General features: G+C 41.5%; 1 protein-coding gene and 1 pseudogene across 1 annotated transcript; one reads left to right on the forward strand and one right to left on the reverse strand.

The window, feature by feature from the left end:
- Window positions 1-58,659: 58,659 nt before the first annotated feature.
- LOC149277906 (adhesion G protein-coupled receptor B1-like) lies at window positions 58,660-232,237 on the reverse strand. The gene is made up of 33 exons (XM_089502610.1): window positions 232,218-232,237; window positions 230,685-231,325; window positions 228,377-228,402; window positions 199,836-199,845; window positions 181,573-181,731; window positions 172,329-172,436; window positions 166,637-166,801; window positions 152,057-152,227; window positions 151,388-151,555; window positions 150,739-150,903; window positions 147,175-147,276; window positions 146,188-146,294; window positions 144,699-144,893; window positions 143,952-144,020; window positions 139,786-139,894; window positions 138,193-138,336; window positions 135,851-135,926; window positions 130,257-130,359; window positions 126,510-126,553; window positions 105,038-105,164; window positions 94,015-94,118; window positions 92,044-92,146; window positions 91,064-91,214; window positions 89,360-89,429; window positions 85,233-85,299; window positions 83,014-83,099; window positions 68,352-68,523; window positions 67,095-67,190; window positions 63,389-63,428; window positions 61,235-61,881; window positions 60,205-60,240; window positions 59,572-59,673; window positions 58,660-58,857 (listed from the first exon to the last, which is right to left on the reverse strand). The coding sequence occupies exons 1-33, from the start codon at window positions 232,235-232,237 to the stop codon at window positions 58,660-58,662; spliced, it is 4,581 nt and encodes a 1,526-aa protein (XP_089358736.1).
- On the forward strand, window positions 207,507-207,685 carry LOC149277907 (U2 spliceosomal RNA; annotated as a pseudogene).
- Window positions 232,238-288,358: the final 56,121 nt, after the last annotated feature.

The following is a 288,358-nucleotide window of genomic DNA, read 5'->3' on the forward strand; positions in this document are numbered from 1 at the left end:
TTATATTATTGTATACAGTGCTAGGGGGTTATTACTGTATATTTCACTGGGACGTCTTTAAGTCAAAGTAAAGGAAAAGCGTGCAAAGAAGGGTTTGTTATGTTTCAGGTCAAGTTGTACGGAGATTGTAGTGCCTGAGGGGGGTAGAAGGATCCGCGCTCTTAATCACGAAAACAAAGACGCAGAGACGTAGTGTAATATGTCCTGCAGCTATGCCGGATTCACAGCTTCTAAATCCTTTGAACAAACTGATTCAATTGTTGTAAGAATCAAAAATAAGAAACAGCGGGGACGTTAAATCGTATCAGTTTCTTGGAAATCTTGCATCCTGTTTTTCTTTCTGTCTGTTTTCTATCATATTTTATTAAGGGTTTGGCTTTTCTGTAAATAAAATCAGTTTAACCGACTGTTGTCCTGATTTTAGAATTATCGCTGCCTCTTCCTTGTCATCTGCATACCCTCCACCATTACAGGTGTCCAAGTCGAGACATCTGCGTTGAGGGTGTTTGGCTAGTGATCCGGAGGGCATAGTTGGGGTGGATAGGAAGGATCGGTAGTAGGGTTGAACTTGATGGCCTTTGATCTTTTTTTTTCCTTTACTTGCTATGCTGCCCAGGAAATTGCCTAAAAATCGAGACAGTCCTGTGGAAACTGGGACACTTGGAAGGTGTTTGGAAATCTCACGACAATAACCACTTCCATGGTAACTCCTGCAGACCAAGATCTGCACGTTACATTATTCTGACTGTAGATAATGGTAATTTGTGTAAAATGCAGTTGTTCACGCTTTATAACAACTGTGTGGGCACCCTGGGAATTTTGCAATACTAATTTTCTCATACCCGTCATGTGTCCATGTTCTGGAGGGCCAGTACCTGTCCCACCTGGTTTAAGCTCGGTGGTGGGTTGTGAGCATTGTTTTATTTCCACCAGCCACCAGCTTGCTCTGCTGGAAGCTATTTCCACGACCTCTGGTCTGTGGCCTGTTGACTGGTGTTCCCATCTGCTGTCCATTTCTCCTTGGGATTAATTATCAGGTCTATAAATACGTGGCTCTCTCAGACCTTCTGTTCCAGTTTATTACTACTGATCCTGTGTATGACCAGCTTGGCCATACTGCTTGTTGCCTCCTTCACCTTAAGGGGTTTCACCAGTCGACTGGGCGTACCCTCCTTTATGTTGGGTCTTGAGGAGAGGTGCTCCTGGTGGATCATCCAAGTCCAGGAGCTGTAGCCTCTGGTGAAGAACTCCATTGGGGCTGTAGTGCTATCCAATCTTTGGTGACTCCATTTCTAACAGTCCCTCTTCAGAAGCCAAATCCCTTTCGCCACCGTTCTTTCCCTGACGCTCCTCTTTTGTAGCAGCTCAGAATGTTTCCTTGGTCTTTTGCCAGGAGCCCTTTTTTTACTTCACTCCTTAAAAAATAAATTTATTTTAAAATATCTTGAGGCTTTTAGTAATATTCCCCCCTTTCCTTTATTCCTGTAATCAATTAACTAATAGCTACTTCGAAGACATGTCCCATGGCCCTCTTGGATTCTCCATCTCCTCCGAGATGACACGGGCAGGGCTGGGTTAAGTGAGCTGCTGTCAGATGGTTTATAAAGTTTAACAACGAATGCCTCTAAATTTTGGGTACTTGGCCTCATACGGTTTCATTTTTCATGTCACCGAGCCCTGGAGACAGTCAGTCAGTTATCACAACTGGGCTCCCCGGTTAGAAAGTATTTTATTTCAACAAATGACTTCCACCACCCCACTTTAATTTAACCAAGAGTGCACTGTACCTTATAATATATAATAGGGGTGGTATAAGGCCCTCAACTAGTAATGAAAAAAGGTAATGATTCATGAAGTTGCCTTGTTATCAAACCTACCTGAACTACATACCCCCCAACAGGGCACCTTCCTCAAGGGTGAAGTTAGAGGTAGGCAGTGACATGGTTACAGGAAGGCAGGGGCATGCACTAGTGAAACATTGAAATAGAACACAGAATATGATGTCATATCTTGGAGCTCAGCTTCAATGCGTCGCAAGAAGGCCATGTGGGAGCTGTGATGGAGGTCTGCGCTGCAAAAGCTCCCTGGGGCAGTCAGGAGAGATCTTCTGATCTCCGTAAGCGGTCCATGATCTCCACTGCCTGGAAAAGCAAGACAGTGGGGCATCTCAAAGGGACAGCAGGACAGTGCCCACAATCTACCCCTCTCTTTGCATTATACTGACAGTGTGCTTTTTTACAAAGCTAGGTGCATACTGAGAAGGTTAGGTTGTTTCCCACTGACGCCTCATTCCGCTTGACTAACATAGAAAAATTGAGAAAAGATTTATGTTAAAAAAAAGTTACATGGGAAAAAAAGTTATTTTAATATGATTTCCCTTACTTTATCTTATATTTTAATGCAGAGGAATTATATTTATACAGTTATGTACTTTTCTTTGTAAAATAATCTATAACAGCTGTTTTCTTTAGAAAGACCTGTGTTACAGTGAGAAAAAACTCCACAAACACGTGCTTTCCTCTACAAAAAACCTTTCTTGTACAAATGTTGTAATTTATCATTCACACAAACATGAAGGCGATATTAATTGCAGCAGAAATCGCACCTGCACGAATGCCCAGGTAAACTGTATCTGAAAGCGAGGGGTAGGAGACTATTATAGAAATGTACATAGCGGGGAGATTTCAGGATTTACCTCTGAGTATCAGTCTCAGGGTCTTGGGTAAATGGGAAGATTTTCAGGATCACAAAGTCATCTCAATTGGCACTGTTCTCACTCCTATATCAAAGCTGGAATCCCTGGTTACAATAGCATCGAATACTGTACAATAGAATGTTTGAGTTCAGTGGTCAGAGGCATGCCCTCACTTGCTAACATGTGCAAAAACAATTCACTGATTGGGAATGAATTTACCTGAGATTCAAATGTTTTGTGAGTTTCAGGTGAGAGCATGCAAGTTTAATGTGAACTTGCATGTCCTCGCCTAAAACTATCAAAATCCAAAAACTCCATTCCCCCGCTACATTGAAATTTAATAAATAAATTATAACAAAAAAAATTATTAACTGAGAGGAGGACCCGTATTCCCCCACCTCATGCACGGGGGTTAGTTTTTATTTTTGTATTTAACCCTCTGTTGCCAACAGAACAGGGATAGAGGAAGGGCAAGGCTTGTGGTCTGTGCCTTTTGAAAAGGATTTTATTTTCTTAACCCCAGCACCCAAATGGGCAAGAGGCGAATTAGAGGCTAATGATGCCCCCTCAAGGGTAATTGTTTTTAACCTCCATGGCACAAGGAATGGGATTGAGGATAACAGTAGGCATGATTTCCCTTACTTTATCTTATATTTTAATGCAGAGGAATTATATTTATACAGTTATGTACTTTTCTTTGTAAAATAATCTATAACAGCTGTTTTCTTTAGAAAGACCTGTGTTACAGTGAGAAAAAACTCCACAAACACGTGCTTTCCTCTACAAAAAACCTTTCTTGTACAAATGTTGTAATTTATCATTCACACAAACATGAAGGCGATATTAATTGCAGCAGAAATCGCACCTGCACGAATGCCCAGGTAAACTGTATCTGAAAGCGAGGGGTAGGAGACTATTATAGAAATGTACATAGCGGGGAGCTTTCAGGATTTACCTCTGAGTATCCGTCTCAGGGTCTTGGGTAAATGGGCAGATTTTCAGGATCACAAAGTCATCTCAATTGGCACTGTTCTCACTCCTATATCAAAGCTGGAATCCCTGGTTACAATAGCATCGAATACTGTACAATAGAATGTTTGAGTTCAGTGGTCAGAGGCATGCCCTCACTTGCTAACATGTGCAAAAACAATTCACTGATTGGGAATGCATTTACCTGAGATTCAAATGTTTTGTGAGTTTCAGGTGAGAGCATGCAAGTTTAATGTGAACTTGCATGTCCTCGCCTAAAACTATCAAAATCCAAAAACTCCATTCCCCCGCTACATTGAAATTTAATAAATAAATTATAACAAAAAAAATTATTAACTGAGAGGAGGACCCGTATTCCCCCACCTCATGCACGGGGGTTAGTTTTTATTTTTGTATTTAACCCTCTGTTGCCAACAGAACAGGGATAGAGGAAGGGCAAGGCTTGTGGTCTGTGCCTTTTGAAAAGGATTTTATTTTCTTAACCCCAGCACCCAAATGGGCAAGAGGCGAATTAGAGGCTAATGATGCCCCCTCAAGGGTAATTGTTTTTAACCTCCATGGCACAAGGAATGGGATTGAGGATAACAGTAGGCATGGCTGGTATGTGCCACCCATAGACCTTTTTATATATTATTTATAATATACAGTAGCGGGGGATTAGAGAGTACAAAGGGCCATATACCTCCAGATGCTTTACCTCCACCCCAGGCAATCATGTGCATCCCCTTGGTTAATAGGACATCCTGGGGACCCTTGTCTATTACATTCTTCAGTATAATGGGGGTCGGGATGATTCAGGATTCAGGATACAGCCAACAGTTCCTTGTAAGTTCTCCCACAAAGCATCACTCAAAGAATACGGATTATCACCAAAACAGATATGAAAACTGAAAAGGGAATCCTTGGAAATAAGACGCGAGTCAGGAACAGTTCAGGGAGAAGCACTAAAATAAAAAGCTAGCCAAGCAGTTACGACCATGAATATTTATCCTGGAGATTTATTGCTTTCTATTGCCCTATCTGACAATTTAATAACTCAACCTAATGCTACCTATACTGATTCTTACTCATGTCTCTGCTTTTCTAGGGCTCGACAGACATCTCACTTATTCCACTTGTTTTTATCTTTTTAGATAAACTTTCTGCTTCCGTTAAAGAAAAAAAATATCCAGCCAGTGTTAGTATTGTGTAGTAGTAGATTCTTTTTAAAATAATGTCTGTGGGGGATGTGAGCAAGAGGCAGCCATAAGGGGCATATAACCAGTACCAATGTATGGGACCTGGGGCAAGAAAGGGAGCCCATTCTTCCTGATCTATCACAGGCCCTGCTGCTTGGCCCTCATGGACCATGCAGCTCGCTACCCATGTCTAGGTTCTTGCAGGATTTGGGGGCCAGATTTTCCTCTTCTGAGGATCGGAGCTGAGTGGCCCCTTCCACTGGTGGTCCTATTGTGAGCTTGAGGCACGGGGATTAGCATGGACAGGGCGGTGGAAGGAACATGAGGTGGTGCGGTAGGGTGAGCATGGGGTAGAACGAGGTAGGTGAACCCTGTCTTTAGAACAGCCCCGTAGGGAAAGAATTGGACGAAGGGGCCCGATGAATGAAGTGCCGGACGAGGTACCCAGTTGAAAGCCTAGTGTTAAGGCATGACTAGGCAAAATGTTAGCACCTAAGGTGTTAAGCCTTTGAGGCACGTGCAAGACCAGAAGGGAGGGGGTAATTGCCCTCCGTGAGGGGATATATAAAGGGGGGGTTTATGCTATAGGGTCAGCATTTTAAAAAAATATTTTCCCGCCCATCCCTCCCTGATTTTTTGCATTAGCCGGGGGCTCAGGTTTTTTAAGCTGGTACGGTGCAGGAGTTAACCCTCTAGGTGCGGTTACTTGTGGTGCACAGAGGTGTACGTGCAGGACACAACGGGGGCCGGCGCCCCTGTGAATCGTAGGGTCATGTGACTGCCGCGCTGGGGGACGCCGGCTGTTCCAGCAGGGATACAGGTGGACACGCCCATACCAGCAGGTTGCTTCATGGTTATGATTGGTTATCATTGTTGTTGTGATTTTGACGGTAAATGTTTATATACTGAGCCAAAATATGTTTGGCTAATAAACGGTTCTAAAGTTATCAATGATGTAAACATTTAATAAAGGTTGAGTGTCGCGGTGCCGTGTTATATGCGGTCCGCACCGCGGAAAAATAAAATCCATAGTTGACAATTAATAAAGTTTTTGAAATATAGAATTGTCTCTTGTTTTATTTAGAAGAGGGCGGGGGCCGAAACTGGACGCTACTTCATTCAAGGTTCTGTCTGGACCCCAAGATCTCTGATGGCGGCTATGGCAAAAGGAACTAACTTCCCAATCGAAATATAAGTGAGTATCCTTCTTAACACTTTTATTTATTTATAAATATGGACTGGGAAGAGGCACAGGTGGGCTCTGCTCCCCCAAATAATGTTAAATTTTAATTATTTGAACCCATATATCTCTATAGGGGACTGGTTTAAGGGAGGGGGGGGCATCAGTAGACACCATTTAACCCCAAAAGGGCAAATTAAAAGATCCCTACTTATTGCAAAGAGAGTGGTGGAATAAGGGAGGGATAACCAATCCACCTCATGGTAAAAAAGGATCGTCTAATCAAATTAATTTGTGTTTTTTTTCAACTTTTTTAAAAAAATACTCTATTATCTATTTTTGAAACTCTTCAAACGCTTCTTATCTTGAAAAGAAGAAAGAGGTTAATGAACCCCAAGGCTGCTGCTGTTCATAAACTCGACATCGGGTTGAAGTGGCAAACTGTCCCCAAATGTCAATTGAATTCACTTGAATCATTCATTATTGTCCCATACATGTTTAAATCCCCTCACTGTATTACCCTCTACCACTTCTGCTGGGAGGCTCTTCCACTTATCAACCGACCCTGCCTGTCATACAAAAGATGCGTGAAACTAGATTTTTTTTTTAATGCTATCCTAATTTGGATTATGTTTCTAATGCTATAAACCTCTCTCAAATAACATTCTAGACAGTTTGAAAATTGTTTAATGCCTCATAAAATATTAGTTTTACGTTGTAAATTCTCTCCTAAAATAAAAAAAATACAGCTATTTCTATCCAGAGAAAAATGCAAGTTGATGTCAAGCGTAGCTAGAGCCGTATGTTCTCTGAACGGAATCGAGTCCTCCAGACAGTGGCGGGGTATTGATTCGAGTTATAATGTTACGTTTTAATGCTGGGGATGTTATTGGTCTATTCTGGCTCCACTTACATTAAGACATTTCTTTTTCATTAGAGATTTTCTCCCATTGTGAAAAAAATGAAAGTTTAAAAAAAAAAAAAAAAAACCCTGAATGCACTCAATTTGTTGTGTATAATCTGTCCAGAAACCCACTTGTCAAGTCCTTAAAGGTAAGGGATTACTTTTGAATTTGAATTTTTCCCTGAAATCCAATAAAAATGCAGTCATGAAAAGAATATTTTTATACTTTAGCCACCTGGAAAGGCTTTGGGATTCAACAGAACTAGAGATGATTTAAAGTTAAACTCCCACCATTTTTTTTTGTTATTCCTCGTATCAGATTAAAAATAGGTTTTTACAAACATTCTGTTTCTGTATTCTGCTATCTTTTTACCCCAGTTGTAGTTTTTTTTACCCCATAATATAATGTTTTCAGGCAGCTGCATATCAGCCGTTTGTATGATTCTCGCTCTGTTATCTGACCCCCGATCTACTAAACACCCCGACTCCTTATCATACTGCCTGTGGGGAACAATAGAATGGCTCCGTCTTAATCACCCAGTCGGACACTCTGACTAATGAAAGTCTATGGAGGAACGGACTGTGACAGGGCCAGGCTAGCTGGCTCATGTGTCATATGAAGTTTAGCCGGGTCACGGAGCACTTTTGTGTCCGGTTCTGTATACCGTGACCCGGTAATATATTATATTGTGTTTATTGTGTAACCGGCCCAGAGACTGATGTGGATTCAGCCCCAGCCTTCAAAGAGACGATCCTATAATCTGGCTGGGGCTCTTAATCAGCCAACACAGCCCTGTCTGCCCAGACGGCACCCGCACTACAGGGGGGATAACACAGGTGGGGGAACCCATTGTATTCTGTAATCCCCTCACCTGATACATCCCCTGTATACTGATGGGATTTGTGAGGGGATGTGGCTGATGGGATTTGTGATGGGATGTGGCTGATGGGATTGGGGGTTGGGTTCGGTACACATTGCATTGAGATTGTATAAAGTTCTGTGTGTTTGTAATAAAGAGTTCTTCTTGGTTTACTACGAATGGTGGTCTGGATGATCCGTGGATAGCTGAGTGCTATCCGTATGAGGGACTGACTGGTGATTCCTCAGCCCTCAAACAGGGGTACCCAGCCTTGGGTACGGTGACCCTGTAACAGATAGCACTCAGCTATCCCCGGATCAGTCAGACCACCATTCGTAGTAAACCAAGAAGAACTCTCTTTATTACAAACACACAGAACTTATATACAATCTCAATGCAATGTGTACCGAACCCAACCCCCAATCCCTTCAGCCACATCCCATCACATGTATGTAGGTAGTGTGTATCGTGCATTGTAAACCCAAAACCAGTTTAACCCACCAAATAACGACACGGAGACCGAAATTGGATAAAGCAGGCCACAGCACAATTTTATTATAAAACCATAAAACACTGTGTTGGCCCAAAACACCATAAACCAATAAGAATAATATACAATAACCGATAAATAATAAATACAAATATACAAATATACATAACACATTACCGTAACATATTCAAAACATAACCAACACAGGAACCGAATTAACCCCGTCCTTGCCGGCCTCTCACACTGCACAATCCAGACCACAGGTACTCACCTCCCCCCTCGTCCAAACAAAATTGACAGCTACCTTTCGCTGCCCCACCACCAATGCTAACCACCAGCCGTCCAACAAGCTCGGTGGGCACGTCCAATAAAACACCAGAGGTTAGGGGAGGATTGAGCCTTCCATTACACCAGCATCCAAACTCCATCACTTACCAAAACCAGACCGGCAAGGACACACAAACCGCCAGCTGTGACAAAAGAAAGAAAGGTAGTACACAAGAAATAGGGAGGGAGGGTGGGAAGCAGGTAAGACTGTTGGCCGTGCCTGTAAAAAAGGACAGTGACCGGGGTCACCCAGAGGGCACCTTATATCACCTAGGGTCTCCCACCCCTCAATTAACATACCCCAATCAAAACACGGACATGCCCTGAGCATGCACTAACCCACACACATACATGCTCCCTGTCCATTTAGCTACGCTGATTCCCAGGGGCCTTGTATGTAGGTAGTGTGTATCGTGCATTGTAAACCCAAAACCAGTTTAACCCACCAAATAACGACACGGAGACCGAAATTGGATAAAGCAGGCCACAGCACAATTTTATTATAAAACCATAAAACACTGTGTTGGCCCAAAACACCATAAACCAATAAGAATAATATACAATAACCGATAAATAATAAATACAAATATACAAATATACATAACACATTACCGTAACATATTCAAAACATAACCAACACAGGAACCGAATTAACCCCGTCCTTGCCGGCCTCTCACACTGCACAATCCAGACCACAGGTACTCACCTCCCCCCTCGTCCAAACAAAATTGACAGCTACCTTTCGCTGCCCCACCACCAATGCTAACCACCAGCCGTCCAACAAGCTCGGTGGGCACGTCCAATAAAACACCAGAGGTTAGGGGAGGATTGAGCCTTCCATTACACCAGCATCCAAACTCCATCACTTACCAAAACCAGACCGGCAAGGACACACAAACCGCCACTAACCCCGCTGTTTAACCCCTTAAATCAGCGGGGGCCCCCACCAACACACGCCATGGCCTGACTGATAGCCTCCTGCAGAGCCAAATTGAAAAGATCCAAACCGATGTCATTCAAATGAACGCCATCACTCCGAAACAAATTAGCCGCGTCCCTCTCAAACACCCTATGCCGAACCGTCACGCCATTAACGCTAGCCACAAACTTGGAAATCCAACGATTAAACTTAACCCGCGACCGCTCCAGGGCCCGCTGGTTAGTCGCCACCCGCCAAAAATTCCGAGACACCACCTCGGACCATACCAAGCGGACATCAGGAAACAAAACAAGAACCCTAGCAAGGTCCCGAAGAACCGTGTCACCCAGAGACCTGACCGGGACTACCCCAAGATCATTCCCCCCGAGGTGAATCACCAGGACAGAGGGAGGACCCAATAACCGAGACAACCGGACCAGCTCAGGGAGGAGATGAACCCACCGCATCCCCCGCTTCCCGAACCACCGCACCTCAACCGCAAGAGGAGAGAACCCCAACTGCTCCCCGTTCGGGCGGACTGCCGCCCGCCTCCTGGCCCAGAAGATGAAGGAATGTCCAACGAGCCAGACTTGAGGGAGAACCACACCTACAAAAAACAGAGAACATTAAACAGGCATATCCAAACGAACATACGACCTAAAACGACCCGATCGCCAGCGCCCAATACGTTGCACAGAGGAATCAGGCAAACCAACCCGGGTAGCCTCCGTGGCTGCACCAATCCGAAAGGAATGACCCCCAAAAGACCCGGCAGGAACACCCAAGACCGACAACGACTTCCGAAAAACGCTGACAAACAGGAAATGGGATAAAAACGACCCGTCCTGATGCACCAACAGCGGACCCCCCACCGCCGGGCGAACCAAGAGAAACTCGTGAACTGACGACACCGGGCAAATAGGTGAGCCCGCAATGGCACCCAAACGAACACAAGACCCCCGACCCAGGACATCCGTTTTGGAGCGCCGAATGCGAAAGCACAGACCACCATCCCCCAAATCCACATCCTCCGCCAAAACACCGCCAGGCACACGCTTACTAGGGCTAACCAACTCCCCTATCCGCATAGCCCCGAAAAAGGCTAAGCTAAAAGCCGCCCTAAACAACCGAACCTCGAAGTCTGAAACACAAACAGAACCCAACACCCCACACAACCGAACCAGCAACGCAGCCGAAACCGGCCGCCGAGTATCCCTCGCAACAACCCCCTTGCGCCATCCCCTCAAGGCCTGGCGAACAAGGAAATCCTTGGTAAAATCGACGATGCCCATCAACTTACACAAAAAACTAAGACCCGACAGGCGAGCAGAAGCCGCGGACGGGGACACCCCGGTCGAGTCCCACTGACACAGGAGGGAAAGCAAGCCACGAACCCGAGCAGCGTGAGTCGGGAAACCCCCACAGCCATCCTCAAAGGCCGCCCACTCGTCCCACACTTTACCATACCTCCCCCAGGTGGACCTGGAAACCGAATTGCGAATCCACTCCGTCACTCGTCCAACCCAAGGGACCACAGGTCCACTGGACACGGGACCCCGTCTTCGTCCGCGAACGGTGCCGTAGCTCGAAACTCCGCCCACTGAAAGCGAGAAAGAGCATCAGCCGTCACGTTGTTGACACCGGGTATATGCACTGCCCTACAGGTCACATTCAGACCCAAACACCGCAACACCAGCCGACGCAAAAGGCGAACCACCGGAGGAGAGGAAGCCGTCAAAGTATTGATAGCCTGAACAACCCCCAAGTTGTCGCAATGAAACAGAACCCGCCGATCACGGAGAACATCACCCCATACCTTTACCGCCACCAAAATGGGAAAAAGCTCCAGGAACGCCAAGTTCCGGGTGAGCCCCGACTCCCTCCAGGAGACCGGCCATCTCTCAGCACACCAGTGCCCCCCCAGGATAGCCCCGAAACCCACCGACCCAGCCGCATCCGTGTAAAGATGCAACTGGGAATTAGAAACCTGGGGTGTCTGCCAATACGACCGACCATTGTAGGTATCCAAAAAGGAACCCCAGACAGCCAAGTCGTCCCGCAGCGGACGAGTGAGCCGAATAAAATGGCGGGGCCGGACAACACCCGCCGTCGCCGCAGCCAGCCGCCGGCTAAAAACCCGACCCATCGGCAAAATGCGACAAGCGAAGTTCAACTTCCCCAACAGCGATTGCAACTGACAAAGCTGAATCTTCCTCATCCCCCGCACCCTGGCAACAAACCCCTTCAGGTCAACCAGCTTATCAACAGGCAAGCGGCACTCCATCGCCACAGAATCGATCTCGATTCCAAGGAAACTCAGACAGGTCGAGGGACCCTCCGTCTTGTCGGCCGCAAGAGGAACTCCAAAACGACACATCACGGCCTGCACGGTGTGAAGGAGACGAAGACAATCCCCCGAATCCCCCGCCCCGATACACAAAAAATCGTCCAGATAATGCAGGATAGAAGCCAAACCCGCCTCCTCCCGAACAACCCACTCCAAAAACGTGCTAAAACATTCAAAATAGGAGCAAGATATAGAACAACCCATCGGGAGGCACATATCAACGTAAAAACAACCCTCAAACTGACAACCCAACAAATGATGGCAGGCCGGGTGAACCGGGAGAAGGCGAAACGCCGCCTCAATATCTGTCTTTGCCAACAGGGCCCCACGACCCGCCGACCGCACCATGTCAACCGCCTTATCAAATGACGCGTAAACAACCCGAACCATGTCAGCCGAAATGCCGTCATTAACCGAACTACCACGGGGGTACGATAAGTGATGAATCAAACGAAACTTACCAGGATCCTTCTTAGGAACCACCCCGAGCGGGGACACCCGCAAATTTGCCAAAGGCTGCACGGCGAAAGGGCCCGCCATGCGCCCTAACTCAACCTCCTTACGCAACTTGTCCCTAACAACATCAGGAAATTCCGCAACAGAGCGCAAATTCCGAAAATTAACCGAACCAGGGGCATCCACAAAGGGAATCCAAAACCCCTCCGAAAACCCCCGCAACAAAATGTCAGCAGCCCGCCGGTCCCTATATTGGCTTAGCCACGGGCGCATCGCGGCGACGTCCACTGGTGTCGTCGCCCTTCGATCCCACATCTGTGCGCTCACCCCCCTTTGCCCGCTTGAAGCAGCGGGAATGGGGATGGGCTCCGCCACAGCCGGAGCACGCATGCTTGAACCGACAGGACGCACCAAACTTGCACTGCCCGTCGTTGAACTGGTAACAGCACCCCGGCCGCCGCTGACCGGCCGGAGAGGGCGTGGCACCAGATACCCCCCCGGCCCCCCCAAGAAACGACGAGAAACGACGAGAAACCACCCTGGTGCGTGGCCGGCCGAGTCATAATGGCCAGCCACAGACCAATGTCCATCTGATCCCAACCGATAGACGGCCGGACCGCCAAGCGTTGGCGGAACTGCTCATCGTACCGCCACCAGCCCAGACCCCCATAAGTCCGACACACACTCCAGATGAGATCTTGATACGCAAAAAGTGCCGAACATTTCTCAGGGCACTTTTCGCCTATCACACTAGCCAAAATAGAAAAGGCGCGAATCCAATTCCCAAAGGTCTTTGGAATCCGCCGATACCGATACTTCTCTTTTTCCTTCTCCTTTTCCTTATCCTTCACCTCCGCCGCAGGGGGAGGTGCCTCCTCCAGCGGCAGAAGGGAGAAAATCTCCAAAAACTCCCCTTTCCAGATCTTGTCTTTAACCTCCTGTTTCAAATGCAGGCCAAGCGGGCCAGACCAACACATGTAGGCCGCCCCGCGAGCCACGTCCGCCACCCCTAAAGCTGCATCCACAACTGGCACCGAGCCAATCACCGCAGCAGCCCCGCCAGCCGGCGGGGCCACCGCCACCGGAACCCCGGGTGCCACCGGGCCAGACGTCCCGGCATCAGCAGACCCCGCCACAGCAGGCACAGAAAAGGAAACCGAACCTAAAGACCCCGCGCCACCACCAGGTTGCTCCCACACGGACCTAACCTGACTATCCAGCCCCGACCCCGATGGACCAGCACCCCTGTCGCGCTCCCACGCATCCAAAAAACCCCGCAGACCTGACAGAAAAGCACCCATAGAAGAGCCCGAGCGACCCTCCACCCCGGCTCCCAAGAGGCCCACAGAATGAGAAGGCAACTCACCACCAAGCGACCGGCAGACCTCCTGCGGCGCCGTAGCCGAAGCCGTATTGCTAGAAGGTCCCTGAAGTCCCGGTCCCAGCAGCGGCGAAGCATCCTGCAGCAGCCCACCAGACACAGCCTGTGAAGAGGAAGGGGGTGAGAGCATAGGTCCTGGAACAGTACCTGCAGTACCAGAAACCGCCACCAGGGGGCCGAAACTTGGCAAGCCACCAGCAGGCGCCGTAATGAAAGGGGGGAGGGGGGGTAGCGAAAGCCTCCTCATCAGAGGAGCCGTACTGCAGCCTGGAAGACCCCACCATCCCCCCACCCTGAGGAGGTAAGCGGGCCGAGGGCCCTGGAGAGAGGGCCGGGTCGTCCCCGGAGGACCCCCCTGCCTCCTCCGAGACATCCCCCCCAGCAGGTCCCCCAGCCGCCCCCCGTGCAGCCCCGCCGGGCCTACTCACCCCCCCCGCGGCTTGCCTGACCCCTGATGGGGCTGCCGCAACCGCCCGCGACGTCCTCTTCGGGCGGGCAGCTGAAACGCCGCCCGCCGCTTCCCGCGCGGCCTCCAGCCGGCTCCACCGATCGGCCGCGGCCACCGGAGCGGCCGCGGCGAAGTGCCGCATCCCGCGGCACCTGTGCAGGCGCCGGGGCCTCCGTTGCCGGCCCCGGCAAGGGAGCAGCAGGCCTCGCGAGCCGTGAGGCAGCCTCGCGAGACCGCCGCGAGGACGCACGCCGCCGCCATCGCGGGGACGACGGCGGCGAAGACGGCCGCCCGCCCCGAGGAGACGCCTCCCGGGGCGCGCGCGGCCTGGGATCCGGACTCCTGCTCCGGTACCGAGCCCCCCCACCCGACACGGGGCTCAGCCGAGCAGGAGGGCGGGCGCGCCGGCGACCCGAAACGCGCCCGCGAGACGGTGCCTCCGCGGCCCCACCAGACCCGGCAGGCACCACAGGCACCGCAGCCTGGGGAAGCAGGTGAGCAAACTGCTCACGCAGCGCCCTACCACCGTCCTGGTCCGCACCAGCCCTGAGAGCAGCGAGGATCGCCTCCACGTCCATACTCCAGGCCGTCACACCAAAGCTCAAGCAGGTAAGACTGTTGGCCGTGCCTGTAAAAAAGGACAGTGACCGGGGTCACCCAGAGGGCACCTTATATCACCTAGGGTCTCCCACCCCTCAATTAACATACCCCAATCAAAACACGGACATGCCCTGAGCATGCACTAACCCACACACATACATGCTCCCTGTCCATTTAGCTACGCTGATTCCCAGGGGCCTAATCCCATCAGTATACAGGGGATGTATCACAAAAGCGCTCCGTGACCCGGCTAAACTTCATATGACATATGAGCCAGCTAGCCTGGCCCTGTCACAGGGTTATATTACTGTATAGAGCGCTGGGCTGGGTTATATTACTGTATACAGCGCTGGGGGGTTATATTACTGTATACAGTGCTGGGGGTTATATTACTGTATACAGTGCTGGGGGGTTATATTACTGTATACAGCGCTGGGCTGGGTTATATTACTGTATACAGCGCTGGGCTGGGTTATATTACTGTATACAGTGCTGGGGTGGGTTATATTACTGTATACAGTGCTGGGGTTATATTACTGTATACAGCGCTGGGGGTTATATTACTGTATACAGCGCTAGGGGTTATATTACTGTATACAGCGCTGGGGGTTATATTACTGTATACAGCGCTGGGGGTTATATTACTGTATACAGCGCTGGGGGTTATATTACTGTATACAGCGCTGGGGGTTATATTACTGTATACAGCGCTGGGGGTTATACGCAAGGAGATATTTGTTTCCCATGTGACTTCCCCTTTAAGTTATAAATTCTCCATATCACGTTCAGAATAACCCAGAATAAATATCAGTTAGAAATTCAATTGTTAACTGCTTGTTCTATATTATTATTAGTAGTTATTATTATTATTATTGTTATTAGTGTTATAAAATAAATTGTTAATATTCAGTTTACAGTAAACTCTTTAAAGTACACACTTCTAGCAGACGTTCACCTACAAGAAGCAAGGAATGATGTGTTATATTTAATTGGCTTTAAGCATGCGCAGTTCAGAGCCATAAGCCCTGCAGAGCATTATCCTTTTATTCTAATAAAAACAACCAGCTGGTTTCATCCGCCGCTCGGAAGACACATTTATAAATCAGGACCATAAAATTGTAGGTGGCCAATTATATCGGGACTCTATAAATGAATGTGGATCATCCGTTATGCCGCAGGTTATTACAAAAAAACCAAACTTTCATTCTCATTCATTAATAAAGCGATAGAACATCATTTATTTTTCTGTTATCGTCAGGATTTTTTTGTGCCAATGATATTATTAAGAACAGTTTTTTTTCTATATTTTGCGGATATGCTAATTTTATATATATATATATTTGCTTACATAAGAAAAAAAGTAAAATATGTTATTTTTACTTAAACACAAGTATTGTCCACAGAAAGTAATTTTTGGGGGGGTTTTTTAACCATTAACCATTTTTAAGCTAAAATGCTAGGGACTTGTTGGCAAATTAATTAGTTTTACTAAATTATGTATATATTTTTAAACAAATAGTTTGAAATTCCCTAAAAATGACCTAAAGATATGGGACGGTACAACAGACAAAGTGTTGCATGCAAAATGTGATTGGCAGCGTAGCATTATACCAAGGTCCGCCCAAATCATGGAATGACTCCACCCCTTTTCCCCCTGCACACAACCTAGGACTGTCCTATTAAATAGGAGTCTATTAGCAGCTATGGCTTCCATTTTTTTTCTACTTCTGCAAGATGTTTAAAAGTGAATATATATAAAATATATATATATATAAAAAAAACAGTTTCATTTCGTTTTTATTATAATATTTACAACTCCTAAATGGCAGATTTTATATCCTGAAACCAATTTCTTCAAGGTTATCTCTCACTGGCGTCTGAGAAACCATTAAACAAACCTTTGTCGCTTCTCCAAGTGACAGTGAAGGAAAAACATATCTTTCAAGGTGTTTGATAAAAAAAATAAAAAAGATGAGATGCTCTTTAATTTAATGGGCCAAAGAAACATTAAAGATTATTAACAAGGTTGAAAAAAAGGATTTTATGGTCGCGTTGTATAAATGCCCGATTTCCCTCACTAAGGCGTGTGCTGCTCGCAAAAAAAATGTGGAATTAGAACTTTGTTTATGGACAAATATATAATATTAGGTAATACCGGTATTATTGATTTATGACTTTTTATGACATTTTCCAATATGTCTTTGATATATATAAGTAATATTTATACATAAAAAAAAGAATTTTTTTAATTAAAAAAAATCAATAATAATAATAATAATAAAAAAAAAATAAAAAAAAATTAATAATAAAAAATAATAATAAAAAAAAATAAAATATATATATATATAGCAACTTCTGTATTGTGTTTCGAATTCAAGCCCAGAGTGGCCACGTGGATCTGTAGCTCCAGCAGCAGATTGCTCGCTGTAGTGTGTGGCCACCAGCTGGATATGCCCGGTCGCACGATATGTGAGCATAAAAACCTAACGTGCTGCCGGTCGTAAACAGATATTGCCTATGCTTCCATGATTTGGTGGCCGCCGGCCTTAAAGCACCAAGGTCGCCTCATTAGGCCTTGTAATTTTTCCTCGCCTTTTTCCTTGCTTCTTTTTTTTTAATTCCATGTCCTGACGCATGTCCGCGAGCAGCTGGCCTCCTATGATGGCACCGGGCTGCTGGAAGAAGGAGATGCCCATGTGCGAGTAGCATACTTAAGTATGCTGCCTGCTCCGGGAGGTTTTCCCCCTTTAATTAAATATCCCTTTTATACAAACGTAATCTTTTTTTTTTTTTCTAAGTAAATTTCCAAATAGGAGGCTTTTAGTAAATTGTTAGTGTCCTTAGAATCCCAATCTAAGCGTGTCTATAGGCAATAAACCTCTGGGAATAACTCGCGGGCCCGCTGCCCCCAGCCATCCGTCATGTCTCCGCTCTCGCTCGGCAATCTGATTACTTGTCCCTAGAATAAAAATGTGGAAACCGGCGTGTGAATCTCGCTCGCAGGGTGCATGGAGTTTTATTTGTTGGTATTGCCGTGATAAAGACGTCTTCATTCATCTGAAAACTGTTGATCTTTGCGAAGGAAGGACAAAGCGTCAGCGAAGGCACCTCGGATCAGAAGACTTATGGAACTTTTCTGCAATGTTGATGCGATAAAGGTCATTCTCAATAACAAGCAATAAATCTCTTTCCAATGGATAGATTAAAACTACGTTAGTATTTATTGACAAAGTTCCTCTGTCCACACACTCACTCGTGCTTTTCTTAAGCTTTATTTTTTATTTTATTTTTTTGGAAGGTCTCACTTATTTAAAAAAAACATTAAAAACCAAAAAATATTTCCTTAATGGTCTTCAAACTTACCTTTCACAAATGAGAGCTTTATTTTTTTTATATGAAGAACCATACATAAGTGTGTAGAATGCAATTAAACTATATGAGAGGGTAATTGGAATGGATGAATTTTTTTTTCATCGGAGCTCCTGGAGTCCTAACATATTACTGGGTCTTCAGGGGAGCATTTGATCTCTGGCCAGGGGGTGTCTATCTTCACCTCTGCCCACGTTTCTTCCCTTTTAAGGCTTTTGGGGGTAGCCTCGTCTTATATATAGTTAAGGCTCCCTAGGTCCGTCTGGCCCCAACTTTTACCTATAAGAAGCTAGAGAAGTTGGGCTGTGGGACCCCTGCTGGGGGATGTTTGGGAATTTAATGTTTCCCAAGATGAGTTATTTTCTTTGATAGGCAGTTAAGAAAAAACAAGGAATCTAGGTTATGCTGAGGAGCCAACGAGAAGATCCTTTCAAGTAAACAAACTTTTTGCCAAAATAGAAACCAAAATTTTTGATCAGCCCCATTTGACCCGTCTAGTCTGCCCATTTCTCAAACCTTAATCAGTTGTCGGTCTCGTCTTAGATTCAGGAGCCGTATGTCTATCCCATGCACGTTTAGGTTCCTTTACTACACCAGCCTCTACCAGTTGAGTAAAGTAAAACTTCATTACATTACATTTCACCATGTTAACCACCTGACAAACCATACTTACATATACTTACATATATAGAAAAATAAATTAAATAAAGATTGAATTGCTTTTTTTTTTATAATGTTTTTTCCCCCCCTAAGAGCATCCTTTTTAAATAAAAATATCTTTTTGATGTTCAGATAAAGAGTTTGTTGTATCTTTAATTATTGCGGCCGGCGTGTGTGATTATAATCCAATGGAGTTTGTCATTAATCTGCATATTTCCAATTCAGTGATGTCAATCACTGTCACCGTACCCACAGCTCTTAGAACATCTTACATATCTGAAGGGTATTTTCATAGAAATAAAAGCTTTGGAATTTAATCAGAGCCTATATCGCATTGTCGCAGGATGTAAAGTTGATGGAAACAGATGAAATAAAATGATTTATGTGCCGGAAAAGCGAAACAAGACAAAACAAACAGTGGAAAACATCTAAAAAAATAATCTGACACTTGCTTCTTCTTTCTCATATTTTTTGGAGGAATTTAATCTTATTGTATTTTACGATCTTTTAACTCTTGTGATACCAGAGGAAGGTGGCATCTTCCATTACAAAATTATATGACATACTTATCAAATATCAAATATTATACTTTAATGATCCAAACCCTAACCCTTTTTGTCGCGTAGCCTTTAAAATGACTCGAAGATCAGTCCTGTGCGCACATGTTCTCAATTATGTATTTTAAAAGGCTCGGCCATGAAAGATACCCAAATATTATGTATACGGTAAAGCCTGGGCTGGTTACCCAAAGACGACCAGCCCCTGCTCTAGAGCAGACTCCAGGGCCTACTTTGAAGGTTGCAGCCCAAGTTACCTGCAAGAGATTAGGTATGAGAGGGTGGGAATGCTTTTCCATGTGGCTTCCAAGGAAGCGGTAGACCAGGTGAGGGGCTTAATTAAAACCTCTGCTGGACTCCTATCTGATAACCTCATTTGCTAGCCTGCTCAAAGAAAGCCTTAACCCGACCTAAGGGAACTGTTTGATGCCCTATGCTGGACTATCCATCCGTTCACATGCTGGCTTTACTTTTCAAGGAACTTGGCTTTCCCATGTGCTCCTCGGTGAGCATCAGACCATCTGAAAAGCTTAACCTGCACAACCTAAGTGATGGAAGTTGGAAGAACAAGTACCTTTTGTCTTAGAAAACCAACACTTTACTAATGACGTCATGAGAATTTTGTCCCCTTCTACCCAGTTTCTCCTCTGTGTCCTTCATCTTCCTCTTCACCAAAATATCCCGGCATTGCTCCTCTGCTACTTTCTAGAACTTTCAGTCATTTTTCTGCCTGCCACACATCTGACGTGATATAGAAATCGCTCCATATGCAGGATTTTTGAATGAAAGTGTGTTGGACAGGAGCTGGGTAATGGACAGGTCCGGTGGGCCACCAGACACAAGTGCAACCGGTGGACCGGTTGCTAATGGAGCACCTGAAAAGCTTAACCTGCGCAACCTAAGTGATGGAAGTAAAGAATAAAACCCAGGAATTAAGCATTGATGAAAGGGCTACATGACTGAACATTGGAAAGCCATTAATCTATACATAGTACCGAAATTATATTTTAAGACTAGGTAAGAGTCCTCAGCCATATGAGTGGTAGTTACATTTTTCTCATTCTAGAAAAGCCCTGGTAGTAAGCAGTCATAAAATGGCTGCTTTATGGAGTATGGGACAGTAATAACATACAGAGCACAGGGTTTAGGTTATTTAAGACTGGATAAGAATCCTCATTATTAAGTGGGCGGGGGAGGGTAGTTGTATATTCACTAACAGCCCGACATTAAGCATTGATATTAATGCTATACTGAGTATATGCTTTAGCATACAGAATGCAGGTTGGGGTTCTTTAAATTTGGGCTAAAGTCTTGAGTGGCACCTGAAAGGGAGGAGCTTGCAAGTGATGTCATGCTAGGCTATAAAGGGAACCACTAGAAAGGCGGCAGCCCTTTTTGGATAATTTGCCACAAGGCATTGACCAGAGCAGGAGCACATGGCGGTTTGCACGATGGCAACACAGATTACCTCCATATGGGCTTTGCTAAGCATTGCTAGGCCTAACATGTGCCAAAGCAAGGAGGGGCTAGTCTATTTAACCCTATAACGTGGGGAATGGGTTAATTTGTTATTAAAGGCCAATATTATAATGGCTGGTGCTTTACCCCCGGTCCAAGCTTTGTGTTGCCAGGGAAACTTAGTCTAAATTGCAGTTGATAAGAGTTTCTATCGTGCTTTCATGTCTTAAGTTGAGGTAGGAAGCTTAGATTCGTTGCCATTTATGCAATAATTATCCTGAAAGCTGTTCATTGGCACACATTGACTGCACAGTTCATTCCCTCTTTAATTAGAGCATGGATCAAGTTCTGTAGCACACCGATGGGATTCATCTCTGCCTTTTATTCACCTTCTGGCATTACCTTTGCATTGTACAATAAGTTGCAAAGGCGCTTCTGCCGCCATTACAAGTTCACTGCGTGTAAAAATGGCCGTGATGTGCCAGAGCAGTAGTGAGTACATGGCGCAGCTTCATTCTTCAAGTAATTATGTTGTCCATATGAAGCTCCAGACTTGTTTATTACCATGTAAAACATAACTGCCCTGTTGGTTTTAGTTGCCGAAAAAAAGTTTAGATTTGCCTTTTTTAATGGTCAACCGCTGGTTGTTTATCCCCCTTTTAACTAGCTGTCTACTTAAATGAATTGTGGGAGAAAAAGTACTAACGGATGATCCGCTGACCAGTAACAGGGTGGTTTAGGGAGTATTGAGTGACAACTTGGTGCTCCATGAGGAAGTTATTTTTCTCTAAATAGTTTTGCAGCAGATGGCCCCATTAATCTGATATTCAGAGCCCTTGATATCTAACGTTCTAAGAATATGGGACATACTGGTAATGGTGGAAGGGAGTTTGTGGTCCCCCCGGGTCTGGCGCCATTGCAGGAGTTGCCCGTCTGTATGGCCAACTCATGTGGCATTAGCCGGATGGCTGCACACAGGACTCCCCATGGGGAGCTTATGCCCCAAGGGATGAACTGTATTACTGGGTCACTTGGCTGGACTTGAATTCAACTCCTTAGGGTGAAAATTGCCAATGCTCCTCTAGACAAGTGGCAAATATGGTCAAAAGATTATTGAATGAAATATCGGTACTTAAAATTCACTTTTCTTTCTAAAGGAATCCTCATGGTATCAAAATTATTTCAAAATAAAAAATGAATTGGTGAAATCTAGAGAACTCTTTATTTTGCCTTCTTTTGGATCAACAGCAACAATTAACAGATATAGGAAAGGCTGAACTTGATGGACGCAGGTCTTTTTTCAGCCTATGTAACTCTGTAACTATTTTCACGCTGTAGAATGCATATTATATATTTTTTTCCTGATATCTAACAATTCAGCACTGGAGGAAAAAAAATCAGATAATACTCAAACATGGTTGAGTTACTTTCTCTTACATATACAGTAAGTTACGGGGCAATTTATGTTTTTAATCGTCTTATATCATTTCCAATCAAATAAGTTTCCAAATCAACAGGAAAATTCCATTACTATTGGGATATTACACTAAAATGTACTTTTCAGGTAGACTTTACAACAGCTTCAACCTCCATTTGTCAAGCATGTGTCAATAGAGAACAGAAGAATTAATTAGTATCACTATTACACCTTTGTGTTTCATCTGATGGTTTGCTTCTTTGTGTCCTTTGCTCTGAGGATCGATATTATGTTACTGAGGATAGCTGTGTCAGTCCATAGTGCGATACTCCTTTTTTTTTTTTTCTTTTTTTTTTTCTTTTTGCATTTATATACAGAATGTAAATATTTATAGCATGGTTAGAAATAGACATCATAGTTTTGATAGAAACCTAGAATTTGCCAATAAATCAGCCCCATTCTGCCCTCGTCTAGTCTGCCCGTTTTTTTTTTCTGCTCTTAAGACTCAAATCTTAGTCGTCAGTCCTCACTGGATTAGTGATCGTCCGTTGGGGTACATGGCACCGGGGGCCATCAAATGAAGGCAGCCCCAACACAACAAACCTATAACAAAGAAAATTATAAAAAATAACAATCAGAACAATGCAGTTTTTGATCTTTTGATTTTTGATGGTTTTTAGAATATAATTTTGTAGTAGCTTGAAATTTCCTTCTATTCATAAATTATCACTATTGGTTGGAGGCTTGTGCTCTAATCCGGAAATAACATCATATTTTTTGGTCTGTTATATATCTATTTCATTAATTATCCTGATAGCCAAAACACGTCCATTGATTTAGAATTTCTGAATTCTAAGCCTTGATCTCGAAGAGAGAAAATGTTAAAAAACAATATAAGTCAAATTTTGGGCAAATTTCATTTCACAATGTAAGTAACATGGGACTTTCAAGTATTTTCTATAAAGAGTTTGGAGAACTTAATTGGGCATCTCAACTTTTTTTTGTTTTTGTAAAACTACACATAGGGCCTCCAGCACTCGGAAACATTTGATGCTCTGGGTATGAGATCTGAAACATAATCTCCAGGTCTTCTTTTTTTTTCCGGATTGTAGATTTTGGATTTACTGCTGTCCTTTCCTTGAATGTGTTCCTTTCATTTCAAACCTATTACTGCCTACCCGGCGTCACTTTAATATAAAAGGGAAGAGTATCACAAACAAGTTGAAAGTTTCATCATAAGTTGAACTCTTGCCAAAAAAAAATTCACATCATAAAAGCTGAGATTTGGTGGCAGAGCCATTATTATGTCATTGATCTTCTTGCAACTAAGTTCTTCCCATTCTCCCACTTTGGAACTTTAGGAAAGCTGGCTGAACCAATCAACAGCAACTTAACCATAGGGAAGAGACCTTAATAGAGACGGTGATAATCATGCGGATGGCCACTATTAGGTGGGCTTACAACCTCATCCAGAAGAAAGAAGAAATTGACCCAGAGACCCAAGGAAGCAGTGATTCACTTGGAGACTCCGTGACTAACCTGTAGAGTTCCAAAGTATGTACATATTAAACAAGAGTTTGTTGGCTTCATTCTAAAAATGCTATACCAGTGATGGTTAAACTCTTGTTTAAAGCAGAGACTATTTAGCATTCTACCAGCTGAACACCTGGGCTCTGACTTTGCAGACAGCGGAGAATTGGGATTTTAAGCTGCTAATGTTAATAATGTTTTGTCTCTTCCTATGTGTATTAAAGCTGACTATTGGCATTTTGGAAGAGCTTCAGGGATTTTTTTCATTTTTTTTTTTATTCAATATTTTCTCCTAATAAAATGATAAAATGTATCATATGGAAATTAATTTAAGTGGATTTTGTTCTGTGCGAGACTTGATTGCTAAAGCGATAAATTAAAATCTATTTGCACATAGAAAGAGATTTAAATAAAAAACACAATCGATAAAAATGCCAATCTCATTCTGACGTTCTATATCGGAGCTAATTGAAGTGGAACAAACTGATCCTATCTGCGTGGTGGGGTTGGTTTCCATCAGTCTCAATGGAAAAAAATCACACTGTCTGGTTGTAAAATTTTTTGTTGGAACACGAGGATGTTTGTAAGGTCTTGACAATATCGAGGCACTTGTGTTGGGGGTGCGGGAGTCGGCAGTGGCATATGTGCATACCTGGGAAAACTCCGGGTGAAGCACCAGTTCTCCTGGTGGACAACCAGATCCTCCAGGTTGCGGGTGCAGGGTCTTGACACTCCCCGCACCCCACCCATTTCCCCTTTAAATGGGGGCGTTCCCACTGGTATCAGGGGGAACGCCCCAGACATCAGCGAGAACGCCCACTGACATCATGGGACCGCCCACCCACATCACAAGACCACCTACTGACGTCAGTGGGCAGTCCTGGCCGCGTCCCGCAAGGGAAGGCTCTGGATAGCCAGAGCTCAGAAGTTCCCAGGTATGGATTTGTGGCCCCAGGAGGGGTTTGGTCAGCCATAGGGGCAGAATCAACTTGTGGTGCTCAGCTTTAGAGAGGATATCTGAGCGTCCCATTGGTGCTTTTTCCTGCTATATCACAGCTAAAAATCCCTGCTTGAATACAGATGGCTTCATTCTGAATATAATCATGTTTCAAGGAGAACACAGGGGATGTTAATAGAACCATTTGTTTGTCACCATTGGTGAGTCGCTGCAATCTAATCATCGTAAAGGCCTGAAAAAAAGGATATTCCAAGGGTTCCAAGGTCGGCTTACTTAGTCTCCACCGACCAAAAGAAGGACAACTGCGAAGACGTCACATTAACGATCGGCAGTTCCCATTGAGTTTGAAAGAAACTGAGTGTGCATGCGCATGTGAAAGTACAGCTCATGCTGGAAAAGTATATTTGAGAAGGTGGAAAATAAGTTATTTTCTTTAAAAAAAAAAATAATAATCCTTTAAAATGAATACATGAATCTGCCTGCTTTCAAATCAAACTGAAATATGCCTTAACTCCTTAATGGCAAAGCCCGTACATGTACGGGCTCAAAATGCATTGTTTTCAAAGGGTTTAGGGACCGCCCACTGTCCTTAAGGGGTTAAAATGACACAAAAAAATGTTTTTGTGCAATCATGCCATGAAGCCATATTGCGGCAAAGTAAACCAAAAGGGTATAAGATGTGCCCTTGGCGCTAAAGAAAGTTTTGACATTATGTCCCATTTTTATGCTTTATCCACAACATTAATTTAACTCAATTTGTTTACAGGAAAATGTAATGCCCCGAAATATCGAACATTTAAACGATCCTTTTTTTTTTTCTTTCTCTCACAGTAAATAGCAGTTATTGTCAGCCGGTTGCTATAGCAACCCATCCCACTGCGGAAACGCACACGTGACCGTAATGTTATGGCTCTGTATTCGCTCGAGATGCACGTGTAAAGCTTACACAGCGAGAACCTGATTTTCTAAAAGCCTTTTAATCTAAAGCATTCAAAAAAAATAAACCACAGCCGGACCACAAGGTCTCATTTACTTGTCAGATTACCGTGATGTGCTTTTTACTGATCAACAGAAAATAATAAATTAAAAGCAGCGGTGTAGATACAAAGGTTGGGGGCAGGTATGACTGGGCCTGGAGTCCCAGGTGGGCTCCCACAGTGTTTTTAAGCCAAAATGTTGGGACCCCCTTCATACTGTGATGAAGGACCCTCTCGATGTATCCAGTTTGGAGACCTCAATAGGGCCGTGACATTGCACTGCAGTGGGGTCTATGTTATGCTGTAGGGGGCGTGCGTTGTTATATAACACCCGGTAATCCTATCTCTGGCATCTAAAGTGGGGTGGAGGAGCGCCTTATCTTTTGGATATATCGCCAAACCTGGGAACTCCCTGGGTTTGACCCAGAGTCTCCAGCTTAAGACATGTTTCCCAGGGTCTCCAGGTTAGTTTAATCTTACTAAGGTCAGGTGACCATTGTTTGCCCATGCCCACTCCCCACCTATTTAAGGCTGTCTGGGACTAGTCCCTCCTGATGCATGGCTAGCCTCACCTCTCACAAATCTCTCGCCTAGAGCTCTGGGTAACCTGCTCTGGAAATTTCCCAGGTCTGCATCCCTCCCTTCCCTTCTTTCTGGCATCATATTCATGAAGTAATGCCCTCCAGAGCGTACTTTTAAAATAGGTTGTGGCCTATGGGCTGGAATTTTATGTTAAGGCCAGCATGATAACTGTATTGGACATGGTTCCTTCCAGTAAAATCACTGATATAAAAAAAAAAAAAAATCCGGTAATGTATACACATATAAAATGTAACTAGATATACTATATGATTAAAAATATGTGCCCCCCCCCAATAACTGAGTTTAGGTGTTTTTGCCGCACCTATTGCTGACAGGTGTATTAAATCAAGCGCATAGGCAGCCGTCTCCATAGACAGACATCGGAAGTAGAAGGGATCAGAGACATTAAACGTGGCACTGTCATAGGATCTGCCCCAGTCCGAAGTGGAAGTTTCCAAGAGTAACAGCTCAGCTATGAAGTGATAGCCCGCGCACCCCCCCAGAGCCTCTGGAAGCAACATCAGCACAAGCGCTGCGTGTCGGGAGCTTCATGAACTGGGTTTCCATGGCCGAGCAGCTGCACGCAACCTGAACATCACTATGCGCAATGCCGAGCATCAGCTGAAGCCACCTCCACTGGACTCTGGAGCAGTGAAAACTCTGGAGTGACGAATTGCGCTTAACTATCTGGACGTCTTATGGATGAATTTGGATTCCAGGAGAACAATACCTACTGAAATACATAGTGCCCCCTGTGAGGTTTGGTGGAGGAGGGATAATGGTCCAAGACTGTTTTTCAGGCTTTGGACCCCTTAGTTCCATTGAAGGGTTGATGTTAATGCTTCAACATACAAAGGTATTTTAGACCATTGAATGCTTCCAGCTTCGTGGCCCCAATTTGGGGAAAACCCTTTCCTGTTCAGCATGACTGTGGCCCCAACGCACAGGTCCATAAAGACATGACTGGAGGAGTTTGGGGTGGAAGAACTTGACCGGCCGCACAGAGACATGACCTCAACCCCATCGAACACCTTTGGGATCAATTGGATGCTGATTGTGGGCCACGCGTCTCGTCCAACATCAGTGCCGGACCTCACAAACGCTGTACTGGATGAACGGGCAGAAATTCCCACAGAGTTACAAAGAGGGGCCATCTCCATATCAATGCCCATGGTTTTGGAATGGGATGACCAACAAGCTCATATACTGTAAACGTGATGGTCAGGGGTCCGCATTCTTTTGGTCATATAATGTAATGTTAATTCAAAAAATAAAATAATTTTACTGCTATTTTTTCAAAGAAGCCTAGAATCAACATAATATAATTCCACGGTCCTTTTTTTGTTGTATTATGGTTATTGAAAAAATACCTCTCTCATTAGTATTTTTTAACGGTTACCACAATATTTAATACAGGCATTAAAATTAGTGCCTGTCGTAAAAAATTAGATTTTTGTTTCTTGAATTGTTATTGTCAGTGTTCAGTCAGAAAATAGTTCGCAGCAAACCTTACGAGCAAACGATGAGACTTTTGTATCTTCCATGATTCTTGCTTTGAAGGATGTTGTTTTCGACTGTCTCTTGTCTGCTTCCAAACTTTTTTGTGCGGCTGAAGAACCGGGCTTTAAAATGACAAATTGTTGCGAACACACACCGGCTCATTCACGGTCCCATTAGTCATCGCTTAAAATGCAGGCAGCGGGATCTGCTCCAGAGACTGTCAAATAAATTATGACTCACAATCATATAATCATAAAGCGAAAATTACACAGTTCCCAGGGGATGTCGCAACGGGGAAAAAAGAAAACATATTTGTATAGTTTCGGAATTTTTTTTTTTTTATTCTTTTTTGTTGATTTTCCAGTTTCACGTTATTTATAGGGTAGACGTTTGAATATACACTAGATGTATCATTTTAAACTTTTTGCACACCAGAATGCCGTTACTTCAGGACCAGATTCAGAAATGCTAAATAGAGCTGATTAAAAAAAAATGTAAATGAACTCAATTAAAAGAAAAAAAGAATTAAAAATGTAATGAATGAGGAGTCGGGAGTCAGTCCTGGCAAAACCGGCACGAGTTTAAAATCGATTTTTGTTTGCCTAAATCTAGATAATTGTACTTAGGGATATATTGTAAAGATTTAAAATACATATTGAAGTACTTTAAGTAATTAAAAATGCTCTTTTAAAAGGTGAAAGAAATTTACTTAATTTTTGGAGCAGCTGCAGATCCCAGCTTCCTCGATGCTCGGATGATTCTCATCACTGATTGGCTGCCTGAAAGAGCCAACCAGTGGCAGGAAAGCACCCCAGTTGAAATCAATGAGTGGATGTGGAGGGGATTTTATAAGACCCTCCTGCGACATTTGCCTCGCCCTTCAAATGCATTCAGTGGCTAGAATGTACCTTTAATGGACTGTAACTATGTGGAAATTGCCAGTGTAGCTTAAATGAGACCCTGCCTGCTGTACAAAAGACCAAATATTTCTACCTGCCGCCTGCCTCACAGCTATATTGGCTGGCATAGCATGGCTAATGCTTGCGGTTAGCGACCGGATTATCTTTTTAAGGACGGGAGGCACCTAGAACTTGGGGGACCCAAGACCTTCCACTCTAATTGGCCTAGACCAGAGGAGGCACCTGAGTAGTAACAAGGAGCATGAAGCCGAATAATGTCAGACAATCTAGGTCAGGAACATTGACTGAACATGGCTACTTAATAAGGAAAATGATATAGCCACGTTAACCCAAGAAAATATCTAGTCTTAAATGCAATTGTGATTAGCTAAAACATCTATAAATATTAACATAACACACCTTCTGTTACCTGTCTTTGTTCAGATTACTTTTGCTACAGCTAGTTAGAATGTATTTGTATTAAAGGGGCAGTCTAGTGTCCTATGCATGTTAAAGCACTTTAAATATTTTCAGAGCAAAAGCTCAAATAGAGGTCTGACTATAAGACTAAGATTCAGATTCCCCGCAGCGCTGCAGGAGACCTGGATCCTCCTCTCTGGCAGCCGGTGGATGTCTGTGCGATGCGTGCAGACAACCTTTGCTGCCGCCTGGCACTTCTGTCAGGGCTTCTATGACGGAGTGCCGGAGTGACATGGCCTTCTGGTGCTCCATCATAAAAGCCCCAGCGGAAGTGCCAGCAGAAGCGGAGGTTGTTGGCATTTACCGGCTGCTCCCACTTGACATCAGGGAGTCTGAAGCACGGGGATGAGTCTGGGGATGCATTGGTAAGTGTGGGGGGGGCAGAGGTGCATATAGGGGGTATAAGGCATATCTGGGGGGCAGAGTAGCATATCAGGGAGGCAGAGTGGCATATAGGGGGTATAATGCATATCTGGGGGGCAAAAGTGGCATATAGGGGAGTATAAGGCATATCTGGGGGGCAGAGTGGCAAGCCTGGGCGAAGATGTGCATAACTGGGGGGCAGGTTGGGAAATAAAAGGAAATAAAAACAGCAAATGCATTTTTCTCAGTCAGTTTTTATTAAATATGAAAAAAATAGTTTACGTGTGAATTAATATTTACTAATAAACCTTTTTTCCTATAGGGTAGTCTAATCAGGTTTCTGCTTTTTTGACTAAATTAATATTCAAATTTTGGGGGGTCGTCTTATAATCGAGCAAATACGGTACTTTAATACGCACTCTTCAGCTTATTAAAAAAAAAAAATCACTTACCATAAGGAGAAGCTGCAGCTCCAGGGCTGCACTGCACCCCCCACACCGAGGTTTGATTTTCATGACACCATGACTGCTTTAGAGAACCCCATGAGTGGCAGGAAAGCCACAGGGGAACAGACAACGAGCCGAACACATCTCCCACAAGCCACGGAGCAGTAAAAGAGCCCAATGCGAGTGCGGGATTCTGCCCCCACACACGTGCAATGGGGCGCTACACAAAGATTTAAAGGGCCACTAAGCTATTGTATGGATTACAGTGCATGCGACGGCTGGAGGGTCCCTTTAAGCGGTGCTGATGTGACTGTAATCTATTTAATTATTATTAAATGTCATTTTAATTGTTCTTTGCAGACAAGTAACTATAACTGACCAACAATTATCAACCTCGGTTTTATCAGTTCATTTAATATTGATTGTTATTGCTTTAACTACTTGGCAATTATCCACTTAAACCTAATTATGCTACGGGGGGAAATACTTAGCAAGCGGCGTAATTATATAAAGCTCGCTAATATTTATAAATATTTTATTTCCTCTTTGATTTACCGCTGGCATTCTAAGCACAGGACTTATTATTTATTAAATTGGACATTTACGCTGGTAACTCTATTTTATTACAGTTGATTATAAACTTTTTGACACAAATCTGTTAACTTATTTCAACGACCAGCTCAAAACATTTTTACATTTTTATTTTTATAAATATTTATCTCAAAAATAACCGATTAGTGTAAGGTATAGAACAAATTCATTAAAAAAATATATATAGATATATATATATTTACATGTGAAGTATAATATAGTACCGGTATGTTTTCCTTTTCACTTTACTGAGGGAGTGTTAGTTGGAATGGCCTCCCAGCAGAGGTGGTGAGGGGATTAAACATGCATGGGATAGACATACGGCTCCTGAATCTAAAACGAGACCAACGACTGATTAAGGTATTTACAGCATGAAAAATGGGCACACTGGAAGGGCCAGATAGGGCCGATCTGCAGACGGGTTCTAGATTTCTATGTGATCATCCCTAAAATCTTACATCTATGTATATTTATTGTGGGTGTTTTCTTTTCACTTAACCCCTTGTTGACTAATGACATAACAGGTATATCACAGACAAAAAATGGCATCCTGGTCTCCCCGCAACCAGCAAAAAGGCCATATTTTCCCCAAATTTGAATTATTTTTGCAAAATCGAAAATTTTACTTTCCTCCTAGTTTAAAAAAAGGACATTTTGGTGGCCTTTATTGGTTTTTAATAATATCTTCCCATTTGTGGAATATATTTCCAAGATGAGAAATATTTGTGGCACCCATTCACATAAGGCCCAAATACAGACATAACGCAAATTATATGATATATGGACTCGGCCTTACTTGTTCGAAGCAGGTATTTTCTCATTAGTCTTTACTACACGTTTATCTATAAATCTTCTATTTTTAGTTTACAGTTGCCATGACAACGCAGACGTAAACCATACATGTACATGGCTGCGTGCTATAGTAGTATATGAACAAGGGTTGAACAAGATTTAAGGGTCTTTTGTGGGGTCACACGACAATATACCACCCTGTTCCTTTCTGTGATGACATCGAAGACTGATAAGCCACTTAATTCTCCTTGTCGGGGCTATAACCCTGTTGCCTCCTAAGTCGATCCAACCATGGCCTCCTGAAAAGCCACTGGCCTCCCTCAGACTGGTTGGCCACTGTGGCCAGACCAGTAACTTATTAGCAGAATACTCAATGTAGCAGTAAATATCCCAAAATCCAAGTTAAAAGGGGGCAGAAAGCAGCAATGTTATCATGGATGGTCATGAGTGGAGTAGGAGGACAGAACTGTATAGGCCTCCTCGTGTTATTCTACTTGAAGCCCACAGTCTCACCATGTGTAGGCACTCCCTGGTTGGAATTGTCCTACTCGTTTAATGCTTCTCATTCTAGATTCTAAGCCAATCGACCAGTAATTATATTCATAAAGAAGTTGTGTATTAACTGCTGAAAATTCCATTTGGCTCAACTCAAATGTATGTATAGCACCGCTTTGAGTGGAGGTACAAGAGATATGTGGGTTTGACTGCAAACCTTCGCCCTTTGAAATAACCAAAGAGAGACACTTGTCTTAGAGGGTCCCATTACAGGGATTGGTATTTTATATAAACATTTTAAGGTGGTGGGGAGAATTCATAGTGATTAAGGGCATTTTGAAACAAGCAAACAATGACCCACATGTTCCACAAAGCAGTGGTGGACATAAACATCTTTTTGGTATTGTGTGAAGACCTACATCATCCTTGTGGTGCCTTATGCTCTGTAATATGTCACCAACAAGACTTTTGCCCGAGTTAGTTGAGGTGTCCCATACTGTGCTCAATATAAGGTCTTCAAGGTCAAATAGTACAGAAAGATCTATACTCATTCTTATTGAGCAATTATCTTTTGCCTTTTTTTCTGTCAGAAGGTCTCAAAACACACAAACCAGTTCTCCTCTGCACCCCGCGTTCCTCAAAACATGATTAGAATATGTTAGAGCTATCAGGAGCGAGCAGATGCATTTTGCTGCAATCTCTCTCCCAATAATAACCTTTCCCTGCAAGAAAAGGTTTCACAAAGGTCTAGAGTCATTCATGTGAAAACAGATTCCCAGGTGCGGTGCAACATACCTATCAATCATCAGAAATAATTAGTAAGCGGGGAGAGGTCAAAGCAAGCAAAGTGCATGCAGCTCGACAACTTGTTTCCCGAATAAGACAAGGTCAACCAACTCGACGGATCAGGTACACAAGCTCCGAGAGAGAATGCCGTAGGACCCCAGTGACAGGAACGCAAGGTACCGTAAAAAGTCCTCTCGTTAATTAAAAATAAGATATCACAAGAAAAGACGAATTTCTAAACACATTTTCCTATTTTATTATTTTTATTTTATTTTGGAAATCAACAACACATTAACAAAAATGCGGTGTTTTACTGTGATTGAAAATGCGATTCGATTTAATGAATTTTGACAGGAAGGTATGGATCGGGAACTCAGACAATTACCTTTTAAATGTCAAATCGATGCCCTCTCTATGTACCGAGGTCAACGTACTTTGATTTTCTTTTTTGCGTATATTCATTCTCATTCAACAAAAGCAATTTTAAATTAATGTATTTTAATTAAATTAAATGAATTTAAATAAAAGTCATTTTCTTGATAGAATTCCATTTACAGATTTCATCACATTTTTTATTGATTTATTTTTTGGTTAAAAATACTAAAGTTGTTAATATTTTCAGTTGAACATAAATATTTTCTACTTCCTTTAATATTTCACAACGTTTTTTCCCCATTATCTTATCCCACGTCAATGTGTTGACAGAATTGCACTAGAACTTTCATCTATTTTCGTTGTATTAAAATGTTGAGTATGTTTATGAGAGTAAATGGCCAAACCTCCAATGACTGAATTCATCAAAATAACAAAAAACATTTAAATTCTATTAAGACTTTGCATGTGACGATTCAATTATAAAACATATGTTTTGGGTTCTTAGCTAAATAACATTTAAATTTGCTGAGAAAGATGATTATAAAGATAATTACGCCACATTAATACACCACTGCACATTTTGCCTCTGTTAGGGCCGTAGCAGTGTCAGAATGATGTCACAATGCCCCTTTCTGTGCAAATATCCAATTTTGGGAGCTGACAGTGTGAATCGGGCAGCTGGAATATAATCCTGGATGTCGGGACTGTTGTGGCAGAATCAGGGATGTCAGGAACTATACACCATGGCACAATATTTTGCGATACAATTCTTTTTTTCTGGATATTTGTTAAATTCTGAGCCTATTTGGAGTAACTATCTATGTTTGTGTTCCCACTATCTTCAGCACGGGTTTCATTTATACAAAACAGCAAAATAAAAAATCCGAGACTCCCTGTTTGTGTTATTTTCTTAAATCTTAAGTGCCATCTGTATTCTTTGGCAGCTCTTAAGAAAACTGTGCTCAAGCCTAAAAAGTCCTTGAAAACTGCAATCCTAGGGTAAAACATAGTCCTTTATATTCATTTTATATTTATTTTTATATATTTTTTATATTCGTATTCAGTTTTGTAAAAAGTCTTAAAAAAAAAAATTCTACCCACCTCCTCTCACCCACTTTCTAAAAGGTCCCAGGTCGCCCCCTGACCACTTCATGTATATGAAAGTATGTTGTAAGAATTCTTTAAATCTGAAAAAAGGACTTAGGGAGAAGCTGCAGCTGGCCTGACTTTTTCTCATCACTGATTGGCTGCTTAGACCACCGCGGGAGCATCTGCCGAGCCAGTACTGGAGCTGACTGGTGGTCAGTATATCGCGTGTCAGGGGATGTGTCCGTTATTATATGATGGCTCAAGTCCCCCTTTAACTGGCCTTTTTTCGGCATCACGCCTTATACAATATTCAGCTTCACTTAAATTCCAAAAAAACATATATATACGAGATTTACATTTTTTCTAAGAAATAATTAGTCAATATAGGATGTGAAATTTATCAACATAAGAACAAATTTGCCCCTTCGATCATTCCATCTGATATTCCCAAATTGGATGTCAAAAATCCCATTATTTCTCTTTTACCGCTGATTAAAATCGATCTTTCATCAAGATTTACGTTTCTATAAGTTCCAAACCATATGCTTTAATGTGTAATGAGGCCATTGTTATAAACTATTCCGGGGGAAATAAGCGTAAGGTCAAACGCCACGAGAAAGGTGATTTCCACTAAATCTACTTTTTTTTTTTTTTTTTTCTGGTCTCATCCAGGATAAATGTCACTCAGTGATTCTCAGTGATAATCAATTGTAATATTAACATTTTAAAAATATATATCATGGTATCATACTTATCATTTATAAAACACAGCAAAATATTATGCATTTCAAAATTAAAAATAGAATTGAAAAAAATGAGAAATTAAGAATATTTGACGTTCATTTTCAGATTTGGTAAAGAGATTTCAAAAAAATGCTTGTTCATTTGATTTAATTAATGCACGTTTGTCTCCCTTTCTTTTTCTCTCTCTCTTTTTCTTGCTCTCTTTCACTGTCATACTCTCTCTCTCTTTCTTTCCTTCTCTCTGTTTCTTTCTCTCACTTTATTTTTCTTTCTTTTTTCTTGCTCTCTCGCTGTCTTTCTTTCTTGCTCTCTCGTTGTCTTTCTCTCTTTCTTGCTCTCTCACTGTCTTGCTCTCTCTTTCTTGCTCTCTCGCTGTCTTGCTCTTTGTTTCTTCCTTTATTACTCTCTTTCCTTCCTTCCTTCCTTCCTTCCTTCCTGTCCCTTTCTAGACAGCATTGTTAAATTAATTTATCTAGACTAACCATAGCCTGTGTTTTTTTTTTGTTTTTCATAGTCATACCTTGGAACTTCTTGGCTCTGGCTACCCGGAGCCTTCCCCTGCAGGACGCGGCCAGGACTGCACACCGATGTCAGTGGAGTTCCCGCTGGCGTGGGCGGCGGCCCTGCTGGCGTGGGCGGGTGGTCCCACTGATGTTGGGGGCGTTCCCGCTGATGTCAGGGGGAAACACCCCCATGTAAAGGAAAAAATGGGCGGGGCGTGTCAAGACCCCACACCCGCGACCTGGAGGATTTGGGTCTTGACCCGTAGAACCGGAGGAGCAGCGCTCACCCGGCAATCTCTGGGTCAAACCCGGAGAGTTCCCAGGTATGTTCATAGTGTGCTGTTGCTTTTAAATACATTTTATAAATGTAAGCAACTATTTTATGATGCTGAGAGCTGTTTAACATTCAGCATTAACAATTATTTTCCAGTCCTGAAATCCCTTTTCCCCCCAACCACCACACTCACAAATCAGCAACTTATCAACAGGGGAAAGGACTTAATAGGGAGAAATAATCATGCAGATCCTGAAAACAGCAAGTTACAATGCATAACGGACATAACAAACAAAAATTCTGTTTTTTATAACAATAGTTAGGAGTTTGTCCGCCTTTCTGCATTAAACTCAGTGAATTAACAGTCAATACTAACAAGAGACTTCAGTGATTGAATTAGCGGCTGTTTGAATAAACCAAAGCAATTTTGATATGTTTGTATATAAATGTATTATTTAATTAAAAAAATGAAGTTTTAAACTCTAAAAAAAGACTGAAAAAATAAGCATCGGGTAAAAAACAAATCATTATTTGATTAAAATCAAATTTCCACAGTCCGATTAATTGTGACATTTCCCTGCGGTGTCAGAAACCTTCAATGTCTTTTTTTGTTTGGAAGATGCAGTTAATTGCTCCGCCAAAAGAGTCAACTCCACGCCGTGTAAAACATATTCGAAAAAATTATAATAAATTACTAATACAGGTGTTTGTTATGCGAGACCCGTTGACCTGCGCCCACCCGATATTCATTATCGTTCAGGGAAAAAAAGAAGATAATAATTTAGTCGTTCTGAAAGTAGAATAATTTCTGGAGAGAAAAAAAAGCTTTCATTAGCCAAATGGACGGTAAATGGCAGGAGCGCAATCAGGATGAACATTTAGTGGTTAATAGATGTGTCAGTAATAACTGTTTTGTAACAATGCCAATTCTAACAACGCCGCTGTCCATTTACAGGTTGCCGAAATTGTATGTTGCGTAAGGTCATAGCAGCAGAAGAATTGAAAGATTGCCTGTTTAGTTACAATTATATGCGTCGTTATTTTGGCGATTTGGGTCTACGGCCGGTGAATGCTAATGTCCCCCCCCCCCCCATGTTATTTCTTGAATCTGATTATTTCAGCCATGCTTTGATTTTAGGTACGTGAAATGAGGAGTAACAATCAAAGATATACCGGGGATATAACTGCAGTGTGTGTGTGTGTGGGGGGGGAAACACGGATTTTTGCCCAAAACCAAGATATACATATCCAGACGTTTATAATTCTAGACTTGTTTTTATAAGCATATCCGTGGCAGACAGGTGCTAAAAATAATGGTGTTGTCGAGGACAGAGACAGGGCACTGGCCAGAAACGGTGATGGTGATTGTGTATCACCACCTAGCAACCATTTAAGCCCCAGACCCTAGTAACCAATTTGGCTCCACCCCCTTACAGGTTTGTGGGAAAAAGAACCTGTTAAGATGGCTGACGTTCAGCGATCCCCCTGAGGAAAGGTCTATAGACAATATCTCCGCGCTTGGCAACGGCTGTTAACAAGCCTAATAGCTACCGTGTTGCTCTAGAGAGCTAGCAAGTTTAGGTGGGATAGTTGCACATTGTTAAAGCAACTGGTGGCCATTTTATTGAACTGACTAAACCATCTCTCCTGAGACCATAACTAACAGGCCAGAGGCTCTTATTCATCTGCATGGCTAGTGAACACTACACCGACGTATACATTGTAGATATTAGCCAAGTAGACTTTACATATTATGCATTAAAACTATGAGTAAAGGGAGAGTAAATTGTATTTATCATTATTTATTGATTTATATAGCGCCATGATATTCTGCAGCGAAGTACAGTGGATCACATACCGATTTGTTGTAGAGTGTCTACACACATTTATGTGATAGTACACATTATAAGAAATAGGACTTGAGGTCCTTCAACCATTGATGGCAGAAGTCTATTCATTAAAAGTTGAATTAAAGAGTTAACTCGGCTGGCAGACTCCCGTTTCTACTTCAGCTCCTAACCTCAGTGAAATGATGAGGATGCCATGTTCCATAGTTGTGTGAACTCCTCTTGGGCATGAGAGTTGGGCTTTAACTCAACATTTCCCCCATTAATCCAAGTCCTTCCTAGGACACCAATAAACCATGGAGGGATCTGGTGAGAGTCCTCCATAGACCTTTCCTATTTGGTTGGTTGGGACTTATACCCCCCTCACCCCTCTTCCCGTTGCATAAGAGTAATGTTACTGTATGGAGAACCATGGACCTCACTCTTACCTGGGCTATAATATGGGGGGTAAGAATGTGTCTTAAGCCTTAGAACAGACATTGAACTCACCTGTGTTTGGAGGCGATGGTGATTATACAAAATGCCAATAGGTGGCAGCACTACTAGTTACCACAGTTATGGAGCCAGGAGCCAACTCCTTCATATTCTCCTCTGATTTAATGATATCTGAGCGTCCCAATTGGTGCTTCTCCCCCTGCTTTATCACAGCTGGAATCCCTGCTTGAACACAGGTGTTTCTATTCAGAATATCTTCACCTCCTGACAAGTTATGGTTTCCATAAGGACCGTTATTAGAACTACTTCTATCATTAGCAAGTCACATAACTAGACATTTCCCAGGTATGAATAATGGTAGCTATCTCTATTTCCATAAACAAATAATTGTATTTTTTTACTAATTCGCCAAAAAAAAGTGATATCTTATTTAGTGATTTTCTATTCTATGTTGAAATTTATTACCTTTTTATTATAACATTACATTTACATTCTGTTCTTGACATTATGTATTCTAGGCATGCATTCTACCGTGAAGTTATTACAAAAAATACTTACAATACAGTTTTTTTTTCAATAATATTTTATGTCTGCGGCCATGGAAATCCCTTGTAGAAATGATATAATTACTTCTCTCCCATAAAACAAATAAGACCACAGTGGAACGTGCTCTCCTGTGGTGTTAATTAAGCAGTTTTGTTTCTCTGGTTTGTGCTCATTAATAACTCAGTGATAGAGATTTCCTACGGAGCCTCGGGAATTGAAGAAAGGAGGAAAAGCCAGTTGCATTTCGCCTGCCAAATTCAAAGCTTTGTAACTTGGAAGATTGCATTGATTGGCTATTTAATATCACAGGGTGCTATGACATCACAACCTGTGCTTTTAAAGCCTTGAGTCTCAATCAATGACTCAAGACTTATTGGAGCTTAATGAAAGAAAGACAGATACCAAGTCACAGATACATCCAGAAAGAAAAAGGGATATGGTTATTGGAACGTAATGTCACCAACAGTACCCAAAACTACTTTATATATTATATGCTAAATTATCCCACCAATTAAATTAACCACAGAGGGGTATTTTTAGGGGTGATGGCTATTTCTGTAACTAAGGGAGACATTTAGAAGAAAAATAATGGATTTTATTTACCCCGTTTAATTTATAAAGCTGTTTCTATACACGTTATTGGGGCTTTTAGGGCTGTAGAACCCTGCGATACCCTCATACCCAGCAAACATTCTGACCTCCTAGAAAAGAGGGGCATCAGAGGGAGGAAAGAGGGGCATCAGGGGGAGGAAAGAGGGGCAGTCTATTTGGAGGTTGTAGAGGAATATCATAAAACTAGAGCTGCTTGGGTAAGGACTTGATTGAAGGAGAACGTGGCAAAGTCGGTGGCCTGAGATCTTGAAGGTGGAGCGAATGGATGGTTTCTTTCAGACTGTAGGCTGTGGGTGTTAGCAGGATAAATTGTAAGCTTCTCTGAACAGCTGGGGTTTTAGTGACCAAGTACAGTACCGGGTAAAATCCTGGAGACACGAGGGCGAAGAAGTGATAACGGTCAAAGAGAGACAAAAGTAATAGGGAGAGTGAATAGGGTGGTTAGGAGAGCATCTGGAGATAAGGTGGTGTTACAGGCTATTTAGGTCACAAGTTTAAATTTTGTTTTGGAGGGACTCACACAATGGAGCAGGAGATGGAGAGAGTTGCTGAGGGACAGAGCGGGGTGTCAAAGTTAAAAAAAAAGATGTTTACGTGATAGGAAGAAAACTAGCAGGATGGAGTCTGTTCATCGCCACTCCAATTTTCTCTCCTGCTTTATGTTTGACCACCAAAACCTAACCTGCAACCATGCTGTGCCTTTCATCCCCTCCTCCACCTAAAAGACCTCCTCATTCTTCTGGTCCTTTCATCGAGAGAACTTCAGCACCACAAGGTCTTCAAGTTATCTATCCACCAATCCATCCCTGGAGTGACCATAATGTACATTGAGCAAGTACTTTATCTACCTACCCACTTTCTCTATCTATCCATCCGTCTGTCTATCTATCTATCTATCTATCTATCTATCTATCTATCTATCTATCTATCTATCCGTCTATCTATCTATCTATCTATCTATCTATCTATCTATCTTTATCTAGCAATTCATACATGGAACTAATATATATATATATGAAAAGCACTTTGTTTTCCCGCATCCCTCACACCACGCCGCGGTACGACGTTTTCCATGTTGTTAAACATCTGTCAGCTTTCTGGATTGTTTATTTTATTGCATTTTTGCGAGTGCATTATCCGTGGAGATTTTCACTCACTGTTTCTGTTGACAGAACTCTTCTTCCTCTCTCCGGTATAACATCCCAATAAAACAAGAAAGATTGAGGCCGTAAATCTTCCCCTTCCCCGTAACTGCCACCGAGTCGGCAAAAACAAAAAAAAAATAGCATGTTTTTTTATGATGAGAGTACATCAGAAATTATAAAGAATGACAGACTGTTTAAAACACTGGTGGATTACAGATAGAAATGAAGTAATTGGTAGGGTAGCTCGGAGAAGATTGAATATTATTGCTTTGACAATATCTTTAAATCACACTTTCTGTAGAACATAATGCCAATATTGGCCAATATTCCAAGGTTATGGTTCTCTTACTGAGATGTACGGCTTGCGTGGCCATTATATATATTGAACGAAACGTCCAAAATTTGGATGATTGCGTGATACATCTCTCTCGGTTTACTTAGGGCAGACTGTGGAATTGTTTGGTTATCTAGGGGAATGTTGCCTAAACCCAGACATATGGTATTCAGATTAACTTTGTAGGAACTTGAAGCTACTAAATTTGTTAATAAATTTCAGTTGAGCTGGGGAGAAAAAAAAAACCTACTTGAATACAGGTGACAGAATAGTCATGGGTTTCATTTGAACCAGCTGGTTGCCACCATTAGTGATTGACTACTATAGACCATGGGATGGACTTTTAAAGAGTTAATATTGAGTCTTGGGGTCCACTTATTAGCCAGAGACCAGCCCATTTTAGGTGGAATCATTAGGACTGAAACGCATGCATTAGTCATTACAGTAGCGTTTTTTGGAAGCCAATGAGCTGTATCACATTGCGGCAACATCCTACATTTGCGACTTTGTAATATAGGACAATAATTAGCCCGCTTATTGCAAATCATCTCTGTTCAATAGAAAAATGTCACTCCTGAACCGGTTAAGGTTACTATTAAATGGAGTCTTCATTTGCAGAAATGACCTCCATCAGCAAACACCATTAGGTTGAAATTCGTATGTATTTTATTCTTTGACATTCAGCATTCTCAATTTTCTTTCTCCATTAAGACGAGCAACATATTTTCAGAGCACATTTCCCAGGAACGGACAAAGAGTATTTCACAAACAAAGTTCATTAGCATATAAATTGATTACATTTGTAAAGCAGGTAGATACCGGCGCTAAATGAATCGGGAAGAGTATTTCAAGAAATCAGGCAAATTAATTTTGTTCTTTTGTATTCGCAAGGTAAGCGTAAGTGTGAATGATAAAACGACAAGCTGCTATAGACACCAAGGCTGTTTTTGCTTAAAATTTCCACCAACCCGTCTTTACATTTATGATTTTTTTTTTAAATCTTCCTTAGAAAAGTAAACGTTTTGTTACAAAAACTTAGACATAGAAGCCAGCACTGACCTTGTGATTTGGTCGATTATCTCCCGGAACTCAACTTTGATCGACTCAATAAACCATGTTGATGGTTTTGGATGGTGACCATCAAGTTTTAGGTTAAGGATCTAGGATCTTGTCCTACCCCAAGCCTCAGGTGTGTTACCTTCTCATTGTGTGGCCAATTAAATTTATCACACATTATATCCTATCACCTTCTCGTGTGAAGTAATAGCTCGATTCAGACTCACAGATCCATCAATTGACAATTAGTGTATTTGGTTGGTTGTTTACTCTGAAATCGCTTGAAAGCTCATAAAAAAAAAATGTGGTTTTTAAGAGAGATCTGTGTGACACTTCTGTTTCTGTAAGGGGTCTCTGAAACCATTGGGGATTCTAGGAAAACCACTTAATCATCACAAATGGTGACCCCAATCCTGAAGTTGATTCCTTGTCAATGGAGGCGAGTCTAGGGCTAAATTCAGGCAAACGGTGACCACACAAGTGCCAAAGGAACCTACTGGGCTCACCTGGAATGTCTTTCTTTTGGAATTGGTTTAGTCCATTTATTTTAGTTTCTTTTTTCTATTGGGGAATTTAGCAAGCAAAAACTACACTTATACGAATATTATATAAAAAAAATGTAAACTTAATAATGCCACAAGGGGAACCCATCGGTATTCTTGTCTTCTTGTCTGGAGCAAACTGTCCAACATCTTACAGAAAACCTCTTTGTGCCGGTCCCGGGGGTTCTGTGATTAGGAATTTTATGTTTGAACGTTTTTTATTCCTTGTCACACAAAGCATTACAAATTGAGCCATAGAGACGACACTCCAAAGACATGAGCCAATATGCCGGAGATGAATGACCGGATGCTGCTATTCACACATGTATGACCCAAGTGGCCCATGACAGCCCTCTTTCGCTACTTAACAATACCCTGTAGTGCACAGTCAATAATGGTAACATAAAACAACGTAAGAACATATGAGGTGCGATCTGCAGCCTTCCTGTAGCACAACATTTATGAATGTAGAATGTATTGTATCTCGTGTTGTGTGTGCATAGGATACCCAGCGCGACAATGTTCATTTTCCTTTTTTCTTTTTACAAAACTTAAACTTTAAAATTAAGAACAAAACCAAACAGGACTTAACCTAAATTATCTGTAACGGATGCTCATCGCGAATAATTAACTGACCCGGGAAAGCATTTCCTCTACCCAACACTTTCCTCCAGTCCAACTCATCTACACTCTTATGAGATGTTTCCCCTTTAAAGCCTGTAGGCTACGCCACTCCGTATATTGAAACGTGGGAATAATCATGAGCTCGGACTTCAATGTTAAATGTATTTATGACATTTTTCCATGTGCTATTAAAATGTCTGACTCCTTTTGAGCCACTGAGTTTGTCCAATCCATGTGGATAGAAGTATTTTTTTTCTTGAAATTGTGATAACATGGGGGATTCTGGCCTCAACCAAGTGTGGAAAATTGTTTTCCTAGCTACTGCCATTATGATGTGTGTAATTCAACCACCCGTGGAAGTTATGTGGGTCAATACCTTAAAAAGGCCATCTCTGGAGACAAAAAATAATTAACCCCCAGGCAAGATCATAGCCCATGGATAATGCACCTGGACGGAGGGCATTTGTCATCTTCCTTCAAACCCATCTTATAAAGTTTGGCCAGTGGATACATAAGCATTATGGGCAATTTTATATACTATTTCCACATAGGAGTCCATCGGAAGAAGTTGATTCATTTTAAGGAATGCCTGAATGTCCTCACATAAGGAAATGTAGAGGCCCAACATTTGATCCCTGACACGTCTAAGTGTAGCTCGCATTTTGTGAAGAATTTAATGAAGCCCTCGTATTAGTTTGTATAAAATGGTTCAAGACGTTCCTCCAGTCTAGGTTCATAACGTTTCCAAGGACCAACCTGACAGAACTCATGGCAATGGCACCGTTGGGTTGTCCTCCATGCCACGGGATCTGGCCTTGACAGCTCTTTTCTTGTAGGCCGCCACCAGCTGTTTAATGTTTCTGAGGCCATTGGTCTCCCCACAGCCTAAAGATGGGAACAGGTGCCCAGTCTTGAAAATTTGGATTGGATGTAAATGCTAGATAGGGTGTATACTGCCATTGATAGGGTTTTCTTTAACCAACCATGGCAGTTTAGCAGAGGGGGTGTGGAGAAGATTAGCAAGGGAGTTTGTGGTAGAAAATAGTTGATCCGATCTATTGAATACCTCATCAGAGAGTTCCTATTATAGTTGTAATTAAGAAATTAAAACTGTAGATGTTTGACAGCAGAAAAAAGACCAATTGTTCGACCTATTCTGTAAACTTTTCTCAGACAGCCTTTATTGGACGAGAATGAGATCCTGTTAAATACTCACAGAGTGCTGCGGAAAAAAAGGATATTAATCTGTACATTTTATGCACAATAACGTTGCAAACAAACTAAAATGTTGTAAATTCCCCTACATTTATGTGAAAATATCAGATTAGAAGCACAACTGGGGAAACATTATTGTTGAAACGGAAATAATTAGAACAGATGCTATTTCTCCCAAAGAACTAAATAAGATGAAACTTCCATATGGACAGAAGTCTCGGTTTCATTTTTCTGTGTTCCTTTATTTATATGAGTTCTAATTTACTATACACATTTCCTTTTGTTTGTCTTCCCTTCTTGGGATGAGATTGTGTTGTTGTTGTTTTTTTGTTTTTGTTTTGCTAGTACGATTAATTGGATTGGCAGAGGATTGAATACATTTGCATAAATGTATATTGTGGTATTAGTTGACTTTAGAATTCCGACAATAAGTGGAATATCACGAGGAATAGATACATTTTTTATTTTTTTTTTGGCTTTTTGTTTGAATCTGTACCCACCATTTTTTTTTTTTTTGGTGAATGTTGATAATTTTATATTTTCAAAACGTTTCCATTTCAAGCTCTTACAGTAAAAAAATTTTTGGTGCATTTTCAGCCTCCCTGGAGGTCAAAAGACAATTAGGTTCTATTTTATAACGTAATTAACTTATCGTATTTATCCAGAATGGGAAAAGTAGCAGACTGAATTATCCAAGGGACATTGCGCTTGTGTGTCATCTTCTTGTTCAATATATATATATATTTTTTTACAAATATTTGTAGATCGCTTAGTTGCAGGAATTATAGGTAAATGTTAGGTTCAGAAAAACAATAAAAAATACCCAAAAATGCCTCTTGGCCAACTCTTTAATCTTTCCTGAATTTTTTTTTTCTTTCCAGAATCGATGTGTCACGGTCTGCCCAGGCTGCGGAGCTGCATATCTGTCCTGCTTTAGTTTCTCTGCTTTGTTTTGATCCATTCCTGGATTTCCTTTTGCTTTGTTCTATTTTCCATTCCTTGCTTCTGCTCCGACTCTTTGCTTCAGCTCTGCTTCCTTTATTAGGTTTGCCCCACCTGTGTTCTGTTTGTCTCAGTCTGCAGTCTGCAGTCTAAGGTATGTCTCTGTGCTGTGTTTGGTTTACATGTGTGGTTTGTTTTGTATCTTGTCAGCAGGGATTAGCGTTAGGACCCACCGTCATTGGAGTACTTTGGCGTAGTGGTGGGCTAAGCATACTATGGCCATATCATGTGACGAAATCTCCAATAGTTATCTTGTAGTCCTAGGCTAGTTTCTGTAGTCATGTTTGTGTGTCTTTATGTACCTTTGCCCTTCTTCCTTGAATCATCTGAGGATTCCGGTTCCTCTCTCCTCTCCCCATGTCCCTGTTAATATGTCCTATCCTTGCTTATAGGAGAAGCGTCCGAGGGTTCCGGCTCCTCACTCCTTCCCCTGTGTTCCTTGCCTTCTTCCCTGTCCTTTGTTGTGCCCTGTACTATGTATGTCTTGTCTAGTTATGTTTATTCCTCGTCTAGTGCCTGTTTATATTTTGCTCTATTCATATCTTGTTTCTAGCCACTTCTCATGTATATTCTATATCATGTTTCTTGCCTGGTCTCCCTTTCCTTTGCTGTGTTATGTGTCTGCTACATTAACCCTTTGCTTAGCCTTCATTCTCCCAGCCTGCAGCATCCTGCTCGTGATCAGTGTGATATGCTTCATGCCTGCTCCTGGGTGCCTGCAGGATTCGTTTTATTCTGGACTACATCTGCTGCCATATCAGGGCGCTGGTGTTTGGCTGCACTTCCTAGGTGCTCAACGCCTGGGTGAGTGTGGTCACCCTGCACCAGGCCCTGCCCCAGACTCCACTGCTGCATCGAGACTCTTGCAAACAACCATCGGGCGCGCTGGGTCCTTCTGCCATCAGCTTGGACCCAGTCCGTGACACGATGTAACATATAATTAAATATCCTAATGGTATTAAAAAATCCAAATTTTTAAGCTCTTCGTTAGGAGAATAATTCTCAGTGGTTAAGACTCCCCTCAATGTTTCTTTGTACTGCCCTCTAGGGGTAACTGGTCTCAGTGCTTAGGGCCACACACTGACTATTTATAGATAATATTCCTCGAATATAGATAATTCCTCGAATTTCAGAACAAGAAAGGAGTGAAATTAAACATTAAATTAAATTGGTTTATTTTTTTCATACCCCTATAAGATGCTGAGATTTAATCGTTCCTTTGAGTGCAAGATCCCCTCTTTTGTCTTTACTGCCCCCTACTGGGATTATGTTTGTGGTCCAGGTTTACATTGATTCTTTTCTGTACGTTATATGGCTTCTTAATGAATGGTTAGGAGACTCTGCAATTTCTTCTCTACCCGCTTCCAACTAAGATGGTTCTTAGCTAACCATAGTACGGAGTAGAAAGAAAGCAGAAAGATAGAGAGAAGGGGGTGATAATGAGACATAAGATAGATATCAGGAAAGAGGAGAGATAATAAGAAAGATTAGAGATTGGGAAAAGGGTGGAAATAACAAGAACGGGGAGAGATAATAAATAAGAGGAGATATAGATAAAGTATAGGAGAGAGAGAGGAGGAAAATGGGAGATAGAGAGAGAAAAAGAGAAAAGAGGGAGATGAGAATAGGAAAGAGGGAGGTAGAGCTAAAGAGAGAGGAGGGGAGATAGGGAAAAAGTGAGATAAAGGAGAGAAAAAGAGAAAAGCGAGAGATGAGATAAAGAGAAATGGGGAGAGATAGGGTGAGGTAAAGAGAAGGAGAGATAAAGAGAAAGATGAGTTAAACAGAAAGGGGAGAGATAAAGAGAGGGAGAAAAGGGTAGGATCAAAGAGAAAGGGTTAGATAAAAAGGGGAGAGAAAAAGGGGAGTAATAAGAAAGGAGAGAAAAGGGCAGAAAAAGAACACATAATGAGAAAGAGGAGAGATAATGATATAGGGGAGAAATTATGAAAGAGCAGAGAGAGAGAGAGTGTGTGTTTGTGTTCTGGATGTCTAATGGCAAGCAAGTGTGTGGATGCAAGGGCAAGTGTAAGCCAGGATGTTTGTGTGTATTTTCACAGTCTATCCACTACTGATACTGTTTTGGGGCTAAAGGGTATAGAGGGAATAAAGGATTCGCGTAAACCAGACTGAGAGGATCTCAGACTCTGAGAGGAAACCTGAGACTGAGAGGAGTCCACGGTGGGAGCATTCTGGGCGCTCGGGAAATCCTGTAGATGCAATGTGCAGAGGACCTGGGAGTTTCCAGCCAGGTTGACCGGAAAGACACTGTTGGCCTTCCACTGCAACCCTTTCCAGATTGTCCTTGAATTACTCTGCCCTACGATTCCCAAAGACTCTTAAAACCATAGATAAAGAAATTCCCTTCCTACGACTGCCTTTCCAACACTAGGTGGCATTTCAACAACACGCATTCTACCACACTGAGAAAATGGAGACCTTACTGCTGTTCCGATTCCAGTTTGGCCGGAGATCGTATTCATCGAGATGGGTTTCTCATCCCGGCAGCTTCAGTAGAAAATGTAACTTTTTTACATTTCTTATACTTCAGCGCAAAAACATAATTTACATTTCTGTGTTGAAGAATAATTAAAATAAGGGACGTTCTTCACTTCTAACCACGGGCCGGTTAGACTCTGTTTGTTAAATGAAGTCCCGCCGTTAAGACCGAGTCGCCAGTCTATTGCAGGTCGTTATAGACAAACGCTTGGGAGTTACCGAGTCTTTTATTGAATCTGTAGGGAGGTCGAGATTGCCGGCGAAGGCTGCGTCTCACAGCATAAATCAGTATGGAGAGACCAGGTAAAGAGACAAGTACGTACGGCAGAGCTCCGTGTGTCACATACATCAACAAGGAGCTCATTTTAAGTATCGTTTATATAGCCCCCTCATATTCTGTAGCTCTGAACAATGGATTAATGGATAAGAGACAAGGAGGACTCAAAATTGGTTTTATTACCCCCAACCTCAGGCTCTTGGGGTGAATTGGCAGATTCTCAGGGTTTTGGTTTTTTTACCCCGGTCTCTACTCTGATTTAATGATATCTGAGCACCCCAATCGCTTCTTTTGTCACTGAGATACCACAGCTAAAATCCCTGCTTGAATACAGGTGCCTTCATTCACTATATGTTTATCTCCTAACAAGTCATGGTTTTCATAAGGACCATTATTAGGTCCAGCATTCGCGAGTCAGTAGACGGGCTATAAAAGGCTTAATATTTGGAGATCTCAGCTTGACAATTACAGTTAGGTTACCAGTCTGTATATCATGTATCATATATCATATGATTCATTTACTGATATAGAAAAAAGGAATTGCAGATCGGCCCCCATCCGGCCCCCGTCTAGTCGCCTGTTTCTCCTGCTGTAAAGACTCAAACCTTAATCGGTCGCTGGTCTCGTCTTAGATTCAGGAGCCGCGTGTCTATCCCATGCATGTTTAATCCCCTCACTGTATTACCCTCTACCACTTCTGCTGGGAGGCTGTTCCATCTCTCATCCCTTATTTTATAAGCTCTTATTCTATCTTCACAAACTTTTTTTCCTCCTGTGCATAGGAAAAGAACAAAAAGCCATATTGGTTTTGTTCGAAGTATAATGAGGGCTGAAGAGGGTCTCTTCTAGCACAAGCACCTAAAACTCAGAGAGAACGTTATCTCTGGAATCCAAAATAATGTCCCCGTTAGAAATTGGCAGCCATATTAAATGATTTCCTCCATTAAATTACACGCAGCTGTAGTTAAATTGGGATTCTATCATTTTATGCATTTTTTCTTAAATACAGTAATTCACACAAAGTATGCAGTTGGTGATATTATGTCATCGCGGGATTTAAAATGAGGCGCAATTACTTTTACGAAATAGGATAGGGCATCGCCTGAAATGTGTATAGATCGACATTTTCCGCTGCGCAACTCATATAGAAGTGATTATATAGGCATTTGCCTAGGAGCGACGGCAGCGGAATATCTGTTATGATGTCTCAGTTTAGCGAGCCAATATAATAAGCACACAACGTTACAAATGAAGTTCACGCGTGGCCCCGGGAGACAAAAGGAACGCGATACGGGTGGAACGATTGTCTTAGCCGGATATATGTGTCCTGCTACGTTAATTTCTAAAAGTCTTAAGGTGTCGAATGACCTTTCCCTAACCTTGGTTTAGCAAGAAAGAATGAAATGTTCTATATAAAAGAATGCTTTATATTGTATTTGATTCCAGAAACTTCTCAAAATTCTAAAAAGTTCATTTTTGACTGATAGAGTACTATTATTGTTATTGTTAAATTGATAGAAAAAGTAACTAATAATGATAATTTGTTATTATTGTTACATTGATACAAAATGTATCCTAATAAAAAATAAAATGAAAAAAAATTATTTTCCTGTTTTTTTTATGACACATGTATATGTGTGTGTATATATATATATATATATATATATATACACACACAAATAAATATATATTATATATATATAGCAAATATAAGAAACAATAAAATAAATCATCAATGTCAGTAACATCCACGTCTTAAAATTCTTAAGAAAGAGAATGAATGTTCTATATAATTTGTATATAATGATTTTTTGAGAAGTATTTGATTTCTAAAGTTAGTTTTTATTTTACTTGACTGATAGTTTTATTATTGTTACTATTATTGTTAAATTGATCGAAAATGTAACTTAATATAAAAATGTAAAAACTATTGTTATTACATATATTGAGTATATTTCATAAAAAGTCAAGGTGTACAGAAAACATTTTTTCCTGTTTTTCACGACATATGTAAGTATGTGTATGTGTGTAAGTGTGTCTATATATATATATATATATATATATATATATATATATAATGTGTGTGTATATATACATACATACACATATAGCATGGAAGTAAATAGCAAATATAAGAAAGGACAAGAGAAATCATCAAGTTCAGTAACAGCCAAGTTGAGCTAAATGCAGAGAAAAACAGTGAGTGATTGAGAATATATGTAAGAAAGCAGAAACATACTGTATATACATGAAAAATGATATTCAATATGAATATTTGGCTGTGTACCAAAGATAAAAAAAAAAAATATCCAAATTAGATAATATGGGAAATAACAGTTAAAATATAGGGTCCACATCAGCATATTACAAGTAAGTAAAAAAAAGTCTGTTTCAGTGCAATAATCCATGTGTATCCAGAGTGATTTAATGAGATTTTCTAAAAGAAAGTAACACGGCTTTACATACAGCATGAGCCTTGGACAGGACTTCAAAATGGGCAAAAATTCTCCATAGGGGCAAAAAAACCCAAAAACTCAAAATAAAACTAAAAATGAGTTATGCTCTCCTTTTAAAGCAGCCAATCAATAGCCCCAAATGTCAAATCACGATGGAGGAAGACAGCTGCTGCAGCAGGGCTACATCTTCTAGGTCGGATAAGTGTTTTTTTTATTTTTGAAGAATGCATATTTAAGTACTCCCAGAAGGTTTGGGTCACTCGCAGAGTACTTTAACATGGGACATTAGACTGTCTGGTGATGAAGAAGACACTCTCCTCATCCCACAGAGGGAAATTATTCTCAATGACGTTTCTTTGACCACCTATTGACGTTACAGCGCTCTCCACCATCTACAGCCAAATAAAATCAATGCCAGTGAGCAACGTGGCATTCTAAAAAAGCACATGTGCGTGAAGACCTACTCAAGTGATGGGTGGCACACGTGATCGAGCTTAATAGAAGGAGCATCTCATCTTTTGTCTTCTCTACTATTAATATCTATCAAGGGCGAGACCATTGTGGAATGCAAGATCCTATTTACAGACTCAAGGCGAGACATGATGGATATCCCTCCTTGAGCACAAACCGGCCACTTATTGACTTGGTCATTTTGATTAGTCTTCACAAGATCCGGAGATCCATCAAACCTGATGACTAGAAATGACCATGAAAGGCCCATAGTTCCAATTATTTGACCCATACAATATGTCAGACTTTCTAAACCCAGCAAATAATAACATGAGCCGGGAAAAAAAAGAGATATTAATATGTAGCACGTAACGTTCCTTGTTGTTTTACGATGTTCCTTTTTTTTGTGATTTAGTGTAAAATAAATCAGGGCTTCATTATTAACACAACCCAAGCACAAAGCGGCCTTTTTACTTAACAAAATTGCTCCTTGTATTTCGGCTGGGAGATTACGGCTGAAAATAACAGTTAGCATTAGATCAATGATATGGAAATCTTTACAAGAGTCTCTTAATATTTGATTCCAGCCTATTACCATATCCTTCTATTTATCTGAAGTGAGTGAGAGCACTAACACCGGCTGTAATGTCTGTGAATCACTCCTCGGAGGGAGCCGGTGATTGTTAAGTAAGAGATAGCTGCTCTTCATAAGTCCGCTGGACACTGCAGTCTGTGAAAGCGGAGAGTTATATGCCTGCTGTGCTCAATTTATTGTGTATATTTCTATCATCAACTCGCAAGCCAAGTTTCCCTGCCATGAATAGACATAAAGAAACGCCTGCTATGCTGGATTTAAACACTGTGTTACCCAAACAGCGTTTAATGGAGCGGTGAAACCCAACCGGCCGAGCAACTTGGTGGAACTCATGCTGTTGGGAGCGTTCCAAGTTGGCCAAAGACATTGCTTAGGTCTCCAGGTAGGGTAAGTGGCGTTAGATTCCATCCACTCTCAGCTTGATTCTGCCACTTTCTGTCATCTTCTATGTGTTATTCCAAACTACCCCCGACAAACAAATGTATCGCTTTTTTGGTTACTTATTGGTCATTATGGTTAATGGACTGTATTGGTAGAAGGTTAAATGCTGGGGGCGTTTCAGGTTAGCAGAAGACATTGCTTAGGTCTCCAGGTAGGGTAAGTGGCGTTAGATTCCATCCACTCTCTGCTTGTATAACACTAATCGGTTGCAAATTTTTGGGACACAATGCAGGATTTTTCTTACATAATAAATATGAAGGCATTTCTGCTGTTCTTTTTAAGCTGCTAGCCCCCTATTCGCCCAGTAGTCACCTTAGGGGCGTAACAAGAAACTATGGGGCCCTGGTGCGGAAAATTGCCCCGGGCCCCACACCTTCAACAAATAGTCTGTGCTGTCATTGCCCCTAAACAACTGGTCTGTGCCTTCTTTGCCCCTTGCTCCCTTCCAACATAAAACATATTTAAACACATTTACTCATTATCACTAACACACACTCCATCTCACCCCACCACATAATTACACATACATGCTCACACACACACACATACACAATTACACATGCATGCTCACACACACACACACACACACACACACACACACAATTACACAAACATGCTCATACACACACATACACAATTACACATCCATGCTCATACACACACATACACAATTACACATGCTTACATGCATACATACTGTGTATATATATATATATACAAACACATACCCGAAGACCTGATTTTTTGCCTCTTAAAATGATTGATTTTTATGTGTTTTATTAAATGGAATATTTTCTGGTCCCAGAGAAATCTAGAAGACCTGTCAGTGCTAAATACCATGTTTCTTTTTCTTTTATAATGTGACACAGCTTTCCGATTTACTAGAACTGTCAAGAGGAAAATACTTGACAGCGATCCGGTTATACTCTGCGAGCTCTACGCCACGCTGATGTATCAGCCGATCAGTTCCACTTGCGAGCGGCAGCTTCAGCCGGGCCAAACGGGAGATTTTACTTCAAAATATTAAATATTTATTGTCACAGAAACAGTGAGATTATCTCAAGTTCTGTGAATCTAGTGTTCTTTTTGTGAGCTTCGGTGAACAGCAAACATAAAGTTTAATGGATTATTTTATCACTAAATATATGTAGGCAGAATTTGTATTTTTGCAGGGTAGTAACTTGGAACATATTTCGGTACGTGACTGGCACATTTCCAGGCATTTTCCCCCGTAAATACTGCCACTTTCAGAACTGTCAATCATTAACTGAGCAGAGCTCATAAGTGGAAGGCCCTGGACCAAGATGTTACGATGGTCTTCTTTGGGTCAGCTGTTTTGGTTTTCGGCAGAGGATAAGAGGCAGAGTGTGGACATTATACTGAAATCTGCCAAATACAACATCAATGAAACTCCAACTCACCAACATCTATAAAGAAATAAATGACTCCGTCCTTGAAATCATTGTGTGTATCCACAAAAGACTATGAGCGTCCCTCGGAATCTATATCATATCTGCCTTTACTAAGGATACAGTTACAAATCCATCAAGTTAAACCTTTTTGAGATATCCCTAATTGCATTGATCCTGATGAAGAAAATCTCCCAAAAGTACAAGACATAAAATGAATTCTCGCCCCCGCGTGTAGTCAGAAACATTCCTTGATTAACTTCTACTTATATTATGGTTGTTTGCCATGATTACCCTCCAAAATATCAATCCAGAGCATTCATACAAGTGACTGGAGTACCCATCTCTGTTTAAACTACAACCATAGCTCCTCTATTTACGATACGTGGCCTTATTATCTGCTTTGTGTTTGGGGTAATGATCTCCATGGGATCACCTTAAATTGCTCTTGTATTTTGATTAAGGATAGACTGTGAACTCATAACAGGAGTGACCTCTTCTCCTCCTCCATCCTCCATTAACTTGAATATAGTCCGTAGAGTTGAATATGAAGCAGGGGGTGGAGGAAGGGGGAGTAATCATCAACTCCCCTTGGTTAATAGGGGGGTCTGGAAACCCATTTTTTTTCTTTTTTTGTTTCTTTGTTGTAAATGTTATAAGGTGTTGATGTTTGCACTAATTGTTAATTTGCGGATAAAGACATTCGTTTTTGCGTTCAGCTTGCATTCTCTCGCCTGAAACCTGCAAATTTAAATGTTCCAGGTGTTTTCATGCCCTCATGAACAAATTGCATTTTAGTAAATAGGTGAATTATTTTGTGAGCATTAGTATGTGACCTCAGTCAAGTCTAGTTCGTAAAGTTGGCTTGACAGGCCACTCAACTTCTTAGTCTTTTTTTAATGCCAACAGGTATATTCTTTTTCTGATGCTGTTGCTAGCATCAATATCCGCACATTAAAAGGTTTCTCTCTCTCTCTCTCCTTATCTGCTCTCTCTTGTCTTTCCTGTTCCTTTCCTTTTTTCTCATGTCGCCTTTTTCTTTCCTTTCTCTCTTCTATCATTTCTCATCTGGTCTCTCTCTCTCTCTTTTTGCCTTATCTTACTTTTTCTTCTTTTTCTCCTCTCATTTCTCCCAATTCTTTACTCTAATTTCTGTCCTCCAGTTTTCATATTCTCTTTATTTTATTTCCTCTCCTTTCTCTTTTACCTCCCGTCTCATGTCTTATTTATCTCAATTAAACATTTTATCTATTACAGTTACATTGTGCCCCGACGGCTCCCCATACTCCGAGATGTAGCCTCTCACAGACTCATATCCGTTGGGATATTCCTCTCATGCTAATGAAGGCCGGACTTCCTATTGCAGTCCATAAGCCTGGTAAATAAAGCCTGAAGCATCAGGCGCAGCTGGGAACGAGGAGCCCTGCAGAGGTTCCCGGCCTGTGAGCGATTAATTATCCAGCTATAGCAAAATAAACAGCCTGTTTTTATAGGCTTCCTTGTTTGGTTTGGCCAGTCCTTTTTTGGGCCTTTAAATATGAGCCCCCCTCTTTCCTCCCCGATGCCCTTCTTTTGTAGCAGCTCAGAATTTGATGGGTATGAGGGTATCACAGCTGGGAATGGCTTTATAAATGAAACTGTAAAAAAACAAACATTATTCTTCTAAAAGTCTTAAGTTTTATTAATATGTATTAATAAGATGATTCTCCAGGGCCAGGAGAATTAAGGTTTCAAAGACGAAACTGCATTTTGCTTGCATAGCCTTAAATTGAAAAGTGAGCTGGTAAAATTCAAATGCCCGGGGCTATTTTTTTCCTCTTGGTTTGGCTCAGGCACATCGTCCGCTTTATATTACATTCCCCAAAGAATCCCCCACCATGATATTCTAATCAGCTTCTTCTTCAGTATAACGATGTTGTCTGAATCACTCCATGATGTTTACATGACGGTATTTGTTAACGCATTCTGAGACTAATTTATGCAAATTGACCACAGTTTAGTAATAATAATCTACAAGAACAATAGTAACCAATGCAGTTAATACGTTTTAATGTGTATAACTCAATCATATGGATGATTCACCTTAATGTGAATAGAGCTATATAATTATATAATATAAGAGAATATTTACTCTTTTGTGAATATATTCGATATTAGTCTCTCCTCATTTTGGGGGTTTGTCTATTTTTAGTGTGTAACAGTTATTTTCTCAACTACACTTATAAAAATTATTAGTCATTTCTTTAAAAATGATTCAATTTACCTTATTATTAAAAGCAATTTTTTTTTTAAATTGTCTTTTGAAAAAAGGTATCTCACAAAAGTGAGTAAACCCCTCACATGTTGGTAAATATGTTATTATATCTTTTCAAGTGATAACACGGCCTGTATAACAGAGTAAGTTTACTGTCCCCTCAAAATAACTCAACACACAGCCATTGATGTCTAACACCTTGGCAACAAATTGGGCCCAGTTAGCCATTTCCCCTCCCCGGTGTCATGTGACTTGTTAGTGTTACAAGGTCTCAGGTGTGAATGGGGAGCAGGAATGTTAAGTTTGGTGTCATCGTTCTCACACTCTCTCACACCGGTCACTGGAAGTTCTACATGGCGCCTCGTGGCAAAGAACTCTCTGAGGATCTGGAAAAAAAGAATTCTTACTCTACAGAAAGATGGCCGAGGCTGTAAGAAGATCGCCAAGACCCTGAAATTGAGCTGCAGCGCGGTGGGCAAAACCATAGAGCGGTTTCACAGGACAGGTCTCACTCAGAGCAGGCCTCGCCATGGCCAACCAAAGAAGTTGAGTGCACGTGCTTAGCGTTGTATCCAGAAGTTGTTTTTGGGAAATAGTGCTGCTGGCATTGCTGCAGAGGTTGAAGGGGTTGGGGGTCAGCCTGTCAGTGGTCAGACCATACGCCGCATACTGCATCAAATTGGTCTGCATGCCTGTCGTCCCAGAAGGAAGCCTACAAACATTTTGCTGAAGACAAGCAGACTAAGGACATGGATTACTGGAACCACGTCCTGTGGTCCGATGAGACCAAGATAAACGTATTTGGTTCAGATGGTGTCAAGCGTGTGTGGGGGCAACCAGATGAGGCGTACAAAGACAAGTGTGTCTTGCCTACAGTCAGGCATGGTGGTGGGAATGTCATGGTCTGGGCCTGCATGAGTGCTGCCGGCACTGGGGAGCTGCAGTTCATTGAGGGAACCATGAATGCCAACATGTACCGTGACATACTGAAGCAGGGCATGATCCCCTCCCTTCGGAGATTGAGCCACAGGGCAGTATTCCAACATAACGACCCCAAACACACCAAGAGACTACCTCTGCCTGGCTAGAGAAGCTGAGGGTAAAGGTGATGGACTGGCCAAGAATCTCTCCAGACCTAAACCCTATTGAGTATCTTTGGGGCATCCTCAAACGGAAGGTGGGGGAGTGCAAGGTCTCTGACATCCACCAGCTCCGCGATGTCGTCATGGAGGAGGTGAAGAGGACTCCAGAGGCAACCTGTGAAGATCTGGTGAACTCCATGCCCAAGAAGGTTAAGGCAGTGCTGGAAAATAATGGTGGCCACACAAAATATTGACACTTTGGGCCCAATTTGGATATTTCCACTTAGGGCTGTACTCACTTTTGTTGCCGAGGTTTAGACATTAATCTCCCATGTGAGCAGTCATCTTAACTTCCTGTTCTCAGAATCTGCATAATTCTTTCTCATCACGTTATCGCTCTCTATCGTTAAGTTGCTGATTGCTATTGATTGGTTAAAGAAGCCTTTGTAAATTCATTAGATAAAGCTGGATATAAAAAGGTTCCATCACCCTTGTCTTTGCTTTTGGGGGAGCTTTGGACAACTCTATGGAAATATTGTGTATTTATCCCCGTCAAATCCACCGTGAGCAGCAATGCTTCATCACAGAGCATGGAGAATACAGTTTTTTGCACATTTTTTTTATTAGAAATAAAACACATTCATTGTGCTCTGAAAACTGTACAGAAAAAAAAAGACAGATACGGAGAAGAAAAAAAAGTTTGAAAAAAATAAATGATTAAACCAGAGGAATTGTGGGGGGAAAAATAGTAGAATTTCAACAATTATTCAACAAACACGTAGTTTAGTTATTACATAACACTGCTAATGGTCATAAATTGGATGATCCGGGTATCTGAGTGTTAAAAAAAAAAATAAAAAAAAATTAAACACAGTATAAAGATATTTATTGGCTAAAATTCATTAGGTGTAATTATTATAATTACAATATTATACAACACGGCACCTGAGGCCTTGTGCTTTCTTTTTCATATATATATGATCTAAATTCTGACAATTACATCACAGTTTTAATAATCTTTTTCTCTTTATTTACTATTTTGGATTTTTAAATTGTTTAAACATTTATTGAATTATTTAATATACAGTTAATGACAAGATAAATGTCATCTTTTAAAAACATTGGCGCAAATAAATGCTTGCATATCAAGCGACCTCCATTAAGGTTAATTTATGCATCTTTCTCCGTCGACACATCGTCGTGGACGCTCAGATTCTCCGATTCCGTCCACGTTCCCCCCCCAACATCTTCCGCTGCCACGTCTCAAGGTGACCGGAGGAGACCACCCCTGCGCTTCAGCTCAGCCAACCAGCAGGACTACTGAGGTTGCTGAGACTCTTCGGGGGTTTCCTGATCCAACCGAAAGATTTCTCAAGAGGACAAGAGCCAAAGAAACGAGTGCTCCTGGTTTTCAGAACACTTTATTGTATCTTCATACCTTACGTTTCTATGCAGTCTGCCAATATCCACAAACCTTTGATACAAAACTATATAAACATTTCTCTCAATAACAATCTTCTCATGGCAACCTCTACTCGACTTAGCAGAGGATGGAGATTAAGTGGTAGGAATATTCCTTTCTTTTTTCTTTTATACTAAGTCAAAACATTTCCTTTCCATGTTTAATCTTCTTAAAGCCTTGCGTTACCTCGGGTTGGTTTGATTCTAAAGACTAAAACTTGTTAACGGTGGAGAAGGTTTACTTTGGGACCCTCACGTCTGCTCCTTCTTTGCTGCTTCCTTCGGCCAGCACTAGTGGTACCGGTTATCGAGCCTTACTGTATGGCATGGAGATAGTGAGCTAAATATTAAACCACTGAATGTGTCTCTTTTAAAAAAAATGTAACCGTGCCCAGCACCCTTATATTATACATCAAAGAGCCAAAAAAGTTGTTAATTTGTATCTGAATCTATTTGCCTTTGAGTGTCTTTGTCTAAATATAATTTAGAACAATCTGATCGAGTCTTCATTCTCGGTTTCCACCGCCTCTCATCTCTCTTACCAGTTGCCTAATATTTCATGTTTGCCATACCCGGGAGAGATCGTTTTGCACCTACCGCTATAGCCTAATGTAATATCCCATCTGAGACAATGCAGTACTTTAACAAGGTTTCAAAAGAAACCAAACTTCTCTCCTTTTTATATGGAATCATATTCTTTAAAAATAAAAAGAAGTCTTTATTTTTCGTTTTTTTTTTTTTGTTTTTTCTTCAAGCTTCAGACTTCAGTCTGAAGGTCAATAATGTCTTGTCCCACCAGAGGTATCGTCGCCCCGGTTTTTTCCCACTCCACAGTCTTTAATTCAAGGGGAGATGGAGAAACGGGCTCCATGTCTTTTTTTACCCATGATGGCGGAGACTGGATTTTCCTCATTCCTTCCCAGGGCCTTTTGTTTGGTGTCTGTTGCTTTTCCAACTGTTAGTAAAAAAAAGAATAATAATATAAAAATTAACATTTAAAAACAACATAAAGCAAGAGGGGAATATGTCATGTAGTACATTGCCTATGTTTGTGTTCTCTGCTCCTCTCTATGGTGAGCTGGAGGGAGATTGGAGAATAGAACAGTTTAACTGTTTATTAAATAAAAAAAATTAGCATTTATCCTACTGATTTTTTACCCTAAGGAATATTCTTTTTTTACATGAATTTAATATTATTTTATTAGGTTTAAATTATTTGGGGTTAGTAGGGAATTTATTAATATTACATTAGTAACTTAGGTTACGGTTACTTGGGGGATTTTGGTGTTACGGTTATTTAGTAGTGACTTTGTAATTACGTTGCATGGTTGATTTGGTAGCGATGTGGTTATTTCGGAGCTGGAGTGAGGTCTGTGCTCCAAAAAATACAGATCCTGATCATTTTTTTTACAGCTTAGTGGCTGGTCAAGGAAGACCCTCCAGCCTGCACACGATCACTGCTGCCCAGAAACGCAGTAGGGCACCTCGATGGGACAGCGGAAACGTCCCCAAAAATAGGGACTGTCTCAAACAGGATTCTAGGCAGGTATGTATCTGGAGGTTCTATGAAAATTATCTGATGAGGTGTTTCGTGTAAATGTAGATATTGCACACGGTATACCCACGGCTTGGCATCCCAAGTGTGGGTACGTACAGAATGGTGACCCACCTTGCTCTCGGCTGTTGGGGACTCTTTTTCTTTTTCTGCGTGAAGCTTTCGGTTCAAGTCCTGAAACATGTCCTGGTGGCGTTTCCTCGTGTGCATAATTTTCTAGAAGAAAATAAAAGTAAGCAAGCAATGTTCCATCTAATTTTTCTTAGTTGGCGTGCGCAGAAAATTTCTCTTGTGCAAAAATTTTCACAGAGCAAAAATTTTGTGCGCACAATATCCGCGCCGCAAAAAGTTTTAAAAAAATTATTAGTTTTTCCTTTTTTGGGAAAAAACTGTTGTGCGCACAATTTTTGGATGTGTGCGCTCTCTGAAAAAGCTATGTGCGCGCACAAGCGCACAGCTTAGAGGGAACACTGCTCGCAAGTGTCCATCACCTTGGCTTCAAATAAAGTAGGGGGTCCATAACTATAATCATACATCAATAGAAGCCACAGGTATGGTTATGGTTCCATACCGACCCCAACATGTTTTCCCACTCCTCGTCAACATGTTTTAAGGAAACACATTAACTCGAATGAATAACATGAATGAATAACATGCATGAATATACAATATACAGTCCACAGAGACTGAGATAAGAACTCATCACACGGAGGGCTGATAAAAACAGATAATAACGCAGTATCTCACCTCAAAATCTAATTCTGCATACCGTGATTTCCGCCTCTGTAATGAAGAACAGAACAAGACGACGGTTTAATACAAAGTTGCAGGGGGATAGTCTGTAGCATATACTGTATTTATCCCAATGAAAAGCCTATGATCCGCCTGCCCAGAATAGTTTTGTTTTTTCTAGGTATATAACACCTAAGAACAACAGGAAGTTACTTCATGAGGAAAATCTACTTCCTGTTAAAGTTACAGTAAAGCCACCCATCTTCTGAACTGTCCCCTTCAAGACAGGCCGACATCTCTTAACTCTTACTGTATAAGTATTTTCATGAATGTAATGTGTGAATTGGTAATACAGAATTAAGTAATACCGTTGGAATAAAGAGGATCTTCCACAGAAAAATTAATGTTTCTTTGAGCAGTACAACGCTGTACACAGTAATGTCAGTCGGTGACAGAAACCTGCTTTTATCTAATTTTGCCCCGATAAACTCCCTTTATCTGCAGACCTGGAGGCCACCATTGTTGTCAGTCATGTGATATTTTGGGTAACTTTCCCGGCTCAAACACCGCACTGAGCTGATGCTTTATGGCAATGCTAATGAAGTCCGTTCCTCCATAGACTTTCATTAGTCTGTGTGTCCATCTGAGTGGTTAAGAATGATCCATTCTATTGTTCCCTACAGGCAGTATGATAAAGAGTCGGGGTGTTTAGTAGATCGGGGCTCAGATAACAGAGCGAGAACTCAAACGGCTGATATGCATCTGAAAACATAATGTAAAAACTGGTATTGTTTTAAATCTTAAAACAGTGCAACATTTTTGTATTTGAATGTCAATTAACCTATTGTGGGGAAGAACATGGTCTCTATGTCTGAAGGTATGGTAAGAGATGGATAGTAACCCAACTCATGTCCTGAAGGACAAGGAATGAACTCATAGTGGCCTACCCCATGACCCAATGCCTCGTATTTCATAATGCCTTGATACAGCAGTCTGAGAGGACATGGGCAAGATCTTTAAAGCCCTGATTGCGCTGGGTTCTTACCTCTAATGAACTCATGGAAAGTGTAGCGATCGATTCTGTCTTTGACACGATTCCGATCCCTGAGTCCATTTTATCACAAAGGCCAATGGGAATCTGTGCCTCGCTCGGATGTATCTGTGGCTTTTGCATCGGTGATCCCTGTTCGACGCATTTTATACCAATCCGCTCCCTTGGAGGACTTTTAATCATGTAAGTGGGATCTGCCATGCTTAGGTGTATGAGTCTCGTCTGGGGCATCTGATCGATGTTCACACTATATTTACTCTCATCCTTTGGCTTCGCCCTCAGAGTCGACGTGTTACTGGGTAAAATAACGTAACTGGTGTCCATGGACTGCTCTTGGGCTCTGGTGAGCTCCGAGTCAAGCTTCTTGAAGATATCTCCTTCGCACATGTATATCGGCTTGGGTGGCTGAGTCTTGTCCTTCTTCAGGGTGAGCGTGTGGTTGCTGAACTCGCTCAGGTTGATGCCTCCTAGGTAGTGGGGAGATCCTTGAAGATGCATTTTGGACACGTTGGAAGGAAGACTATTAAAGTTTGATCCTTTCTGGTGGTTCATCTTCATTTTTTCTTCATCGTGGACAGATGGACGTTTCAGGGTTCCTGTGATCGTGGAGGTTCTACATGACGACATGTCCTGCTTTAACGCTAGAAAAGAAAAACAAAAAAACAATAAAAGTTGAGATTTTGACAATGCAATTCAGTCATTTATTCCAAAGTAGAACATTCATATAATTCTACAGAAAAGTGGCTGGTGGTTAGAGTTAGGCTTTTACAGAAAAGTAGTCAGGATTTCAGTTGGTTTTCTTGGCAAGTGGAGGAGATAAGGAGATATATAACTAGAGATTTATAAAAAAATTACATCTATACCGATCCAAAAAATTAAATTTTTTCTTAAAACATGCAGATTATAGCAAAACAGTATATATATATATATATATACCGTATTTGCTCGATTATAAGACGAGGTTTTTTTCAGAGCAAATGCTCTGAAAAATACCCCTCGTCTTATAATCGGGTCGTCTTATAATCAGACCTCAAATAGGTCTGACTATGAGACGCAGGGGACCTGGATCCTCCTGTCTCCCCCCCGCCCCACTTACCGGTACTTCTGAGTCCCCGGTGTGTAGCTGGGGCAGCGTGTAGATGTGTACGCGATTTGCGTAGACAACTTCTGCTGCAGCAGGAAGGAGGCGTGGCTAGCAGCGGGGGTTGTCTGCATTGCGCAGACCTTCCCCGGCTGTCAGAGATCAGAGTTCCCCGCACCGGTGCCGGTGCTCTGATCTCTGACAGTCGGGGAAGGTCTGCGCAATGGAGGCAGACAACCCCCGCTGCTAGCCACGCCTCCTTCCGGCTGCAGCATAAGTGCGTGGGATCTACACGCTGCCCCGGCTACATGACAGGGAAGTCAGAAGCACCGGTAAGTTGGGGGGGGCGGGGGAGTGTTAAATGGGGGGCATAAGGCATTTCTGGAGGCAGAGTGCTCTGTGAAATGCCTTTTAACCCCCTTAATGCCACTCTGCCTCCAGAAATGCCTTTTTTAACCCTCTATACGCCACTCTGCCTCCTGAATGCCTTAAACCTCCCTATATGCCACTCTTCCCCATAATATGCCTTTTAACCCTCTAAATGCCAGAGTGGCATTTAGGGGTATAAGGCATTTCTGGAGGCAGAGTGGCACATAGGGGGTCAAAAGGCATATCATGGGGCACAGTGGCATTTAGAGGGTTAAAAGGCATATCATGGGGCACAGTGGCATATAGGGGGTATAAGGCATTTCTGGGGCAGGTGTGCATAACTGGGGGGAAGGTTGGAAAATAGAAGGAAATAAAACCAAAATATTTTTCTCAATCATAGCTTTTATTAAAAACAAAATAGTTTAGATGAATTAACATTTACTGGTAAAACTTTTTTCCTATAGGGTCGTCTTATATTCAGGCTTATTCTTTTTTTCCTAAATTAATATTCAGATTTGGGGGGGTCGTCTTATAATCAGGGTCGTCTTATAATCGAGCAAATACGGTGTGTGTGTGTATATATATATATATATATATATATATATATAATTTAGAATATTAATATTAAATCTTCATAAGTCTATTCAGGAAACCTCATAGTGTTCATATATCCAAAAATCGCTGTCCAAAGTCCTTACCTGATCTACATGCCAAATCCACATCTTTTTCAAACTCCGACTATAAAATAAAATGGGAGAAAAAAAACATTTTTAAATCAGATTTGGCGCCTAATCTTTGCATGAGACACAAAGAATATAATAATTAATAATAATAATATATTAATAATAACAATAATAGTCAATGCTATGTTGGGCTTCATGCTGTGAAGAGATCCAAGTCAGATTAACTGGTGTAGTCTGATTCAGACAGTCTGAACCGACAGCGATTCACATTTACATCATGCCCCCATTTCAGACCCGATCTCAAGTTACATCATGTCATACATCATACTCCGTTTGCATTATTAGGGCTTTGGACACGAAAAAAATTTTTACACCATCTCCCCTTCCAATAAAACAGCCTCCCTGCTGAGTTAAGGTTGGACCCTGTGAAACTCTGCCATATTTAACCATTTAACTGCCTTCAGTAAAGCCGGACACTTTATGCATATCCTCTATACTGTTCGTATAGCTAAAGTTATACAAAATACAGCATCGGACCTTAAATCAGGAGCATACACACCGCTGGCATTTGATTCTATGTAAAGATTAAGACGAGGGAGGCTCTGGAATTAGACAGCTCGTCTTGAAACAAAAATCAATAAATCAGATTATCAGAGGATGAACATACCGAAACCTTCTTATCTTTGAGTCCCACCATCGCTGTGCAGATATACGGATTGTTAGCTTCTTCGAGCTAAAAAAAAAAATAGACAGAAACAGTTCTGGAATTAGTCAGTGCTGAAGATTTTAACCAGTTAAAATTTGTGCAAAAACCTACATATTTTGTGATTTATTTTTTTTATTTTTTTTGTGTGTCTGTCTTTCTGTGTGTTGGGGGGGGGCTGCAGATTATCTGATCAAACACTCATATCTGAACATTATTCTGTGATACAGACGTAGAACTAGACTGGATGTATCGCGATGAGAACCTTGGTCCCTGTGGGCCATAATAGCGGTGGGTTTGGTTCCGATCAAAGAAAGACAGCCATGGATCTCAGGACCAGTATGGGGACCCATCTGGGAAACCAGAAGGTATAGATCGATTGTCCTACCATTACTTCTACTATTACGTCATCCGCTTAATTGTAACTGTATGTCTGCCCAAAACCCGCTACTACTTAGAGCGTAAGCTCCACAGGCCAGAGACCTCCTTTCCCAATGTATTTAATACCTATTATACCCCAATCAAGATATCTGGAGACCACCATGCTTATTATATAACAGCACTTAGTGCTTTACAGGGGAGTTGCAGTAAGTAAATCGATTAGCTCTCGATAAATAAAAACACAATCACGAGCTTCTCTTTTACGAGTGTAAACATTTATATCTTGTGTTAAAGACGGACATCTAGGAATGGTTTGCTTTGTGATCTTGGATCAGCTTGAGACCCTATCCCATGCTCTAAAAACCCTTGTTAACATTACACCTTCATACATTCTTATCTCTATTACTCCTGAAACTTCAAAGAGTTTCTCTTTTTTTATGGGTCACGTCGAACCACCTCAATGGAACCTTCCATAACTGTCCACAAGAGGCATCTAAGGTGGCTTCCATCCAGAAGGTGTCACTAGAACCCTCCATCATCCCTGGGATCCCACCAGAGAAATGGATTCCTTGAGTCTTTAATTAGTTAATTTTGCAAGCTCAGGATAATTACAGAACCTTTAACGGTTTATATTTTTTACATCTATATAAGAATGAACGGAAATTGAAAAAAAAAAATAGAAAAAAATTTCAAAAACATGAAAAAAATTCCCTCAAAATGAGATTTAGATCAAAAATGTCATAACTGGTTTTAGAAGCATATTCCGAGAGTGTGGAAACTTGGAATAATAACATTTCTCAGGACAGAAGGTAGGGGTTCTCTGTCAAGTACTGTATTCATCTGCAAACACTGCTTTGAAACGCCAGGTCAAAGAGGACGGAAAAAAAAATGTTCAGCGTGCGCAAGACGGTGAGGCAATAAACACAACAGGTTTTTTAGTGGAAATAACAATGATTCCAATAGTGTGCGAAGTATAAGCTTTTTCCTGCCAAAGGCGATACGGAATTTTCTATCTTGCCGAGTGCCGCAGAGAGCTCTGTTTGTAATTTATGTCTAAGATGTTGGGTTTTTCAGTACAGTGAAATCGTGTAGGATACTTTCTTTCCTGAATATCAAGTAGGTAAAGCCCAAACTGCAGCCTAAAAGTCAATATACAGCCAGGTATTTAATTAGGACCTCCAAGCACCCCCTCTAAATACATCTCGGCAAAACGGTCGGCTCAACGAGCTCTGCCTCCTGGGATTGGTGTAAATTATTCATCATTTTGATGTATTTCACAGGAATATCTTGTTAATGGCTTTTAATTCTTTGTCGACTACTTTTTTTTACCGTTCCCAGACATTATTCTTTAATCTTGTAAGATTTTGCCTTTTTGATGAATTTTTCAGGGAAAGTTGAAAATGTCACGTGACACAAAAGCAGGCCCTGATAGGCTGTTGCCATAGCAACTGGGCGGAAAAAAAAAAGCTTCCTAAAGGTTATTTGAAGTGATTACGTTTCCGAACACATTATACAATGACAGATTTTCTAAGGTTTCAGGTTGACATGCTTGAGCTATTTTTTTTGTCTCTACATGGAACTGCACCTTTAAATTTAAACATAACATATTTGGCAACAAAGTTGAAATCTTTATTTTAACTATTAAATTATTTTCCATAATATTTTACATTTTGGACCATTTCTGACATAAAAAAAAAAAATTGGTATTGTACAAATATCTTAAATTAATAATTGCTAAAATGTCCAAAATTCAGTTTGTAATTTGACTGGTCTTCTAATACACAGCATGTATATTGTAAGCAGCTAGAATATTAATACGTTTACCAGGAATCAAAAAGGGAATGTTTTGCTGAAAGCCTGTGCTCCTCGTGTATGGAATATTTTACAATATATATCACAATTGATTTAATCATTTATAACTCTGTCAGGCCCGGGGACAGCCATTAAACTGAATGTTCACCGGCAGCAGAATGATTAGGCTGGAAATGGTTTCGGGTACAAAGCCATTTTTGCTCTCCCAAAGTTAGGTATTTATACATCAGTATAACAGCAGAGATGTCGCTTTGGGTATCTGGTTGTTCCCTGGATAATACCACTTGTCTCACGACTACACAAAAACTTTGAGCAGCATTTGTATCAAAAACACAAAAGCTGAACCATTTTTTTAATGGGGGGAGGGCTTTTTTAGTTGGTGGAATGATCTTAAAGCTATGAGTTGAGTAATCTTAGTATTCCATATCTCAGAACTCTCTGGGTTTGACCCAGAGACTCCTGGTGAACACCTGCTTCCCAGGGCCAGTTTCTTCTTTCTATGGTCAGGGAGAGAGGTGGTTGACCACTCCCACTCCCTGCCCATTTCTCCCTTCTCTCCGCCTAGTTCCCTCCCACAAAGTACTGGTCCCATCCATGCAGAGCTATCCAGCTGCCACACACAGTTAACCCTGTTTCCTATTAAAGCCACAGTCTACAATAATTGTTCAGGATGTTTTTTTATGGGTTTTCTATGAAAACACGCACAGAACTACCACTTACTTCTCCGTGTCTTCATTCCTGTTGGGTTAACCAAGACCTCACCATACTAATGCAAACATGAAGACAGCACTAGCAACGTGTGTTAATACTTCTGGTTTAATTTACCATTAATTGCGCGTGTCCATTCTGGAAGGAGCCCCCAGAATCACCGTTTCCTTCTTCTTGCCGATCAACTACCCGACACTTCACTGCATCCTGGACCTGAATATGAATAAAATAATACTCGTAACGTATAATACGCTAAGGGTCTGCCATTCTTATGGGAGTCTATAAAAACAGGAGCTTTGGAAGGAATTCCATCAAAAATGTTGATTTTATATAAAGAAACACATAGAAAAACTAAAAAGATGTATAAAGACTTTGCATTTCTGCCATTTGTTGCTGCAACGAATCAAAGATTTTAGTGAATGCAGGTAATGGAGGTGACAGAGAACCACAAGAAAAAGAAAGAAATACAACACAATTAATTAAAACTGAATTCTGATTGGCGTCTTGGTATTTTAAGTCAATGACAAAAAAACGAGATTAAAAAATATTCACAAAACAAAATATACAGAAGGAGGAATAAAGTAATGGCAGCTTTCTTTGAAGTGCAACAAAATCCAGCAATAATACTAAAAACAAACTTCTCTTGTACATAAGCTTAGCTGAAGTATTATTTTATCATTAAATCCTATCAATAACTTTGAAATCATTTTTTGTTAAATAAAAATAAAATATGTAAACGTATCACTCAACTGAGGTAACTTATTGACTGACAAAAAACAGCCTTCCATGTTGAAGGCAGGCGTCTATTCAAATTGCAATATTGTCCAATCCATATCATCTCTACAGGAAGGCGACCAATGGGTCCGCAGGCTTTTTTGGGGAAAAAACATATTTTGTAATTTTACTTCTAACTCTCCCACGTAACTCTAGTTAATTCTGGTCTTTTAAAGTGTCCTTTTGTGTCAAGATGGACAGAAGTAGAGGTTGGATCTGAGACAGCTCCATGTGTGGAGAGACTCGTCTCTATCCAGTGGATGGGTCCATCTCAGTTGCATGGGAAAAGATGGAAGAACTATCATGTTGATCGATTCCCTGTCCTGATGCTACCATGTCCAACCTCTTCCTCATCGCACCCGTACAAATGATTCCGACCAAAGAAATTTCCTCTTTGAAAGTAAGAGTCTTCAAGGAGAAGAGGTAGAAGTCAACACGATGAGTGAATTTAAGCAGGTGCAGGATAGGCGTATGGCTGCCATCAATGTAAGGCAAGGCCAGGGACTAAGAACTGTTTGTGGTCGTACAGCAGGTAGCAAAATGGACGGTCTGGAAGGAGCAGATGGCTCTTACATCATGTATTCTAATTGATATAGTTACCTCTCGTCGGAGGATGCAGTGCACCATGACTATGACGAAACCTTCCAAGGAGTCGAAGACGGCAAACAGAATTTGAAAGAGCGCTGACCGCCTGTCTGTAATGGCTAAAACGGCCGACATCCATGTCAGAGCCAAGAGAGGCAACACCACGCACGAACTCCACAACGAGGCCCTGTAAAGACACGTAAAACAAATCATACAGAATTAGCCTAGAGCTTCCATTCAATACTCTTATCAAAAGGTGATCAGGCATGAAAGGAAAGAGCTACAAACTACATAGGAATTGATTTATTTCCATTATGTTAAAACTAAGAATTAATTCTCCTTAAAACATATTTAGAATTATTTTAATAGTTAAATATTGAAATATAGGATTTCCAATGATGGTCATCATATGACAAATCATTCATCAAAAACAAACAGGAAATCAAATTTATATTTAAATAGACATACAGTATATAGACCACAAAAAAAGTCCATTATAATTAAATGGTTTTAGCCATTTAATTATGAAAATTCTATTAAAAGAAACATCACCAAAATGTAAAAAAAAATAAATTTCAGAATTCTTTTTTTTATTATAAAATAAAAAAAAAGTGAATTTATAGTTTTGATTGTAAAAATTTAAAACTCTAGAGTCTTAGATGGGTTGACTGAGTGGGTTTCGTAATAATTTCATGCCTAGCCTCATGAGTCATTAGAATCTTCACGTTCAATTTTAATCCCAGAAATAAAAAAAAAGTTCTATAGTTATATTAAAATGCTGGAGGGCTGAAGCCGAGCTAACATGTTCGTTCTCTATCATAAAAACACGTGACTATTATTTCTAAAATTTAATATGAATCAGTTATTTTTTCCATCATAGCTGATTTTTTTATTGAAATGTTTAATTTTGATAGATCTGCTTTTAAACAGTGAAAGCTAAAAACTATCTTATAACTGATAAATCACGATTTTGTGGTTGATACATAATTTAGCTCCAGATGTATAATCCTTAGAATTTACAGAAATTAATGAGGCTCGGAGAATTTGGAAGAATACCCAGAGCTCACATGGAGAAATACCATCTTCTTACAGATCTTTGATGAAAAACAATTTTTTATTATAATTTTTTTTTTTACACTTTACAATTAAAAAAATGTTTTTTACATTTTGGTGAAGGAAATCTTCCTTGATGGCTTATGTCTCATCTGGGTCTCTAATTAATAACACAAACCCATCACTTTTGAATGGACATTCGCACATTTTCGCTAAAAAAAGATAACATCCAGTAAAAAGAACATTTTGAATAATTGATCTCACGGAAAAAGGCAACAAAGCAATTTTGAGATCCAGAAAAACATAATTTTATGTTGTATTGAGTTCCCACCCAAAGCAAACTTTTTATTATTTTTTTCACAGATTGTTGAGGGGTTTTCATCATGAAATATATAGTTGGCTACATATATATAAATTATATCATATATTATAAATAGAGGTTGGTTAAATTCAAATTAAATTAAAAAAAAAAAACAATAAAAATTTCAGTACTGAATAAAATTCAAAAATTATTTAAAAAATGATGTAATTATGTAAAAAAAAATCTGTCAATAGATACTTGTTCATCCAATGAAAACATATTTTTTTCTCGTAAAAATTAGAAGGAATATTTAATTTGCTTCATTTGGAATTTAAAAAAAAATACTTGCCATGGGTCGAGCCCAATGGCAGACGTTTTATAAGTGAGAACTGCCATGGTCATCAATTCTGTCACAAAGGATGTGGGTTAATAGAATGATGCGCATGTACATGCAAGAAAAAAAACCATAAGTAAATCAGTAAAAACATAAGAGTTGTGATGAGCTGTTAATAGCGGAAAAGTGGCGGCTGATGTCTGATTAAAAAAACCCCTGTTTTTGGCCTATTCCTATCGTTTGTATGAAGTTGACCTAAAACATTATTTATTGGGTTGGCTTTTAAGGGGGATAATCCTCAAAACGGAAGACGCACAAAGACTCCTAACAGACATAAAGCGGCACAGACACACGCACAGCAGCGACAAAATGGGATAAATTACTGTTGAATTGTAAAAAAGTCACAAGCCACACAGTTTAACGTTACCTTTTAAAAATAACCTTTTATTTTAATTTTATTTTTTTGCCTTTTTTTTTCTTACTTAATATGTTTATATTTGAATATTCTTATTTATATCAATTACTGTTTTGGCTGCAAAGATAAGGTTTATTTTTTGTTTTTGTTTTGTGTATCACCTTCATAAAATTATTGGAGATTAACTTTAAAAAATCATATCTAACCTTTTTTTTTTTTTTTGTGAAACATTGAATAATTGAATAATTCATGAGACTTCCAATAATTGTTTAACCTATTCCTGTCATTTCCAATGACCTCTAAAGACAAATATGGCTAAAAATATTAAATATTTAATAAGATTAACATATTCTTCCAGATGTTACTGACGCCTTTATTGTAAAATCGAAAGCTATTTACGTAAAAGTATTATTAGGCAACTAGCGTGATTCTGAGGTTAACTGTGGAATATTGAAAAGAAAATATTCTTCTAAAGTCTATGGAAAGCTTTTTGATTGATAACCACGGAACTGCTAAAATTTTGCCTTGATAAACCTAAGTTTTGTTTTTTTTTTAAATTAACAAAAAATAGCAAAAATAACAAAACAGTTGCGAGGCCATAGAGAAAAAATAACAGAAGGCACTTTGGGAATACAGGTGGCCCTTTTTATATTCTGGCAGCCAGAACGGGAAGGAGTTTAATTACAATGACGACTGGGACTCGGTGGACGTGCACAATCTCGTTATTATTAGCAGGAAATCTTAACAAAAATAAGCACATTTTATGAAAATTGCCCCTTTTTGTTATAGGAGACTGAAATTTTATTAGCCGGGACATGTCATGCAAATTTTCCTCCATTTCCCATGACTCTTCACTGTAGAGTGCATTGGAGTCCACCTGCCGAAACAGGAAGTTGTCAACCACTTCCTGTTTCTGGCCCCGCATTGTTTTAGCGGACTGCACCTGAGCCTCTAGCGCTAGAGATTGTTTCCGGCCACGCAGGTCCTCTGTAGCGCTATTATCACAGATATCTTAGGGCGAGGCAGCAATTTAAGCAAAGATGGCGGCTCCCGCATATTACACATTAGGAAATAAGAGAATTTTAATATTAAAAATTAAATATTTTTTTCTTAAATAAATATTTCTTCATTAAAAAATAAAAACATTATTTTTCATGCAGGTGTAAAAATTTTAGGACATTGAATTTTAGGAATATTTAAGCAAATCCTAGATTTGAATGATTATCTTTTTCACTCAAATGATTTTTGCAGGAGCAGATGGTGGGTAACCTGGACTTTTGGACAATATGAATCCGGTTTTATTTACCGCCCTGTCTTGCATGCTTTACAGGAAATTTTAAGGTAAAATTCAATAATTTGGACATGGCTTTAAGAAATTTTATCACCCTATTAATGTGGAAAATAAAATATGTGTGTGTTCAGCATTTAAAGAATTGTGGACCATGAACTGACCATTTTGTTTCTTCATTCAGTTACGAAGTTATTAAACATGGGTTATTTGAGATAATTTAAACATTGTTTAAAAATAGAATGACCACATTCTATAATTATTTTTTTCTCTGTGGCGCTCTGTATATAAAATTTAAATTTAGGAATTAAATAATTAATGTAAATATAATAAACATTAATTAAGAAATACACACACATCCTGATTGGGTTTTTTCATAATTTTTAAATAGCCAAATAGCGCTTGTTTTAGGGGGTGTGTTGTAGGCGTGGCTGGGGGTGGGGCTTCAGCCAGACTTTTAATGCAACATTGTGCCCTACTGTGGGGTATTTGTGTAACTATGGGGGGCATTTAGAAGAAGAATAATGGATTTTTTTTTTTACAAAGTTTAATTGATAGACATTTCCTGCTGTTTCTATACACATTATCGGGGCTTTCAGGGCTGTAGGACCCTGCGATCCCCTCATACCCAGCAAACACTCTGAGCTCCTAGAAAAGAGGGGCATCAGGGAAGGAAAGAGGGGCATTAGGGCTGATGTGGTCACTCTATTTGGCTTTATCTGTGAACAGCCGCTTGTATGTTAATGTCCTAGATAGCAACTAAGGGGGAACTGCTTTTAAGAAGATGGGTTAGTGTAAGAACATTTTTACGAGGTCATCCTACAATGGCAAATAAAACGCTGCGAAGGAGAATTTTAAGTTAAGTAAAAGCTGTAACCGAATCCCGGTCTGTTATTGAAGCGAAGGAGACGGCGACAGATAATGCGTTATTATGACATGATGTCACAATGCCACCCAAACGAAAGCAATCGTGTGGGAAACATTTGAAGAGAGAGTGGCAATTTGGCATGAGATTGCCGCGGGTAAATGGCCGATCGCTGTACTATAAATGCTAGAACCGTAGCAGAAACCATTTCCCAGACAAAGCCTGCAATTTCAATGCCATTTTCCCTATTATGTCCATCGAGACTCGAGGAATATATATACTCCAGAACGATTCCAGCTGTTTACGGTCATCCACGAGAAGAGGGGATACACAATAGCGTAAGGAATCTTTTTTTGGATGAGGTCCCAATATTATCAATAGCGTTAAGCAAACAACAAATTCATTCATGTGAATATGGGGAATTTTTAGGTGCTAGAAAGAAAAAATAAAATCTATAAATTTTTTTCCAGCAATGAAATCTATTTTTTTATATTCCGTCAGAACAGGTAGCTCCTTTCGCTCTATGTTCGCACCGTGATAATTAGATCGGGGCTGTCATGATCGGGGCTGTTTCAAATCCTAACTTTTTTTTTTTTAGTTATTGCAATTTGTTTAACATTCATTTTATTTTTTTTCTAATTTACTGTACCCACGTATATCATTTTTTTAAAAATAAATTGATAATGACAATATGAAACCCATTATTTATATTCAATTATATTATTTATGATCTGAATAGAACAGAAATGTAAAAAAATATAAACCAATTATTCAGTTTTGCAAAAAAAAATAAAAAATTTGTGTGAATAGGATTTCAATCTACTATCAAAATTATCTTTTTGTTATGACTTATTATTATTCACTTAGGATTTCCACAGAGGCCACAGAAACGAAAGCCACCCTAAAAATGTATATTTCACCACCAAACTCTTACAAAGTTTGAGCCAAAAAAACTGTGCAGTTTTCATTTACCTCTTGCAGTGCTCCTTTGTGGATTTCTTGGGAATTTTTTTTATTTAGGGACAGGTATTTTGGGGAATTTATGAGGCCAACAGTTCTAAGAGCACTTTGGGGTACAAAGAAGCCATATATAAAATTAAATATAGTTTTAGATTTTTTTTATATTTAATTTTTTTTTACATTTTTAAAAAATATTTTTCCGCTTAACACTGAGCCCTCTAATGATTTATATATATATATATATATATATATATATATATATATATGTATTCATTATCCCTACTGAACGCTAAGCTCTCTAAACCACCTCACAATTTCACTCACTATCACTAACCCAGATATAAGATAAGAAGTTGAAATAAAAAACACACACAAAAATAGACAAGGCTTATGAACCACCATCTACTAGGGCCAAGGAACATTTTATTATTTTTAGAAACTTTTGATTTTCTAACGTCCTTACATATGTTCTGTCTTTCTCTGGGTCACCATCGATGTTAAGTAGGTAGAGAATCAGACTTACAAAAACAAAGCTTGTAAGCATTGGTTGTGCCATATGAATGAATTGATTGCTGCGATTGGCTTTAACAGAAACCACATGACTGTGCCACCCTCGAGTCCAGCCCCCGAGGACCACCTCCATCGCAAGACACCATTTATACCATTTATACTGGTTTGCTGGTGGCAATGAGTACTTGAGGAGGTGCACAAAGGTGATGTTCCATGTCGACACAATGGTCCTTAAGGACCAATGTCTACAATGATCTCTGACAATATTGGGCACGACCGCCCCGTTAAAATGCATGCAAATTGAAAACGACACTAAACACAGCGGACGTTATCAGCTGACCACAAGGGCCATTTTCTATAACAAAGAAAAACACCAGTAGAATCCAGAACAACATGGGACAAATATAAACTCTGGACAAAAACGATGTCATCCGAGTGCCCAAAACATTACAACATCAACAACAGCTATAGGCGACATTTATTCCTGGTTAACGTTAAGTGGCAGAGAGAAGTCACCCCTTTGCCTTCCCCTACAGTCCTGTGTAACGGGATGCACAATAACAACCAGATATTTCAGACACAGACCTAACACGCAAACGTTCAAACATGGAAACCCAATGGAACGCCATCTTAAAAACATAGGATAAATGCACAGTGATGCTAAAAAAAAAGCTGTTTAGTAGCCTTTAGCTTGAAATTTTAATATCCCTTAAAGTCAAAATTAGGTTATTTTTTTATTTTTAAAACTACATTTTATTTTCGCCAAATAATAATATGTACAGTATTTGTGACCGAAATAAAATTATAGACATAAATAGTAAAAATTATATATAAAAAAAAAAATACTTGGAAAATATTGACAAGAAGCCAAGTGCAACAAATAAGTTTTATTGTTGGGTCAGTTTATGTATTTTGGTGAAGTTATTAGAAAACTCTCCGTATGATTAGTGGGATTTACCATTGAGATCATTTCATAAAAAGATTTTTTTTTATTTTTTTTTTAGATACCAGAAAAATAATTCCTGGTTGCTTCTTTTTTCCAGCCTTAAATCAATCACCGTACAATATTTAATGTTTTATATTTAAATATACTGACATTATTCCGAGTAATGCTATTGCTTGAGACGCGTCAACTATAGTTAAAGAGAAAAAGTATAATTAAATAATTAGAAATATCGTTGGATATTCCGAACTCCCCACACACACAAAAAAAAGAAAGTCTTGGTGCCTCGAGTGAATTTCATGGCTGGACGCTGACACAAAAAAGGAAGTGGGGCCATATGGTAACTACCGCCATCACACCTATTCACTGCCTTCACCTCGATTTTAAGCGTCTTAAAGTGTGTTAATTTTTTATATTGTCAATTTAATTGTTAATATTCCTCCTATTGTAATATCTTATAGTGCTATTGTATAGTGCTACAGAATCTGCACTCATTTTGCCCAAAATGTATGTGGAAATGTATTTTTCAAATATTTCACAGAATATTTATCCAGCCTCAAATCAGGGGTATGGGGCAATACACAAATCACCATGTTTTATAGCAGAATAAAAATGTTGGTAAATAGTTTGCCCCATTAAGTGTAAAACTCCCTTTCTTGAGCACTCTAGGCACTCTGGCGAGCCTCTCCCTATGTCCCGGATGACACGATTACAACATGTTACAACTATTTTAAAATGCATGTCGAGAAAAGACAGGAAATATAAGGGAAATTCTTTTTTTTAAATGTTTTTTAGTGTTCAAATGATTAAGAATTTAAATTACATTTAAGAATTGACATTTTGCAAATGTGTATTTTCTATAAATACGATATTTGAAATACTTAAATATTCTAACACATTTAAAATATGTATCTTCTAATATTTGCATTTTTAAAATATTTATATTTGTTATACGAATAATATAATATATATTATAATATATACTATACATAATATATATATATATATATATATATATATATATATAGTATATAGTGTGTGTATGTATAATATATAATTGATTATATATTTCTATATATACCGTATATATATATATATATATCTAAATAAAGTCTGTCTAAACTTATTTATATTAAATATTTATTAATATAAATTATTATTATTAAATATATTGTTTTCAAGATACAGATAGTTTTGCACGGACACGTTTTAGAACATATCCGAGTGAAAGAGAAATAATGTTGTGTCTTATGGTTAGCCGACAACGTTCTAAATCGTTACGTATCACCAAGTCCTGTGATGAAGATGCTTGGTTTTTAAAAAAATCCTTCTAATCACACCTTGGCTAGCTGGCATTATAAGGAAGACGCATAGTTAATGTAAGTTAATTTCGGGAATGCCGTATCAGCCGTTATATGCTCTGGATACTAACATTGTATATATAGGTGCGAGACTTTGGATCATCCGAAAAGAGACAGGGCCCTTTAAATTCAGCCCTATCCAAATGATTACTGCGCTACGTCTAAACCAGCCTACCATTTGAAGCAAGATTGGAAAAACCCATAAACAAAACCAAGATTAAAAAAAAAATTTGGAAACTAATGTAAGCGCCACCTTTTTTTTAAGTAACTTAAAAAACGAATATGGAGACGTAGACTTTTTATGTAGGATTTAACAGACAAATGGATATAGCCAAACTAGCCCAAGAGAAAATGAAGTCTTTAGTTTAGTCTTAAGTCTTCTTCTGGCTTCGTCTTCAGATGATCCATCTGAAGAAGAGACCTCCGAGGTTCCAAAATCTTCTGTAACTTAAGTCAACTTCAACTAAAGACTCCTTTTTAGCAGACCGAACAAACACAACATTAGCTCCCTCGTAAAGCCTCACATGTAAGCAGCCACCCGCACTCACTTCACAAAGCATTCTGTTAAGAGAGCGCGTACCTTCTGCATCGATTAGTCAAATTATGCACTTCCTTAGTTAGAGGTTTCTCACTTTTCCTACTATCCAGCGGTAACGCGCTGTAAAACACAACACCACTCCATAAAAATAATCAGAACCATATCCAAAGCATCCTTCCGCCTGCTTCTAATGGCAAGAAAGTTCCTTGTTGAACCAAATGCTTCCATAAACAAATTATTAACGTTTAGTAGATTTACCCCTAATGTGTTTCGCTAGTACAAATTAACAGCTGATATACCAAACTTTTCTTTTTAAATGATTTTGGCAATTTTGGGTCAACAATCTAGTCTAATAAGAATGAAATGCCCCTGTGGCTAGAGGCAGGAGGATAAAGGGCCACGAGGTGCCTGCATTAGCATTTTTTTTTAAAAATGATTAATACATTTTCATACAATTTCCAAACATTTAGAAATAGAACATGAAATGTTTGTGCAGAACGTGCCATCGCTAATAGAAATAATCACACAAAACAGTCAATTACGTAACTGAAGAAAGTAAGACTAATTTAAATGAAACCTAGCCAAAAATTAGCAAATTTGCTGAATCACAAAAAAAAAAAAATAAACCAAAAAAAAAAAACAACTACATTTAATACAACTAAACACACTGCTGCTGTCGGCTCTACATGATGCGTTCAATGTGGACATGGAGAGATACGGTGCGAATCAAGCATTGGACTACGTCAGTGATGTGCAATCAATGAAAGTGACATCATCAACAACCTATGACATCATTCAACCAAGCAAGTTAAAAGAGCAGCCATCGATCTTCACAGAGGGTTCTTTCCCAATCCCAAATTTTGATGATTGTTTTTGATGTAAAATATACATTGCGCCTTTAGGCAGCATTTAAAAAAAAATGGGCATAATAATTTATGCCAAAACCCTGTTTTACCTCCCCTTTTTTTTTAAAAAACGAATTTTTTTTTCATGAGCTGCCCCTTTATTCAAATTTCTAGCGAAATATGAATGTTTTCTAAGCGGATGTTAATGCGTCTACGCTTTCAACTTTGCGTGGCTGTGGATAAAAGGGTAAAATAATAATAATAATAATAATAATTAAAAAAAAAAAATCGGCAAAATAAATAATAAAGAAAAGAACAAAAACAAAGAAATGAGACAGCAAATTCAAACTCATAATAAAACAAAACAGATGCGAAAAGGAAAGGAGGAAGAAAATAAGTCTGAAATTAGAAAAGGGACTAACATGGCGTTACTGGTGGCTGAGGCGGATACTTCTGCTGAAGATACTACTCCACACTTGGAACATTTGAGCGTCATGCCGTAAAGAGGCATTGCCATCTGACTGCAATTAAAATCAAAAATACTGAAACAAAAAAAACAAAAGATACTTTGCTTTTAAAACAGAAAAAAAAAATAAGGCACCACCATTCACAAACATTATTTAGAATCAAAGACTCCGTGGACGCATCTGGAAAATTCCGACCCACATTTTGTACGAAGCACGAAGGTAGTCTTGGAAGTGCTCAATTTGGAAAGGTTGTAATTTCACCCAATTTTGATGTTTTATATATATATATATATACATATATTTATAATCTTCAGATAAACTATCTACTATAGCACTACCTTCTTGACCGCCCGATTTTCACTGATTGGATATGATTGTATGATAAACAACCAATCAGAATCATGTTTGCAAAACGCTAAAACTGATAAAGGTGTCAGTTCCACTTTGACAATGTTAGGGTTGGCATACTTTTTTATCTTGTTCTGATATTTCTTAATATCTATAATTTTCAAATTTTTATTGTGATATATTTTTATATTAAAAAATATATATTTTATACATTTTTTTTTTTTTTACATGTACACAAAACTGTTTTTTTTTCTATATGTTTCCATTTATTTACTTATATCCAATGAGTTCATCTTAAATGATAAATAACATTACAAGAGGCACAACTTTTTTCATCAGCGATCCCCTAAGCCTTTTGCTTACTCAACAAGGGGAAGCGCTGCAAGTTAAGTAGCGATTGCCTCATGTACTTTCCCGAATTCTATACAGACAATGCTTCTTTTCATAAGGTAGGAGTCCAAAAAAAAGCTCAGCCTAGCCCTTAATTAGAGGCTGGGACAATATACTAAATGGAGTTGTTATTTGATGGGAACAAGGGTTGAATGTAAAGTGTGCAGGAAGGCTAATGGTACTCTGACCACATGTAGATGAACTCGCTTGGACATTTTAATGAGGTTCGAGGTTAAGGTCCTAACTAATAAAAGCGAACAGCCTCAAAATGTTTCCTGGTTGGGAGTTCTGCCAAGAATTTCAAGAGGGAAGGGGTTAAACAAGGTCAGGGTATGACCATTATAGTTCATTTGGGGGGGAAATAGGTTGATTTAACCCATAAAACATCAAGTCTACCTTTGCAAACCACTCAAAGTGTTAAGGGTGTTGGCAAAGTATGCTTTTTTTTATTATTGTGGTTCGTACAACGTAATGCCATTAAATCGTCTAAAACTGTTAGAGTGGATCTGTCACCCACGGAAAAAAAGTAAAAATCATAATCGTCTCGACTTTGGGTTTCTATTGGTTCGGAAACTAAAGAACCCATTTCTACGTTCTGCATCTCATGACCTTCTCCAGCGAGAGAGATTCAAAGAGATTCAAGGTGAACGGCCATTGATGAAAGATGGAAGGTCATACAGAATGTAGAAATGTGTTCTTGATTATAAAAAAATACTTTTTATTATTTGTTTTGTGATCTGTTGATAAATGTAACTTTTTTATTTTTTTGCATTGGTCGTTTTCTGTTCCCTGTGTTAAAATAATTGTGTTTTAGGTCTTAAAAAACATGAGCCCTCACCCCTTAGCTACTTAATTTAACTGTGTTGGGCACTTCGGGCGATTAGGGTGCAGCAGTCATTAAAACAGAATTGTATCAGAAGAATGCATTAAACTCAAGCAGCAAACCCTTGTTTATTAAACATAAAAAGTAAGAAAGCCGTCAGCATGTTGGAAAATAGTTTGAATTGCATTTCTCCGCCGATGATACGTTGGATAGCATTACAAAAAATAAGCAAAAAGGACATAAGTGCTCAAGCCACATGATCTATACTGAGTACTAGAGAAAATGGCTAGCAAGTTATCAAACAGAGAAGACTTGTTTCGTTTTTGTGCCCCATGACATGTGGGTTTCTCTGGGCCCGACCATTGGGCAATCCGAGAAAATGCCAATGGGCCAGAGCTCAATGGTGCCTCCGATGTACCTTTTTAAGAACACAGCATGCATTGTGCCCATGGTCATGGCCGGTGACTTCTGAGCCTCTAGGGCAACTAGAGCCTATACTCTAGGCTGAACCTTTTCATACCCTACCTCGTTGTGCAGAGGAGGCTCTTCTGTGTAAAATATATTGAGGGCACAGATGCTGGGATTTCTTTTCGGCGAACGTGGGAAAGGTATATCTTTATGACCCGAAAAGAGATTTTGCAACCAACACATACTCCAAAAAACCTGCACACTGATATTATTCACCACATAGACCCTGGATGATAAAGGGAGAGCGTGATGCCAGAAAAAGGGGAGGTTATTCAAACACCAATTAATAGAAATGCATTGGGAAACCATTGAATGTAGCACTCCCCAATAGCTAATGACAAAAAATTCTTGTTGTTGATGGTGACTTGGATGTGCCGGCCTGCTAGGAAATAGGCAACATCTTCCCAAAATCTATGGCTGTAAAGTCTAAGAGCCACCAACCACATACAGGGACAAGGATTCTCAACGAACATGGGCTTCAAATGTATTAATGATACAATAGAAGAGGCGAGGAGGGCACTCTAATTATCTCTTGTCAACAGACAGTTTGTTTCATTGGCAAACTGGGATTAATCTTAAAGACTCCGGATAAATTCACAATAATGGAATATCCAAAGACATAAATTCATTACCACGTGTTATATTACAATAGTTATTACTGGGGGCCCAAATCTACGGAATTCCAAAGAATATGAAGATGTATATTGTTTGCGACATAACCAATTCTAAAGAAGAGCTTCTCTTCTCTGATTGGTATTTGCAGTACTGACAAATACAGCCAATGAGAGGGGAGATAGGGCTCGTCTCCCTGATTGGTTATAGAAACGTCATGGTCATTGCAGACTTCCGTCGTTGTCGAAACACACACACAGAGGGCCCTGTTTATGGAAGCACAAGTAAGCCTAGTAGTCCATCCTTCACAACTCCTTTAGAAGCCTTATCGACTGATGGCTGAGACTCCCAAACCCTTTTAAAAATCTCTCTGTATACAACGAAGACCTTTTGAGCGTGTTCATCACCAGCCACAGCCACCTGGCAACATTATTCCTATAGCTATCCCAATAAAGAGAGGTTTAGATAAATAGATAGCAAGTACATTGACCGGGGCATTACACAGAGCTCTGACCAGGTTTTTTCTTAGAAACATCAATAAAGATGGGACAATTAGTCATGTTTATCAGAGTTAAGGCGAATGACGCTGTTCCGTGTATCTCAGAGGATTCTAGGAATTTTGTTATTTTTTTTTAGTTCCGTCATTCAAATTAACGTCAGCATTCATATGGCTGACGTGTTGATGAAATCGATTCCGGCTTCTAAGTCATAATATGTTTCAGCTTTCAGAAAAAAAAACAACGGCTGACGTCAACCGGATACCTTTTTAAGAAGAAGGTGCTGTTTTTAAATACAAGGTTTCACTCCATCCACACGTCTCTTTGATATTTATAGATGTCGTTAACTGACACGAGTGTTCCGGAGAAGAGTCCGACCTCTCAAAGAACATTAGTGGGCCTGTCAAGATCCCGATGACTAGCTCATCCCGACCAAGTGGTGGTTTTTGTGGGTAAACAAGTCAGTCATGAGATCTCAACCTTTAATAGCTGAATAAACACTCACAGTGACGCACCCTGTAATATTCTTCTGACAAAGGCGATCAATCTCTTACAAATCCCACCCCACCGACCAGCTGGACGCCATCTGCGTTGTTTTGCCCAAGAGCTTTGAAACCACTGCCACCGTTGTTTGGTTTAATCTGACGTTCTGATAATTTCCGCCGTCGCATTTTATTCCGACCGCATTACAAATCACTGTCGGTCCTTCAACGATATTTCTGTGAATTCTTCTTAAAATATCGACTACGTTCTGATAGGATTCCTCCCCCGAACAAACGAAAAAACATATTTGGAGGAACGTTAAGTTTTCTTTTATGTCTTGAATGGGAAAAAAGAAATATGAACGTCTACAACAATAGAAATAATTTTTTTATTGGAAATAAATTTGCTTTTTCGTTTCAAATTTGTTTTGGGAAAAATACGTATTTTTTTGTCCTTGATAGCATAATAAGTCTACATGACAAACAACGTGTTTTGATTTTGCTTTACAGATTTGGGGAATTTGTAATTCACATACCTGGATTTCATCTTTTTTGCCTAAATATTTTTTTTTCCTTTTAAAATGTATCTACATTTATTTTTCTGTCAGCACTTTCACTATGAAGATCATTGTCCAATATGGAATGCGATGAACTATGATAACGCATATTTCAAACTATGTTCCAACATGGCTGAGAAATTTACATATTAATTCAAACAATGATACAGATAAATGAATGTTAATCACAACAAAAAAAATAATCAGTAACCAGATATATTTTAGCAAAAATGTAGTCTTTTTATTATTTTTATATATATTTTTTTTTTTTGTTTTTGTCTTTACAACAGGAAGTCAACCTTCTCCCAAAATGTGCTACAAGATACAATGAAGAATTTCCCCACGTAATTTATTGACCCACAGTTTTAGTAGTTAAACCCAAATATTTAATTTATCCACATGTTATATGCCCTGGAATTGTTTATGGTGGGAACTAATTATGAGTATGAATTTTACGTGGATTGTTTCATTATATTTCACATAATATATTATTATTATTATTATTATTTTGGGGAGTTTCCAGTTGGAATGTCATTAATATATAAGTATCAAACTGGTTACTGATTATGCAATAATTTTTTTTTTTTCTTCTTCAAAAAACATGATGTAAATGGACTTACCCAGCCCGTTCCTTGAGCTTTTTATCTGTTATTCCATCCTTAGATACTAATCTATTGAACACCAGAATCCCAATCACCATGTTTACCTGTTGCAACAGAGAGAAGACAAGTTGGGATATTTTGGAAAATGTGATTCTGAGTCCTAAAATCTGAAATATTTCTTTCTGAAACATGTTGACCAAGAGCTTAGTTACCGAAAATACCCAAGAGCGTAACTAATAATAATAATTTCATTAGCCAATGAGAAGGCCTCCATATTTCCCGTCTTGGGTTGGTGTCACCTTGGAAATGTCCAGGGTTCTGTTGGCGTTGCATGATTTGCTACTTGAGTCTATGGGAGCTTTAGGAGTTGATGTAACACGATGTAAAAAAAAAAAACATATATATTTTTTGTATTGAAGCAATTAAAATTTTTCCATAACCCGAATTGCCCTTGAATTTTAGGGCATTTTTAGGTAAACATTTTTAATATCTATAATTTTTATTTTTTTGGCATTTTTTTTTTTTGGCATTTCATCTTTCAGGCTGCAAGTTGAAGAGAAGAAAGCTTGGTCTCTTTAGGTGAGGAGGGGCCGCTAATCACCTGTTATCGACAGGAACCCTCAACCGCAATGTCATTTTCATTATTTAACTTTTGTTTGAATGGCAGTTTTTTTTCCGGGGATTAAATTTGAAGACTTTGGATAAATTCACAATGCCGGAATATCCAAAGTCAAATGTTAATTACCGTGTGTTCTATCACAATCGTTATTGCTGGGGGCCCAAATCTAAGGGGCGAGTATCGGAATTCCAAAGAATATGAAGAACGTAAATTAGCCATTCTTTAGAATCCAGGGAATAGCTAATCTGTTTCTTAAAAAAAATAGAAATGACCCGTTTTACCTTCATTAAACACATTTATTCAAATTTCCTCTAGCTTTTGTGTTTTTGTTTTCTAATCGGTGCAATTGTTCTGGGAATATGGGGCTATTTCACCTTTATAAAGCTGAGTTAGGTGGCATTTGGTGGCAAAACTTGCATTGGTAAGTACTGCCCTGGACTCACCTACCTACCTGGGAACTTCCCAGGGTAGGCATCCTGGAGCTCTCCCTCTTCTGGGGGAGTGGTTTCACAAGGGGTCGGGGCTAGCTGTGCATGGGTGGGGATCGGCATACATAAGGGCGGAGCTAGCGGCGGACAGTCTTAAGTGGGGTGGAAGCGGGCACGACCAGTCGCTGCTCCCTTTTGGGAAGGTGGAGATTGATTAAAAGCATCATTCCTAGTATTGTTGGATGTCCAAACCCTTCCCAGAAATAACCCTTTAATCATGTAAAATGTAGTCCAATGTTATTTTATTGGGGGGGGGCATTTAATTGTCACTTGACAAAAAAGCAGCCTCTGATAGGTTGTTGCCATAGAAACTGAAAGGGCTACTTTAAATCTTCTGCTAAACATCAGAAGAAAGAATAACCTGACAGATTGGCTACAGCTCTAAGTGGAACAGCAGCTTAACATAAAAAAGAGAATAAAGTTATATTTTGTCTCTTAATATTTTTTAAATATGTATTTGGAAGTCCCCCCCCCTCAAAAAAAAAAGAAAATCATTATTATACTCTAATTTCCCACTATTTTATGAATTTAGATTATGGGAGATTTTTCCTTATTGTTCTTAAAATATGACAATTATAGGTTTTGCAGAAAATATAATCCCAGCTGTTTTTAGGTTCAGAACTACAGAATTGAGATGTTGTTAATCTCACATCTGTGCCGTTATTAGCAGAATATTTAGTTTTTTTCAATATACAGACGCCAGCGATGAGCGCCTCGCTTTGCACAAGTAATTTCACATAACGAGAGAGAGATTTAAATGACAATTTTAAAGTATTTCAGTTTTAAAACATACAGGATGGAGGAGAGAAGAGAAAGGGATTCTACAGGACGGGAGGGAAGGTTATTTCAAAGGAGGAGCCAGAAGCCATAATAAAAAACCAGAGGGTTAGAGGCTTGATTGGACTTGGAGGTAGATAAGTGGAACAGCCTCCCAGCAGAGGAGGTAGAGGGTAATACAGTGAGGGGATTTAAACATGGGATAGGCATACGGCTCCTGAATCTAAGACGAGACCAACGACTGATTAAGGTTTGAGGAGAAATGGGGCGACTAGATGGACGGAATGGGGCTGATTAAGATTAGAGAGAGCAGGATGGGTGGGGGGGGTTAAACTACACAGCAAACTAAATACCAAAACAACAGCTGCGGCCGGCCCCACAAAGGCATACAGGAGACCCCCTTCCAGAGACAGCCAGCAACTGTAAGAGAAAAAAGAACGATTAGATGAGCAATGATGTCACTCCGATCATGCGCAAGGTCAGGGCAATAATGCTTTTGACTAAACATGTAGCTTCATAGATCGCATTGATATTATATTCATGTATTATATAACAGGGCGATGCAGTTTATTAGCCACGAGAGAGAGCATTCAGCGCGCACGTACTTTCCTAACAGGGAAAAAAAAGGGCACAACATATAAAGTAAGGGGATTTAAACACGCATGGGATGGGCAAAGAGTCCTGGCAGAGCTGCCGGTCCTGGACGCTGTCTGAGGATCATGATAGTTGTAGTTCAGCTGCCCGTGTGAAGCCATATTGAATGACTACACGAGAAGCGCCAGCATGAAGGGCATCTCGGACTGTGCCAAGCGGCGCATGTCAACGAGACGGCAGACAGCTGACACTGGTCGATTGTCCCTGCTGCAGGCCGGCGGCGCGGTGACAGATGTCTGGCCGCGCGGCCGGGCCGAGACACCTTGCGGTGACAGCGTAGGGCAAAAAAAGAAAGACGTGGCAGAAAGGCGGGTTGTACGGCTTGAAGGCAATCTGAACCTGCCAAAGCACTTAGTGCATTTTAGCGCCATTTCTCACAGCGGCTCTTTCCCTTCCCCCGAAGCCCCCGGTTTTACAGATCACTGCGGGAAATGATTTATTTACCAAGATTTTTCTCACTTTTCATGGAATTTAGGGATTCAGTTAATATATGTAGATATATATCAGAAACATGTATACCATGGGAGCGGCCATCTTAACTATCCTCAGGACTGGAAATACATCAGATAATGCTGGTTCTGTCAAAGGCTGCCACTGCTCACGACTTCCATGTAAAATAGTATTTTAAACTTTTAAACCAAATATATCTAAAACAAATACACTGATCGACAAACTAAAAAGTAAAAAATCATAGGAAATGTTTACAAACTAACTTAACGCCGTAAACAGTGGAGATCCTCTAGATTGTAAGCCTGCAAGCCGAGTCTCTCCACCTAATGTATCGGTTTGTCTTAGTCTGTCAATTCTCGTCTTGTCAGACCCCTTGAATTTATGTATTGTAAGAAAAGCTGCGTAAACTGTTGGCGCTATATAAATAAAAGATAATAATAATAATAATAATAATAGTGTATATTCCACTGCTTGGGAGCTGCACCCATCCCCCAGATTCCAGACGCATTCGCTGATGCCAGCAAATTCTCAAATAAGTTTCGTTTAAACACTTTAATATTATTATTATTATTATCTGGTTTTTATAGCGCCATCATACTCCGTAGCGCTATAGCTGAAGGTACTTTCAACCCATATGAATGATCTCATTATCCTGCCCGTGCGGAACACAAGCATGCGCCTGCTGGCGTTATATCATCCTGTAAGCCCCGTCCATTTTATGTGCCGCTGGTTGCTTTGGCAACCATCTGGACCCTGCAGCACCCTGCACAGAAGCTTCCCCCCTGCAATGTCTGTGCAGCTGGACATGTGACCGGCTCCACCAATTGCAGTCGAGGACGGGGATTTGGTTAGAATACATTGCAGAAAGGGCATATTCAGGACATTTAAGGTAGAAAAAAATGATGGAAAGTAAAGCAGACCTTGGTCGAAAGGATCAGAGTACAGATAACCGGCATACCTCCCAAGTGTCCCGATTCTGATATTCAGTCATTGTCCTTCATACCTGTGCCGCTTTTGCAGGCAGCGGGCAGCATGATTGGGCCTAATGGTTCTTATCTGCCGTCACTTTCTATGTTTCTATGATCCGGTGACATAAAAAACATATTCTAGACGTACACTTCAAAAGTTTGGGGTCACTGAGCTGTTTGTATGCAAAACTAGTAAATCTCTGACTGTAACATAATCGCAAAAGGGTTTTCTACCCATCAATTGCACCTTTTAAACTTAAACTTGCCGTGCCATTGGAACCCAGGAGTGATGGGAGTGATAAAAGGTTGTGGTCACTGAGCTGTTTGTATGCAAAACTAGTAAATCTCTGACTGTAACATAATCGCAAAAGGGTTTTCTACCCATCAATTGCACCTTTTAAACTTAAACTTGCCGTGCCATTGGAACCCAGGAGTGATGGGAGTGATAAAAGGTTGTTGGAACACAGGAGTGATGGGAGTGATAAAGGGCAATTGGAACACAGGAGTGATGGGAGTGATAAAGGGCCATTGGGACACAGGAGTGATGGGAGTGATAAAGGGCCATTGGAACACAGGAGTGATGGGAGTGATAAAAGGTTGTTGGAACACAGGAGTGATGGGAGTGATAAAGGGCAATTGGAACACAGGAGTGATGGGAGTGATAAAGGGCCATTGGGACACAGGAGTGATGGGAGTGATAAAGGGCCATTGGAACCCAGGAGTGATGGGAGTGATAAAGGGCCATTGGGACACAGGAGTGATGGGAGTGATAAAGGGCCATTGGGACACAGGAGTGATGGGAGTGATAAAGGGCAATTGGAACACAGGAGTGATGGGAGTGATAAAGGGCCATTGGCACACAGGAGTGATGGGAGTGATAAAGGGCCATTGGCACACAGGAGTGATGGGAGTGATAAAGCGACTCTCTACGCCTATGAAGAGATTCCATTAAAAATCAGCCATTTTCATCTACAATAGTCATTTACAGCATTAACCCCGTCTGCCCTGGGTTTCTGATCCATTTCATGTTATTTTAATGGGCAAAAAAGATGGAAATTTATAACTGGCCCCAAACCTTTGACCGGCCGTGTATAATATGTGGAGTGGATGAGACAGCCAGCAGTTATAGATATACTACCCCGACATCGTCAACAATGCACAATTATCCTCTAGTTTTTAAGTACATAAAGTAAGAAAACAAAATGTACAAAAATCAGGGCTGATATAACATACTGTAAGTCATTTTCCGAGGAATGAGCGCGGTAACAAAACGATGATTGGCCTTCGTGTCTCGGCACTAGCCGTCTACCTTGAAGCTGTCTCATAAATTCATTCGGGATCCCATGCTGTTTTTGAGCTCCCGTATTAAGATTAATGCCGCCTATTCTGCGCTCCTAAATAAGGTGTTCTTAGCAATTTGTAAGCGCAGCGAATGGAAGGGTTTGACGCGGTGGCACCGCGTTGGCATGAAAGAGGCTATTACTCAATGTCAGGGCGGCAGAGTTCCCCGCGCGGCGCACAAAACTAAATATGGCGTCCAAATCATTTTCAAAGGCGCGCGGTGACTTTGAGAAAATGCCGTTGTCCGCAGACATTCCGTGAATACATAACCAAGCGATCGCCCGCGGTGACGCCGGCAGCCGACAAGGACCCTTTCACCCGCTCCGACTACCAATTATTGGAATTTCCACCATTTTATTTTTTTTTAGCTAAAATGAACAATTATTTTCAAATTAAAAGGACAGTTTTTTGACCCTGGCAGAATGTATTTGTGATCACGCAAACCCGGGTAAAACTGAATGGTGTTTACTATCAAGCCACACAAATCTTTGCGTTTTGTTACTATGATGGGCAATGAAAATACAGTGTGGGGGGGGGGTCAATTTAAAAAATTCAGCTTTTCAGATTTAGGTTTTCTCTACTTTCCCCCCCCCCAGAAAAGCCTGGGAGAGATTCGTAGCACAGAGGAAGGGCAAGCGGGCAAAATCGAGTAAACGGCATGCTCTGCGTACAGATATCCTTAACGAGTCATTGGTATTTTTTAACTCCTTCATTGCCAGTGGGACGAGCAGGGCTTCTCTCGGTGGAAGGTAACGCGTCTGCGAAGAAAGCGCCGCTTCTAACGGATTGTGCAGCAGAGGTCGAACTAAGAAGGCGGTCAGAAAATTACGGCGTGAGGATAAAGGGGCCGAGAGGAGAGGCAGCGATCACATGACGCGCTCCGGCCCCGCGGCCCTCGGCGTACGTCGCAAAAACACGGGGGGGGGGGGGAGCCATGCCTTTACGATGTCAACGTTTTACTTCCTTATTACGCAGTAAATCTACTGCGTGTCCCGTAACAATGTGATGTCACGGTGCAGGAAGCAGCGATGTCACAAATGTTCATATTACATAGAAATGTTACTTACTAGCTGTTTGATCCGTAACCTTTTGCTTTGGTGAATCCAACGGATATCGCCACCACGAGAGCCGGGAGACCTGAAGAAGGACAGGAAATTCAGTTGAGCCATAACTTTATTATCGTTTTTCCTAAACGTACTTAATTTCGGAAGTTTGTTTAACGTCGGCCCAAATTTGGTCAGGTTGACTGCTGGGTTCGCGGGACGCTCCCTATCATCCCCAGGCATTGAAAGCCAATAAGTATATTCTGGTTTCATTTCTTCTGCCAGCACAGATGTAGGCAGATAAGGACAATTTTGGCCGAGATAATCTGCCCATACAGCCGTTTAGCAGATAAAACCTTTTCTATGCTGCCATATCCAACATCCACTGTCTTACATCTAGCTTTAACCCGCCCGTTTATTTGATTGGCAGTGCTTTCCTGCCGCTGGTTGGCTGATTCAACAAGCTAAAAGCGTCATGAAGACTGGACCACAGATGACGAGGATGCTATTCTGCAGCTTTGGAGCTGCAGCTTCTCTTAAAGGCGAAGTGCTTAATTTTATTTCCCATGGAGGAAAGAAGCTTAATATGCATTCTTAACCCGTTGGGCTGTACGGGACACTAGACTGTCTCCATATTATAAAGGTACACAAAATAACTTCAATAATATGAAAAAACAATTATTTCCTCTTAAATAGCGCAATATGCGTTTCTGACTGCAATTGTTTTCCTGTAATTATTCATTGTTTACATGCGGAACCTCTCAAGAAACGCTCGAGGGTCATAGAAGCATCTGAGTTCCCATCAACCAAAGCGATTAAGAAGCACGGAAATCAGGCTTATTTCCCCCGTAACTCATAAATAACGAGAAAAAATCCCCAAAAACGACACATCCGAGGGGAGCCCGGCGCCTCGTAGATGGAACTTTCCTATCTGGAAGCCATGATGTTTGGGGAGGTAATTATGTATTCTTATAGGTATTATATAGTCTTCGTACGCAATAAAACGCGGCAGACGGAGAACGGTGCTAACTCCGTTTTATAGATCACTGGTGACGCCTCGTTTAGAATATTATTGTACCGAGTTCTGGAAGCCGCCACGTCTGCGGGACGGCTAAAAACCAAAAAAAATCACGGTGCGCTAAAATAACCGCAGGGACTTCAAGGCCTCCATATAGAGAAGAAACGTGCTGGGAATCGTGAATTATATACCAGCATTAAAGCTCTAAATGAAGGCATTTTTTATAAAAAGACAAAAAAAAGATGATTAGGAGTGACGTGGGAAATCGCCATTTTACAGAAGGGGCAGTGGATACGTGGCGCAGGCTTCCAGTGAACGCAAGAGAGACCAGATGGTACTCGATGGATGATAAAAATGATTGGAAACAGAGATTCTGGATGTAAAATAATGAGTTTTGGGGACCTAGGGTCATATATTTTGATATATTTGCCATAAATTTCATTTACGCATCTCGGATTACTTTGGTTTGACTCTTGGCCAGATCCATACGGGATATGTGGTTGACCAAGAGAACCCAGGCGCTCCCTGCCAAAGTTAGCGAACACGACAAATATCAACAATTGATCCCTGCTAACACGGCCCCCCACAGCACTTGGCTGTGTCTTTGAAGATCTTGGGGGGTTCTCTTAGGAAGACTCCCATAAACAGTGAATATCTAGATCTCCTCTTTGGAAGAGCGTGAAGCCCCATGGCGGACTGACAAGCCTCACCCCAACCGAGGCACAAGAAGCGCTTGCGGATGATCCGGTTGCGTAGACGGCCCGTCACCGCCATATAGGACTGCCAGGCCTCTGTCAGCACCCAGCAGAACGAGGACAGAAAGAAGAAATGGAGGAAAGCTGCCACAAGTGTGCACACCACCTGAGGAGAAGAGAAAGGAGTCATTAGCAGATCTTTCGCTCATATGTATTCCCTGGAGATATCAACAGCCAAGGGTTTTATTCACTAAGGTGAGTTTTGAAGACCCGGCTCACCTAACTGATTATCGGCCATTGCTCAAAGAACCTAACAAGTTGGGCCAGCTAGAGTTTCCATGTCTTGGGATCTTGGTGGAACTTGGTCACCGTCTCTGATTCAAAAGTCTGCACCTCTGAATGGCCATTAACCCTTAAAAGTTCAGCTAGCGGAGAGGAAGACCCTGCCACTGCATCTTAGATGACGATTGCCGTGTACGAGGCGAGGGTGGAAATATCTCCGCATAAGAGCCCGTTACTTCGTTAACGCGCGTCGTATAAGTCATCGATATTTTGCTATGTGTTGTATATTTTGAATATATTTTACAGATTTTTGTTTTAAGAAAGCAGTAAAACAGCAAGAATCAGGCATTCAGAATTGTGTTTTTTTTATGGCATTTTATCTTACTTTGCAACTTTTTGTGTGGAAAATGCAGATTTTGACAAAAAAAGAGATAGCGGATAATCAAGCCGATTCATAGTAAACGGCGTCATTAAGAAGCTCTGATCACCGTCTAGATGCCCCGTCTAGAGGCTAAAAGAGGGGGGAGGGGGTCTCTTGCTTGGAATAAATAAAATGTAAATGACGGGTTTGGCCGCAGCTCAGAAAGTAATACTGTCTAAAATATTCTATCTCAGGGAAAACAGAGTGCTTTAGCATATGGGCAAGATCCACTAAGGTGTGAAAAGGTTCTGCATACTTCCTAGCCGCTTTTAACGGATAGCGAGCCCCCTACCTTGTTGGCGGTCTGCGTCTGTCCGATAAGAATTAAGGCATTGGAGGAGATAATGGACAGGCAGAAGTTGATCAGAATGACTGAGCGCTCAGAGCGAATATACCTGAAATAAAGAAGGAGGTGATGACTTTTAATTTAAATCAATGCTTCATATATTTTTTTAACAATAATAAATATATATATAAAGGCTCTGACAGAAATACTTGTCCAAAATTTTACTTTTTAGTAGTCTGTCTATATCTATCCCCCTATCTATCTCTCTATCTATCCCCCTATCTATCCCCCTATCTATCCCCCTATCTATCTCTCTATCTATCCCCCTATCTATCCCCCTATCTATCCCCCTATCTATCCCCCTATCTATCTCTCTATCTATCTATCTATCTATCTATCTATCTATCTATCTATCTATCTATCTGTCTATCTATTTTTGACGTTTTCTGGCTGTGATCCCCAGGAATGTTATAAGTAGTGCAATAAAACAAAGGCAACAAAGGCTTAAGGCAGTACTGGATCCTTTGTTTGCTCCAATGTACGTGATTTCAGTGCAGTCCCTGTATTTTGGGCTGGATGGTGCATATGGAGTGTATTTTCTGCAATTTTTTTACCGGAGTACTTATTGACAGCGCTCCATGGTTACACAGCGATAAACCGAGTATGAATATTGCCCTGAGAGACGCCATCAGGGGGTTACTTCCTGAGGTTATCCAGCATTCACAATTCATTTACTGTCCTCTCCATCTAGTTCTTATCATTAGCCATTTTCTGTTGTTTTTATACACATTCTCAGGGCTTTTAGGGCTGTAGAACCCTGAAATACCCTCAGGAAGAACGAACGAAAGAGAAAGAAAGAAAAAAAGAGAGGAAAGAAGAGAAAAAGAAAGAGGGGAAAATGAAGAAAGAAAGTAAGAAAAGAGAAAGGAGGAGGGACACAGATCAGTTGCTTATTTTGTACTTAGAAAAACTTTTTTCCATAGAGAGCGGATCCTGAACGCCGGTCAGATGTTAAATTGGAGCGAAGGAACTGCTGTTTTGTTTTTTTTGGGGGGGGGGGGGGATATATGGGTTAAATCTCCCACCATGACAAATATATTAACTTCTTTATCAGGCCAGCTGCATAGAAGATCTACCGATTTAACGGTTCGTTTAGAAGGTACAAACATTGTGGCGTTTCTCTACAAACGAAGAAAGGGCTGCAAACACCCTCGGGTTCTAAAATCCAATTAGGGCTTATTATGGACAGAGCCAATTATTATTATTATTATTATTATTATTACGCTGACCGAAATAGCAAAGAAAAACAAAATACGTGGTTTTAAAATGGGGCCAAAAAAAATAAATAAAAAAAAATTCAATTTTTAATGATTTCTTATTATAAATGATAAATATTTAAAAGATTATCTTTTATTTATAGAGCGCCAGCAATTTACGCAGCGCTTCTGACAATACAGATATATTCAAGGGGTCTGTCCTGCAAATATTCCCAGACCTTGGAAAAAGGAAGGAGATTAAACGTTGCAAAATAATCCACTGGCGGCCGATGCGATGCTCACCCCCCCGTCCCCCCCCCCCAGCACTGAACGGATTAACGGTCCCGTTGCGTTATGGGACGGTCAGTATGACCGGGTGAGAGGCTTATCATAGGAATCGATCCCCCTTCTAAATTGCACCTTCTATACTATTGGAATTAAAGGGGAATCACTGTATTACCCTCTACCACCTCTGCTGGGAAGCTGCTCCACTTATCTACCACCCTCTCGGTGAAGTAAAACTTCCTTCCATTCCATCTCAGCCAAACTCGTCTCCTGCTTGCCAAAGTTTACACTTCTCTATACTGACTACCGCGTCTCTCCGGAGACTTACGAGGCCCTCCGATGGTTAAAGGAAATTGATTTTCTAACAACAGTAATACCCCAGGGCAAAAAGGGAAATTGGATCGTTTTCAAGAGTTATAGAGAGAGATTCACTCACCTCCACACCGAGACATATATGATTATCAGAAGCAAGAGCGTAAGCGAAGAGACGCCACAGCCGACAATCAACGTGACGGAGGGGACGAAGACCTTTTCCATATTCTGCAACACAAAAAGAAGGTTTCAGGGGGATCAGTAAACCGGCAGCCGTCTGGGGGGGGGCGGGGGGGACCGAGGACACCCCAAATCCAGATTAAATACAAAAGCACTTTATTCCATGGAATGCAAGTGAAGCAGGAAAGCGATTCGGAATAAATTCAGAAAAAATACTTAAATTCAATTAAATAACCAATTATTATCCTAAATTATAATTGGCAAAAACCACCGACTTTAGGATAGATTTCTGTCGGTTAACATTTTAAATCTTTTTTTTTTTATTATTATTTTATTTAAAGACAGATCAGCTTCATGCGCATGTCGGTAGATGTTGGTTGTGCATCAAGCCCAAAATAGGTAATTTCAGTATAACCCCCCCCTAAAAAAAAACTAAAAATGTAGATTCCATACGTACATGAGAGGCTGTAAATGTAACTTATCTGTGCTAATGAAATAATAAGCTTCTGTACATATATGTGCTGTGCATGCGCAACCACCACGTCGGGTGCGGAGCAATAACCTGATGAATATTTGTACATTAGATGCGCCACTTCTCATGCAGAGATTGTCTGGAATTTCTGGCACTATCGGGCTGCCCCGGGTACCTGCCCCACCGCCCCGGGTACCTGCCCCACTGCCCCGGGTACCTGCCTTACTGCCCCAGGTACCTGCCCCACTGCCCCGGGTACCTGCCCCACTGCCCCGGGTACCTGCCCCAGGTACCTGCCCCACTGCCCCGGGTACCTGCCTTACTGCCCCAGGTACCTGCCCCACTGCCCCGGGTACCTGCCTCACTGCCCCGGGTACCTGCCTCACTGCCCCAGGTACCTGCCCCACTGCCCCGGGTGCCTGCCCCACTCTCCTGCTTTAGGACCAGTTGGGGGGCTCCTCTGACCACCCCGGGCAGCACAGGCCTCCATCGCAGCTCCCACTTGGCCACCTGGTTACTCTTGGTTCTTTTGGACGTAGCCCCATCCCCGCTCCTCCCCACCTCTCGCCAGATACCCCTGGATACCTGAAATGTTGGGGGGGGTGGAATTATGCCCCTTTTTGTTCATCGACAATGGTCTCATTATTATATTTTAACATTACAGACCGGTGCGAGGCATGCTTTCCGCTCACCCTTCATCTTAAACCACCAATTTTACTGCATCTGACACATTTATAATGAAATGTTACATTAGAAACGCCATTTCCAAATTCTTTAATCAGCTAAAGCTTTTACTCTTTCATATTTATTTCTTTTTTACCCCGGGGAACACTTTATTGCCACATGATGCAAAAGGAGCCGCTGATAGGTTGTTGCCATAGAAGCTGAAAACAAGCTTGAATGTTTCCGTGTTGATTTTTCTTTGATTAAATGTTCGGGAGAAAGGATAAAACAACGGATCTGCTAAGGTTTAACGTATAAAAGACTATAGCAGATAGAATGGAACATCCTCCCAGCAGAGGTGGTAGCAGGGTAATACAGCGAGGGTATTAAACACGCATGGGATAGACATGCGGCTCCTGAATCTAAGACGAGACCCACGACTGATTAAGGTTCGCGTCGTTAATATTCTCCAAGCTTGTCGGCTCAGCCTTGAATTCTCGACGGAATCCTGAAATATTTGTGTTCTTCTCTCGGCAGGAAGTAACGTTGTGTAAGTATTTCGGGTTCTTTTTATTTGTTATATTTATTATCTCGTTTTCACCTATAGTATCCTCCTGGATTACACTCCTTTCTCCCCTATTAAGCAATAACATCTGCCGCGTTCCTAACGATGCCCGTACATATAGATCTCCGCAGACAGCCCAAGCAGATGTTCCTGCGTCTTGTAAGGAAGGATAGAACGCCTCTCGGAAAACACAGGATTTTAAGAGTTCCCATGTCTAAGATTTTATTTCATTTATTTTCTCTGGGAATAAAAAAAAAAACAAAAAAAAAAAATCTTTTTTTTTTTTTTTTATAGAAAAAAAGGATGAATTCTTAACGTAATGAATATAATATATTTATGTAAAGGCGTTATCGCCCCTTCTGGGTAACCTCATCCTTAAATGGATACAACAGAAATGGAATAAAAACAGACTATTATACCCAAAAAAATAGTTGCGGCGGTTCCCGTCAGTGGTCCTTAAGCAAGTGTATGTAGGTACACTATATGGACAAAAGTATTGGGACGCCTGACCATTACATCAACAGGGACTTTGATGACATCACATTCTAAATACACAGACATTATTATGAAGTTGGTTCCCCCTTTGCTGCTATTGCGGCTTCTGCTCTTCCGGGAAGGCTTTCCGCAAGATTTTGGGGAGTTTCTGTGGTATTTTCACCCATTCATCCAGCAGAATGTCGACGTCTCTTATATTTTTATACTTTCTATATTTTTTGTTATATTAGTTATTTCCATATCTTCGACAGCAAAAAAAAAAATGCCAAACTTCCTATACCGAAATGATTGAACGATTTTTATAGCGCCATCATATGGCGTAGTGCTGTACAATGTTCTAGGAATTCATGATTTTCCTGATTATTTGATCTCAATGTGTCCGGCTTGGAGGGAGAAGAAGGGGGGGGGGGGCATCGCCTTTAATGGGGACGAGAATATATGGAACAAAATAGAAATATTTTAAGGATTTTTTGTCCCTTAAAAAGAAAAAAGTGAGTTTGAGCAGCGCCGTAATATGTGTCGGTGCTTTGCGATAATGATAGCAGGCGAGTTATATCTGCTTTGATACGAAACTAGATGATTTTGTCTGATGGACTTTTATTTCGGAGCAGCTTTCTTATTATGTCTTCCTATAAAAGTCTAGTTGGTGCAATGTTCTAACGCAGTCGCCGGGAAGGCAATGATACGATGTAATATCATGTAATATTGGGTAATAAAAGAAAAGTAAAAATAAATTGTCTTCCTATAGTACAACTCAATGCTGTATTCTATCTTAAACCTCTTTATTGAGTTCGCATTGATCTGTTCAAACTTTCCAGCGCTTTGGAAGCACGGCGGATATGATTGAAAGAGTGACTCTGCCGACCCTGCCAAACAGAAGAGCTGGAACATTCAATTTCTCTTGATTACACAATTTATATATGTCCTGTACTCCAAATAAACCTATGCAGTAGCCTTTATACAAAGGGAGCAGCCTTTTTAACTTCCTGTTCTCAGGATCGGCAGGATTATTCCTCCCCGTTACGTTATGCCTGCCCTGTTAAGTAGCTGATTGGCAGCCTTTGTAAGCAGCAGCAGGTGGTCCCCTGGCTGCTCCAAAAATTTTAAAAATGCCCCGTCTCACTAAGACCGACCCACTCGTGGAGGCAGGACCTTGGTGGGATAACGTAACGCAATGTAATGTGACCCTGCAGTAAAATTGTGGCTGATCTAACAGTGTGTTGACATTAGTGTGTATTAGCACGAGTGTGTATGTGTAAGTGTGTGTATGTGTAAGTGTGTTAGCATGAGTGTGTATGTGTAAGTGTGTGTTTGTGTAAGTGTGTTAGCATGAGTGTGTGTGTGTAAGTGTGTGTTAGCATAAGTGTGTTAGCATGAGTGTGTAAGTGTGTGTATGTGTAAGTGTGTGTTAGCATCAGTGGGTGTGTTAGCATGAATGTGTATGTGTGTTAGCATGAGTGTGTATGTGTAAGTGTGTGTTAGCATGAATGTGTATGTGTGTTAGCATGAATGTGTATGTGTAAGTGTGTTAGCATGAATGCGTATGTGTAAGTGTGTATGTGTAAGTGCGTGTTAGCATGAGTGTGTATGTGTAAGTGTGTGTTAGCATGAGTGTGTATGTGTAAGTGTGTGTTAGCATGAATGTGTATGTGTGTGTGTTAGCATGAATACGTATGTGTAAGTGTGTATGTGTAAGTGCGTATGTGTAAGTGCGTGTTAGCATGAGTGTGTATGTGTAAGTGTGTGTTAGCATGAGTGTGTATGTGTAAGTGTGTGTTAGCATGAATGTGTATGTGTGTTAGCATGAATGTGTGTGTGTTAGCATGAATGTGTATGTGTAAGTGTGTTAGCATGAATGCGTATGTGTAAGTGTGTATGTGTAAGTGTGTATGTGTAAGTACGTATGTGTAAGTGCGTGTTAGCATGAGTGTGTATGTGTGTGTTAGCATGAGTGTGTGAGCATATTAAGTTTGTGTTAGTATCTGTGTGTGGCGTGTGTGTAAGTTTCTGGAAATGTGAGAGTGTGTGTGTGAATATGTGTGAAGGACCAAGTCCCCCCTGTTTGTAAGAGTGGGGGACAAGAAAGAACTTCAGAACAGGAAATTGAGCAGATAATAAAATCTCTGCCACATTCTGCCACAGAATTATACTGAAAAGAATAGTAACAAACTATCGGGGATCCTCTTTAAATATATATATATAATTCTGCAGGAACGCAGTGGAAGTGTCTAACCCGAGCCCAACGGAATAGCGTGTAGGGCTGTCACTAGGACGTGGATTATTTGCCAGTCACCCTTAGGCCTTGTTTCAGCTGTCTCTGGGAGTCAACGCATGTCCGTCATCCAATTAAAAAATCAGGCCACATTAGTCAGCCGGCAGAGTACGGGGCGAGAGGATGTGCGAAAGTCATATTGTATTTAATCAGCCGATTCTGTGTTAAATCCATTGACGATTCTGTGATGCCGCAGAACACGCTTAAACCACGCAATGGCCCAGCGCAGGTCATGCCTGGTCCGTGCGGAAGGACACGTTATTCTGATGGCTGATCGTAAGGACTGCATACGTTTTATTATTATTATTTTACATAATACTATTTTCATTCTTCATTCCATTTGATATAATCATGACTGATGGGTTTTTTTTATATTATTTTTTGGAATTGGAATCACTTCTCCGTTGCCTGCTTTCTAAAATAATTTGGCTGTGAATTCTAACAACAAAATAATACAAAATTATACCCCAAGGATTCAAAGTGACCCCTAAAGTGAAGCCCTGGGATCATTAAACCCAAGATAACTTCAGAAACATGAAGGGCCAAGTGGGTCAAGCAGATCACTAACTAGGGGGTACAGGGCGCCATTTTGCTCCTGACGTGACCCCGTTATTTAGTTGAAGGGTTCTGCTATTTTTCCCAAAGCACTTAGTTTCAAGTACAAGTCCGATTCTACAGAATCTTCAATTTGAATCAAAACTTGCCCCTTACAATGAAATGCATTAGGTGGCTTTTATCCTGAGGGCCTCTCGAGGTACTACGGGGGCTGGCGGCAGGCCGTCCAGAGAAATAATGTAAGTATCTACACCCGACATCTGCAACGGCCAGGGAGGGCATCAATAGAAAGGAAGCCGAGGCATCACCAAGACCTTTTATGTCACTTTGTGCCCTATTGAAGACTAATGGGGTTTATTTACCCCGTTTAATTTATAAGCCGTTTCCTGTTGTTTCTATACTAACCCAGGGCCGCCTGCCACCCCTCATGATAATATAGGGGGATCGGGCTCCTTGTTAAAGCAGAGGAGCTGCTGGCCCCTGGACTTGCCCAGGCTAAATCCTTTTTATGTATAGGGTCCTAGCAGGAGCGGATAAGGTTTGAGTCTTTACAGCAGGAGAAACGGGCAGACTCGACGGGGGCCGAATGGGGCCGATCTGCCGGCAGGTTGTGTGTTTCTATAAGGAAGCGGAATCCGCTGCTCCGTTCACACGCCATTAAGCGGAGGGAGCTGGGAGCCGCCCCGCTGTGGGTGATTGATGATCTACGCAGATAAATGCAGATCCTCCGTCCCTCCCTCGCTCTCTGCAACGGGTGTCAAATACCTAACGCCAGGCCCGTGAGTGCTACAGGAACCAAGCGGCCCACCGGGCCACGGAATGTGATTAATGTCATCCTGGGACCCATTAATGGCCATATAAACAAACAATATTAAGTGGTTGTAACAACAAACCATCTATGCAGGAACACAGGGGATGGGGCTGTCGCTTGCGCTAATGAGTTCTGTGGCCTAAAAATGATTGCTGTCGAGATGCTTCTCTGCTAATGGCCTTCGCCTGCCTTCATTTCCATGGATACTGCCCACCGGAGATCCAGATTCTTACCATAAATCTCTGTTGGGTCTTTTCAATAAAGTTTGAGTGGCATGTTAAGTTAAAGGGTTAACGTGAGGCCAGTGGCGTATTCTGGGCCCTAGCAGTTCCAGAGCCATTAGTCCATTTCCCTCATTGCCAGGGGTGGGACTCCCTATCGGACGCACAACTAACCCGCCATATATACTGTAACCGGCACATCGCACGATAGGGAATTTACTCCTTGCTGCGCATGGACTCTCAGCATAGATGGCGGCGGCCATGACATGACATGAAAAGACGGCATATTTAGGGCAACAAGTTTTCCAAGAACCACTTGCCTTTTCAGACACGCTTTATCCCATACAGTGTAGGGTGGGGAGGGTTAAAAAATATGTATTAACCCCTTAGAGGGGCATTAATCCCACCTCACCTTTCCTGGACCTTTAGTGAATCAGCCCAAGTGAACGTCAATGAAACAACGAGGTAAGATGGCTAAAGACCAGGAAAATCATCCATACTTATTCATTTCTAAGCAGGTTGTCTGTGGGTTTTGCCAAAAAAAAAAAGTTTTAAAGGAATTTTATATGATTGCAAACAAAATAAAAATATTACATATCGTTTTCCGGCGGCCATTTTGAGAACCAGATACGAGGTCAGACTTCTCAAGGCACAGATAGAGCCAATACTTTTAGCTCCGGGGGGGTATTTTGCTTCATACAGGGATTGCCTATAAATAGTCTGATGACTACAATAACTCCACACGCCAAATCCACAGATGGTTGATGGCGTGTAGCCTGGGCAGCCGCGCATGTTGTGGGCACAAGATATGTGTCATAACTTGAGTGAGACAACCAACTTCTTAGGCCATGTGTCCGTTGGGTAACTATGTTAAAAAGGCATCAGGGGCGCCGGGGACTTTAGGAGTTTCTGGAGCCGCCAAAAAATATAACCGGCAGTAGATAGGCAGGTCTTTGGATGGAACCCCAATTGGAATCCATGGACGACTCAACCATTTTCCCTTCAGGGGTCGGCCCTTCATAATGAACAGGGAGCTAAAATTTCTTATAATAAAATCGCAAATTAAAACTACCCATGGCTTGTGATTTTTGTTGGTTATTCAGTTTGTTTTTTTATATTTAAAAGTCTACCATCAGCGGCAGCTAGAAAAAGGGCGTCTTAGAGGTATCTTATAACGTGGTAAAAACATGTGCGGGGGGGCCGATATAAAGAGCTCTTCAGTGACCTGTTCATTGACAGAAATGTACGAAGAGCAAGAGGTCGTCCTCTGAGATGGGAAGAGCGGAGAGTTCATGCACAACAGAGGAAGGGATTCTTTACAGTGAGGGCAGTAAAGCCACGGAATCCACTGCAGAGAGAGGAGGTTCTATCAGATACAACGGATGCCTTCAAAAAGGGTAAGAGCAGAACATACAGGGGTATAAATGATGGAATAAATATTAATGTTTTAGACTTTCTTCATCCAAGGAGGAATCTGACTGCCTTTTGCCCACCTCTAGTTGTCTTTGGCAAAACCTTCCACTGGATTAGCAGCCGTCTGTATCTGTTAGATTGCCAGGCGTTTTTAGACAGGGCTCTGGCAGCGGGGGTCAAAGCGAATATGTAGGACCTTCAGTGGTATGATGATCCAACTGGACCCTGGGTGCCCACCAGCTCTGAGCTACTTCTTACTGTTGTTTGTGGGGGGTTCTTGGGGGTTGAGAATTCAGTACAGATACCACATTTCTTGCTTCCATTGGTCCAAGGTGACCAATGAGCTTGCCGCTTTATGATGACATACCTCTGTGCCCTGAGATGTTCAGACAAGGGGCAAAAAAAGAGCAAAACATGGGAAGACGCAGAGGTTGCCCCTTCACCTATAATCCAGGAGATTATGAGCCCACCAGCCATATAAATGGACTTTAATCGAGGATATTAGAAAACTGACTAACTAGGTACCGGATCCAGGGCTCAATCAAGTCCGACTCCTAGCAAATTATTAATACATGATAAAAACACTTCTCAGATAATTTTTTTATTACTCTGCATACATAGAAGGTTTTTAAGGTAATGACTGCTCGTAAAACACGTGGATGGTTTTAGTGTAAAAAAAAAAAAGATAATCGTGTTAAATAATGTCCCATGTATCCTAACTGGAAACCCTGCTTGAATACAGGTGACTTCATTCAGAATACCTTTACCTCCTAACAAGTCATGGTTTTGTTAAGCACTGGTATTTGCAGTGGTGCATTCCAGTCTTGGCCAACTAGGGTTAGGGTTACGGTACATGAAGTGTGGCAGGTCCTCTGCCACATGACCCGGCGTGCCAGTAATCATCTGTGCCAATTGGAGAGCTTAGAGATCTCCTTTGTAACTGGCTGTGGCCCAGACTGACCAACCGGCACATTGGGCCAATGGATTGGGCCCATGAGCATAAAAACATATCCAGTTGTCGGCCGCACTTAAGTCATCAGGCGGCCATTGGCCTGAAAGTGGTCGCCAGTCTGACCCTGAAATGGCCCATATGTGTGCGTGGCTGGCACAGCCTCCATAGTGAACTTAAAATGCAGCACAAGGGGATATGATGGGGCTGTGGAGGTAAGGGGTTGGGGGGCAACTGGGGAACTGTCCTGGGTCAGTCGTAAGATAACACCTAGCCAAGCGACCTGGTTACCACCATCGGAAAGTTATACAATGGAGTTTGTGCGATGGGCTACTAAACGGTCAGCCTCGGCAAAGGGTCATCACACTTTCCCGGTGGCATGACAGGAATTGTAATCCAGAGGCAATTGGGCATCAAGAGTAGCCTATTGTGGTGTCCCTCATATAAAAACATTCAGGTCAAATTTAAAAAATATATATAAAAATCCTAATAATGTAGAATATTTTGATCGAATTTGGGAAAACTAAGGAATCTGGGATCGGCCAAGTTTCTTTACTAGCAGACTACAGCAAGAATTTGGGTGAAGATAACACATATTATATAAAACATCTCGTCACTCACAGCCACGTTAATGTATTCTTTGACTTTCTAGTAAAATGATCCATAAAACGGACTTTGATAGCGACGCCGTCTCAAATTATATTTCGCATTTCAAAAAGAGCTGAAAATAATAAAACTCCTTTTTTTTTTTTTTGCCATTCCATTTTCACGTTCATCTTATATGCCCTTAAATATATATATATTTTTTAAGATGTTTGAACTTTAAGTTAAATGCACCGGATACAGAACCTGCTTTTCTTATAAAATAACAGAATGTTTTAAAAAAAAATGTAAAATAAAAAAATAAAATATTTTTAAAAACGTATTTTTTTTTTAAGTAGATCTAAAACCAAAAAGCTTGACTATGGATAGAAAAATCCAGACCGCAGGCCCCAAACCAGGCCTTACCAGCCTTATGCACATTGTATCTTTAAACACGAGTGCAGATGCTGTTTCCATGGCAACGGGAAGAACAAATATATTCACGTATCAAATAACCCTCCTTCGTTTTTAAAACTGTTCTTCTTTGTGTGTCTAAAGATGATGTTTTTTACCCAGAAGCTGCAGAATTACTAATAAAATATACAGTAGCTAACCCAGAAGGCACTATATAAATATATAAAAAAATATATATATTTGTCGAAGAGGTAAGTGAAGGCTTCCTATGTGCCCTACACGTGACATAAAGGGTTAAAAATGTAGAAATAAATGCATATTTTCTTTAGTAGGCCCAACAAACCCTTTTTTTTGGCAATCTGACACAAGATTCACATTGCAAGCGGACAGCTTGCGCATGGTAATGAAGATAAAGCTAAAATATCCACAATCGCCTTCGCTCATTGCTATAAACGCAGTGAAACGAGCAAACCAAAAATATATATATATTAAAAAAAAATGTAAAAAATTATCAAATGCACAAAAGTAGCCAGAATATTTTTTAGAAAACTTTTAAAATTTGAAAAATAAATGATGATAATTAAAAAAATAATAATAACAAAATAATCCTCATGGCCGGATGTGGAGGATGACTTTAACAAGCCTTTTATCCGTGAAAATCCTGTTTTGGGGCCTAACGGCAAATTTTCTATTTATTTCCCAAATTGCATAAAATTCCATGAAAAAAAAAATATGTATACATTTTCTTCCAATATCTCATCTATTATTACACGTTACCAAAAAAATATCCCAATAATGAAGGCATTTGACTCGATATGCATAATACAGCCATCCATGTAAAAAAAAAAACAAAAAAAAAACATATTTTTAACTAAAATGAGGCAATAGCAGTTATTTAAAACAATAATTCAAAAACATCAGCGAGAAATAAAACAAAATAAATAAAAAAAATGATCCTAGATTACATATCGGTGACAAACCAACAAATCAATTTCGTTTCGAGTCTAAGAGACGCACGGAGAGGTGGGGAGTACGAGGGGGGGGGGAGTCGCACTTGTTACAATTTTTTTTTTTTTAATATTTAAGTTTTCCGCACACATTTTTTTTTTTCTTTCTTTTCAAAATAACTCACTCCCACGCAAACACACGCCACCTTTCACCCCCTGCCTGTGTGCTGATTGCTAAATAGCATCTTCCGACAGCGAATATGGCAAATAACAAAAACATTAGGCCCCCCCTCAACTTTTTTTTTTCTCCAATTTTGAGAAAATTCCTTTTTACCAAAAAAAAAAAAACCGTTAACAATTTTTTTTTTTTTTTTAAATGTCGGAGGGTTATCAACACGTCGGCGATATTAATAACAATATAAAAAAAGATACATTGTAGGGTTAACCCCTTCCGACCCAGCAGATGTCTCGGGAGGCGACGCCGCATCTCCTGATTTAAAAAGGGGGGGGGGGGTCCGAGCCCGTTCCAAGGTTAAATATTTGGTCTATAGAGAGGTAACTTTAAACGATCATAACAGGCGCGGGGTTCTATGCAGGGGGGGACTTACCATGTCTGAACTGAGGTGAGCTAAAATGGCGAAACTGGAGAAACGATCACAGGAGCATTTAGTGTGATACGGATCCACCGGGAACGTGCGACAACCTTTGATGGACCAGGCGGCGAGATTAGAGGATCTATACGGGGGGGAAAGAAAGGAGACAAAAAAAATAGAAGGGGAAGAGATGTACCAACAATAGTAAATAAAAGGGATGGAGCTGGTGGGGGGGGGGGTTGGGAGGAAGATCAGCGATGCACAGCGAGAAAGAAGAAAAAAAAAAAAAAAAAAAAAAAAAGCATCTACATGATATTCTGCTATATTTAGGTCCCTACAGGATGCAAGAAATGCGACGGGGAGGAAAAATAAAAGAGATATTAGTTTAAATATGACAAAGAAATCACGTACCAGTTTGTTTTAGGCGCTATTGGGGGTGGATCACGTAGAAGTATATAAAACACACACAATCGGTGGGAATATTGGAGTAGGTTGGAAGGGGGGGAGTGCAAGAGAATTACATTGGAGTCAAAGAGGCTTGGGGGGTGATGGCGAGGGGTGGATGATAAAATATTTCATGGGTGGGGGGAAGATGTGAATGGGTTTCTAGATGTGAAGGGGTTCTTTTTTTTCCGGTGGTTGGGGGGGGTGGACGCATGCAAATCGATCAGAAAGGGCTGAATGGTGTTGTCTGGACGCGGATGCATGTGCATGGGAGGGCGGCAGGAGAGGAGATGGGGGGAGCCGCGATTGACAGTCAGAGCAGAGAGAGAGAGAAAAGGAGAGAGATAAAAAAAAAAGAAAGAGAGAGAGAGAGAGAACAGGAAAGAGGAGAGAGAGAGAGAGAGAGCAAAAAAAAGATAGAAAGAAAGAAAGAGAGAGAGAGAGAAGGGGAGAGAGAGATTTTCAGATGTGAAGGGGGGGATGGGACAATCGGAGGCGCAAACATTAAAAAAAAACAAAAAACCCAGCAGATTGCGGGAGATCAGAGACGGCAAAACATCACAAAAATAAAAACAGAAAGAGAAATGGCGATGCCAGGCCCTGCCACCTCCGAGCCGCTAACTGCCCAGATTAACCCCTCGTGCGCCACTACATTCTCATAATGCCAATAAAATGCCCTTTATTAACCCCACCCCACCCCGCCCCGAAAGAGTTAAATATTATTTATTCTTCTGGCAAAAAAAAAAAATATTTGTATTTCTAGGAATTGAATTTTTTTGTTTTTTTTTAAAGGGTTTTTACAGCAGCAGAGAAAAAATTAAGGCCGGAGATACAAAAGTGCAACAAAGTCATAAAACAGTTTTTTTAAACAAAGTTAACCCCGTAAACGCCAGAGCGGGGACAGAGAGTTCAGATGTGAAAAATATGAGAGTGCACCTCTTAACTCCTCGCATGCCAGGCATATCTACCATGTCAGGTCCTCATTCTGTTCTGTGAATTCCACCTGCTTTAATCTTTAAACCAGAAACCTAGAACTTGCAGGCAGATCGGCCCCATCCGGCCCCCGTCTAGTCGCCCGTTTCTCCCGCTGTAACGACTCAAACCTTAATCAGTCGTTGGTCTCGTCTTAGATTCAGGAGCCGTATGTCTATCCCATGCGTGTTTAACACCCTCACTGTATTACCCTCTACCACTTCTGCTGGGAGGCTGGTCCACTTATCTACAACTTTCAGTAAAGTAAAACTTTGTTACATTGAAATTCTCTGTAAGCCTAATAAATCAGCAGCAGGCACAGGGAGCATGTAGAGGAAACTCTAGATGTAAAACAAATGTTAGGGGTATCTGTGTATTCCATGGGTTTTAAGGACTCATTTTATTAACATGTTGTATGCCAGTCTATAAGCGCTGTTTGAAGAATTGTTGTAGCCGTCCTGTATTTATTCTGCCAAAACAATCCAATTTACATCAATTTTCTGAAATTTAAGTCACCGTTCCACTTACTGGGCAGAATTTGGGAAACACTTCCTAGAAGTATTTCTTTTTTCACGCCAAGTTCTGCCTTAGTCATAATATAAAACAAATTTCACGGAATGTCAAATGACTCAAAAATAGACATTGATCAGCCGTTGCCATGGAAACTGACAGTGTTTCTATAATTAACATGCAAGAGAGTGTTAATTAAAGGGACGCTCCAGCTATCATATACTCTTTAATGTACAGCATAGCTGAATGGTCCCTTTAAAGTTTCTCCGCTGGGGGGGGGGGATTTCTGTATTTGACCCTTTTCGCTGCCCCCCCCCCCAATACATTGCTCTCTCCTTTGGTCATGTAAAAGTTAACCCTTAAATTCCAAAGGGTTATTCATTCCTTCTGACATTTAAAGAGTTCACTTCTGACTTATACCGGGGGAAGGTGACAAACTGTTTTTGTATGGAGCGTCAAACAGGGCGCGATGCTCTTTCTTCCTACATCAGGACTGACGAGGTGTTTTACAGGGGGGGGGGCGCGTGTGAAATTGCATTATTTTAGGGATAATAATAAAAATGCCGAGTTCTGTAATCTGGTGACAGGCTATGCTCCCCCCCCATGATACCAAATGATTCCTTTAACTGTATAATTACAATGCATGTGATAGCTGAGAGGTCCCTTTAAATTTCCAGGATGTTCCACCTTGCAAATGCATGGGGGGGGAGGGTTCTGCAAAATACCACATATGCATTTGCCCCCTTTCCCTGCCCCCTCACCTTTAGTGAGGCTGCCAGGGGCTATAAACTGTCCCTTTAACAAATAGAAACCTTTGTTTCTCATCTGCGCTAAGATTTTAAAAGAAAATGTATCGATTTTCTAAATTTCTGCCAAAAATTGAAACATTTTTAATACGGGTATGAGGTTCAAAGTGTCCCAGTTCTCGTACAACAGTCCCAATTTCTGGCCACTACCCCGCACGCGTCCTGCTTCTTCGGTCACTGGGGCTCATGACCAGTTGGGGGGGGGCTCTAATCTCCCCTGATGTGCCCAAGGAGCTGTAAAAACAATGGAGATCCCCGACTTAACCCCCCATTAAAAAGCACCCATAACGCTATTAACCATTTAAGTGCCAGCGCAGTGATCAGTTCAGAAAGGCCTTACCATCATCATCCTGGGGGTTAAATCACTCTAATATGTTCTAATATGCATACAGAAGGTAAGTCGTTATTTAAAATCATGGCCAAACCGCGTAAAGGGGACAACCCAGCATTTATTTGCATAGCGGCAGGCGTTTGGTTAATGGAACGGTGAATGTTTTTGAGGCCAATCCAAGTGTCAGAGATCCAGGATGGTAACCGGTCCCGATGTGACTAGCCAAACGCCTCATTATTAGGAGTCTGTAGTTGGCTACGGTGTTAATAAAATAATTTGGATAACGTGATGATTACGGCGATAATTACAATTCTATATCTAATTATAAAAGTCATCGGCCGTCAATCACACTTCTGGCTCTTACAGAATATTTATTATTTTCACTACTGAGAAATTGATTTTTTTTAATTAATTTTCTTAATATTATGTGTGCTTTTTTAGAGGTTTTTTTTTTAGAATTTGGATAATACATTGAACAGCCATGGATTCATTTAATTTTTCTTAAATTTATATTTTTTCCTACTAGTATCAGATTAGGAATAAGTTTTAAAAAATATTTAGCAGTTTTCTTTTTTAAACTAGTTCCCTTTTTACCATATAATGTTTTCAGGCAGCTGCATATCAGCCGTTTGTATGATTCTCATTCTGTTATCTGACCCCCGATCTACTAACCCCCCCCCCCGACTCCTTATCATACTGCCTATGGGGAACAAAAGAATGGCACAGTCTCAATCACCCAGTCGGACTCTCTGTCTAATGAAAGTCTATGGAGGAACGGACTTCATTAGAATTGCCATAAAGCATCAGCTCAGTGTGGTGTTTGAGCCGGGAAAGTCACCCAAAATATCACATGACTGACAGCACCGGCGGCTCCAGGTCTGCAGATAAAGGGAGTTTATTGGGGCAAAATATACAGCGCTGGGGGTTATATTACTGTATACAGCGCTGGGGGTTATTACTGTATACATTGCTGGGGGTTATATTACTGTATACAGTGCTGGGGGTTATATTACTGTATACAGCGCTGGGGGTTATATTACTGTATACAGCGCGGGGGGTTTTATTACTGTATACAGCGCTGGGGCTTATATTACTGTATACAGTGCTGGGGGGTTATATTACTGTATACAGCGCTGGGGGGTTATATTACTGTATACAGCGGGGGGGGTTTATTACTGTATACAGCGCTGGGGGGTATATTACTGTATACAGCGCTGGGGGTTATATTACTGTATACAGCGGGGGGGGTTTATTACTGTATACAGCGCTGGGGGGTATATTACTATATACAGCGCTGGGGGTTATATTACTGTATACAGCGCTGGGGGTTATTACTGTATACAGCACTGGGGGTTATATTACTGTATACAGCGCGGGGGGTTATATTACTGTATACAGCACTGGGGGTTATATTACTGTATACAGCACTGGGGGTTATTACTGTATACAGCGCTGGGGGTTATATTACTGTATACAGCGCTGGGGGGGTGATATTACTGTATACAGCGCTGGGGGTTATATTACTGTATACAGCGCGGGGGGTTATATTACTGTATACAGCGTTGGGGGTTATATTACTGTATACAGCACTGGGGGGTTATATTACTGTATACAGCGCTGGGGGTTATATTACTGTATACAGCGGGGGGGGTTTATTACTGTATACAGCGCTGGGGGGTATATTACTATATACAGCGCTGGGGGTTATATTACTGTATACAGCGCTGGGGGTTATTACTGTATACAGCACTGGGGGTTATATTACTGTATACAGCGCGGGGGGTTATATTACTGTATACAGCACTGGGGGTTATATTACTGTATACAGCACTGGGGGTTATTACTGTATACAGCGCTGGGGGTTATATTACTGTATACAGCGCTGGGGGGGTGATATTACTGTATACAGCGCTGGGGGTTATATTACTGTATACAGCGCGGGGGGTTATATTACTGTATACAGCGTTGGGGGTTATATTACTGTATACAGCACTGGGGGGTTATATTACTGTATACAGCGCTGGGGGTTATATTACTGTATACAGCGCTGGGGGGGTTATATTACTGTATATAGCGCTGGGGGGTTATATTACTGTATACAGTGCTGGGGGGTTATATTACTGTATACAGCGCTGGGGGTTATATTACTGTATACAGCGCTGGGGGGTTATATTACTGTATACAGCGCTGGGGGTTATATTACTGTATACAGTGCTGGGGGGTTATATTACTGTATACAGCGCGGGGGGTTATATTACTGTATACAGCGCTGGGAGGTTATATTACTGTATACAGCGCTGGGGGTTATATTACTGTATACAGCGCTGGGGGTTATATTACTGTATACAGCGCTGGGGGGTTATATTACTGTATACAGCGCTGGGGGTTATATTACTGTATACAGCGCTGGGGGGTTATATTACTGTATACAGCGCTGGGGGGTTATATTACTGTATACAGCGCGGGGGGTTATATTACTGTATACAGCGCTGGGGGGGTTATATTACTGTATATAGCGCTGGGGGGTTATATTACTGTATACAGTGCTGGGGGGTTATATTACTGTATACAGCGCTGGGGGTTATATTACTGTATACAGCGCTGGGGGGTTATATTACTGTATACAGCGCTGGGGGTTATATTACTGTATACAGTGCTGGGGGGTTATATTACTGTATACAGCGCGGGGGGTTATATTACTGTATACAGCGCTGGGAGGTTATATTACTGTATACAGCGCTGGGGGTTATATTACTGTATACAGCGCTGGGGGTTATATTACTGTATACAGCGCTGGGGGGTTATATTACTGTATACAGCGCTGGGGGTTATATTACTGTATACAGCGCTGGGGGGTTATATTACTGTATACAGCGCTGGGGGGTTATATTACTGTATACAGCGCGGGGGGTTATATTACTGTATACAGCGCTGGGGGGGTTATATTACTGTATACAGCGCTGGGGGTTATATTACTGTATACAGCGCTGGGGGGTTATATTACTGTATACAGCGCTGGGGGGTTATATTACTGTATACAGCGCGGGGGGTTATATTACTGTATACAGCGCTGGGGGGTATATTACTGTATACAGCGCTGGGGGGTTATATTACTGTATACAGCGCGGGGGGTTATATTACTGTATACAGCCGTCAGGTTCTATGTTTCTGTAATCTGTTAATTTTATCCGGTGCTAATGATGAAGTAAAATCACAGACAGTTTTTGGCTCGTTGCAGACCCGGTATCACTAATGGGCCCTCAGGCATTAGGACAGCATATTGAAGATGGATAACTAAATAAAATGCAGTCACTGTCTCTTTAAATAATAATAGTCCGGAGAGATAATTAGCCCCGCAGAAAAGAGTAAAAAACTCAGACGCTGATTCCAGGACTAATGAGAGCCGCAAATCCAATTAGTGAACCTCCACCTCTCCTAATTATAATCTAAACATTAAACACGCAAGAAACGGTCCAACGCCGGAAGAATATATAAATTCCTTTCATATAATTATTATTTTTATTGGTATTATTTTTTTATATTATTTTTAATATTATTGTTATTATTTTTATTTTTTAATAATAATAATAATATTATTAAAAATATATAAAAAAAAAAAATAATAATCACAATAATAAAAATTATTATTATTATTTAATATATTTGTGCACTAGAGGAGTTAAAAAGAAATGAAATACAAAATTTGCCGTCAGATCAGTCCACCGTTTAATTTATTAACCCATTTTCTGCTGTTTCTATACACATTATCAGGGCTTTTAGGGCTGTAGAACCCTGCGATACCCTCATACCCAGCAAACATTCCGACCTCCTAGAAAAGAGGGGCATCAGGGGAGGAGACGGGGCATCAGGGGAGGAGAGGGGGGGCATCAGGGGAGGAGAGGGGGGGCATTAGGGATTTGGGGTGTAGGGGGCATGTTACTTTGGACCAATCACAGCCAGTGCCGTATCTAACTTTGGCAGAGCCGAGCCTAACCCCGGGCAGCACCGCCAGCCGGCTCCTCAGTGCCAGCGACCTCATTGGTGAGCACCGGGGTATGATGTCATTGTTTACGGATTTGCGGCTCCACGAAAGTAAACTACGGAGGCTGAGCTCCGTCACCGACCGCGGCTGCCCCCCTCGCCGTGACACTTCTAACCCCAGGCAGATAACGCCGAGAACAATTCCAGGGCATATCCCAAACGGCAAATACCCGATACGGCCCCGAGATGCAGAACAAACAAATTATCCCAACACGCAGACATAAATAATGCAAAACTCAACGAAGGAATGCTTCTCCTTAGCCTACCCCAACCGTGAACTGACCGCAAGCGACACTTCCCAGCATGCTTTGTGTTTCTCTCAAAGCAACTCAGTCGCAACACGTTTTGGTATTCAAAGAAACCTAGAATTTCTCAGCAGATCAGACTGTATTACCCTCTTCCACCTCTGCTGGGAGGCTGCTCCACTTATCTACCACTCTCTCACTAAAGTAAATGTTAGGTGTGTAGCTATATGGAATAGCCTCCCAGCAGATGTGGTAGAGGCTAATACAGTGAGGGTATTAAACACGCATGGGACAGACATACGGCTCCTGAATCTAAGACGAGACCGACGACTGATTAAGGTTTGAGTCTTTACAGCAGGAGAAACGGGCGACTAGACGGGGGCCGGATGGGGCCGATCTGCCGGCAGATTCTAGGTTTTATACTGGAAATGTAACCAGTCCAAAATGTCCCAGCATAACCCAGTAGATAGAACTCATGATTTAGTGAATGAAGCCCAACTATTTGGAACGTCCGCGGAAGGACCGTGTTCTGTGTTCCGATATCGTGGTGACGCGGGTCGCTGTGCCACTGAGCCCCCCCCCAACACGCATGCAATGTCGGCCCTTGTTTGAAGCCACTGGACTTCTTTTCTGCCCCGTGGTTAACCCCCCCCCCCCCCGCCTCGCGCAGTTCTCTATTGAGGACAATAGGGGGATGTGAGTTTGGAATGTCAGAGGTGCCCCCTCTTCTCTTCCCCAAGTCAATGAGTTTGGGGGCTTAGAAGACATTCAACCCTGAGTCAGCCCGGAAATGCCCTTCATTGTATGTAATCCCACTGCACAATGTAGTAATGACGTTTATAAGTGGAACAGCCTCCCAGCAGAAGTGGTAGAGGGTAATACAGTGAGGGGATTAAACACGCATGGGATAGACATACGGCCCCTGAATCTAAGACGAGACCGACGACTGATTAAGGTTTGAATCGTTACAGCAGGAGAGACGGGCGACCAGACGGGGGCCGGATGCCGGCGGGTTCTAGATGTCTGAATAAATATATTTTCTGTGTATATAAAATGTTTCTTTAAGGTTTACGTTCTAGAGCCGGGATGAAGACTCGGCACAGAACTGACAGAGCATCAACAATATTATATAAAGATATGAGCGGGCCGCGCGCGGGGGGGGGGACGGAGCGCGAATTTCAGAGGAGCAGAAACATCGCCGAAAATACAGACGGGGATTTAAAAAAACAACAAAAAACCCGGAGCTGCAAACAGAGAAGGAGGCATCTGGCCGGATAAACACTCCGGGGATTAGCGAGAGATAAGCCGTGCAAATGAAATCAACGCGGTTTATCGAGGACTCAACGGCCTCCGCTTCTATACCCGCCATACCGCGGCCGCCTCCGACGGCTTCCTCCAGCAGACTCACAGCACAGCTTTTATTTAAATAGGTCCCTTATTCACTTAACGGGGCGGCGTGCCTATAATATCATTATTATTATTATCATTATTATTATCATTATTATTTTTATTACATTTTATTTCTAGATTATGGCGTTACTGCAATACGAGGAGAGTGAAAATCAACATTAAAACTCACAATAGAGACTCAAACCCGTTGGTCTCGATTCAGGAGCCGTATGTCTGTCCCATGCATGTTTAATACCCTCACTGTATTACCCTCTACCACTTCTGCTGGGAGTCTGTTCCACTTATCTACCACCCTCTTAGTAAAGTAAACATTAAAAAAAACTAATCATGTAATACTAAATAAAACCCCAAACTAATAAAATTAACACACAATAACCCAGAATTTGAGTAACTATATTTAGCAACTGGGGCTCCGTTAAAAGTGGAATTGATTACGTTAAGTAAAATTAATTTGGATCCCCCCCTCCGTCTATCTCCTCTGCTACTATTCGTTATATTAATGTTCTGCTTTAAAATTATTTTCATTTTCCTGTTTTTTTTTTACACATCCCAAAAGCAGAGCCGGAGTATTTCCTCCGTTTCCCATGATGCCGCGGCGCAGACTGCATCGGAATCCTCCCGTCAGCCCGAACAGGAAGTCGTCACCCACTTGCTGTTCTCTCTCCTCGTTGTTTTGGCGCACAACGCATGAGCCTCTAGCGCTAGAGATTGTTTCTGGCCGCGCAGGTCAGGGCGACGGGGCGATTTAACCCCGCGATGGGGCAGCAAGATGGCGTACATCTCAGCAGGGGGTAAAGAGGGGGGGGTGGGTTATCAGTAATTCATGGAAATGGAGAATGGGTGGTTTTAATTCAACTGGAGGAAAATCCATAGCAAGAAGTTAATCGTGTCTTAAAGTATCGCATGGATAATTAAGACGATGAGGTCACAGACATTAAGCCAAGTGACTGTTTATTGGAATTCTGCTACCCCCTAGTTACAGAGGAAGAAGAGGCGCCAGCCGTCCTAAAAGCTGCCTAACTTTACTTAAAGGGACACTCCAGCTATCGTCTGAACATCCTATGATAAATTCTCATGCATAGGGGGCATTCTCATCCCCCTCCCCCGTCAGCTCCATTGCTGGCCTGATGAGGGTCAAAGCAATAATATACGTTCTTTGTTAGCGAGGTTACATGGGACACTAGACCGCCCTGTTAAGACCACCTGAAAACCCAACAGTTTGGAAATTGGCTTCAGCCAATGACGACCATTAAAGACTACCCGTTTCCAGGACTCCTCACCTCTCCTCGCATGAAGAGTGGAATTTCCCTCAATTTTAACCAAAACGGCAACATTTTGATTTATTTCATCTCCCCAGACATCAGACCGTACCCTGAGGACCCTCCTCGAGTCTGCTACCTTGGGAACTTTGGGTGTTCTATCTCGTTGGCTCCCAAAACCTGACCGGCGGAAACAGACCGAGGAGGAATAATCGCGTTGTTACAATGTTACGGCAAGCTCCTTCCTGCACGGAGAAGAACTTTTGTTTTATGGTATTTTATGGCGGACGTTGTCTGATTTTTAGCTCTAATATGATTATGAAGATGATTACGAACTACATGGTGATCCCAAAAACCGCTCATCCCTAACGAGGGAGCCATTGGCTGAGGCGGCTTCTGTTTCTTTACTCAATTACTTTACGAGGAATTAGCTCGGTGCGCTTAGCGCTCCCTTGGACATACTTACAAGGAGAAGGAAGATAGAGACCTTCTATCTCATTTCATTTACCGTCTTCTATAAAAAGAATCTCCTCGGCGGGGGATCATGAAATGTGTCGGGAAAAGTTTTTAGCGGTTAACTGAACTTTCCCTAACCTCGAGTCCGATTACAATAACTTTTAATTAATCAGCTCGGCAAAAATGAACAAATTATTTATTTCTCTCTTTTTTTTCTATTCAATCTTCCATGGGGCAAGAGAATACTTGGGAACTCTCCGGGGTTTGACCTGGAGGTCCTCCGGATCGCGAGAGTGGGGTCTTGAGACGCTCCGCTCTTCACCCATTTGCCCTTTAAATGGGGGCATTTCCCGCTGACATCAGTGGGAACGCCCCTGGCGTCATCAGAAACTCCCACCGACATCACGGGGCCGCCCGCTGACATCAGTGGGCAGTCCTGGTCGTGTCCGGTTAGCCGGAGTGAAGAAGTTCCCAGGTATGGGTAACAGGTGCCCCAGGTGTCACATGGTTAGGGGTACGCCTCTTGGTAGGGGCCTCTTTGCCTGCTTCTCAATCCAAAGACAATGTGACATCATCACAGGGTAGGAGTGCTGACTCCGCCCCCTCGGCACCAAAAGCTCCGATTACAAGGGTGCCGTTTCCCTAACCCACAACCCATGGAGATCATGAAGCTGATCCATGCCTTGATAGGACCACCCCGAGATTCAGGGGCGTGATAGGGTTACGGTATGGTGTGCATGCGCGACATGCCCCTTAGGGGGATTTATATATTAAGGATATGTACAGAATTCAATCCATCCACAGAGATGCCCATAAATATATTTATTATTTATTTTTATTTTATTTATATATATTTTATTATTATTATTATTATTATTTTCCTTGACAATTTTGGAACATATGCAAAAAAAAATGATTGTTCCTGTGAATATTTTTTCGTACAGCTTCCTCCAAACACCAGGAGGAGAACGTTTTTCCGAACACATATTTATCTTAAATAAACGATACACGTCCAGGCTTCTGGTAGACAACATCTCTTCTCTCCCATCGTCTTCGGTGACAACGTCTACCATCGTCTGCTTGCAATCCCGCTCTTATTATTGGTGGCAGCGGTGGGATTATTTCCAAGCATTTTGGATTTTGGCTTATCCATTTAACACAGAAACACCGAAACCCTAGAATTTGAGAGGGAACCACTCGGCCCATCTAGTTTGCCCATCTTTTTTTCTTGGCCAACTAAAATGTGTTGGTGTAAGAAATGTTTTTAACAAAAGCCCGTTTTACAAATATGGCGGCTGTGATGACCAAAATACTTAAACATTAATGTTCCCACACACTCTACACGATCGACTCTAGAACCACTTCGACATCTCTCTCTTTTGTTTTTCCTCTAACTGTGAACACGTCTACTGGCCCACAGAGAGGCTGGTAGATCAATGGAGCAGCCTCCCAGCAGAAGTGGTAGAGGGTAATACAGTGAGGGTATTAAACATGCATGGGATAGACATACGGCTCCTGAATCTAAGATGAGACCAGCGACCGATTAAGGTTTACAGCAGGAAAAAACGGGCGACTAGACGGGGGCCGGATGGGGCCGGCAGATTCTAGGTTTTCGTATAGAAATTTCCCCGCTTTTCATTATAAATCTATAAAGATTTTTCGCTGACGCGGCAGTAATTCAGCCTTCAGTAATTAGTAAATGGGATTACATCGTATTTGCCTCCTAAGTACCTGCGGGCGGATTTTCCAGAGAGGAGCGAAGGCGCTTGGCGAGCCTTCTGAGAAAACGCTACGTTTCCAAAAAGTATGGCTTCTGAGATGACACTTTTCATTCTGTGAATAGATCGTTTTTCGGATGTTCTTATTAGTGATTTCTGTACAGCCGGAAGGATTGCGCAATCATAGAAGCCATCAGATTTGAAGAACTGACTTTAATTCCACGTCACAAATTATTAACCAAAAACCTGCGATTCAAACAAACCATACTCCCCCCCCCCTGCTGTAAAGAGTCAAACCTCGCTGTATTATCCTCTACCACTTCTGTTGGGCGGCTGCTCCACTTATCCACCACCCTCTCAGTAAAGTAAAACTTCCTTGGCATATATAAATATATGTAGGATGAATAGTAATAATATAGTAGGAATTCTACTGATCTGGGATGTACCGGCTTATTACCGGCGTCCCCGGAGTCCGATATACTTTAATATGAGATAAGTAATAAACCGGTGTATTTAAACGAAGCGGGGGTAGCTTTTGGCCCCGATGTCTGATCAGCTCGGTAAGATTGGCTCGTGGCTTCCCGGGGCTCATTAAAGTAATTGGATCTCAGGCTTTATAAAGAGCCGCCGGCTCCGAGTGGGGTTTTCGGAGATCGTTACATGGAGCGCGTTAAAAAGGGCCCCGGGGCCGTCCCTGGTGTGTCCCGGAGCTTCACAGCAGCAGCCGCCTCCTGGATAACAATACCAGGGAGAGCGATAAATGCCGAGCTCAGCACAGAAACATACAATTGGCCGATCGGCCCCATCCGGCCCCCGTCTACTCGCCCGTTTCTCCTGCTGTAAAGACTCAAACCTTAATCAGTCGTTGGTCTCGTCTTAGATTCAGGAGCCGTATGTCTATACTCACTGTAGCAGCCTCTACCACTTCTGCTGGGAGGCTGCTCCACTTATCCACCACCCTCCCAGTAAAGTAAAACATCCTTACTTCAAATCTAAATTATTTTCAAACATTCTAATAGTGGAAAGGAGACATGTAAGTACAAGATGTCACAGGAACAGTGAAAAGCCGAGGCCGTGAACTGTTTTTTTTTTCCGGAGAGTGTCGGGGTGAAGTGGGTCCTCTCTGCGCTTTCTAATCCGAGCTGAAAAGTCTAATCATCCCCAATCTCGCTCGATCAGAGTGGAAGCCGCCACTCGGCGGCTCTGCGCGGCCGATTGAATGTCAGCGGGGGATTGTCAGACTGCCAAATCCTGACAGCGTGACATCCGAGCGGTCCCCGGCCACTGGCGGCAAACAGCGCGGCGCTCGGAGGGTCCCGGCAACGTGACACGGCGACTTAACAAGGGCCCAGACGTCTCAATCTGCCCTCTTCGATATCCATCTACTGTACAACCGGCACCGGCTACGTGTGAAATAGAACAATCCGGATACATCTTACTAGGTTCCGCTGGCTGTTATTATTATTCATTGATGTATATGGAGCTATCATATTCTGCAGCGCAGTACAACCGATTAACAGGAGTAGCTTGAAAATTAGGAGAACGTGCATTCATCATTACCACCTCAGCTGAAAGGCAGTCCTAGGCATCCAAGTGTAAAGTAAAATAAATCTATGATCTTTTTTGATGTAGTAAGAAAGGTTTATTTCTAAGAGGTTAGATAAGCAGAACAGCCTCCCAGCAGAAGTGGTAGAGGATAATACAGTGAGGGTATTAAACATGCATGGGATAGACATACGGCTCCTGAATCTAAGACGAGACCAACGACTGATTAAGGTTTGAGTCTTTACAGCTGGAAAATCTAGATGGGGCCGAAAGGGGCCGATCTGCTGGCAGGTTCTGGGAAACCCATTCCTTAAAATAATTGGGTCTAATAATAAGCTCCTTGATTGAGCCACCCAAAAATTTCTGGAAAGGGGTGAAGAAGAGGAGGGGGTCTTCAGCCTTGACAGATAAAACCTGCAGCCATTGTGCCCCTTTATATCAAAAGTATTAGAAATAGACTTATTCGATGCAGAAGTAGAGCTGGAGTGCCCTTCATGCCCATTTTTGCATAATTGTTTTGTTTTTTTTAAAAAAAGAAAAATATATGAAAAACGGTCCATCCCTGGTCTGCGGGAATAAAAAAAATAATAGACATAATAAAAAAAAATCTCAAAAACTCCCCTTTTATTTTTTTAAATACAGCCAAATTCTTTAATTTGTTTTCATGTCTTATATAATACGGACACATAAAATATCAGCCAATGGGCCTTGAAGAGCAGCCGTATCTATGGTTACACTTTATGAAACATTCAGGGTTTTTTTTAGATATAATTTAAATATAAAAATAAGTTGCAAAAATAATGAAATCAAGCAAATGGGCCAATTAAGAAGAAGCCGAACACCATTTTTTTTTTTTTGTCCAGAGAAAGAAGAAATTGACCCAGAGACCCCGCGCCAAACCCAAAGAGTTCCCGGGTCTAACCGCGGGGGCATGTCATGCGGTAGATGTGGCTAAACGGGGCAGGGCTTTGGCAACCAGAGACCACTGGTCTAAACGAACTTCAAGGGTCCGATCCAGAGATTAACCCACTTCTATAAAAACAGGGAACAAAAAGTTCACCACCTAGGGACATTTTTTTTTTTATCAAAAAAATAGTAATTGAACCGATCTGCCTTAATTTCCAAAGAATTAAAAAAAAAATAAAAAAAATTGGAAAATTATTATTTTGAATTTTTCTTTTTGCGTTCGAGGCGGAAATATGTTAAAAAGCCAAATTTCTACATTTCCAGCCAAATATTTCCTTAAAATAATGAAGCTTGTTGAATCATTTCCATCGAGGGGGGTCACTCAAGTTTTTTTCGTTGTATTCTCTCCCCAGACTCCATGAAACTTTCTACCACCGAGGAATGAAAAGCGGGCAGACAATGGGGGGTCCCCGGGGGGGGGGCTTTCAGCCTCCCTTCCAAACCGTGACCTCAACCTGGCAGCGCAGCCATCGGAGACGACTACCACCGCTGAGAGGGACAATGATGGCCGAGCTCACGGAAGGATCTCATGGTGACGACGTGGCTTCGTGTGCGGGGGTCGTGATTTTAAGGGTTCCAGCGCTCGAGATGAATGGCGCCGCCGGCTACGAGTTCTAGAGAGGGGGCTTAGAGTAGAGGAAGCAAAAACATTTTAATTGCTGAGGAAGTGCGATTTCCTTCCAAGATTCCTCCAAAGTACTTTCAGGGGTGACGCGCGTTTTAACTCCATCGGAAATGGATCGGTTCTTTTATATAAACTCTTTCCTTGTAGGTCCTGATGCGTTTTTGTTTTTTTTTGTTTTGTTTTAAGTAGTTAAATCATTGCTTCTACTTCCACAATTATCTACTTTTCACTATACTGTGTTAGAACATTAAAGCACAAGTAACATCATGTGTGATTCTGCCCATAACATATATATATATATATATATATATATACTGCTATTTAATAGTTTGGGGTCACTTAGAAATGTCCTTGTTTTTGAAAGAAAAGCAAGTTTTCCCTCATTAAAATAACATGAAATGGATGAGAAATCCAGCGCAGGCGGGGTTAATGTTATAAATGACTATTATAGCTGGAAACGGCTGATTTTTAATGGAATCTCTTCATAGGCGTACAGAGGCCCTTTATCACTCCCATCACTCCTGTGTCCCAATGGCCCTTTATCACTCCCATCACTCCTGTGTTCCAATGGCCCTTTATCACTCCCATCACTCCTGTGTTCCAATGGCCCTTTATCACTCCCATCACTCCTGTGTCCCAATGGCCCTTCATCACTCCCATCACTCCTGTGTTCCAATGGCCCTTTATCACTCCCATCACTCCTGTGTTCCAATGGCCCTTTATCACTCCCATCACTCCTGTGTTCCAATGGCCCTTTATCACTCCCATCACTCCTGTGTTCCAATGGCCCTTTATCACTCCCATCACTCCTGTGTTCCAATGGCCCTTTATCACTCCCATCACTCCTGTGTTCCAATGGCCCTTTATCACTCCCATCACTCCTGTGTTCCAGTGGCACGTTGTCTTCGCTGATCCAATTTTAAAACCCTTTTGCGATTATTTTACAGCCAGAAATTGCCTTGATTTCCATAAAAACAGCCCAAACTTTTGAACCGTGTTTTTATATATAAATAAATGTCAGTAATTACCTGGTTGTTTAATCAAATTTGCAGAATTAGCAGGTAAATCCTATTCTATGCTTCTACTTCCTTAATAGGGATAGATATATATTTATATACCACACACGTAATGTCGTTAATTGCCCGCGGCGTATATAAAACCATTTGCAGGAATAATTTCACACTTATTAACACCTATGATTGGCCGACATATTCTCCAGCACACAAAGAGTTCTAATTGTATTATAAATGAGCCAAACATCTGCTTTTTTTTGTTCAGAATATCACTAGATGGCGATTAACAAAAATAAGAAGCGTTTTTTAATCCGTTGAAGATTGAAGGTGTTGTGTGAAGGGACTTTATCTACAGAATGACGGATTCAAGCGAAGATCCAGAACAGCGCGGCCGCCAAGGAGTAATCTACCTAAAATCGATATTCCATAGAAATTCTCAGCAAAACCTCCGTTAAAAACGTAAAAAAAAAATGCCAGTAATTTAGCCTAGTTGTTTTCTGAAAGTCCCAAAATATTAGACTTTCTCCTAAGCAAATGTGAATTTACAGAAGCTTTTGGAACTGGTCAAAAAAATGTGAATTAATGGAGATTTTATTTTTTTTATTCATTTCTTTAAATAAATTTTAAAAATTTTAATTTTTTTTTTAAAAAAGTTAGTAATTTGGTTAAAGGAGTGACATCAGATGCCCCTTCTTCGTATCTCACTACTTGAATCTGTGGCACACAGTGTAGGTTGTAAGATTATCGCTGTTGGGTGAACACTTTTCGCCCAAAAAGTAGCAGAAATCCCTTTCTTCCTCTTGAAAACTTTGGCAAAAAAAAAAAAATCGGTGAAATTGTTTTTGAGATATTTGGTTGAAAAGTAATTGACTATTTTATCTGAAGAAAAGTGAGATTTACGCTTCAACTACCAGCATTATCTGATCAGTCTCCTCTCCAGAGATTCTCTCCCTCCTCGTCTGCCGACCCTTACAAAGGGCTGCCTGAGCCAATCAGCAACAACCAGCAACTTAACAAGAGGTGACGGATAACTAAACGGGGGGTAAGACGGCAGCTTCCATAGCAAAGGCACAACTTGGGGTTCCGATACATATATATCTCCTATTTGAATATAAAGGCATGTGGGTTTTGGGATAAATTACTGATTGGCCTTAATTAATTAATTAATTAATTAATTAATTTTTTACCGTGGAGCTCCGTGAATCGGGTCCAGATCATACAAAAAAAATATCTTCTTTCCAAAAAATAGAGAAAATTCACAGGCTTTGAGCAACTCAATATGTCCTTCCTTGTTTTCGAACTTATTTTTTTTTTTTTATATTGAACGACTTATAAATGATTTATTGTCAGTAATGATTTGTCCTTTTTGTTAAGCTGTTCGACGAGGACGGCCCGCATTAATTGTCCTCCACCGTTGGTGAGAAGTAATCAATGATGACATTTCGTTTAACGCCTCTCAATAATCCACGAGCGGCGAGACCGCCCCGGCTACCCAAAAGGGACCGGCTTTTCCAGGCTTCCCGTCAACGCTCTGATTAAGTGAAAGGTTTGATTTCCCAGACCCGAGAGCGGAGAGCTCGGAGCGCGGAACAGCTGTGCGGAGGGTATCCTCCGACGGCTTCATCAAGCCGTCGGAGGATGGGGGGGTGCCGTTCTTTACTACAGGAGAAGAGAATTAAATACGGTCAGAGACGTGCTGTTTCTTCACACAAAGTGGGTCGGTGTCGCGTCCTTAGCCGTCAGAACCCGAGCCCCGGCCCACCGTATTATTTCTTGTGTTCTTTTCAGAAGCCGCACGTTCCCCGGAGCTTAGTTGATTGTGCCCGCGTTCTATTTGGCATTCTGTGTCCTTTATGCTTGCTGATTTGTCTACATACCTGGGATCTTCAGGTCTGGCTCGTGGAACTCTGGGAGAAGCGTCGGTTCTCCGGGTCAACACCCAAATCCTTGACACGCCCCACTCCCCGCCCATTTCCCCTTTAAATGGAGGTGTTTACTGCGATGTCAGCAGGACGCCCACCAATGGCAGCGGGAACAGCCACCGACGCTGGCAGGACCGCCCATGGACATCTGCGGGACCGACCACTGACGTCAGTGGGCAGTCTCAGCCACGTCCCGCAAAGGTAGCCGGAGCCCACAAGCTCCCTGGTATGCCTGTGTAATGTATACTTAATAACGAGGTGTCTCCCAACAGTACGTATACATTATACAGGGCAGGGTCAGCAGGAGAATCTCCGCAGGGTCAGCCCTGCATAATTCAAGTGAGATAATTCCACCCATGTCTCTCCCACTATATCAATCAGAATTCAGCCTAATGGCACACAGGAGGTATATCCATTGAACAGCGCTGCGGAATATGATGGCGCTATATAAATCAATAAATAATAATGATAATAAATAATATCCAGTCCTACACATGGAACATCTGTGCAAATATTTAATGCTGATTTGTGTTGTTTTTTTAATACTTTTTTTTTTTTACTTTACGGAGAGGGTGGTGGATAAGTGGAAGAGCCTCCCAACAGAGGTGGTAGAGGGTAATACAGCGAGGGGATTAAACACGCATGGGATAGACATACGGCTCCTGAATCTAACACGAGACCAACGACTGATTAAGGTTTGAGTCTTTAGAGCAGGAGAAACGGACGACTAGACGGGGGCCGAATGGGGGCCGATCTGCCGTCCAAAAGCAAACAAAGAATTGATGAAGAATATTTTTGTAAAATGTTTATTTTTAGTTTGCCATACAAGTTCTAAACTAGGTTCTTTCTAACCCATATCGCTATCTGTTACGTCCACCTGTATAACACGGACAAAATACACGGCTCAAAATATCGACCTTCCGACCTGTTGGTCTCACCAAGGACGGGCAAGATTCGAAGTTCTACGAGACGCTCATTGTTGTAAACATTCCCCACCCCCCACCCCACATTTTCACATCATCCAATAGAAGGTAATGAAAGTAAATTAGGGATATAATTTGTGATGTGAAAGCAGAAGGGATCCGGCGTAATGGTCCTCGACGGGACGAAGTTACGAGCGAGTGAGAAATGTCATTTAACATGAAAGTGGCTTCGTGGAAAGTTTCATTTCCGCACGGTTCAGCGATTCCCACTTATGGTTCGTTGACTAACATAACAGAGGCCCCATCTGCTGTCAGTGCATCGGAATCATATTAGAAATAATAACCTTTCCAGAGAGCAGAAAGCCGCCGCTCCAAACTCTCCGTCACTTGGAGGAAGCGGCCGGGGACCGAGGTTAATTAGCCCTAAAGAGACAACGTTTTAAGAGTGAGCTCTGACGCCGACCGATCAAAGGTCGACCGTAAAGCGTCTAAGTATGCAGGAGAACGCGGACTGAAACGCCCGGCTTCTCATCAGAGAATCTCCAAAATAACACGTTTTTCCTTGACCCCGTAATTAGTATTTTGTAGGTTTTTTTCTTTTTCTATACTATTCTGCTGAAGTAGCGCTTGGATCCCTAAGGAGTCCTACTTGGAGAAGAGACCCCATTGGCCCATTTTCCACAATTCCGAGCCACTTCCAAGGATCCCAAGACACGGCTGGGGAAAGTTGGCTCTGTTGTTGAAACAATAGAAAAGAAAAAGTATCCACTAACTGCAACAAAAACCTTTAAACACAGGCCTTTGGAATACTGGCAAAGAATCGTTGTTACCCAAATATCTGGGAACGTCCTAGAGAAGTGTTGGAGCGAGAGGCCATCATCTAAAACTAGAGGGTCTGCGGCTTTAGTTTTACTTTACTGAGAGGGTGATAGATAAGTGGAACAGCCTCCCAGCAGAAGTGGTAGAGGGTAATACAGTGAGGGTGTTAAACACGCATGGGATCGACATACGGCTCCTGAATCTAAGACGAGACCGACGACTGATTAAGGTTTGAGTCTTTACAGCAGGAGAAACGGGCGACTAGATGGGGGCCGGATGGGGCCGATCTGCCGTCAAACATTATATATGTATGCTGACTACCTGGAGCTCTCCTTCATCTTGGGGTGTGGCTTAGGAGTGGGAGGAGCTTAGGGGAGAGGGTGTTACCCAACATTGCTCCTCCAACCGGAGATTGAAGAAAGTAGCCCGAGCCCCAGGGAGGCAGCAGCACTTGGCGCGGAGACTCCAAGTCTCCCGGCAGTCTCCCGGCAGTCTCCCGGGTATGCTATCGCTGTCTCTGTTCTAATGAACTCAGAATATTTTCTCTTCGTCTCTCTCTGAAGGATTGCTTTGTTCAACCTGGGAAGTCAGCTGAGCAAATAGACAGAGCAAGGCGAACACCCAGGACTCCGATTCATTGGTCCACCTGCTACCAGCTCATCAATCATTTCATTCAAATAATGGGAGAAATAAAGACTGAGCAAACATTGTTACCACTTACAGCTTCTTGGTGCCCCCCCCCCATACTTCTCTTTCTGTATTTTATCCCAGATAAATAAATGATGATACATATTATATAGATAGATAGAGATAGCCAAATAGATAGATAGATAGATAGGACAGATAGACAGATAGACAGATAGATAGATAGACAGATAGACAGACAGACAGATAGACAGACAGACATTCTGGCTAATTAGAGTGATATGTATAATTTTATAAGGTTACAGAAAAATATAGTATTTCCTGCTAGTTGCTCTGGATCAGGGGTATTCAACATTATATGCGTGAATTTGGCCAACTTTGCAACAAAAAAAAAACTTTCCGTGTTCTGGATTTACGGTGAAAACATTTTTGAGGTTAGAGATATTTTCTGTGGGGGCATCAATAAAACACGAAACTTAAAAAGAACAATCAGTTTTCAAAGTTTTGATCTGTTATTTCATGTAGAAATTCGCACTTTTGGACCTCCGGCTGGTAATTTTTGCCATCGTTACAATTGATTGGGTGGAAATATTTTTACTTAAAATTTCTGGGAATTTTCTATTAAATTCTTCAAAACCCACCCCTTCCCTACCCTTTACGAAAAGATCTGTTTAGACTGTAAGCCCTTGAGGACAGACCTTGAACATTCCGCCACTTTTTAAACCAAAATGATAGTAATTAAGACGTACAAGTGATTACGCCGTATTTAAATTATTCCAAAATAAAATCAACAAATTAAATTGAAAAAATAAAAATAAACAGGAAAGGTCGACTTACGCTTCTGTTTCATCCCATAGAATGCACGTTTGGTTCGTCGTCCCCTGGAATAAAAGAGATGGTTACCGATACATTGTCGCCTGGCAGATACCCCGACCACGGGTCACGTGATACAGGACTATGTGGGAGAACGGGACGGCACGGGGCTTATTTTTTCATGTATTTTTTTTTTTTTTTTATTCTTCGCTATCGGTAAATCATATTTCCATTAGCTTTCCACTTAACGAGCGTTGTACGCCCGAGGGAAGGTGATAACTGGTCAACCACACGTGGTACAGCTGGTGACACGCGCTCATTGATCCCGCGGTGACAGCTGAGGGCATGAAGATGATGATGACCTTGCGTGGCAGTGATGGGTCCTAGTTTCCACGACTTTTCTGGCTTTTTTATATATATATTTTTTTTACACGATGAATAATCAAGGAAAAATAAAATTGCTATTTCAACGACCAACCGTAAGCCTCTTTATCTATTTCTTGATAGAACGGGCTTTATACTTGTGGACACCATAGGGACGGCGCAGGAGAAAGGATTTCGTCTCAGTTTTTTTTAGCCAAAAATAGTTCTACGGATGAAAAGGCTCACAATCCCGCCGTAAATAGAAATATATTAAGTAATTGTCACATTCTGGAGGATTTCGCATCCTCCACGGAATTATTTATAAAAGCTGCTAAATTCCGATATTCGGCATTCTTCCTGTAATGCACAATGAGCCGTGTTTATAAAGAGCCATTGTAATGCAAAGTGGTCAATGTTGGGCAATCATCAGGCACATTCCAATGGTTTCCATGGCAACTGCCTAAATGCACAAATACCACAACTCCTCCCCTCCCATGCCCTGAAAGTGAACATAACAAGGGTTTGTAGGCAGGCTTTTGGGCAAGGAGGGAGATAAAAATGGGCAAGGTGTGATTAAAAGTGGGAAGGGCGATCATGAAAACCCTCTTCATTTTCCCCCGCTGCTCCCTCTAAAAATAGTCCCATGCGTGGGGCAGGTACAGGCCCGGACTGGGACAAAAAATAGGCCCGGGCATTTAAGACTGAGCAGCCCATTTTTATTTATTTATTTATTGTTAAAGCCCACCCTTCATGTACAATCTTTCCCTTTCCCCAAATCACTTAAACATTCATGATAGACACAAACACTTACTCACTCATTCAAACAAATCATTAACACATATTCATTAATGCAGTCTCACAAATCATTCAAGAAATTCATCCACACATGAATTCATTCATTCTCATACGCATTCACACAATTCATCCACACATTTTTTCATTCATTCTTGTACGCATTCACACTACCCCCTCTCCCCATCCCCTTCTTATCTGCCCCTTATCACTATGTACCCCTTCCCAATTTCTCAATATGTACTCAATATCTATCCCCTCTACCCCTTTCTATCTAACCCCTCTCCCCCTTCTCACTGCGCCCCCCTCCTTTACCCTACTTACCTTGTTACCGGAGTAAGCAGCAACTGCGACCGGGTCCGCCACTCTAGGGGGCCGGGCAGCCCCCACCAGGGCCGGCCTTAGGGGCGCGTGGCCGCACAGGGCTTAAATTAAAACATCGGGGTTTTTTTGTTGTTTTTTTAAAACTTTATTTAACATCCTCCATGTTAAATAAAGTAAACAAAAAAAACCCCTGATGTTTTAATTTAAGCGCTGTGCGGCCGCGCGCCCCTAAGGCCGGCCCTGGTGGGGGCTGCCCGGCCCCCTAGAGTGGCGGACCCGGTCGCAGTTGCTGCGGGTTTTAGGGGCAGGTGCCCCTTATGCCCTGCGTTAATGCGGCCGCATAGGCCCAGTCAGTCCAGTCCTGACTGAGCCTATTTTAAGGTAGGGGCCTGGAGCTGCAGCTCCATCAGCCCCTACATCAATCCGGCCCGATGGCCAGTCCGGGCCTGGGCAGGTACGACCTTGGCACTCTAGAGGTGCGACCCGGAGTCTTTGGAAGAAGCCCTGCTTCCCTGGATCTCTTTCTTAATTCTCAAGGCAGGAAGGTGGTATCTTTCATGCTCACTCGTCACTCACTATTGCCTGCTTCTCGAACACTACAGGCAGTCGAGTCTTTGGTTAGTGCTATCTGGGAGCAGCATTTTTTATTTCTCGTGACTAAAACATATGCACATTTTAACACACGCTCATCCCAATACCATACACTTTCACACACACTATTTCACACTTACCCTAGAGTCCCCTATGCTGACACATACACTCGCATTACTGCATACACTAACGCACACAATAATGCTAACGCTGCACACTAACATGCAAACTCATATGCAAACAGTATACACTCGCACAAACACGCTTATATCATACACTAACATATCCACACTATAATGCCATACAGTAACACACACTCATGCTAACACCATTGGCTCACACACACACACAATCTAACACCACTCACTAGCTGGGTACCTCGCTTACCGGGGCACATGGATGCTGTGTACCTGCGGCACCTGCCTAACTGCAGCCCTGACTAGAGGCTAACTGGGATCTAACCTTACTCCTCTACTAGTATTCTGGTATTAAAGGAAATTGGTTTTTACAAGCCATTAGAGGAATCCATGTTGGTGAAGTCTAGAGGAATATTACTGTAATGCTAAAATCTGTATTACAATGCCTAGTTTGAACTTTAATGTGAATTATAATTTAAGTAAAGTCAATATGGGGTTAAAATACATCACACATTTAATTAAATTAAATGCCTATAACATAGTTAGTCTAAAAGTCGAAAGTTCTGAACCTAAAGATAAAGATAAAAAAATACGTTTCGGTCCTGGGAAATGTCATCACCTCTGCAGGTGTAAGATCCTCTTGAACGTGTTTAATTGCATGGTAGGGTATAATTATTGGCGATTATGAATGGGGGATAGACTCCGCACAAGCTGCTCTGTTGAATAACTCCCTAAATACCTCTGTTGACTCTGTCGTCGTCAATATGGGGTTAAAATACATCACACATTTAATTACATTAAATGCCTATAACCTAGTTAGTCTAAAAGTGGAGTTCAGTTGTTAAAGTGCATTATAGTGTATATATATATATATATGTTTATTTTATATCCCCCAGTTGTTAAGTTGCTGACTGTTGCTTATTGATTCAGACAGCCTTTGAGGGGGGGCGGGGAGATCTCAGGACAGGAAACTGATTAGCTTCCAAGGTTAGGCTGTCTGGAAGGCTCCCACCTCTGAGGGAGTGGCTTTGTGAGTGGGCAGGGCTAGCCACTGGAAGTGGGAGTTAAACGTGTGAAAAGTGGGCATGGTCAAACGTCGTTTCCCCGCCCAGAGAAATAAGAAACCGACCCGGAGACCCCAAGGAAGCAGGGCTTCACGTTGATGCTGCGGGTCAAAAACAAGGGAGCTCTCAGATATGATAATTCGATAGGCCACGTTTAGACACAGATCTCCGCTCCCTTGATTTTCAACCAAAGATCTCGAAAACAATTACTTTGATTGACAACTGAAAAACACTGTGGAGGCGGACGTTCTCATATCTAGTGGGAAATAAAACTTTTAAAGTATATAAATTAAAAAAAAAAAATCCTTCTAAACTTGCAAACCATAATTTGTGATATTTATGAAGAAATCTACAAAATGAGGTGGAATATGTTTTAAAGCTCCACAAGGAAATTATTTTTTATTATTAATTTGGAAGTCAATTTGTTGCTGTTGTCAGATGTCACTTTAATGTCTCATAAAGACCGTAATGTTTCGGAAGATGGAGGGAAAGGTACTTACGTTGTACATGTGGGAGAACTCAATATCCAAAGGGACGGAGACCGATCTGGGGGGAGGTTTCACAATCACAGAGATTATCTTTGAGTTCAGCACGGTCGTGTTCCTAAAATAAAATAATTACAATGATATAATATAGAATAATAAAAACATATGGAAAAACATATTTTGCTTGTTATATAAACAATTTAATATTTCATCTTTAAGTAATTACGTGAAAATTCCCTGCCCCAGACATCCAGCAAAGGCATTGTTTTAGCGGACAGCAAGCTCTCTGTAGCCTCGCTGTTTAATGGGCTGGTTAAAAGGGAGATTCCCTCAACTGGCCCGTTAGCACTATGGAGGACTGAGTTGGCATAGTCTCCGTAGCGTACTTGGCCCAGCGCTCCATGTTTTAAGGACACATTTTCCATAAGATCTCTTATGGAAATGGAGAAAACTGATTGTGATGTGAATTAGGATCGAACCATAACCCAACAAGGCTTGTGAAGACAGTGTTAAATTAAGCCTAAGCCCACAAGGTTTTCCTGTCCACCCTGAAGAACTGGGCAAATACATAGAAAGCTCAGGAAAAACTCAATGCAGAAGCTCAACTTTTACGAACTGGTCAAAAACATAACTCGACATAGAAGCTCAACCTTTGTGAACTGGTCAAAGACATACACAAGGACTCAATGGAGAAGCTCAACTCTTTTGAACCGGTCAAAGACATACACAATGACTCAATAGAGAAGCTCAACTCTTGTGAACTGGTCAAAGACATACACAAGGACTCAATGGAGAAGCTCAACTCTTGTGAACTGGTCAAAGACATACACAATGACTCAATGGAGAAGCTCAACTCTTTTGAACCGGTCAAAGACATACACAATGACTCAATGGAGAAGCTCAACTCTTGTGAACCGGTCAAAAGACATACACAATGACTCAATGGAGAAGCTCAACTCTTGTGAACCGGTCAAAGACATACACAAGGACTCAATGGAGAAGCTTAACTCTTGTGAACCGGTCAAAGACATGAGCAATGACTCAATGGAAAAGCTCAACGCTTGTGAACAGGTCAAAGAAATAAGCAAGGACTCAATGGAGAAGCTTAACTCTTATGAACTGGTCAAAGACATAAGAAAGGACTTGGAGAAGCTCAACTCTTGTGCACTGGTCAAAGATATACGCAAGGAGTTAATGAAGAAGCTCAACTCCTGTGAACCATTCAAAGACATAAGCAAGGACTCTGCACAAAAGCTTAACTCTTGAGAATTGACTAAAGATATAAGAAAGCACTCAACAAAGAAGCCCAACTATTGTGAATCGTGTGGTGCCAGGGATGCCAGACCCTAACTTTGGTTGATCATCCTTGGGGCAGATAGAAAAAGTTTTCATAGAGCTTGGAATAGGAAGCGCAGGGAGTCTGCCAGGTATTGCCCCAATTTTACTCTTTGTGAAATTACCCCAAAGTTATAAAAGAACACAAAAACTAATACAGATATTTATTTCCTAAAAAATTAAAGCCCAGTGCAGGAGCTCTCGGCTCAGACTCTATTGCTCTCGATGAGTTTCCTTATGCAGAGGGCAATTCTGGCTCCTGTCAATTATTACTCGTATTTGGCTTGATGCTTGCGATGCCAACTGGCCACCTAGATTTTATTTTATCAAATATATAGTTCACAATTTTTAGCTTTTGTAAAGCAAACTATATTGTGAGGGTTTTTTTAGAGTATGATTTCCATATAACATTATTTATTCTGAATACTGATTTGATTGCCGATTCTTTTGGTTATTTGATTGCCTTCTATAAATAACTAAACTTATAGCTAATTAATACCAGAAGCCAGCTGTTTGAGCTGCAATAAAGTGGAGAGAACCAGCTGGAGATTCCAACACTTTTAATATGCCCTGTATTAAAGGGTCGCGTAAGGACATGGAGAAATTATTTAATTGATACTAAACTGCTAATGAAACGGAGATGCGCTGGTTGTGCAAATTGTAATATGCTAGATCTAGGGCAGCCGGAATCTGCAATGTGGATTTCTACATTTTGCTTATTTTTGCAGAGATAATTAATAAAGAAATCAAAGAAAATTGTCGATTGGCCGCATTGATTTCATTTTTTCAAAAAATATATTTTCTTTAATATTTAAAAATATCTACCTGTCCCTATGTCAGGATATTTTGGGGGGCATTTCTAAGCCCATCTTCTCTTCAGACTCACCTATCTCCAATTAAGTGAAAAGGGAAAGGCGGATGACCCCTTTAAACAGGGATACCTATTAAATGGGGCATTGTATAGAAAACCAAGATATTCTGAAATATTTCTTCTCTCATATTTGTTCTACCGCTTCAGTCTTTTCCCACTATGCTAATTAACCTTGTAAAAATAGGTAAAAACTAAAAACAAGACATTTCCATTCTCCTGGGGGGGGGTATGTGTTTATGGTGCGAGGGAGCCTTTTTTGCAGGGGTCAGTCTAGGGTTAATGCGGTCTGGGTCCAGTGACCCCTCCCCACCAGCAACTGAAACACACACATCTAAGCACACAAACACACTCTAACACCATATACTTACACATACATACACAGTTTATCCTCCTCCTCTTTCTCGGACCGCTAACCATAGGGCAGCCCCTGACACACACTCACGCTAACACCATCGACTAACATACAGACTAATGCTAACAGCATGCACTCACACAAGTGCTAACAGCATACACTCACACATGCTGACCCAAACACCATACACTAATACACGCACATTCTAATGCCATCCACACTCTGCCGTCATACAGTAACACACGCTTACGCTAACATCATACACGTGCACCCCCTCCGGTTTGCAAAATGGCCGGCCAAGGCTTACTGAGGGGTGCAGTTTATTGGGATTGTATTCTTTGTGGATAACATTTATTTTTGGTTTACATTCCACATTTATAGTCTATATGTTGAAAAAAATATTGGTGCACAAGTCTATATGCTACCGGAAACAGAGTATGGCATAGGCCGGATCTAATAGAAGCCTGGACAAAAATGGACAGGCGATTTGCATATGTGGACATGGCGTGTTCATTCCCAACCCAAATGCTTTGAGCCAGCATGAAAACGCTAAAACATTAAAACTCCTTTAATATCAATATATCAATATGTTTAGAAATCTTTTTTTTCAGATTTTTTCTGATTAGGCCAATATGTAGGAATCCGACACGCCTGTCTTGAAAGAAAATGGTTAACAGCAAATGTATAAAAGCGCGTCCCCGCTAATCAGTGCGGAACCGATTAAGAAGGGGTGGTAGGACATGTGCTTCTCCATAAGGACAAAAAACCCCCCAGAAAGGCAGCCTCCACAAAGTTTACGGCCTAAAGCATCGCAGAGGAAAACAAAATGGCAAGACGCTAACGTGTTCAACCTTCCATACAACAGTACTTCAGATAAAATGTTTCCTCTTTCTTGTTAAAGGGAGCAGCAGACCCGTAGGGCGCTTGGGAAGACGGAAGATCTGCATTAACCATTCGTATTACAGTCTTAGACAAGAGTTAAATAAACGAATGTTCCTTGCGGCAATGGCTGTGCCCTCCAGCATGTTAAGAAGTCCTTAATGAGACTATATTTCAGGGTGGAGGATATCGAGCACCATGGCGGTCATTCAATGTTAGCGTTCATACAGTCAAAGCCACTCTAAAGGCAGATAATTGGGTCGGAGGCGTAGGAAAACAAAAGCGGGTATAAACACGTTTTTAGTTGAACGGTGAAATGATAAGAGGAACGGCATTTATATAGTTTTCCTCGTGCTTTCATTTAATGCCAAAAAAATCCACATACAATTAGCCTATGAGAAAAAAAACACATTCTGCGAAATGCGTCGGAATGTTGTTGTTTTTTGGCCTTTTTGTCTCCCTGATGTTTCTATATCAATAACGTTTTGTTTTTTTATGAAACAAATACCAGCACCTGCTGAGCTGAGGATTGGGGAAGCTGGATGCTAGAGCTGTGCATGGTCAATGAAACTCTTATAAAAGGAACGTAATAAAGTTCTGAACCTAAAGATAAAGATAACAAAATAGGTTTCGGTCCTGGGAAATGTCATCACCTCTGCCGGTCTAAGATCCTCTTGAACGTGTTTAATTGCATGCTCACTCGTCACTCACTATTGCCTGCTTCTCGAACACTACAGGCAGTCGAGTCTTTGCTTAGTGCTATCTGGGAGCAGCATTTTTTATTTCTCGTGACTAAAACATATGCACATTTTAACACACGCTCATCCCAATACCATACACTTTCACACACACTATTTCACACTAACCCTACAGTCATGCTACACTGACACATACACTCGCATTACTGCATACAATAATGCTAACGCTGCACACTAACATGCAAACTCATATGCAAACAGTATACACTCGCACAAACATGCTTATATCATACACTAACATATCCACACTATAATGCCATACAGTAACACACACTCATGCTAAAACCATAAGCTCACACACACACAATCTAACACCACTCCCTAGCTGGGTACCTCGCTTACCGGGGCACATGGATGCTGTGTACCTGCGGCACCTGCCTAACTGCAGCCCTGACTAGAGGCTAACTGGGATCTAACCTTACTCCTCTACTAGTATTCTGGTATTAAAGGAAATTGTTTTTTACAAGCCATTAGAGGAATCCATGTTGGTGAAGTCTAGAGGAATATTACTGTAATGCTAAAATCTGTATTACAATACCTAGTTTGAACTTTAATGTGAATTATAATTTAAGTAAAGTCAATATGGGGTTAAAATACATCACACATTTAATTAAATTAAATGCCTATAACCTAGTTAGTCTAAAAGTCGAAAGTTCTGACCCTAAAGATAAAGATAAAAAAAATATGTTTCGGTCCTGGGAAATGTCATCACCTCTGCCGGTGTAAGATCCTCTTGAACGTGTTTAATTGCATGGTAGGGTATAATTATTGGCGATTATGAATGGGGGATAGACTCCGCACAAGCTGCTCTGTTGAATAACTCCCTAAATACCTCTGTTGACTTTGTCGTCGTCCTTTATTTTTTATGGGGTGAGGGCTCAGACACAGGTGCAGGGCCACGAGGGCCCAGTCCCCCATAGTAGACTGAAAGGTCTTTTGAAGAGGGCCAAACGGGCCCAGTCCCAGGTAGCGGATCAGGAGGGGAAATGTGGAGGACCTTGACGGATCAGGAAGCTCAAGAACCTCGTGCTTGCTTTGGCCCCATACGAGGACACCGCTGGTACCCCCCATAATTGCACCCTTCAACGTGTAATGGGATTCTACCTTATAGACATTATTGTTCTTTGAAAGTTTTTTTTAATGCATTCGCAACGCTCTGAAAATAAAGCGGAACAATTCAAATAACATTGTGACAATCACGCTGACATCCTCAGATGGAAAGAACCCAGGTCCCATCAGCAGATGTTTAAAAGCCTAGGAGGACATTACCACTGATAAAGGTCCCTTGTTAGCACTTGGCAATGCCTCGTTATGCAAGGAACTCGTTCATCAAATACTAAGGAATATGAAACAATTATATATATTTTTCTATTTATTGGGCACCCAAAGTATTTAAAGTTTTCTGGCACCTTACCTCTGCAAGGAAAGAATATTCCCAAGATTCCGATACAGGACTGTTCCGATGACAAAGATGGAGGAGTCATCTGTGTCTGGAAAAAGGACAAAGAAAACACGAAAAATGAGTGGAAATGGCAGGAAACAAATGAATCTTCCCTGTCCTCCTGCTCTGAAAGAGACTGGAACATTTTCAAAACCCAAATTGGCCGCAAGCTCATCCATGGGCTAACACACGGTCCTTTGGCTGGAATAGATTATCGAGGGTATGAATAATTCATCTGGAAAGGTTAGGGCAGAAAGCATGTGCTAAGAAACAAAAATAACGACAGCGTTTGCCACCCATAAAGAACCAGGTCTCAGCCAAGCCAACAAACCATGAGCGCGAGTTTGTTGGTCGGCCTTTAGTTCAGACGTCAATCTGAATCCATCGGCAAAATCCAACACAAAAGAACTTCAACTTCAAGCAGATTCCTCTTTACTGATATAGTTTGTTGTGTTCTATAGATCGTAAAAAAGGATATACATTGAGAAATTGGATATTTGAGGCTCCAATTGGTCTTGCAAAAAAACTGTTTTCAGGTTGTCTTCTAGGCACCTATGACCAGCTCGAGCATACATCTTAACAGTCCTGTTTTCCTAGGCCGGTCACGATTTCCAGAAGCATTTCCTGGGTAGTTACCCCACTGGGGATCATGGGCCTGTTGGGGAGATCCTCTGATCTCATCTAAACCACCCCCGAGGAGCTGTAAAACCAATGGAGCTCTGGCGCCTTTCCAAACACTCCCGATTTGGACACCTGAATATGAGGGCAGTAAGTCATGGGACATTAAAGGGTCTGTTTGCGTTTAGTTCTTGTTGTTCATAATGGCCGCCAGGTAGCCAATAACCCCCCGTCTTGATAAATAACCTCTTGAGTAGCACAGCGGCCCTGCGTGTTTTGATCCGTTGTCGGGGCATTAGATGTGAGACTGGATGGCATTAGTTAAACAGCGGGGAGAGGCAGCTGGCATTTACAAAGCAGAAAATCCAGGCTAACCGCAGCGATATTGGAGCTAATCGCCCCAGACATTGCATTCCTGTTACAGAACTAATGACGACCTTTAAAGTCCCTTCTGGATTCGACTTTCTCTTTTCTTTCTCTCTAAAAGCTCATTCCGTTAAAAATTGTGGAGCCGTCATGCTGGCAGCTCCACGTTTCACAGAGTTTTGGGTTCCGATAAATTAACCTGCGGATGAAAACGCGCTTCTGTGTGCCGAGGTTAACGACATGAAGCTTGTGGGAGAAAAAAAATAAATAATTATGGACCTGGAATTAAACGCTAGGCCGAGAAGACGCCGTAAAGAGGGATAACATTAGTTGGGTCAGAAGCGAAAGCTCTGCTGGTGAACGGGGGGGGGGGCCCTTAGGGTCATTAGCACAGATAACAAGGATTTTTCAAAACTTTGGCCTCGTAAATAGAATGCTAAAAACCAACTAAACATTCAACTATTTATGAGCAGGTAAGTGATACAATTGAAGAAAATTGGTTAATACATTAAACGGTGTAAATAAAACCCATTTTTCTTCTTCTAAATGCCCCCTAGTTACACAAAAACCCAGCAATAGGGCAAAACGTTACATAAAAATTCTTGGTGAAGCCCCGCCTCCAGCCACACCTCTAACCACACCCACTAAAACAAAAGTGCCCCCTGTTGGGCATAGAAACGCGGAAAGCTGTGCGGCAAGTCAGAGTTAAACACGTGGCCTGAAATAAATGTACATTTACACAATATTATGGATCTGCGCCCAAATTTTATCACCCGCTGTAACTGTAGGAGCATTTTTCTATCTTTTTTTTTTTTGCTATTTTGGCAGTATTTTTACTATTTTGTTGTATTATGTTTATCTGGGTAAAAAGCAACAACAATTACCTAAGGACTTTATTTAAAAGAAATTGTTGTTAACAAGGGTGCTTCCTCCGTTAACAAGGGTCCTCTTTCCTCCTCTGATGCCCCTTTTTCCTCACTGATGCCCCCTCTTTCCTCACTGATGCCCCCTCTTTCCTCCTTGCCTGTCCCTTTATTAAGCTGGGAACTTATTTTCGGGACACCTTTTCAGCTTTATCACAAAAGCAAAGTTGGTTTGCACTCCCCTCTGGCAATTTTTAGTTTCAATGATAACCTATTAACCACTTCTTTTTTCGTCACAATACATTTATGTTCTTGGCAAAATTAATGATTGATACAAAATTTGATTCCAAAAATGATTTCTGGGAATGGTTTGGGCTAAAAATAACGTTTCTAGAGTTGTATTTAGCTATAGAACTGTTAAATTTGGCGCAGCAGGTGGAACACGACCTTAAAATATTTAGTTTTTACCTGAAAGCCCAGACGACAGCAAACTTTTGGATATGGACACCTTGTCTTCCGAGTTCCTCGCCCAGTCCGCCATTCCTCTCCAGCCTTTCGTGGGGAAATTGATGTCCGTTGCGCTATTGGCTGGACGTTTGTAGATACTCAGAACTTCAACAACAACAAAAAAAGAACCCGATTATTATGTATCAGTCTAACGAGTCACATTCTTTAAACGATGAAACTAATTCCGTCTGAAAAGTAAACTTCAAATTATAAAAAGCTCAATGTTTTGAGAAGTCTACGTCTATAAAAATATGTATTTTCATGACAGTTTTTATGTCATGCACTTAAAGAACACACACTGTCTATGGCTATGAAGCGTAACCTCCCGTATATTTACTTAAAACCAGCACGATATCATTCATGTCATTTTATTTTATGCTTAAAGGGGAAAAAACACAAAAAGATGTACAAATGCTGATCATTTCAGCAAAAACATGTACTCATATCTACAAATGGGCTATATTAAACTTTCCATTTAAAAAAGAATGAAAGAAGCCTTTTCTGTGTTTTACATGCAGTTCCACATATAGTGTGTATATATATATATTCCACAAAAGTCTTTAGACAGCAGTTACACCCTGACTACATCCTTTCTGTGCTCCTTTTTGTACAATGGAGGAGAAGGTACAAAGGAGATGAGATAGAACGATTTAATAAAGTAAAGGAGAGGAAATGTTATAACAAGAGACCAGAATCTAACACTAAAGAGGCTGAGATGAAATGGAAGGAAGTTTTACTTTACTGAGAGAATGGTAGATAAGAAACAGCCTCCCAGCAGAGGTGTTAGAGGGTAATACACTGAGGGTATTAAACATGCATGGGATAGACATACGGCTCCTGAATCTAAGACGAGACCGACGACTGATTAAGGTTTGAGTCTTTAAAGCAGGAGAAACGGGCGACTAGACGGGGGCCGGATGGGGACGATCTGCCGGCGGATTTCTATCGCCAGTCCTCCCCATACTGGTGGAGTAAGCATCTGCACAGAATTTGCCAAAATATAACTATAAATCTTGAGATTTAATTAAAAATATATAAATTATATAAAAACAGCACCTAATTAATTCCATGTAAAAAAGGATCGTCACCTGGCTCCCTGCTAATCCAAATTACAGATACATTCATTTCAGAGTGAAATACCTTTTTAATTTGTTATACAACATGACTGTTTAAGGGAAACGTGAACATAAAATGCAAGAATGATATTACAATTAATGCTGCCTTTAAAGTCATGCCCTTGTCATATTATTAATATTATGATTATTATTATATTTTTAATAATAATGAGGATGGAATCATGCACTTTGACCGTACTGGCTTAGCTTTTAGCCGCAGTACAGACCCGCCACGCAGTAGGTCACCAAAAGCATGCGGATTCATCGCTTTCTGTACTGCCACTGCTACCTAGTGGCTAAACAGAGTGATTGAAAAGCCAAAGAGACTTTTTTTTCTTGTGTTATAAAGATAACAGCTAATCAGAGCCAAGAAAAGAATGTCTGGAAATGTTATTATTCCCCCCCCCCCAAAAAAATAAATAAATAAAAAAAAACGTACCTAGATTATCTGTTACTTGGTAAGAATCTTTGAAATCCTTCATTCGAAAGCCAATCACTTCGATGAAATCCTCGACCAATTTGAACAGATCCTTGACGCTCAGTCCCATCTGGGAAGGGAAGATGTAAGGGTCGAAAAATCAGAATCATCAAAATAATTATAAAAAAAAATGGCAGAATATAAAGCTCTCGGGTCTCCAGATCTTCTAATAGTTATTTCAGGTCGCCATTTTTCAACAATAAAAAATAATAAAGTTGGCCTCTAGGGGTCTAGGTCTAGGGGACCCGGGTGCGACCCCTGCAAACCCTTCTTCCTATCTCCTCGTACCGGTTCAAAATAGTTTAGAAATGATCCTTCCAATCTGGAAAAGTAAGCGGGGGCAGGAACTGTTGTTGTATTGTTAGCATGGATTATTGTGTGTGTGAGCATGGATATGTAATTGTGTGTGAATATGGATGTGTAACAGTGTTTGTGTGTGAGCATGGATGTTTGGGGTGCGCCTATCCATTCAAATCAATGTACATTGGTTTAAAGCTCTAGAACGTGCAAACACTTCTTCCGTTATGGATTTAGCGCTAATGGATGACGCTATATAAACTCACCAAGCCCAGCGATCATTGCTTGGATTTTCCAGTGCCCTAGTGCAGGGGTAGGCAATCTTCGGCTCTCCTGATGTTGTGGACTACATCTCCCATAATGCTCTTACAGTCATAATGCTGGCAAAGCATCAAGGGAAATGTAGTTCACAGCATCTGGAGAGCCGAAGATTGCCTACCCCTGCCCTATTGGAAGATTTCACACCATCGTTACCTTTTCCTTGTCCTGCTTCATGTGTGACCCTGTTTGACCTTAGAACTGTTCTCAGATTACGTCTCCTGCTGCCTGCCTCAATCTAAGCCTGCCTACCGTTTCTAAACGTGACTCTGCCTGACTTCTTGACCGCCTGACTATTCTGTTGCCTGGCCCCTGTCTCCATGTTTTCGTAGTGATTAGCAGCACAACGTGGTCGGCTAAAACCTGAGGTTTACTATAGCGCTCTACTCCGGAAGTCAATCAAAAAAGGAGACTCCAAGCAAAGATGAAGGAAATTTCTTTCCACAGAAACACCACCTCCTCTGACTAAATCCACTTCCATGCACAATCCCAGACTGTGGACATCAAATAAATGTAGAAAAAGTGCTGCCATACATCTGTCAACAAAGAGGGCCTATGTCACCAAAAATCTTTTGTGTTTCATCAGCTGAACAAGTAGAAAAGTCAAACAGGGACAAAACAGGGACAACATAAAAGACCCAACTCATTTTGCATCAAAAGATAATTAATCATACAAATTCTACTGGTTACTGGTTCTACTGGTTACGTCGACGGAATAAAGAGTTTCGATAACATTCTGTATGTTAAACATGGGTAGACTGTGCTGGATATGGACAAGTGAAGGACAAGACCCCTCATCAACTGTCTACATGGGCGAATAATGGCCGGAGCTTGACCAATGCTCCCTACGACTGATATTTACTGCAATACAATTAATCACATAAACTATGGACTTTGTTTAGGTCAACCACGATTAAGGACAACCGTCATGTTAAGACCAATGTGGTCTTCTGCTACCATCCCTCCAGCAAACATCCAATCTGGCTCTGGTTTTCTTGCCCATAAATATTTAATACACAAACATATGGGGTTCCTAATCTACCAACAGGATCATCATTCCTCTTCACATCAAATAAAGGGTGTAGAAAAGTTCTAAACATCTACTCTACTTAGCTAGACCTGTTCACCATGTGTCAGGAGCCAAATAAAAAGCCCCAGCTCTGCAAGCCTATCAAGAATAATCTCGTTGCCCCTCGGGAGCGCTAAATATTTTTTCGAAAACGGTGAATTTTTTCCCATTTAAAACCTTTCAATAAGAATAATGTGCTTTGGCAGAAACCATCACAAGGATTTCTTAATAATAAGTATAGGAACAGAAAGCAACAAAAAAAAAAAGTCTTTATCTCTAAATTTTTTTTCCCACCCCGGAATGTACCGTTGTCTTGGCAACGCAGCGGAGACTCACAGCTTCTGCAGCTCGCAATGAGTGAAATGTACAATGTAGAAATGGCAATAACGATGGCATATATTTTGTGTTATAATTGCACGGGGATGCAGGTTTCATCACAAAATACATTTGGGTTACAATCAAATTTAAACATGTAAACATGTAACATTTGCTTAGATTCCAAATTTGGCTTGTAAGAGATACAAAAAAGTGGTATCTCTTTTTTTATTCAAAAAGAAAAACTTAAAAAAAAAAAAAAAAAAAGCGATTTTTTTTTTAAATGGGGGGCTCACAAATGGTGAAATGCACTTATTAAGCCAAATTATGACCTGAATTATAGCCCGTATTCTTATTTTGAATGAGCATGGATGTTGGGTATTTACGGTAAAATTGGAGGTATAGTTGCCTACTTTTGCATCCCCCTAAAAGTTCTGATGTCAGATACCTCCGTTTCCCCCATAAAACACATTATTGCTATTTTATAACAATGCTATTATAAAAAAAATAATAATAATGGGGCCTTGTTTATTGAGTTTCCATCCTGATGATGGCATTGCCTGTGGCGCTTATTGATCGATGTTCTGGCCTCTGGCATGTGCTGAAGGGTTTACGTTCTGATAAGATCCCCTGAGAACGTCGTTTGCAACAACAATGATTCATCGGGTCCCCAACCCGGTTTGGCACTGGAATTTCCATCAAATTTGTGAAATATTAACCCAATCCAAGAGATGTGAACACAAATCGCAAAAAAAAAGGTGAGTGACGACATTGAATAACTAATCAAAGCAATAACAGATTTAGATCCTGTTAATTATCTGATGAACTAATACCTGTAGGCCAGGGGGATTTGGTCCACCAAAAACCTCGACAAAAACCATACCCTACATCTGAAACCCACAGACGCAGGATAGAAATCTGGTAATACTAAGTCCCAGAACCCTCTATACATCATTTCAGCCAAAAGCGCTCGCAAATATAAGTTTATAGATTTCAAAAATAGATTTTTTTTATGATGGAACCGTTCCAACCCTATTCTATGCCTTATGGCCATCTCGCAGTCTCGCAGTCCTGGTACTGGAGCATTCCAGTATATACTACAAGCACAATGCATTGTTGGAGTTTGGAGTCCTTTCCTCTATAGACATTTATGAATAAGAGAGTCCCTCTAGGTGACTAAGACCAAGATACTCTATTATTTACTTTACATCAGTATGATAAGTGTGTTTATCATTGGGATAAAATAGCCCATACCCTACTAAGCAGGTGTCTGGAAACATATTATGTAAAAACTAGAATTGTTTTAAAACAGGAAAGTACTATTTTTTTTTAAAAATCCTTTAATGTGATACAAGTCATTTAAAAATTGCTCAAAGTTCTGGAATATCCAAAATATCCACTGACAGCAGTGGGCGGTCCTGCCGGGGCTGCGGCCGGTCCGGCAGACGTTAGTAGTGCGGCCCTGCTGGTGTCGCGGGGCACACGCTGTGGTTGGAGGGGAAATAGGCAGGGGGTGAGGCATGGCCCGCTCTGGCGACCCCGAAGTTACCCTGTGGTGTCCTGGAGACCCGGAGACGCGGTGCCTTCCCGGGAGTCTCTGGGCAAAACTCGGAGAGGTCCAAGGTATGGTCATGCCCCTATAGCATCGCCAGTTTTGGACTCATCTCAGCCAATGAGTAGAGCTACTCTGCAGCGGACATCACAGACCCCGGGTGGGCAGGAGCACCAAGTACCATCGCATCTAAGTGTGTGAATGCACAAGCAGTAAGAGTCTGCTTACCCCCAGTCCCATTGCATTCCCACTGGCATCTGGGTACTACAATTACCCCAGTGGCATCAACACGGACACCTACCAAAAAAAAAGCCAACACCAACCACCCACGGACACCAACATTGGCAAACAAAGGGGTCTTAGATAAAGCATTTTTCACGGGGAAACAAAATATGAAAGTTGAACGTTCTTTTCAGCCTGTCCTACGGAGACTATGAAATGTAATAGCAAACTCTAGCGGCTTTTCTTTAAACGATACATCCTATTGCGGTCCCTTCCCCGAAGAACCAAAAGAAAGTGAGTTATGAGCTAACTGTTCTCCCGACGGACAGCGTTCCTTATAAAAACTTTGCATACCGGCTGGGTGTCCTCCCATTTGTCTCTGTTTTCTTCAGATAACAGGTTGCTGATGATCTGTACGAAGTTCTACCGAGAAGAAAAAACAAGACGGGAAAACAAGTTGGTATTTCCAGGCAATTAGCATACGGACAGCTTGTTACCTACACGAGTTGTGAAGTTCTGGAGAACATTTTGATTCACCCACCATCTCCATGTATCTTTTAATGTTGTTCATCGCATCTCATCCCACCTCTCACTGATTTAACATTTAATCCACAGATAGAAAAAAAAAGAGTGAGGTGGGAGAAGAATAACAATGTTTGACGAACGCTTTTTTTTTTTTATTAAGTAATCCTATGAATCTTTTCTTTTCATCAAACGCTTACAGTAAATTATAAGCCTGTGATCCAAAATTCCAAAGAGCCGTTCCATATACCCAAACAAAATCCTCACTGATACCCCGGTTATGCTGGAAGAAATACTGCAAATAATCCTTAACACCGACTAATTTTATTCTAATGAAAAAAAAACACCTGTTCAGAGAAGCTTGCAATCTATTGTCCTAATACCAACAACCTGCACCCTGAAAACCACCTGCGAGACCATTTTTTATTCTCCCCTAATCTAGTAGCGCTATGGAGCCTGCCGGGTGCGCTATAAGTAAAATGTAAAGTATTCCAATAACACAAACAAGTATTCAATATGTAGAAGTCCACTTTTATTACGCACTCGTCCTTATCTACTCGTATCATGGAGTGCACTCACCTGAACGTCGTTGGACGTGGGGCTGTAGTAGGCTCTCCTAAAGATCTCCGTTAAATTCCTCAGAGTGTCGACTGTGGAGAACACGTCCCCGCTATAACTTGCTCCTTCTTGAGTGATGTCTACCAGGTTCTGTATTAAACCAGATAACCCTTCTCCGATCAACCCTCGCTGGGCTTTGGCTAGATGTTCCCTTATCTACAAAACAAAGACAGGATTCAGTCGGCAAACCATACATCAGGGTGGCGAATGTCCAGGCCTTGAGGACCGGAAACAGACCAGGAATTGATGAAGCTGTCTGCCTTTGCTTTGGATACCTAGAAATGATGTCCTTCTTGCTGTCCCTGGTGCAGGAAATTCAACGTTCCTGCTTAACATGTTACCTCTGACATCAAAAGTGGTCGGAGGGATTGCAGTTACAATTTGATGAAACAGGGGCCCGACACTAAAGTATACCCTGTGAACCCCGGCTGTTGAGTGAGAAGCTCTGACATCTTTGCCTTTGCTGGTAGAGAGTTCTTTGTTCCTGATCCCCACAGGTTCAGAGAGATGCAAGAAGCCTTGAGTTATGATGTCATGACCCTGTACTCCGGTTCATACTCGCCATCAAGCATATCTGGCATACTCCCTCCATCCATGTGCTGATGATGAAATAATGTAGTGTGCGGCCACCAGCTGGACACACATGACTTAAAGCCACACTCCTACATCTAACCTACTATAAAAACGTAACATGTACCCAGCCGACGGGTGCTTGCCTAAGTCCTAGAGGCTGCTGGCCTTAAAGTGCTAGGGCACATTTTACATCCCAGTCCAATCCAGTGCAAAAAGACCACTGTAGCAGAAGATATGTCCTGGTTCAACCCACCTGCAAGAAGGTAAGTGAAGCTGATGGGGGGGGTTGATCAGGAAGGGCTTCATTTTTTTTCAGGGCATGGGCCGCCACATATTCATTTATTAACAGATATGTTGTTTAAGGGATCGGTCTACGTCCAATAATGCCACCTGGGGTAACAATCCTTCACGTTTCGGCTGTAGTATCTCACAAACCAGCCACATTGCATTCGCTCCAAGGTTTATCTTTCCTCCAAGAGCTGCCTTGACAATAGTTCTGTTCGACATGAGTACTCAGTTGGAAGACATACGAGTCAGCCATTATATTTTTTTCCCCCCAATACCACAGTTAAGAGCCTAAATTTCCTTGTGCGTACATATTAAATGTATGCACAGTCTGAGCAAGGAATGTACAGAGGTGAGCCGGATTCAACGGGGAATTAGAAAGAGCCTGCAGTGTAGTTAATCATACAAATCAAAAGGCACTTAGGCTATTCAATTTACCAGATGTCTCGTATCTGGAAAGCAGTTTTGAGATACCACCAACCTACGTTATTATGCGATGAAAGCTCTTTGGATTATATGGTGGGGTAAAAGAACAAATTGAATTAAAGCACAATAATAAGTCTGCGTGAAAATGCCAAACATTTTCTCTTACCATCTGTTGGATATTCCTGTAGTCAAGGGAGACACATTTGATGTACGTTGGAGTCTCCCAGTAGGCATCTCCTTCTTCATCGAGGACACATTTCCGTAGAATGAGCCCTACGATGGAGGAAAGGTCCAGCATAAGGACGCGGAATAGTCTAGTTCTTTAAAAAGGATCTGCCATGTCTCAATCCCTACACTTTTACAGTTTTATACACTAAATACGAGGACTAGAACCCCACCTTATGTGTGTTCCATGAGATCACATGAGATCATGACATATAATGAGCTTTCTCATTATGGCGTTCCCTGAGGTTACATAGGGACTCTGTGATGTCACTCTCCGCCATTTTAACACTCAAATCTACATCATTTGGGCATTATAATTGCAAAAAAGATCAAGGGTCCAAGAGATAAAGTCAATGGCCAGAACAACGCTGACCCGAGGAGTTGTGCCAACTATTCCACTGACACCACTAATTCAAAAATGATCTCAAAATATCTTAAAAGGTATTTTATTTTTAGAGTCATATTAATGTGATTTCGTGTGTACAAGATCAGTGATACTGATTATACAGCGTTAATGCACTAAAATTTGGGGTTTTGGGCCCAAAGTTACTCAAGGTTATTAGGCAGAGCTTTCGATACATTGACCTTGGGAATGGAAGGAACCAAAGTAACGTTATTTAGACTCTGAGAAGCTCCTAGTTACTCTAGAGATGGTTTAATTTAAACTTTTATACAACTTTTTATGAGTAGTTTTTTTTTGACAAATCTCACGGTGCAAGGGAAAAATAATCCAAAAAAGAGTTTAATCCAAAAAAAAAAATCTCGCAAGAAATTATAAATTAAAGGATGGAAAAAAATATGAAGCTGTTACTGATGGCTACTTCTACCGCTACTAAGAAAGGAGCCTCGTGTGTCATAGGGCTGATGCCTCTGACGCAGCATGTGTATAGGTGTAATGGTACAGGGGAAATATTAAAGCTTTCATTACCTGTGGCATTCCGAGGACATCGAACTGCAGCTGTCTCTCCCGACGGGGTTTCTTGCCAAGCAACAGCTGCAAAACTTTCCTCAGGACAAATCTCATGAGGTTCTTGATAGAAGAAAAGAACTATAGTTACAGGTCATACCTTTTTCCCAATATATATAATTTTTGGTGAATGCGTACTGCTTGAAGACCATTATATTATCTTCTACCTTGCTTTTCCCTGTGGTGTCTACGAGTGATCTTTTAATCGAATCCATATTTTTTCGATTTGTCTTTTAATCGAATCCCTATTTTTTCGATACTCTGTCCATTTATGTTCGGTTTTGGATGATCACTTAATGAATGATTTACTGTTACATGCCGATCTCTGGACAATGAGGCATCTATTTATTAGACTCGGTGCATTTGGTTTCATACAAATTTTAATTTTAACATTTTTTGTTAAAATCGTTAATTTTTACAAACGTCCAAAAACGAGGAAGAACCCCCCCCCGATGAAACAAATGAAAACGAAGGAAACAACTCTGAATTTTCTTATGAAATTTGTTGTAAATAGTTTGTATAGGGCAAGAAGAGGTCATCCCCACTTTGTTGAGATGTCCTCAATATGTTGTAACATTGTTTCAATGCTATTAATAGGTTCTTTTAATTAAGTTTCTCCCCTCCACCTTCCCCAATAAGCTGTTTTTAGCTTTGGTAACTATAAAATGTCTTTCTTCTCTCTCTTTTTTTCTCTATCTATTCTCCTCTCTTCCTTTTTCTTATGTCTCTCCAACTCTTTTTTTCTCTATCTTTATTCTTCTCTCCCTTCCTCTTCCCCCATTTCTTTCTGTGAATCTCTCCTTTCCTCCCTATCTCTCTCTCTCTTACTTTTTCCATAACTTTCTTTTCTCGGAACTCTCTTTTTTCACTCTCTTTCTTCTTTCATGGCAACTTTTTCTCTTCTCCCTTTTTGTTTCGCCTGCCCCTCCATCTATCTTTCTCTTTTGTTCTCCCTATCTTTCTTCACTCCCTTCCTTTCTCTTTCTTTCATTCCACTCTTCTCTTTTCACCTCCCTTCCCTTTTTCTCTCCCTATTTCTTTGTTCTATCATTTACCTCTCTCTCTCCTCCCACTAACTACCCTTTTCCCTCCATTACTTTCCCTTTTTTCATCCTTCTTTCTCTCCCTATCTTTCAATCTTCCTCTCTACTCTTCTGCCTTTCCATCTCCCTTTTTTTCTCACTCTATTTTCTTGACACTCTCATATCTTCTACCCCACAGGCACACAGTTCCAGCAGCAGTTTTTTTCTCTTTCTTTCTTTCTTTCTTCTTTTTTTTTTTTTTTTTTTTAACACTGCTTACCATCTAAACTGCTTACACTAAAGACTCTGGCATGCTCTGCCCATACGGACAGAGAACTCCCACAGTGACATGGGTATTATATATATATATATATTAGATACATGTCCATTATATTTTAAAGATTTCCAATGTCTAGCTTCTTTCCAAGAGAAATGTAGGAGTGATGATTAACTTTTTTGCTGGCAAAAAATTTCCGCCAGAAGGAAAATGCAAATCTTTTGGAAAAAAATAAATAAACTGTAAGTAAATTGCCAGCTTGTGTCATCTGCTCGTGATAAAACGTGTCTGGAAATGAGTCGTTACTAAGTCTTACTTGGAGCCACTTTTTACAAATGACTGGGAATGCTTAAAATCGAAATATCAAAAGTCTGCATCTTATGGACCAAAAGAGTAAGTTTTGGCAAAGCGCGTAGAGTCTTCCTTAAATCTAAACCCTCGTATCTCAGATAAAACCATCATTGAATCCAGCACTGAAAACAATTCTTATTTAATATTCTTTTTAAGTTATTCTGAGCTTCAAGCAGCCAATCGGTGGAACAAAATGCACTTCAAGGGAGGACCCCTTTACTCCAAGAATCAAAAGAGATTTTTTTTATTGGGTGTTAATTATATATTTCGTAAAATCCAAAGGATTTCTTGACAACTATATAATGAATGGAATGAAAAACTACCTGTACAGTCAGGTGATCTCACTGCGTAATTGGATCCCATTGTGTCAGCTTTTGTACAAGAATTTTTTTTTCACAGCCACATAACTAATTATACTGTCTGAATCATTCCCCGTCATCTTAATTAAATCAATTTTATTTTCTTTTACATTTCAAATCTGAATAAGGGGTCATTATCACTTGTCACTAATGATACGGTCAAGAGGAAGAATCTCATTATCTAATTTATAATTATATTACATGTACCATTATTGACACGTCTGTCTTTCACGGAGGCCAGTTTTCATTGATATGCATGGGACTCAATCGTGATTTAATTCAGAGCAACAGAACAACAAAATCTGTACGGCTAAAGGAACAAAAAAATAATTTAGATCCATTTTGCAGGATAGAAAAAAAAAAAAACGTTGGGCTAAATGGTTCTTATCTGCCATCAAATTATTTGTTTCTATGCTTAGGGTAGGAAATATAGCAATGCAAGTCATGTGGTAGGTGGTGGAAGAAGTGGATAAAATGGAACTTGACCCCAACTTTGGAAGGTCTCTGAGACCTCACTGAGTTTAATGATAATGGTCTGATGCAGCTGAAGGTGGAAGGACGCACTCTCAGTTCCAGTAGGGTATTTATTGGGTCTGTCCTTAAATTATTTTTCTTTAATTTATTTAATTCACTTCGTTTCACGAGTGCCTATTAATTTGCCCCCCTTTGATTTCACGGCTTAAATTCACGGCTTGGCCCTCACTATTCTTGGCACACGATTTTGTTCCCACGTTTTTGGACACTGTTTTCTTTTTAAGAGGCAGTGAAGCCTGGACTTTGCTGGAGGAGGATTGGGAGCCTTCTGGCCCCTTCCTCTCTCTACAAACCCAGCAAGGAGTCTCACTCTTCGGGGTGAGACTCAAGATCCGACCCTCCCATGGGGGGGGGGTTTGGAATTTGTCCGAGTTCTCCGTGAGGGAACTCGTTATCGTAGTCTGGCTTCTGTTGCCTTGTGCACAGAATGCGGCACCAAAGGAGCACGCACCTCGGGCTTCGCAAAAAAAAAAAAAAGAAAATTATTGGGGTTGTTGCCCGACAGAGTCCTCTTTTGAGTAGGGTCTCAAAGGGAGATACTGGGGAGGTTGGGACAACTAGATTGGATTTAACCAACTAGCTCGTTAAGCAGAAGGCCAACGGGGGGCCCAATTGACCAATAGTAATGCAGCACATTGGCCACCTTCCTCGAGATCTGTCGCATTAATACACCACTAACCAGTTCAGATGAACCAAGTTACATCTCTGCTTTTGAACGCTGGCATACAGATAAATCTATTCTAGGTGTGTAAAATAGAATCTCGGTGAATCCATAACGGAAACATCATAGAGTCAAACCGTAATCAGTCGTCGGTCGCGTCTTAGATTCAGGAGCCATATGCCTCTCCCATGCATGCTTACATTCAATGAATTCTCTGCTACATTTATTTAGAAATGAAGTAAAACAAGGATTAGTTACTAAGTATTGTGATGGCGCAGAGCTCTGATCACATGTGCCAGTTTATAGTCCGCAAAGTCTCACCTGGGCACTTTTTTTCATTACACTGTTTGGTTTCCTCCGTGGGTCCGGGGCAAGGTTCTCCGCCAAAGAATGGCCCATAACAAGTTCTCTCTCTTTTCTGTACGCCTCCGCCGCATGTAGCAGTGCAGCCTCCCCATGTCCCCCAAACCTGCCACTTCCCGTCAACTGCGAAAACAAATACAAATCACGTAGACCTTTCTCTATGAAAGCCAACATTTTACAGTTCGGTACGCAAATCTGACCCGTGTAACGGTGCTTACAGATTATAACTGTATTAAAAATCTGCCAAAGGGCAAACCTATTGATAAGTCCCTGATCGTCGTCGATCGATTAAGGCAGCCCATGTATGAGTGGGTTGGGGATGAGGGAGAGAAACCATCAGGTAATGCTAGTTCTGCCATACTTTGCCACAGGTCTAGGATTCCCTGATGTCAAACAGTCCATGTAAAGGGATGCTAGATGCCTACTTTTATCATCGTTGCGCATGTGGCACTTGAGGGGCACACAGTAGTCTTGTGCCACCCCATATCAGCTCATTCCTTCCTTTGGACCCCCCCTCACCTAGCAGTGGACCCCTACCGGCCCTGAAGTAAAGGCATTACACTAATATTACGTATATATTCATATGTTTTAAATTCCGTCTGCGTACCGGGACACTGTGTTAAGAAGCATTCTCTCGTATCCGACCACTGTCCGTAGCACTCCGAGCCGCCGTACGACGGCCCGTTACACTCTCGCGTCCTCTTCTGGGTGCCGTTGGAGCAGCTGGCCGAGCACGCGCTCCAGCTAGACCATTCATTCCAGTTACCGTCAACTGAAAGCGAAAAGCACGGATATATAAAAAGATTAATAAATACGATATAAAAAAACATATGACTGATCCCAAATAACCCTCTCTCTCTATATATATATACATACACAGTGACACACTTACACATAGCTCTTGATACATCTGGAAACAATTAGATGCAAATTCGATGTTATGTACCTTTTTTTTAATTTTTCTGCCTAATTAATTATGCAAAACGGAATGAACAATCCTCAGCTTGTAAATTGTCATATTGTGGTAAATCGTGGCAATGTTTACTCTTCGTAAAGTTCATTCTGCGCAATTGAGCATATATGAGATTCAGAAATATACATTTCTCTTCAGCCGCGTAATCTTTTTTTTATTGATAAGTTTAAGTAATTCGGTGGGAATGCTTTACAGCCGCTGCAAACGTGGGTCCCCTGAAGTATTTGGGATAGGGGCTCTAGCGCCGCTGGGGATAATATATATATATACATATATAGATATATATATATAAAGTGATATATGCTGTACCTGGGCACAGGGCGATGTTGCAGAACTTGGTCTGTTTTTCCGGCCCGGTGCACGACTCGCCCCCAAACTGAGGAGGGTTACAGATGCGCGTTCTCTCTCGAAGCCCCCTGCCGCACGTCGACGAACACAGACTCCAGGGCGACCACTCGTCCCACGTACCGTGCACTGTGCGGACACAACATTTTTAAAATGCAAAATAGGTAGAATATTTACGCTGTGATTGGCTGTATTGTTGCCACGTGATTTCGTATTTTGCGATTGAAATGAATTAACCAAAAAGTCGTCAGATCGTGTTGATTCCACCAAACAGCACAAAACGTGATTTCGCATTAAAATGATTTTTATACCGACATTTTGCACACCTTTTATAACGTTCCCCCCCAAACCTGCCAAGATTTTAACCTCCTGCCCCCATCCAATGGTTTACGCTGCGCCCTCTGACTCTCCCTTCAAACATTTAAGCTTTCTTTGCAATCTCTACATTTCATCGGCAATGTTCCATCTCATTTTTCTTAGTTGGCGTGCGCAGGAAATTTCTCTTGCAATTTTTGGACGTGTGCGCTCTCTAAAAAAACGATGTGCGCACGCACAAGCGCACAGCTTAGAGCAGGGGTCCTCAAACTTTTTAAACAGGGGGCCAGTTCACGGTCCCTCAGACCGTTGGAGGGCCGGACTATAGGGGCTGGCAGTATGTTCCCCCACAGGCTGTATGCCTGTGTACTGCCCCATTTCAGTGTTCCGACCACCGCTCCGGCCATAGCAGGACCGGAGGATCGGTGGTCAGAACACCGAAGGGACGCGCCGCTGGTAAAAACTTACCTCCAGCGCGCGTCCTCGCTTCTTCTCGGCGCTCGGTTGCCATGGGAGCACGCATGGGACGTCAGTGACGTCGCTGCGTGCGCCTGCTCCCGGCGGTCCCCGCGTTTTTAAAGTAAACGTGTGCCGCAGGGACTTCACAGAGGCATCTTTCGGAACACATGGATGTCCTGAGGCAAAAACACCCGGCGGGCCGTAGTTTTAGGACCCCAGGCTTAGAGGGAACACTGCTCATCGGGGATTTCCACATCAAAAGCCTTAGCCAATTTACACTTATGTTTTAGGTTCCTCTTTAGATTGTAAGCTCCAATGACCAGGTCCAACTGGGGAACTTCCTAAATGTCATTAGCTAAAGATACACTTTATTGAGTCACCTGCATTAAAGTAGGGATATCAACCATAATGTACTTGGATCAAAAGCACCATCTGGGAGTCTTATATATGGTCACAGCTGGGGGAGAATAGGACAGAGTCACCTCCAGACTGTGTGACCCCTGAGAATCTGCCCCTTCACCCTGAGACTGGGGTAGAAACTCTGAAGAGCAAACCCTAAGAGTCCCCAGGTATGGCCATGTCCTTCCAAACCTTTGTTATTATTATTATACAGCACAAACCACGGGCACATTATACTAATAACAATAATAATAAATATAATAATAATATTAATAACAATAAATATAATAATAATAATAATAATAAATATAATAATAATAACAATAAATATAATAGTACATGACATCAAACAATGATGATGATAAACCACCAGTTCCCCTTTGTCGGCCAATATTTGCTCTGGGGTAAGTTGCTATTGCCGGGGTAATTAGACATAGCACACATATACCACATATTCGCCTATTGATCTTCTTTGCGCATGCACATTTTTATAACACAAGAAACCAAAATTTGCACACACCAAATTGCTTGTTTCTTTTTTTGCACATAGACAGAAAGCACCGTTTCCATAAAATATATATATATATATTGGTGGTTCAGAATACATTCCAAGTTTCTCGATTAACGTCTTTTGCGCCGCGGAAACAAGCAAAACATTGTTTCACAGACACCGCCCCTCCCCCCCCTCTACTTCCCCCTACTTCCCCCCCAAGCCTACAAAGGGTTAAAAAGGTGTATTTAAAGGGAAAAGAAACAATTGTAACATTACAAACCACCCGCTGTGCCTTTCCACACTGACCATTCTTCCACATCCGCCGTCGCCACGGCAACCGGCTCGGGGAAAATTACGAAATAAATACATACAAGCAATAACGCTGTTCCACGCGACGGCGAAACCAGTAAGGAACAAATGACTGGCTCATTACATATTCACATATTTATTGCTTACTACGCTTAATGCAAAACAGCCCCGCCACCCGGTAATTATCAACTTCAATGGAATTCGGAAATTTTATTAGAAGCCACAAATAATTTCTCAAAGGCGTCGCAGCGTGAAAAGAAAACTAGGAATGAAATAGAACCGGTTTTTATAGCGCTCAGAAAATGTGCTACACACAAAAAATATATTAAAAAAGTGCCCTTTTCAAATTAAATATGGCTCTGTTTACATTGTTTCTTGTGGTTGCCGAGAGCAAAACCATTTACAATGTTTACAAAAATGGTGTCCGGCAGTAAGTTGTTGGAAATGGCGGTTAAAACAGGGCCTCGGATACGTGGGGGGCGTTCTCAAGGTTGACGCATTGGGTGAAATCTGGATTAAATCAGTTATTTTTAGGTAAGAGCCCCACAATATATATATATATATACGGTTTGGGTACTTGATTGGCCAGAGGCTGACGGCATAGCTGCCAACTGTTCTGATTTGGTTGTCGTGCCGACAGACAGATACCCAGCAATGCGTTCTTATGGGAAAGAACTGGCGACGTAACCGTGAATGTCAAGCTCCATGGACAATCCTTGAAGCCCAGGACATACTCGAGCAGCGGGGTATGACGACGCCAATCACTATAACGGACGCCGTCCATTACCGTCCAACGCACGCTACATTCGGAAAGGTCCGGAGAAGGAACCCAGACAGACTCCAGTCCTCGTTAAAATACTGAATGAAGTAACATAACCATGGAACCTCTTAATTATGTTTTTGGGAACAAAAGTGATTTTTATTCAACATTATCTGATCGGTTTTCTTGTACTTCCCCAACTATTCCAAACGCTGCCTGAACCAATCTTTAACTTAACAGGGGAGGAACATAATGGGGAATAATCATGCTGATCTAGGCCCCTGGGAATCAGCGTAGCTAAATGGACAGGGAGCATGTATGTGTGTGGGTGAGTGCATGCTCAGGGCATGTCCGTGTTTTGATTGGGGTATGTTAATTGAGGGGTGGGAGACCCTAGGTGATATAAGGTGCCCTCTGGGTGACCCCGGTCACTGTCCTTTTTTACAGGCACGGCCAACAGTCTTACCTGCTTCCCACCCTCCCTCCCTATTTCTTGTGTACTACCTTTCTTTCTTTTGTCACAGCTGGCGGTTTGTGTGTCCTTGCCGGTCTGGTTTTGGTAAGTGATGGAGTTTGGATGCTGGTGGAATGGAAGGCTCAATCCTCCCCTAACCTCTGGTGTTTTATTGGACGTGCCCACCGAGCTTGTTGGACGGCTGGTGGTTAGCATTGGTGGTGGGGCAGCGAAAGGTAGCTGTCAATTTTGTTTGGACGAGGGGGGAGGTGAGTACCTGTGGTCTGGATTGTGCAGTGTGAGAGGCCGGCAAGGACGGGGTTAATTCGGTTCCTGTGTTGGTTATGTTTTGAATATGTTACGGTAATGTGTTATGTATATTTGTATATTTGTATTTATTATTTATCGGTTATTGTATATTATTCTTATTGGTTTATGGTGTTTTGGGCCAACACAGTGTTTTATGGTTTTATAATAAAATTGTGCTGTGGCCTGCTTTATCCAATTTCGGTCTCCGTGTCGTTATTTGGTGGGTTAAACTGGTTTTGGGTTTACAATGCACGATACACACTACCTACATACATGGGAACTGGAAGTTAAGATGGCTACCCCCCCCCCCCCATTTAAACTGTTATATTGGTTTATTTAATGTAAAGAAATGTATAATGCGGGGTTTTGGGAAATCAGCTTTACATTCCCCCTCGTCAGATCTGGTCAAATTTGTTCAGCTGTGAAGCTGAATAGTCCTGTAGATCGTGCTTGTAGCTAATTCACAGATCATGGGTTCTGATCGTATCCCGAAATCTTTAAATGTGAGCCCAAAATACACCTTGTTCAGTAATCCTGTTCTTCTGCATATTAACCCCCACCCTTCCCTTCCAATGGTTTTGTCAAAAGCCCTTCTCTAAGGCTGGTTAACAACGGGAGAAGAATAATGAATTTAGACAAAAAGAAAGAAAAAAGCCGCAGGGAGGACAAAAAAAGGGAGAACAAAGAGAGTCCCGTAACGACACAGAGAAACAGAGGCAAGAAGAGACAGTCAGTCACCAGGCATGAGACCGAGGAACATAACTGTCCTAACGTAAAGTTTGACAGCACATCAGACCCTTTCGCCCCTTTCTGTTTCTCCTGCTGTAAAGACTGAAGCCTTAATCAGTCGTCGGTCTCGTCTTAGATTCAGGAGCCGTATGTCTATCCCATGCATGTTTACCCTCACTGTATTACCCTCTACCACCTCTGCTGGGAGGCTGTTTCACTTATCTACCACGTCTCGGTAAAGTAAGATCCATACATTCCATCTAAGTCTCTGACCCTCTAGTTTGATATTATGGCCTCTTGTTCTAACATCTCTCTTCCTTTAAAATAAACTCCCCTTCTGTGCTTTGGAATCCTAAGGACACATTTCAGATCTTTATCCAGACCTGCTGAGATGTCCTCCTCGGTCATTACCGAAGACACAAGTCTCACTGTGCGGATGCCTCCGCTTCCCGTATCCCACGCCGAGTTCTAAGCTAAGAGTCACAGCCAGGGCGAGGATATCTTAACACATCAATAAAATACAAATACCCAACCGGTATCAGGATCGAGCTTTACACCCCTCTGACTTGGAACATTTTAGGACACGGGGGGTCCATTCATGGACTTATTCAGTTTTGCGATAAAAGGAATTCTGCATCTCCAGCAGATCTAAGCCGGCTCCCACGGCAGCGATTAATGACGGATAATAAAAGATATATCCACTCCTTCCATATTTTACAATGAATAACTCTATCTTATATATACACACCGTATATATATTATATATATATATATATATATACACACACACCGTATATATATATATATATTATATATATATATATATATATACACACCGTATATATATATATCTATCTATCTATATATACACCATATACATATATATATATATACACACACACGCTACACTTCTCCTGCTGTTCATTGGAACTTCTATCATGGCATGAACCGGGATTTGAGATTTCCGGTGAACGCTCTAATTTATGAATACTGCATACTTTATGGGATTTTAAAAGAGGGTTAAATGACATCGGTTAAAATATATAAGAATATTTGGAGGAATAAAAAAAAAAAAAACAGGATTATGGATGGAGTCGTCATTATGTGAGCGATTTTAAGTTGGCTCAGAGAAAGGGGATCTTTTTAGGGGCCGTCTCGCAAGGGTTACGTTTTTAGGGCTTCTCGGTATAGGAGACTTTAGTGGGACGTCAGTGAGGAGGTAAGAGACGTAACGAGGACACAGAATCAGGTGACCTGCTTTCTGGCAATGCTAATGAAGTCCGTTCCTCCATAGACTTCCATTAGTCAGAATGTCCAACTGGGTGATCAAGACTGTGCCATTCTATTGTTCCCCACAGGCAGTATGATAAGGAGTCGGGGGGTTAGTAGATCGGGGGGTCAGATTACAGAGCGAGAATCATACAAACGGCTGATACGCAGCTGCCTGAAAACATTATATCACGGGGCAAAAACTACAAAACAGCGCAAAATTTTCCAAAACAGATTTTTTGTCTGATCCTATTAATAAAAAATGCCAAAGCATTTGGTTGAGGACTAAAAGAACAGGTGTATGTGCTTAGCTCATAATCACATCCTATAACCTCTCATCATGCTGAGCCTTGAATCTTCTTTGCACCGGAGGGCATAGAATGTAAGTTATAATTTATTTCATTTTGCGTCTCACAACTTCTACGGAGGGATAGACATACGGCTCCTGAATCTAAGACGAGACCAACGACTGATTAAGGTTTGAGTCGTTACAGCAGGAGAAACCGGCAGGCTAGACGGGGGCCGGATGGGGCCGATCTGTCGCAAAGTTTTATATTTGAGTATAGTGACATATTTCTGGCAATTATATTGCTGCAGATTGGTCTATTAAATTGGGCAGAAATGTAGCCGTGACATCCCCGCAGCGGCCGTCGGCTTGTACAGATGGACTCGCACAGACATATGACCAGTACGCTCCTTGTTAATGTAGTTTAATATTCTGACAGTACAAGGCACGTAGATCATGCTACGGGAAAGCTACGTCATGTCTTTAGAGAGCCGGACAGAAGTTCAGAATTTGTGAACATTTTAATGCTGTATTAATATAATTTCAATTACTTTTATAAATAGAAACTGGAAGGATACACTGCATTTAGTTGGATGAAAAAGAAATATATCCGCAATAATACATATTAATAAATATATAATATAAGTGTCTTTAAAATTAACTTTAAGGTGCTGTTCCACCTAGGGTGCCTCATAAAACATCACCAGATAAGTGCTGCATCATGTGAAGAGAAGTGAAAAAATCTGTCTGCCATTTTAATTCTCTCCTGTATACTCCTTATCAGTTAAAAACATGATTATAAAGGTTTATTGAGATACTGCAGCTGCTTAGCAATAGAGACCTGTTGTTTTTTTCCCCAAACCCCTCCTCTATGTATTACATGACAAGAGTCTGACTTCTGACAAGCGCTCCCAGTCCGATTGAAACAAACAGACCTCAAGCTAATGCCCCCCCCTGTGATGTCAGAAATTTGCAGCCAGAGCAGAGCAGAGGGGACAAATTAAGGGGCCCTTTATGTAACTACAGAAAACGGGGCATTATTTTAAACAGGAATGAGTCGTATAGAGGAACAATTTAAGTACCTTTAGGCTAGTTATTTTAATAACACCGTTGAGCATGTGAAATATAAATTTACCTCTAGAATTAAGAGAATTCTGGGCGGAAAAAAACCCCATCCTTTTCAGTATTCTTAACAATGTTAGAGGATGGTGGATAAGTAGAACAGCCTCCCAGCAGAAGTGGTAGAGGGTAATACAGTGAGGGGATTAAACATGCATGGGATAGACATACGGCTTCTGAATCTAAGACGAGACCGACGGCTGATAAAGGTTTGAGTCTTTAGCCCCTGAAGCTATAAAATCTTGCAAAGTATTTGAGGTTTTTTTTATATTTATAAATCCTTACATTCAACAGATTTTCTAAGCGCGAGGTCGACTAGACGTTCGATACTAATTATCAGAGGAACAAGAAACGAAATCAGTGCCATCTGTTGTGAATATCACAGAACACAATAATCTGAATAGAAGAAACTGAAATATAGTCTAAAAGGTCAATTTTTTGGTGGAAAAAAATAATAATAATTTTATCTCCATTTAAAAAAATGAATATTCCTATGAAATGATTATCAAAATGCTCACATTCTAACATGTTTAGACTCTGAAACTTCTTTATATTGTGCAGGGTATCATGAGCCGTGAGTATTTGCAAACCCTCTGCAGCCATTACATGCTTTCCATTAACATTTATTTTGTATTATTTTCTCAAAATATGTGCAGACTGCTCTTAAAAAATGACTTTTTCTTTAAAAAGATAAAAAGTGTTCTTTAGTTCAGTTAAAGACACTCAAGAATAGGTTTGGCACAGCCCTCAACATTCCAGGTATCTAAGTCAGGACATCTTTGTTGGACAGGAATAGAAGTGGGAGCAGACGCAATGGTTACAGATGGGTCTAGGGTGGTGCCACCAACCTACCTTAGCCGTACGGCCACCTTTTGGCATTGAGCTTCAACGTGTTGCGAGGTGGCTACGTAGGAGCTGTGATGGAGGCCGTGCTCACAACATGGTGGGCCAGCCAGAGGACATCTCCTACTGCCCACAAACGTGGTACAGTGAGACACCTCCACGGGACAACAGGAGAGGCCAAACATTATGACTGTCCTGCACAAAATGGGACAGTTAGGACTTGGGCTTTCTGTAAGCCAGACTTGGTGTGCCTCTAGAGCTCTATGTTTTTGGTGCTGATGTAGACAAAGGGTGAGGAGGTCAATCTTGAGCCAATTCATTAGACTTGGGCCGAAAGTTGAAAAAATGCTCCCACCTCCAAAACCTTGTGCCGTCCACTGCTTTCTTGGCAACCTCGCTGGAGCAAAAAATGGGGTTTTTCATGGGGTGGAAATTGCTACAATGAGACTTGGTTTGGCCAGCGCTCCATTGAGAAGGGCTTTGGAAGAACTGTGATGCAATAGGACTAATGGGTTTTTAAGGATCAAATATAAACCTGTGAGGGCCGCAGAAGGAAGAAACACTTTGTCCAAAAAAACAAAGAGGCCGGAGGATTTTTTTTCCTGTATTGGTGAAATGTTGGAGTTGACAGAAGCTTCAGCTGCTTTTTGAAAGTAGAACTTTTCGGAGAACTCGCTGTAGAAGATTGCGCAATTTACTGCTACCCTCAGGTGACAGCTTCGCCTCTACAGAAGAATTTGGACAGAAAGCGATCCTCTTCCTCGCTGACCCATGTAGGAGGATTGTCTGGAGATGTCTGCCTCATTTATCAAGGCCAAGTCGCCCTGTTACTCTAGAAATGTTTATTGATGGGTGGGCGCTTGGTTATAACAGCTGGGCCTGACAGACTCCAAGATCCTAACAGCCGCTTCCCAGACTGGCAGTAACATAAAAGTCTGATTTTTATGTATTCTCCTATCTTATATAAAGTTATTTTTGTAAGTATTTTTTTTAACTATTTTTTATCATATTTAAAATGTGGATTTTATTAATTTTCCATGAATGCAATCCAAAATATTATTAAAAAAAAGCCATATTCTTAAATTTTTCCCCCCAATTTATATGATGAATAAATACCAAACTGCAGAATATAGTGGTGCTAAATAAATAATACCTATAAACAGGCCCGGACTGGCCATCGGGCACACCTGGCATTTGCCCGGTGGGCGGGGCCGCGGCAGGGCCGGATTGACTTAGGGGCTAATGGAGCTGCAGCTCCAGGCTCCTACCTTAAAATAGGCCCAGTCAGGACCGGACTGACTGGGCCTATGCGGCCTCTATGGCCGCATTAACGCAGGGCATAAGGGGCACCTGTCCCTTAAGCCCGCCGCAACTGCGGCCGGGAAGCCCCCACCAGGGCCAGCCTTACGGGTGTGCGGCCGCACAGGGTTTAAATTAAAACATCGGGGGTTTTTTTTAACCTTATTTAACATGGAGGATGTTAAATAAAGTTAAAAAAACCCAATGTTTTAATTTAAGCCCTGTGCGGCCGCAGACCCCTAAGGCCGGCCCTGGTGGGGGCTTCCCGGCTCCTTAGAGTGGCGGACCCCGTCTCAGTTGCGGCGGGCTTAAGGGGCCCTGCGTTAATGCGTTAAGGTAGGGGCCATCAGCCCCTAAATCAATCTGGCCCTCCCGCGGTCCGGGTCGCAGTTGCTGCTTGCTCCAGCAACAAGGTAAGTAGTGTGAGGGAGGGGGGTGCAGTGAGAAGGGGCAGAGGAGGGTGAGAAATGGGGAGAGGGGTACATATTGAGAAGTGGGGAAGGGGGTACATAGTGAAAAGGGGGTACATAGTGAAAAGGGGGAACATAGAAGGGGCAGATAAGATGGGGAGAAGGGGTAGTGTGAATGCGTATGAGAATGAATGAATGAATAAATGTGTGGATGAATTGTGTGAATGCGTATGACAATTAATGAATTCATGTGTGGATGAATTGCTTGAATGATTTGTGAGACTGCATAATGAATGTGTTAATGATTTGTGTGAATGAGTAAATGCAAAGATGGTACATGAAGGGTGGGCTTTAACAATAAATAAATAAATAAAAATGGGCTGCTCAGGCTTAAATGCCCGGGCCTAATTTTTGTCCCAGTCGGGTCTGCCTATAAATACCAAATAATAATAATAATAATAAATAAAAAAGTGAATCTGACATGGGTGGGACTAATAACTTTCCCCTCTGAATGCGCAAGGAAACCTCACTTCAACCTCAACCTCACTTCTAGTAACATTTCCAACAAAAGAGCAATAAATATGCCATGCAATCCGGTTATCACATGGTGCACTTGTGTCACCAAGCTTTTTATTTTACATAATGCAAATGAAAATGTTTCAGAGCAGCAGCCCCTTTCTCACTGCGTCTTAGGGGAGGAAAAAAAAAATCGCCTTTCGTTGACGTAAATGCAAATTTTTTCACCCAGCTCTGCTTGCTCCAGGAACGTGAAATCCAGTATTAAATCGCTTCTCGGCCTTTTGGCTAAGATCTAGTGTAGTTCCCCTTTGGACAGGGGGGGAGTATGCTGATCCTCTGGCCTTAGGGTTGGGAATGCAATGGAGCCCGAGGTGTTGATTTGCCCCGGCAGTAATGCTGGAGTCACCATGTGCGGTATTGCACGCCGCTGCACATGGTGAGTGCACGGTCGCACTGGCGGTTGCTTTGCACTTACTTTTCCCCCTGAACCATCAGGTCTTGGGGAGAAGAATTTATTTTTGAATCTGGCTAGGCCATAAAAGGCCGCCCCTAAATTTTTTTTTCTAATTTATTCATCACTTTGTGATTTCACGAGTGCCCATTAATTATTTTCTCTTATTGATCTCACGGTTTTCGAAATTCACGGCGAGGCCCCCACTTTGAGCTGGCACATGTTTTTTGGCACCTTTGTTTTGGACACTGTTTCTTTTAGACGCAGTGAAGCTGGATTTTGCTGGAGGAGGATTGGGTGCCTATCGCCCCTTTCCTCTCTTTAAATAAGCCCAGCAATGGAGTCTTACCCTTCGGGGAGACTCAAGATCCGACCCTCCAATGGGGGGGAGGAATTTGTCTGGGTTCTCCGTGTGGGAACACAGAATCGTATCTGGCTTCTGCTGCCTTATGGCACAGAGTGCAGCACCCAGGATCACGCACCTCGGGCTCTTGGGGAAAAAAAAAAAATAAAAAATTAAAGAGCGATTTAACAGGATTTTTTTTTTTTTAGAGAACCCGGTGTATCTACTGTGGTACTTTTTTGCTTTCTCTCCCAGCTTCTTTACAGCTCATCGGCCAATTAACCCAATAGAGGATGCGACATGAATGATATTCTCTGACTTCTTCGACAGGAATCCTTGTTTTTGTACTAAATCAGCAGAGGGGCCTTCGCTATCTCAAAATCAAGCCGGTTCCTGGAGTGCTTCATCAGCAAGATTTTTCTCCGCAAGCAGACCCCGCCGGCCGTCCCGGAGAAAGCAGTCTGTAACTCCTAAAGTACAGGCTGCTTTAAAACAAACTATTATAAAAACAAAACATTCTCAGAATATACTCTGCTAATTTGTAGATCGTGTCTGGGAAAGCAGCCTGTAACTGCAACAATACAAGCAATTCTCAAAATTCCAAGCACATTATGAAAATAGATCTGATTTCTGTAAAATACATAATTTTCAATGTTTGGCAGCATCGTAAATACTCCTACATAATTTCAGCACTACCAGACCTCACGACGTACCCAAAAGACACCGTGCACATTTGTTTATCACCCCAGAGAAAGCGGCCTGTAAATTCGAAATTTCAAGCTACTTCCTCAAAATACCAAGCGCGTGGTGAAAAATACATCTGACGTCTATAAAATAGATTACTTTCAAAGTTTGGCAGCATCTTAAATACTCCTACATCATTTCCGCACTGCCAGGCCTCACGACGTACCCAAAAGATACCCTGCACATTCGCCTTGAGAAAGCAGCGTGCAGCCTCTCAACTACAAGCTGCTTTCTCCAAATTCCAGGTGCATTGTGAAAAATTCTTCTTCTTTAAAATAAGAATTTTAAGAGTTAAGCAGCATCTCAAAAAAACTCCTCTATAATTTTAACATCACCAGACCTCACGAAGTACCCAAAAGATACCGTGAAAAGTTGTTTATCACCCCAGAGAAAGCAGCCTGTAAATTCAAAATTTCATGCTACTTTCTCAAAATTCCAAGCGCATTGTAAAAAATAGATCTGACTTATAATAAAGAAATAACATTTTACGCGGCAAAAAAAATTCCTTTTTAATTTCAGAATTACCCGACCTTAATACATACTCAGAATATACTCTTCATATATAAAATGAAACGGGTAACGGAACGATTGAAAACCATTGAAGTGAACGAGTCATTCGAAATTTGACCTTCATTTTTCGAGGACGTCGTATTAAACATCTGCCTGTTGCCGATACCAAAGGTCAACGCGAACTCATAAACATTTATCAAATAGATATATATGTGACGGATCGACGTGAAAAAGCTATTTGTTACTACGTGCCCCTTGCGATTTGATGCGATTATCGTAAGTGGCTGACATTGTTTACTATTCAAAGTCACAGGAGAAAAAAATGACATGGATTCCCCGATTTTCTGTATTCCGCTTAAAATAAACTCAAATTGCTGTCTCGTGAAACATTAACTGCTGGTGGTTATAGACTATGCTTAGGTGGATAATACGGAAGATTTACCGTCGTGTTTTATAAGGACGTCGGATGTTTTTTAGGCCTATAGGTGGTCCTTAACTTGAGTGAAAGGCGTTTGAGGTATTTTGTCCTCTGTTTCGTCCCGTACCGCCATTGTGTTTATTTGTATTAAAAAAAGTAATCGATATATGATATAAGGTAGGTATCAAATGCTCATACTTCTTACGTGGCGGCAACATTTCTTTAAATTTTAATTTACAACATTCAATTTTTTTCCCCTAAACCTACAGCAAATGCTAGCTAAAAAAAAAGCAATTGTTGAGGACGACATTTTATTTTTAGGACGAATTTTTTAGAGCACCGGCCTATCTTATTTCAGAAAAAAATACCAGGGAGGCTGAAAAATGGATACTCTAGAAAGCTCGATCGAAAAACCTAAAATTTGTCCGATAAAAAATTTATTGCCACAAACAACAAGATCATTTTTCTGAAAGAGTTAAGAACAATAAAATAGAACAGCAGAATAAAAGAGTAAAGAGGGGAATCTGATCATCGCCGCTGGATTTAGGGATTTGTTGGCTTGGAGACGACTATTTTGATGGCAGAAAAAGTAGGTGGATGCGGAGAAATGGTGGAAATTGAAGAAAATCTCAAGGCCGCCATAAATCCATATAAACCTAAACAAGCAGGGAGTGTTGCTTCCGGGTGAAGTCCAGCGTGATGGATTATACTGGAACACGGCTTGTTGACCATCTTAACACAATTTAGGAATACATATTTCTCTGAGAACTTTGTCAAACAAACTTATTTTGTGACAAATCCTCACAATGATCATAATGATAGCAGAAAGCGACCAAAATTTTTTTGCAAATATGAAAACGTTAAAAAAAATGGAAATGTTTTATTCTGATTAGAGCTTGGGAACCGCATTTTATATTCTGGCCAAATAATTGAAATGCCCCAATACACGTGATCAATAGACATGTGCAAATGGGCCACAAACAATTGGACATTTTTGGCCCATTCGTTTTCGGGCGATGAATTTTGTTACCTGACCATTTTGTTTCAGCTGAAAACCAAAATTAGTTGGCCGGTGCCCACATTCACTCTAACTCACTCGCTCACACTCTCTTTCTTGTTCGCTCTCTCTCTGCGGGAGCGTGCGATGACATGCTTTACCCAATCATCCAGTCGGGGGAGAGGACGACACTGCAAGGGCCGCCATTTTGCCCACACTGAAGTGAAGGCCATATGGTGGCACTTGCAAAGACATACTCTCCCCTAATTGGAGGATCCCCCTGGTTATGTCTATGGAGATGCAGGAGAAGATAGAAGATGTGGAGATGGCCAGCAGAAGTGGTTGGCAGAAAAAGTAGGGAAACATTCAGAGACAGTGAGAGAGAGTGAACAACAACACAATTTTCGAGGCTTCGTACGAATTGCTGAATTTACCAAAGTTTTGTGAATTTGCAATTCTTACAAATCCAGACGCAAGAGTCTAAAGTCGAGTTATCAAACACAGATGGACAGACAAGCTTATTTTTTTGTTTTTGCTTAAAAGGACTGTATGTCTGGGTTTTAAAATTATTTCTGAAACGGAACGGACGATGTAGAGAGTTACGTTAGAGCGCTGGACACATTTCAGTGAAGATTTCTGAAACACCAGAAGTCTAACAGCTTTACACAAACCCCTTGTGTGCGAGTGCTCCAAGCTGTCAAGAGGCATTTGTTTAGCAACAGGGGGTATTTCTCAACTTTTATGATCTTGACGTCCATCGTTAAACCATCGATTTCTGGTCTTACTCAATAGTTCTAAGACATTGACTTTGTAACCGATTCCTACAGCTTGTTACTGTCGGCGAATATACAGTAAAGCTAAGACTTTTCATGTATGGATTTTTAAGTCTGGGTCAAAGGTTTCTGCCCTGACTTGAAAATAGCTACCTCAGCAGCTATAACATGACCCTCGTTACGTATGAATGACATGTTTCTTTAATCATGTTATGGGAATGTTAAGTATCGTTATTGTGACCACGAGGTCGAGAAGGTTCTACTCGCTATAGATAAAAGACCCTATCAATCTACGCCTCAACATATGGAAAGGTGGAATATTTTGGCTACCTGGGCATACAGCTGAGTTGTTGCATTGCTTGTGTTCCTTGAGTGGGCCGCTGCAATGGGTGCTATAGGAAGAAGAGACGCAGAACCTGGTTCTAGATTTAAGTCCCTCGCCGCAGGTGGTAGAACAGACGCTCCATGGGGACCACTCTTCAGCTGCTGGGTCTCCTGTTGGATGGATAAGAGATTATCATTATATAGGTGATGCTAAATGAGTCAAAACCCAACTGAATATCCTTGATTCATAATATAAAAAATATTCCGAGCTACAGTAACCAATCAAGAATATTTAAAGCCTGTCCAGCATCTGCATCCCTTAACACATTCAGTGGAATAAGATCAGACTCGGACTAGCCATAGGGCAAAATGGGAAAATGTCCGGTTGGCCAATGCATGATAGGCTTCCACCTATCTTTGGGATTTTGGGATGTGATCCTTTAGTATGTGGCCAATGGCCGTATCCTTCAAAAGTTCAATAGCGTGGCGTGCAGATGCGTTTATCCAGTAGGCAGCCGCATGGACTTCACTTATTGGCCGCTTATTGGCAGGATCAATTGTAATCCTCAGTCCACCCCTGGATAGTTATGTTGGTCACCTAACTGATTTATAGCTACTTCCGATGTCCTTGCTTTCTAACATATGGAGGAACCTCTTGGCAGTGCCCCCTGCTGGCTCAGGCATATTTAATTTGCCTATATAATAGTGCCAGTCGTATTAGAGTGCTCCCTACAGATATTACACTGCAGAATATGGGAAAGTATCCAAACCCTTTGTGAATTCCAAGTGGTAATTTACTGGTTCATCAAAGTTGGTAAATAAACACATTTCTTCTATTAAAAAAAAATAAAAAACAGTTCATATAAAGCATTTTGTGGTTTGGGTTATTGACAACTGGGATTTCTGATATTCCCATTGCAAGTCGTCGGTTTCCATTCCAAATAAAGATCGTCCGCTTAAAATACTCACAGGTAACGAGCTCAAACTCCAAACACGAAGTACTCGAAAGCATCTACATACGGAGCGAGTGTATCTTATACACACAGCGTGCGCTCATTCCATACCCCGACCGACGCACAACCAATCAAGATTACACATTTTAATTGAAGCTAATGCTTTGTTTTTTGCCACAGCAGAAGCTCATCGTGGCAAAATATAAGAGAATAGGGATTTGTGTCATTGAAATTGAATATGTGCACACTACTTAATTTACATTTTTTTCACACTGGCTATCAAATCCTTCAAACCAGGCTCCTTTCATTCACCAGACTTAATTAATTAATTAATTAAATAAACCATGAATGTGGTAAATGACTTAGAAACATTTAATAATTTTAATGGCATACGTTTACATTTACTATTACTATAAAATCATTCAAGATCATGCAAGAACAAAACATTGTATTCTATTTTTGTGAAATAAAATTTCCCATACAAAAAAACCGCCCAAATAGATCTTTCCATATGAGTTTTGATGTTTCGATAAGGATATCAGACACGGTGTGATAATACTCCTACTGTTCGCAGAAATCTATTCTGTAAAATAATTTTTTAACCCTTACAGTGCTGTATATAGGTGTCCACCTCTCTTCCAGAGGGATGCTGCGATGAATAGAGATATTATATGTGCACAGAAATCCAGAACAAGACGAGTATATGGTCTCTACGATCGAACAGGTTGTGCCTACGTATCAACTGAACTTATTGTCGCCTTGTCTTAAATAAGTTATAAATTCAACAGGGCACTTTAAGAATCTTGTTTGGGCAAGAAAAGGGTTTCATTCCCCTCGAAGTCACTGTCCAACTGCGTATACTTTCTTTATCTATGTCCCTAGGATTCAAGATTTTTTTTTAACATAAGGCACATACGCGTAAAGGTACCCTTTACACCCCGTTGAGTACCTATGGGGTATTTGCTTCCTATTTGTTTCACCGTTCTTTATTTTTCAGGGTCGCAGTCTAGAATCTGCGCCCACATATTTGTGTTTAAACGGGGAAAATCACCCTTTTTATTAAAGGTTTTGTCGACTTGTATTCCGTCTTTGGACTTTGTATCGTTTTTTTCCATTTAAAAAAAAAAATATATATATATTTATTCTGCTATAAAGCGGTTTGCTGGCGTAAGATTAAAATGAGATCCTTCAAAAACGGCACTTATTCCAATTCCTTTGTTGTCGATGAGGTCATTGTAATCCTTGTTCTAACGCACGGCTTGAAAAGCCCTGGAACCCGTATGCCGTATGTAATTAACAACGTAATTCTTGTCTAATAAAGCCACATAAAGAGTTCTATTTCATAATAATAGAGAGTGTAACAATAATGTAAACCCTTATTATTCATTTTTTCCATTTGTATAAAATACAGATGTTCACAAGACAGAAAAGTTATGTGAACAAAGCAGCTTAATTATGGCCCTCATTGCGGGTTTATAAATTAGGTTGTTTTATTCTATAATAGCCTTTTTTCAATGATTTATTGGCCGTTTTTAAAAATTGCAAAGTAATACCAAGTAGCAACAAGCCATCTAACACCTAGTAACTCATCCAGATGCCAGAGATCCGTCTGCCGGTCAGCGATCTGCTAGCACAGCTGCTTTTAGGATAGTTTCGAGAATAATTGTGTTGTGTTTTTAGCTCACAGCTGCGCGCGCTTCAGCGGAATATAGGACAAGAAACCCACGGGGGAGGCAGATAAAGATTTTCTGTAAAAAGCCCTACAGGCAGGTGGTATGCACTAAATAAATTATATATATATATACATATATATATATATAATATTATTTAATTACATATTTTTTTGCAATAAACTTTTTTTCATGTAACACACAATTTTACATTCATTTTCCTACTAGTATCAGATTAAAAATACACTTTCACAAATGTTGCACTGTTTTCTTTTCATTAAAAGTTCTAGTGCCTGTGGGGAAACAAGAGAATGACTCAGTCTTAATAACCCAGTCGGACTCTCTGACTAATGAAAGTCTATGGAGGAACGGACTTCATTAGCATCGCCATAAAGCATCAGCTCAGTGCGGTGTTTGAGCCGGGAAAGTCACCCAAAATATCACATGACTGACAGCAACGGCGGCTCCAGGTCTGCAGATAAAGGGAGTTTTTGGGACAAAATGAGATAAAACCAGGTTTTTGTCACTGCCGACGAACATTGGGGTTTATGCTCAAAGAGAAAAATATGCTTTTCCACGGGACTTAATCTTGATCAATGGGATACTTAATTGTATCAAATTTCTTTGGCTTTTTTTGCCTGTGATCTCCACATATTCCATTAAATAAGATTTAAACAGAACAACAAAAATTGGGCAAGTGAATCATCAATAAAACACACAGGGGTTGCACAGTTATGAAAGAACACAAAACAGTGAAGCAGAATGAATCATTTTCATAAAACAGATAAAACACTTTAAAAACACATACATTTTAGAATTCATTCAAATGCATTTGGCTTTATATACAAATAATGATGTATATTCTGCTGCTCTGTACAATGGGCTAATATTTTAGGGAAAACATACAAAAATATTTTGCAGAAATATAATAATTTAATATAATTATCACCATGCTGTTCCAAATGACTTAATGTTCAACGTCTTACTGAGGTATTGATCGGCCTTCCATAAAAAAGGGAATAATTAATTAATTTTGTGAAATTGTTGTATCTTAGGTCCCATTGTACAGCGCAGTGGAATATTCTGACGTTATATAAATAATAATAATAATATATTTGTCCAACTGCAGCGTAGGCTGTCCCGGTTACCACCCTTTAGGGCATCTCCCTGTAGGGGTGAAATATGAGAGATAGAGAGATCCTAAGAACACAGACAGGGGACTTTCTTAGAGTACCACTTTAATGGGCAGTTTGGGAAACAAAGTGGGTGGAGCCTGTGGTAGCCCCACCCACACACCACATGTTTCAGCCATACATCACCCATGTCTTCTTACATGGACTACATTTTTTTAATTATTTTTGCAGCTTTTGATGTAGCTCTATTAGTCTCTAAATTAAGAAAAGCATCCAAAACCCCCCTTTTTTTAAGACAATAAACTGCTTTTTAACATTTCTTTATTATTATTTAAGATTTCTGTACGGTTTTAATAAAAAAGCAGAAGAGGTTTACCTAACAGCCTTAAATCTTTCTTTATCTTTCCCTCGGTTTTAATTTTAGGGGGAAAAAAGTTAATAACATGTTTCACGAAGTAATGTACCAATAAATGGTTCACTTCAAAAGCAATAAGTTTAAGTGATTTCGAAAACGTCTGGTTATGTTTTTGTTCAATCTCCTCCGCGCAGAATTGAAATTGTCACATTTCCTCGGCTTATTTCCCTTATAATGCTTATTTAATTAATTCTCGAGATGTTCTTATGGATCAGCCAGACATTTTGAAGCCCGTTTGCCGCACTTTGGCTTCGATATACAGAACATCCCCAGGATCTCTGCTCAATAGTAACTTAAAACGAGAAAAACAAACGACATTATCCCAAAAGTGATGGAGAACTTCAATCACACTTGGTGGAAACCCACCACCCCCACCACCACCTTGGAAGCGACAAGTTGCTACCCAACGCATATGAGCTCTTAGCTATTCCTAGACGTAAGATGATGAGCTGAGATATTTGCGTCAAGAGTATCACCACATTCAGTGCCCAAGTTGATGACCGTTGTGTTTTAATTGGCTTTGAGTTGGCTTTCCCCGTTGGGGTTTGATAGAATCCTTGAGACCCAATCCATCTTCAGTTGGGTCGATGAAGGGTTTCTCTGGCAGTAGGGGTTGAATATTTATGTAATGCTTTGATTGTCTTTCTAGGAAGTTGCCTGCTCTTCTGCTTCAAGTGACAAAAACCTACTTAGCCCACATGGCTGGGACGGGACCTACTGAATATAAATATCCCGCATATAGGGAAAAACAAAATGGTGGCAGGTTTTGGACATCGCTTCTCTACTACTGAATCAAGGCATGGTTCGGGATTTTTAAGGCAGTATTATGACTCAGTACTTAGTTCAGCTCCTTCATCAGGAGTTGACGTAATTGTAACGGAATTGCGGGTCCATTGTGGAAAACAAAAAAAGAACATTTCAGTTCTATAATTGTGGGTTTTTTGTTTTTTTTAAGATGGTGAAATCTAAGGACATCTTCTTAGAAATCTATGCAATAACAAAAAGAAAACATTTCCTTAAAATGCCAAAGAGATTATAGCCGGGGACATTTCTAGCACTTTCGTAAGCAATCAATCGCACATCAGTGTATCAAAAGATTTCTGATTCTCCAAAATGTCATTAGCACAAAAGTTCTGCGAGTTCCAATAAAAAAAAAAAAAGTTCTAAAAGGGAAAAATATATATATTCCATTAAATTGTATTTTATTGGCTTAGGGAGGAAATGTTACATTCACCGCTTTTATTATATCTAAATTTGTCCATTTAAATCGCTCCCTGAGCTTGTGCTAAGTACATTTTTGGAGGTATTATGTTTTATTTTTTAAGCTGAGATCTGGTGGCAGCCTGTGGCAGAGCCAGATTTATCTAATCATATTACCCGGTAAGAAACACTTCTTTTGGCTGTAAAAAAAAAAAATTCCTTATTTGTTACCCATTTCTCTAAAGCTCCTCTGCTACTGAAATTTCAGAATCCCTCCCCAACCCGCGTTCTTGATTGGAAATAATTTGGCCCATTTTAGCGTCTTACCAATTTGCGGCGCTGGATACCCAAACTGATACTGATCGTCCGCGTCGTCTCTTTTCTTGTTATCGATGGATCTCAGCGATTGACTCCTGGAGTCGTACCTTCCACCGGCTGAAACACAGATATGAGAACCGTTAATTGCTCAGTTAAATCGTTTTTCCGGTTGGAGACGCGGCGGTGGAAGTCTTGTCTGTTGTTTGTCTTTAATAATAAAAGAGAATAATCAAATTTACTTCTGGAAAGAACACGTAGGGTTACTAAAAGGTTAAAAGCTGGAGAAGGGAGACGCTCTCTCGAGGCGCTGAATTCTCTCCATACAAATACTCTCTAATATGAGAGATTCACTTTTTCTGCTCTCCCACACATTTCTATTTTGGCAAATCTACCCTGTGACTGATAGCATTTTACATTAAGCCACAATTCAGTTTACTTTAAACTTCTCTGCCGGTCGGCCCCATTCGGCCCCCGTCTAGTCGCCGGTTTTTCCTGCTGTAAAGACTGAAACCTTAATCAGTCGTTGGTCTCGTCTTAGATTCAGGAGCTGTATGGAAATACGGAGTTCTGAAGCGCCGTACTTTAAATTCCATTTCTATTAGATCTCTTCTTTCCATCCTATTAACAGACTATTGTACGATTTTGTCAACGATGACGGCAAATTACCGGTACTAGAGGAAATCATGAAGAATGATTCTTGTAATTGGTGCCAACGTCCATATTCCAACAGCCATTCCACGGACCTCCCAACATCCCAAACATATCAATGAAAACATTGTGCCTTATTGCTGGGTATTTGCGGGGTAACTAAGGGGGGGCATTTAGAAGAAGACTAATGGGTTTTATTTACCCCGTTTTTTTATGACCTCCTAGAAAAGAGGGGCATCAGAGGAGGAACAATGGACATTAGGTGAGGAAAGAGGAGCATCAGGGTAGGAAAGAGGGAGATCAGGTGCGGAACGAGGGACATCAGAGGAGGAACGAGGGGCATCAGGGGAGGAAAGAGGGGCATCAGGGGAGGAAAGTGGGAGATCAGGGGAGGAAAGAGGGCGATCAGGGGAGGAAAGAGGGAGACAGATGAGGGGGAAAAAGGCACCAGAGGTTGGAGGAATCAGTTCTGAGGAGAAACACTTGGTAGGTATAATATCCCGAATAACAAAGACAATGAGACCAGAACTAATATTGGACACAAGGAGCTACACATCATCCATATTATATATTAAATCTTCTGTGAAGACAAAGTTGGTGTTCACTTTATTATAACCAACAAAAAATGGTATTTCACAAAACTCTATGAAACTCTATGAAAACATTATCATTGTTTTATTATTTTAATATACTCTGGTGTTTAATATAATTCAGGACCGAAAAATAAAATTTCAATTATGTTGTTTTCTTTTTTGTATATTCATACAACTTTCATATACGTCATAGATATTTTTTTCCAAATTTACGATGAATTTTATACTGCAACTTCATTTTTACTACTTTCGATTCCAATGTTTCAATTCATACATTTTATAAATATTATTTTTTTTAATTCTAAAAATAATAAAATGATACAAATAAAACACCAGAAACATTGAATACTAAATACATTTTAAATTGTCATATTTGGCAAACGAGGCTACGTTTCTAAGGTGGACAATTAACATGGTTCCTTCACTTTATGTACAGCTTGAAGATGGCGGACAGGAAGTGATGCCTTTCTCACTTCCTGCTGAGCACAGCTTGGGAATTATAAATAAATTCCTCTTTTGTGACCACTATCCATTTATTTTTTTTGGGGGTGATTTGTGTTCCTTTATGTTTTTAACAAAATTGCACATGTCTAAATACATACAAAAAAAAACAAAAACACAAAAAGAATCCATTTGAAAGACAAGCTATTCAGTCAGAAGAGCAGCTCTTTACAATGGCCGAAAAGAGCGTAATGCTCCAGAGAAGTATGAATAGATGATGCCGGCCTGGGTCACGGAGACCATTGAGGTGTTTCTTTGTTTGAAACACTATTCTGCGTTCAATACCACAAAATCTTTCAGTAAACGCTGTCCATCCGCGACCGCAATACCTCGATGCCCGAGGCTAAAATGGCGGAGTTATTGTCACATTCAAGCCATTCGAAATCAACGGGTTCCTAATGAACTGTAAAGTGCCTTGGACATAAGTTGTTTTTGTGGTGTCACCTTATAACGACAAACGTCCGAGATGGTTCGTGAGTGAGCGTTATACACTAGAGGTCTTCTAATTAGACTTTCGAACATAACTTCGACCACCTCATCGTTCCATCAACGAAAAAACAGATGAATCTTCTGAAAGGTAATGTGCTGTCTCTTGGCCGTCAGCTAAAGGTAGACAATGGAATGGATGAACACTGGAAAAGGACCAAGAACGATAATGGTTTTACCCTGTCGTATAAAACCATTGAAAAGCTTTGAAAAGTCTTATCGCCGTAGCAACCAATGGAATGGTGCCATCAGCAGGAGCATCCCTTTTCTTGCTTTTAACCCCTTGATGACAATTGCCGGTCCGGGCACGTCACCGAAAATCGTGACGATTATGACAATTGACGTGCCAGGACCGGCACGTCTTTAAACGGGTGAAAAAATCGATCCGTGATCGATTTTTTCACTCAAACGGTGTTGCTCTAATGCCTCGACATCGAGGCATTGAGCAACACCAAAAAAAACATTCCCGGCCCCCCCCGATCGCTCCTAGGAGCAAATAAAAAAACATGTTTGAAAGACTGCACGTCTTTCAAACATGGCGGCGCCCGCCGCCGAAAAACGGGTTTAGGAAGCGATCGCGAGTCGCTTCCTTTGCTTAGCTGGTGCTGCTAAGATGCCTCAGTACTTTTGTACTTTTTTTTTAGGGTTTTTTTAATTTTTTTTATTAGAGCCATTAACCCTTTCCTTCCCCACTATTTTTGCTGCAATTGTTGCCATGCAGCGGTATACGGCTGAGGAGGCATGTTCCAAATTTGGCCCTTTTGCCCCCAAACAATCTGACAAACCCATGCATGTGGGGTATCAATGTACTCAGGAGATGTTGCTGAACACATATCGGGGTGTTGTGTGACAGCAACAACATACCAGGAGCTGTAATTTTACACCTGAAGTACAAAGTATGTTTAAAAAACAGCAAAAACAATTACTATCACAAACTTTGACAAGGGTTGGTGGTAGGATTAGTGCATGGAAAGGGTTAAACTATCAGCATCTAAAATACCCTGGGGTGTCTAGTTTTCAAAAATATATGGTTTGGTGGGGTAAATTTAATTTGCTGGCTTCAAAGATGCCCCAAATACCACATGGAGACAGAATTACCAGATTCAGAGAAAAATGGCTTTGAAATAGCAAAACGCTACTTGTACTTATTGCCCCATAACGTGTAGAAGAAAGCAAAAAAACATAAAAACATTGGGTATTTCTAAACTCGGGACAAATAGTAGAATCTATTTAGCAGGTTTTTTCAGTAGTTTTTTATGATGAATAAAAGATTTTTCAAATAAAAGTGAGAATTTTTTTTTTTTTTAAATTTTTCGTCATATTTTATTATTTTTATTATAGAAAATTACATCATATATAAAAAATTATGGTGTCTGAAGAAAGCCCTTCTTGTCCTGAAAAAAACAATATATAACTTGTGTGGGTTTAGTAAATGGGTTAAGAGAAAATTACAGCTAAACACAAACACCGCAGAAACGATAAAACAGCCATTGTCACAAAGGGTACAAAAAATAGAATCAGCCTTTGTCACGAAGGGGTTAAAGAAGGCGACATACGTAACCCTCTTTCAATAATTCAGGCTTCAGCTCTAGTTTGAAGAACGTGCAGAAGGTTCTTCTTACATATGGGGATTGGGTCAACATCCACAAAAATATCTTTTCTTAAAGCCAAGACCCAAGAATTTCCTATACAAACATTCCACGGAACCTTAACCCTCACATGGAAGCGAATACCAGCAACCAATTGGTTCTAAACTCAGGAGGCAAACATATTCGGAATAGAGTCACCTGTATTCAAGCAGGGATTCCGGCTGTGGTATAGCAGAGAAAAAAAAGCACAAACTGGGATTCTCAGATATCATATCATATGAAGGGGTCAGCTACAGACTGTTGGCCCCGAGGTTTAGCCCATTTACCCTGAGGTTAGGGTAAAACCCCTCCGCGTCTGGGGGCAAACCCTTACAGCTCCCAGGTATGGGTATAAAGCACCAACTTTCAAGCATAATGTGACATTGGCTTCCATAAAGCGGTTCTATTATTTGTTGTAGACGCAAAGTTCTACCGCAATTGTTTACCAAAATTCCGCTCTACGCTGGGAAAATATTTCCAGGATTATGGAAAGTGAATATTCTATTTTTCAGCTCTTAAATTTAAGAATGAATTAACCTCTTTTCGTATCTCCTCCGGCAACGACAGTTTTAAAATCTCTAAGGTATTTTCTTTTTTGCAATATTCTCAATGTTTGAATTCAGTCCCAGTTCGAATTTTTATGCCAATTCATCAATGCCGATCTCCGAAAAGCGCCACTCCAGCGCCGGTATTTACATAAAGTGGTTTCCAACGGCTCCTATAATTTATAATATCTTTATTGAGGCGCCGCATCTGCTAGCGCGGGCAAAGCTCAACAGATGGCAGAAATCTCCTTGACTCTCTGCTAGGAAAGATCTCATTTGCTTTGTTGCCTGTAGCAAGAAATAAAGAGGATTGCAGTTAACATTGAGCGCGCCGTTTGGAATATATTTACGGCTTGATGTGTGTATCCGCCGCGCAAAAGAAAAGTAAATCAACTTTCGTACGTTCTTACTTTTTTTTCGGCTATTTGATTACTTAAAGGGGAAGTCCAATAAAAATAAAATATTATCCCCTAGAGTATAACCCCCAGCGATGTATACAGCAATATAACCCCCAGCGCTGTATACAGCAATATAACCCCCCAGCGCTGTATACAGTAATATAACCCCCAGCGCTGTATACAGTAATAACCCCCAGCACTGTATACAGTAATATAACCCCCCAGCGCTGTATACAGTAATATAACCCCCAGCGCTGTATACAGTAATATAACCCCCCAGTGCTGTATACAGTAATATAACCCCCCCCAGTGCTGTATACAGTAATATAACCCCCAGCTCTGTATACAGTAATATAACCCCCAGGGCTGTATACAGTAATATAACCCCCCAGCGCTGTATACAGCAATATAACCCCCAGAGCTGTATACAGCAATATAACCCCCAGGGCTGTATACAGTAATATAACCCCCAGCGCTGTATACAGTAATATAACCCCCAGCACTGTATACAGTAATATAACCCCCAGCACTGTATACAGTAATAACCCCCCAGCGCTGTATACAGCAATATAACCCCCAGCGCTATATACAGTAATATAACCCCCAGCGCTGTATACAGTAATATAACCCCCAGCGCTGTATACAGTAATATAACCCCCCCAGCGCTGTATACAGTAATATAACCCCCAGCGCTGTATAGAGTAATATAACCCCCAGCGCTGTATACAGTAATATAACCCCCCAGCGCTGTATACAGTAATATAACCCCCAGCGCTGTATACAGTAATATAACCCCCCCAGTGCTGTATACAGTAATATAACCCCCCAGCACTGTATACAGTAATATAACCCCCCCAGTGCTGTATACGGTAATGTCGGTCAGTGACAAAAACCTGGTTTTATCTCATTTTGTTTCAATAAACTCCCTTTATCTGCAGACCTGGAGCCGCCGTTGCTGTCAGTCATGTGATATTTTGGCTGATTTTCCCGGCTCAAACACCACACTGAGCTGATGCTTTATGGCGATGCTAATGAAGTCCGTTCCTCCATAGACTTTCATTAGTCAGAGAGTCCAGCTGGGTGAATGAGACTGAGCCATTTGTCTAGTAGTTTGGGCTCAGATAACAGAGCGAGAACTCATTCTTATGGCTGATGTGAAGCTCATTACACGGACAGGCTACACGGGCCGAGGGGTTGTTATCCGCCATCTATGTTTCTATTACATTGTTGTAAAAAAGATCAGCAGAAACGTCGCATGGAACGCTGTATTATTTGAGTATCAAAGCTGTAAATCAAAAAGCTGATTAAAATATGTAATATTTAAATAAAAATATTAACACGAATGTTATAGATTCAGTTGTAGATGGAATTCTGGTTTTATCTCACACTGGAAGGGACACCAAGATGTGGATCATGGATGAACAGACAAAATGGAGACAGATATGAAGTTGATGCTATTGTTTGGTTGAATGTTTGTTGCCACTGCCTCCTGCGTGGCATCGCCATCTGGCCCCATATGCAAATGAAAGGCTCAGCAGGAGATACATAATCAAGGTAGGGGATCCAATCACAAAGGACAGGAGATGGGGGCATCAAAAGACCCAGAAAAGGGGGCATTTCTCCCCAGGACTCAAACGTCTTCTAGAAGAGAGGCGGAGCATCTAGTCAATGAGGGAATTAAAGAAGCAGGATCCTATTTTTTAATAGCCCCTGTCGGGGGGTTTTAGGGGACGCAAGATCCGGACGGGTTTTAAAGGTGGATCTTTTTTTCCCCATGAGATCTTTTTAGATCAATTTCATATAGAAACATAGAATCCGCCGGCAGATCGGCCTCCGTTGGCCCCCGTCTAGTCGCCCGTTTCTCCTGCAGTAAAGACTCAAACCTTAATCAGTCGTCGGTCTCGTCTTAGATTCAGCAGCCATATGCCTATCCCACGCATGTTTACATCCCCTCGCTGGATCGGCCTCTACCACCTCTGCTGGGAGGCTGTTCCACTTATCTGCCGCTTTCTCATTATAACAAAACTTCCTTAAATTACACATAAGCCTCTTTTTTTTGTTCTGTTAGGGCCATCTTGCTCATTTACTTAGCAAAACTGAATTTAATATAATAGCGGTTAATATAATAGCAGATTAGTGATTCCTTGGCGGAATTCGAAGCTTTGTGTTGCACTGGAATTTTCTGACTGCCAAAATAATAGCGCACAAAACATTGCAAATGGAGGGGATTGTGATGTCAGCGATATGCTTCGGATACATTCCCGCTGTACTTAGATTTCCTTTTTGGCCTCATTAGGTATACAGGCAGATACACAGTTTCGGGAGAGACTTAATGACCCTGGGGAGGAAACAAGATTAAGGAGGCTGTTATGGTAAAAGCCAACATTCTGCTTGTCTCTTGCCTCTTAGTTTAAATAAATAAAATGTTCTATTTCTTTGAAACACAATGTGAGCTTCTGATACAAAATTTATGGCTAAAAAGAGATGATTGCAACATTTTACTTTTTATAAAATATTGAATTGGAGAAGGCGCCTTTTTTTTACTTAACTGAGAACGTACTAGACATATAGAACAGCCTTCCAGCAGAAGCGGTAGAGGGTAATACAGTGAGGGGATTAAACGTGCGCGGGATAGACATACGGCTCCTGAATCTAAGACGAGACCAACGACTGATTAATGTTTGAGTCTTTACAGCAGGAGAAACGGGCAGACTAGACGGGGGCCGGATGGGGCCGATCTCCTGGAAGGTTCTATGTATCTATGATATACCAGGGCAAACTTTTTTTCACGTTAGTGTCACTTTAATTCTTAAAGCCATATGCCCCAAAATCAGAATTTCTAGCGTGGTTTGGCAGAAACCATTCATCCAGTAAGCTGATTCGTTGAAGCTCATTATAGCAACATTCTATCCCGAAACAATTTATATCACTGTAAAAAATCTTCCTCAACAAAACTGTGATCATATGTTTTGTGTTCTTGAGTTTACATAGTTAATTAGGTTGACTTTTAGTCCATCCAGTTTAACCATTCAACAAACCAGTAATAATTCTTTACCTCAAGACAGTCGGACTCACCCCGGATCAACATTCCCTTATCTCCTATTACTCGGGATAACCGTACCTGGGAACTCTCCGGGTTTGGCCGAAGAACTCTGGGAGAAGTGCTGATTCTACGGTCCGAATCGCGGGAGCGGGGTCTTGACATTCCCCACTCCCCGCCCATTGGCCAAAACTACTTCAGATGGCCATGTGTTCCACAATGTAATCACCCGAACAGTGGAGAAACCTTCTCTGCGTTTAAGATGAAAGCTCCTTTCTTCCAATCCTAAGGGAAACTCACATGCTGTCTAGAAGGTACGATTTATAAAGACATCTCCAAAAACATACTCAGGTTGCCATTTTGTCTGCCCACTTCTAGCATCTCCCACCCCTCCCTGCCTCTTGCCCTCAATACAGGCGTCCTTGGCTTGGACACTTGAGGGATTCTTCAGTGTTCCTCATAGGATAATATTACTCCAAAACCTTCATCCCTAAACCACCTCTGGTTGCACGAGGAGATTCTTTAAAAAATGTACTATTTCGTGACTCCAAAAAGTAGTAGACAATTCCAAATATAAGAGTTTCTCCTTGTATTCCTACAAATTCATTCAGACACAGGCAGAGCCTATCATCAGTTTGATTGCCCCCTTCTCCCCGCCTAATAGTCTTGTTCAGTTACCCTTTCATTGACTTTCCGCGACTCCCATTGCGTTCCTAACATCAAAGCGACAACGAGCCACACATTATCGCCTCCAAAAGCCATCAGAACTACTTTTCTAATATGCTTTTATGGGGTATAATTGTAATCTCTTCCCATATAATAAATGATACCTACCAAGTCTGGAGGCGTCCACAAGTTTCACCCTAATTACAAAATAATTTCAATTGATGAAAGAGGTATAAACCGCATAAAAATCATTTCATCCAATATTCCTCTAATGAATTTCCACGCGAATGCCTGAATTTCGTTTTTTTTTGGTTTCTTTTTTTCATTCATTAATCTTTTTTTCAAGGTATCCTGCACTTTCTAGACCCACGGCTTGAAAGCCCGGCCTGGCAATCTCATCAAAAATATATCATTGTAAATTTAGAAAATGGGGATAATTATAATCAAAACCAGCCTTGCATTATCTAAAATGTTTTTTTCCTTCTTAATATAAGAAGCGCTTCTAAATTAAAGAACACGCAAAGTCAGAGTCACATCTGCCTAAGGAAATTTCACTTAATTATCACATTTCCTGGAGAAATAGCAGTCAAAGAATTTACCGAACAAAACAACCGAAAGTTCTAATAAAAAAAAATACCCAAACTCGACAGCGGGTTTATTTCATCCATTGTCAACTAATATCGCTTATCATATTATCAGCGGTGGGAAGAATTTTAGATATAAATAGCGGATCTTAACTTATTCTTACCGCTGCAAGCCTTCCTGTTACAAAGACGTCCTTCTTCCAGGACTCCTTCGCATAGGTGACCTTCCTCGGGTAGCAGTTGGCACGTCCTGGTTCTGGTTTGCAACCCACCCCCGCAGTCCCTGTTGCAATCTCCCCACGTTGTCCATGAGGTCCAACCACCTTGAGAGAAAGAAAGAAAAAAAATATAAGACAAGATGCGAAGTACAATATCACATCTACTCAATATGTACACCTACAGTACCTTCAAGAAGTCCAACATCAAATCTTTACCGAGAGGGTTGGTAGAGAAGTAGGACAGCTTCCCAGCAGAAGGTGTAGATGTTAATACAGTGAGGGGATTTAAATACACATGGGAAAGACATACGGCTCCTGAACGAGACGAGACCAACGACTGATTGAGGTTTGAGTCTTTACAGCAGGAGAAACGGGCGACTAGACGGGGGCCGAATGGGTCTGATCAGGCCGGTGGAATCTGTGCATCCATATGATGTGACACATGAAGGACAACAGTAGGTAAGGTCTACGATGGTCAATGTAAGAATGCAAGCTTTCAGATCACATCAATTTCTTAATGTGTTTAGAATGTTGGTGAGATAAGATGTTACCTCTTAACAAAAGACTTCAGCTACCGGGAATGACAAGGAACTCACCTGAACCTTCTCCTGACGTCTGGCCCTTGACTATTAAAAACCTTGAATTGTTTTAAAACTTCTTTCAACTAACACTTTGCTTCATTTTTGATCGCTATGGAAACTGCATCTTTACAGACCAAACATTCCTATGGGTCATCTACTGCGAGTTTCAACCACTTTGATTCCACGAACATCTCACTAGTTCTGCGATCTTTCAATTAGCAACAAAGCTGAGCTAAAACTACCGGGGGGGGGGGGGCTTCAATAATGAAGTTGCTAAGATTACAGGTGGTTTGGTGGCACAAAAAAACCCACATTTTATATGAAAACATTTTTTTCTTTATCAATCGCTTAGGGCTATGGTAACGCTATGTGATGACTAGACAGCCACACGTACTTTCTAAAATAATTTAGAATTCATGCTTTATCAAACCTGAAAAGTTGCGATATACTGTATATTTGCACCCATTTTCACTCTGATCTCAACTCTCTAGACGCCGACTCATTATATAAAAAAAAACAAAAAACTTTCCTACATTGAATTATTACTTCAATGCGCCAGAAAAATGACGTCGGTCTCAATCTAATGCCCCAAACCCCAAATGCTTCCCAAGAAATGAATTCTAGAAGTATGAAGCCATTGAAAAGTAAGCTCCACTTTCTCCTCTACGTCAAGGGGCAGATTAGACGGGGCAAATGGCTCCTTCCTGCCAAGAAATCCCAGGTTTCTATATATATATAATTATTATAATTTTCATGGAAATTATATTTAAAGGAGACACAGCTGTCATAGGAATAAAGTTCACGTTATAGCTGAAGGGTCCCTTTAAATAACCAACAAGACATAAGAAGACTAATTGCTACCATCAACAATGGTATGTAAGAGTTAAGATCGGGCGAAGGTTATTAGAATACCCTGATTAAGGGGATCCTAAATCTTATCGTTATTATTTATTCATTTATGTAGTGCCATCATATCCCGCAGCCCTGTATTTAACACGTTTGGAATTGAAACGTAACACTCTATGCTAAATTAAATAACAAAGCATCACTTACATAAACAACCTTCCATTGGAGAAAAAAAATCGGTTAACAATATATTTAATGGCTTTTTAAGAGGCGTATAAAGCAAATGATCCTCCCCATTAAGTCCACAGGTCATAATCGTGTTCTGCGTCTTCAGACGATCAACCGGCGAGAGCAATTATTGCGCAATCTACATTAATTCTTTATTCTAATTTTTTTTCTCTCCCCCACCGACAATTAATTTGTTGACCATGTCCACTCTTTGACCGATCCAGTATTTCAGATATTCCAAGTCGGCAGGTAGAAAGAACAGCGAAAAAGAGACGGCAATTTAATGTCTCCTGTGATCTCCGGGAAGTATGCGTGACCTTTTAGCCGGTGTCAAAAATCCCCCGGAATAACATACCGTTTTTTTATTGATCGTGAAATAGACCTTTCCCCTGACAGTTTCACGTTCTAAAACAGTGTGTTTCTATTATGTTCTTTTTGAATGGAAAGCAAAAAAAGATTTTAAAATTGCTCATCGATCCGAGCCGCTGTATCAAAATGCCACCATTTCCAGTATTTTATCTGCGCGTCTCTTCCGGGCTTCCAACAGACGCAATTTATCGCTCTGCTTGATAAACAGATACTTTTTGTGTCTGTTTTTTTTTTTCTTTTGACAACTCGTTTCTTGTTATTTTGCTAAAAGAACATGGATAATGACTTTTTAACAAATGAAGAACTGTGGGTTGGGTTCATTCTTCTCGGAATATGCTCTGTGATGATCATGGACATGCCGGACATGTGTTCATATATGTGCTACCGTGATGAAGTTGAAGGGCTGTGGAGCGTGCACGAAAATACTTTGTATACATAAACTCAGGGATTATAAGGTATACATGTAGACGGCTGAACACGTTGGCCCAAGTTTTTCATTGGAGTAAGATGGGGTGAGAATGTAACGATGTCGGCCAGTGGCCTGATGGGCATATACCCGGTGTGCCAGATATCCAGTCCAAGCCTGCCCACAAGGTTAAATCCAAAGTACTCTCTTTTGTAACCCACTTTCTCTTCTTGAATCTTTACAATCCAGTTTCAGTCCACAACACTCTACTCTCACCTAATTACTAACAAACTCCAGCCTTTGACACCATTGGCCACCCCCTTCTCCTTCAAGAGCTTCATTCCTCTTCCCTACGCCCATTGTTGGTGCCTTAGAGGTCAGTTCTTCGGCACTGACCTGCTCTGCTGGAAAACTAATCGCTTCTTTTGGATTCCACTATGTCCTCCATGCAGACTACGCGCTGATCTATTTTTCCTTTCTTGAAACCTCATCCAAATACCATCACACTGCATAAGGCTCAATATCTCAATCTCCAGTCCCTGATATCTCCATCAGTGTTAAGAATTCTACAATCTACCCTGCTGCCCCACAGTGCCACCCAACAGAATACAAATATACCTTCTGATCCTGACCTACAGAGAGCTTAACAACACTGTTCCCCCTATATCTCTCCAAATACCCTCCTTACTGCCCTCTTCACTCTTGCCACAATCTGCTTCTCTCCTCAACCAGTTATCACTTCTTCCCACTCCAGGGTTTCACCCGCACCTATTCTCTGAAACCTCTTCAACTGCGCACTAAAAACCAACTTGGTTAGAGACGCTTACAAACTAACCTCCTAATACCCGTAACCTGTATTCTAAAAAACCCATCAGTCGTCCTCTAATTTGAGATCTCCCGACCACTGACTCTTCCACATGACCCTCACCACAACCACATCATCCTTACCCAAGCAACCCCTAATTGTTTGGAATAGGTTGTAAGCTCACAAGAACAGGACCCGCTTCTCCTTCTCTACCAATACATGCACGGCTAAAATAAAGTTGGTTAATATGCGCCTAAACACCGATACCTACAACGCTTTAAGTCTCTAAACTGGCAAAACATTCATTAATTTAGCAAAATAACAAGAAATAATGAAAAACCATTTAACATTCTGACAGAGACAGAGGGTTGTAGTAGGATCTGCACAGATCACTAGGAGGAGAAAGCGTACCGTTTAGTCTGATATCCTACCAGCTCAGCTCAAAACACATTAATTGGCATCTATGAGTGGCCCACAGGTTGACCTTGGGCAAGTTCTGTAGGACACTCGTGTTCCTCTGTATCTGGTGACTCTGGTCCCCATTTCCTGCCATGAACCGTATTAGCTTTCAAATGGATCAAAGGTTATCGACTTATTTTCAGGAACCCTGGAGTCTACTTAACAAAATCAATACCGTATCCATAACCAGACAAGCATAACCCGCCAACTGCTTAACCAGCCAGAAGCTTTCCTGCAGCACGCCAGAGCGCTTCCAAAGATGACTCCTTCCCAAACTCAAGGACATTAACTCCTACGTCACCGATCCGCAGGGCTGAGAAGATCCTTTATTCGGTCAAGGTCGTCCGGCAGCATATAAGTCCCTGAAATTCTACTTATTAACCCCTAAAATGTTCACACTTTATATCAATAACATAAAATAGATGTATAGACAGGCAGACATGTAGACAGAGAGAAAAAATTGGTCAGATCATAACAGCCTCCGTAGCGTATTTTACTTGGCGCCGAGCGTCCGTCACAGGGGTAGGTCCAGTGGGGAAACGAATACACCGCTGATTAAAAAGCATTTCAAATCTAGTGCTACATTAAATAATTGATATTCTGTGTATTAGTAAAACAAGCCTCAGTAGCTAAGCCGAGAACTGGCAACGCTGGCCCCATGCAGATTTATTAGACTTATTATATTTATAATATATAAATAATATTTTTAGGTCACTCTGTCTATTGTTTATGTACAATAGACAAAACAAAACCACCTTTATGTGAACTTTTTTTCTTTGAAATTAGTCTTAATTTTAAAATTCTTTAATTTCTGAATCCTTAAAATTCTTAAATTCGTATTATAAAAGTTTGTACATAATATCGAGACCATGCAGGGCTGATCCGTATCTAGACATTTTAAATAAAAAAAAAATAATAATTTTGACCTCCCCTTCTTTCTAAAAGATACATTTTTTTTCAACCGTATAAAGCATTTAAATTTGAGTGAGTTTTTAAATATTGGTTACAAAATCTTATTCCATATTTTAAATTATTTTTCCTTGGATCCATTATATTTGCTAATTTTATAAACATGTTGCAAGCAGATAAATACATGTTTTCCCCCAAACATAGTTATTTTAACTTGCGTTCCTTATTTTCCCATGAAATACTGTTTTAAGCACGGCGAGATTAATGTTATTATTACGCAGCATACCGAGCTTGGCGTGCAGTCGTACGTATCCCATATTATTGGTGCAGCTGAAACAAATTGCTTTGGATTAAACTTACCCTCGATGCGCTACGAACCACAATTCCTGGATTGTTTTGTCGTGTAAAATGCTCTTTTTCTTAATACTGTTTTCCATTATCCCTGTAATATTGTTTACACAAACCCTGTTTCCGTAATTAGCCTTATTTCCACCTCATCCCAAAAGCTATTTTGTTTTGCGAGTGTTTAAATGTATCGGGACCTCGCTCCTGCGTTAATGCAAAGGATGGATGATTGACTCCCAATTACAAGACCCAGAATTATTTCCCTTTGCGCTTCTGTCCTCAGATAAGTACATTTTGACAAAGAATAAAAGCCTCAGACTGGTGGAAATCCAGGGGTGAAAGAGCTGAGGAACACCATCGATGGTACAGTAGAGTCCATGATGGTACGTTGAGCGCCATATAATATAAGAAAGGAAGGAAAAGCGAGAAGGCCCTTCATCTTCTGTACTAGATGCCCGGCTCTGGAATAACCTTCCTCCTCCTTTCAGGAGTACAGAAGACCCACCTCGCTTTGAGAAGACCTAGATCCAGCCATGTATTCTGGCCTAGACCGATAGAAACTCTGAACATTGGCCAGGACAACCAGATGGTGCCAATGTCCACTTCTCAGACAAGCTGGAGCCGAGCACAATAAAGAGGACGCCTGGCACATGAGATGGGACAGTTGGCAGCTATGCTTTGTCGAAGCAGTAGCCGAAGCAGCTAAAGCGTCAGATGTCATATTTTCAGGTTTATTTAAGAAGTATTATTCATCGTGGCTGCACAGTCTTTAGAATGAAATATTAAAAGGAAAAATATATACAAATGAACTCATTGGCAGATATTTACCTAGTTTAATAAAAATAATATCAGTTTTTGAGACCCGGATCATTAATATAGAGATTTTCAACAATACTCTATTTCTGAAAGCTCAAGTGCGGGGACACCGGAGTCTGCAGGTGCTTAAGAAAATTCAAAATTAGGATTTAAAAAAAAAATAAATAAATAGGATCACATACTATATAATAACGGAATTTGTATTTTCTTTGATTAATTTCAATGATTCGTGGCACAAATACCTTCCTCATTCATAAAATGTGTTAGCAAAAGGAAATCATAGTTTCTACCTCCAAGGGTTAACAATCATTTTTAATATTTCCTTTTTTTTTTTTTTTTTTTTTTTGCTTAACCATCAAATTAATGGTCCAAAAGCTGCATGTGACTCCTAATGGATCTCCACCATTAATGCATTAAGGCACATCGGAGATTACAAAAAAAAAATGACATTGAATGGGCGATTTGATCTTAAAATCAATTAGTTATAAATGCTAGTATTTGAAATTGGGTGAAATATTATCCCGCAGTCCATTAACAAAAAGCTGACATGTTGAAAATTGGATACTCAACCGATTCTCGCATGAAACTACAGTATCCGTGCAAACGCCAGGGTTTTTGCTTTTAGTTTCCCGATTCTGTAGTAGGAGCATAACCATCCCTTGTGGATTTAGGGGCCACATATCTCTTTATCTGCCCCCAACAACCCACGAGTAACGTTGACGACTAATTACCCAACCTACTTTGACTAGCTCAAGAAATGTTTGCCAATCTTTTCCATTACTCAACCAGAGAGCATGTATGTTTTTTGTTCTTCTTTAAAAAGAAGATAAAAGAAGAGAGCCAAGAACGTACGTGGGTAAGAAGAAAAAATGATATCGCCATAGTGGAAAAAAAGTCCTAAGAACCTTTTCATATGTTTTAGAGGAAGATTAGCTTTTGACGCCTTCGTTCTGATGTTCCTTTTTCAAGACTTTTGCGACGTTGGTCCATTGAAAAGTATCTTCTTTAGACAATATGGCCACCAGAGGAGAAGCCAAAGAGGGAGAGAGAAAGTAGAGAAGTAAAAATGGGACAAAGTAAATGAAAAAAGGTGACCAATGGAAAGCAGAAAGAAATTTGTTTATATAGATGTGTAGTCAATGGAAGGCCATGGAGATAAAGAAGGTAGCTACATACAATCTGGGTTAGATGGTCCACAAGGACATCATCGTGAGTCGTTGGAACCTCAAGCAATACAAGCTGATTTCTGGGCAAACTTCCCCATTTCATACAAAATTAACCATAATTAACTATTTTAATTAACTGAGGATGGTGGAACTTAAAGAGTTTGGTGGAGACCTTTTTGTCACATGTCCTCATCAAAAACAAAAAGGATTCCAAAGTAGGTCCTTTTTTCTGAGCATTTCCTTCTGAAAGTTACAGAGAATGCCAGAGAACACCAGTCGCGTTGGGAAGATTCCAGGTTACCGCAGAAACACAAATGAATACTGGGAATCCCACCAAGGAACTGGCAACATGGAACAAGGTTAACCATTTCCTATCCTTATTGGTCACTTCAAAACGGCAAAAAAAATTCACTTCTGCAGTAGGGCCGATGAACCAAGTATATAAGAATGAATGAAAATATATAAACATCGAACTATGGTGATCACATTGTTACATAGAATCTGCCGGCAGATCGGCCCCATTCGGCCCCCGTCTAATCTGCCCGTTTCTCCTGCTGTAAAGACTCAAACCTCATCAGTCGTCGGTCTCGTCTTCAGGAGCCGTATGCCTGCCCCATGCATGTTTAATACCCTCGCTGTATTACCCTCTACCACGTACCCACCAATCCAAATTAAATATTTAAATATTAAATAAAATATATATAAAATATATTCTAAACATTTTTTTAATTTTTTTTTTTTTTTTATTATATCCCAAAGAGAAATTAGGTTTTCAGAACAAAAGTATTAGTATCTCTAATTCTGCAAATTTTTTTTCATCTTCATTTCTGGGTACAATTATCCACCCCTTGAAACATTTGGGGGAAAAGGGTAAATTGTGACGATTAGCTCCGTCAGCGGTAATCACCAATTCGCCGTTGTTACAGGGTCACCGTACCCAAGGCTGGGTACCCCTGTTTGAGGGCTGAGGAATCACCAGTCAGTCCCTCATACGGATAGCACTCAGCTATCCACGGATCATCCAGACCACCATTCGTAGTAAACCAAGAAGAACTCTCTTTATTACAAACACACAGAACTTATATACAATCTCAATGCAATGTGTACCGAACCCAACCCCCAATCCCATCAGCCACATCCCATCACAAATCTCATTAGTATACAGGAGATGTATCAGGTGAGGGGATTACAGAATACAATGGGTTCCCCCACCTGTGTTATCCCCCCTGTAGTGCGGGGGCCGTCTGGGCAGACAGGGCTGTGTTGGCTGATTAAGAGCCCCAGCCAGATTATAGGATCGTCTCTTTGAAGGCTGGGGCTGAATCCACATCAGTCTCTGGGCCGGTTACACAATAAACACAATATAATATATTACCGGGTCACAGTATACAGAACCGGACACAAAAGTGCTCCGTGACCCGGCTAAACTTCATATGACACATGAGCCAGCTAGCCTGGCCCTGTCACAGATCTCCCCCTTGACCAACGGTCCGGCAGACCAGGCAGATCCACACGGGTCTGCTGCAGGCTGTCCGAGTGGACAAAGTTCAAAGGTGCAGGCCTTAGTTCATGGCCCCCTTTGTCAGAATCATCCATTGAAGGTGGGCCAGGGCCCTGGTTGCCCAAAAGGATAGTCAGTAGTCCTCTGTGAATTGGAGGACGGTCCCAGCTCAGCCGGGGGCACATGGCTATCCCCCTCACCGGGGTAACAGGGGCACGTGGGGACTCTTGCTCCCTAGTCTTGGGAACTGAGTCTGGGGCAGCTGCCAGGCCAGGGTGGTTGCATGGAAGGAAAACCCTGCTGATCGGGCCGGGGGCACTCGGGAACCAGGGAAACACGTAGAGGTAGTAAGCGAGGCCTCTACCGGGACACTGGAGTGACCTAGGGGACACTCTGGGACAGGAACAGGTGCCCTTACAGGGTTATTGGGTGAGCTAAGCAGCTCTGCGGGGTACTCAGGGGACCCAGGGGAATACTCCGGGGCAGGGACAGGTGCCAATACTGGACCACCGGGAGGGTTAAGCAGACCCTCGATCTTCCTCTCTGGGACAGGTGCCTCTGCCTGGGCACGGGGAGAGTCAGAGGAACACTCTGGGACAGTGACCTGGGCTTCCAGGAGGACACTTCGGGAACCAGGGATCACTTCGGAGAACACAGGGATAGGAACCAGGGCCTGCGCCAGGCTACTGAGAGGACCCAGGGAACTCGGCAGCCCCTCTGGCGTCCTTGCTAGGTTAGGGAACGGTGCCTCTACCGGGTCACCGGGGACTTCATAGGGAACCTCTGGGGCAGTGACCCGGGCTTCTTCCAGGACACTCAGGAAATCAGGGGGACAGTCTGGGGCACTGGCTTCTACGGGCATAGCTAGGGGTTTGGTGAGGGGGATTGTGCCACTTACTCGGGAGGTGGGGACAGTCATCTCTTCTGCCGGGGTAGAGCAGCCAGGGTTGTTGGTGAGGACTTGGGTCGGAGCTTTTGGCTTCCTCCTCCGCTTCTTCTTGCTGACGAGGACCTCGGTTCTTCTCGCCAGGGCAGGGGCCGCGGAGTAGGTGAAGAGGACCTCGGTCCCACTCCTGCAAGTTGTAGTATCATGCTCCCAGTCTACTTGTAACTCCTGAAGCTCCACTCTCCGCAGCAATTCTTTATAGTCCCTCTCGAGCTTCCATTCCTCTTGGACCAGGCAATCCATAACAGCCTCCAGCTCGGGGGGAATAGCATAAACCAGGACTTCTGCACGGTTGTCCCAGATTGTATCCCTGCGGTACTGGCAGGGGCTTCCGAAGGACGAGTCAAATTGGAAGGCATCATATATCAGTCCTGGGTCGACGGGGCTATACAGCATCAGAGGGTCGCTGTGGTCTTCACCTGCTAACTGCTGGGAGAATCCCTGGTAGCGGCTCTGGAGGTCGAGCTCTGCATATATGAGACCCCTCAATTCGTCTTCCCACTCCGGCAACGGGTTCTCCCCCAGGAGTGGAACTCGTAGATCCCACATTGTCCAGTACTGTGCCCAGTATGATTCGAAGTGGGGATGGGAGAAATCATCCCTCCAGTCTGCGGGCGCAGACTCTAACTGCCATTGCTGGTGTTCCAGCTCACACACCTCGGCTGTAACCCGGTCTGTCTCACCCTCTGGTTCTCGGAAGGGTTGGATATCCTGGTATGATATTTTGGTTTTCTGTTCCCCTAGTCTGGGAGATACAGACCCACTCTGGCTCAGTTCCTGGTGACACATTTTAATCACCGCCGTCACTTGCTCCGATGTAGCCCCTCCTGGGTACAGGGATAGGTGCCATAGAATGTTCTTTTGTAGAGCACTCAGTCCGAGGCTCTCCTCTGGGGCATCCTGGTACCGGTCCATCTCTCTGCAGTCCGCAATCAGAGTAGCCTTTCCTTTGCTACAAACCTCCAGGAGCTCTCTTGGTGTCTCTCGTCTGCAATCCCAGTTGGTGGTTTGGATTCCACCCAATTCGTGGGATTCTTCCCACCGCTGCCAACCAATGTTACAGGGTCACCGTACCCAAGGCTGGGTACCCCTGTTTGAGGGCTGAGGAATCACCAGTCAGTCCCTCATACGGATCGCACTCAGCTATCCACGGATCATCATGACCACCATTCGTAGTAAACCAAGAAGAGCTCTCTTTATTACAAACACACAGAACTTTATACAATCTCAATGCAATGTGTACCGAACCCAACCCCCAATCCCATCACTCACATCCCATCACAAATCCCATCAGTATACAGGGGATGTATCAGGTGAGGGGATTACAGAATACAATGGGTTCCCCCACCTGTGTTATCCCCCCTGTAGTGCGGGTGCCGTCTGGGCAGACAGGGCTGTGCTGGCTGATTAAGAGCCCCAGCCAGATTATAGGATCGTCTCTTTGAAGGCTGGGGCTGAATCCACATCAGTCTCTGGGCCGGTTACACAATAAACACAATATAATATATTACCGGGTCACAGTATACAGAACCGGACACAAAAGTGCTCCGTGACCCGGCTAAACTTCATATGACATATGAGCCAGCTAGCCTGGCCCTGTCACAGCCGTAACCTGCTTGACTTTGTATGTGTTAAATTTGTAGTTTTTCTGTTTTATTTTGGAAGTTGACTTTCAAGTAACTCTTTTTAAGGTGATTTATTGATATTTTCCCCCATCGCTCACATGCCCTTGTCCAAAAGTACCGAAGGCGACAGTAAATGTTTCAAGGATGGAAAAAATAATAATTCCAGAGGGAAATTTTCTTAACAAAAAAAACACATAAAATAGTAAAATGAATTACTGGAGGGTTTTTTTTGGCGCCGTGAAAGGTTGAATAATTGCAGTGCACTTTAGTTAATGTGGCTACATTTAATGCAATAAGACATAATGAGGACACTTCTCGTGTTGACGACTTTGTTCACTTAATTTCATACTCCTAATTGGGACACTATTTACATGCGAATCATGGCCGCCTGTATGAAAAGAAACCAAAAAAAGTGTGAAAATTCCTCGGCTGGGGTCTGGAAATGATTCTAATGCTGTTAGTGAGGCAATGACGTGACAATGACAGCATCGTCACGGCCGCTAAACGACTTTGGAGAGTGAAGTGGACGGTATTGTTAGTGTTAAGGTTCAGTACAGCCAGCCAAAGCCTGTCTTCAATTGTACAGGGGAAATTCCCATAACCCCCCCAGCGCTGTATACAGAAATACAACCCCCAGCGCTGTATACAGAAATATAACCCCCCAGCACTGTATACAATAATATAACCCCAAACGCTGTATACAGTAATATAACCCCCAGCGCTGTATACAGTAATATAACCCCTCCAGCGCTGTATACAGTAATATAACCCCCAGCGCTGTATATAGTAATATAACCCCCCAGTGCTGTATACAGTAATATAACCCCCCAGCGCTGTATACAGTAATATAACCCCCCAGCGCTGTATCAGCAATATAACCCCCAGCGCTGTATACAGTAATAACCCCCCAGCGCTGTATACAGTAATATAACCCCCAGCGCTGTATACAGTAATATAACCCCCCAGCGCTGTATACAGTAATATAACCCCCAGCGCTGTATACAGTAATATAACCCCCAGCACTGTATACAGTAATATAACCCCCCAGCGCTGTATAGAGTAATATAACCCCCCAGCGCTGTATACAGTAATATAACCCCCAGCGCTGTATACAGTAATATAACTCCCAGCCCTGTATACAGTAATATAACTCCCAGCCCTGTATAGAGTAATATAACCCCCCAGCGCTGTATACAGTAATATAAAACTCACAGCGCCGTATACAGTAATATAACCCCCAGCGCTGTATACAGTAATATAACCCCCAGCGCTGTATACAGTAATATAACCCCCAGTGCTGTATACAGTAATATAACCCCCAGCGCTGTATACAGTAATATAACACCCCCCAGCGCTGTATACTCCAATAACTTGCGTCCTTCTTCTTCCGTTATCACCTCCTCCCTCTCCCGTGTTCAGGATTTCACACACGCTGTGCCACTTCTCTGGAATTCCCTATCCTGCTCCATCTGCCTCTTATTCTAATTTCAAACGCTCAGTAAATACCCAGAGAAGCTGACAACCTTTCATCCCTCAACCAACATCCTAAAGAAGCCGCCTGCAAGATCTACACAGAGGTCTCCGTATCACTACCTACTTTCTCACTTCCCTCTCAACCACCAAACAGAGGAGCAGGGCCCTCTTCTCCTTCCTCAGCAGAATGTTTACCATGTGTTAATGATAGTTAAATTATCTTATTTACTTTAACTTTCCCTTATTGTAACAGCGCTACGGAATTGGCTGCCGCTATATAAATAATTTCTATTGGTTTAAGGAGTCTTTGTATGGATTTCGGGGGGGGGGACGTCACAATATTAGTGCAGCGACCTTTTGCTGAGAGCATGATTTAAAGTTATAGTGCGGAAGACTGAAGAGTATATGGGAGAAAATTCTACTATTCTTCTACAGTTGAATTACCGATATTTAATTTTGGGACAAAACTAAGCATTTCTGTAATGGTATACAGCAGTAAACATATAAAATAGTAAAGCTAAAATGACGGATCTGTGCCTTTCTGTAGAATATATCTCATTGCTGATACACTTCTATTTGTTACTTTAAGTATGTAGCGTGAGATATTAATTCACGATACAACTTAATATTATCTATTTATTAATTTATAGCGCCACCATATTGAACCCGATCCATATCATATATAATTATGTATTTACGTACTAAAAAAATATAAAAAAAATGAAAATAACATAATTGTGACATTTTCACACTCTGTATATATTATTAGTATGCGTTCAATGCTTATTTCTCACCTGTGACCTGACGGTATAGATTACACTATCACTTTATGATTTCCCATTCCTAATACAGAAAATTGTGAAGTTTCTCAGAACTGGTGAGAAAATTATCTTCACCTCTGTAAATTCTTTTTTTGGAACCAATTTACATAAGTAATAATTTTACAACAAATTACGTAAGTAATACAAAATTGAATGCACACCCCTATATATATATATATATATATATATATATATATATACATATACACACACACATATATATATATATATACATATACACACACACACAAACATATATATAATATTAAAACAAAAATATGTAAATGTTTATTCTAATAAATATGTCTAATATTATAATAAATCTATTTATTCTAATACATTCTGACAATGGGTACCGCAATGGAAAAATAACTGATTTTTTTATTTTAATAAATCTTTCTAGAATTCTTACTTTCTAACATATTTCTAACAATAGGTACCCAAAAACTGAGAATATGCCTACTTTAAATCAGAATTAAAACATAAATAGTCCCCATTACTAGAAAAAATATATATTATATATAAATTATATTATTATATAAATATAATATATCTATATTATAAACATTTATTATATATAATATATTATATATATATATATATATATATATATATATGTTCTGGGTACTGTAGGAAGACACATGAATATTTAAACAGTCATAGAGATTACTACTTCATTTATATATTACTGCTTGTACGTGTGCAGAGAATTTAAGTTTTCCCTTCTGAAACTTAATTGATCAATTTCACATTTCTGCCTTCCTTTCTGGATCAATAACTATACGGTATCAGCGCGCGCGGCGTATACATCTCATTCAGAAAATCATTTCACAGTGGCTTATATAGAATAGGAAGCACATTTTCCCCTTTCTCTTTACTATGTTATATATATTAAGTTATGTTTTATTCATTGGCTCCAGCTTGAGCAGTTTGAAATTGTGATTTATGAATGAGGAATGTCACTTTGAACTAGGCTTAGAGAAAAAGGCTATTTTAATAAAAGACGGTTTTTCTGTGAAATATTTTCTGCATAAAGTATACTGTATTAGTATTTACTTTTGTTCAACACTACTTGGGGCAATATTTTAGAATATATATATATATATATGTTTTTTAATCAGAACATTATTCTAGCAAAATAGCAAGATATATATATATATATATATATAGAGAGAGAGAGAGAGAGAGAGAGAGAGATAGAAAGGTAAAAAGTCCCATTTTGTTATGACATCATCTGACCTCATAAACACTTCCCAATGAGGCAATATTAGGCATGCCTAAGGGATTTTTTAAATATTTTTTATAATTTTAAATGATATTACATAATTAGAAGGAGAATAATGGGTTTGTTTACCCCATTTCATTTTTAAAGCCATTTCCTGCTGTTTCTATACACATTATAGAACCCTGCGATACCCTCATACCCAGCAAACTTTCTGACCTCCTAGAAAAGAGGGGCAACAGGGGAGGAAAGAGGGACATCAGGGGATGAAAGAGGGGCATCAGGGCAGGAGAGAAGGGCATCAGGGCAGGAGAGAAGGGCATCAGGGGAGGAAAGAGAGACACAGGGGTTTGAAGGGCCAAAGATGAACAGGGACTCTTAAACATCGACCTGTAGGACGTATGCATTTACGGGACCACAGAATGCAAAACCATTTTATGCTCGGCAAACCACGTTAACCTCTATGCGTCTGTGGAATATAAGAGCAGCATCGAGGAGCATTAACAGCATCGGAGGCTGTAAAACATTTACCGGAATGTGAAAGCATTTTATTAAACCGCAGAACGTAAAAGCGTTTATAGACAGACTGTGGCCATTGTAACGAGACCACGGAACACAGAAACCATAATAGTCACGGAACCTCCAGAGATACGTCGTAAAAATATTACAGAAACTCCGGGGAGGCATAAACGTTCCGACAATTGGTTTCCATAATTTCCTGAAACGTTGATGACTTAAAATATGTAAATCTTACTAGTGAGAGGTCTATAAGTTCCTTCTGATTCTCCACGATGTTTTCGGATGTTAATGTTTTTTTTTTTAATACTTTATTATGTGGCTTTATTACTGGTTATTTCAATTTTTAATTGGTAATCGGGAGGCTGAAAAGTGATCAGTAATTCCAACGGGTTTGAACGAGCGTTCTTGGTATACGTTAGAGGAATCTGACATACTTGTCAAGCGATCTCGTTGTCTTTAGGGTCTACTATTGGTTCTACTAGGGCTCCCGTTAGTAATAACAGCATAATTACTGAGAAAATGAAATTATAATAAAGATGATGATCAGATTTTGTAAAAAAATAAAAATAAAAATGGAGGCTATAGGTGAATTTGGATTTTTGTCCTAATAATTATATAAATATTTTATTTTTCTGTAATATATTCTGCATTATTTTGTATGAATAGTTGAGATTTTTAATGAAGGTGGAAAGAAGAAAAATATGTTATATTAAAAAAAATTGGATTGGTCTTTAGCTGAAGTTATGTGCAAAAGAATATGATGCTAAGACGGTCATAGGTGTCTCCCTTCACCTCAAAGATATGTTGTCTTCCTTCTCGTATTGGGTGGGATAGAGAGTTAGGGAGTGCGGTCCTTATCCTACAGCCACTGTTAGAAAAGACCTTCCAGCCAGGTGGTTCCTGTGGTTAGACCGGCAATAATATGGGGTATCAGAGGTGCGGAAGATCTCGGCTGGCCTCCAGAACCCCAAGATGTCACACCAATGGCGGCAGTGGTGTATTTTGGCTGACCAGTAATCTAGGCCTGAACCATCTCCCACAGCTTAACACAGCTTCTGTCCTGCAGTAAGTCATAATGCCAAGTAAGTTTGGTATAGAGGCTTTTCTGGCTAGGCACTGTCCTTCATAGTGTATATGAACTGGATACAAGAGAGGTCTCCAAACCTAGGGTTTCGCCCGGACATTCCAAGAGAAGCAGCGCTTCTGTGACCTGTTCTGTGACATCAGTGAGAGTGTGCCATTGGCGTCAGCGGGACTTCCTGCCTGCATAACGCAGATAGACGGAGTTGGAGGTATGGAGGTCTTCGAGCTCCACAACTGGCCCATGGAGCCGTGGCAAGCCAGAGAAGCTGATGAAGTAGAGGGGCTGCCGGGCTCTAAAACCACCATCCTAGGCCTATTCGGCCATGGTCAAAATACCCAAAACAAAACACGCTTACAGAGGTAAAGCTCGGTAGGATCGCAGTGGCGAAATCGAGACTGTCCCGTACAAAGCAGGACAGCTGGAAGGCATGCTTTATATGAGGTTAATTGAACAGTAAGGAGTTGTGGCTTTGGCTCCTGTTTTCATTCAAATGATTTTTCTTGAAGCTTTTAAAAAGTTAATACTTTGCAAAAGTTCGAATTTAACGCCATTGTTTGGACAGTGAATGTATTCTCAATCTACATTAGCTTTTATTCTCTATTTTTTTTTTTTGCCATTTTCGAGGTCATACTAACCCATCGCTATAAAGAGAATTTCACTAGAAAATGTAATTTATTGAGCAGAAGATTCACGTTTCTATGGAAACGCAACTCCCGTGGTGCTTTATTCTTCATTTTTGTCGCATTTTGTGCTTTATTATAAACATAATGTTGATGATGCGAATAAAAGTTCCATGAAGTTCATTTAAATAACGCAATCCCAATGAACTGGGTTATACAAACATTGCTGTTTATTCCGTTCACCTATATCTATCTTTTAGTAAAATCGTAAAGTGTCTGATGTGTGAGGAAAACAGAAAAATATAGAATCTGAGGCAGATCGGCCCCATTCGGCCCCTGTCTAGTTGCCCGTGTCTCCTGCTGTAAAAACTCAAACCTTAATCAGTCGTTGTTTTTTTATCCCTTGGGCTAATGCTTCTCACCTAATAAACTCATTTTATTAGAGAGACATTATTTTAATAGTTTTGTCTTTTTTGCCCTAATAATTAGTAAACCACAATATTTAGGATGATCGCACGTCTTATTTCCACCTAAAAGGAAAGCCGGTAACGTTTCACCTACCAAAATGATTATGGGATGGTTCCCAAAAATGTTGACTGTCCGACGAAAACGAAAAAAAAAATTTGTAAATGAGACAAATTTAACAAGATTAAGTCGTTATTTCTGGGGATGGGGTTCGGGCGTTTAACAGTCCGAGGAATTAGGTTTCTAATGATGTGTTTAGTTATAAAAACAATCAATTCGGCAGAGAAGGAACAGCAGTGCTTAGACCTAAAAGAATTTGCTTGAGAAAAATACAATTTATGACATTTATTAAAAGGGAGAGATGCCTAGATAGACATCAATAGATACCGGGAGGAAAACAACAACCAAGACCATCCTGGACCCTCACAACCAGGCTCGAACCGGCAATCTGGCACACACGGCAAGTGGTGGCAGATCGGATGCTGCGGAGCGCTGCCACCAGCTGGGTATCCTACGTGACAACAAAATTGTAGCCGCGATGATGTCATTAGGTAGGCCGCTGTTCCTAATGTGCAAGGACTGCCTCGTCATCACCGGTCCAGCCCTGCTAACACACTCAATCCACATAAAGTGTGTTTTCTTCACGACAAGTCGCCTTGTTTCCGGGGAAAATCCAACAAAAGATTTGTTGAGCCAAATCGGATTTGACAGAGATCGCAACAGAGGAACTTTGCTTGGACACCTCCATGATATATCGACTGATATAGAACTGTCTTGAGAACTTGTTATGGTCATACCTGGGAGCTTGTGGGCTCCGGCTACCTGGAACCTACCCTTGCAGGACGCGTCCAGCACTGCCCACTGACGTCAATGTGTCGTCTCCCTGACGTCGGGGGCATTCCTGCTTATGTTAGTAGGGGTTCCTGCTGACAATGCATGAAATACCCCTTTTAAAGGGGAAATGGCTGCGGAGTGGGGCGTGTCAGGACCCCACTCACGGGACCTGGAGTTCCCTGGACCAAACCCGGAGAGTTCTTAGGTATGGTTATGGTTGTATGTCCACAGACTAAGGGCTGTGAGGGAAGCTGCGAGGGAACATACTCACTACTGACATGTAACTTGAACAAAGTTTTGGACTCCCTACATTCCATGCGTTTTCTTTGAACCTCTAGAAAATGGTTATTTTCCACCCTGTATGTACACCATGTATATACACACAAAGAAAGGTTACAGGATGAGAAGTCGGAGGAAATTAACGTTGGGTCCTGAGCAGAAGCTTCTATTAAATGTTTGACCTTTCTCTCGTCTTTGATGCCGCTTCGCCAACAGATGCCTCCCTGTCTGCGAGAGGGAAGGAGACAGCTTAAAGTCCCCATGAGTCACAAGTTCAAAACCTGCTTCTCAAAGCCCCTTTATATCGGAACACAGTAAAAGTTAAATTACCCTCAGAGGACAGCGAAGGTTAAAATAAGATCATTTGGCCGTGAGATGCGCCCGATCAATGAAAGATGATATTACTTGTATATATTTCATCTCTCCCAATTTTCATTACGGCCGCGCTGATGGTGGGATAAGCTATTAGAGCGAGTGGTATGAGATTTCCCAAAACAGCACATAAATCTATTTTCAAAGCCTATTTATTCTTACCTAGCAATTTATTTTTATCTGAGGATCAAAGAGTCTGCATTTTGAAATCCGCGATTATGTGATTATTATTATTTATATATGTAGAGATAACATTTTAGGCATCGCTTTACCTGATGCAGGGTAAGACAAACTAAAAATGCTACAAACAAACTGATACATAAGATATGGACGTCATACATTGGCACATACTAGTCTAAATTAACTACATTATATTGGTAAACAACAGATTAAGCTAAAGAGCTGTTTAATATGTTTATATGGTAGGACCATCCATGAGCTATGGTGCTCCTCTTAAGGTTTGAGGGACAAGAGGAACGGATGATCGCCGTGGTCATGGCCATGGCCAACCCAATTACTACACCTATTCTCTGTTATGAGCTGTTGACTTTATTATACCAAGGGTTAACCAATGCCAGGTAGTTAGATTACTAATTTAGAGAGCTACATTAACCTCAGCTCTCTTCTGAGGTTGTCCAACATGTGACAGGGCCAGGCTAGCTGGCTCATGTGTCATATGAAGTTTAGCCGGGTCACGGAGCACTTTTGTGTCCGGTTCCGTATACCGTGACCCGGTAATATATTATATTGTGTTTATTGTGTAACCGGCCCAGAGACTGATGTGGATTCAGCCCCAGCCTTCAAAGAGACGATCCTATAATCTGGCTGGGGCTCTTAATCAGCCAACACAGCCCTGTCTGCCCAGACGGCACCCGCACTACAGGGGGGATAACACAGGTGGGGGAACCCATTGTATTCTGTAATCCCCTCACCTGATACATCCCCTGTATACTGATGGGATTTGTGATGGGATGTGGCTGATGGGATTGGGGGTTGGGTTCGGTACACATTGCATTGAGATTGTATATAAGTTCTGTGTGTTTGTAATAAAGAGAGTTCTTCTTGGTTTACTACGAATGGTGGTCTGGATGATCCGTGGATAGCTGAGTGCTATCCGTATGAGGGACTGACTGGTGATTCCTCAGCCCTCAAACAGGGGGACCCAGCCTTGGGTACGGTGACCCTGTAACATTGGTTGGCAGCGGTGGGAAGAATCCCACGACTTGGGTGAAATCCAAACCACCAACTGGGACTGCAGACGAGAGACACCAAGAGAGCTCCTGGAGGTTTGTAGCAAAGGAAAGGCTACTCTGATTGCGGACTGCAGAGAGATGGACCGGCACCAGGATGCCCCAGAGGAGAGCCTCGGACTGAGTGCTCTACAAAAGAACATTCTATGGCACCTATCCCTGTACCCAGGAGGGGCTACATCGGAGCAAGTGACGGCGGTGATTAAAATGTGTCACCAGGAACTGAGCCAGAGTGGGTCTGTATCTCCCAGACTAGGGGAACAGAACACCAAAATATCATACCAGGATATCCAATCCTTCCGAGAACCCGAGGATGAGACAGACCGGGTTACAGCCGAGGTGTGTGAGCTGGAACACCAGCAGTGGCAGTTAGAGTCTGCGCCTGCAGACTGGAGGGATGATTTCTCCCATCCCCACTTTGAAACGTACTGGGCACAGTACTGGACAATGTGGGATCTACGAGTTCCACTCCTGGGGGAGAACCCGTTGCCGGAGTGGGAAGACGAATTGAGGGATCTCATATATGCAGAGCTCGACCTCCAGAGCCGCTACCAGGGATTCTCCCAGCAGTTAGCAGGTGAAGACCACAGCGACCCTCTGATGCTGTATAGCCCCGTCGACCCAGGACTGATATATGATGCCTTCCAATTTGACTCGTCCTTCGGAAGCCCCTGCCAGTACCGCAGGGATACAATCTGGGACAACCGTGCAGAAGTCCTGGTTTATGCTATTCCCCCCAAGCTGGAGGCTGTTATGGATTGCCTGGTCCAAGAGGAATGGCAGCTCGAGAGGGACTATAAAGAATTGCTGCGGAGAGTGGAGCTCCAGGAGTTACAAGGAGACTGGGAGCATGGTACTACTACTTGCGGGAGTGGGACCGAGGTCCTCTTCACTTACTCTGCGGCCCCTGCCCTGGCGAGAAGAACCGAGGTCCTCGCCAGCAAGAAGAAGCGGAGGAGGAAGCCAAAAGCTCCGACCCAAGTCCCCACCAACAACCCTGGCTGCTCTACCCCGGCAGAAGAGATGACTGTCCCCACCGCCCGAGTAAGTGGCACAATCCCCCTCACCAAACCCTTATCTATGCTCGTAGAAGCCAGGGCCCCAGATTGTCCCCCTGATTTCCCGAGTGTCCTGGGAGAAGTCCGGGTCACTGCCCCAGAGGTTCCCACTGAAGTCCCCGGTGACCCGGTAGAGGCACCGTTCCCCGACCTAGTGAGGACGCCAGAGGGGCTGCCGAGTTCCCTGGGTCCTCTCAGTAGCCTGGCGCAGGCCCTGGTTCCTATCCCTGTGTTCTCCGAAGTGATCCCTGGTTCCCCAAGTGTCCTCCTAGAAGCCCAGGTCACTGTCCCAGAGTGTTCCTCTGACTCTCCCCGTGCCCAGGCAGAGGCATCTGTCCCAGAGAGGAAGATCGAGGGTCTGCTTAACCCTCCCGGTGGTCCAGTATTGGCGCCTGTCCCTGCCCCGGAGTATTCCCCTGGGTCCCCTGAGTACCCCGCAGAGCTGCTTAGCTCGCCCAATAACCCTGTAAGGGCACCTGTTCCTGTCCCAGAGTGTCCCCTAGGTCACTCCAGTGTCCCGGTAGAGGCCCCTCTTACTACCTCTACGTGTTTCCCTGGTTCCCCGAGTGCCCCCGGCCCGATCAGCAGGGTTTTCCTTCCATGCAACCACCCTGGCCTGGCAGCTGCCCCAGACTCAGTTCCCAAGACTAGGGAGCAAGAGTCTCCACGTGCCCCTGTTACCCCGGTGAGGTAAAACGTAATTCCTTCTCAAGTTTTCACGTTCGGTAAAGAGCGTCACATGTTGTCCCCTTGTATATTTTACAAGCTTTCAATAACAATGATACAGCATTGAGACAGAATAATAGTATTATTCTCAAAATCCGGCTTCACAAAAAGAAATATTCCGGCCATAGAAAAAAAATGCGCTAGAGGTAGACTTACACCTCTACAGATACATTCTAAAAAGGACATTTCAAACGTAATTTCATGAACACCTTCTCTGAAATGTTGCATCCTTTGTGTGTTTTGAAGGACAAAACTCAAACCCGGTAGAGAAAAACGTTAATGTAATGTTTCCATTACTTAATGTAATATTCATACCTTTATGTGATTGGATTTAACCCCTCTGGTGCTTGTTTTTTTATATGGCAAATTGAAATGATCTTGTAACAAAAATCTTTTGATTTCTCCAATTTCCTATTCCATATCATTGAAGGCTGTTTTGGACCGTCTATCTGGACGTCGGTGTTCTAAATTAGAACACTTTGCATCCAATGGCTGATAAGCAGGACTGGAACACGACCTTCAGGCACAGAGCTCTAGGGGTATGCACACACGCAGATACCGGGTCAGGTTCTTCTTTCTCGGGGCAGGAGAGCGGCACGTGACCATGTCCACTCCCCACCTACCTTCCACTGTTCCCCACCCAGTTCTCTCCCACCAACGGTTCTTTAGGACTGTCCTCACCTCTACGCATGACTAGCTCCATCTTTAAACATAACCAACCGCACCATTACATGAAGTCCCTCATGAGAAGAGGGAGAGTTCTGGGTAACCTACCTTGAGAACAATCCAGGTACCAACACACACACACAAACGTCCATTCACTCTCCCTCTCACTTACTGACGCTTACCTGCCAGGCTCCATTTCTCCTCGCACATGACCCCGCTGAGCTCCACTGCCCCAAACCTCCGCTCGCCTTTCCCCACCCACATAATTAAAAGTACAGGGGAAGACTGGCGACGATAGGGCGGCCCTGGCACTTTAAGGCCAGCGGCCACCAGATGACATAAGTTGTTCTGCACGTATAACGAGAAGCCAAGAATATCTAACCGTCGGGTGAGATCGGGTGAGTTTGGGGCACTGCTGACCAGTCCGGTCCCGGTCAGACATTTTTATATTTAAAAAAACTGATCATTTGGAAAAGTAAGTGCACGATGTAGACTTCACTATGCATTTTTAATTCCACTAAAGTTATAGTTTACCCATTTCTTCAACAACAAAAAATAAAAAAATCTAATCAAAGGCAAATATCGAATGCCATTTGATTCACAATTATCGATACAGGAGATTATGCTGCGTCTTTGGCTTTGATGATGATGAAAAATGTATAATAATAATAATAATATTTTAAAAAATAATAAATTCAAATCGCATACTATTATCAAAAAGGTTTTCAGTGCACCTCGTAATATTTCTATACAAAGACTAAAAATACTTATTCATTTGGGGGAAAGTTCACATTTCTTGATGTGTTTTAACTGCCGAGCAGGAAATTAAGAGTCTGTCTGGCAGGATATTAGAGCGCTAAGTCATCACAAACGCAAGAGAGGATCATTTTCAAACTAATGGCTTAATGCTTTCTGAAGGGAAAAAAAAACAAAGCGAATATAATACATTATAAAAATGTTCTCTTTGATGATTTTAATTACATTTAAATATGCTACAGTATCTAAGGTTCTAATATCGAAATACTTAGGACGATGCAGAGTCAATAAGAGTTGGGGGGTCCAAGAGACCCTTGTAGCCAGGACCAGACTGGCAATCTGGCACACACCGGGTGGGCTGCCAGCCAACATCACTCCGTAAGCACCCGGGATACGCCGGGCCACAAGCTACACCAGGATAAAAAACCTACTGCCTGTCATTTGTCATTAGGCAGCCGCCGGCCTTAAAGTGCCGGACCGCGTCATCATCCCTAGTCTGGAGCCGGCCAGAACACACTCTACCCCCAAAGTAATCTAGCGGGTAATCTATCTATTTTAAAACTATTATAATACATTATCTTATCAGAAAATGTTATGAAATGACTGCAAGAAAATGAATAAGATAAGACACTGAGGTCTCAATATCCACTGCCAAAAAACACAATTGCCATAGTGTCAACTCCTACAGGGTCAGTGCTCTTCAACATCAACTGCACAAAGACATCATAACATCAACTGTTACAGAGTCAGTGCTCTTATACCCAAAAGGGGTACATTTATTCATGTTTCCAAATTTCATTGGTGCTCTAATAGTTTAATTGTCCTCTGAAACTCTACCCATACAACATCAACTGTCATAGACTCAACATTCTTATGACATCAACTGCTAGAGAGACTGCCTTTTCAAGACATGACATGAGATAAAGCAGTCAAAACACTGTAAGTCCTGCACTTACGTATTTTATTAATATTAAGAAATCGTAGAAACCTAGAATCTGCTGGCAGGTCGGTCCCATCCGGCCCCCGTCTAGTCGCCCGTTTCTCCTGCTGTAAAGACTCAAACCTTAATCAGTCGTTGGTCTCGTCTTAGATTCCGGAGCCATATGCCTATCCCATGCATCTTTAAGTGGGTTACCACTTCTGTTGGGAGTCTGTTCCACTTACCTACCCCATTTTACACAAACTAAGTCATAGCTCACCTGACTTGCAGCAATCATGCCGGACGCGCAGCATACATTTGTGTCTTTAGCGCTCGGTTAAAGATCTGGAATTAGCAGCGACAGCATGTCAGGGAAGGTATAATAAAACAAGGGGTATGCAAATAAAGAGGCTCCCTGCGTAAATGTGCAGGGCTTCTTCATTCTACCTCCACAGAATTCAATTATGAAATCACTAAATGCATGTATTATTCCTGTCTGACAATAGATGTTCATTTATGGCTCCTGAATAAAACAGGTATGGAAGACGGATGATCGGAATTTCAATCAAACATTTGTCATGAGTCACTCGTGGTGGAGAAATCTGCCGCCGTTCGCGGGGAAGATTACACTGAATAACAACGATAAATGAGATGAGTGCAGCGTGAGTGGGGTCCGTCAACCGACATTAACATCATTTTCACTTATTTGGGTTTTTTTGGGGGGTATATTTTTATTTACTTTTTCCTTATTGATAAAACAAGTACCGATGCTTTACTCTGTGAGTTAAAGAGCCCCTGCCCCGTAGAGCTCACACTCTAAAGAATATTTTATTTATTTGTTTTTTCATTGTTAAAATCTTCATGCCATCGACGAACGTTTGTTTCCGCTATTCAAGGCTACGGAAAAAATGCTTGACAATGGGAAGCTGCTGGAACCGGAGTGTTTTTATTTTTATTTATTTTTTTCATAACTTCTCTTTCATTGACGATTATATGCAAACATAGGGAAGCCGCTTAATAAACAGACGATCGTTTGCCAAATTAGTAAGTAAGCTGCGATAGAGAAAATTAACGTTAACATTTTTTCCGGCATTACACGGAAACATAGACTCTGCCGGCAGATTGGCCCCCGTCTAGTCGCCCGTTTCTCCTGCTGTAAAGACTCAAAACTCAATCAGTCGTTGGTCTCGACTTATATTCAGAAGCCGTATGTCTATCCTATGCATGGATTAGCCTCTACCATGTATGCTGGGAGGCTGTTCTACCTATCTATCACCCTCTCAGTAAAGTAAACCCTTCTTCTGAAATCATAGGATGATTTTGCGCATCACATTTAAGCTCTGGTTTCTATTAAAAGATGGTGGATTCTACTGTATGGGGTAATGGGTAAGAATTATCACTGAAGAATTATCTATCCTGAGGTCTGAGGTCTATCCTGGAAACCCACCAATCAGCTGCCATACCAAGAGCCTTTGGTGTACTACCCAAGAAGGGGTCAGTTTCTCGTTGGCCAACAAACCTCTGTGTCCCTCTTTCCTCCCTGATGTCCCTTTTTCCCTCCCCTGATGCTCCTCTTTTCTAGGTCAGAATGTTTGCTGGGTATGAGGGTATCGCAGGGTTCTACAGCCCTAAAAGCCCCACTTTAAATAAACCCCATTAATCTTCTATTAAATGCCCGCCCAGTTACAAAAATACCCCGCAACAAGGCACAAAGTCACATAAGATGCCTCGCCTCCAGCCACACCTCTAACCACACCCACTAAAATAAAAGTGCCCCTCGTGGGACATAGATATGTTGAAAGCTGTAAGGCTGTATCGCTTCTCGGCCTTTTGGCTAAGATCAAGTGTAGTTCCCCTTGTGGTGGGGGGATCACACTGGTCCTCTGGCCTTAGGGTTCAGGAAAGCAATGGAGCCTGAGGTGGAATTGCCCCGGCAGAAATGCTGGAGTCACCGTGTGTGGTATTGCACGTCACTGCACACGGTGAGCGCACGTTCTCACTGGCGGCCTACCAACACTACCTTTTCCCCAGGTACCTTCTGGTCTTGGGGTTAAGATGATTTTTTTTGAATCCGGCAGGCCAGAAATGCCTGGTCCTTAAATTATTTTTCTTTAATTTATATATCACATCGTTTTTACACGAGTGCCTATTAATTTCCCCGTTTTTGAATTCACGGCTTTCGAAATTCACGGCTTGGCCCCCACGATTCTATGGCACACGTTTTTGTACCACGTTTTGGACACTGTTTTCTTTTTAGAGGCAGTGAAGTCTGGACTTTGCTGGAGGAGGATTGGGAGCCTTTTGTCCCCTTCCTCTCTTCAAGAAGGCCAGCAAGGAGTCTCACTCGTTGGAGTGAGACTCAAGATCCGACCCTCCCATGGGGGGGGGTTGGAATTTGTCCGAGTTCTCCGTGAGGGAACTCGGTATCGTAGTCTGGATTCTGCTGCCTTGTGCACAGTTGCGGCACCCAGGAGAACGCGCCTCGGGATCCACAAAAAAAAAAAAAAAGCTGTAAGGCAAGTCAGGGGTGAACACGTGACCTGAAATAAATGTACATTTACACAATATTATGGATCTGCGTCCGAATTTTATCACCCGCATTTAATCCAATAACCAGCCGTGGTGCGGTCTGACGAGTAATTTAATTTGAAGACAAATGATCCAAGACAACCGTTCGGCTTAATAAACCGTAAGGAAATAGTAGCTTTCCACTGTAACCACACAAGCTTTTTCTTATTTTTTGTCCTATTTTGGCAGTATTTTTTATATTTTTTGGAATATGTTCATCCAGATAAAAACAAACAATAACCTGCGTTTAATTTAAAAGACTTTAAAAAAAATTAACCTTATCAATTTTGTCATTACTGAGCATGAACCATCTTTGCTAAATGCTTGATACAGTTAGAAAGTGTTTATTTTCATCAACTTCCATCAACTTCGAATATATATATTTTTTTTTATAAGCAGACAGTATTTATTCCTCCTCCATAAAGCAGCCTCACACTTGCCGTTTGACATTTCTCCCCAAATTTTGGGTACAAAAGCAGTTGATGGAGGTTGTGGAGGCTCAGCACAGCCTCCATGGTGGAAATGGTCGTGGAGTTCAGGGACCTCCATTGTATCCAGCCCATTCAGCAGGGGCGCACCGGGGAGCCTGATCAGCAATTTGCCCCGTGTTGGTTTTTTTTTGGGGGGGGGGGGGATTGTGTGGAGCCAGCTGTCACCTGCATTCTACTTTATGATTTTGGTGATGCGTTTACTTTTAATGAAATTTATGGAACCCAAATTAATCGGTTTAAAACAACTAAAGAATAAAGTGTAGACCGGCATGGCTGGGGTATTCTTGGCTCCAGTAGCTCACATACGTATCCATCATCCACCATCTTAAACTGAATACATCGATAAAAAAACAGGGACAGGGCTCAGATGGAAGGAACGTCACATATGAAGAGGACAGCTGGTGGTCAGTGCGAGCGAGGCATTCCTATGAACGTTCTCCATGGCGCTAGTCGGGAGACTTCTACTTCAACGTTCCAGAACTTCTGAATATGGTAACTCTTCTTTACAGGCAGAAGATAAATCACCAAACACTCCCATCCTATCTTCACAAATATCCCAGCATTGGATACAGGTGTTTCGCTACGTTCATGACCCATAAGTGGATGATGACATCGCAGGACTTTATATCGATTGAGAGAGTCTTGTCCTTCACACAGTATTGGGGCTTTTACATGTTCTCCTGGTGAGTCTCCATAAAGTATAACTCAATACCTCGCATGCAGTAAGCACATCATGGTGTTTTTGTGCTTCTTATTTCTTTTATGTGTTTTCCAAGCTAATAACACGTTCTTCTGGTAGCCTACAAACCGTCAAGTCTTCAGACGACAACCAAGAGCTAGCCGTGGGGAGGGTCCAGGTGACGGAAAGTAGGATGAGACAACGCTTGATGGGTGGTAGGGATTAGACCAACGTCAAAGTTGGTTGGATGAAAACGTTTCTTTGGATTCCATGCAACCAACCACTGAAACCAGAGCCTCGTGAGAGATTCTGGTTGACTGTATGACCACCCAACACCAAAATATGTGCCAGCCATATTGGATGACAATATAACCAGAACCCACCCGTTATCAGCCCAACCGGTAGCGGCTTGTCGAGTGAACCACGTGAATCCTCGACTATGACTTTGCCAGCTATTCAACATCGAGACAGTTAAACCGCGCCTGCCAGTGGAAGCAAAAGTACTAATTATCCAAATTCTGTCACCAACGCTGAAAGGGCTAATTAGTCCAGAAACAGAACTAAAGCATTAATTATTGTAATACTGAAATAGAAGAAAGTACCTTTTTGTTCTCAAATGTAATTTCCTGTGAGTCCAAATAAAACATTCAGGAATCCTGCAAACCGATTTTTCCGTCCCAGTGAGAATACAACTCAACTTAAGAAAGGGGGAATTGTTCACAAAACAAGAAGAAGAAAAAAATGGGAATAATCACATTTAACTCTTTCTTTTGCTTAAAAAAAACTATATGCGGAGCCCCGGAAAATAGTAACCAGCCCGCCCCACCTCTCTAAAATCCTGGTATATCCAGATCATAATAAGCAATTCACACGGAGAGGAACGTAATCTCTACGGAAGACCTCTGAAGTCTCTTCGTCTGATGTAGTCTGGCGTGATAGGTGTATCATTAAGCGGAAGGACTTTGTCTTGATCCATTTGAACTTTCAAATGTTGTGTGATTGAATAATTAATGAAATTGGTGTTTTTATGACATTTTTTTCATATTATATATATATATATCAGATTAAATTTGATATTTTGCTTTAAATACCGTAAAAAAAAAGTACCTTATTGAAATGTCATCATAAAAATCTCAACCAGATATCACAAAAAAGGTGAATTACCATAAATTATGGAAAAAAAAAATATTATTTAAATGTGCTGACCTATTTTTTTGTAAGTTTTTGTTATAATAAAAATAGGGTTTGATTTAAAAAAAAAAATATGTCCTCAGACGTACGGACCGTTGTAGGCACTTAGTAGATGAAGGCCTATTGTGTGTATGGTATGAGTAGAGGTGCATAAGGGAGATAATTGTATGTCAATATGGCATTAAGCACGTCGGACCGCGGTGTCAAAATGCATCAGGAGGCAGCTGACTCCCAGAACACTGAAAAAGATTAGAATAATGCCAGAATCCGGCCCGCGGCAAACGGAGGAACAGAAGGGGACGGTTATTTTTAACGTGTGCATTAGTTCTGCGCAAGCAAACCCCCAGATTATCACAATCGCCCTTTATTGACCTTAAAACTAACAGTAAAGCCCAGAGATTCCAGTAGTGGTAGGATTTTAGAATCTAGGAAGCGGCCAATCAGTGGCAGGAAAGTGCTCCCATTCACATCAATGGAAGCACTTTCAGCGCATGCTCGAAGGGTCTGTACCGACACTAGGACTGCCGCATTTTGCGGGGGATTCCCCCCCCCCCCGGGAATATATCTGAGGAGTGCTTTTAAAGCAGATGTTTTTGTATTTTGTTCATTAGAGAGAAAGAAAAAAGAGAGAGAGAGAGAAAAACAAGTGAGAGAAGGAGACAAGAAAGGGAAAAAAGACATGGAGACTTTGTGTGAAGTTAACCTCTTAAATGCTGAATGCTGGAGTGCAACTTTCATACAGTTTGTGTGTGTATGGTTAACCTCTTCAGTACTTATATGCAAAACTTCTGTGTGTATGGTTAACCTCTTAAATGCTAGAGTGCAAAACTTTGTGTGTAGTTAACCTCTTCAGCAGTTAAGTGCAAAAATCCTGTGTGCGTTTGGTTAACCTCTTTAATGCCAGAGTGCAAGACTTCTATGTGCATGTGTGTAATAAACATCTTAAATGCAGGGGTGAAAAAACCTATATATGTGTATGTGTGTGTAGTTAACCTCTTAAATGCTGGAGTGCAAAACTTATATGTATATAGGTCTGTGTGTGTGGTTAACCTCATAAATGCTGGAGTGCAAAACTAGTTAACCTTTTCAATGTTGGAGGGCCAACATTCTATGTGTGCTTGTGTGTATATTTAACTTTTTCAACGCTGACGTGCACAATGATGTCATATAGGTAAAGAATGTTGCAAATTTCTAGGTGGGTGCTTGGTACTATGGCTGTTGTGGGGACCCGTGTTAAGGCCACTTTTTAAAATTTAGCAGCCCTATATGTAAAAAATTTAGTAAAATACTGTAAAATCCGTACTGTAGAATTATTTTCTTAGCGAAACAACCGTAGCCTTCAATGTTACCAATATAGTATAATAAAAAATTGTAAAAAATATATTTTTGGATAATAATTTGTTATCTTTTATTATACAAAATTATGTTCCAATCACATGTGCGCTGCCCACATTTTGGCCGTAATAAAACTGTAGCAAGGAATTATATTTTTTAAGAGCAAATTCAGCCGAACAGATCTTCATCTCTGCATCCTGTCAGGTCATTGTGTTTTATGTACCGAGAATTTCACACTAAATTGACCTATTAATGCAGTGGGAATAAATCAGACGGGGAAAGTGCTGCCGGCTTCTGTTTACCAACTAGTGGCCGGGCGCCAGCAACCAGCAGGTTATGTCACTATTAACTTACTCCGTTCTACTCTTGGCGGGCAATGCTCACATGTGAAAAGAAAAATCATGAACACGCATTCATCTTTATACACCTGCCCGGCCCCATCGCAATGCTGGATATGTTACTCGGAAATGACGACGTGTCTCTGTGACTGTATTATAATCACATGGTGTATTCACTACGACTTTGTTAACCCTTTCCGTTCCTGAAAGCGGAGCAACGCCTAGCTTGGAGCTCTGCTCAACTTTGGGTCCTTCACTGCGTGACCAGCTCTCCGCGTTCAGTTTGGGAACTCGCTCGTCACGTTCCCAATCCCTGTGTTTTTCCTCCCTTGTGTCCCTCTTTCCTCGCCTAATGCCCCTCTCTTCCCTCTGATGCCCCTCTTTTCTAGGAGGTCGGAATGTTTGCTGGGTATGAGGGTATCGCAGGGTTCTACAGCCTCAATCAACTCCTATGATTTATTCTAATTTTGGAATAACAGGAATAATTAGCTTTAATATACTAATTAATAGGAAGAGATAATTATCAAGATATAAGGCATCTTCTTGGGATTTTAGGTGTTACCTAAACAAGTTGAGCTGTAATAGACTGAAACTCCGGCCATAGAACGTGCTTATTAAATGTGTTCTGTGTTGCCTAGCAACTCATTACGTTGGTGGCCATTTTGAGTCACCTGTCGCAAACTCTATTAATCCAAGAACAGGCAAATCTTTCCGTGAAATTATATGAACAGGAGAGGCAAATGCTGCGGTATCCCGCTCTATCAGTGTGTACATTAAAACGATTTCCACTATAAATCATATGTCATGGCCTAAGTAAATATTTAATACATATATTTAATAAGTAATAATATGATATGTGAAAAGCAAGGAGACCAGAAAGAGGAAAATAAAGAAAGGGAAAAAAGAAAGGAAGAGAGAGAGAAGGTAAAAGAAAGGAAGGAAAAACATTAAGGAGAAGGGGAAAAGAAGGAAGGAAGGAGTGAAAGAAAGGAAGGAGTGAAAGAAAAGAGTGAAGGAAAGGAGGGATGAAGTGAAAGAAAGGTACAATGGCAGTAAGACAGGAGGGAAGGAAGGAAGGAAGAAAAAAATTAAGGACGGAGAGTAAGGAGGGAAAGAAGGAAATGCCAATCCAACTGAATTTCATAAAGGTTTTTTTTTGGATGCACACCAAAAAAGCCAGAAAGACAATGAAATAATGACTAGCACTTGTACCGGTACTTTATATTCTGCCGGTGCATTGATTTCCCTGCAAAGCAATTAGTTGGGCGTTGAAAGCAAGCATCAGGTATATAAAAAAAATCTAAGAATTACATCAAAACATCCACAGGTGTCCCTTTAACAAAAATAGGGAACTACAGGTAAAAAAAAAAATTGCAACATACTGTATAAAAAGAATATATTTTAAAGTATCTTCTACAAGGAGGCATTACCATCAACAGTTCAATAAGACTTACTCCAGACACGAAGCCACCATCAGTACAGCCACTACGAGTTTTAAGACCACTTTTCGGTAGGATGTGTATGGAACCTTGTGTGTCACTGTTATGAAGGACCGTCAGACCAAGTTCAGCTGGCGATACCCAAATACTTGCCCCCAAGAAGGTTCCCAATGGAATAGCTACTGGGGCCATTACTGGTCATATTCAGTCAGGCATGAAGGGTAATGCTCTGTTCTGTTTGAGGGGTACTGGTTTTTAGGATCCATCCCACCCCACTTTCATGCACCTTCTGCCTCCCAACCCAGCTTCCAGGAGAGAGCCCCGGGACAGCTTCCAAAGTTCCCAAATATGACGATAAGTCTTAGTGTCGGTTTGGGTATATGTGGCATAAAAATCACGGAACACTATAAGATGTACGTTTTCCATTTCTATATGTGATTAAATCATAAAAAAAAAAAAACATGCACTAAAACAAATCGACTAAACCTCACGATTACATTTTGAACACCGCTCCGGTTGCGGACCATTACTAAAAACCCTGCCAGATCTAACATGCTTGTAAATGACAGAGCCGGTGAACTGTGCGTCTCTCTTGCATCGTTTTGCCGTGTTATGACAAGAAGGGTTGCGACACGAATGGCTCCTACTCCTCATTAGTTCCAATTGTTTTATTTTTGGAAGTAAACATACAACGTTATTGCCCAGAGCCACCAGTAGTAAAACAGGGAGCAGTGAAGGATAACGCTATCTTCTGTCCATCTGTTTAGTTTACTCCTGGGATGAGGCAGGCAACAATGTTACTGTCGCAGAGGCTTACTAAATAACGGGTTCTACACCATGAAATAGGTATTAAATGATACAAAATTGAATAAAAATATACTGCCACCGGCACTTGATAAATCCCTGGAACTCAAAAAAAAAAAGACTGTGTTATTATTATTTATAAATTCCGTAAGTATTGGCGAATTGGGAATAAGCCGACCCGCAACATTTCAACCAAAATCCCATTAAAAGTGTGTTACCCGCAGAAGAGCAGATTGTGAAAATCCTAAACACGCACCTTGACATTCACACTACCACACATACCCAGACAACCACACTAACACACACACAGCCAGACACTCACAATCAGGGAAGGGTTGGCACCTTCTGGCCTGAAGAAAGGTAAAACAAAGTGGCCCATTGGCCCCTTGCCCTCACTGGGAACCCACCTATGTACAGGCATACAAACTTAAACACTCATGCTAACACACATACTTACACTAACACACACTTACACACCCACAAATACTTACACATACACATTTATGCGCACATGCTTATGCATACACACACCTACACATATACATGCAGGTCTGATGTGGACCGGCCCAATCCAGGATGTACTGGCCTTTTGTGAAGACTTTTGGACCAGCCCAAGGGGCACTGACAGGCGGTTTGGGGGTTAGGGTGGCACTCACAAGCTGTTGGGGGGAAAGATGGCACTGTTGGACATGTTGCTTGGTGAAGTTGGAGCCCTGGGGCAATTTTCGCACGAGTGTCCTGTGATTTCTAGTTACACTTCTGACCCATCTCTACACTACACTACAGTTTTTCAATTGCGTTAAAGCCCCGCTGGGCGATAAACAATGTAAATTTAATAATTCAAGCATTGGATACATTTTGTCTCAATAATAATAAGCGTTGTATCAATCGAATGTCAATGTACGCAGCCCGTTCTGATTTCTATGACTAACATATGAAGTAAATTATAAAAGGGGTTCCTGGTTGCCTAGCAACTCTATGGCAACTTAAATTTAATTCACCTGTCTCTGGGTGACATTAGGCTAAATGTTGTACGGTTAATTGATTGAATCAATGCGGAAGATTTTGAATTTCTCATGTATTTAGAAAAAAAAAATAGAATAGAAATTTAATTAAAATTGTCAGTGCTAATTTAATGCCTCTCACGAAAAAATAACAGAATATACCCCCAGCTTTTCAGGGGCGGTGTCCTTCCAAGGGGTGTGGCCTGAGGTGTGGGGCTTTACATAGGCTTTTTATGTATTCCGGGCCCTATTGATTATTCACTTATTTATGTTACGAAAATGAAGAAGAATGGATTTTATTTCCACAGTTTAATTTATAAAGCCGTTCCCTGCTGTTTCTATACACATTATCGGGGCTTTTAGGGCTGTAGAACCCTGCGATACCCTCATACCCAGCAAACATTCTGACCTCCTAGAAAAGAGGGACAGGGAGGAAAGATGGGCTTCAGGGGAGGAAAGAGAGGCATCCTCGTACCTTCTCCCCCCGGTGGTAGGATTTGGGACTGCATCTGTCTATCCCAATGGTGCTCTAACTGGGAAGAAGAATGCAAAGGGTTTCAGGTATAGTCAAATTTCAAAGGATCTGGAGGCTTCAGGAGCTTCTCCGTTCTTATTGATTGTTGCATATTTTGATTCTCTGCACCATGGAAACAATGGGTCTCATTTTCATTAATCATCTGAGACGGCGGACGGCTCTACCCGAGCAACGCCACTCGGAAACTTCAAAATGTTTTATCCATTCTTTGAGAAATTGTTTACAGAACATCAAGAACGCTTCAAGGGGGAAAAAAACGCTTTTGGAAGAAAACACATTATTCCGTTCTGAGAGAGGCCGTTCCTCTCTGATACATTTCAAGGATGAGATACGCATACCTTCTCTTAACATGAACAGAATGCTTCCTTCACAAGGAAAATGCGCATCGGAGTTCCACCGCATGAATTGTCTTGGAGAATTTAAGATTTTGTGCAAATACCTTGATATTGAAACTAGAGAGCGAGTCAAGGAGGCCTGGTGCCTTCTGACCTGGGGGGGCAGGATAGACAAGTGCACTCCCTCAGCCCCTTGAACCCCTTCATATGCATATACAGTACGCACTGATGTAACATAGGCACCAGAACACACATTTACACACTCACTCTGACGCTAACACACACTTACACATACACACTCATACTAACACACACTCATACTAACACACACTCATACTAACACACACTTACACATACACACTCATGCTAACACACACATTTATGCAAACTCCCATCCATACATATTAACGCTAACACAGGCACACACATACACAATCATGCTAACACCCACTCATACATATATACATCAGACTCTCGCTGGATCCATTCTCTCATCAAAGACTCTGCCCAACTTTCCTTTCATATTAAATCTGGAATGCTGTATCAGAAGACACGGACACTCAATAGATGCCTAGTAACGAGTTTTCTGCAAGCACGAAAAGACGGAAAATTATTTCTTAAAACAATGCCACGTTGAAATACTCAAAAAAGACATTCCGTGCGTTCTAAGTACTCGCTACCGGGCCATTATCTCCCCCAGGACATGTCAAAATGCGGCTGGACATATAATCTGCCATTAATTAAATATGAGCGCGAGAGTGAAGCCAAGGGAAACGATCGGACACCGGGAGCCGGTGTGGAGCACTCAGGGTCCCTGCAAAAGGTTTAATATTGAGCAGAGTATCGATTGCTTCATCCTCCAGAAGACTGCGCATCCATTCGCGATGACAAATTGCAATGCCCGAGGCTTCAATTATCCACAGTATGCTACGCAGCCGACCACAGGTGGATCCTTTCTGTGTCTCCTGCGTCCTATTACTGGTTTAATTTCCTTAACTCCTTATGTGCCAGAGGCCGACGACAGTATGCTTTTCTGCGCATGGGGATCTTATTTAAAGAGGCACATTATCCCCGTGAATAGATCGCTGCCATTTGGGATTTTTTTTTGATTGTGAATCAATGTAATTTAGTTTATACTTTATAGATAAATATATTAGTGAAGAACGTGTGAACCTAAGACCAGATCAAGGACTGATTAAGGTTTGAGTCTTTACAGCAGGAAAACTAGAATGGGGCCGAATGGGGCCGATCTGCAGGTTCTGTTTCACCATGTAAAAGATTACAATAACAGAACAAGTTGTCATCATTCTACCTCCTTTGTTTAACAAGCATAAAGAACCATGAAGACATCTTTATGGAAGACACAGCATTCTAGAATACACATAAAAAACATTGAAACCAAGACATAACACTTAATGTAATTCTATAGTATTTTCGTTCGACATTTTAGTCATTATGTTTCCACACTCTGAATTCTTAACAGATGAAAACTTTTCAGGTAGTCTCCCCCCTCGGTTCCTCGGCAGCGTGACACAAATCGCATTTTATAGCTAAGTGCCTCAGTTCATTATACGCCCCGTGTGTTTCCTTAAACGTCTCCCCCGATGCTGCCATTTTCAAGAAATACTGTTTCAGGTTTTCTTCTTTTTTTTTTTTTTTTTTTTTTATACAGCGTTCCTTGGGTAATACTACACCCACCATACGCGAAGGAAAAGTGCAGATCAGTAACTTCACATTAAGTGTTAAATTCTCCGGGGACAAATCCCTTTCAATAAAAAAGAATCCTAAGCATTCTGCCGTTCCACGGCACAGATCCCCTCCTGCTTTACTCCCCCCCAAAGGACGGGAAGTCAGTGGATTTGGTCATCCGTTTTAATATGCCATCAAAATACTTTATCATCTCGATATACGTTACAAACTATAGCTGGGAATTAGGGTTAGCGTGTGTGTGTGTGCGCCAGCGCATATGTTAGTTACCGGGCCGATGGGACCATTTGGCTTTATTTGCCCCTTGGGCCAGAAGGTGGCAACCTATCTCCTGTATACAAGGGGGGGAGGTGGAAACAGGTCAACTACCGAAATCCCATTTCTGAGGTTATTTTTTCATTTTTACAAAAGAAAATTGCATTTGACTATAACAGTAAAATAAGGAAAATACTCAGTAAAGAAAGACATTAACTTAGAAATCGACAAACCCAACCAGTAGAGTATTTATCTTCGGCACTGCCCTCCTCCTTCGCACCTCCATCTTTACTACCGGCTGTCGGGATATAACCTCACATCGCGGCGCTCCAATTTTGAGGGCGAGCACAATGTCAGGCAGTAGGAAACGATCGAGGACTGTGCCGACTTGGCCAGGTCCTCCATAATGTTAAGTAGTAGATAGTAGAGCCTGGTGGCCCAATAACTAGACCTTAGTTAGTCGGCCAGAATACGCCACTGGACCCAACGGAATCGGACAGTATTGTTTTATATAGCGCCATCTAATTCCGTAGCGCTGTACAATGGGTAGACAGGACATAACAAGTAGTATGTAACATAACAAATTGACTTACAGATACAACAGGTGAGGAGGGCCCTGCGCACAGGAGCTTACAATCTATAATATATCACACACATTAACCAAATAATATATCAAAAAGGGCTTCATGTTTCTAGAAATAACATTAAAACGGTTTGGATACCTGAGCTTCCATTAGTTTGATAGAGGAATGGGGGAAGCGGGCTATCGTTAATGAGACAGGGCAAATGAACATAACGCATAGGAAGGTTAACCGAGTGGAAAGTCTTTAGAGGAGGACCCCGGGGCTCTGGAATGATAATGATCTACAAATCTCAGCCCTCGGGCCACTTACAGAATTATAGAGTTCTTTATATTCTTAGAGCTCCAGAAATAGCATTGAGTTCTCCGTTGCCGTAGATATGAGTACTACAAGAGACTTGAGGTCCAGCGCCAGAAAATGTCTCTTTTTAATGTCTTCTGTAAGGACAGCTAAGATGTGGATTTCACAGGAATTCTAAAATTGTGAATCAAAGATTAGAACAGGTAAAACCCACCGAGGCACCATTCGGCCCCCGTCTAGTCGTCTAGTCGCCTGTAAAGACTCAAACCGTAATCAGTCGTTGGTCTCGTCTTAGATTCAGGAGCCGTATGTCTGTCCCATGAGTGCTTAAAGCCCCTCACTGTATTACCCTCTACCACTTCTCCTGGGGGGCTGTTCCAAGTAACAAATATATAAAACATACATAAAAGGCTTATTTTCCTTGATCCGCAGAAATTTGCCAACATCACCAATAGTCCTACGATGTCCTCTTTGCCTTGTGCACAACTTGCGCCTCTCTTCAACCGTTAAATGCCCTTGTCCTATTCTGTCGGACTCTACTTACTCTTAACTTTAAACACTCACTAAAACCCAACCTTTTCAGAGAAGCATACAATCTATCCAGGGCCGGCCCGACAATGGAGCCAAGTGGGGCAACCGCTCCAGGCGGCACTTTTGAAGGGGCGGCACTTTGCCGCCCCAAGCCCTTTTTTTAAAAAAAAAAAGCTAAAGAGAGAAAGGGGCGCCGAGTTGTTTTCGCTTACCAAGCTGTCAGTACCCGCTCGGCGCCCCTCTCTCTCTCCTCTGCGGCGAGTCTCCCTTTTCGGTCTCGGGGCCGGCTTGTAATGCTGAGTGCCGGAAGATTTCCTCATAGCCGGCACCGAGACCGAACAGGGAGACTCGCCGCAGGACTGCTGAAAGGTAAGTACAAGGGGGGGGGGGGGGCGGAGGGAGAGGAAGGGTTGATAAGGGGGGGGGGCGGCATTTTAAAATTCGCCCCAGGCGGCATTTTGCCTTGGGCCGGCCCTGAATCTATCCTCCTAATACCCATTCTGACGAAACCACCCATTCACCCCACTCTCGAGATTTCCGGCTTCTCCACGTGTTAATGTCATTGGCTATTTTGAATATTGGAGATTTGTATTTTATTGTAATAGCGCTATGGAATCTGCTGGCGCTATTTAAATAAAATATAATAAAATATATATTTATATAAAATAGAATAAAAATATTGTACATAACAAATACGAACCAAACAATAATGGGGCGCAGATACATATAGGGAAAAAAACAAAAAACCAATGGTGTAAAGTGTAAAACTAATAAAGTATATGAAGTAAATATTGCACTCACAAAAGAAATGGATAATTCAGACCCATCTATGTAGAGTGTAAACTTCTTTAATATTCTTTATAAATTCTAAAAAGTAAACTTTAAAATAGTGTAGTATCCGAGAGGATATAGAAATAGCCGGCAGGAAATACACTCACATTTAATTCGGGCACATAAAGTGCTTGAAGAGTGTCAGTGAAGAGTCCACCGGTTAATGAATGTAGAGTAGTCCACAAGATGTACTTCTAAACGCGTTTCGCCGACTTGGCTTCTTCAGTAGAAGTATAATCTATGAAATAAATGATCTTATCCCGTTGGTGTGTTTTTATATACAGTCACTTCCGCATATACGTCATCTCACGTTGTCCGTTTTCGTCATCACGTCGTCTATTTACTTTTGTTGTTTTTCGTAGATTATACTTCTACTGAAGAAGCCAAGTCGGCGAAACGCGTTTAGAAGTACATCTTGTGGACTACTCTACATTCATTAACCGGTGGACTCTTCACTGACACTCTTCAAGCACTTTATGTGCCCGAATTAAATGTGAGTGTATTTCCTGCCGGCTATTTCTATATCCTCTCGGATACTACACTATTTTAAAGTTTACTTTTTAGAATTTATAAAGAATATTAAAGAAGTTTACACTCTACATAGATGGGTCTGAATTATCCATTTCTTTTGTGAGTGCAATATTTACTTCATATACTTTATTAGTTTTACACTTTACACCATTGGTTTTTTGTTTTTTTCCCTATATGTATCTGCGCCCCATTATTGTTTGGTTCGTTTGAATTCTTACACCCTGAGGAGGAGTGTTCATTTTTTGGGTTGCTGCAGTCTTATCAGGGAAGTATCATATTACCTATTTATTATTATATATACACCTCACGTGATTTTAGGTTTATTCACGTCTTTCATACATAACAAATACTTCACATTTATTAAAATAATAAATAACTAAATAATATTTAATAACTAAAATATTTTCATTATGGTCAAAAATTATTGGTGATATTTTAAAATAATATTTGTTCCAAAATTAAACATTGAACATTGTTTTACACACACACACAGGGTAATATAGAATATTTCAAAATCTAAAATATTTTAAGGACAACGGGCGGTCCCTAAACCCATTGAAAACAGTGCATTTTACGGACTTTGCCATTAAGGGGTTAAATTACTGGCAATATTTTAACAATTTGATTATTGCCAATAATTAAAAAACAAATTGTTAGCAAAAATTATTGGCAATATTGAAAAAAATTTATTATTCTTAAAAAAATTACTAAAATGAACACACTTTTGTATATATTTAGGGTTATTCAGTCCCAATTACAAACTTTATTTTTTTGGTCTTATAATACAAAACAGCAGCGTGGCCCCGTCTTCCAAAATAAATATTAAGGGCTTCCACTTATCACGTTTTCTACCATTTGACATATTTCTAAAATGTTATTTTTTATTAGGGACTATTGATTAACTTGCACGGACCGTATTTATTTCGGGCGAGGATATCTGCCCTTAAAGCTGTTTACTGACACTTTCGGCAGGCGGATATTCCCCGTGGAGTTTTCACTGAGATGCTTTAGCAGCGGGGAATGAGTAGAGTAATTGAAAAAGAATATATATAAAAAAAAAACAAAAAACACCGGGGGAAGTAAGTCATGTCAACGCTATCCACATCACCCTTGGCTTCTGGCCACCTCTCCATCGTCGATGGAGTCATCCTAATGGGCCGAGAAGCCGTCCACGGCCGAAATAAGTCTCCATGGACCTAATTGAGGAACTCACCTTAAAAGCCTTTGACTGAGCGGCCGTGAGGTTCTGCAGGCAGAGAGAAAGATGAAAAGGCGCGAAATGAACTGACAGCTGCTTACAAATCAATCGGTAATAAGAAGAACTTTGGGTTACAGAGTCTACCCGGCAAGTCTCGATGCCGAGAGGCACTTAATGCGGACGGCGAAATATAAGAGTAGGTTTGAATTGCAAATAATGATATAACGGGGGGAAAAAAAATGTAGCGGAAGCTCTGAGGAATTGAAGTATGATATACAGCCAGAGACGATTGAAAATGATATTGGATTGTTTCGTACCAAAAAAATTTGGGGGTTTTTTTTAAAAAAAATAAAAAAAAGGAAAACACTAATTAGGTTAATGAATCTCTACCTACTCATTAAAAAGATAGAAATAAAATAAGAAAAATAAGTGGGTAGATAAATATCAGACGTAATAATAATTAGACAGAATTTTTTCCGAATTTGTCTGAAAATGAGGAGGGGTCCCAACGAAACAGGAAGCTGAAAGCTCTGAATTTTTATTTGACTCGATTTTATGCACTCTCTGTCACGCTCTCGCTCAACGTCTCCTTTTCCACAGCTCCTTGTTCTCCGCTTCCCCTCCTTCTTCACATTGTCTTCATTACCCTGGCTTCTGAAGCACCACCAATCAGAGGAGAGCTGGTCATCCTGCTCCACGCCGAGGCCCCGCCCTAAAGCGGAAGTGCTCCAGGAGCCCAGGGTAACGCAGCGGATCACCAGAGAGAAGCGGAGAAAGAGAGAAGAATGAAGACGCGGAGCACGGGAAGAAGGAGAAGAAGCGGAGAACAAGAAGAAGACACGTGGAGACCGGAGAAGGTAAGAGAGACATAAAGGGAGCGAGAGAAAGAGCGTGTGACAGAGCATGGGCGATAACAAATGTAGTTTCCGAATTAAAAAAAAGTCCTACAAATTATTTCAAAAATTAAACAAAAAAAATATATACGAATGGTTTACGGTCCATGTGCACAGGTTTTAATAAGTAATACTACTTTTACAGTAGTAATTGAAACATTAAATAAAAATATAACACAATTCTAACACACAATGGTTTCCAGTGGTTTCTTTTAAAGCGGATTTTCCACTTTTTTTTATTCCTCGTATCAAATTAAAAAATACGTTTTTCAAAATATTGCTCTATTTTAAACCAGTTGTAGTTCCCCCCCCCCATAATATAATGTTTTCAGGCAGCTGCATATCAGCCGTTTGTATGATTCTCGCTCTGTTATCTGATCCCCGATCTACTAAACCCCCCGGCTCCTTATCATACTGCCAATAGAATGGCTTGGTCTTAATGACCCAGGCGGACACGCTGTCTATGGAGGAACGGACTTCATTAGCATCGCCATAAAGCATCAGCTCAGTGCGGTGTTGGAGCCGGGAAAGTCACCCAAAAATCACATGACTGACAGCAACGGCGGCTCCAGGTCTGCAGATAAAGGGAGTTTTTTTCCACACTGACCGACATTATTGTATACAGAGCTGGGGTTTAAGAAGAAAATAGTTTTCTTCCTAAAACATTGTTTATATAAATAGAGGAGAAAATAGCATTATTTTATATGATAAACAAAAAATGATGGGGAATTAAACCTTGAAGCTGAGTCGCTATGGTTGCTGGCAACGGGTGGACATAAAACGTAAAGGGTTAACCACGGCCGCCGTATCTCGGTCTTAGCACCGGGGTGGATGGGAGAGTCGCAGCGAATCTATACGCGAATCCAGAAGCCCGCCTTGGTGTTTATCGCATCCCGACAGATCTGCGCGGCCCGAGGCGACGTCCTATACCTGCAGATCCGAAATGCAAGGTGACAGCTCAGCGATGCTTCTCGCCGTTCAGCGTTTCTCAGGTCCCCGGCACAGATGATTGGAAGGATTCGCCCCGTGCAACAGGAAATGAAAACCAAATAAAATAACCGTTCTGGCATCTTTTGGGGGTTTACTTTACTGAGAGAGTGGTGGATAAGTGGAACAGCCTCCCAGCAGAAGTGGTAGAGGGTAATACAGCAAGGGGATTTAAGCCTAACTATATTAAACTCGATGATGTCAAAGTTTCATAAAAATTTACTTTGAACAACAAAAATCCTTGATCATTTGCTTGTTTTGCATATTCTTTCATCCAAATTCATATAGGAGCTGGGGAAAATTAAGAAATTTACTTGATTCTACTGGTTTTGTCGAAGCGCTGCCCAGTAGAGGAGGGCGATATCGCTAAATGTATATATATTTTTATTTTTTTGGCCGCTTCATCTTTTTCACCAAATAGTGTTTTTCTGAACCCATTTCAGCCCCACGGACCCGTTACTTTATTTAACGCTGGACATCGGGATCTAGATGCCGAAATGAATAATTATTAAACGTAGGAAAGAGTGGAATTTGTTTTCCTGTTTCCGTGGTTGTTCGGGTCACGGATGTTGTGATGTCACCAGAGCGCTCTTGAAGTACTTATGTTTGCTCCCACGGTTTGTGCCGCCCCCCCCCCCCCCCCCCCCCCCCGCGAGAGCATTCCCCCCCCCCCTTTTTGCCCAGCCGCAGGCGTAAGGAATAATCCCACTTGTGAATTTCAGGATAAAAACTAAAATGCCTTCTAAGGACTTACGAAAAACTCAAGTCCTTTTGAGAATCTTGGGAACCATGACAACGGTATTACTTGTGTACTCTCTGAAGTACCCTCGAGGACCCTGATGCCACCCAGTATACTAAATATATAGAGGTTATCGGGGGGGTACGAGACCCTGTATTCCCACCCCACCTCCGCTAACACCAGTCCTGACCTCTTACTGTGAAAAACAGTGAAATTACTTCTTAGAACCCTTCCCAGCGCTGTATACAGTAATATAACCCCCCAGCGCTGTATACAGTAATATAACCCCCCAGCGCTGTATACAGTAATATAACCCCCCAGCGCTGTATACAGCAATATAACCCCCCCCAGCGCTGTATACAGTAATATAACCCCCCAGCGCTGTATACAGTAATATAACCCCCCAGCGCTGTATACAGTAATATAACCCCCCAGCGCTGTATACAGTAATATAACCCCAGCGCTGTATACAGTAATATAACCCCCCAGCGCTGTATACAGTAATATAACCCCCAGCGCTGTATAAAGTAATATAACCCCAGCGCTGTATACACTAATATAACCCCCCCAGCGCTGTATACAGTAATATAACCCCAGCGCTATATACAGTAATATAACCCCCCAGCGCTGTATACAGTAATATAACCCCCAGCGCTGTATAAAGTAATATAACCCCAGCGCTGTATACAGTAATATAACCCCCCAGCGCTGTATACAGTAATATAACCCCCAGCGCTGTATAAAGTAATATAACCCCAGTGCTGTATACAGTAATATAACCCCCCAGCGCTGTATACAGTAATATAACCCCCCCAGCGCTGTATACAGTAATATAACCCCCAGCGCTGTATACAGTACTATAACCCCCCCAGCGCTGTATACAGTAATATAACCCCCAGCACTGTATACAGTAATATAACCCCCAGCGCTGTATACAGTAATATAACCCCAGCGCTGTATACAGTAATATAACCCCCAGCGCTGTATACAGTAATATAACCCCCAGCGCTGTATACAGCAATATAACCCCCCAGCGCTGTATACAGTAATATAACCCCCCAGCGCTGTATACAGTAATATAACCCCCAGCGCTTTATACAGTAATATAACCCCCCAGCACTGTATACAGTAATATAACCCCCCAGCGCTGTATACAGTAATATAACCCCCCAGCGCTGTATACAGTAATAACCCTCAGACCTGGAGGCCGCCGTTGCTGTCGGTCATGTGATATTTGGGGGACTTTCCCGGCTCAAACACCACACTGAGCTGATGCTTTATGGCAATGCTAGGGAAGTCCATTCTTTCATAGACTGTCAGTGGTTAGAGTGTCCAGCTGAGTGATTAAGACCGAGTCATTCTATTGTTCCCCACAGGCAGTATGATAAGGAGTAGATCGGGAAAATCGAATGCTTTTACCTGTAAGTTTTTTTTCTCTGGTAGAAAGATTTTCCCCGTGTTTCGGATCACCGTCGGGAATTATTCGTTCGCTTGGTTTTTTTTTCCATGACAATAGATGTCAAGCCTTTCCAGCTGAATCTGACACCGCAGAGAGCCGCATTTTTCTTCATGTACCTTTGCACGAAATCGCATATCTGTTCTTAAAAATCTATATTTTTGATAATGCACCGAAATCATAACAGGCTGTCGCGTAAGAGCAAAATAACTGCTTATTAAGTGGCATCCCGCTGGGTAAAACTGCACTCAGCTCTATAGAAACGCACAGAAAGCCTCCGACGCCTGGTAAGACTACCCAACCGACGGCGAAAATCACGCTGATTCATTCCAAATGCAGAAATACGCCGGGTAGTTTTTGTTTATTTAAATATATTTTAGAGGAAAGGTATGTGTAGATTGCGTTAAGCAGAATTATCAAAGAAGAAGATACGGTATGGAAGGAGAAGACGCCATTGCTTCATATTAGAGAAGCAGAACGTTCAATGTAGTGTAACATGGTAGTTTATCAATGATAGGGTGGTAGATAAGTGGAACAGCCTCCCAGCAGAAGTGATACAGGGTAATACATCAAGGCAAGTAAAGCTTGCATGGGATAGGCATAGAGTGGCCAAGACAAGATAAAAGAACAAGTAAAGTTCTAGGTCTTCTACCAGCGATAAAAACCCTGCCCTTAATCAGTCGTTGGCCTCGTCTTAGGAGCCAAATGTCTATCCAGTATTTAAATTCCCTCACTGTATCAGCCTCTACCACTTATGTTGGGAGGCTGTTCCATTTATCTACCACCCTCCTGTAGACCAAACAGCAATACCAGGACCATGTAATGCAACTAATAGCCATGAATGATACCAGGACCACTAGAAGGACACGTGGACAGCAATGGTATAGATGGAAAAGTTAAGGTTCTGAGGAATCGTTCCGAAGCCCTGTTTGTGGTGTAGAATCCCATAATAAGGCTTTTGCTACATTGTAAGGTTGAACTAAATCCATGAAATCCAACCTTTCCAAGAGATCCCTCATTGCTTTGATCCGTAACAAAGTTCCAAGAAGGTTCCTGAAGAAGGACAAATCCTGAAATGTCAAATCGCATCCAGATGTAGCACATGTGCGCTGAGTCTACATACATCTTGCCAGTCATCTGCGTGCCACCCCAACCCCAAAAGCATCCCCCCCCCCTTAGGTTCTTTTTTAGAAGGTAGCCTAGAAAAAGTGTGCTTTGCGGATCAGGACTGCCCAGTCCACGATAGGTCTATTACGAGAGGCCCGTGAATAGTATAAAAAATGCGGGAAATGTAAAAAAAAAAGAAACAGAAGCCGTTAAAAACCCAAAGCACAGAAAATAATCCATGTGAATCCATTTGAGGTCAATTTAATTCACTTTGTTGAACCCCATATTGACCGTTGGAGTGTTCACTAGATCTACAGAACGATCCGATAGTATGTAGAAGACATGTTTATACATTCTAAAACTGTTTTCATACCCGGTGGCCACGGGTGGTTACGTGGGCCATTTTTTTGCAGGACACATGTATTTCACATGTAAAATGCTGCCCCCTGTAGTTTGTAGGCTGTATAAACTCACAGAAGGGAACGAGTTACTCAGTTATACCTCCCACATACTGCAGGGGGCAGCACTTTACACATACTGGTCAGTATCATGCGATATGATATATATACACAGGTCCTGGAACAAAATAGCTGACGTGCTAACCCTAGGCCGCATACTGTAACGTCATTGGCTTACGCAAAATTGGAGAACTTCCTAGTACAGGTATGACGAAGCTGCCCAGCTCCGTATAAGAAGGAAGGATGGAAGGAAAGGAGGGGGCGTGTCTCAGTTAAGGAGGCAGGACTATCAACACATGGGCGGGGCTAGCCTGAAAAGACAGGGAGTGGGTGGTGTCAGGATTGAAAGTAGGAAAGACCTGGGTGGGGAGTGGGTGGAGCCAAATACTACATTTAAACCTCTGCTCTGGGTGAATTCTGAAAGGGTTAAAGTCATTATATTAATGCCATTTGTAGTTGTAGTTGTAGCGCCATGGGCTTTTAAAGCAAAAGATTCAGTGCCAACGAACCAACCTCTTTCTTAAAGAGACCTTAAGACATTAAGTTTCCTATAACCTGTTCTAAGTACAGACTAATATATCCGTTAACTTTGACTTTTGCCATTGAAGAGCGATATATATATATAAAAAAAATACAATTAACACCTTGGGCTGCTTTGTAATTGTGTTAATTATTTTAAATGATTTAGCGCAACCAGCTGTCATCATCAGAGGAAAAAAAGTTGCCAAGGGCTGGTATTCCAGCGAGCCCCAGAATCGCGAGTTTTGACCCAAAAGTTCTTCAAAAAAGCTTCAACTTTTAGCAAATTTGACCATTTTTCTTCCAGAATCTTGGACTGGAGATGCTGCTTGAGCAAAGGGTGCTTCAAAGGGTTAAAAACAGCGTGAACCGCTTTCGTTATGATGATTGCGAGCATATATTAGCAAACTAATTAGCCTTGCACGCGTTCAGAACATATAACGCTGCAGAGCATTCCACAGATATGTAATCTGCTGCCTGTGCGGACATTTTTAACTATTTGTGGAAGACACCTGTGGCCAATGGCAATACGTTCCTACTAATATCATGATGGGGGCGCCCAGAGCCGCGTATGTACAGCGACATCAGCTGTAGATGTGATAAATTAATAACACGGCTAATGCCTGAGTCCAAATGCAGCCATGCAAAGTCCGCTAACTGCTAATCAGGGCTTGTCGGAGGCATTTAACACTTCGAATAACAGAGCGGAGTCAACACATCTCAAGAGCCAAACGACTGTAGAAATGTAACCCCTTCCTGAAATGTTCCTTGGCTAGTCAGTGCTCTCTTTGCGCACTCAGTGAGCTAAACGTGCTACAGAATGACAACTTGTGTATCACAAAAATAACCTTTTAAGTGCCAGAGCATTGTGTAATGTATCCATTTTTTATGTTAATGGGTTAAAATTTAAATTTATAGTCAATTAAATTTAAGCTTTTCAGTGTCAGGGCAGAGTACAATGTGTCATTTAAAAAAAAAATATCTAAATGGGTTAAGATTTATATTAATAGTCAATTAAATGTAACCTTTTAAGTGCCATAGTTAAGCGCAATGTGTTATTTATCTCAATGGGTTAAAATTTGAATCAATACTCAATTAAACTTAACCTTTTACATGCCGGTGTAGCATACCGTGCATCATTTATTTTACCTCACTTGGATAAGATTTGCATCCATAGTCAATTAAATTTAACCTTTTATGTGCCAGAATAGAGTACGATGTGTCAGTTTTTAAAAATCTCAGTGGTTTAAGATTTGCATCCATTGTCAATTAAATTTAACTCTTTAAATGTCAAGACAGATTTGGAAAACAATTTTGTAAAAAAGGGCTACCAGCTCTGAGTATTACACATCTGGACTAATACTCATTTAACATACGTGAGCTTCTAGGGTGGCTGTTTTAACATACATCAGACCACCAGTTCTAATGTTTACGTGCCCTGCGTCATGGAGCATTAACCCTTCACAGGACAGGGCGATATGAAATGGAGTTGTGCAAGCATTCGCGACGTATCTAGAATCCGATGCATTCAATCCTATAAGTACCAGAATTGCCTAAGAAGAGCATAGTATCGAAAACACGCCAACAAACGCTGTACATTTACCCCCATCAAAGACCTTTTAACCACTTAAGTGCCAAACGCTATCACAAACATGTTCTTTTGGAGTGCAGTGCACTCTTCTGGCCATCGCAGCGTTAATTTGTTGAGCGTGCAAGCTTGCGTTCCACGCATTGCTGATATTTGTGCTTCATATACCGTAACATTCGCAAAATCAGGGGCGAATTGGAAAAAAAAAAACCCTTTCTCATTTATTTCGGAGCAAATTCCCAGAGGAAAGAGTAAAATCACTGCTCTTTCCGCACTATCCTGTCCAATAACGGCAGCATCTCACGCTCAGGCGAGCCGAGCCGGCTTCTGCATCTAGTTACTGGTACTTGAAAGCTGCGGGGACAGATATTTCCTTAAGAACGCGCAGAAGGCGCAAGGAGAACCGTTCGACGACACTTATTATTATCTCATCGCAACGTTCCGTTCTCTCGACAAAACATTCCGCAGAGGGGAAAAAAAGAAGAAAAAAAAAAAAAACGAGGCGGGAAAAAGGCACATCGGAGGTTACGCACTTTTAACAACATCACGAGCCGCCTTAACTCACCCTGAAACTCTCCCGCATCTCTGGAGCTGCTCATGCAGTTTTCTAGATATATCCCATCTTTGAAGCAATCGTCCTTCTTCTTGTTTAACCCTGTAATTTCGCTTGGGTGAGCCTGACTCTGGACCTCCCCGTCGTTGCAAGAACAAGGAGTCTGCATGATGCCGCAGGGGTGCACGCTGCTACTGGTGGTGAGACAGGTATCCAACCATCTACAGAGCATCTGGCAGGCGGCTTTGCTGGGGTTGCGATTACCCAAGACGAGGTATTCCAAAGAGAAATCCGTCTCCGTAGGCTTGACCGGCTGCAACTGGGCGCCTTCCCAAATCGGAAGGGTCTGTTTCATCTGGAGGAACTGCTTGTTGGACTGCAGAAAGGCATATTCGACGGAACTATCGCACAGTTTCAAGACGTCGTCGAAACTTTCCATACCCAAGTACGTCCGAGTGGACTCCAGAAAGGAGTCAAACTGCGAGGTTCGAATTTGTTGATGGTCGCATATGCCGGAGGGTTTAGAGACCTTCATGTACAAAGTGTATCTCCTGGGGTCGGGATTCTGGATAATCCACGAACACACGGAAGAGTTCAAGGGAAAGACGGACAAAGAAGAAAAATAACCAAAAAATTTCCCCTGGACCAGCGTGGTGCAAGGGTTGTGTCCCAAGTCAAGGCTGGCCGCAGTCCACGCAAAAAAAAAGCGAAAACGTGAAAAGCAGGTTGTGGGGGAATCCAACGCTCCTCATCCTAGGTCTCTGGTCCTCTGGAATTCAAAGTAATTGTCAGGCAGGGGCCAGATTGTGAACATAACAGGTGCAGCGAGAGAGAGAGGGAGGCAGTTTATGAGTCTTGAGCGAAATCAAACCAGCCTTCGTATGCTTGTCTCAGGCGCCCCCTTGTGGCTTCCCAAAAAATCTGAAAAAGAAGTGGAAAAAAAAAAACTTTAACTCTTTGATATCTCATGGAAACACAGTCTATGTCTAGTCTGCCCGTTTCTCCTGCTGTAAAGACTCCACCCTTAATCAGTCGTTGGTCTCGTCTTAGATTTAGGAGCCGTATGTCTGTCCCGTGCGTGTTTAATACCCTCGCTGTATTACCCTCTACCACCTCTGCTGGGAGGCTGTTCCACTTATCCACCACCCTCTCATTACAGTAAAACTTCCTTCCATTCCATCTCAGCCTCCGACCCTCTAGTGTTAGATTCCGGTCTCTTGTTATAACTTTTCCTCTCCTTTGAAATAAACTTCCCTCCTGTCCTGTAGTTAAATTATTTCCATTTCTCTATCTCCTGATTTGTTGTTTTCGATCAATAAAAATAAATAGTTTTAGGATTTTTTTTTGAATAATCAGCATCCAGTTTCACAGATTTATAAGTGCTTTTATAGATCATTAGACTGAAAGGTAACAGTGTATCGTGTTCAAACACTCCACAATACCCTTATTTTCTTATTTTCCAGTTTTACCTAAAAAAAAGCAATAATATTTTGTTTCTGGGTCTGCGTGATTAGATGTAGGAAACCTATAGGGCTACAAGTTTCCCTGGTGCATTTACACCCATATGATTACTGTAGTTCTACAATCGCCATCGTCAATCGACAAGTTCCCCTCCCCCAAAGGTTTCTAAAAAAATAAGAGAAAAAACAACATTTCCAGGTCTATCCTGCCCGAATTTAATATTATGATGGGTAAGGCTGACGTAGCAGCCTCTATACCCGCTGACCACCAGACAGCTGCAACAACTGATGGACTTTATAACATTCCGAATCATAACGTAGCTTTAAGTTGCCACGGATATTCGTACAGAAAGTCCCGACGGGAATTTTTTTTAAAAAAACTCAATTTTTTCATTATTTTTCTACATCCAAGCTTCCTTTAAATCATCAACGATTTCACATTCCCCAAGCAGGACTGTATCTTGTATGTACGTCCCATTCCCACCCCATAATTCGTTCAAAATAACCCCCAAAAAAGTACCCCTGTTCCGTTCAACCAAAGGATAACTGATTAACACTCTCAGTGTCACAACAGAGTGCGCGCGGCATCCGTTTCTCAGTTACATCTGGCACTGAATGGGTTAGCATTGGCAGGTTTTGGTTTTTTTTTGCTGACGTAGCATTAACTCTTGAAGTCCAGGCAGCTGATAAACTCAAGGGGTTAAGCGGAGGCTTCAAGACATTAACTATTTTATTGCCATGGGAGTGTAGAATGCTTTTTCTCGCGTGGAGGTGGAAGGCAGATTATTGCAACAATTAATGAGAACGATTAAACGAGAAATCACTGCACACATATTAGCCCTTTTTTGGCGTGGAATCCATTAATTCTGCTGGGAGAAATCCATTGTTTCCCCCCAGATAAGGAAGCGTTAGCCAAAATCCATAAACCTTTTCACAAAGAGGGGAAAGCATTCCAGACGCTGCATCTTTAGGGCTAAGAAAAATGGATATTGCCGTCAGTAGCCCAAGAGGGAGCGAAGTCTTTAAGATGAAGGAGGGCCAACGCAGAAGAAGAAGACGCAAACTTCCGTAAGCTTTGAACCCAAGTAAGGGACCTCTGAGGCCCCTGCGAGCAGGTATCAAGTTCGACTAAAGACTCCGTCTTTAAGGGTTAAATGGAGCTTTAATCTCAGACAAAGACAATTGATTTCTTTCAGGGAGCAGGAGGGGGATGGAGACGCGTTTCTCTTTAAGAAACGTCTCTTTAACGCCGTATCGGGATGTCACAAAAGGCTCGGAAATCTCGTTCTGTCGACACTTTCATATTTTAGAAGCGGTTTTAGAAAATTAACATATATTGACTTATTTCTCGCACCCCAGACGCAAAGGAAAAAAAAAAGAACATGATTTATTTATGTTTCAAAATGAGACGCGTCGATAAAAGGCTACATATGTGTTTGTCGTCAACTTACGGAGAGGTGAAGAGACATATTTTTGGAACTGCGTCTAATACCAACGGCTCAAGCAACCTTTAACCCTTTATATGCATGGTCGAGACATGTCTTAACCCCCGGGAGAACCGGACGCGTTTTCTCTATCGCTATATTTTTTCCTCTATTTTTTTTTTCCAATACATGCCAATCCAAACAATAAAATTAATAAAACTGCGTATTTTTCTGAAAAAGACCTAAAAGTTTACGTGGTTGTACATACGCGTAGATTCCATAATATACAAACTATTGCACAGGTATCATTATCATTTATTGATATATTCTATAGCGCCATCGTGTTCTGTAGCGCTGTTCAATGGGTAAACAGGACATAACAAGAGGTTAAGTGGACAGAAACAAAAGGTGAGGAGGGTCCTGCTCAAAGGAGCTTACAATCTAGAAGGAGTTGGGGGTATGTTACACAAGGGCTAGAAGTGTCAATGTTTGAGGGCACCAGCCGCACAACTGTACCCCAGTGTACTAATTACTGATAACACGAATAAGAGTGCTGGGCAACTGTACAGAACGATTAAGAAGGAATGGCGAGGACACCGACAGCAGGAGTGGGGCTGAGAGAGGTGAGGCAAAGGTAGGTGGTAGGGGGGAGAGCGTTCCCTGAAGAAGTGGGTCTTAAGGAATTATTGAAGGGCTGGAGACAAAGGGAGAGTCGGATAAGATGGGGAAGGGCATTCCAAAGGATAGGGGCAGCCCTTGAGAAGTCTTGTATTCGAGCATTAGAGGTGGACATCAGAGCGGAGGGCAGATGAAGATCATCAGATGAGTTGGAGAGACCGGGTCGGAGCGTATTTGGAGATAAGCGGGGAGATGTAGGTAGGGGAACCTTTAGGTGTAGGTGTGAGTCGGGATTATAAATTGAATCCTGACTCATTCAGGCAGTAGAGGTTAGTAGAACGATGGGTAAGGAATGTTCAAGATGGATTGTAAAGGGTAGGACGGGTATGAGGAGTGCAGTTGACACTCAGTTGCAGTAGTCAAGACGGGTGATACAGAGGGCACGGACAAGAGTTTTTGTTTTTAAGATATAGGCAGCAAGTTTTGGGAACGGAATGTGAGGGGCAAATGAAAGGTTGGAGTCAACAACGAGAATGTGGGGAAGGAGCGATTGAAGGAGAGTGTTGAAGGAACGTTAGCATTGGAGATAAGAAGTTCAGAGTGTTAGGATGTGTACCGGTGAAGAACGGCGTCATGGAGACCAAGATTGTAAAGAGGGTTGTCCATAGTGTCAAAAGTGGCAGAAAGTTCCAGAAGGATTAGCAGTCAGTAAATAGTTGTCAGTAAAAGGGGCCTCAGTAGAGTGTTTAGAGTGATATCCGGACTAAAGAGGATCAAGAGTTGCAATCGAGATAATTGTTCCTGCATGCCGGCAATCTAGCGGTAGATTAGCTGCCGGCATGCAGAGACTATGTTTTGTTAGCTGTTGCTACAGTAACCAGAAACTTTTTTTTTGATTGGCTCAATAGGTCAGCCATCAATTGACGGTCTCAAAACACAAAGGGGGGGGTTCGAGTACAGCAAGATACAAGGTTAGGCCATATCTTCGCCAGCCATGTGTTGCCATACTTGCCAACTTGTGCTCCAGACGTCCGGGGACATAAAGGGTGTGGGGCCCAAAGTGGGCATAGTTATGTAATGCCACATGGCTCCACCCACTTTAGGCTCCACCCACTTATGCCCCAGGGTGTCAGACATACACAGCTTATACGCAATGCTGCCTGTCCGCATTGTGCATAGGCGGTATTTTTATGCCTATAAATATTTTAATTTTATAGTAATTTCCTATGAATTATTTCCTCTGTTTTCGATAACAGAATATTCAAATTTAGTAAAGATTCTGTAAATTATTCTGAAATGATATTGGTTCAGTGAGTAGCAGCTCCATAAAGGTTGCGCTTCATAAAAACCAGAGGAATCCACAGAGCATTTCACCAATTCCCTATTCCCATTTTTATCCACAAACCTTTTGGGCATCCATTATTCCATGAATTAAAATAATAAATTCTGTGGAAGCTGCAGAACAGCGTAGCAATCCTGGGATTAATGCAAATATTCCCTGTATGTAAGCGGGGCATGTTCTGGAAATATTTACAGACCCATTTGCATTTTTTAAAACAATTGTGGAGGCATTTACTAAATATTTATAAGTAGTGTAAAATCCTGTTGTACAATATTTATTTTTTCATAAATTTTTTGAAGGAAAAAGTATTTTTCACATGAAAATATCATAAATCCTCAAAACAAAGAATTTTATCATTCAAAAAATGAAAGTTTTTTTGTTTTGTTTTAATTCAGAAAAAATATATAGGATTCCCAGCGTAACGAGGAAACTGTAACTATAGCCCGACCTTCCAAAAGGAAAAATGTATCCGGGCATTGGCTGCTCAAAAGGGTTAAGCACCTGAAAAAATGAATCCTGGTTATCTCTTGGCTGTTGTTAAGTTGCTCATTGTTGCTGATTGGCTCAGGCAGCCTTTGTAAGCGTGGCAGGAAGAAAAAAAAGTGCAAAATTGGGATAATGCTAATTCTGCCACAGGCTGCCACTGGTCTCAGCTTCTTTAAGGTAACACGGCCGCTTACTTACATTCTTTGACAAAATATATGTCGTTTTAAACAAATTTATTTATTTATTTTAAAACCTGGAAGAGTCACTTCCTTTTATTAATGGATAAATCAGAATAATTCTCATTTTCCAGTATTTCTGGGTTCGGATAAATGTTTTATTTTACAGGCGGAGGGGATTTTTATTTATGACTGAACCATACGTTATGAGCTCACTGCGCCCGTATTGCATCGAGCCAGTCCCAGGCATAATGATTGCTATTTTAGATCTGGTAAGCAATATGAAAGGCAATCTCCGACAGCTAAGGTTAGGAGTTATACAGCACTTTAATCCTGAGGGAGAATTCCCACGTACATTGAAATTTGATTTATTACATAGATGGGGGGGTGCGTGGCTCCTTTCTTATGTTTGCTATCAAAGGCATGGATAGGGGGGTCCACAAAGAGTCAGGATTTAGGGGGCCTGTTAACTTCATGGCTTTTACCGTCACTAGATTCATCTTTCATCCCTTTATGTTTGTGTCAATCATTGTCCGGAAGACACCTTGTAAGGTGGCGTCTTTCATGTTAGGAAAGCAGAGGTGTGCCTTTGCCAAAAACAAAGAATAACTAATTTTTGCTCTGTCCTGGACATCGTTCCATCCGTGCCTCACCTCACCTATACAACGGACGTCATCTGTCACCAAATAGGGAAGAGAATGGGGAGGAATAATCATGCAGATCCTGAGAACAGGAAATTCAAGATGGCTGCTGCCATGGTCTACACATGGGTTTCTTCAGAAAAGGAGACAATGCTTGGCAGATGTCACCCAATGTTAACCATCGTATTTGAGATGAACCATAATTGACTTGAGCTCTAAAACGATCACATACGCCGGGGCATTTAATGCTATTTTTCCTCTATTTCCCATAAGCCCTCAGCGCAGTTTGCTTTGGAATCCTCCCGTCAGCCCAAGCAGGAAGTTGTAAGCCACTTCCTGTCTCCTCCCCGCATTGTTTTAGCGGACGGGGCATGAGCCTCTAGCACTAGAGATTGTTTCCAGCCTCATGGATTCCCTGTAAAGCTATTATCACAAATACCTTAGGGTGAGGCGGCGATTTAAACGGGGGAGCAAGATGGCGGCTCCTGCATCAAACATGAAATATTCTAGAATGTGATAGTAGCTTTTTAATGGTCTATGTGGCCCCTGAGTTTTTGGAACCATTTTTTTTCCACATTAAAGCATTGACCCTTAGGGCACAACACCAGATGGCCAATGCTCACTGCCCCTGGGCTATCTGCTCACAAGACATCGACATAAAGAATTAGGAATACGGCTCTTGGGGCTTTAAAATTCTCCAGCACCTATCGAGCGTCCTCCTTACCCTATCATGTCCCTACTTCTCTAGGTTGATGAGGAATAAATCTCAGAGCTCCGCGTGCATGGGGGTGATGTTTGGTTCTTCCCACCCCCCCACATCTTGCCCAATTCCTGCCCCTCTTGGTCCAAATGGTGCTAGTTCTGCCCATCAATAAAGCCAACGCGGAACGGTAAACAATGAGTAGAGAACATTCCATGTTAAATGAATCAATTTCAAATTAAACCTCTTTTTCTCATCAATACTTTCCATTAGCAGATTTCTCCAGAATCTCCAAAATGTATCTGAAAAATTACACACTTTTAAATTGCGACGGGAGACATACAGGACTTCTCGCTCGTTTTTAAACAAAATAATATTATTTCAGATTTATTATTTTTTCAATTCATTTTTTTTTCAAACGCCATCTTAAAATGTGTATTGTGTCAGCCTTTGCATATTATTCCAATTCTTCCATATCACTCCGATCCGATCTATAAATATATATTAACCTCGCATTTCCGTGGTCTGTCACCGAACGTTCTAATTCTGTTCACCGCCATTTAATGAGTTACTGTATTTTAAGGTTTCTATGTCTTCAGTCTACTCTTCTTCTTCCAAGATTTCAAGTTTAAAATAGTAATATTTCTTACAGGATTTGGGGGGAGTTTGCAACGAAATTAATGAAATGTATAGTAAAGGAAACAATAGTACATCTATTTTTATATACAGTATATAAAATATATTATATATACCCATATTATATATGTATATATTCTCTAAAATATATATTATATATGTATATATTACAGTGTATTAGAGAATATATACATATATAATATGGGTATATATATAATATAATATATTTTTATATACAGTATATATATATATATATAATATATATATATAATACACTATATATTCTGTATATATATATATATACATATACTGTAATATATACATTTATAATATATATACATATATAATATGGGTGTATATATAATATATTTAATCAGTATATATCTATATATATATATATATATATATATATATATATATATATATATAAATATATATATATACTAATAATAGATGAATAGGCTTCTTTCAAGATCCATCTTTTGCTACATGCCTCCTAACATTACAAATGACCAAAAAAGGGCATGTTCATTTTCGGAGGTGCGGTTAAAGGTGTGGCTAGGGGTGGGGCTTTAATGAGACTTTTTTGGGGGGGGGACTTTGAGTATAAAGAGAAGGTTGCCGACAATATTTTAACATTGCTAAATATATTTTAGGACACAATCCGGAATGAATCTATCCTTTGGGCAGTCTCGGCATGCTATGTGTTCAAGGACCCTTTCATGTGCTTAATCTTTATATACCATATTGTTTTGAACGCGCCAAAAAAAAAAAATGTTATATAAAGTGGTCATGGCAGTAGCTAGAAGCTAGCTCACAGCAGGATAGAGAGAAACCAGAGGGAAGGTCAAATTACCAGTTTATTGTCAATGTGCATTTAATGTCCGTTTCGAAGCTTTAAATCTTAGCTTTTAGCCTTTAAACACCATTGACATACTTAACTAACAACCCAAGATGCGTTCCTTTATTAACCGTTTAGATAGTAGACTCAACAGCCTAGATACCTCGTCTATCGGCTTTACGGAATTCTCTTTATCTTTTAATTCTTAGATTTATTGAAACTGCTTTAAATTATTATTTTTCTCCTATATAATAATTCATTTTACACTATAAAGCACTGCGCAAATATATGCAAATATGCAATACAAAAATGCAAATTTACACGCATCGACATTCATGGAATGTATGTATATATTGTTTATGTCAGACTGACCCCATGTCATATCCACACACATCACGTTAGCATGGAATTCAAGCTCTTACCTGATACAAAGCTTCCAGTGCCTGAGGGAGAGGGACAGCTTGGTCCTCTGGCCTTAAGTTTGAGTGCCTACATGAAACCCGAGGTGCTGCATTAGATGCCCCTATTGTGGTCCACTGAGGCACTCACTGTGTGGTTGGGGGGCGGGGGCACAATTGCAATTTGCACCTTGGACCCTTCACTGGACTTTTTGCCTTTCTCACCCTAGTCTTAATATCCTCGGCCTATGGCTGGTGGTGGTGTTTGGTGGTTGCAACTGATATGGTTTTTGTATACTGAGAAATGCCACAATGGAGCTGGGTCCCTGAAGCTTCAGCTTTTAAAGGGGGGGGGGCTTGATGTGCCTTTTGGCCAATATCCCCCTTAATGACTAAAGTCGGTTCTACTTTCCAGGTGAGCCGTAGAAGATCCAGACCACCCTTGGCTTTGGGTTGAGAGAGAAGGATGGGACCACATATCCCCTTGCAGTCACAGAAGATGAACATGCATTACTGAGTAAATGTTTTAACATGTTCTTTTGTGGGTATCTTTACATGGGTATTTGTTTTTTATGTCAGTAAAGGGTTTAATGGGATACCATGGAACTCCCCGAGTTTGACCCGGAGTCTCCAGGTGAAGCACTGCTTCCGCTGGTCTCTGGGTCAGGTTTCTCTACTTGGCTGATAGTGCCATATGGCCCAACCCATGGCCCACCCACATCCCACCCACATCCTGCCCACTTTTCCCTTCCGCTAGAATGGAGGACGGCTGATACTGCCGACGGAGTTGGCGCCATTCAAGAGAATGAAGCTTACTATCCTTAAAGCTGTTACTTATGTTATGAAAGATTTCACAGAGAACACAATTATATTCCTCCTGAGAAACAAAAAGATCATTGGATTACCCAAGGCAACTTCTTCAATTTAACCCTTGAAGCCATGTAAATCATTAAACCAAAGCACATGTCTCCAAGGGGATGAGCGGCACACTCTGTGTCTCTTGAAAAGGAACATACATTGCCCGGATATAAAACAATACACCAGTTACATGTGATCCACATACATAACAATGGCTTTTGCAGTCTTTCTCTTTCCGACATCGCATTTTGTTTGTACTATAAATACCTTAATTCTTTATTTCTCACTAGAAGTTTTTTTTTTTCCCGTCCCCTTTACTTTATGCAATAATAAAAACATCCAGTTCTAGGCAGTTTACAAAAAAAAGATCAATGACAGATAGATAGATAGATAGGATATTGTAGATGACAATAGAAAAAATGACCTCGGAAAATACCAGCATCAGCAAAAAAAAAGATAAATGGTATGACCCAAAAACATGGACAGGTTCAATAACAAAGCCAACTAAATTACAGATATGACTTTCTAATAATTGGTTGTTATATTCCTGATGGATTATTTTAGGGAGTGGAAAACATATTGGACGATATTGGGACAATAGTAACTATTGTGACATCTTGTTATAAATTTGATAACTAGCTAGCTAGATAGGTAGACGGAAAGATAGATAGATAGATAGATAGACAGATAGATCGATAGATAGATAGATAGATAGATAGATAGATAGATAGATAGATAGATAGATAGATAGATGATTAACAGAAGCAGCAGATCACACATGACAATAGAACAAAAACGACACTGGAAAGTACCATTGTCAACAACAAAAAATAAAAATGGTATGATCCAAAAATATATGTTCAATAATAAAGCCTACGAAATGAATGTTCTAATAATTGGTTGTTATACTTGGGATGGATTTGATTAGAAAATGAAGAAGACATATTGGCTGATATGGAGACTACAGTTATAAATTAGAAGATATATAGATAGATGAAAAATAGTCCTATAAACCATACAAGAAAAAATACTAATGGTATGAGCCAAAAAAACATAGATATGTCCAATGAAGTGTCCAAAGAAGTGGAAGACATATTGGCTGATAGCGAGACTTCTACAAACCAGTGTAAAATCTGCAAAAATAATTTGATTTGATTCATTTTTATATTTTACACTTTCCTACTTTAGTAAATCCATGTACCTGACTCGTACTTATTTCGTGGTGCTTCGGCTTCAACATCAAACGACCCAATGAACTCAACCACCAAGGGGGGGGGAGGAGAAAGATCTGAACAAACGCATCGTGCCTCGGTTTTTGTAACACACAATTAGCAAAATGGGCCACGAGCCTAATTTTACTTCTTTGTGACACTTTGCGGATGTATATAAATAAATAAATTCATTTAAATGAACCGTAACAAGCATTTAGTTGGTAATTGACCCATCAAGCCGCTGAGGCGTACGTCGTAATTCACAGACTGGGAATAGTAGATGTATTTTAAGTGTTAAATAAATTAGTTGTTTTTTTTTCCTCCAAAAATTTCCCAAAGTAGAACGTCAATTGTTTGAGGTTGTAAAGAGGAAATGCCGCGAGGGTCTACTTCCGCTGAATTCGCTCTCTAATGAACGATAAACATCTTAAGTAAGAGAAAGTTCACCATTACCTTCCTAGCGTTGCTTGGGAGAGAGTTTGAAACACTTCACTAAATAAAAAAAAGAGAGGGTGGTAGATAAGTGGAACAGCCTCCCAGTAGAAGTGGTAGAGGGTAATACAGTGAGGGTATTAAACATGCATGTGGTAGACATACGGCTCGTGAATCTAAGACAAGGCCAACGACTGATTAAGGTTCATCAAAAATCTTTGATTGAAAAGTAAATAAATCCAATCAATAAATTAAATCAATTAATTCAATAAAAAAACAGACTTACTTTAATGCCTTTAAAAATAATATTTCTAATTATTTTGTAATAATAAAATATATAAAAAAATAAAATTCTTCTATTGGATGGCTCAGGTGCAAATGAGAGACCTTCAGAATAAAATGAGAAAAAATAATAATAATAATAATAATTGGGTGATTGGTAATAAAGTCGTTGCGCATGTCTCTAAAATTAGGAACAGTTCTGCCCCAGCTGATGACTGAGTGCAAATATCTATTATTTTCTGGGATGTTTTTAATCTAATATTGCGACCGGTGATTTATGAGACTCTAAACTTAAATGGTTTAGCAATTTCTCAATTTTTTCTTCTTCTTTTTTTTTTTGCAATTTATAGAGAAATAAGACAATAGACGATAAAACCGATATAGCGCGTCGGCCAGCGGATAGGCTAAATGCTTCGCTAATGAGTGCTATAACCGTTCCCAGACGCGGGAGAGCTCTAAAAGCGTTGGAGAATTTATGGTAAAACCAAATTTCAGTGATTCAAGACGCTGCTCTGTATACATGTGACTAGAAATGCATGAAGGCGATAGGAGAAAAATAAACTTATTATCGTCAAGGTAACGTAACTATCAGGAGATCGGAACAGAATTAACATCAACTGTTTAATAAGGAATTCTCGTAAGGACTGTCTTTATCTGCCTCTTAATGTGTTTGGATGCTGAAGACTTTTTGGGGTAAATCTTTGGGTGGATTCCCAGTGGTCACTCATACATTGAGGGGACTACAGCCTGAAAGCTCTCTACATTTTAACGTGAATAAATGTAATGTTAAGCAGTTGTATTATAAAGAAGCTGGATATCGGGAAAACAACCCAGGACCCCCAAAAAAGGGAAAGTGCTATCACAGTAGAGTCTTCTGGGGAATGGTAATATTAGAGTGTTTGTGGTCCAGAGCTCACTGTTCATTATGGCGGGTCAGAATACTTTTAGACATTTAAATGTTTTCATTTTAATAATTACAGGTTTCGGCTTGTAACGTCAGTGGCTTTTTTTTTTCTTTAAGCTGACGCTAGTATGGAAGGTGGCTTTCAAACCTATCGACCACATTCCGGAGTAAAATGCCGCTTATTGATTCCCCTTGTAGCTGCTTTCTGACGTCTGTCAATTGTCAGCTCCGGGACACAGTCCAGCGAGTGCTCAATTTAAAACCCTACAGAAATAGTTCGGATCTGCCAAGTGTCCCTCTTCAGCAAAGCCAGTCCCTCCGGCAAAAGGTTCCCGATGCCCCTCTTTTCTAGGAGGTCAGAATGTTTGCTGGGTATGAGGGGATCGCAGGGTTCTACAGCCCTAAAAGCCCCTAAAAGCAGGAAATGGCTTTATACATAAAACCCATTATTCTTTTTCTAAATGCCCCACTCAGTTAGACAAATACCCAGCAATAAGGCAAAAAATCACATTAAAAAGTTGTCTAAAGCCCCTCCCCTATCCACGCCTCCGACCACACCCCAAAAACAATAAATGCCCCTCTTACCGTTTCACTATATAAGGGGCTATTTAACGTCATCCTATTTAAACTAACGTTATTAAGACCCCTTATGGTATGTAAGACCCAAACAGAGCACGAGCCAAGTTGGCGCTGGGTTTTAAACGTTTACTTAAAATCCGTCGTTTGGCGATATCTTGTCTTTGCGGGTGCTTAGTTTCATTTTTATTTATTTCATTTTTTTACAAAAAAACAAAAAACAAAACATTTTTATCGAGAAAAAGCAACATCAACTGCAGCTTGACGGGAAATTCAATAGAGTCTTCGAAAAACCAGCGCGGATTATGGACAAGGACTATAATTGAACCGATGTCTTGAATATAACTTTCATTCTGTGCGGCTGTATAGCAATTAACATATTGATTCACTTTTGTAAATTGCACATAAAAAAAAAAAAACTAAAAAAAAAATCCTATATTCTGAAAAGCCGTTTTTTTTTTTCGCGAGCGCGCGGGAATGAAAAGATACACGTTCTGTTCCAGTGAATTTATGATGCTTTTTTAATTAATTCTTTTCCTCTTCTGTTCCTTTGAAGAAAATACATTTCTGTGATCTGCTAAATGTGGAGTCGGTGAAAGTGGAAATTCGCCGTGATTTGCGAGCCCTGTCCGGCCGCCAGATTGGAGGGGGGGGCACTTATTCCGCTTGATATGTGGCCTCGATGCGGGCTATTGGTTTACATATGGGGGGGGGTATTTATGTTCTAGGCTACCTAATTCCATCTGTAAAAGTGACAAATTGCTATCAGTTTAATGACTCTCATTTTCATTCTGTTACTTATCACGTATAGGAATGTAATTACCCTCTACCACTTCTGCTGGGAGGCTGTTCCGCTCATCTACCTCCCTCTCAGTAAACCAAAGGAGATGATAGCTCACAAATAATTTGCAGAAATATCGTGGGATTTTTGGATAAACATGCCATTTAATTGTTTTTTATTATTATTTATTTTATTCTTCCGCATCGATTCTCGCTGAGGCCAGGGAATAATACAGCAACGGCGGAGCCCTGTAGCAAAGAAAAGCTTTTTCTTCGGGGCAATCCCTGTTGCCATGGCTCTGCCATTGAACGGCAGCAATTCAGCAGACTCCAAAGGCTACTCTGTGACTGGGGAGTATTTTCCTTTAAAGAACAATTATGCCCTGTCTGCGTCCGTCTCTCGACGAGCCATTCATCGGCGTGTTTGGGCACATTGTAGGTTTTAGTGAATTAGTTCATGAGGTCAGATGTTGTGGTCTGGCCCTGCATTCCTCCTGCTTAATCGCCTGTATGAAAACTGAGCAAGATAATCACAAAATAAACAAGATAATGTTTACACATAAAGCAGCAGTTTTATAGAATTAGAGCTTTTTTTCGGTATTATTGGTTATTATATTATGGGATTCAGGTTGAAGTGGGTTTAAGAAGAGAGAGATATAAAACCATGTGCTTGCTGATTTCAACCTACCTGCTGATATTTTGCATTATCACGCTCTAAACTGTATTCAGCGCTGGGGGTTATATTACTGTATACAGCGCTGGGGGTTATATTACTGTATACAGTGCTGGGGGTTATATTACTGTATACAGTGCTGGGGGGTTATATTACTGTATACAGCTCTGGGGGTTATATTACTGTATACAGCGCTGGGGGGTTATATTACTATATACAGCGCTGGGGGGTTATATTACTGTATACAGCGCTGGGGGTTATATTACTGTATACAGTGCTGGGGGTTATATTACTGTATACAGTGCTGGGGGGTTATATTACTGTATACAGCGCTGGGGGGTTATATTACTGTATACAACGCTGGGGGTTATATTACTGTATACAGCGCTGGGGGGTTATATTACTATATACAGCGCTGGGGGGTTATATTACTGTATACAGCGCTGGGGGTTATATTACTGTATACAGTGCTGGGGTTTATTACTGTATACACCGCTGGGGGCTATATTACTGTATACAGCGCTGGGGGGTTATATTACTGTATACAGTGCTGGGGGTTATATTACTGTATACAGCGCTGGGGGTTATATTACTGTATACAGCGCTGGGGGTTATTACTGTATACAGCGCTGGGGGTTATATTACTGGATACAGCGCTGGGGGTTATATTACTGTATACAGCGCTGGGGGTTATATTACTGGATACAGCGCTGGGGGTTATATTACTGGATACAGCGCTGGGGGTTATTACTGTATACAAAAAATATTTTTCTATGTAGGGTCTCCCTTAAGGTTTAGTTATAATAAATGAGCTGGGGTGTAAAAAGGGAAAAACAATAAAATACATGTGAAAGTGTATATTTTTGTGGAAACTATAGCGACTGTTTTTTTTAATTTGAAGAATCTCAGCAGATTTTTTTTCTCTTTCTTGCAATTCTACCTACAGCCACAGGGGGCATCAGAGCAACAAGATGTTATGATGCCAGTGGTTTGCCCCCTGGTGTGTAAGTTACAGACCCCGTCCCTGCGGCATATACAGGCCTGTACCCGCGGGGTATTATATCCGCATAATGCATGCATTCCAATATCTGCCTTTTTCATTTTCCATTTGGTATTAGAAGTAATGAATAATTTTTAAAGCGGCCCCGCTATGATTTAATGCACACAAATAAATACATATATTCCCAATATTACCTAAAAAGCGCCACTTAACCAATGCAGGAACTCGCTCTTGACTATATTAGCTTTTTTTTCTCTCTTGATCCTTTTTGCGCAGAACTACAATCAAAAGACACTTGGGATTTACGCATTAAAGACAACGTGGCGTAGATTCATCGGAACAAATAAAATGATTTCCCCGACTCTTTTTATTATATTTCATCTTATTATTTTTTTATTGATGCCGCATTTGTAGGAAAATTAAATCACACCCATATACCAGGATTCGAAAATATAAGAAGACTCCTCAAAGAAAAATGTTTGCTTTTGAGATGTTAATATCTATCATGTCGCATGTGAAAGCACAGTCTTCCTCTTCTTGTAACGTTTCTCCTCCTTTGAAATAAACTTCACTCCTGTTCTTTGTTAAACCCCTTTATGTATTTAAATGTCTCTCTTCCATCCCCTCTCTTCTCTCCCGTCAAGCAGGACGTATTGAGATCCTTTAGTCTTAGATCTTTTTTATCCTTCAACCCATTCACTATTTTAGTCGCCCTCCTCTGAACTCTCTCTTCAATGTGTTAATATCTTTCTAGAGATGGGGTCTCCAGAACTGCCCCCAATACTCTAGACGATGTCCGATCAGAGATCTGGAAAGTGTCAGATTCTCCTCTTCCTGCTATTCATGCCACCAGCCATACACCCCAGCACCCTGCCTGCTTTTTTCCGACACTTTATTGCATTTCCTGCTTGTCTTTAAGTCATCAGAAATAATTACTCCCGAGTCCCTCTCTTCCGTTGTCACCGACAGGACCCTGAATACTATATTCTGCATTGGGATTTTAACATGCCAAGTGAGTTATTTTACATTTATCAAAAACTCCAGCTGTCGCACTCTCGGCTATACTTCTAATTTACTTAACTCATTACCGTGGTCCCATTTTTCGCTACTGATTGCCTGCTTTAATCAATGGAAGCACTTTAGGGGCATGTGCACGGGGGTCTTGTCCAGCCGAGCATATCTCGTGCAAGCCTAGGAGCTGGGGGCTAGGGAGAGAGGCAAAATGCATGGGGGGGGAATTCTGTGCTCTATCACATGTATAAGAGTGTATTTTAGTCATCCTGCAGTTGTGCATAGCATAGTTAAGACGGAGCATCGCGTGGTTTAACAAAATAAGATAGCTGAGCCGAAAGTATAGGAAATCATTAATGTAATAAGTTATTGACGAGAACCATTGGTACATTTAATTTTCAGATACAATTTAAGGTCCGAACCACAAAATAGATTCATTAGCGATTCTTCTGTTCTTGTTCAAGGACGAACAAGGGAATTATTGATCATGGAACATAAGTAATCACATTGCATGGAGTTGAACTTTTTGTGTCTGTTTATAAGTTTTAGATTAGCCAAGGAATGTATCCACAGCACCAAAACGGGTCGGAATCTTCTGGCTTTTGCTTAAAATGCAGTCGTGTATTTTTGTGTATTTCATTTGTAAGAATAAGAGAAAAAAGCAGAACTAAGGGGCCATGATCTATAACGGACGACCGAGGGGTTATGGGAGACAATTCTACTTTGCAGGAAGGGCAGTAGATACCTGGATTGGATGTACAGTGAAGGTGGCACCGGGTACACACTGTTAAGAAAGCTGGGCATATGCATTAAATTATGCTAAGAGGTGAAAGTGATTTAAAGAGGGTAGACGAGATGGGCCAGTGGGTTCTTTTCTGTGGTGACAATATCCATGTTTGATTACATTATGTGTCAAGCCAAAGGCAGAGGAAGACTGGTCTTGGGGACCATTGCCCCCCCGGGCAGGTCCAAAGGGTTCTGCATAGGGCTGATTAAAGAATGACAAGATAAGGCAAGGTTTCCTTAATAAGGGGCATCTAGGACCCTAAATTCTGGAATTAAGAACTCCAGGAGGAACGTCCAATCCTAATTAGATTTTAGGACCTCTAAATAAGTTAAATGGGTGGTTTATTGTACCAGGCAGCCGAATCAAAGAAAAATGTATACTTTGTGAGCACTTTAATATGAATTCTCTAAAATATGAAATATCGCCCTTAGGGAGAAGCTGCAGCTCCCTACACCCTTCGTGATCTGACAATTCTCACCACCGATTGGTTGCTTGACGTAGCCAATCATTGGCATGGACGCCCCTTCCACTGAAAACAATGGTAGAGCTTTTTGGCACCTGGGCACAATGTGGTCTCGGCAGACTCCCCGCGCTGATCACCCAGCCAGCGAACTGGTGATAAGTAGATCACGTGTCAGGAAATGCATTTAACCATTGGCTGGAGGACGGCCAAAGGGGCAAATGCATAAAGGGGGTATTCTGCCCGCCTCCCATACGGGCAACGGGTACATTTAAAGGGACCTCCCAGCTTTTATAGGGCAGGAATGTGCATGTGACGTCAGGAATGTCCCTTTAATGTCTCAATGACGACATATAAAGCAGAAAGGGAGCCAAATAAAATCGGGGTTTATTTCCAGCCACTTAAAATCGTCGATTCCTTCAGCGTTACCTCCTCCGTATCCTTGCGTGTTTACATTTGCAGTTACTGCTCAAGGAGCGCTTAGATCCGTATCTACAAGCTATTATTAATATTTCATCTATAACCTTAGTTCTCACTCTACCCTCTAAGCATCTGACTGCTCGGTTATGATAAATCCCCAGGAGAATATGAATCATCTATTTGATGCCTGGTAAATAACTCGGAGACATTCGTTAAAGTGCGTCTCTGTCGCTGCCAAATCGTTCTCCTTCAATTTGTTTTCATAAATGTTTCGACAGGTGAATTATTCATGCGCGTGACCTTTGATAGAAAGCGCTATGCCATCAACAGCAGGCAACCTCCATAATATCTCCCATTACAGCATATTTATGTTTTGGGGGCCAAATATGTTAGAATTTGACATCATTTTATAGAATTCGGGCAGGTTTGGTAAAAAAAAAAAATTACAAACAAATTAGAAAAACTGAAAAATAAAAATTCTCGCTCTTTCAGACTCTCAGAAGTACCACCTACGGATATACATTCAATAGATTGTAAGCTCACAAGAGCAGGACCAACTTCTCCTGGTTTGACCGAAGACCCGTGAAGCTTCTTAATCCAGACAGGGGAGTGGTATGAGGCCATGCCAACTCTCCGCCTTCATCCCACATATTCCCTGCCCACTTTCACCTCCTCCCCGCCCAGTTTCCACCCACTAAAGGCTCTCTGGGGCTAGGCTTCCACCTAAAAGGGTCTAGACACACCCCTATGGGGATGTATGGCATCAGGGAAGGATACTAGGCATGGACTTCAATAGCATAACTTGGTTGGTTAAAAGCTAGATCTCCGATCTCTGATCCAATCGGCCAACTGTGTACCTGGGAGCCCGAGCCCCCAATAGGGGGATCTGCCCCTAGCTTTGTGGCAGTGGGGCTGGTGGCCCCCCACACCTCTCTGGCTAGGCCAAGATACTCCTCTGGATGAAACCCATTCAATTAAAGCTTAATGTACGAAAACACATTGTTCCTCGTGAGGATCCAAGATGGTGGAAAGAGGTGTCCTAGATAAACAAATAAACAAATCGCAAACACGATAAGGAGATAAAGCGCACAGCATGTACTAGTCCTTACAACCTGTAGAGAAGGTTGCATCATACTGCCAACAGTCATGAATCTGCTGAGACAGTCCCAACAAGTGGGCTTATGCCGCAGTCATCCAATGTCGGGACTGCCAACAGGCTCAGGATGTGCAGCGCCTGAAGAAGGCTTCATGCATCCACAATGTCCCCCCAAGTGATGTCATAAGTCAGGGGCGTCCTACGTGCGGCCCTCCAGCTGCTGCAGGACTGCATCTCCCATACTCCTCAGCCAGCCCCTTAGCTGAAAGAGCATTATGGAAAATGTAGTCCTGCAGCAGCTGGAGGGCCACACGTTGGACGCCCCTGGCCATAAGTGATAATGTAAGTAGAGGGTTTTTTTACGTGTATATTTTGGGAAAAGTTTACTTCTGTTCCGACAAACAAATCAGATCCTGGTCACTTTGCGTTTATAATCGGATATATTTCTCACATCTTAGAAGATGTTCCCCCTGGTATTGAACAACTTATCGCGTATTCTTTCTTGTCGCAGTATAAATTAATGATATGGCAACGCTCGGAAAATGAGCCTTGTACATCATTCAAAATTCAAGAGATTACCATCATTTCCGTGTCTGCGGAGGGGTTCCGTCTAATTGCGTGTATTTTGTATCGTGTACATCATCGGAGGCCAATTATGTTGTGTAGGGATTCCCCCCCCCCCCGTAAGTTTTCAACCATCACTGGAGGACAATGATTAGTGAGAACATATTCTACTCTACTGAACATGTCTATAGAATGATTGTAAGTGAGTAAGTTTTACTTTACTCAGAGGGTGGTAGATAAGTGGAAGAGCCTCCCAGCAGAGGTGGCAGTGCGTAATACAGTGAGGGGATGTAAACATGCATGGGATAGGCATTCGGCTCCTGAATCTAAGACGAGACTGATTAAGGAAAAACGGGCAGACTAGATGGGTTTTGAAGGGTCCGCCGGCAGGTCCTATCATTCTGGGTTTTCTGTGAAGGCATTCTGAGTATCACAATCCAAATCGATGCAACGAGTCATGAGCTCAGAGGGGGCTCAGATGTGCCAGCAAAATTCCGAATTGATCCTTTAAATGATTTGTCGTTCCATCGATGCCCGCAGATCTATAACGGAGATTATCTATAGAGACACGGCCCTATCCGGGGCCACAGAAACTGCTCTATCTCGTGCTGTCGACAATTGAAACGTCACATTCTGAATTCCTACCAAGAAGAATATAAAGGGGAAGCCATCTAAATAATTCTCTGACTTTGAGGTCTCTTTCTGGTATAAGTTGATAGGTAAGTACAACGCCACAGAATATGACGGCACTATAAAATCAATAATAATAATAACAAATAATGACTTTGTTTAGAAACCACAAGCTCAAAATCTGCAAAAATCCCCATAATTAATAAATTCTGTATTATTTCAGCTGTTGTTACAGCGGTTGGAAAGGGCATATTATAGATTCATTATTATTTGATATTTATTGATTTAATGGGCGACCCTTATTTTCTAGATAAGTTGGTCTTAGAGCAGATATGATTTATATAAAAAAAGCTAGAATCTATGGGATTTTTCCACCCCGTTGTATGTTTTATTGCATGTGTCAGATACCTCGATAACCTATTCCTATCAGAGCGATATAAAAGCTTTCCGATAGAACGGTCCCCTGTTATATATAACATATATCAAATGCCATTCTAACTACGAACCATAACTTAGAAAAAGCTCCCCGGTATTCCATGCTTTCCATCTGTTCATGAATCAGACTGAAAGATCTTGACATAGTTGCCAACAGTCCTGAATTTGTCTGGACAGTCCCGACCGCTGGACAGTCACAACCTGTCAAAAACCATGCTGAATTTAGTAACAAAAGTGTAGGTGGAACAGCACCTTTAATATAACAAAAATAATTAAAGCGATACTAAAGCCATTATATGTAAAGTAAATATATATAAATAACTTAAAAAAAAATATATATATATATATATATATGACTGCCCCTTTAAGTGACACCATGCATGTCACATGTGGGCAATTTTTTATGTTAGGGTGAAATTTCCTAAAATTATTTTATTCAGATTTTTTTTTTATTGTAAATTTTTTATTTTATTTATGTATATTATTATTATAACAGTCTACAAATATAGCACTTTTGGGTCGCCAATTAGGTTATGAACCCAGCATTCTCAAGTATGACCTAATTTGCATAACCTGAGGATGAGCTAAAATAATATGCATATGCGCTAATTGATTTTTTTTTATTATCCGCAATACTCTCAACTTTGAATATTCAAATTGAATAATTCAAAAGAAAAAAAAATAATATCAAAAGCAAAATTAAGAATATACTCTCTGAATAAAAAGAGTATTCTCTGGAGGCAAATATATCCTCTTAAATATTTGATGCAATAATTTCTCTGCTGAAACCTCGAAATTACAAAAAAAAAGAGAAAAACTTTGAAAATCAATGGCTGTAAAGGGGAAAAAAAAAAAAGCTGGGGCCATTAATGAGCCACGGAATTGCTCAATAGGGTGTGACAATGAGCTATTAGGCCCCAAAATCACGATTTTTTTTTTCCACCATTTTTCTTACACATTCAGTGAACATTGGGTAATTTTGTCACGTTTCAGAAGTCAATAAAAAGAAAGCACCTGAGATTTGCGGTGATAAATTTATAAAAATCGTGAGGGGCTCATAAAACCTCATACTTTTCTCTTTTCTACTCGTAATTAAAGCCGAAGCATAGAAGCGGTTGGATTTGTTTGCTATTCCTGTACTGAACGTGAGATTTGAGTTATATAGAAATGCTGCCCAAAAAGGGGCAAATTACCTTTCAATAAGGGAACGCACCCTTTCCCTCAATCATACTAACACCTGTTTCCCCTGCCTTGCTACTTCCCCCCCAACCTTTCAACTGAGCGAATCAGGACACCTGTTTTTATTATTTGTACCCAGTAGCCAAGGCAACAGCACCATGGAAGGCAGCAGGGGCCAATCAAAGATCAGGCACCTAAGCTCCAGGGGGTCCTCTGACAGGGAACGACTTCAAAACCAGGGGTGCAAGTCAAACAACTCACAGAACCGGGAACACGGCAAGGTCACGCAACATGGTAAAAGTTAGGTTGTCCGGGCAAAGTAAGGGGGTAAGGGAGGGAGTATGTATGTTAGAATGTTAGAATGTGTAAGTGTTAGCACGAGTGTATATGTGTGTGTGTGAAGTGTGTGTTAGTATGAATGTGCCTGTTAGAGGGAGTGTGTGTTTGTATGAGTGTGTGTTAGATGGAGTGTATGTTAGCAGGAGTGTGTGTGTGAGTGTGTTTGAGGAAGTATGTGTTAACATGAGTGCGTAAGTATATTGTTATGAGGGTGAGTATGTGTGTGTATGTGTGTTAGTGTAAGTATGTGTGCCTAAAATGTATATGTATAGTCTTGGTTAGTGTGTGTGAGTACATGGTACTTAAGTGCGTGCGTATGCATTAACGTATGGTGTTGTGTGTGTTACTGCAGGGCGATTGTGTGTGTGAGCATATGATGTCAGAGTTTGTGAATGTATGTTAGTGTATGGTGTTAGCTTGAGTGTGTATTAGTAATTGGAGTTAACGTGTGTGTTTCAATGCATGTTTGAATTACCGTAACACCGTATTAGCCTCTACCACTTCTGCTGGGAGGCTGTTCCATATATCTAAAACCCTTTCAGTGAATTAAAAGGGTAAGAGGCGGTAAAAACACTCTGCACGGCTAAAAGTTTATGCTGTGAAATTTCGGAGGTGCTGGAAGCTTGAAAACCAAAATATATATATAAAACTAATTGAAGAAAAAAGCATTTCCTCCATTGGACGGCCGTCGCCGTGACGGACTGGACTCCGGGAAGCTTAGCGCTCAATGACTTTAGATCCAGAAAGCTTAAAGAGCAAAAAGGCGAATCGGAAAAAATCATTATATGTGGCTCAAAGAGCTTAACCTCCGGGACAGTCGGGTGTCAGTCGATTAACAAGCAGCTCCCGGTTAAAAGTTGATTGTGAGCGGAGTGGCGGGGAGCTCAGCAGGGACGGAACTCTCTAAAAAAAAAAAAAAAGGTTCATTTTCCCGACTATCCTAAAGTTCTCACTGTACGGGGTCATCCATCACCGCCGCGCAGATAAGCTGCAGGATTAATACCACTGGACCTCGGCTACTCTCCAGCCCTGATTGCGGCCGTCCCTCCGGACGGCGTGATGTACAACGTGCATCCAGTGAACCGGGAGCTGCCGGAACAACCCAGCCCGCCTCAAAACCTCGTAAATAACCGTTCAAAGGACAAGATGGATGGGAGCAGATGCGCCGAGTTTTTAATGGGTGGAAGAGACGGGAGCTAATTGGGTCGGAGTCCTCATTCCAACCCCCGAAGGGTTAAAACAAGATGGCGTATACATTTTAGGACTTGCGTGGCTGCAAAAAAAGTAGAACGGCCTAATGAAATATAATAAAGGCTTTATAAGGGGGGTGTAGGGTGGGTGCAAATAACAATATCAGTCGTCGACGACCCTATTTACGTTAAAGAGACCCCTATGTAGCGCTTACAGTACATATATGGTATACAATTTGATCTATACGTTGTGCTAGCAGTTGAAAGCATCCGTGTTGGCCGAGAAAAATGGCTTTTGAACTTCCTAAATTGACATCACCATGAGGTCCCACATTTAAATGAACTAATTTACCGAGAATAGCTCATTTGCATACGGTGCCACATGTGATGTCACAAACGAAGAACAGATCCAGCAATTGTATACGTGGTTTTTTTTTCTCTTGGTTATATACTTATTTGCAGCATGAACATTTACGGAATTGGCCTGGGATGAAAATCACAATAAGTATACCTTCCTCTGAGATAGAAGTTGTAGATAAGTGGAACAGCCTCCCTGCAGAAGTGGTAGAGGTTAATGTTACAGGGTCACCGTACCCAAGGCTGGGTACCCCTGTTTGAGGGCTGAGGAATCACCAGTCAGTCCCTCATACGGATCGCACTCAGCTATCCACGGATCATCCAGACCACCATTCGTAGTAAACCAAGAAGAACTCTCTTTATTACAAACACACATGTATGTAGGTAGTGTGTATCGTGCATTGTAAACCCAAAACCAGTTTAACCCACCAAATAACGACACGGAGACCGAAATTGGATAAAGCAGGCCACAGCACAATTTTATTATAAAACCATAAAACACTGTGTTGGCCCAAAACACCATAAACCAATAAGAATAATATACAATAACCGATAAATAATAAATACAAATATACAAATATACATAACACATTACCGTAACATATTCAAACATAACCAACACAGGAACCGAATTAACCCCGTCCTTGCCGGCCTCTCACACTGCACAATCCAGACCACAGGTACTCACCTCCCCCCTCGTCCAAACAAAATTGACAGCTACCTTTCGCTGTCCCACCACCAATGCTAACCACCAGCCGTCCAACAAGCTCGGTGGGCACGTCCAATAAACACCAGAGGTTAGGGGAGGATTGAGCCTTCCATTACACCAGCATCCAAGCTCCATCACTTACCAAACCAGACCGGCAAGGACACGCAAACCGCCAGCTGTGACAAAAGAAAGAAAGGTAGTACACAAGAAATAGGGAGGGAGGGTGGGAAGCAGGTAAGACTGTTGGCCGTGCCTGTAAAAAAGGACAGTGACCGGGGTCACCCAGAGGGCACCTTATATCACCTAGGGTCTCCCACCCCTCAATTAACATACCCCAATCAAAACACGGACATGCCCTGAGCATGCACTCACCCACACACATACATGCTCCCTGTCCATTTAGCTACGCTGATTCCCAGGGGCCTGAACTTATATACAATCTCAATGCAATGTGTACCGAACCCAACCCCCAATCCCATCAGCCACATCCCATCACAAATCCCATCAGTATACAGGGGATGTATCAGGTGAGGGGATTACAGAATACAATGGGTTCCCCCACCTGTGTTATCCCCCCTGTAGTGCGGGTGCCTTCTGGGCAGACAGGGCTGTGTTGGCTGATTAAGAGCCCCAGCCAGATTATAGGATCGTCTCTTTGAAGGCTGGGGCTGAATCCACATCAGTCTCTGGGCCGGTTACACAATAAACACAATATAATATATTACCGGGTCACAGTATACAGAACCGGACACAAAAGTGCTCCGTGACCCGGCTAAACTTCATATGACACATGAGCCAGCTAGCCTGGCCCTGTCACAGTTAATCCAGTGGACGGCCAGGCTAGATGGGTTCGGACGAGTCTGTCCAGCCAGCAACCTGCCTAGGTTTGTATAAAATGCCTCATTTCATGCGTAACGCTGAACCAGGGTTTTAATAATAAAAAGTTTAAATGTCAAAAATGTCGGCTTTCTTAGTAAGACCTAAAAGGTCAGGCTTTTGCCAATCGTTTACAATGTTTCTGTCTGAAGTTCTACCTAATTAAACGATCAAACTGACACGAGACTCCCTCATCTGACCGGATGCCGAACACAACGCCGGAGACTCCTTATCACGTCACTCGTGGAAAAATGGGATCTCTATTAAAATATTTAAAGTAAAATAGAGATATTTCACCTAAAATATGTACATCTTGGGTCATTCGAGATTTGGGTTGGTAATCAAATTAATTTGCTTTCATGACTTTTCTGATCCTTTCCAAATGTCCCTGTGTACTATAGCTAGTCCCTCTTTGGTCCCAAATCCCCGTACCCCTCTTCATTTGCCTCTTTCCTCCTCTGTGTCCCTCTTTCCTCCCTGATGCCCCTCTTTCCTCCTTGATGCCCCTTTTTTCTAGGAGCTCAGAATGTTTGCTGGCTATGAGGGTATCGCAGGGTTCTACAGCCCTAAAAGCCCCGATAATGCATATAGAACCGTATCCAACCTTTCCTTGAAGGTATTCATTTCAATTCGAGGTGGATTCCACATGTTCACTGCCCTTAATGTTAGAAATATTTTCCTACCCCGAACATAAAATATAATTTCCCCAAAGGGTTTTTGTACATGAATCTATTTATAGTAATTTCATCACATATTACTTGTATGTTTTCCATAATTAGCATTTCTTAATATTGACGCTTCGTTTAAAGGTGCTGTTCCACTAAGACAAGACAGTATTTAGGCAAGTTAACTTTATCCAGGGGAGGGCTGGTAGGTAGAGACCCAATGATATATTGCCCCAAAACATTTGGCTAACAATGGGATTGGCAACAATGCTCAGTGGACTGCACAGAAAGGATACAGTCAGGGTGTAAATGCTGCCTTAAGCCCTTAAGGGACCCTGGTGGCCTCTTCACATGCCACCCCTGACCCTATCGCATTATTCCCTTTACCCCTTGGCTTTATCACATAAAAAAAGACAAGGATTTTGGTTTCTATGGCAACAACCATAAAACAATCAGCCCCTGCTTATGGGTCACATGACAATTAAGCGTTCCCTGAAAAATTCCATGATTATTGAGCAAGGTTAGAAATAATGATGTTTCTAAGTCTGTATTTAGGTTAAAAAATGAAAATATGTATGTTTTTAACCATTCTGCATGTATGCCAAAAGCTCCCAAAATCAAATTTCCATATCCCAAATGTTCCTAGTCTATCCGCTGCGAAGCTAGCACCATTCAGCCGGCTCGCGGTGATATTTCTTGCTAGCGTTTAGTTGAGGGAGTCTGTTCTATCACAATCCCGCGGCTCACGAGGCTGAAGGCCATAAAGAAAGTAAAGTAATAATCCGCTGGAAAGTCACTTAATTTGTAAGATGAATTAGTTATCCTTTGGGACAAAGTTCAACAGCCGACCTTTAAACATCAGACGTCCCTAAACACAGTTTGAATCGTCTTGTGATCTCTTTAGATAAATCCGGCAGTGGACTTCGGGGTCATTTCCCAGTTCTAGCTGGGGCTGGTATGACGGTTAACCTGTCCGGTGCTAAAGGGGACCAAAATGAGTCTATAGGATTGTATGTTGGCAGTTTGTACTTATGTCCCAGTTGGCACCAGTCCTGGCAAATCTCCTGTTTAGTGCCTGAGGGGCAAAGATGGGGCATTTTAGGACAGGGCTGGTATGGGGGCTCCATGGTTTTCAGGGCCATTGGGGCTTCTAGCATAGCAAGGACTCTATGTTCTCACTGACTCCTTTATGACTACCACATGACATGGCCTTTGTAGGATGTTCTTCTTGGGCATTGTGTGTTGGACAGGCCCATGTTGTCCACTGAGTGTATCGGCTCTCAAAGAAGAGCTTTGTAGGTCTGGATGGTGACATCATGACTCCTTAAAGTAATGCGGACATATTGATCACCAAGTGTGAGGGAAGCCACAGAAGATTTCAGACGCCGTCTGGTGTCCCAGTGTGAGATACTTGTTGGTAAGAATCGGGTTAACCCGTCTCACAAGGCCGAACAGGCAAAGAATAGTGGCCCTGGCACTTTCAGGCCAGCGGCCGCTATATGTCAATCAATACCATTCCAAAGCTTCCTGGTTTCGGAAAGAAAAGCTAATTTTCTCCATTTAAATAACATGAACTGGTTTGTACTAGATCACCATGCATTGATAGGGCCACGAGTTTACTCTGATTGGCCCTTCGCCTTAAGCTCCTCCCATTGTGGCCAACAATTGCCACGCTGACCCGTCTTTCACATAGAGCGAGTGGCATCACATCCAGGGGAGGGCTGGCAGCCTAAGGCCTGGGGGGCAAGTCTAGTCAAGTGGCCCACTGCGCCACCATAGCGGCTGCGAGCGACATTGAAAGCGGCCGTCGTGCGGCAGTCATTCCACCGGCGCCTAATGAAATTAAAGCGGCCGGCGTGCACGCACCGCGCCGCCCAATAGCCGTGCCTCAGCTCTTTATCCCACCCCTTTTAAGACGTGGGACGAAGAGCTGAGGAATGACCATTGGGTCTGACTGCTGCACAACGCAAGGGCGTACCTAGAGTATTTGGCACCTGTGGCAGATCCTGTATGTGGCACCCCCCCCACACACACACACACACACTTTAAAACTGCATAGTTTCTATGGTTAGGCAAACATTGACAGGGGTACAGAAAAATTGTTATCATTATATACTGAGGCACACATTGACGGTGGTACAGCATAACTGTTATCATTATATACTCAGGGATTACGCTGTACCACCGTCAATGTGTGCCTATACTTTGAGCCAGACACTGACAATACTGCAGTACAACCCCTATCACTATATATTAAGCCAAACATTGATGTGGTGTAGGCCTAACACTTCAGTGACTGGCTTAGTACATAGTAGGGATGCACCGAAATGAAAATTCTGGACCGAAACGGAAAATTCTGCATTCATTTGGACAAAACCGAAAAAAAACAACTTTTAAAATACTTTATTAAAAGTAACACACCAAAATTAGACAAAAAAAAAAATCAATAACAATATAAACACATATATATAATTAACAGCAATCACAATCCTATCATGCCCAGGTTCTAGCATGTACATGTAATTTACTTTTAATAAAAGTGTTGTTAACACACCACAGTTGGACAAAAAAAAAATTGGATAACAGCAATCACACTCCTATCATGCCTAGACAGCCTCCCTATGCCATGCTATCCCCCCCACACTTCCATGCAATCTCAAACCCTCATTCACAAACATTCATCATAAACTATAGCATAACACCCATCACTCTCACACACTTACTAATATTTTCCTACCTTTCCTCTGGCACTGTCACTTTTCCTCCTCCTCTTCTTCTTCCTCTTCTGTGTCCCGTCCTTCCGGTGCAGAGAGCGCGGAAGACGGTGGGCGTGGCTTCAGTGTTATGCGCCGGGATTTGACATCAAGTCCCGACGCACAGCCACAGCTGCCGCGCGCATCGTTTTTGGAGGTGTGCCGGCACCCCTCAGTGACCGGCACTCCAGGCGGACCACCCCCCCTGCCAGGTACGCTACCGGCACGGCGGACAGTTTTTAACTTTGCGGCTGCCATGAATGTTCGTCTGCCGGCCACCCGGCCAGCCCGCCGGCTCGGATTCAGTTGCCCCCCTGCCCCTCGGCCCAGCACGCCCCTGATCACATCCATGTAATCTTCATGTATCTACATCAGATCTCAGCCGCATCGAAATCCACGCATGAGGCCCCAGCTTATACCCTGGTCCAAGCAAGGTGGTCACACGCAGTACAGAAGCCATAGTTATGAGTCTTCAACAGGTCCAGAAACTGCCTTTATTGTAGCTGGATTAATATTCCATCATAAATCCCCCCCCAAAAAACCAACAAAATCCAGTTACTATAGCAACCAACAAAATGTTTGCACTGAAAGACCACGATTGTTCACAATAAATTACCCTAAAGTCCACCTTTGACCATGATTACTGTTTATTGGTCCCATCGTCAGCCATGAAACGTCTCTAAAATATCTCTCTATAACACAATGAATGTTTTTTCCTCCCACAATTCCCGCCCGGCGCTCATTTTTATTTTTTTGTTTTTTTTCGATCGAGCTTCTTGCCATCCAATAAACAAACCATTTATTATTATTTTTTTCTCTTCAATAAATACATTCTCATCACTTTAATCCTTTAATTTTAAGTATTAAACTTTTTATTCTTCACCATCTATTGTCTGAGTTTTTTTTTATTATTTTGTGAGATTGCTCTCGCCGTCCCTTTGTAAGAGTTATTGTCGAATGCTATATTATATAATATATATATTTATTTTTTTAAGCACTTTATCCCTTCTTGGAAACAAATAAAGACATGTCAATTTTCCATTCAACCTCTAAAAAGCTGAGTTCTTAATTACCTACATTATCTGTTTGACAAATCATCCCCGACAACCTTTGAAAAGCCTTGGAAATGTAGCGGGTTCTTGTTTTCTTTTTTTTTTCCCGTCGGGACGCGGAGTACATCAGGAGATTCGATACAAAAGGTTTGCTGTCAGTTTAGTCCTTTAAACGCCAGCCGCGTTAGCTTTAAAGACCATGCGCTTCTGTGATCTCATATTAAAGTCTACAAAGCAGAGGGAAAACACATTTGAAAGCCGGCTTTGATGAAGACGAAGCTACACTAATTGGAAGAACGAGCACAAAAACCCCCCCCAAAAAACATAAATTCAACTGAATTTAACAAACAAATAATAAAACATACCCAAACAATTTATTAGTAAATGACGGTTTGATTTAAGTGTATAGATCAAGGAATGAGCTTTGAAGATCCTTCAAGCTTGTTGGGACAATCATTTGATGGTCCATGTATTAAAAAGCCTTGGCTGGAAGATAATGTTTCTGTAACGAGACTGAGGTCAAAATTTGAGAAAGTATGTAGGTAAGTATGAATGCACCACGCAAGAAATGTCCTAGGCTTATAGTACCTGCTAGCTCTCCAGATTCTGTTTATAACAGTCCAGACACAAAGGCTCATCTCCTAGTGGCTCCTACTTGGTGAACATGGAAAATGCTTTGAATTGGAACAAGTTTTGAGCTTGGGCAATCGCGGCTTTCAGCCACCACCCAGTAGGGTGGGTATCGGATATTGGACGTCGTAACAGAGAATTATGCCTAAACCGCACAGAAAAGAATGGCGCAAAGTTTGTAAATCATATAGCAAAGTGTAAGAGGACAAATAGTTGCCCGGCTGGGGGGACCCATATGTTGCCCAAGTAGTCATCTCTTTCTTCAGTCCCTTGCTTGATATACACTCACTGGCCGCTTTAGTAGGTAGACCTGTTCAATTGCTTGTTAACACAAACAGCTAATCAGCCAATCACATGGCAGCAACACAATGCATTTAGGGATGTAGCCGCGGTCAAGACAACTCGCTGAAGTTCAAACCGAGCATCAGAATTGGGAGAAAGGGGATTTAAGTGACTTTGAACGCGGCATGTTGGTTGTTGGTGTCGGATGGGCTGGTCTGATTTTCACCCAAACCGTCTCTAGGGTTTACAGAGAACGGTCCGAAAAAGAGAAAATATCCGGTGAGCGGCAGCTGTGTGGATGAAAATGCCTTGTTGGTGTCAGAGGTCAGAGGAAAAAGGGCAGACTGGTTCAAGATGACAGAAAGGCAACAACTCAAATAATCATTACACTCAAGGTATGCAGAATCCCATCTCTGAACGCACAACACACCGAAACTTGAAGCAGTTGGGCTACAGCAGCAGCAGAAGACCCCACCGGGTGCCGCTCCTGTCAGCTAAGAACAGGAAACTGAGGCTACAATTCGCACAGAATCACCAAACTTGGGCAATGGAAGACTGGAAGAACGGTGCCTGGTCGGATGAGTCTCAAATCCAGCTGCGACATTCAGATGGCAGGGCCAGACTTTGGCATATTCTTGGCACACTTTGGGCCCCTTCGTACCAATTCAGCGACAGCCTGAGTATTGTTGCTGACCATGTCCATCCCTTTATGACCACATCTTCTGATGGCTCCTTCCAGCAGGATAATGCACCGTGTCACAAATCTCACATCATCTCAAACTGGTTTCTTGAACATGACGATGACTTCACTGAACTCCAACGGCCTCCACAGTCACCGGATCTCAATCCAATAGAACACCTTCAGGATGTGGTGGGATGGGAGATTCGCATCATGGATGTGCAGCCATCAAATCTGCAGCAACTGTGTGATGCCATCATGTCCATAAGAACCAAAGTCTCTGAGGAATGTTCCAGCACCTTGTAGAAATAATACCACGAAGAATGAAGGGGGTCCAACCCGGTACTAGCGAGGTCTACCTAATAAAGTGGCCAGTGAGTGTATCTGTAAATAAACTTGTAGAGTAACACTTTAATAGGTCACTGCAAAGATTTTCTTGCAGTGAGTAATGGCGGCAGCCAAATGGTTCTAATGATGGTCGTCATGAGAACCATGACTTGTCAGGAGGAGTAAAGATATTCTCTATATTCACCTATATTCAACCAGGGTTTACAGCTGTGATATAACAGGGAGAATAGCATCGGGATGCTTAGATATCATTAACTCAAAGGGAAAGTATGACGTTTTTGACCCATAATATAATGTCTTCAGGCAGCTGCATATTCGCACAATCTACTAGACAAACACCCCGACTCTTTATCAGACTGCCTGTGGGAAACAATAGAATGGCTCAGTCTTAATCACACAGCCTGACTCTCTGTTTAATGAAAGTCTATGGAGGAACGGACTTCATTAGCATCACCATAAAGCATCAGCTCAGTGTGGTGTTTGAGCCAGGAAAGTCACCCGAAATATCACATGACTAACAGCAACGGCGGCTCCAGGTCTGCAGATAAAGGGAGTTTATTGGGACAAAATGAGATAAAAGCAGTAATAAGCGCTGGGGCTTATTACTGTATACAGTGATGGGGGGGTTATATCACCATAGTCAGCTCTGGGGGGTTATTACTGTATGCAGGACTGGGGGTTATTACTATATGCAGCACTGGGGTGTTATGCTCAAGGAGAAAACTTTTTTTCTCTCTTTAAGGAGCTCATTAATGACTTATTCTCCAGATCATTCACTTTGATTAATCAATAAAATGTAATCTCAGAATCACATAGCGAGACGCGAGTGTTTTTGTTTTTTTTTTTTCTATGTCTTATGCGATTTCAAGGTGCCGGTCCCCGGTGTGGTTACGTTACACGAGCGCAGGATATTAATCCGATATGAAAGAAATAAAACTCTTTTCCCATAAATAAAGCCAATAACTCCGGGGGTTTGAAAGATGATTGAATTCGTCACACGGCTCCAGCCAGAGGTCATTTGTGAAACAGATTTCCCGGCGTCGGATGCAGAGGCAGCAGAATCTCCACCTCGCTTTCCGAAGCCCTTTCCGGCGTCACACGTTCTCAGTCAATGCCGGGACTTTAGGGAAATTACATGGAGCGCTTATCATTTCTTCAGCCAAATCTCAACTCGAAATGCAATTTTTATCTTTGCGATTTCAATAAAAGCAAATTGTCCGACTTGCGGTCTTAAGTCCCAGAATCACATCGAACCAAAAACCATTATTTATTTATGACATAAAGAGGCCAATGTTTCCACCGAAACAGGTCTTCGGCAGGGCCAATGCAAAAGCTACGCACGCCTGACGAAGACCTGTTTAGGTGGAAACGTTGGCTTATTAAATAATAAATAAATAATGGTTTTTGGTCAAATTTGTTCAAATGATTTTTTTTTTTATTGCTTTTTTTTTTTTGCAGCTCAGTCCCCTTGGTTACGTACCCCAACCCCCGAATTAATACTTTTTTTGGGCATGTGCACGTTTTTAATATTTTCCAACACAAAATATCCAAATTTCTGAATTAATATCCATATTTCAAGCTGATCTGAATAATTTATATTTATCTGCTGTTTGGCTAAAATTAGACACAGCTATCATTTTAAATCATTTTACCTTCTAGCTTAGAAAACTTTTTATTTCATTATTTTACCATGATTAAAAAAAAAAACATATTATAGCGAAATATTATTTTAAAAATTAGGTCAATAAAATAGACATTTTTTTTTTTTACATTTTATTAGTAAATACGCCAGCAGGAATAAGGGGTAAATTTATGACATAAACATAAAATAAATTAACAAAAAAATATATGTAGGTACACAAATTACTTTTTTTTTTTTTTTTTGGCCAGGATGAGGCAGAGAGCCAAAAAAAAAAGGATATATAAAGAGTTTCCCGGAAACAAAAATTTCCAGATTTATATAATTTCCACATTTTCCACTACTGAATCTCATAAAATCACAAAAAAAAAGTTCTAGTTCAGCTTTTTAACAAGTCCTTTTTTTTTTTCCCCCCGTACATTAAAGCTAGAAATTAATAGATATTTTTACAGTAAAAAAAAAAAATGCCAGTGCCGTTGGGTAGTGTAAGAGTTCACGGAACTCGCTTCAAGGTCACGGTATCTGCATAATTTATTTTATAATTTAATATATATTCATGCGGTGTTGCCAGGAGGTGATCGTCACAGTACAAGAACACTTATTAAATACTTGTTATTTTACGCCGTTACTGTTAGCGGAGGAAGTCGCGGGAGATCAGCGACCTTGGAGGACTAAACCAAGATCAGAAGAATGTTTTTGGGGTATTTACATAAGTGGGAACAATGTGTCATCCGATTATGAGATTGACAGAGTGAAGCCGATCAACAAATATACATCCTGATAGTGAAAATAGAGCTTTACCGAGATAATTATATGGGACACGATGACCTATTTACAGCTGTTTATATAGAAGAAGAAGAATGGGTTTTATTTTCACCGTTTTAGTTTATAAAACCATTTCCTGCTGTTTCTATACACATTATCGGGGCTTTTAGGGCTGTAGAACCCTGCGATACCCTCATACCCAGCAAACATTCTGACCTCCTAGAAAAGAGGGGCATCAGGGGAGGAGAGAGGGGCATCAGGGGAGGAAAGAGAGGCATTAGGAGAGGACAGAGGGGAATTTGGGGCCAAATTGGGACTGGCTAAAGTAAACAGGGTCATTTGGAAAGGAACAGAAAAGTCATAAACACACTTCCTGCTGTTTCTATACACATTATCAGGGCTTTTAGGGCTGTAGAACTCTGCGGTACCCTCATACCCAGCAAACATTCTGAGCTCCTAGAAAAGAGGGGCAACACAGAAGAAAGAGGGATTTGGGGCCCAAAGAGGGACTGGCCAAACTAAACAAGGATACTTGGCAGGTATGCGTTAAAAGCAGGCAAGGCTTTGGTGGCCACTTCACTTCCACATTAATAACATGGAAATTTCAGATCTTCTAGAAAGCCCCAGGCGAGAGCATGGAGTAAGAGGGGCGCATGACTGAGGGGACGTCAGGCAGGCCTCTCCCCCTCCCGTTTTCCTGTTTTGCAGAAAAATCTGCTGAGTCATGCTCGGGGGGCTGTCAGTCAATGTTGATGGACGGCCCTGAGCTGACAATGATAGGTGGGCATCATCCTACTGTGCTTAGGGGTGGGGGTCACTATATATATGGGAGCCCACCCCGTTTAGGTAACTTTTTCAATTGACCTGGAAAGCTTTCCATCCCACCCCTCTTTTTTGTTCCTTGGTGGTTGGTTATCAAGCTGGCATAGAGCAAGGGTTAACCACCTTAGGTGTGGTTTGACCCGTGGTGCACAGGCCCTCGGCCTTAGTGCAGGACACTCCTTGGGCTTGTGCCTTGGTGAATCCTAGCCGTGACAATGGCTGCCGTGCAGGGGACGCCGGTGATCTCTACGGTTTTACGCCTGTGCCAGCCGGGTCGTTAGTTTACAGTCGTTGTTTACAATTTAGGGTTACGATTTGTAGCCTTTAGATTTGGTTTACAATTGTTAGATTTAAGGCTTGCACGTGTCACAAGTAAGTCGGGTGGTGCGGCACGTGCAGCGCTATATTATATATTATGTTTATATCGTGTTTACAAATAAAGTTAATTTTACTATGAATAAAGTTATTTATATCTGTGTCACGGTGTGGAAGGCGTAAAGCGGACTGCACCGTGGCCTTATTTTTCCATAGTTGACTTATAATAAAACATTATATTATTTACTTTGTCTTTGTGTATTCATTTTGGGGGGGGGGTAAAAGAGGGCGACGCATTGGTGCTACCTCAGTCAAGTACTATGAAGAAAATGCAGAGATGACGTCTTTGGTTCAAATTGATAGGAACCTCAGACGTCTCTTCTTCAAGACGGAAGTGCGGAATCTAGCACATTACCAACTTGGTAGATCCAGGCTCGTGCAATTAAATAGATATTTGGTCCTGGGTCACTCCATCGGTGCTCGGACAGGTGAGTAAGACCTGCGCCAGGAGTCCTTCGTTGGAGATCAGGGCTCCAGAAGCAGCCAGGAGGGTTCTATTATGCGCCCTTTTCGCTGTTTATCCGGAAATGTGCAATCAGGAGAAAGGACAGATTCATTCGCTGTTGACTATAATTAAGGCTAATTGCGAAGTTAATTGTTTAGGAGGATGAATTAAAAAAAACAAAACAAACAGCTGGGGTTGGAATGGGCGCCACGCATGAGAACAGAATGTGAGATTAAAGCCTCGTAAGAGACAATAAAGGCTTGTGTGCCAGGGCAAAGGAACCAGCCCCGGGAGGCAGAATAATGCCCCGTCCTGGGAAAGAGTCAATTACATAAAACGGGGGGCAATTCTGCACCATCCACGATGTTCCTTGTACAACTGTAGGAGCGTCATTCTCTTGGATTCCATAGCAACTGCTCCATATTTAGAACTTAGCTCCAGATCAGTAAATAATTAGATGGAGGACACAGAGTTCACACATTTTTAAGACAGTGTTTTATCATTTCCCCTTATCTGGTCAATAGCAGATATTAAGATGTAATAAAAAGAAAACATTTTGTTACCGAGAGGGTGGTAGATAAGTGGAACCACCTCCCGGCAGAAGTGGTAGAGGGTAATACAGTGAGGGTATTAAACATGCATGGGATAGACATACGGCTCCTGAATCTAAGACGAGACCAACGACTGATAAAGGTTGGAGTCTTTAGAATCGATATATATATATGAAACACACAAAGTCACAGCTCCACCCTAACCCCACCTCTAACCACACCCACAAAAGAAAAAAATTCTCTTTGGCCATTTAAAATGTTGGGAGGTATGTCTCTTATGCGGTTTTATTGTATAAGAAATGATCCCGGAAAAAGAAAAATAGCCATTTATTGCCAAAAAAAACTCTATTTTTTATCGGTGCATTTAATACAGGTTTTGAGATATTTTAAAGCTTTTTTTTTTTCTATTAAAAAAAAAAGTACCATATTTCCTCGCAGTACTCCGTATGGCTCTGTTAGACCACTGGGTTAATTAAAGGCACCAAAGCTTAAACAAATATATGAACGTAAACTGATTTATTAATATCTATTAAATTCAGGTTGATTTTGGAATATTGTCTGTTGTAAGGATTTTATGGTGGAACCGGCTCCCCTCTCATTAAGATCTCATTACTGAACTTTAATCTCACTAATTTCTGGCTCTGTAATAAAGTTTTGTCTTTAGAAAGGTCACGGGAAGACGACTAAATGTGAGCTGAATTAGCTGCAGAAAATTGCTGATATTTTACTATTTTGTATTTAATAGGTTTTTGCCCATAACTGCGAAATTCACATTTTAAAACTTGTATCTTGCCACAGAGAGCTTTATAGCTCCCTCTAGAGGCTGCGCACAGAAATCACATACACCCCCTCCCCCGGTCCCTTTAAATGGCAACCTCCACTATTTTTTTTTATTCTTAGTATCAGATTAAAAATATATTTAAACAATATAAAAACTATTGGGTTTTTTTTGCCCCAGTTGTAGTTTTTGCCCCATAATATAATGTTTTCAGGCAGCTCCATATCAGCCGTTTGTATGAGTTCTCACTCTGTTATCTGTGCTACAATCTGCTAAACACCCTGACTCCTTATCATACTGCCTGTGGGAAACAATAGAATGGCTCAGTCTTAACCACCCACTAGGACACTTTCCAGAGAACATCAACTATACTTGCAAACAACAGGCTGACTTTAAGAAATGATTTATACGATTGGGTCAATGTTGTTAGAACGGAAGCTATTCTACTGTCTGGGTTGTAGTGTATCCTGAAGGGCCATGTGGATCATCGGCACATCCCAGGACCGCTCGAACCCAAGGGCTCAACTTGATGGGGAACAGGTTGGAGGGTAAGAACTCCATTTTGGTCTTGATGGGTCCATTCCATTGCCCGACAGTCTAGCCATCTCGCATCAAGAGGTCTGTGTCCTTGGCATGTGGAAGACAAAAGTTCTTCAAGACTCCTCTCAGGAATAGTGTTTTCTGGACTAGGCCGCCCAGGCCTAGAGTAAAAGGTTGAGGGGAGAGGCAGCCCCTCCGCCACACAATAGGGAGCCATTTTTCCCAGTGGGTAAATTGATTCCCTTGTAGTGCCCCTGCTCATGGAGCAAGTTACAAAGGAGATCACTGATCTCCTCAACCAGCCAGTTAACAATATGGCGGACCATGCCAAGTTGGCACAGCCACCATGCTTCTTCCCAGCAGAGATAAAATGTATAATCTCGCATTTCCAGTCTCTTACTCCAAGACGCTCGTCTATATCCGCAGGTCTTTATGTAACGAGCGCTGTGCTTTCATATTTGTTTATTTTTCGCCCGCTGGGAGCAAAAGCATGCAAAAACGCGGCGTTTTCACCCTGAATCCCAAGTGGGTGTTTTTCAACTTAAATCTGATCTTCCAGCTATGAGCGCCTCCGAATAAAAAAAAATCCCCTATTTTCTACCACTTTGCGATTCTAAGCCATCGAAACCAATTATTTTTCTATAAAACCAGTGAAATCCTTCACAGGGTATTAAAGCCTCCAGTTTGCATTCTGATTTTTAATATTTCTCTTTGGCTCACCGACCGAGGACCCCCAGCTGGATGTGTGAGTTCGTAGAGAAGCTTAAATCATCTGAGCACCCGGTCACAAAGGAATAGGTTATTGGGGGGAGATATTTATCTCTTTTCTTATTTAAAGTAGATTGCCGTGATACCGCGGGCCGATTCTTTGAGTGTTTCTCTGGTGTACGGTGAGGTCCCTGCTGAGACCACCACGAGCCGATAAGCCTATCAAGGACTTGGTGCTCAGAACACTGGAATTTAAGAAGTCTGATATTAAAGAATTCTGAATTGTGTAATCCTTCCCTGGGGTCACATCGCTCAAAGTCTTGTCTTGGTGCATCTGATATGCTGCCCGAGCAGGAGGGGTCAATAAGATGCCCCCTGTCCCAACCCAAAGAGATGCTTCTGTGACTATGTCCCCCCTCTCTTCAGACCTTTGCTTGGAAGAGCGCTAAAGATCAAAAAGCAATCTATCACATCACACTGGTATTTATCCCCTTGTGTGACCCGAAAACAAAGATTCAGAAGCCATATCCCTATGCCATGTATGTTTAAATCACGGTATTACCCTCTGCCACTTCTGCCGGAGGCTGTTCCACTTATCTACCACCCTTAGTAAAATACAACTTCCTTCCATTCCATCTAAGCCTCTGACCCTCTCGTTTTAGATTACAGCCTCTTGTTCTAACATTTCTCCTCCTTTAAAATCAACCTCCCTCCCGTACTTTGTTGAATTGATTATGTATTTAAATGTACTCTACGTGTGACATTTATCAATATTGTTAAAGAAACAGTCCAGTCCTCAAAATTGGATTGCTAGTTTTATTAATGTATATGAGAGTCCATGTTGCACAGATTCCAACGCACTTTACTGCGTGCAAATTGGAGACTGCATTGTTTAGTTATTGGAGTTAGAAAATGAGCCTCCTGTTTCATTTAGCTCCTCCCCCCTGCTGCCTCTACTGAAACCAGGAAATGTACGTATGTACACTTCCTGCACATGCTCAGCAGCACTCTGAAGCAACAGCCAATGGCATGCATGCTAGCAAAACATCAGTGTTCAAATAGAATATACCGGCTGCTACTAGTCCCATTCACTTCCACATTCTGTGGCTAGAATATAAATTCTACTGAGCATGTGCAATAAGCATACTGAAGTATGTTCCCTGCTTTGCATAGAGGCAGCTGGGGGAGGAGTTACACGAGACAGAGGAACTCCAATAACTAAAGAATGCCTGCACCAGATTGCATGCAGTAATTGGAGTCCATTCACCCAAAGTAGGGTAGATTGAGCATAGGATTGGGGGGGGATTGGGCAGAATAACGTCCTCGTTTATCGTTTACTATTTGCTGGAGTGATCGATCGGAACTTCCTCCGTCATCTGAATTCTGAGTGCATTCATTTTACATTCCGACCTTTGCGTCGTGTTACCTAAGGAAACTCCGGAACACTCACACCACGATTTGCTTGTAAATTCATTCCATTGATTCCAAGTGTCTGTCAAGATACATTTTGTTTTTTAACCTTTTACATTTAAAAGTGTGGATCTGGGCTGCACCCAAAACGAAAAGCCCCGGGGGGGTAATACAAACTTTCTTGTTCAACACAATTCCTAATTTAAATGCTAATGTAAAATACTCTGTAAAAGACTTATCTTCTGGGCAAACTTTACCCGACGCAGCGAGAGGATTGTTTATTATTATTATTATTATTCTTGTATTGAAGTTTAACCCTTTGAGTTAATGATTCAATAACCTTGAAACAAAGGGAAAAGGGCACCCCATATATATATATATATATATATATATATACATATATATATATATATATATATATATATAATGTAGCAAATTTACCCAAAAAATTAAGATTTGGTTAAAAAAAAAAAAATTACAAAATATTTTTTATAAACACCTTTTGAGTTTCTTGGAAGATATTTGCCCCAGAACTCCATATAAGCAAACTTTTGTTACTTATATTAATCTTCTTCAGGCCCGGACAGGCCATCTCGCTCATCGGGCAAATGCCCAGTTGGTCACTCTACTCACCCGGTCTGCCACTCGGCAGACTGAGTGTGTCATAACATTCGGCCGCACATATTCATTCATAGGCCTCACATATTCATTCATCAACCGCACTTATGTCATCAGGCGGCCTCCGGCCTTAAAGTGATGACGTCATCTCCTGTCCGGCCCTGATCTCCTTTAACATTACATGAAAGGATAGTGGATACCTGGAAAAGACTTCCAGCGGAAGTAATGAGGGTACATACAGTAAATGAAGTGAAAGTAAAGCTGCTGTTCCATTTACCCTGCTGAATTTACTTATTCTACTTATAGCACTAGGGCCATCTTTCCTAGTAATGATGAATGACTAATCCCTTCCTAGAAATAATTGCTAAGCATGTAATATTTAGCCGCCACCGGATTTTTTTGGTTCCGGGAATGCTTAATTGTCATATGACATCAAAACAAATACTGATATGTTGTTGCCATAGAAACTGGAATTTCTTCTAAAAAATGTCTACGTATTTAAAAAATCAGTTAAAAAAATCTTCAGAGGGGAGAAGAGAAAGACAGATCTGTTAAGGTTTATTTAAGGTATATAGGGTTATATTACTATATACAGCACTGGGGGGTATTACTTTATACAGCGCTGGGGGGTTATATTACTGCATACAGCACTGGGGGGTATTACTGTATACAGCGCTGGGGGGTTATATTACTGCATACAGCACTGGGGGGGTTATATTACTGTATACAGTGTTGGGGGGTTATATTACTATATACAGCACTGGGGGGTATTACTTTATACAGCGCTGGGGGGTTATATTACTGCATACAGCACTGGGGGGTATTACAGTATACAGCGCTGGGGGGTTATATTACTGCATACAGCACTGGGGGGGTTATATTACTGTATACAGTGTTGGGGGGTTATATTACTATATACAGCACTGGGGGGTATTACTGTATACAGCGCTGGGGAGTTATATTACTATATACAGCACTGGGGGATATTACTGTATACAGCGCTGGGGGGTTATATTACTGCATACAGCACTGGGGGGTTATATTTCTGTATACAGCGCTGGGGGGGTTATTACTGTATACAGCACTGGGGGGTATATTACTGTATAGAGTGCTGGAGGTTATATTACTGTATACAGTGCTGGGGGGTTATATTACTGTATACAGCGTTGGGGGTTATATTGCTGTATACAGCACTGGGGGGGGTTATATTACTGTATATTATGGGGCTTGTCCTTTAAGTTGCTCTGTATAGGTTTAGATCAAAGCAATAAAAGAAATAAATAATTGTTAAAATTCCAGGCAAAGAATCGCATCCAACTGTTTCCTGGGATTCCCTGTAATTCCTTCCCTGACCCGCTGCTCATTAATAAATCCTGAGGAGCATACCGTCAGCTTGATTTGTCGGTATTTGTTGGATATTTTAAAAGCCTGACCCGCTCTTACTTCGGTGCACTCATTTACTTTGATATTTTAAAACCTCCTTTCACCGCCGGTGAATATAAACTCTTAAAAAAGACACAAAAGGCCCCGCGAGTCGGCGTCTAAGATTTCTCGCCGTTGACGGAATCAGACGGTTCTCACGCAGAGTTATTTACACTTTGATGATCAGCAACAAAATGAAAAGAATATTCAGCTTTAGACATAAATATGGAAAAATTGGTCAATTAAAATATCTGGAATTTTTTTTTTGAATTGTAATGTTAATTTGTCTATACGGGGGGGCAAAGAATGATGAATCTAAACCTGGTAATGAGGAATAAAAATAATAATTAAATAAATAAAATATGATATATAATTCTACATAATTATATATATATATATACAGCATAACAATCTTGACATTATATATTCCATATATATATATATATAAAGCCCATATTATTGGATCATATATAAATATATATTAATTGATATATATATATATATATATATAAAAAATGTAGTGAAGAAATTATAATTAAAATATATGACCCGCCATAGTTTACGATTCTTTATGCTGATTTAAAAGACTTTATGAATCAATCAAAAAAAGACACTAAAAACATTTAACATTTTATTAATTTACAATTAAAAAAAATACATTATATTTAAAAGCAATTTAAGTGAAGGGAAACTGTATACCCCTTAATATTTCAGGTTCCAGGCCCCTGGGAATCAGCGTAGCTAAATGGACAGGGAGCATGTATGTGTGTGGGTGAGTGCATGCTCAGGGCATGTCCGTGTTTTGATTGGGGTATGTTAATTGAGGGGTGGGAGACCCTAGGTGATATAAGGTGCCCTATGGGTGACCCCGGTCACTGTCCTTTTTACAGACACGGCCAACAGTCTTACCTGCTTCCCACCCTCCCTATTTCTTGTGTACTGACTTTCTTTCTTTTGTCACAGCTGGCGGTTTGCGTGTCCTTGCCGGTCTGGTTTGGTAAGTGATGGAGTTTGGATGCTGGTGTAATGGAAGGCTCAGTCCTCCCCTAACCTCTGGTGTTTATTGGACGGGCCCACCGAGCTTGTTGGACGGCTGGTGGTTAGCATTGGTGGTGGGACAGCGAAAGGTAGCTGTCAATTTTGTTTGGACGAGGGGGGAGGTGAGTACCTGTGGTCGGGATTGTGCAGTGTGAGAGGCCGGCAAGGACGGGGTTAATTCGGTTCCTGTGTTGGTTATGTTTGAATATGTTACGGTAATGTGTTATGTATATTTGTATATTTGTATTTATTATTTATCGGTTATTGTATATTCTTGTTATTGGTTTATGGTGTTTTGGGCCAACACAGTGTTTTATGGTTTTATAATAAAATTGTGCTGTGGCCTGCTTTATCCAATTTCAGTCTCCGTGTCGTTATTTGGTGGGTTAAATGGTATCGGGTTCACAATGCACGATACACACTACCTACATACATGAACTGGAAAATCTTTTATGGGGGTTTGACTGGGGGCTGGGAGGGCACCGGAAGATAAGGGGCTTTCCGGTGGTGCTCAACATCGGAGAATCGAGAATTAGCCACGTGGGGAGCAGTTGTCGAGGTTTGTGCTGCTCTGACGAATTTACAGCCCCCCCCCGAAGATCACAATATCTTCACCAAGCGCCCCGATGAACCCCACTGCCCGCAAAAGCTGAAGACATGTTGCACAGTGTATGAAAATCAGGACTGTCCTACAGAAAAAGGACACTTGGGAGCTATGAAACTCGAAACATACACTAATATACCCAGAGTGACCGAATCATTATGATAAGCCACGATTATCACCATAAATATTATGCAACTGTGATAATAAGAAATATGTTAACCAGGCTTTATTGCTATACAGGGATTGTATTCAACTTCCAAAGCGATTGGGTAGCTCAATTGTTGATCTGATCAAAGGTCTATTATAAAGTCACAGAATATGAAAGTTATTCTTTTAATAAAAAATTAGTTTTTAGAAAAAAAAATAAAAAATTTACAAAAACATTAAAACCGGCTGGATTAAGACACATTAAGGCAAGAAGAGGATCTTACAATGATTTATTATTATTATTATTATTATTAATTATATTATTAATTGTAAAGCACATGGATTAGCAGGCAAATAATCAAATTTTTCATCTATGAAAAATTAGTTTTTTTAGTTCACCAAATATACATTTTACGTTTTTTTTTTTTATACTGGGAAAAGATTCTCCTCTGAGCTCTTGCGTAAGATTTGGGGCATCGTATCGTCCTTCTCAGAATTCTCATGCTTGATTAAGATGCGGAACAGTAAAAGACTTGCATATGGACAGCATTTGTACGTCAAAAAAAAAAAAAAAAAGCTGTCCGCTTTGTAAAACTTGCCGGCAGAAGATGTGAACACATTTCAATTTGACAGCCGCCACTTTTGGAAAAAGGCTTTCCCCGTCCATCATGTGCCAATCAGGGACATCATACCGACAGCTTTCTGCCATCAGTGAAGCTCACGGAGCCCGAACGTGATTGACGGCTGGCTAGGTTACTCGTTAATGCTTGTCGGTGGCACCCTTAGGGAAGATGACTCCATCTCCAGTTAAACTCTTTAAATAAACTGGGGCTGCCACTCCGCCGGATGGCCAAGGAAGCTCAAGAGCCATTGTCTAATGCAGGGGTTCTCAAACTGCGGCCCTCCAGCTGCTGCAGGACTACATCTCCCATAATGCTCCTTCAGCTAAGGGGCTGGCTGAGGAGTATGGGAGATGTAGTCCTGCAGCAGCTGGAGGGCCGCAGTTTGAGAACCCCTGGTCTAATGTCATGCAGGAGAGTTTTTGGAAGGCTGAGTATCCTGAGAATTCTGGAATCATGAGAAAAGGCAAACCCTATATAGGAATTCGAGAGCGTTTGGGACGTGGACAGAGCTATCCTGAAGAATTAATAAATGATTCCAAAAGGACAGACTCGTTGTTTCCCATTTTATCCAACTATGTGCTCTTGGTGGAAAATCTAAAAAAGATCCAAGTGTTCAGACTCTCCATGACCAACAAATTCAATTCTAGAAGCAACCTACAAGCTTCTAGATATAACCGTATCTGTATCTGTAAGCCGACGTTTCGGAAATTCCAGCACTGTTTCGACCAATCAAAAAGCACAGTAGTTACTACATCCTCCCCAACTTCCTGTTCTGGTCCTTCAGACCCCCATCTGTAAAAACGAGCCTCGTTTGATGTCTCCGTTTATTAAATCAGTGATGGAATACAACATTTTGAGTGACGTTTCACCACGTGGTTTATGGTTTTACCTGTCAGAGTAACCATCGGGGAAAAGCCGACATCCGATTCTCCTTCATTACAGACGCTTCGTTACATAACGCTACGGAGAGCCCCTCTTTTAGACAGGAGCCTTGCGCGCTGCGTACGAGACCCTGTCAGGTTACTGAAAGAGCTCTTACTTGAAATATCCAGATTTTTGTTGGCTGTTCCGGGAAAAAAACGTGGATTATTCGTAGAAAGGAATGAACGCTAATGAGGGCTGTAAAGCTTCAGTGCCATTTAAAGGTGTTCTAAGTGTCAGGTTCTGCTCTCAAAACACCCAAGGGGATTCACCTACACTTGGTTGGATTTAGAATTTGAAACGAGAAAAAGCCAGTTCCAACTTTAGCCCAAACTTTGACTACAACGAAAATATTACATATATATGTATTTATATAAATGATATTTTTGGGTGTATTTAATTGGCTTTAAGGCTTCTGTATTGAATAATATAATAATAGAAGATTTATTTAAAGAGAACGTTTTATCTGAATTTAAAAGCCATGTGGAGCCATATGCTTATCCCATGCATGTTTAAATCCCCTCACTGTATTAGCCTCTACCACTTCTGCCGGGAGGCTGTTCCACTCATCTACCCCCTCTCAGTAAAGTAAAACTCCCTTACATGCCATCTAAACATCCAATCCTCTAGATTTAGATTACGGCCTATTAAAATTAAATCTTCCCTCCTTTAGATGTTTCTTCCTCCCCTCCCCAAGCCGGACATATTGAGATCCCTTTCGCCTTTCGTGTTAATTTTAACCTTAAAACCATTCCCAATTTTAGCTATAAATCCTGCAGTAATAATTTAACGGACGCCTTCGCTCCCGGTAGCTGTTTCATATTCCGTTCCTACATCTGCCTCGTCTTGTCCACCCCATCATGCCGATGCAGTTATGCTCGAGATTAATTACGGCCCGAGTCCTGCGCTCATTAAAGCGCTAACACCGGACAGACTCATCCGTGTCTCTGGTGAGATGGTGGCATCGTGCCCGGGATTCTGGCAAACGCTGGCCCCCGCGTGACACGATGCTGAACTGGGCCAAACGACAGCGCTGTGGCTTCTATACCGGTCACTGTCATACTATCTTCACTATCGTTCCACAGAGAGAGCAAAAAAATGATTAATAAAGTACAATTTACAAAAAATTAACATAACCGGGAACATCGGGAGAACTTGGTTTTAATAACCCGTCAAAGTAACCAACCCAAAAATTCAATATGTCTTCATAGCTAATCCCTAATTTTATGTTACTGAGAGGGGGGTAGATAAGTGGAACAGCCTCCCAGCAGAAGTGGTAGAGGCTAATACAGTGAAGGGATTAAACATGCATGGGATAGGCATACGGCTCCTGAATCTAAGACGAGACCAACGACTGATTAAGGTTTGAGTTTTTACAGCAGGAGAAGCGGGCTGACTAGACGGGGGCCGGATGGGGCCGATCTGCCGGCAGACTCTATGTTAAGTGAATACATTTCCAACCTAATTCCTCTAGGGCCACGAACTCACATGTTAAGAGGTTTAGTAAATGTCATATTGCTGACTGGACAGAAATTAAAATGGAAAAAAAACCCAAAGTGAGGTCGTTCCGGAGTTTAACCCCGAACATGTTTTTCTTTTTTTCCCGTCCTATTAGTCATTATCCACGCGGATGACATTTCGGCGACGTAACGCCGGATTCCCGTCCGTTCTGCTGAATGGTCAAAACCACAAATGGAAAAGACGGTAACATCAGATAAGCGTTCGGCTTTAATATAATATTTCTTTCACCTTTAACGACCGAGCGGCTCGGTAAATGCTCCGCTCAGAAACCTTTATTTCCCAGGATATCGGTAAAAAAATATGTCAGGTCACATATAGTTCACACTTATAGAGAAAATAATTGCTTGAACTTGGAATATATATATATATATATATATTTATATATATATATATATAATGTGTTTATTTCAGAGGGCCACAGGAATGTTTTTGGTTTTTTTAATGCAGATGCATAACTACTAAGTGTCCCGAATTTTAAGAGACAGCCCTAATTTTTGGCCACTGATTCTGGTGGCTGCCTCAGCGTTGCTTTTTTTGTGAGCAGAGGGTATAATGGACCGTTTAGGGATCCCCACAGCACAGAGCTCCATTGGCTCTTCGGGGGTGAGGCCACATCTGTAGCCCCGCCCACTTTCACTCACTCCAATAGAGATGTCCCTATTTAGATCAGCACAATTCATCCCATTTAACCCTCTCCTGTGCAGCAAACTACAAATATGACAAACAAGACACAGGCAGATTTACTGGTGTTGCAAAAAACATAATGTAATAAAAACACTTCCAATGATATATTTAAATATATATATTTGTCCTTTTCCCTCTCCTACCCCATTGTACGTATAAAAAATCATTCTACTGATTAAAATGAGCAGCACATGTATCTAAATCTAAATACCTATTTATATACCAAGCGAGCAGCCATTTTAATTTCTGCGGGATTATTCCACCCCCGTTAACGCTGGTTCTAACACAGGCTGCCACAGAGCTCATGGTCCTTTACTGTTAAAATAAATATCTCCTGATGCCCACATGGGGCCAGAGTGGACTTTAACTGGGATGGCGAGTAGGGCTAGGCCCGAGGGCATGTTTTGAGTTTTGGGGGGATATTTAAGGATGGGTGTTGGTCGGGCAGTTCATTTTGTCACAGTCGGGGCAGAAGCTTACCGGGCATCTAGGGGGTGAATGCTCTGTGGAGGGCATTTGGTGATTTCCATGGGAGGTTCCCGGCTGGTGGTGCTCGGAGCCTCGGGTCTGGGGTTGGCATCTGGGTTGTCCTCCCCTGCGCTGGTGGTTCCTGGATAGCCTGGTAAGCTTAGGCGAGTTCTTCGTTTTGTTATTTATTCGTGTTAATTATTTTTGTTATTTATGTTATTTATTGGCGTTCGGTTTGGTCGTCGTTGCCCTGGTAACGCACCTAGTTTTGGTTTAGGTTGCGAGGCAATAAATAAATCGGCTGCGGCCTTTTCAACCCCGCTCTTGCTGTCGCGTCAACTATCGTGTATTTAAATTGGTTGGGTCGGAGGGTACATCAGCCGCGAAAAAAATCCACTAACAAAAAATCCCAAAAATAAATAAATAAGGGAATGGTAATTTTTCTAAGTGAATTTACTTATGGAAAAAAGACTATGGCGGCGACAGTTGCCCTTTGAACGACTTCATCTTGCGATCGTGCGAAGCGGAATGTCCTTATGGGAATCCGCGTCTGGCCGCAGATGCATCTTCCTGAAAGTGATTGCCATACGAGCGGTTAAGGCCATGTCCGCGGCACACGCTAACAAAAGACACGGCCCCCGTTCCTACATCTTTTTGCATAAAATTTTTTTTTGCTAAACATGCCAACGCATCAGCATCAGACGGCTAATGAAAACGACAACGTCGTGGGCCGTGCGTCCTCGTTCCATTTGTTACCCTTCCTTTGTGTAATTGGAGTGACACGGCAATTGTATAAGAGGACGGAACGCAGGAGACCGGGGCTTTATTGTGAAAAGAAAAGTGAGCAAAAACAAAAAAAAAAAAAGAAAACGACGTACAGAATAGGTCTGGTCTTTCTGGCAGGCCGGCCGGCCGGGGCAATCATAAGCTCCATCAGAGACGCGTCGGGGAGACTTACTGTGAATGCCAAACACAACTCGTTCGCGGAACAAAACAAAAATTCTTCATTGAAAATCTGGGTTCCGTCCAACGTCGATTCTTTTTTGGCCGCTAATCAACAAAAAAAACCCAAAAAAACACAGAACAAGCGCAGGTCCTCGCCATTCTAAAAACGACGGGACAAATGCTAATCGTTACGCTTCATGAATAATATATCAAAGAACAATAATGTATTATTAAAATCTATATGTTACACGTTGCTGCCGTGTATCCGGGAGAACATACATTAGTAATGGGCTACAGCGGACATAATGAAAAGGTGGGTGGTCGTCGCGGCGACGGGAACCCTTCCAGGGTTACAAAGAAAAAGGCCTAAAACTGGGAATGTTCGCCGTTTCGCTTTTATTTCTTTTGCTAATTTTTGTTGGCCTTCGGATTTCTTCTTAATTTGCATTATGAATAATTAATTCATTTTATTAATTAAAGCACTAATGTATTTTGCGGGCTCACACGTTGTGCGAGAAAAAATTGAAAAAAAGAATGCGCTAAGCTGATGTTTTTTTGGTCCTTAAAGGGGCAGTTATGTCCATTTTTTCTAAAGTAAAAAAAGGGGATTTACTTTGTCTGGATGGTTTTACAAAAATAGTAAACGCAGCAGAGTAGGTGGAACAGCAGCTTTAAAGTATAAAAAAAAATATGGATTGGAATGCGAACAACAATAATCTTTTTACCAAATACTATAAACCACCTTCTTTTAGCTCCAGAAAAAAATATGACCCTGTAGAAACAAAATAGAAGGACTTTTGCCCGGCTCACAAGCTCCGTTCCGGTTCATCCCAAAGGTGTTGGATGGGGTTGAGGTCCGGGGTCAAGTTCTTCCACCCCAAACTCACCCAGCCACAGTCACGCTGGAATAGAGAAGGGTCTTCCCCAAACTGTTCCCACCAAGCTGGAAGCTCAGCATTGTCCAAAATGTCTTGGTATGCTGAAGGGGACTGAACCCTGTTAGTTTAATGGCCAGGTGTCCCAATACTTTTGTCCATATAGTGTACAGTATATAAGACACATATATTATAATAAATCCAGTAGTGACAGACATGATAAAGTCAGTCACAAGAGTTCAAGCCTGGGGTCCCATCCATCAAAGTTCTGCCCATTGGCGATCCAGCCTTCCTCAACATGTTAATCTTTGCGTTAATTTTAGCCGTTATCGGGTACTCGGGTGTTAGGATAAAACTGCCACTTTGTATCAATCAGAAGTAAACGCAGGATAAATCTTCATTTAGCACCTTTGCCCCGAGCCGCATCCTGCCGGCGTTGGGATTCCAAACCCGCGTCAATCTAAGCTCTACGTACCAATATTTCCCATTCTGTAAAGCGAAGGAAAAGTGACAATAAAGATGTTTTTTGCGGGATTCTTTTTTTTTTTCCCCCATCTCAGATGAGACTAAATTCTCTCAGATTGCTTCGTATGCCACTTCATCAAAATAGATTAAAAAAAAAAAAAAGGGTTTGTCAAATTGATTTGCAAAACGCACAGTTTTGCACAGTTTTGCGGTAGTTATTTTGGCATAACAAAATTATGGAAAATGTCAAACGGGAACGTCTCCATCACAGCGTTTTAATGCAACTCGTTTATAAAATCTTGTGCTTTTTTTTAAATTTTTATATTTTTTAAATATTTGATAAGGGACCGTTTCGCCTCCTGAAAGCTGAGATCAGCGGCAGCCTGTGGCAGATCCTGCATTATCTGATCAAGTTCCTGAAGTTCTCTCCCTTCTCCTCCCTCCCCCTCCCCTTACAAAGGCTGCCTGAACCAATCAGCAACTGCAGTCCCACTGATTCAGCTCCTTGGTGCGTAATATAGCTGTGAAAAATTAGACAGGACTCGCCAAATTTGGGGTACTTTGACGTAGTGGCGGGCAAAGCTATATATGGCCGTATAGTGTGATGGAACCCCCAATATTTATGCCATAGATGGGGGCTTTTAAATCCTATTTGCTGCGTGTGCGCCAATCTTTTGCTTTGTTGTGTGTAGATGTTGGGCAGATGTTGTGTCCTTCTTGGTGACCCCTTACTTTGAAAACCGGAGCAGCTACCCCCTTGTCTTTCGCTAAAAAGGAATCCGGCAACAACAGCCGATGACTCTACGGTCAACCAGGTTACCCTTACAATAGGTACTGTAATGACAATATTGTTATTAATATAAAACAATCATGATTAGAAGAATCTGCCAGGGAATCCCCGACCCTACAGCAGGGTTTAGTGCTGTACGTGCCGCTGGCGCCCCAAGCCAACTGAACAGGTTAATGTACCAGATCATGGAAGGCAGAGGGGCAAAGCAGACCGATTCACACAGAAATGCTCTTTGGGGACTGGGGCGACTGCAGGGACTTGTGTTTTTTGCATTCACAAGTAAAAAAAAAATGGGGTGGCTGTGCCTTTAAGGGATTTGGTCGGCGACTAAGTATGACTTCCGTATGCAAACACTGCTTTGTGGTTTAGAAATAATGTTATGATGAATATATATCCGAAGAGTCGATTGCAGGTAGATGTGTTTGATCCCTTATCGTCTCTTACTTCAATCAGTCGATAAATCTCACATCTTAACCCCTTAAGGACAATGGGCGGTCCCTAAACCCATTGAAAACAATGCATTTTGTACAGGCTTTGTCATTAAGGGGTTAATAACGCCTCTAAACTGATTTTTGTATCGGATCAAAGTGTCATAAATACCAGCGGATAATAACGAGTCAGGATTAGGACGTTTGATTGGAATATAATGAGGGGACAGAACACTCCGGTGAATATTTGATTAGCTCATTAATTCCCAGTTTTAAAATATTTTGTTTAATTTTTTTTGGGGGGGAAGCTGATAATATTGTATTGGATTTTTGTAGGAATTTTGCCCCATTTAGTGACATTTTATCGCGAAGAACCACGTACAGATCGCGTGCGCCTGTTCATTGCTAGGGTATAACTACGTTAGGATTTTTTGATTTAAGAATCCCAGCAGCGATCTTAAATAATAAATCAGACGAGGCCGTTATAAAGTCGGATATGAAGTTTAAATGAGAACCAGTCAGTTCTTGGCTAAATTTATCCATTAATCTCAGAAAATATTATAGATGGATACTTTTTTAACATGAGCTACGCAGGGTTCCAAAAATTAATTTTGACCCAGGTGGTCGGTGGATCTTTAGAAATCAGACTGCTTGTCTTGAGTTAAAGGAGCTCATTTCTTGGCTTCCATTTAATTAATTTCTATTTTTTTTTATTTTAAAAGGGGAAAACAATATTTGCCAATTTAGGATTTTCAAAAAGAAAGGTGTTAGTGTAGGCTTAAGCCCAGAAATGTAAAATCAAGACCTGGGAACCCTCCCGGTTTCACCTGGAGACTCCGGGAAAAACACCTCTCCCCTGGGTCAACACTTTAATCCTCTGGGTTGCGGGATAGGGGTCTTGATCCGCCCTACTCCACGCCTACTTCCCCATGAAATGGGGATGTGTCCCGCAACATCGGTGGGACAGTCCAATGACGTCAGCAGGAACGCCCACCAACGTCAGTGGGACTTCTCTGTGATGTCAGATGGACCACCCACCGATTTCAGAGGGGTAGTTCTGCAATCCAGCATTGGCTTATCACAGCTTGTCCTCCAGAATGGAGAATATACTGTATAAGTGGTTGAAGGTTTCATTCATGATGCCCGCGGGGGCCAGAGTGGGCCCTGACTGGGATCCTGAGTAGGGTTAGGCCTTGGCGCCAATTTTGGTAGGTTGGGGTTTAGTTTGGTGGTTATTTAAGGAGTTGTGACACGGGGCTGAGGGCCATTTTGTAGTCACCTTACCCTGGGTCATTTGTCTCTCGCTCCCTCTTTATTGTGTTATGTTGGGGTATTTGTGTAATGTTGGGGTATTTCTGCTGTCACAGCTGGAGGGGTAGCTTACCAGGCATCCAGGGGGTGTGAATGCTCTGGGGGAGAGCATTTGGTGGGGGTCCTGGTAGGTGGTGCTGGGAGCCTCAGGTTTGGACATCTTGGTATGCCCGTCCCTGTGTGGAGGTTCCTAGTTTGCCTGGCAGGCTTTATGGTTTTTGTTAATTATTTATGTTTATAGATGTTGTTTTTTATATTTATGTGTTCAGTTTGGTAGTCTTTGCCCTATTAACACAACGAGGTGTCGGGCCTAAGGTTGCGTGGCAATGACTCGGTTAATAAATTTGGCTGTACCCTTTTTAACCCATTTTATCTGGTGACTGTCGTTATTGGGTAAAGGCAAATTGGATGGGGGCTTAGCCCGGATTTCGAGGGTACTTCAGTCATCTCATTTACAGGCAGATAAGACCCATTTGGCCCATCCGAGGCCACATTAAGGAGCTTTGAGCTTTTCTGAGTTGTCCATCGTAGTTTATGTCGTAACTTTGTATTACTTTGGCATGCATCAGCGTTCTTGAGGAATTATGGAAAAAGTGGGGCAAAAGCAGTGGTTTCTAGTTCTACCCAATATGGCCGCACTGGGCTAGACCATGTTTATTGTCCAATGGGGGTTCATAATTTCCACTTGAGTTTTGTATGTCTTTTTTATCATGAAACACGTGACAAAAATGTAATAAACTCTGCAGAATCCCCCACCGAGAAAATGTAAAGGGTCCGTGCAGATATCATACGCATTAAAGTCCATATAACGGCTGGAATGTCTCTTTAAAGAGCTACGTAGCTGGAAACAGGATTTAGGAAGGGGGCTCAAGAGATTAAAGCCCCCCACCTTGGGTACATTATTTCATGTTACTCATAAAATTGGTGTGGAGCAGAATCTTACATTTCTAAACCTAAAAAAACACAATTAGCCCAATAATTACCGCGATACCGCGCAGGCAAAAAAAATTCCGACAACAGGTAAATTGGAACCGTAGGCTTGCGAAGCAAGTACCTTTTTCACAACGAGAAACCAATTTGGTTTCTATGGATACAATTAGTAATTGCCTTAACAACACAAAAGACACACAAGCCCTGAGATGGCTACAGACCTTGATACGCAAAATGCCGACAACACGAAAGAAGGGGAAAATGGACCGATTAACAAAAAAAGCAAACCCTACGGGTTTTGTGTAGCGGAATGAGCTATTTTATTTTTTTTCACAAAATTACGGGTTAAAGAACTTTAAATATACTGTATGTTCCATAGGATTCTATATATTTAATATCATCCATACTGCCAAATATTTTTTAATGAGGAGCTGAGAAGTTTCTTAAAAATTATTCGATTCTCTGATAGCAGCCGCTGTTACTTATTTTTTTTATGGCTTTTGGGCCGGACTGGAGATGACTGGGCGGCCATGACACTTTAAGGCCAGCGGCAGCCAAATGCGGTGCATTCACCCCCTGAGACGTTTATATACGCGGCCGAACATATCCGGCCATTAGTGCGGCATATCGGCCAGCAGCCCGCTGGGCATTTGCCTGCTGTGCCACATGGGCAGTCTGAGGCTATAAAACGCATGGCTTCTATGCTGGTTTCACAGCTGGCCTGCTCCGTACCAGCGCTGGACTAGGAAAGATGAGGTGGCTGTATGGGGATAGCTTTCTTGCTGCTGCTTGGCTGCTTTTATCAGTGGCGTGTTTAATACCCTCACTGTATTACACTCTACCACTTCTGCTGGGAGGCTGTTCCATTAATCTACTTCCAACCCCCTCAATGCTTTGTTGTATCAAACTTGGCTTTAGAGTCAGTGAGCAAAACGTAGGACTTCATTTAAAATGATCTGCTGTTCACAAAAACAAAGGTGATATTATTTTGATTGCTTAGATTATTTTTTTCCAGCATTCGCGCGTTGAAGGACGACTTCAGAAGCAAGCGAGGTCTCTAACGCCGGTGATAACAGGAACGGCTGTGATACATCTAACAAGGAAAATGTCACCTGCTGATAAAAAAATTAGTATCAAGCCATCGGTGGTTATTTATAGAGAGGAAGGCTGGCTGTTCCCAGCGTTATTTCTACATGGATCGTTTGGACTGCGATAATTCATTCCAGGCGCTACAGCTACTACACAAACTTGGCCCGTGTAAAGAAGAAATCGGCCTCGGAGCAAAGGAAAATGTCAGCTTTCACAAATCTATTGCCCAAAGTGCCCATTGATTACTCAGAAAACATTCAGAGAAGCCAGTAGGAATTTGTGATGGTTCCAGGACTTTAAGTCTCCAAAAACGCCCTCTTTCTGGTGTTTTGGAGCATTGTCTCGGGTCAGGCGGAGACGTCCTATTCATTGATGTTCCACAGATGTCGCACTTGCTAAGTTAACTTCTTCTAATCATTGCGTCTGAGGACCCCCAGAGTTAAATTTAAACCATTGACCTACAGAGCCCTTAACGAAACATCTCCCCCTATATCTCCTCTTCTGAATGCCTACAGCTTGCATCTCTTTCTCAAGCAGTCCCTCGCCTTCCATTCCATTCCCTCTAAGCCTCCGAATAGATTGTAAGCTCACAAAAACAGGGCTTTCTGCTCCTTCTGTACCAGTATGCAGGGCTGGACCGGCCGTCACGAGGCAGCCCTTGCGCTTTAAAGCCAGCAGCCGCCTGATGACGGAGGTATGGCTGACGGATGATACGCATGGCCGCTCATGTAGCATATTCAGCCAATTGCCACACGCTGCAGTACTCAATCTGCCTCTAGAGGGCCAATCTGGTGAGTAAGGGGCCCCAACGGCCGGTGACACTCCAGGCATTTGTCCGGTGAGCCAGATGGTGGGCCAATCAGGGCCTGCCAGCTAAGGTTACTTTCGCTATTGTAATACCTATCAGGAGTCTGCTGGTGTCGTATGAATAAAATCTACTGAAAAAGTATATTTTTTACCCCCCTTTTTTATGGATATTTATAGAGCCAGAACATGATCTAGTTTCCTTTTTTTTTTATTCCCTCCCCTTGTGAAAACCTACGTTACAAATCCAAAATGATACCTACCGTATTTTCCGGCGTATAAGACGACTTTTTAACCCATGAAAATCTTCTCAAAAGTCGGGGGTCGTCTTATACGCCGGGTACTGAAACTTACCGAGCCGGAGAATCACGATTCCCCACGAGGCCCCTAAAACCGTAGCGTATCTCTAGGGGAGGGGCGAGCGGAGAAGCCGGTCTTCAGGGCCACGCCGAGGAAGGGGCAAGATCGTGATCTCCCCAACTAGCCCTGGTCAGCAGGCACCTGATGAGCAGGGCTGGTTGGGGAGATCACGAACTCCCTCTAACCAGCCCAGCATTAGGGAGCTCGAGGTCTGGCACATCAGACCTCGGCTTCCCTGCTCCCTAATCACTCCTTGGCTTGGCATCAATTGCCGGCGCGTAGTGATGAGGGAGCAGTAAAGCAGAGGTCTGAAATGACAGACCTCTCGCTCCCACAACTGGATGGAAGAAAGAAGATGAGAAAGGTAAGAGATGGGGAGAAAGGGGTGTAAGTGCAGTGTATGTGTATATATGTGTTTGTAAGGTCAGTGTGTGTGTAAGAGCAGTGTAGGTATTTGTGTGTTTGTAAGCTGGTGTGTGTGTATATATATATACATATATACCATATATATATGTATATATAATGTATATATATGTGTGTGTAAAGGCAGGGGTGTGTGGTGAGGGCAGTGTATAAATGTGTATGTATGGACAGGCATATGTTAATATATGTGTGTGTGTAAGGGCAGTGTATGTATGTATATGTCTGTGTATGGGCAGTGTATGTGTATATGTGTGTTTGTAAGCTGGTGTGTACGTGTATATGTGTGTAAAGGAAGGGGTGTGTGAGGGCAGTGTATGTCTATACATGTGTGTGTGGACAGGCATATGTTGACCCACCCAATCCAAGCAGGCTTTGTATACAACAACCAGCCAATCACAGGTAAGGTACATCGCTTGCCGTGATTGGCTGGTTGTTGTATACTGGGTAGAGGCGAGTATAGCCCAAACTCTATATTTTAACTGTAAAAGTTGGGGGTCGTCTTATACGCCCAGTCGTCTTATACGCCGGAATATACGGTATATTTCCTGCATTAATAGGTGTTATTGAGAAAATGCACAGTTTGTACATTACTTAGTCGGCGACCGATGCCTCCTCTTCACTCCTGAAAATCCATAGAACTCTAGAGATCACTGATTTCCATAGATGGCCAAGGAATGTGTCCGGCATTAATATAATCAACTAAAAATAGATTGTTTGCAATTAATTAATCGGAGGGTTTTGATCTCTCAGTATTTATGCAAATATGGAGACATTTTTTATCTTTTTTTTTTTTGTTCTCTTTTTGGAGGTCGCTAATCAAAAGACATTAAAAACAACCCAATTAAAGCTCTTGTTTACTAATGAGACATTAATTCTGACAACAAAAACATGTCAGGTAATTATCCAGTATGCGGCGTATCCAGAGATGATGTCGTTTATTTGATTCGGATGCCTGACTTCTGATGGGGTATATATTCATTGTACGGGGCACACACCACAAAATGACCACCGGAAAGAACATTAAATTAAATCTATTTTTAAAAAAACCCGAATTCTTTATAAATTAAGTTTATAAAAATGCCTATATTTTGTAAATATCCTGTATTTTGTCAATATGAAAGACATATCACCATCATGTTGCTGCATGGAGAACAGACCCACGGGGAAAAAAAAATTCCTTGAGCATAACCCTCGGCGCTGTATACAGTAATATAACCCCCAGCGCTGTATACAGTAATATAACCCCCAGCGCTGTATACAGTAATATAACCCCCAGCACTGTATACAGTAATATCACCCCCAGCGCTGTATACA

Source organism: Sceloporus occidentalis, unplaced genomic scaffold (assembly GCF_023333645.1).
Source record: "Sceloporus occidentalis isolate IW3139 unplaced genomic scaffold, rSceOcc1.0.p SCAF_206, whole genome shotgun sequence".
NCBI lineage: Eukaryota > Metazoa > Chordata > Lepidosauria > Squamata > Phrynosomatidae > Sceloporus > Sceloporus occidentalis.

What these genes read in the sequence shown, in the direction of transcription:
- LOC149277906 (XM_089502610.1), bottom strand. Translation starts at nt 232,237, where the DNA reads ATGGCGATTGTAGAACTACA. An exon ending in ATGTCCTCGGAATGCCACAG is followed by an intron (nt 146,295 to 147,174) that starts GTAATGAAAGCT and finishes CCTCCATCGTAG; the next exon opens with GGCTCATTCTACGGAAATGT. An exon ending in AGTTCTCCCACATGTACAAC is followed by an intron (nt 126,554 to 130,256) that starts GTAAGTACCTTT and finishes CTTTTATTCCAG; the next exon opens with GGGACGACGAACCAAACGTG.